This window comes from Onychostruthus taczanowskii, unplaced genomic scaffold, assembly GCF_017590055.1.
Source record: "Onychostruthus taczanowskii isolate IOZ18803 unplaced genomic scaffold, ASM1759005v1 scaffold22, whole genome shotgun sequence".
NCBI classification, from domain to species: Eukaryota; Metazoa; Chordata; class Aves; order Passeriformes; family Passeridae; genus Onychostruthus; species Onychostruthus taczanowskii.
Window position 1 is genome coordinate 8,635,918 of NW_024499462.1, and position 288,358 is coordinate 8,924,275.

The 288,358-nt window shown below is 40.9% G+C and overlaps 8 protein-coding genes across 17 annotated transcripts in view; 3 read left to right on the forward strand and 5 right to left on the reverse strand.

Annotated features, from left to right (window-relative positions):
- TMEM254 (transmembrane protein 254) overlaps nucleotides 1-2,382 on the forward strand; it is a 6,605-nt gene extending 4,223 nt beyond the window's left edge. The window contains exon 4 of the mRNA XM_041405137.1: nucleotides 862-2,382. Coding sequence (XP_041261071.1) covers nucleotides 862-982 — 121 coding nt within the window. The 3' untranslated portion in view covers nucleotides 983-2,382. The remainder of the gene's footprint in view (nucleotides 1-861) is intronic.
- Nucleotides 2,383-6,768: 4,386 nt separating this feature from the next.
- LOC121336202 (putative threonine dehydratase) lies at nucleotides 6,769-38,835 on the reverse strand. The gene is made up of 12 exons (XM_041405136.1): nucleotides 38,501-38,835; nucleotides 34,487-34,513; nucleotides 30,959-31,301; nucleotides 26,820-26,936; nucleotides 25,683-25,924; nucleotides 21,297-21,462; nucleotides 20,757-20,853; nucleotides 19,823-19,898; nucleotides 19,058-19,183; nucleotides 17,685-17,852; nucleotides 17,315-17,372; nucleotides 6,769-9,652 (listed from the first exon to the last, which is right to left on the reverse strand). The coding sequence occupies exons 1-12, from the start codon at nucleotides 38,632-38,634 to the stop codon at nucleotides 9,554-9,556; spliced, it is 1,653 nt and encodes a 550-aa protein (XP_041261070.1). The 5' UTR covers nucleotides 38,635-38,835; the 3' UTR covers nucleotides 6,769-9,553.
- An 11,371-nt stretch (nucleotides 38,836-50,206) lies between these two features.
- Nucleotides 50,207-61,717, forward strand: PLAC9 (placenta associated 9). Its single transcript, XM_041404862.1, has 4 exons — nucleotides 50,207-50,373; nucleotides 59,299-59,396; nucleotides 60,348-60,468; nucleotides 61,533-61,717. Exons 1-4 carry the CDS (start codon nucleotides 50,316-50,318, stop codon nucleotides 61,541-61,543), a joined length of 288 nt encoding a protein of 95 aa, XP_041260796.1. The 5' UTR covers nucleotides 50,207-50,315; the 3' UTR covers nucleotides 61,544-61,717.
- Nucleotides 61,718-62,355: 638 nt separating this feature from the next.
- Nucleotides 62,356-83,854, reverse strand: ANXA11 (annexin A11). Of its 3 annotated transcripts, XR_005952687.1 has the most exons (16): nucleotides 83,707-83,854; nucleotides 74,840-74,900; nucleotides 73,633-73,745; nucleotides 72,099-72,473; nucleotides 71,482-71,569; nucleotides 71,015-71,109; nucleotides 70,457-70,570; nucleotides 70,152-70,242; nucleotides 69,961-70,040; nucleotides 69,762-69,818; nucleotides 68,769-68,862; nucleotides 67,974-68,069; nucleotides 65,252-65,310; nucleotides 64,594-64,716; nucleotides 62,939-63,557; nucleotides 62,356-62,755 (listed from the first exon to the last, which is right to left on the reverse strand). XR_005952687.1 is itself a non-coding variant. In XM_041404861.1 (15 exons), the coding sequence occupies exons 2-15, from the start codon at nucleotides 74,889-74,891 to the stop codon at nucleotides 63,498-63,500; spliced, it is 1,497 nt and encodes a 498-aa protein (XP_041260795.1). In that variant the 5' UTR covers nucleotides 74,892-74,900; nucleotides 75,294-75,362; the 3' UTR covers nucleotides 62,842-63,497. The 3 variants fall into 3 exon arrangements, 2 of the variants coding, with proteins under 2 accessions (XP_041260795.1, XP_041260794.1); XM_041404861.1 differs by lacking the exons at nucleotides 62,356-62,755; nucleotides 83,707-83,854 and adding an exon at nucleotides 75,294-75,362 and having other exon boundaries at nucleotides 62,842-63,557; XM_041404860.1 differs by lacking the exon at nucleotides 62,356-62,755 and having other exon boundaries at nucleotides 62,845-63,557.
- Nucleotides 83,855-119,452: 35,598 nt separating this feature from the next.
- On the forward strand, nucleotides 119,453-225,577 carry ZCCHC24 (zinc finger CCHC-type containing 24). The gene is made up of 4 exons (XM_041404950.1): nucleotides 119,453-120,021; nucleotides 136,069-136,269; nucleotides 211,062-211,226; nucleotides 219,173-225,577. The coding sequence occupies exons 1-4, from the start codon at nucleotides 119,782-119,784 to the stop codon at nucleotides 219,284-219,286; spliced, it is 720 nt and encodes a 239-aa protein (XP_041260884.1). The 5' UTR covers nucleotides 119,453-119,781; the 3' UTR covers nucleotides 219,287-225,577.
- Nucleotides 225,578-249,925: 24,348 nt separating this feature from the next.
- PPIF (peptidylprolyl isomerase F) lies at nucleotides 249,926-258,315 on the reverse strand. The gene is made up of 6 exons (XM_041405003.1): nucleotides 258,012-258,315; nucleotides 255,887-255,917; nucleotides 254,943-255,031; nucleotides 252,741-252,837; nucleotides 251,941-252,016; nucleotides 249,926-251,541 (listed from the first exon to the last, which is right to left on the reverse strand). Exons 1-6 carry the CDS (start codon nucleotides 258,198-258,200, stop codon nucleotides 251,406-251,408), a joined length of 618 nt encoding a protein of 205 aa, XP_041260937.1. The 5' UTR covers nucleotides 258,201-258,315; the 3' UTR covers nucleotides 249,926-251,405.
- LOC121336192 (predicted GPI-anchored protein 58) lies at nucleotides 258,290-258,973 on the reverse strand. Its single transcript, XM_041405117.1, has 2 exons — nucleotides 258,795-258,973; nucleotides 258,290-258,725 (listed from the first exon to the last, which is right to left on the reverse strand). The coding sequence occupies exons 1-2, from the start codon at nucleotides 258,971-258,973 to the stop codon at nucleotides 258,290-258,292; spliced, it is 615 nt and encodes a 204-aa protein (XP_041261051.1).
- An 8,050-nt stretch (nucleotides 258,974-267,023) lies between these two features.
- ZMIZ1 (zinc finger MIZ-type containing 1) overlaps nucleotides 267,024-288,358 on the reverse strand; it is a 340,912-nt gene continuing 319,577 nt past the window's right edge. For all 8 annotated transcript variants that reach the window (XM_041404841.1, XM_041404846.1, XM_041404842.1 and 5 more), the window contains 8 exons: nucleotides 287,168-287,273; nucleotides 286,464-286,624; nucleotides 286,097-286,164; nucleotides 284,657-284,725; nucleotides 283,889-284,136; nucleotides 280,961-281,124; nucleotides 275,030-275,278; nucleotides 267,024-271,470 (listed from right to left, as the gene is read on the reverse strand). In XM_041404841.1, coding sequence (XP_041260775.1) covers nucleotides 271,363-271,470; nucleotides 275,030-275,278; nucleotides 280,961-281,124; nucleotides 283,889-284,136; nucleotides 284,657-284,725; nucleotides 286,097-286,164; nucleotides 286,464-286,624; nucleotides 287,168-287,273 — 1,173 coding nt within the window. In that variant the 3' untranslated portion in view covers nucleotides 267,024-271,362. The remainder of the gene's footprint in view (nucleotides 271,471-275,029; nucleotides 275,279-280,960; nucleotides 281,125-283,888; nucleotides 284,137-284,656; nucleotides 284,726-286,096; nucleotides 286,165-286,463; nucleotides 286,625-287,167; nucleotides 287,274-288,358) is intronic.

A 288,358-nucleotide genomic window follows, 5' to 3' on the forward strand; every position in this document is an offset into this window, starting at 1 on the left:
TTAATCAGCAGTAGTATTGTCATTGGCTCTTGGCCCGTATTCTGCACATGGTCTATTCATTAAGCTTGTCTTGTAGCAACAGGTAAATTTCTTAAGCCCTTGTTCTCCAGGTTTTGAAGACACTACAGCTGGGATTATAAACAAAAAAACCACAGCTATGGTATTGTTTACAGGAAATGTGAAACCCTTTGGGTTTGCTGTTGTGTTTATACTTGTTCCTTTCAGTAGGAGTACTTCTCAAGAACCATGGAGGAGAAAATGACATTTTCTGTAACATACAGAAAAAGTCATGTATCTTATATTGAAACTAACTAGCATAGGAAGGTCTCTTCTTCATAAATTAAGTGAAGTGCCTTCAGCCCTATTACCTGTCTTTGACTAGCCACAAACTCAGGAATCAATGTTTCTCCATGCTCCATCACACAGTCATTGTCAGGTCTCTGCCCTGCCAGCATAAAGTCTTCCTTGACTAACACAGCAAGAAATTATATTCAGACTTGTGTACTAAGACCAGTATTAAGCTACTCCAGTTTCTTGCTTCTTTGTACACAAACTTCTTGGATAAGTAATTTCAAATAGGACAGATGGAGATTGCAATTTATATATTGTTGAGGAAATTGTATTCATAGAATGTCTGAAAACTTTTGTTCAATAAATAGCTTAAAATCCTAAACCCACAAGAAATGGTATGTTTAGTTAGCACAAGAAATGTCTCAGTAGATGGGAACTAATGTGCTGAACTGAAATGTTCTAATCCAGTCTGAATCTCAAGGAAAGGTAGAGATAGCTTACCTTACTTTGTAAGTACCAGTACAGCCTGCAGGAGCCAAGTCTTGTGACACATTTGTGTTTTTGTTACAGAGCTAAAGGAATCACTGACCCGGCCGTTCAGTTTCAGTGGTTTGTTCAGACCCTGTTATTTGGATATGCTTCCTTCGGTCTCCTGGTGTCTTACAAGCCTGCAGACAAGAAGCAGTACTAGAAGACAATGAAAGAAGTCACTTCTCACATACTTGATCTCATTTTTCTGAAAAGACCCCCACATACGTACCTAGGTGCTGTAATTAGCTAAATTACATTCCTGCTGCGTGATGCAGTGCCCTTCTACCCAAGCAACACAATTAAAATTCACAGGGCCCTGTGGATAGTTCAGTAGAAAATCATATCTTCAGTCTTGGCACTGACAAATTTTAATCCTATTTGTCAGGCAAGAAGCCAAAAGTTGCTCCTCTGCAGATTTTGACATGTATACTCTGTCACTGACAGCTGGTGGCAGTGGTTGATAAATTACCTTTTCATGAGGAGAATTGTTCTGCAACAGGGAGGGTTATTTACATCCACAAGGCAGCTTGCATCTGTTTTGTAATAGGATTTAAATTTACCTATGTTTTCTCTATGGGACTGACATTGTTGTTAAAGCCTGCTCTTTGCACTTGGTTTTGTCTGCTTATTTTGTTCCACAGAGGACAGACCACTGTACTGCTGCAGGCACATTGAAAAGACCAGGTCTCAGCTCAGGCTGAGGTACAGTGAGCTTGGATACATGAAGCACTTTAACTTGGTTTAATACAAGTGCCTTAAAATTCATGCAGCATGACCTCATCTTTGTAATGAAGATTTTAAGTTATGAGTTATTATAGTATAAAGTAGTTTTGAAGGCAGCTTTTTTGAGGAGTGATTTATTGTCCAAAGTTAAAAAAATCATTCAAAAATTTATCTGAGAAATTGATATTTGGGAATGAAATTAGATGTAATGAATAAATATACCACTGATTCCCAGATGCTGGTCTTCTGAAACCTAAGGTTGAGAGACCATCATAAGCACACCTCAAGAGTATTTCCTGTATGTGTAGTGAGTCTTCCATCAGATTGTCTCTTACTTTTAATTATTTGAACAAGAATTTAGCCTGTGTAGTTTTAGCACTTTTAAAAGGAATAACTATTTATAGTACTAACTCTGGTGTGGGGGGAAGTTTTATCATGCCACTTGCCATGATACTGTTCTGGGAGAAAGGGTAAGAAAAGGTTGCTCTTCAACCTCTAAGAGCTCCACAAGGTGGTAACAAGTAACTTTGTGCCTTGTGCAGGACCTACAGGCTGTAACACTTTGATGTGGGAAGTCTTATTCAAGCACAGATACATAAAGTTTTTGCTTTCGGTGGGTACTAAAGCATGGAGAACTGAAGGGTTTTGAAATGGTCTGTTTGTAGTTTGGGTTTTGTTGTTTAATGGCAAACTGTTTAACTTAAACATTTATAGAGAAGTAGAAACTCATTTAGTGGCTAAAAATCCAACAGGAATGTCTAGAGCCTGAGCTACATTTTACTGTGTAACCTTTTGTCTTAGTCTGTGACCCTGGAATAAAGATTTTTAAAAAGTGAAGAAGTTGTTTTTAATACATCCCATTATTTATTAGAAATAAAATCGCATATAACATACATAGGCACCTTCTTACACCACCATCTGTGTTCACACTTAGAACATGCAGGATCAGCTTTCCAAAGTAAGTCCCGTGGCTGGTACTACACTGCCTTCCCCTCCCATGGCCAGGCTGCACTCCAGGCTCTGGGCAGGCTCACCCTCAGCCCTTTCCACTGGCTCTGGAGTGGCTGCAGGTGAATCACAGCTCTGAGAAGGTAACCACGTCCTGTCAGATCCCCCTCGTTAGACAGGCTTCCTTTTAGGTGGGCAGTGGCAAAGCGTCCTCAGTGCAGCCCAAGGAAGCTACAGCAGAAAGCTAAAGGAAGCTAGAGCAGAAAAAATATGTACTGCCTTAGTTAAAAAAAATGACCAAGTTAGAACAAGGCACTGGCATCAGCCCCATTTTTGAAGCCTCTCTGGGATTTTTGTTAAGCATGACAGATTTCAGCAGCTTTCTCCGTGGAGGTTGCTGGGCATTGCTCACCAAAGATTCTAGAAATGCAACTCCCAGGTATTCATTCATCCACCTTCAGACACTTGCTCGCCCCAGCCTTTGCTTCCCAGCAGTTCAGTTTTAACACTTATTTAAAAAAAACCCACAAAACACTCCCAAAAATAAAAACCCAAACAGAAACCAAGCAGTGTTTGCTGTCAGCCTCTGTCCCAGAGCTGTGAACAGCACCAGTGCCTGTTTGCTGAAGCTGTGGAGGCTTCACAATGCAATCCCAGCTGCAAACCTGAGGAGCACGGGACAGGTAATGCTGACTGGCCTTGAGGAAAAGGAGCAAACGCACAGCATGACGAGACTGAAAACAATATTGAGATATCATTTCTCAATAAGTGTAGTGCCCTTAACAGCACAGTGAGATAAACATACCCTTAATATGTTACAAAATTATTTTTAAAAGCCAGTAGGAGCACGAATACAGGTCAGCACCTCAGCTCACAAAGACACATTCCTGCCTTCCACAGGCTCTCCGGAAACGCTGCAGGTTACACCAGGCAGAAGCATTTCTCCAGGCTAGCCCTAGCAATAAAGGATTATTCTTAATCACTTAGAGCAACTCTTTCCACTGCAATCAAAACGTCCTTTCCACAACAGAAGGGCAGAGCAACAGAAGTGCTCCCTGTGTTCCCAAAGGCTGGGCTGGGTGTCCAACCACCCCCATCAGCACCCAACCCACCCTGCTTGTCAAAGGAAAACACTTCCAAATTAACAAATTCACTGCAACAAAATGTTTCAAAATATCACTTCCCATTGAAATGAAACCCCAATGAAACATACAAGAAGAGCTTTTATCCAGCTTCTTCTAAAAAGGTAAATCACCAAGAAAGCCAAGATGACATTAAGAAAGGTTTTTCAGGGTGGATATTTCTGCCAACTTGGCTGGTGACAGCACTGAAAAATAAATACTGTTTAGACATCCATTTCAAATTGGAAAGAAGAAAAAACCAACGCTTGCTATGATAGTTAAGTGCAGGACTGGGTATGCATTATATTAACAATGTAAAGTAGATGCCAAGAAAATTTAAAAAGCAGCCATGCCTGTTTTTTCTAGACATATTAAAAACACCCCCATTCATTATTTATTTGGCCTGCATTGGTGATCAAAAGAAATAATTTCATACAAGTCAGAACCATCTCACTTAAAACAGTACTTTTATGCTGTGATTGCTTGGTAGCTTTATTGCAGAAGAAAAAGAAACCACCCAGATCCATTTTCACCCTTAAATCACAATATATGGAAATGAGTGTAATTTACCCCTTAAAGTCAGGTTATCCAGATCAGCATGTTTGGCAAATCACTGCTCAAATCAAGCTCTGTTGAGGAGTTCTGGATGTGTAGACCAGGACGTGGAGCATCAGCTCAGAAACACTGCAGAGCCTGGACAGAAGAGTGAGAGGTCTCCCACCCATTTTCAAAAACTACTTCTAAAGCTTTCAGGGCTGTAGCTCATTTTTGTGAGGGAGAGAGGGATGAAAAACTTTTCTCAGAATCTCAATATGTTGTCTTGCTTTGTCTCTTTTTCATGCTGACCTAGATTTTTCTAAACACAACAGGAGTCAGCTGAGCCAGATTTTGGAAATACCAAGTGTTGGTTAATTAGGGACATTTAATTTGCTCTGGGGCCTGGCAGCTGGTCCCCTGCAGAGCAGGAGAGCCCTGGTGAAGCTGGGGGAATGGGCTCCTTGCTCACTGCCATGGAGTCTGCAGTGAATTTGACCACTATAGGCAAGTCCCACAGTCTGATGGTTGTGGGCATTCTGGTACGGTCTCTTTATGCAAGAGCTACATGAACAGCTCAAGAAATTTCCATAGCTTGTTGCAAGCAAAATAAACAAAATCCCTCAGTATTTCCTTTACTCCTGCTTCTCAGAAGAGCAGTAATAATATGGCATAATCCACTTACTGTACTGGATCTCACACAGCCCCTGCAACTCCAAACATACCTACAGCACATGCATGAGGGGAAGTAGGAGGGGAAAGGAGGAAAGAGAGATGTAAGGAACATTATTGTATCATTTATCAGCGTTCTTTGAGACCATTTTCACAAAGGAAAACCACTCAGGTGACCCTTGTGGAAATACATAAGGTGACCAGTCTACTAAGTGTAGCAATTACACAATTTAAAATGTCTTTCTAAAGACACTCTAGGCCCCTAATCAAAAGGAAAACCACATCCTTCTCCAAAATTTCGGAAGTGTGAAGGATAGGGATTTTCACAGTTGCAATCTGCCCATGCACAACCCCACACCAGGCAAGCAAACCAGAAGTAAATCATAGTGCCTGCACTTAGAGGAGCTTCAGACATCAGCAGCACAGGACAAGCCCCTGTATCCTTTGTGTGGATGCACTCAGATGTGACTGATCTGGCTCTGTCCTTCAGGACTCTTGGTTTCTTTAGACTGACAGGCTGTATGGGCTTAGCTGTATGGGATGTTGATCATTATTGACATACTTCACAACAGTCATATTTGATTAGAATATCTTCCAAATACTGCCACCAGTTATTGCTGCAGCTTTAAAAAAAATAAATAAGTGCTTTTGAACACCAGGAAATTCATCAGCTCAGGAGAGCACAATGTACTGAAGGATTCCTCCTCCTCTGAGATGTAGCAAATGTTTGGGAGCACATGAAAGCAAAGATTTGTAATAGAAGACAACTCTAAAAACTTCAACACCCTCTACATGGCAGATTGCTTAAACAAACTGCAGAGAAAGTGGCAGGAGGACCAAAGCCATCCAATAAATGACTGGCAGGAATTACAGCCCAACCCCAGAGTGTTGCAGTTTACTTTTTCATTCAGTAAACCACATGCCTATGTTTGGGTTTAGCAAAAGTTAAACAACAACATGTCAAATGCACTTACTGTGTTGTAGGATGGGGAGTTTGTGAATCTCCCAAAAGCTGTAGGCCAGAAAGCAAGGTGCTGCATGTGAGGACATGCCACCTGCATGGGAAGATAAACTGCTCCTGATGCTGCAAAAACATGTACTGCCAGAGATTTAGATGTTAATCCCCAGCTAACAGGACCTGGTTGAAAAAATTAAGGAATTAGTGTGGGAAGAGATTTTGTTTCAATTTAAGATGCACCTTGTTTGCAACAGTCCTGGGAAGAAGCTGTGCTGTGCCCCCGACAAGCAGCATGTGCCTAGGACAGCTCCCAAAGCGGCCTGGCTCCAGTGCACCCACCTGCGTCACGGCATCTTGTGCCTCTGGAGACAGGACTGTGCATTTCACCCTGCAAGTGAAGGACAGAACCCCCAAAGTCGGTGATGACTGCAGTGAGAATCCCAGAGAGCTGACTCAGCTGGTCCCAGGGACTTCACTGACCCACCTGAGCCCAGCCCAGGACACGCTGCACCCACCCCCTGCCCGCTGGCCAGGAGCACAGCCAGGCCCAGGGCAAGGAACAGCACCTCCGTCTGTGCCACTGAGCAGGGCCCAGGCTGGAATGAACAGTGCCAGGCTGGAATGAACAGAGTCCAGGCTGGAATGAACAGAGTCCAGGCTGCACTGAGCAGGGCCCAGGCTGGAATGAACAGTGCCAGGCTGGAATGAACAGAGTCCAGGCTGCACTGAGCAGGGTCCAGGCTGCACGGAGCAGGGTCCAGGCTGACTCCCACCATGCTGGGGAGCAGCCAGGAGTGTTCCCTGCAACCACACAGGGCCAGAGCAGCCATCCTGCCCCGCTGCTTTCTCCTCCCTGGCAGCTCCCCCCTCACATGAATGATGTGGATTTTGAGCCAATGTCAATGACAGATAAAAGAAAAATATTAACTCTGATTTTTTAAAGTGAGGCTGCTGTCACTATCACACGAGAGAATGATGAATCTTTCATTGTTGAGGTGGCATAGCAGAATTTTAATTATTTTTCAAATAAATACATGCTTAGATTTATGTTTTGCTGATTTAACCATTAGTGAAATTTTAAAATAATCATTAAAGTTTTTTTCAAGGTACATAAGAACACTCTATATAAAAATACTTCTTTAAATAAAGCATTCAAAACCACATTATTAGATCTTTGAAATGCCATAGATCTTATTATATTTCATAATTAAAAAAGGAAAAGGTTAGCAGCACAGGTATTTAATTATTCTTTCCAAGCATACATTCATTTAAATGTCTCATTTTGAGGGTTTTTTCCCCTTGGAAGATCTTAATTTTTTCTTTTAAGCCAGTGAGACTTCAATAAAGGCAATATAGAATGTAAAACACCTCTGGTATTATTATATTGACATAGAAAGTGTTCATTACTGCAGAGTGATTTACACTTTAAAACTATGTTTATAATTAATAAAAATAAAACCAAACTGCAAATATCATGTTTGACATTTTAAGCACCTTCTGGACATCATCTTCCTTCCCCCCAACCCAAACACATTTCCAAAATCGTATAGTGATTTCAAGTGCATTGATTTTTGGTTGCTCAATCTGCTGCATCTTCTTGCCCCAGATTTGTGAAGACTTGCTAAATGCACTTCCCACTGATTAGGAAAGAAGCTGTTAATGCACTGAGCTTCTAAAACAACAAAGGCCAGGATAATACAAAATTTTAAACCAAATACCCATACAGCAGGACCTGTTCACCACTACTGAGAGCTTTGGTTATAAAACTCCATTTTCTTCTCATATAGGTACCTGAGACATTCTCAAAATTTCCTGAGACTTTTGCCAAAACACATGAGAGGGTAGTTAGACCCTTACCAATAGCTGGTTTTCATCCCCAAATCTGCTCTTTGATGATGTGGTTCATTTCTCATTCCAATGGAAGTAGCAAGTATGTAATAGGGACTCTGTCATCTATTTCCATGCAGATTTTTAAACTCTCCTGACAGTGGAGAAAAGAGTTGTGTCTGAAAAGACACAGCTGTGATTTACAGGACCAAAGCCTATACCCATCATTCTGGATGGCAAGAAGGGAACAAAACTAACCATTGGGGCATCAATAACTTTTAGTTCCATGTGCAAACCAATACGGTCCTTCCAGAAACAGACCAAACCTGTAAACTTCTATTTTTTGTCCACCATTTGTAAGACTCTGTACTCCTGCTCCCTTGTGAACTACAACAAGAAGGAGCAAACAGATTATTTCTTAGAAAAATTCAACTACAGACAGCCACAATGCTGCCCTTCTCATCCCATCTTGCCTGTATAAGCTACACAGAGAGATGGATCATGGAACCACAGAATGGTTTGGGTTGGAAGATACCTCAAAGACCATTTAGTTCCAACCTCCCTGTCATGGAGTTCTGTTCACTAGACCATATGCTCAAAGCCCCAGCCAACATGGCCTTGAATCCTTCCAGGGATGGGACATCCATCATTTTTTTGGGCAACCCATGCCAGAGCCTCACATTTCCTCCTAATACCTAATGTAAATCTGTCCCCTTTCACTTTAAAGCCTTTGCCCCTTGTCCCGTGCAGCTTTCCTGTGTGCCCTCTTTAGGTACTGGAAGGTGCTGTAAGGTCTTCCAGAGCTAAAGTTAAATTCTGCCCCAATGAAAAGGCACAACTCTGTGGTGTGCACATTTGGAAGAGGGTCTGAACTTCTCTTATATTTCTTGCCATCCCACTCTGTTATATTATTGGTTGGTCTCTGCCTGCAGTGATAAAAATGGTATTTAGGTCAATGTGTTCTTTGTTAATTGCATTAGCCATGTGCCTAAGACTTCGGCTTCCTCTTCTCCCAGCACTGCCTTTGGCTATTAACACGTGGTCTTTAAATATATGTCACTATTAACAGTGTACTCAATCTGTCAGGTGAGATGGATAGAGCCTGTTTTAGACAGACTAAGATAATCAGTGGAATGCTATTTACAAAATTCACATGAGTAGTGAGACCCCTTTTTACATAGAAACACAAGCCAGTTGCAACTTTTTATACCGAGTCTCCAAAAGCAGAGGGAAGAAATATATTTGTGTTCCATTTATGGGTTCTAATCATACTCAATACTTTTTTTCAATTTCTGCAAAATATTTTTGAATTTGATTTTGCAAATAGGATCATTTTCCCTTGGGAAAAAAAAAAATTATATTGGCTTTTATCTTCCAAGGGGTTTTCTGTCTGTGTTTAAATCACCTTCTATTAGCATAATTTTTCCTCACGTGGTAGCAAAGATCAGAACATAGTCATGTTCAACCCCACACACCTTCTGAAGCAGATTTAGCAAACAGAAAACTGCTTCCGGCTTGGAAACAGAAAATTTCTCTACTTGTAATGTGGCTAGGTCCAGCAGAAGGAGCTGCATTACTTCAACAATGGGCATCAAAATCAGAAGACCTTTGAGAGGTCTACATTCAGATGTAAAGAGAAATGCCTTCTCCCTGTTTATGGAATATCACTGGGTTCTACAAACTAGCTAAAATCCAGGCAGCCAGCTGATAATGAATTGAGGAATTCCAACACCAGCAGAGACTAAGAGCTTCCCTTAGCTAAACTAACGTTCTGAGTTGAGCTTTTTTTTTCCCCCAAAGATATTTACTACATTTTGAGCAGGAAATCAATATCCTGAAACTATTTGCTAACTGTTCAGCTTTGAAAGATAATATTTGCTGTGAAAGCCTCAAGGCTGGGGCTCTGCAGAGTCCTTGTCAGAGGCCCTCGTGCCCCACCCCGTGCCCATCACCGCTCAGTCCAGGCAACTGTGGGGTAGCGTTCCAAGAGCGCATTCCTCAGCTGGGCTGTGTGGATCTTGTCTCTGGTCTCCACAGTGCAGATCACCTGGAAAAAGAATTAGGACCATTCCTGATGGCATGGCAGCAATCTCAGACAAAGGCATTTCCAACTTAAACCTAAAATACACTCATAAAAACAATCAGTTCAAAATAAAAACTCTGGCTGTCACATCCGCTGTCTATGCAGGTAAGAGAACTGACATTGCAGACATCTGGGGCTCTTCCAGCCCATCTGCATGACCATAAAACTTTCCAAAACCCTACTTTATTGCCTTCAAAGTTTAAAGAAGACAGGCTGATCCTCTGCTGGCTCTTCGGCAAGGTACCTCTCTGCTCTTGGCCTCCCTGAAGACATCTGTTAGCAGCTCCTCTTTTCCTTTCCCTGTGCGTGGCATTGCTCACCCACCTCTGACTCTTACCTCATCACATTTCTGTATTTCTGGCAGGGTTTGTTCCAGTACCTCCATCCTTCAAGCTTTTTGTGTTCTCCTTCTCTTGTCTGTTATGGAGTTATCCCCCAGCTCTTTATCATCTCTGCAGTATTTTGCCTGGTTTCATTTCTCACACACCTTCTTGCTTAATTTTGTTTTTTTGCTTGTTTATTGCATCACATCTAGTTTTCTTTTATGGTTGTTCTGCTGCTAAATAAAACAACTTGGGCAAACACAATCTTGATCGTTTTTTTTTAATTCTTCACTTGCCTCCACAGGTACTACTGAAATCCTGTCATACAGCCACTAAAGAAAATAACTTCAGTGGCATTTTTTCAATTTTTCTATAATCTCTCTTTTTTGCATACTCATATCTCTGCCCCATCACTCGAAAGCCTGGGCACTAGCAAAGAAGAGGCATCAAAGTAAAGGCACAGAAGGAAAATTATACTTCATAATTTGAAACTCCTAACTTCCATTACTGCTAGTCCTGCTGGAATAATCACTGAAGTTGAAAGTGCCACATGGGGAAAAGACCTCACAGAAACGTGGAAATCTAGCAAGGAAAGGACACAAGATGAGTCACAGTGGCTACAGTGAGTTCATTGTAGAAGGAAAATCTACAGAGAGCAGAGAAACAACGAGCTATGATAACCTGATGGTGGGCTACTCCAGACATGCCCTGTCAAAATGTTCCTATCAGAGCTGCATCCCTTTTAGAAAGCAACTAGGCAAAAAATACTCTAATTTGTTTACAAGGATATTTCTAAATAAGAACTTCGGAACAATGTTTTCTGGAACTGTCTTAAAATTATAATAAACCTTTAGCAAAACTGTTGAATGAAAATATAAAACACTAACACTCCAAGTTAATCTAAATAGCCATAGCTCACTTAATTAGAAAACTGGCTACAGCTTCCCAAATACCCATCATGAAATAAGCCACAATTCTGATCTGGTCTTGTAATTCTTTGCCTCTTGTGCTGCACATAGTTCTATTTGTTTGGTTCTTTGGAATGCAAATTAGATGATAATTTCTTTCTTCTTCAAAAAAGTGGGATTTAATCTCAAGAAAAGGACAGTCATAGAGGACAAGTAAAAATGAGGAAAGGAGAGAGAACACAATGACTGGGAAAAGTATCTGTGAGCGCCAATGTACCAAACACCCATGATCCATTCCCTGGTTCATGTAAAATCCCTAAAGCTTTGCAATGATATCTTCAAGGGGACACACACACGGAGTCTGTAATTAAAAAAGTAAGATTTTTCCTCATGTAAATGCAATCATGCCCGTTTTGTCCTGAGTAAATCAATTGCTGCTCCTGGAACCAGTCTGGATGTGACAGATTCAGCCTTGAATGTCCGGTAGCAAGCTGTTGCTCTGCCCTGGCAGCAGCATGGGGAAGCATTTTGATTTATGGCTAATTATCCTCTCTGCCCTTTCCTTTCTGCTCATGATGGAAAGAAGGCAGGCCTCCCTAGACTGGAGCCAGAGAGCTTGTGAGCAGGTTGGATAAACACTGTCATTTTGTTCTAAATGTGCACAACAGCCAGCAGCTGATAAGGGAGATACTATGCTGCGGTGTATCATAAAAGTACTAACAGCAACAGCTGTGATAAAAAACAACCCCAGAAATTCACCTGATTTTTCACAGTTGTCAAAGAAAGGAACAGAGAACATTTGGTCCCAGCAGGAGTGCAGAGAGAATCACACAACACCTCAGGGCAGCTACAGATCTCAGCAGCAAGGAAGGCAAGACTTTACTTTCTTGCTTAGATTAAGCCAATTTACACTGCAGTTACACTTTCACAAGCTCTCTCTCTTGCTTGCTTCACCTGGCACATCTAATTTACAGGTGTCCAACAGAGCAGCCCTCACATTCACAGGGAGTTTATGAGGTTACATTTCCTGTGGGATGCAAAAGCATCCCAGTACCACTCGCTATAGGAGGTTGCACAGCTATCGATGAGCTAAGAGTAAGTGCCCCAAAATGGTCTTATTTAAGAATAAATAACAGAACCTATTGCCTGATCTTTCCTGTACACCAGACAAGGTAGAGGAAATTTTACCTTAAACTTATTTCCTACTGATAAGCCCTCAGAACTATACATGGGATTTTTGAACCTGCAGAGCTCTTATTGGCTGTGGGGCCAGCTGGCCACAGCACACCTTTCTTTTCTGTGTATCAAAAACCTCACAAAACCACCAACAACAGAGTGCATTTTATTAATTTCTCTCCTGCATATCATATCTTTGCTGGATTAATTGATTAATTAATTAAATAATTGTCTGGCCCAGTAAGACCATTAAAACAACAGATCTTTTACTGTACCTAAAGTTCCATTCCCTGTGACACGTAATCTAAAGATACATTTCAGCCAAAGGGTTCAGTCAGCCTGTAAGTTTTTTTCAGAGCAGGCCTACAAGTTAAAATTAAAGACAGAAGGGATTTCACTGAATATTGATGGCTTGTGGTGTTATTTAATGACTGGAAATTATTGAGGAAGCAGGACAAAGGCTAAAAAATATTAAAGGAAAAAATTGATTACAAGTTATTGCTGTGCAACACCAAAATCCAGATGCATAAATCCAAATACTCTTAGGAATTAAACTGACTTCAAAGAGATGAAATTTCATAACTTCACAAAAGAAAGAAATTTGCAAAGTTCTGTTCTGAATAGGGTGGGCACCTCTACTCTCTTTTAACTGCAAAATCTCATAGTGGAGGCATTTTGCATTTTACATCATATTTTTCTAGATTTTGAAAATGAGTTTGACATGACTCTCAGCTCCCTGATGCCTACTATCTGTAGGCTGTGTGTGCAAATAAAAATAGTGGGTGGACATGCTCAGCCAATGTTAGAGAGCAGAGGAAATGTGTGTAGTACTGCTGAATCAAGAGATTTCAGTCTTTTGTGCTTTTCCAGGCTCCATGTAAACCTAATCCTAAATAACTAGTGCAGTTCTTTATGTCTGTGAATCATCCATTGAACCTTTGTATCCTGCTTTTTAATTCTAGAAATCATATTAATCATCTTAAGCTGTCTTTTTGCATAACTTACTATTCATGAAACACCACATTTAGCAACATTATAGGTTTGTTTGCATGAAAGTCAAATTGGAGTTAAGAGTGAAAACTTGATTTATATACACTGGTTTCTGTTCTGTATTTAGAAAAAAGGGTTTCTTTAGAAAAAAAAATCAGCAACTGGGCAATTTTCTGAATTATTTGGTAAACACCCAGTGCAGATTGCTTCACATTACAGATTATTTGGTAACAGCAGCTCAGTTGATGGTTTGGGGATCAGCTGCTAGATTGTCCCCATGGTCAGAGCAATGGAATGCTTGAGAAAGAGTGCAGCAGCTGTCAGTGGTTGTGCAACCTGAGCCTTATCTTTTGGCAATTGGGGCATTCAGGTGGGTGAGCACGAGCAGGAACAAGCTGCAGCCACATTACGTAAGGCAGGTAATAACCCAGCAGGAGCACTCAGACCCTCCCCAGGGCCAGCCTCTCATTCTCCAGCTGGGCCAGGCTGCCCTGTGCCACAGTCTGGCATTCCACAGTGGAATGCCATCAAAGAACGTGACAGAATTCTTCTGGAGGGCCTCAGAAGAAATGGAGTGTTGATCTTCCCACTCCCAGTGTCTCCGCTTTGCAGCTGGGGAATGGAACATGCAAACAGAGCCTTGCCCAGGGTCTTGCAGGAAATGCTTTGGGAATGGCAGCATCCTTCTGCACATCTTAGCTGTACAGCTGCCTGCTCCTATGTATTTGCTTCACAGGGCATTAACAGGCAATATGTTGGCAACTGGGGACTCTAACCCAAAATATTCCCTTCCATCCTTTACAGAATGCAAGTTGGCGCAAATGAATTTATTCAAATTGACCAGAGCAGACTAAAATAATGTATTGAGTTCTGGCCTGAGGTGAATGAACTGTATGAGAAAAACAGGCACTATACCACACAAAGCCAGGAGTTTCAGCACCACTGGGAGAATGTGTAATGTTACTGAAAAGGAAATATTTGATTTATGATTTAGCATTTTTGTGCACAGACGGGGGGAAAAGTAGTGCTGTGGATGTTCTTTTTACAGCCACTCTTTTCCAAGTTCTTCAAAACCACAGCACACTGAAGCTCCCAAGAGTTCTGAAGTGAACAGACCAGACAACCAATAATGCCAGACAGGAGGGAGCTCAGAGGGAGCACTGGCACCCACCGAACAGCTGCTGGGGAAATCCAAGACCTTACAGAACCCTCCTGGACCTGCCAGTTTGATTATGCTGTTGTTTCAGTGGTGAGAAGACTTTCTAGAAAATTGATGAGCTCAAGGAAATTTTTTTCAACTAGATTGACTGAGTCCAAAAATGATACACTAATTTAGCAGGCAAGATGCTGATCTACTTCATAGCAAATAATGTCCCTACTTTATGAAGTTGCTTATTGATTTTGCTCATTGACTTCTTTCTGAGCCAATAGTAATATGAAATTAAAGGGACTTAAATGGTTTTAAGGAGGTTTACATATGGAAGCAATTTAAATGATAAATTGTCCTAATTGACTCTGAGGAATATTACTGATGGAGAACAGAGAAAGTCCACAGAAGCAAGTTGTAGCTTCCTCCCATGAATTGGGTAGTCCTTTAGATACCTGTATCCAGTTAACTGGTGATATCAGATGATTTCATTAGCTCAGATCTTTTTTTCTGTCTAGATATTCCCAGGCATCTAACCTCCATAGGTGTAAAATGTGAAGCCTACCAGACTGGTAATTTGTCTGATTTGCTAGGAGTTATCTATTTCAATATAGGGACTTTGGAAGTAGTTTCCTAACCAGTCAGGTAAGACTGAATTAGGGTGTAGTCCTCTGTGAGAAAGAAATCCAGAATGAGTCAGAAGGGAAGAGGATCTATACTGGAGGTATGGGCAGGCAGAACCCTAAAGAAATTCCCATAACATTCCATAGAACACAAGCAGCTAATCCTCTGCACCACTTCTTACTCTAATATAGATGTATTTTTTTTTTTTTTTAGTAAAGAAAAACATCTCTTATTTTTGCCAGTAAAATGTTCCAAAAGTTGGGGCTTTTTTTTTTTTTTCCGAAGTGTAGTTTGAACATAAAATTTCATTTTAGAAAGTCCTTACTTTTTCATGAAATCAGACTATCAGCAAGGATCTTCCCACAGAGTGTTCCAAGTGTGAGTGCACACAGATGAACAAACAGTAACCCAGAAAGGCATGTCACTAGAATTAAAAAAAAACCCAACCAAAGCAGCTCTGTCATCCTGATAAGCAACTAGAAGCCAAGTTTCTATCTTTTTGTTTAGAAATAAAAGGGTACATCTAAAAGGATGATTAAATACTGAGGCAACAATCTTGACAGGACAGATTTAGAGTTTCAAATCAGCATCTATGCTCGTTGCTCTGTTCTGGCAAACACCTAATCTACATCCACAGTCAAAAGTCCACATTAAAGTCAGAATGAAATGGGTATAGCTGCAATACCTTTCTTGTTATTACTGCCAGTACAGCACAAGGTGGTAATTTTAGCTCTTGACCCAGGTTTAAATTCATGCCTTATTTATATAACAAATGCATAAAACACTTTGATGACACAGGTCTTTGGCTCTTTCCTTTGACAAACAAAAAACCAAAATATCCCTCACAGGTATCAGCTTTACTCTGAAAATAGGTATTTTTTCTTGTACCTGGATAGAGCAAATTCATTTTGATGCTTATATGTAAATTCTATATTTTACCCTTTTTGATTACACATGCTTTCATTTTCAAAGAAAGCTTCACAATTCTCTAGATATTGCCAGCTAGAGCTGCCTGCAGAGGTCTGTACGTCTGGGTCACTGCTTTGTACTCCACATCTAATTATTCAATAGCCTCTCTCCCAGACTGATTGAAAGCCATCATGCAAATTCAATATCCAATTAAATTATTCAGGTATGCAAATTCCTCCCTTCAACCCTTTTGCACGACACTGTCAGATTCTTGAAGTGAAATTACATTGTGTTTGAAGTGCAGACTATATGGCAGCATAAACAGTATATGGCATTGCTTTCATTCAGGGCCTGTATTTACTAAAAACTAAAAAAACAAACCAAAACAAACAAACAGCAAAAAAACCCAAAACACCTAAGACAGTAGATTTCATTTGATTTGCTTAATAGCATTAGTAAAAACTACAAGCGTCACTCCACAAAAATGGCATTGAAAACTTTATAAGAGTGACAGGTTTTATTGAATCTAGCTTTCAGCGAAAAGCATTTCCAGAGCCAAGTCAGTCACTCAGAGGGATTCATCCACCTCATGCAGCGACTGTCATGCTATCTCCAAACCAGCCAAAGCAGTGAGCTGGCTTGTCATTATGGCACACTGCAGAACAACGTGGGTTAAGTCCTAGATACTTGAGAGTATTGATGATATAATACACCACAGTACATCTGCCTCTTCTTTAAATCTGCAAGTCAAAATATTGAGCAGGCTTTTGCATCCAGGCGGGAAATTAAATTTAAAGGCCAAAATCAAAGAACTTGCTTACCCAGTAACATTTCTGCACCCCAATTATAAGCCTGCTTAGCAAAGATCTCTAATTTGACTTCCACCTGGGGTTTCACAAACTAAGTCAGGTTGGACCTGGACAGCAATAGCATGAAATCAGTAGGACCACACCTTTGCCAAACCAGTTGAAATAAGAGATGCACCATGAGACAAATGGTTCTTTTAAGAGACACCATTAGCTGGTAACACTTCTTCAATATTTCTGCATCCAATACTCAAAGGAATAAATAAACAAAGGACAAATGGCTTTCCTCTGTGCTCTTGGTGGCTAAGAAACAAAACTGAGTCCCTAGTTTAAAACGAGGATTCCTTAAGAGTAAGGGTGTTCTCTGCATTGCTTTGAGGCAAACATGTCAGACAATTACAGCCAGCCTACACAGCTGGCTCTTCAAGTTCTGGATGGATGCTGCAGCTTGCTCACCTCCTCCAGCACCTGCCACACATTCAGGAGGGTTCATACCAGCAACAGGGCAATACAACACCTGAAGTACTTCACCAGGGTGTTGCAACAACAAGTAAAACTGGTCCTGTGTTATTTATATGCCTGCTGAGTGTTTGGCAAGAAGCTGTATAACACAGAGGAAACAATCTCTGACACTGTGCACACCCTGTTGGACTTCTTCAACATAGGCATAAAGAGACAGGGAAACAGAATAAACCAGGAGAGGCCAGTACTATTAGAGAAACTGGAATTGCATCTCCTCTTACCTCGACAGTGAAGAGCTCAGATGTCACAAATGTGCGTTCTTGTTTGATATCCAAAACTCTAGATCAAATAAGGGACAAATTAGAGATCACAACAATCCCCTGTCATTGCAAAACAGTTTCTGAAAGTGTTTGGGGAGTAAATATATTTTCTATTTTCTGAATTAAACACAATTCTACATGCTACAAAGGTGTTTTCAGATTGGAAAAAAAATGAAGGAAAAAAACTTTTCTGCAATATAACAAGAAAAAAAACTTTAATTAATTAATTACTTACAGACTTGGCTTCAGAGATGTTTGGAAACATTTCCTAATCTTTAATAATCTTTGTGCTAGTCTCTGATTATATTTCCCAACCATTAGTCTAATTTACCTTGCTTCCTCCCGAGCCAAAATCTCCAGTAGCTTTGACATGTCTCCTGGGCAGTCAGAAATCACAAGGGAAAATCTGCACACTCTGTTATCCAGGGTCAGGGCACGAGCTATGCACTGTTGCAGCAAATGTAATTCCAGGTTTCCACTGCATATAACAACTGCCACTCTGAAAACAGACAGAAAAAGAAGAGTTTTGATTAGCACTTGCCTGTGTAAAGGAAATATAAATCATAAAGACTGTGCCAATATCAGCCTGCTAGAACTTCCCCTCAATAAGTATTACAGATGAGAGGGCTCCTGCCTCAGCATCCATTGTCAGCAGGTAGGAGAGGCCTAGAAGTTGGCTGCATTAGTTGGTCTGAAGTGTTGTTTTCTTTTCACATTTCCTGTAGATTTGAGTTGTTAGAGATAATTAGCTGGACGACTGTAGGTCTAGATTTCAAGTTTCAAGAATTTGACATAATTCTCACCTGGAAGTCCTAAGTTTCAGCCTCTTACTGATCAGACAAAATATATGTTCAAGGCTTTCTGTAACCATTGATTAAATTCATCAAAACCCTGAAAAATGAGTGCAGAAATGTTTGAAGTGCAAGTGAAGAGCCACGTGATTGGTCTATGAAAATCTCTCTCTGCAGAGTCAAACCTAACCTCTTTGCATTTTCCCTTTTATTGTAGCTGTACTAAAATATGTTGCTGCTCTGTGTGTACTGTCAGCCTCTTCTGAAGAATTGTCGCGGCAGTATTTTAGTGTACAATGCTGTGTACTAGAAATTTTGTTTTGTCTTGAGGGCATGTGTGTTTAAATACATTCTGGACTATGCCTGAGCCAAGGCTCAATCCACTTAAGTGCTGAGTCCTCAAGCTGAGGGGCAAGGCAGCACATGGCCACACATTGAACACTAAGCACAAGGATAATCCCTCTGACTGTGTGGACAGTTCTCAGGACTGGGAGGCAGGTGCCACTGGGTCACTGCAGCAGAGAGCCCAGCTCCTGTCCCACCACAGACAGGGCTGGATTCCACCAGTGGAACAAGAGGAGACAACAGGCTGACAAGAGGAGGACACTGTCCTGGCAGGTGCAATGATGCCTCGTGGAGCTGTAGCTGCTCTTCCCCCAAATATCTGAGAATCAAGGAAAGGGACGAGATGCGTCAGGTCTCCAGGCTGGCATTTGTCCGGTTCAGGACAATCTTACCACCTGTGACTGGTCCAGTCAGTCTGAAGTTTCTGCCACCAACGAGCCCCTTGCCAGTTCAGGAGCAGGAACTGCCTGGTCACCCATGGAACAAGTAGATTTTCATCATTTCCGAGGACAAAGGTGCTCAGTGCCATGCTTTTGCCACAGTTCCCTGTTTGCAATAGTTGCTGTACCTTTTACCCTTCAACTCAGGCAGCTTCCCTGCCACCAGTGCTGCAAGCCCAATGGCCCCTTCTGCATCAACCGTGGCTCGCTCATACTCCAGCAGTCTCAGCATTGAAATGAGGATGTCCTCCTCCCTGAAAGCAAGAGACTTGGGTCAAAACAAATCAAAAGAGCTCCCAAAAGCAGAAGATAATGCATTTATGGGTAACAGGGTTCTTGCCATGCACCCAGATACATGTGATCCCAAGGTGGTGTTACAGCATGCTGTGCTGCTGGGGGTGAATGTACATCTCAGACTCATTATTAACTGAAAGACAGGATGGCTTGTTTACTAGAAATATTACCTAAATCCTAGCAGTAAGTATATTCCACAAATGTGGCCTTTTTGTGAAGATTTAGAAGAGGTTTGTCAAGGGCTGTTGTTCAGGTGTTGTAGAACACAAGGTGTTTTACACCCAGAGCATGACCAGATAGTGGTGGCAGGTGAAATTTTGGCCGAAGGGTGAGTTTGGACAATACTTTTAGTCATATAACTTCGTTTTAGGTAGTCCTGTGAGAAGCTGAGAGTTGGACTTGATAATCCTTCACGGATCTCTTTCAGTTTGAGATATTCTGTGATTTCTGTGGTTTATGGGTCTGGGTTCAAAGTCTTCAGTGCCCCTCTTGCAAGGAAGGGTACCCCATTCCCACACTGCCCCAGTCTGCATATTGCATTTTTCATATACAACAATGTGCATCCAGTATTATTCATGTCACTGCTTTTCTTCACCTACCTCACAGCAACAACTTTATCCACAAGCTTCCCAGTCAGCTGCAAAGAATTGCTGCCAAAGCAAACTCCACTCACATCTGCAGATTTCAAAAGACAAAAATATGAAGTTGGCTGCTTTAGACATATTCAACATTTTTTGGAGTCCTGGCTGGTTTGTACCCTTAATGAGTGCAGCACACTGCTGTTACATGACCTTAAGTTGCTTGATTTTTTCATGTGACAGAAATGTGTTTGGCAATGAAACACCAAACCTCACAAGAAGATTTTGCCATTTTGGACCCCTTCAAGAAACTTCTGATACTTCACTGGCATTGTTGCAATGTGAGAATGACCCTGCAGCCCAGTGCTTTTCACTGCTCAATAAGGATTGAAGGAGAGGAGACTCAAACACAGCACTGGGCTTGTTAGCTCCAGCAGGACATCTGGCTAAGAGTGCAGACACAGGCAGAGCAAACCAAGATAAATTAGAAGTTTCTTACAAAACTCCCATTTAATCCAAAACTTCCAGAGATTTGAACATCAGGCAAGCAGGATGTTCTTAAATTGCTTAACAGATGAGGTTTTTTGAGCAAATCAACTCTACCATTTATAAACACTTTCGTTCTGTGTCTAAATGTTTAAGCGCTACATCATTTTCCTGCCTTTTCCACAAGAGCTTTCCCACTGACTTCACTGGTTTGATGCTGCGTGTGAGCACAATGTTCAGACAAATACTCGCATATTTCTAAGTATTCATGTACACTGGAAATAACATCTTACCCCATCAGGGTGGGGGGGAAAATGTGGCAGAATTTGCTCTTAGCTAGAACTAAGTGCTGACTTTTCAAAGAACTCCCTTAAAATATGTTTGAACTGAAATAATGAGAAAATAATATAGTATGAGAAATTTGTTACAACCTTTATTTTACCTCCAAAAGAATACTGCATTTTCTCACCTCCATAGAAGTGATGATTGTTGCAGGCCTGGTCATCATTTGGGTGGCCAGCTTTTAAGGACTGTTGCAATACTGGGAAAGTTTCAGATTCAACTCCCTAAGGAAGAGAGATGTTGTCACTTTTTTAATTGAACCAGTTGTAACAGAAGATGCCACCAAAGTAGATAGCAAAATTTACAGAAAGTTCCTCTTCAAATTAGCAATTAATTTCAAGTGGCAAAACAACCATGCTACCACTAAACTTATTCCATGGCTTACTTAGGACCAAATTTTTCCAGTAAGAACTTATTTGAAAACACAGAACTGGATTTTATTTGCTTAGGAAAAATCTTCCCACACTTTTCTCTTAAATCCAGCCAAGGGACAGGAACTTCCCTGGTTCTTACAGGGTCTTCTCTGAGGCAAAGCCCATGGGATCAGATAGTTCCTGTCCCCAGCACAGGCAGTCTCTGCAAGTGTTACTAGATACCAGTGTCTTTTGTAAATAGCTGTGGTGAAAGCCACCCAAACACAATGCTTAATAGGTGAAAGGCAACTTACAATTACAGAAATATTTGGGTTGAGGTGTTTGAGTGCAGCAGCTGACCCTGCCAGCAAGCCACAGTGGCCTCCTGCAGGGAAAATCACGGCGTCCAGCTTTGGCACCTGCTCATACATCTCCAGCCCCACGGTTCCCAGGCCTGACAGGTACACAGCACTGTCCTCCCTGGGGGAAGGAGGGCACAGATCAGCAGAGGTTACAGTTCTCAGTGCAGTAATAATAATTCCATCTACTACTTTCAAGACATTGTTCAGCAGAAAAAGATAAATGTGGGAGTAAATCAGCAGCACATGAGGGGAGGAGGTGATGCAGCAGGACGGTGCCATCAGGTGGATCGCAGTATGCTGCTGCCTACTGGGAGAAAACTTGAGCAATAGACAAGCCCCTCAGTCTTCAGATGAAGAGCACTTAACTCCCATTGTTATTAGGGATTTACAGAACTGGCAGGGAGAAGTCATATTTCCATTGCCATCACTACCTTCAGCTTTATAAATTTTAAATGTTGCAGTCTAAACTACAAGCAAAGCCTCAAAAAGAAATCCTCTCTTTACTTATAAGTGGATTTTGTGTTTGTGATGAATGGAAATTTTCATGAGATTTAAGCAGTGTGTTCAACCTCACAAATATCAAAGAGATTGCTAGAGTTGTCTTTCCACAGTCCACAGCCAATATCTGATACCTTTGCATTAAGCAAAGCATTTTAGTCATGCCAAAATATTTACTGGTAAAATACTTTAAGGCAAATGTAGTATAAATAATAGGGGCAAGCGGCACCAAAAAATTGAAGAAAACTCCACTATACAGGCATGACTGACTTGGATCTATTTCTAAAAGCTGGTTTGCATTTTATTTACAAGTTAGCAATGATGTAAATGTAGAACTACATGTAAGAAAATAAATATGAGCTCTCTGTACGTTCTGTTTTTTCTGGGAAACAGAACTGTAGATCCAATGGCTGTACTTGATTTACTTGACCCAAGGATGTTTGGGTACAGGGAAACTGTTTTTATTACTGTACCTGTTAGACAGGCATAGAGAGGTTCAGTGTAGGAGCACAAAATTCCTGCAAGGAGGAGACCAAGGCTCTTGAGAAGTTACCTCACATATATATCAAGACACAGAAAATTCTTCAGGGCAAGGGTCTATATAACTACATAAGAAAGGATTGGATTAATGAACTTCCACTCCTGCAGCACAGCCAAAGACAAAGGCAAGAAATCATAGTGGAATGAGTAACTGAATGCTTGTATTTACTGTCTTTATCAAGATACTGAAGCAGCTCTCTCCTCCTCCTTATATGTGACAAAATAGATCACTGGCCTCCTGAACAATTCTGGAGACTTACTCTCAAATAAGACTCAGATCCAAGTTTGTGGAGCTACTCCTGCCATAGTTACATGGGGTACAAGGGGACCTGCAAAAATGAGTGAAGGCTTGGGATATTCAGTGAAGGAATAAAGCCTCTCTAGCAACTGAAAACTGTCCAAATGAGACTGCTCTGAGCACAGACAGTTGTTAGCAATTTGAATCAATATTTCAGATCATCATGTTTTCCTTGCTAACATCCAGTTGAAACATCAGTTTACTGATCAGCCATCAGCTTTTATAAGAAAATGGGTGATTTTCTTTGCATTGTGACTGATAACTTTTTCTTTTTGAAAGTAAAAAATGTATCATATGCCATTGAGGCAAAATGAAGGAAGAGGGCAGACTGTAGACTGAAACAAGCATTTTGGAGCCAGAGCTAGAAACTTGGATATCTGCCTTCTGCAATGTGTGATGCATCATCAATCAAAGATGGGCTGTCAGGCTTTAGCTTTCCCATGAAGTTTTGGTGCAGCAGCTAGAGGGCTCTGTTCCTATCTGCTCCTAGGAAAGAAGTGAGTCTGTTGGATAGAGCAACAGACTAACCAGATCAGAAATAATCAGGTTTGATCAACACTTAGATATGCAGTTACACAAGAAAAAAACTGGGTTCTCAAGGCTGGAAGGTGTGTAGTTCCATCTGCAGCACTCTTTCCTCCCTGATTCACAAAGGACTGTTTCTCATATCCTCACAGAGGTACTGAGTTATTGGCAATAGTCACATTGCATTTATAATGAGGTCCTGAGCCCCTGTAGTTAGTAAACAATTTCATGCCACCTAGGCAGCAATTAGGCAGACTAAATGATTGAATTCCAATTTGAAAAATCACATTTCCTTCCTGGGATTCCCCAGGAAGTTGCAACTGAGTAAAAAGTGTCCTTCATCTATTTGAATTCTTGCATGGTCATTTTCATGACACAGTATTTTAATTGCACTCAAGCAATGGGAAGAGCTGACGGTGACACACCCAGCTGCAGGGCATCGCCCCTGCAGGCACAGCCCAACCCAGGCACGTAGGGTCTGCTTCAGGAAGGGCAGAATGAATTCCTGGGTGAGGAGAGCCAGAGACCAAATTGCTAGGGATTGTATCCAAGCTAGAATTAAACTGAAATACAGTGACATTTTGGAAGCTCCATTCTAACACCTGGGAGCTCAGCTGGTATGTTACATCCAGCTTTGGCAAATGACAAGAATGTTTGTCAGACCCACACTGGAGAAGACTGGCTATCCATAAAGGCATACATTACACTGGGAAATCTACACCTAACAAAATATTTTTTATATAATTCCCATGATGAAAAGCCTCACAACTGAAGTGGGGGGTTTCTTCCTTTTTTTTTTTTTTTTTTAAAGTAAAAAATTGCATCTGTGGGGTTTTAATTAAATGGAGTCACAGATTGAACAATTTGTTTCTTGTAACCTGAAATAAATCAGAGTGCTTTAGTATTATTAATGGTAGTGTGCACATTTTTTTTTTTTTTTTTTTTTTTTTTTTTTAAGTAAAAAATTGCATCTGTGGGATTTTAATTAAATGGAGTCACAGATTGAACAATTTGTTTCTTGTAACCTGAAATAAATCAGAGTGCTTTAGTATTATTAATGGTAGTGTGCACATTTAGATTTCCTCAGTGTTGGATGCTGAAGTTCTACATATGCATTGCCCCTGGAGCTCCATGAATATGGAGAATAGCTACCTTATGTGATTTAAATCATTATTTATGGATGAGGGGAAGATTAAACATCAAATTACAATAAAATAATTTATTTCTTTTGTGTGAACGTGATAGTTGATGAAAGTTAGCTGGAGGTTAACACATCAATTGAAAGATGGCTGACAGAAATTTGGGAATCACCAAATTATGGAAAACTGTGGTTTTCAAAGGAGCTTAAAAGTGTTTCAAATTCATTGGGTTTCAGGGCACCTCATTCCCCACTGAAAATCCCAGTCTGGGACAAGACTGTGCCCATGGTGGCAGACCAGGCCCAGGAACCAGCTCTGTGTGTCACTGGCTGTTGCAGAGCTAACAGAGGAGTTGAACAGTACAGTTTGTAGTATTGCCTTCCCAATACACCAGCTGGGAAAGAAGTGAGGACTTGCTCTGTTCTGCTCATTCTGGGATCTTCTACCCAGGTAACAGCCCTCACCATGACTGTGTTTGAGGCAGCAGTGCCTGGGAGCTGGAGGGGAACGGGCACTCCCTGCAGGAGATGTCATACAAACACCAGGAGAGGGATGAAACCTGCACAGAAGCAGCAGTGGTAGGGGGACAATAACATTCCAGCTCAGGGTATCAGAGGGACCACTGTTAATGATTCACCCCTCCGTGCTTTTGGAAATTTTTCTTGAAGAAAGGTTAAAAAAGAAAAGGGGGTAGTGGGAGGAGGGGAATGCATAAGAGGCTACAGAGATTAAAGAGAAATTGAAAAATATATTAGTTCTAAGTGGTTTTGCCTGTCTTACCTATGTTTTTGTTACATCTGCCTTGTCCAGTGACCTCAAATAGCTCAAATTTAGATTTATGCTCATTCTTAGCTACTTTAAGTGTATCCCTGAAGTAGTCTCTTAATCATCTTTTTTTCAGGGCAGTATCAGTTTTGTTCCTCATGCCAGATATGTGAAAATCTTAGAGCTTTAACCTTCTCTTGCTCCACATTATCCCACTGAACCATTTGCATTAAAGATTGACTTTTACCCTCCTAACTTCAGAGAGGCCAGGAATGAACACTAGCCTAAATGCTTTCTGACAGAGTTACTAAAGAACTACAGCCACCATCATATTAGCCCATAGAAATCAAAGAGTTTGCCTAATTTAGGGGCAGAAAAGAGTGTTTCATTTTGGTCTCCATCCCTAGCTGCCACAGAAAGAATGATTTGTGCCTGGGAACACATAGCCATCCATATATCAGGTAAGAGGAACTTTTGGATGAGCTGTGATAACATTTTAATGAAACTAATTGTTTTTGCAGAGCTGTGCAGGCGTCTAATCAGATCTCTCTAATGTGCCTGGCTTTCACTCACTCTTCCAGGTAGAGGTAGCCGTTCTCCTGTGCCAGCCGGCGGGCGTGCACCTGGGAATCCTTGGCAGTGGTGCCGTAGGAGATGACCATGGCACCATAGTCGCGGCACATCCTGACCCTGGCCGGAGCCGTGCTGGTGGACAGGATGACAAACACGGGAACACGGAGCTCTGAGGCGTGGTAAGCAACAGCCATGGAAAAGTTACTGTCCGAAGCCACGATCACCCCTTTTCTTTGCTGCTCCTGAAAAACAGGGTTGTTACTGCACACTAGAGAGTGGCACATATCTGTCCCATGTGATCCTGCATCATTCTAATGATCTGGCTTCCTTTTTTCCCTTTACTAGCTGATTGAATTGTGATATTATGGTACACTATATGCATGGTTGGTGCGATCTCAGGATTTATACACAAAGCTAAAGCAGCACAAGAGCAATCCCTGTGCCCACAGTCCTCTGGGTTCAATTCTTGTTCCATGGGAAAGAGCTCAAAAACTCCAACTGATCACAGAAGAGCTGATATACCTCTGCTCTACCTGTATGAAATTATTTAATTTCAGGCTTCCTTTTAACAAAAGATTTAATTTATATTATTGTGAAAGGCAGGAATAATCACTGCTCTGGGCTGCTGTCTCATGCCTACTATAACAATTATTACTGCAGAGACTCCTATGACGATGGCAATAACCTCCTATGACAAATGATAAACAAGCTATTCATGTCAGAAAACTGAAATTCATTACAAAATCAATTGGTGATCTAGATCTTTGTCATCATACATTGTCATTGTTCAATTCAATTTCATCATCACTCATTAGTTTGGTGGTTTCAACATATCAGAACAACAGTGCACATAAAAACATTTGCATCTTAATGCCACAGAAAAATGCTGATGTTTCCGTTTTGCAAGCTTTTGTTTCAAACATTAGGAATTTCAGCAGCAGATTAGCCAATTGTAAATAAAGTAGTATTTTACATTCAGACCTATATCTGTTCACATGCTGTGTTCAGTATGATGATTCTAAAGACAAGAAACACTGTGATTCCACAGAGATTAGAGGTAAATTTATCTTCAGCTCTGCTCCATTTTCATCAAGCAGAACTACTCTACTTCTTTTGAATGCTGATATTTTGCTGTACCTGAGGCAATGACATCAGAAGGTAAAGCACACCTCGTTCCTTCACAGACCCTGTGTACTGGAGGAACTCCTTCTTCAGGTAGATGTCCATTCCATACAGCTTGGATAGCCTAGAATACTGGAGTAGATAAATAATATTATGTCAGTATATCTACTATTAAGAAAAATCTTCCATTCTCCATCAGCTGCCTGCTGAGGCATGAATTCTACTCCTATATAGGACCTCTAAAAAGCAAAATCCACCTTCTGCTTCTTCATTCACAATAGTGTGTTGTTACCTACCAGCTCCTCCTGCTTTATGGAAGTGATTTTCAAACTCACAGCAGTGAAATATGGAGCACATGCCATCAAGAACTCTGAAAATAGCACTTGCTGTGGATCTTACTGTTCAAACACAGGCATAAAAAAAATATTTTCAATTATCTCAAAATCCATGCTTCCAGCACTTGCCAGAACTGGATACCCCATTATGGTTTCTGCCACTGATTCTCTGCAATAGTGTTGTCTATTTTGCATCCTAAGGCCTGTAGAATATTAGTAAAGACATTTCTTACTCAAAGGAAAATGGAAACAACAAAAAACAATTTCCCAGGACTGCAAGCGTAAGCAGCAGCTGTTTGGAAAAGCTTAGTGTTTGGAACAGAAATGATGCCTGAGCTGAGGGGAATTAGCAAGCACATTACATGTGATGCAGTGCCCAAGTGCATGTTTTAAAAAAAATTTTAATGGCAAATATTTGTTAAGCTTTATAATAAGACACTCCCAGCATGTACCAACATATTAATTTCCTACTACCATATTCATTAAACCCAGAGTTTTACACAAGATAACTTGTGAAATAGAGCTGCAGTAAGCCTGTGGGTGCCAGCTCCCCAGGCTGCAGCTCTATTTCAGAATTGGCTCCACCACCTCTATTGGCTGCCAAAGCAAATGAGGCCCTGGTGATTTAGGGGATCAAGTCCTCATTTAAGATAAGTCACAAGTGACACAGATCCAAAACCAGCATGACAAAATATTTATCTTAAGCAATATCTGGTGGTGTCATACATACAATGTATAGTGTACACACTAATATGCACTGACACGGTTTTCACACTGCAGGACTTTCCAAGTGAATTTATATAAACTAAATATATCTGAAGCAGACATTTGCTTTAAAGTATGCAGTTAAACTACATGCTTCAGGTAAACATTTCAAGGCATTTTAGTGGATTTCCAAGAATATGTTTAAGTTCCTCACCCATAGGTGGGGCCAGATTCTCTATTTTGCCTCTGAAAATCCTGACATAGGAGCTACCACTTGCTGCTCCTTTACAAATCTGGCTGCAGAAACTGAAACAATGGAAAGTGCTTAGCACACTAATAGGATAATAGTTTATATCCTAAACATCCTAATCTATGGAGAATGCCTATGCAAAATAGAGCAAGAACACCATAAAATAAATGCTACTAGTACTTCAGATATCATTCCTCTTTTTGTAGGATTCTAGAGTGAACAATCAGAAAAAGGATTTAAGGAGATTAATCCTGTGCATAATAAAGTTGCTAAGTCTCCTACATTTAAAACTGTGTCCTTAAGTCACACTTTCCCACAGGGGTGGTGTACTTTAGATTGATATTTATCTTTAATCTTGATAGTCAGGATTCTAATTCTATAGGTTATTCTTTTTGTCTTCCTTTAACTGAGGATTTTTTCACATAGCCCAAATATAGCAACTACTTCTAGCAAAGCAGGCATCAGTGCTATTTGCAGTTGAACTGACCTGATGTGTGACCTTCTAAGACACATTGAACCAGCCCGTAAGATTTCCTTTTAGTCACTGTCATCTTATCTAAGGACTACAGATACCGTGTCTAAGGTACAGCACACAGCACAGCCTCCCTCTGGCATCCACAAAGCTAACACAACACAACCCTTACAGCTCCTTCATCAGTAGCCAAACCAGGTGCCCAACTTGATGTCAGTTCCTAGTTTTATGCTTACTACCTCTTGGACATGTTACAATTCACTCATGATGCCATATCTCAGCTCCAAGGCAAACTCTTGCCTAAGGAACCAGGATGCTCCATCCATGGTTTTACCTGCAGATTAGGAATCACCCTATGCAAAGTGTTTCTCCCTTCAATTAACTAAATGGATTATAGTCACACTCACTTTTTTAGTCTAAACAAATATCCTTGAAAGGGGCTCTTACCTCAACATGATGAGTTAAAATACAGGTTTCCTGTGTTTTTCATGACACCACTCTGTTCTTTTGAAACAGTGCATGAAATGCACTAATAACTTCTGGAACATTACTTTGAATAACAACAGTCATGGGCTATTTTCACAGTAAAATATACAGATTTTTATATGGGTATAGGTTTTCCACTATTCTGGTAATTTTAAAAGCATAGTTCATAAAAAAAGACTAAAGAAAGTGAGACTTTAGTTTGAAACAGTAAATGCAGAAAGGGGATACAACTGGGCTGCATAAATCTTCCAGGGACAACCAGGAGAAAGGAGCTATTTAAATAAAGGGGTGTCATGGTTTAACATCAGCTGGCAACTAAATATCATCCTACCACTTGCTCATTTCCCTGCCCGTGTGCTCTGGGGGAGAAGGCCAAAAGTGAGACATCTCATGGGTTGGGATAAGAACAATTAGTAAGAATAAATTTAAAAAAATAACAACAATGTAATTAAAAGGAAAATAACAAAGAGAGATAAGTAAGACCCAAGAAAGACAGCTTATGCAATTGAAAACAATGGCTCACCAACAACCAGCTGATGACCAGCCAGGCCCTGAGCCACAGGCCCCCAGCCAACTTTCCCCCTAATTTTATTGCTGAGCAAGGTGTCATATGGTAGAGGAGGTCTCTTTGGTCAGTTGGGGTCAGCAGCTCCAGCTGTCTCCCCTCCCAACTCCTTGTACATCCCCAGTCCTTTGACTGGTGGGATGGCGTGAGGAAGAGAAAACGCCTTGGCTCTGTGAAGAGCTGCTCAGCAGTAACAAAAACATCTGTCTTATCAACAATATTTTCTTCACAAATCCAAAACACAGCCCCATACCAGCTACTGTGAAGAAAATAAACTCTACCTTAGCCAAAACTTCCCTGCAGTCCAGCCAAATATTTTGTGCCACCTTACAGCCCCAAACTGTCTTGTTCCTTGTCCTTTGACACACGACACACTTCTTCAGTAATGTGCTACAAAAAGGACAGCTGTCCTTACTTTGGGAATGCTAGGCTAAAAAGCCCAAACTGGAATTAGTTATGTCTCTGGATCAGCAGGCATCATATGGGAACAAGGAGAACTTTGAGGACCCAACCACTTCACTCCGGGGACTGCTAACCCCAAACAGATTGCAAGGTTCTTACCCTGTGCATGCCAGAAAAACAATCCACAAGTATTCACTGAGAGTTTGATTTGGGACTGCTGCTAGGAATTGCCATTTGGCAAAGACACTCTTTTCACCCACCGAAAGGAAAAGAGAGAACCCAGAGAGCCCGGAGTAGCCTGCTTGAAGAGCTCCCAGTGGTAGAAAAACACTATGAAAAAGTACAGAAATACAGTACAGCTTGCCATTGTACTTCTCTTATGCTTTAGCAGACCTTGTACATTGATGGAGGTATCTCAGTCATTTCTACACAAATGACAGGTGCACATGTTTGTGTGCATCCTTATTTTGCTGAAGACACCTGTGGCAGAAATACCTGGTTACAGAACATATCCAGCCCTTCCTGGTTGGCCTGACTCAGAAGGAAAATCTGTACCTTTAAACCCTCCAAATATGAGGGGGTTCCACAGCAGACCCTCCCACAAGAGTGCTTACCCAAACACTCATAGTCTGCCACCTCCAACTCAGGTTCCTTATAGCAGGAGTTTTTCACTGGGAGCATAATACCACATTAAGTCTATGCCTAATGTGATTTATCCTTTGTTTACAGGTCACTGCAATCTTTGAGGATTTAGGTTAGTGTAAACAGATAAGAAGAAAATTATTATTGACAGTTAAATACAATTAATATGAACATGACTCTTCTCACACAGATCTATCTGCTGCAATTCACACATACCCTTTCTTAATTTCTGACTGACTTTCATAAGGAAAATGAAAAGAAACATTGAGAGAATGCAAAACCATAAAGATTCCCTACCATGCAGGGGGTTTTCTGAACACCACACTGGATTTTGAAGGCTGCTGCACTAATGTCTTCAAATCGAATCAGCCTGTTACAGCCTGCCAGGCTGGTCCTACTGCTTGGCTGAGGGATGCAGGAAAGGGCATCCCTAATTAACTCCTCATTTCGGCTCACTATCTTCATTTCCCAGGTCTTCACATCCCCGTTCAGGTAATCCTCCTCACCAAAATCCTTCAGTCTCTCAGGGTTGATAGAGGGTGGCTTCTGCCCAATAAGGCCATTTCTTACAGGGACATCCTTACAGCAGTGAAGATCACAAACTGCCAGGATATCTTGTTTCTTTATTCTATTGTCATCCCTGAAAACAAATAAAAGAAACATGTTAGAAAGGCTTGGACGATTAAAAGCTTGATATTTAGCGTTTTCGAAGGATGCACATGTCAGTTGCTCTTTGCAAGCCTCAAACAGGCAGAGTGAGTTGCTACTGACCTACCTGTAGGTGCACTGAAAGGTACTGTAACCTTCCAGCTGTTAGAAAAGCACAAATAACCCGACATATGGGCAAACTGTGAAACTGTCCTACACAAGAAAATAAGAAATATATAATCTGTGCTGTCTGGACAGCAAGACCTTCCTTAGTACTCAGTATTCAACTGGCAATGATCCTAGTTCAGTGCTTCCAAAATTTTTGGAATAATGGAGTTCTATTTTCTGTACACAATTCTATCTTTTTCAAAAAAGGCAAGGAGTTGCTGCAGACCATTGCCATAAACTATTAATAGCAGTAACAAATGCCACTACAATGTACACAAGAGGTCTGCTCTCTGCCCTTGCATACTTGCAGAGTGTACTCTTGACAGCCATCAACTGCCTCATGAGGGGAAGAAATTACTTTGATAAGGTTTGATAATTATATCTTCCTACACAAATAAAGAATTAGGTCTTCTGATCTGTGGGTTTACATTTCATGGGTAGATATCTGTTTAGATATGGCAGAAATGTGATGTACAAACATCTCCTTCCCCAAGAAATATAGGAGAGACAGCACTGCTAGAAAAAATTTCCAGATTTGCTACCTTCAACTGCCTGATTCTATGGTCCACAGTGTTCAGCCCACAAGGAGCACTGTACTGTAGTGCAGGATTTTGCAGTCCTATCAACAGATAAATGCAAATCTTCTAGGAATTCTTGGAATTTGGAGATTATTATGGGGAAAGGGAGCATGAAGCAGAAGACCAGTGGAAAAGAGCTGATAACACCCCTGGTTTGTGCTGTGATTAGACAGATGATATAAGCTCCTCTACATGACTCACTATTAATCTATTTGGTGGAAACAGTTTTCTAAAAACAAACATGTTAAATTATGTGAGAGATTCCTGCATTATCTCCAACAAAAAATATTTACCTTTTTCCTAAAATAATTTGGGTCTAAGTTTTGCAGCTATCCATCAACAGGACTAACTAAAGCACACTTTACAGCAGTGATCAACACCATAATATGCTTTGCAGCAACTTCCAAAAGAATTTTTAAATATTTAGAAACATCTGTTTTTTGAGCAATTGCCCACTTTGGGCAGTATCATCCATTTCCTTAATGGTATCAATAATCTGTGCCAGTAGCTCCGGTTCCTATTACACTTCAAATTTTTCCACTGATGAATTCACATAACAATATGAGCAACATAAAATGTTATATTGTTAGAATCAAGTAATATACCATAGCATCAATCATTCTGTATATCTTCACAGGAGAAAATTTTTGTAGCAAGATCTTCTCTCTTTAAAATTAATGAGCACACTAATTTTCTAAGATAAATATATACACATTTGTGACCTCTTTATGTTGAAACTTGTGATCTAAAGTATTTTCCCAATACTGTATCTTAAAGCTGATACAGCCTAACACCAGGCATTCTGCTTTCAAATCAAGTAACTTATCAAGGAGCTCTGCTCTATACTTTTCTGCATCTCTGCTCCATTGGGGTTAGACAGCTGGAACACTTCATAAAGATGTTAAGCTTCCAGTGTTAGCTAGTGTGCACATTAGTCTGCTTAATGCAAAGCTGAGAACCAGATCAGACTGCCTGCCTGTGAACTTGTTGCAGCTCAGCCCCCAAAAAACAACAGCAGCAGCATCCAAGAGGCCACACCACTGGTAGAGTTCATTCCATACCCCTCCTTTCCAAAAAAATAAGTTTCCTTGTCACAGACTCCCATAACCACTTCAAAAGGAAGAACAGATATGTCTTGTTTCTGAACATACTGTCTGAAACGTTTAGCAAGCTTTGGCAATGAATTATGTTCTTACACTGGAAATGGTTTAAAGGGGTCTATGTAGGGTAAAAAAATAGGCAGATCAAAAATTTGTGAATTTATGGGTCAAATTTTTTAACCAACTGGCATTTGAGCTGGAAGAACAATTCTCATTTTTCATTGCATCTGTTGCAATCAAAATGTCTACAAAAAGACCCAGCCAAAGATGACCACAAGAAGTTTATCAATGAAGCAGAATTCTGTGAAAAAGTAGAAGTCCATGGCAATGCCTCATCACACTAGTGCCATCACATACTTGTATCTGCAAATAGACTAAATTGGTATATTGATTTTTTTGCCCTAGTCTTAGGTTTCCCTTTTTTTGGCAGAAGAAAAAGGAGGGAAGTAAATCAGATTCTCAGTCCTTGATGTGCAGTACCACTCCCATGACCAGTGAGTATCTGCTCAGGACTCCAATGGAGACAACACCTTGTGACCATTGGAAAAGAGGAACAGAAATCAAACAGCTGCAAAATATGTATAGGCTTTTCATGCTTGAGTTAGGTTTAGAGCACATCTGAATTATTACCATCATGAAAACTATCATACATTTGCATCCGAAAAGTCAGCAGCCTCTTTATCAAGGGGATATCATTCTATTGCATATATATATGTATTGTGTGTATTTATTTCAGAATAACTTTGATTCTTTTTCTACACCCACACATTTCATTTATATGAGAGAAAGACATTTTCCCATACTGAGCCCACCTGGATGTGCACAGACCTTCCTAGAGCTCTCAAACTCCCAAGGTATACAGCGGGCTGAGTTTCGATCACATATCACAAATGGGCAACTAATGGCCCTCTTGGGTCAAAAGTATTTCTTGCCTTAAAAGCATTCCACACGCTTGGCAGAGATCTAGATGAATTTCTTTCACAGGAACAGCCAAAGCAGGCAGCAAAACATGCAAGTGCTCACAAAAACACAGCACGTGACTTTCTCAAGCACAGTCACAAAATACAGCCCCCGCTCCAGCAGCCATGTCCACCAGATGAAGATCTGAGCCAATATAAACCCAAACCCCAGCATTATAAAGCACTGCTCCTTTCAAATGGAGTTTTTCCTTTTTTGGAGCTTGTCACAAGTTTTCATTAAAAGGTCTGTTTATTTCCAGACCTAAAACAAATACCCAGCTGGCAAACTTTGTTACATGGTTATAAATTACAACATTTTACCTTTAAAGTGATTAGTAAAAGCAAACATGAAAATACAGTTTATAAACCTACTTTTTCAAGAACAGCTGCTCAGCATAACTGGAAAAAAAAAGAGAAGACCCGTATGCAGACTTTCCATAAACAATTAAGGCGCAGGAAAAAATATAATTTGTTTAAGCAGATAGCTTTACATATTTTAAAATCTCAAAGTCAATGCAAAAACAGTGTGCACCAAAATGTACCCCTACAATAATAAAAAGCAACAACTTGGAATGATTCATTTTTCTATATCCAGTTTGATTTTTGAACATACGGGTAATATTCATCAAGTTAAACAGCACTAGGGAAAAAACTTCAAAAATAACAATATTAACAAACTAATAAAATAATAAAACCAGCAAAAATAATTTTGGAAGATGAAAGGCAATAATGCATACTATACCTAAAGACCACAACTGTTGCCTTTGTTAGCCAGAGAAGTGTCCAAGTGTGCAATGATGGACAGTTTCATGTCCCCATGGTGAAGCACATTCAGATTGCCTCCCTCAGGACCCACAAAGCACACTAAACAGATTAAACTGGTGCACTGTATCTCCTCAGCTTCTAAAACTGAAGAAGCAAAATCTGCAAAATCACATAGGTCCAGGGAATAGCGAAGTGTGAAAGACTAATCACCATTCTGCCCAGTATAAATGTTAGAGGGAGATGGTATTAAAGTATTACGCAGAAAATTTTTAATTTGCCTTTTTAGAGAAAATAATTAGCTCACAGAACTCATTGCAAGAAGACTCTACAAAGAACAATGTAAATGTGCTCCTAAAAAATATGCACAACTAAATGGAAATAGTGACCTATACACACATTGTTCAAGAATTAAACTGTGATTCAAGAAGCCCCTGAGCAAACTCCATGAAAGCAAGTGAGAAAAAGTGTCTTAGGTGGCTTTTATTTTTCCCCGAGTTGCATTTCTGGCCACCTCTAGAGAGAGGACACAGGGGAGGACTGCTCTTTGGCCTGACCCAGTGCTGCCATTTTGATTGCAGATGTGCCCAATGCCAGCAGTTGGCCCATTTGGCAGCTTTTACGCTTTCAAAAGGAGTCACAACAGCATGTTTTAAGGCAGACGTAAAGTTGAAATTATGGACATACATTCTCATGTACTGGTTCACAGATGGAAATTCAACTGTCACAAAGGAAACTAATTGTAATATAAGACTGAAAACTCAGCCTTTCTACAGCAGCTTTTGTCATCTGCATTCACAGTGATACACATTCACTATAAAGAGGGACTGACAGTGTTGCAAGATGTGCAGTTGAGCAGTCAAAATATGCTAAGCTTGAACATCACTTCAAACTCATATGCACATGTTCTCTACATGTGGATTTTAATTTTGTCCTTTTTTAATGTTTTGGGTATCAGGGTTTCTTAAGGTCACACCCATATGCTGCCAGCATCTCCAGGCTGCCTGAAGACTTTCCTGGAGCACACTGACCAAGAGACATTGGTAAGATACAGCTTTAAACATATTTGTCATCTGCTTTCAGGTAACTGGGCTCAGATCTTACACCTGCAAGTTCAGAATAATTATTAAGGCAAAAGATTACCCCATTTGAAGTCACTTCTGCCTCATTCCTCTCTGTTGAGCAGAGATGGGGCATGTACAGGGGCAAGGCAGAGTGAGCAGCCTGCTGCAGGTAGTATTCTGCTTGGCTTATGACTGCAATGTGGCTGGGGCTGGGATCTCCTCTTGCAGGAGTGAGAAAGAGGCAATCCCAGGTTATGACAGAGAGGGCCCTTTCCCTCAACCAAATCCCTTTTACCCAGAACCTCTCCAGCTCCATTAATCCTTCTAATTCCATGTCCCAGCGCTGTCTCCTCTGACCCTTCTTGCTACCTGAGCCTCCCAGACCCCTCTGATACTTTCCTCATTTGTTGCAATCCCCTTTTCCAGTAGCTCATAAACATTCTATCTCAACTCCTCTTCTGCCTTTTTACCCATTCCCAAATACATCCAAATACTGCAATAGCAGTAATTCTTTAAAGCATCTCAGCAACTTGTGCAAGTGTGACTTTATGAAAGAGAAATGGTAGAAAAATAGAGGTTTGCTGAGATAAAAGTATCAAGAAGGATCATACCAAATGTCATCATCACTACCAGAAATTCCAGGTTATGCACTCAATAGTGTCTGAGTGCCCTGCACACCACTACAGGGTGACAAGTAAACTCCTGCAGGCACAGGGAAGGAACACAATAAATTTGACAATTCTCTCTCTTTGACAATAAATTCAAAACAGATCAAAGACAATACTGCACTCTAAACATGAGTGTCTTGAATTATCATTATTTTGATATTGGAATGAATTATCAGTATTTTGTGTAATACTAGTACTTAGAAACACCCAGTCGAGACTGTATCACTCCAACTAGTGGCACACACAGGATAGAAATATAAATTTCATATCTGACCTTTATATATCCAAAGCCTATGCAAAGTGATTGTTCCTAAATCACATAGGAATCACCTTCCCCTAAACAGAAGGACATGTTCAGCAAATATTAGCTCAACTTTATTGATGGAAACTGGGACACAGACAGATCCAGTGACTTGCCTAAGACTTCCGCAGGGCTATTTATCAGAGTCTCTTAAAGACAAGGAGGTCGGGGCATAGTAACCATGCTGGGTGACAACAGTAAGCACTGTGACCATCCAGCAGGGACAGCTGCATGATAACCAAACCTTGAGACTGAGCAGGCCTTTGGAACTCTACTCACCATATACAGGTCTGACAAACCTGTGTGATGCTGCACCAGCAACACACACAAAGAAAGCTCAAGCTCGTGCAGCAAACAACCAAGCTGTATTATCACCTCTGATAAAATCTCTCCTTACTTTTAGCAAATCACATTTACCAGAGCCTGAGCCTAGCACTATATATGCCTTCATCTGTGGTCATAATCTATTGCCATTCTTCTACACACACCATGCACATGTCATTGCTTACTGCTGGCAATGGCAACTGGCTGTCAGCTGCTGAATAGAAAACACTAGGAAAAGCAATCTGAAAGCAAGAAGAATTCACAAGACCACTCATAATGGAAATGTTGAAGCAGAGGTAACCAACTGTCCTTCAAACAGACACATCCCTCTCAGAAGTTCTTATAAGACATTGAAAGCTGTGAATGTCAAATGATAGCTATCCAACACTGCACAGAGTTTGGCACCTAAAACTCATTAAGGAATTAAACTTTTTCCTAAGCTGAATGTATTCTGAGTCTAAAGGTTTTCTTGTGACTAACACAACTCCATAATTCACTTCCAATTAGGAATGAATAGTATAAGTCAAAATAGAGCAAAGAGTGGTCCTGTGCTGAAAGAAGACCCACGGTGCGCTGCAGAACAGGTCATATCATGGGTGACTTTGGGCAAGCCCTTTGTACAGTGCAGAAGACCTTGTCTTCCCCCTACTAACAGCATCAGGCCCGCTGAAACAATTTATATCTCAAATGTTAGCAACATCTGTGACAAGGAGATGCAGGAAATGAGTATTGTTCCTTGTTTGTACTACATCTGGCAAAACCAGAGCGTGATCTCAGTAGTGGTGTCCAGATAATAAAATGGAGGGAAAAACAAACTATGGAAAAGGTTAAGAATGAGGTTGCACAACACCAGCATGCCACGTGTGTGCACAGCTTCAGCTCATGCTACACAAGGACACTAGATGACTCTTAAATTCCATCTGCACCATCCAAGTCTGAAAACAGGAATTTAAGATCACCATAAGCACCATAACAAAGGCAACCACAGAACTGTAATAACAGGATCTGACATGGGCTATCCCAAGATAAATTTTCAGCAGTCCACTGGCCTGTCTAGATTTATTTCTGATACCATACTCATGAAGAAATATAAAAGCTAAACTCCACGGGCTGAAAATATTGAAATCTCCACCATTTCTAGTGGATAACTCCAAGAGCAATCCATATCCACAGAACCCTGGGAGATTATGGAAAATTTCGATGTCCTGGATTTTTTGTTTGGTTTGATTTTTTAAAGAAATTAAGGAAAGGAAAAAGAAAGTATTACCTATACAGCACAGCGACTAAATAAACAACGAGGCGAAGCAAAACTCCAACTACGACACCATAAGGAGGCAGGAGGGGTCCAGGGGTTGTCATGTCCGTGGGCCTGGCCCTGGGGGGACCCCGAGGGCTGACCATGACCCCTGAGGGGGATAAAGGAGCACTCTAGCTCTAAGTCAGACAGCAATATTCTCCAACCTTTGCCAGAAAGGATCGTAGTCTTCGTCTTCCCTGTAGCGGTCCCTGGGACTTCTGTTTTTTAAGACCCTGGAGTAGATAAACTGTGCTGCAAAATTCATTGTAACTCCTGGTGCAAAGCAAAGCTGGGAGACTGCTGGCAGAGAACACACTTGCCTGTCAGAAGTGTCAGCCCTGCACTGCCTGGGTGGGAAATAGCAGGCAATGTGCTGTAAGCAGCTCTCAGGGCTGGCTGGGGGGGAAGTGCCTTTGAAAGAGATGGCTGCTGCTATTTAAAGAGATTATTTTGGAGCCCAACCTGTCCTTGTCAATTTGAGTCAGGGCCTGGATTATGCTTGGCTGACACTCTGTTAGCAGGACACTTGAAGCTTTAGTTACTTACTGCTTAGCTGTGGAGCATGATCCCCACCAGCTGTAGGGCCCATGACTGAACAGCAGGGCTCTGGTAGGCAGAGCAGCAGGAAAGGGATGCCAGGTTTGGGGTGGTTGAGTCTCTGCAGGGATCCTTTAAGGCAGCACCAAGGGACATGGCTCCTCATGACTGAGGCACAGAGGAGACAACTCTGTTTGTGTGGGTCTTCTTTTGGCACAAGTCCCTGCAGCAGAAAAATACAGGTATCTAGATCATAAAGAACAGAAAACACCATCTAGGGGAAGGACTGTAGCAACAAGTTAGCTATATCTATATAGATATCTGTTATATCTATTAATATATATATATATATGTTTATATATCTATATAGAAATATACATGTGTGTATATATATCTATGTCTATATATATGTGTATATAAACTCCATCTAAATCTGTCTTTCTTTGCCCTGAGAGAGCACTAGCAAAGGCAGAGTCACAGTTCCAGATACAGAATGGCTGTGCAGAAGGGATGGAGCAGAGGTCCTTTTGTGGTACCTCTCCTCTCAAATATATTCCTGATGGAGTGCAGCCTCCAGACTGGGTGGAGATGAACCAGGTATCTATTTCCAGGTATGAGTGGGCCCTCAGTACCCTCTGCTTTCTACTGAGAGCATACAAAATCTTAATCTCCAAGACAGAGAACAGGCATGTCATGAAATCTAACCCAAGCTGTGACCTAACTGTCCCCACAGGATGAGAAATACTATAATCAGATTTATATGGGAGAGTCAGAATAAATGCTCAAATAGTCTTCTGGGATCTTTGGAAAGTCTGAGCTGTGCTGGTGGAGCCTTCCCTACACTGGTGTGGCAGACAGGCCCACGTTCTCTTGACTTCATCAGTACTGATGAAGCTGCAGATTCACCATTTTTTCCAGTTTCTCACACACAGACCTCTTTTATTCTTTCTTTTCCACGTGGTGGATGTGCAGGTTCTGGTGGTGCCATGTGCTGCAAGTGGCCACAGCCCAGCAGCACGCTGCTGCCAGGGGAGATGAAAAAATGCACTCAGCTGCTGCCAGCACTTGCAGCCCTGCAGCCAAGTTACATTCAGGACAACTTCACTGGTGCCTTGAAGCACAGGGGGAAGGCAAAGGGAGTTACTTTGTTCATAACACAGCTGAGCTGCACTGGTGGGCAGGAAATGGAATTTTATAGCAGTGAAAATGCTTTTCCTTTGCAATTCCTTTGGCTTTCCTTTCTTTTGCAATTTCTTCGGCTCTTGGGTATCTGGCTGTCCAGACCGATGCGCTCAATTCTTGACCTGAATTCAGTTCCTCACAAACAAGGCTCTGATCTGTGATTGACACCTGTGCTATGCTGCATGGGTAAAAAGGACTGCTGGGACCATTTGGTCAAGAAACTGGAAAAAAATTCACCAAGTTGTTGCATGACAGAAGTACGTGAAGCACTGAATTGCTATCCCTGTAAAACACTCGCAAACAAGCGGCCAGATATAGAAAAAGGATCTTTGGGAATTTCTGTTGCAGAACTCAGCCCATGCCAAACACTCTTTCAAAGCCCTTGCCACTTCCAAACCTGTTCACAGTGCTTTAAAACACACCACAATTACCACAGGAAGGAAAAACTATCTTTCAACTTTGATTTTTTTCTTTTATATGGGTGGAAGGAAGGGATAAGTAAGATACAATTGCAGTGCTGGTACAGTCAAATGATATCTAACACAATTGAAGCTGTCAAGGACACTAAGTTACAGGTCACCCCAGAAAACATTTCTTTTCAAATCTAGAGTTTTTTCCTTCCTTACTAGCTGCTCTTTGGTGGGTCCTAAGGGAAGGAAGCCAATGCCTCAGTGCTGTACAGCTTTCCAAAGGTTTCATTTACAACTTCCATGCTGCCACCACTTACACTTTGTGTGTTTGTGCAAGAAAATCATGGTTCATATCTGCCCAGCTTTAGGCTGAGACCTCAGTAAAACCAGACTTGGTCAGAGCCACTGTGTACATCTCAAATGGCAGTTATTGGGAAGGGGTTTTATCCACAGCATAATAAAATATTATCTTGTACTTAGATAATTTTGAGTTCAAAGAAAAAAATAAACCACACAGTTAAATCAACAGAGAGAACTGAAATACAGTGTTTGTGTGCTGGTGTGTAAGAAAAAGCAACGATTAGGACTAGAAAGGATTGGAAAATCCAAGTCTCAGAATAACAGTTTTACACTCACCGGGTCATATATAACTGCCAGCCTTCCTCCCTCAGTCCCTGGCACAAAACCCATTAAGAAAAGCATAATGTGGAGAGTAACAGCTGCTTCTTTTGCTAGAAAACCTTTTAAACAAGGTTATGCTGCACTTTCCTGAACTAAAAAAATAAAATAGAACCATTTGGCTGTCAGAATGGAAAACAATGCTTCTTTCTCTTGTAACCAGAGAGAACTCAGTTTGGACAGCACTGAGAAAAATAGCTATGGCCATTGTAAATAAGGACTTTATTGAATTACAGGACTTGAAAGCTTGTTTGGAAGGGTTAGCCAAGCTTTTCCCTACACTAAATAAAATTAATAACATTTCCAACCTCAGTGAGAACAGCATGGGTGGGAAGTGATAGTCTATCCAAAGCAGAGAATTCTTTACAGAATTTGATCACTTGCAGAAGGAAAGAGGGTGGAGACAGTCTGCAGTTAAGCCAAGAAAAACAATAAAAGTTTCTCAGAGAATAGCAACTCAGAAAACCAAAATGATAATTGGGGATTATGCAACATATTGATGCAAATGTGTGGTAAACTACTGTGATAATCAGTATGGATAAAAAAAATATAGACAACTCAAAGAACTGCCTATTAAAAAAAAACAGGAAAAAAAAAAAAAGAATAGGCACCAAAAAGATTCCCATTTCCTTCTAATTAAAGAAACTGATTTAACTCTCATAAATCAATATTCATAGAGCAGACCAAAGTTTCAGCCCCCCGTGTTTATATTTTTATTTGTTTATATTTGTCAGCAGCTGACCCACAACAGTAAAATATCACATTCCCATTTACTATCTTTAGGGATCTCAGAAAAAGCTGACAAGGTAGATTCAAATCAGTGGAAACAGAAGTAGGTTCCTCAAGCTGTATTTCACAGAGCCTGAAAGAAAGGGTAAGCATCAATTCAAAAAACATATTTGCTGGAGCAAGAGGCAACAGGGAAGCTTTATCTAAAGTTATGGAACAGACTGTATCTGTTAATGTGGGACAGACTGTATCTGTTTTATGTAAACATTTTGCAGAAAGAATGAGATATTTCTCAAGGCAAAGAGCAAAAGCTTACATTAGAGTCCAAAAATTATCTTCTCAAAATAGTATCTATATACATAAGAGATCTAATTCTAAGATGCTGAACCAATAGCATTCCATGAGGAAAAACTGGTGACACAAAGCTTGTGCCTCGCTGTAACAAAAAAAAAAATAAAAAAAAAAATTACATTCTCTTCTACTGAGACTAAATAACTGATAAGAACCAGCAAAATATTTTGTGCTGCTATTTGGGATATTTAACTGTAACATCCTGCTTATCTCAGTTTCAAGTGGTAGGAGAACATTTATAATACATGCAGAATGCAGAGGCAGCAGATCAGCATTACAGATGCATGAAAGTACCCAGTAGTCCATTCTAAGCCACCTCACAAAATCATATTAATGAACAAAGACTATATCCAATTATCTTTGAATAATATGACATCCCTTATGCTATCACTGGCTCCAGGGTTTTTGCCCATGTGGGTCTAAAGCACTGGTCATGCAGCTGTGTTCACACAGAGTGGAAGTGCCCTGGCTGAAACCCGCACAGGGAATCACTGAAAATACATTTGATTCTCTGTGCAGAGAACAGCAACTGCGATCATCTGCTTCACTTCTGCTTTTCCAGACACATTAGACCATCAGAGTGGCACCACATAATTTCAAAGTAGCACTGCAATAATTTTTTCTCACTAACAGAGATCAGCAGGCATTCAAATGGCAAGTGAACGTGAGCTGAAACACAATTAACGCTGTGGCTTTTTAACAAACTCAACTCCCAAGTGATTCTGATTTGCCACAGCCTGTACATAACCACTACACGATGCTTTCAGAGGCTTAAAATGCTTGGAGGATGTGTGCCCCAGCAGCAGAGAAGAACAGATGGCGTTGCTGCTGGAGGCGGACCGGAGCCTGCCGGTGCCGCACACGGGCACGGGCCGAGCTCTGCTTCCCCACCAGCCCCGCCGCGCTCAAGGTCAAGTACGAGCAGTGGGGGCTGTGACCTGTTCCGAGACACTCACGGATCCAAATCCTCTTCCCTGCCCTCCCGCTGTGCCTAATTAAAACACTGAACTGTCGGTTGCAGTTCACGCTGTGCCGGAGATCAGCCCACCTGGGCTCTGCCCAGCGCTGTTGCGGGAGGAGGAGAGAGAAGATGAGGAGCCAAAGATGGGGCGGGAGAGGAAGCGGCCCCCGGGGTAACCTGGTGGCCAGAAACTGGTCACCTCAGTGCCACCTGTGGGACAGCTCCCCAGCTGCCAGGGGCCATTGACACGTGTTTTGCAGCCCGCTCCCCACGGCCCTTCCCCTGCCCTTCCGCCGGGCTGTGCCCCCACCTCGCCTCGCCTCCGCCTGCTCCCACGCCCTCCTTCCAACAATCCCATCCCTTCCAACAATCCCCACCTCCGCCTGCTCCCACGCCCTCCTTCCAACAATCCCATCAAAGCTGTGCAATCAAGTCCCTCCCAGCGGCTCCAGCAGAACACTTTGTGCACCTTGGACTGCTAATATCTTCTAAATTCAAACCATAGGCTTTTGCCCCGTCAGCTTCTTCTAATTCACTTTTTTTAGTGATAAAGAGATTACTTCCGAATTATTTATAGCATCCTGATGATGCAATTGGCTCCTGTCCTCACCTTTGATGCTTCTTATTCCTCGAACATATGCAATGAGCCCTCCATTTCCCTTCGACTTTTTTATCCTTTAATCTTGTGTTTCCTCTTTTCTCAGTGTTAATGAGAAGAGACAGAGAGTCACCACGGTGAAAGTCATACCTTCATTATTCTGTTAATAACAAAAAGTAGTATTCAAAAAGATAAAAACAGAGAGCATTTACAGAAATAAAAATCACAGAATGACATAGATTAATATCTGCATTAGGACATAATATTTCTGTTATTCTTAAAAAGAGTTCCAGTGGTGGGTATGAATTAAAGAACATTTGGGACAGATAATCTAAAGCATTTTACTGCATCTGAATGGAATACTGTAAGAGATCTTTTAACTTGGAACCAACTGGTCTCTTAAGGCAAGAAAGGCTGTTCTAAAACCTGACATTGGAAACAGCATTCGGTGGGTATGAATTAAAGAACCTTTGGGACAGAATCTAAAGCATTTTACTGCATCTGGATGGAATACTGTAAGAGATCTTTTAACTTGGAACCAACTGGTCTCTTAAGGCAAGAAAGGCTGTTCTAAAACCTGACATTGGAAACAGCATTCATGCTATCCCAATTTCCTACATGGATGCTGCTTCAGGTGATAATTCTTGCTCCTACTTCTTTCATCCTTAACGCTAACTGAACTATTCATGCAGATACAGCAAACTAACAGCAAGTGTAGCAATCATCAGGCTCCCTCCTAAATACATATGGAACCAATTGCACTTTAACGAACTCATTAGAAAAAAAATTTAGAAAAGGGGTGGAGGACAATAGTCGAATTCACATCTGTTTTCCAACAATTGGAGTTAATGTTCTGCCTCTAGAGTTTGTGGAGTGTGCTAATCTGTTCATATTCTCACAAGATTTTTCATGCCTTGAATCAACTTTTATTAGAAATCTTTTCATGGGCCCTTCTCTTCCTTCTTACAGTTATACTATTACCCTATGGCAACTGCCACACATTCTTCTGTTAAGTAGAAGCATTATGAAAGTATTTAAGTTGTCTTTTACTGAAGTTTTTCAGCTGGAATTAAAGAGGTGAGAAGCCATCAGTACCATACAGTAATAACTAGCTGTACTGTTGGGGAATCTTGTTGGACAGGATCCATCATGTGATTAACTACACAGGCAGCAGGATGAAATAAAATTCATACACATTCTTGTTCACTCTTTGCCTGGAAACATGTATTGGAAGCATGTTTGAAGAAAAATTGCAGCTAAAGACATAAGGGATCTGTAATAACAAAGGAACTACTATCATCCTGATACAGTATTGTATATTTAATCACACACATATTTTAAAAGCAATTTTAACCAGGGATTTTTACTACATTGGCTTTAAAATTATACTCATACTGTAAATTTTCAGAGAAATGGCAGCAGAATGATTAGCTTGGCTTCTCTCTCTGGCAAGTCATTCTTCCCCTTGCAAGTCTCCATGACCTTGTGGTAATTAAGAGGAAAGGAGACCATGCTGAGTGGCAAACAAAAATAGGATTTATTTCCAGCTGTTTCTCTGTTTTGTTAGGTATCTCCAATCACATGGCAAACATTACCTGTATTCAAAGGCTTCACATACATGGCTGATGCCTTCCCTAATGGAGAAAGGTCCACAGCTGTTAAGTAACAGACCTTTGCTATTGTATGGCTCATATTCAGCAAGGTGCTACTCAACACATGAATAGCTTCTCAGGTATTAGCAGCTCCTTCATGGAACGAAATTGTGGCTTCGGTTTCAAGTAATTATCTCATTTAATTGGTGTGGTTTGTAATACCCATCTGCTAAAGACACTAGCTGAGTAATTCTAATTTGGGAATAATCAAGTACTTCCCCTGTATTATTTTCCCGAATATTATCCACCACAGACTCACAGATCTATTTCCCATTTTTATGTGACGCAAATGGGTACGCATAAAGTTACAACAGCAAAGGGCCACAATCTTCTGCAACAGCAGAGCAAATATCAGACCACCATCTGTGCAATACAAGACTGGGAGTAAAGAGACTATTCCTGAATCACTAATTTTGCTGGGAATGTAGTTAAAAGAAACCTTAGAAAGTTGGATTAAAGAAAAGAAAGGTTTCTTTTCATTAAAATGGGTGGGCGCACTGCGTATCATATTTCATAGGGTTCCTGAGGCATGACCAGCCTTCATAAAATGCCTGAAATATGTCAAATGAAAGGACATAACTAGTTAAAATGCAAAACAAACAACATAATTCACTAATATTCCACGTGACCCACCTTTTCCTTCAGCTTTCTGATTCAGTCTCCTTGTGGATCATTGCTCAGGAAGCTGAAGCCACAGACTGAAAACAGCCTGAAGCCATGGGATGCTTACCTAATGCTGGCAAACAGAATCCAGCCTAGTGTGCTGGCACCAAGATGACACCAGAGAGGCAATTCCTGTAGCTGACTCACTGCTGGCTCTAGGCGGAGCACAAAATGTATTGTTTTGAAGAAGGCTGGATCAGAGTTTGCTCCATTACACATAGGCTTGTTAACTTCTCCAGGGAGGGCAGAGACAGAGCTGATCTTCACAGTGCTTCACACTATCGATCACGTGATATGAGGTGATAACTGCATTAGATTGTGCCTTTATGACAATAGCAGGAGAACTTGACATTTTTTGATGTCCCCTGCAAATCGAGATAATAAACACGAGTACCAGTTAATATGCAACAAATCAGAGAGGGGTTTGCTGGCACACTGAAGGTGAACACTCACTCAAGGTGATCACTCATTCGAGGCTGCAGACCTGTAACTCCAACAGAGGCTGCCTGAGAATGACAGAGCCATGGAAGCTCTGTGGAGACTGCCAGGGATGCGTCCTAAAAATCACTACTATCCAAAGCTTTTAATGGCAATGTCTGCTTCATGCTAATGAAATCACCAGTGAAAGAGGCCCTTCATCTGTTCACCAAACAGAAGTACTGTTGCAGAGCAAACTTCTGCTTCCCTGAGAAGCAGCCCAAAAGCTGCATGCCTACTCTGCACAAATCAGCCTCTCCAGGTAATAAAATTCTGCTTCTGCATCTGTTCAACAACGGCTCCAACCCAGCAGTCAGAAACTGAATGAATTAAGAGAGTGAAAGTAAGTGACCTCTTTCAAATGGATCATGTAACAAGCCTCAATTTACATTAGGTATTCAACAGCCTCCAAGTAGCAAGAACTTCTGGTCATGAGCAGCTGACAGAAGTTAAGACTGTGACAAGAGCCTAAGGTACCTGGACAGTCTCTAATGGAGACAAATCTTTTCTCAGGGGCAGGTAGGCAGACTACACAATCCTTGCACAGATTTCATCATCCACCAGTGTTAAATCCAGGGTGGTGATTATATTCTTTCATTTCCTTCTCTTCAGGGTAAGGTACTTTCCTCTCCCTACAAGGATTGCTTTTCTACCATATTTTTTGTCTCCTGAAATAATCTCCACCTTATTTTCTCTGTGTTTCACATAAGGTCCTATTTTTCCCAAGAGTTTGCTCAGCTATATCATTTGTCAGCCCATGCTGCAGGATTTCATGCCCAATAGCAATGTGTTTTTTCACATGGCACATATGTCCTCTGTCAACATATACCCTTTATTTAGTCCATTCCTTCTCCCTATGTGCCCTGTGGGATCACTGTGCAGTTATTTATTGCTTTTGCCAAGCATTTAACTAATTCAAGTAAGAGATACAGAAAGACTGTACCAAAAACAAACAAAAAAGCACCTCCCAAAATAGACAGTCCTTATGTTTGCTCTGCCTTTCACCAAACTGCCTGCTGGCATAAATTCACATCCCTGTTCACTGGTATGCTTTTTTTGGCTGCCAGTATCTTGGGAACATCTCAACAGCTGGATTTCGTGCAAACCTACATTCATATGATCTCACTGTGTTCTCATATATGGCCATTTCCAAGATGAATGTGCTAAAGAATGCTTTCTCTAATGGCAATCACTTACTGACTAACTTCTCAGAACACAAATATGTTTGCATCATATTCTTTCTTTTGCTCTCACAACTTCTGTCTTCTGAAATACCTGCTTTACAATTTAATGGGTATTGTCACATCCCCAGATTTTTTGTGTTTTAGTTGCCAGTTGTCTTACCCTGTTGCTTCCTTCTGAGTTTTTATAAATTACAAAAGCAATATGAGGTAATTACCCAAGATGACCAAAAATCTCAGGACAGGTAGTCCTACTGAAAAACAGAATCCCACTTGGCAGAAATATTCTTTCTGGCTGCATTTCCCTGCAGTGGAAAAAACTACTCTCTGATTACAGAAACAAGCCCTGGAGGATAATACTAGAGAAAACCCACACTATTTTGTTTAGTTCTCCATGGCTATCAGACCAGCACCTCACTGTAGTCAAACATAACACAGTATACAGAAATATGCAGCAAGTGCCTTAGAGGGACTGAACTGTTCCAGGAGTCTGAGAGCAATTCAGGAGGAACCTCAAGGAAACATGCTCTAAAGCGGGTGAGCGGCCTCAGCAAAGGTGGTCTGGAATGGAAATTGCCATATTTTTTACAGTGTGTTGAAGGGAAAACTGTTTCAATGAATGTTCATTGCTTTTTAGTGTGTGGCATAGGGGGATGGCAGAGAGCTTGCAGAAATCCTTCATGAACAGGCTCCCTTTGCAATACAGAGAATGAACTGGGTGATTCTGCTTTAAAAAAAGGGAGCCAAAAGGACAAACAGATTCAGAAAACAGCAGCCAACTATTCATAAATATTCTTCTTGTGCTCCCCAGTCCCCTGTCTTTAAAGCACAGACAACACACAGATAATGTCTCACTTCAAAAAAATCACAGCTTACTACATCAGTATCTCATATTGAAACACAGGGTACAACTGAGGCTAAACTCACTGTTACCTTTTGCAGTTCCCATCTCAGGACCTGTTAAATTAAGATTTATGTAAGTTTTCAGCAGGCATAATCAAAGCTATTCTCAAAACAAGAATTCGTAAGAATTGCAGTACGCTGCATAGTGACTGAAGCCAAAACACCCAGAAAAACACTGCCACTCCAATTTTCATAGCTAATTTTTTTATTTCATAAAAATGTTAATGGATTCAAACCAACCCTGAGGGCTTAATAAACACTGAGGTTGTTCTATGCCTCATCAAAGTTATCAGACAAATTCCAGTCACAGAATCTCTGTTACTGAGACTATTTAACCTTACAACTGAGTTTACAACCTAACTTATTATGGAAGTCATTGAGGATGATTATATTTTGAACTCTAAGATAGCATCTCTACAGGATCATTTTCAGATATTCAAAGATCTTGATTTTTTGACTGCTGGGGAGGTGGTAAACACCAAGGAAATCTGTTCTAGTTTGCAGGGGTTTATTTTCAGTGGTTAAAACACTGTCTATCCTGAACAACAGCCTTCAGGATTAAGTAGGATGCCTTACTGGCCTCTCATTTTTTCTTGCAGTAGTTTGAAAAAGGATAACTTGAATATGAGGAACAACACCAGGAAGGAAACACCTTAAGTGTTTTAATGCCAGCCTAGAGAGGTCAAAGACTGATGCTTATCCAGTCAATACCCAGGAACCTGCAAGACAATGTTCAGCCAAGATCATGCTAAAAATCACGCATGTTTCCAGGCTACCATGAGTAGCGCTGTTTTTCCACGTGATGTTACCAAGCCCAACCAATTTTAAAACCCTGCCAAACTGAGAAGAGCTCAGATGGCTCCTCAGGAAATCCTATGATAATGTCCAAACATAAAGCACCACAGGTAGTGGTAACTTCCCACAAGACTGCCACGCATTGGTACTGCCCAAGGAAGATGTTTCTGCACTCTTCAAAAGAGCATATGGTACAAGCCCCCTAAGCTCATGAGATCTAAAGATACCGTGTTTTGCAACGCTTTGCCTGCCCCAGATGAAATTCTACAGGGAAAGAAACATCCAGCACCCTTCCTCCTCCTTCCTCCCTTCCTTGCCTTGCCCCACTTGCTTTTCATCCAAAGCTTTTCATCGAATTCCATTGTAATCTGTGTAAATAAATACAAGTGTAAAAAAACCCAACTTTGGGGAGCCTGGGCCACTTCCAGCTTGCCTGAATAGCTGGGCTGTGCATGGAGCTGGAAGGGTGTTTTTAAAAGGAGGGAAGCAGAAGAGAACAGCTTAAGAATCTTGGCTCAGGCTGGGCATATTTCCGCCTAACTCTGGCTAAACCTCAGCACGAAGGGCTGGACGAGGAGCCGATAGGAAGCCGGGGAGGGAGGGAGAGAGGGAGGGAGGCTGCGGGACTCTCCAGCACAGCCACGGCAGAGCCTGGGCACGCTGGAACCATGCTTTTCCTCTGGGCACTGGCGTTTGCTCTAGTCCTGCAGGAGCAAGATCCCTTAGGTAAGTGACTCTGAACTTGCAAAGCACAAACTGTAGCTTAATCTCAGTATGGTCAAAGCCTTTGCATGGGGTAGGAGGGGGAGGCAAATAATCGCTTAATTTCTCTATGGATTTTATGTGAAGGTGACACAGGTATATGTCACAATTCTCTGATTTGAGAGGTAAAACTCCATTTTTGTGATGTTAAAGTCTGTCCTTTAGGCATATTGCTTTGGTAGACTTGGAGATTTTTTTACTTCTTACAGGAGACAGAATCCCTCTACCTTCAGAAATTTAGAACCACATTGAGGTGCTGCAGACAGTGCTCTGAATTTCCATAATTACTGTTCTGGCAGCCGTATTGATATCACACTAATCCACTTGGAAATGAGATTGAAGTTCAAGGTGATTAGAGAAAGAGTCTCCTTTACTCAAAGCCTTCTTTTTAAATTTCCTGGTAACAGCATCACAATTTTGTTTCTTCTACTTTGGATTGTTTATTCCTGAAATTTTGAGGTACATAATGACTTCTCCAAAAGCCTTGGGAGAAAAAAGTACAAACAGAGAACATCTGATATGCCTGCATCTGAATTCTATTTTCATTAACAAGAGATTAGCACTGAATAACCTGTAATCACATTGTAGTGTGACAATGCTATTCAGTTTGGCTAGTTCAGGGTTTACAGTCTCTGTGTAACCACAAACCTGGCTTCCCAGCCTGTTCATACTACATCTTTTCTGCTAGCTGAGGCTCAGATTGATCTTCCCTCTGGTCCTACTTTCTTGACAAGACAATACTTGTATTTCATGGCAGGGTAGCAAGATCCTATTACATTCAAAACATTTCCTAAAAAACTGTTAGTCCCTTCTGCTCCCAAGTTCTAGTCACTCTTCCTTGCTCTGACTCCCTCCTACTTAACTGGCTTTGTGATGTTTATCTCAGTGATGAACTGAAACATCAATGCAGCAGCAAGAGCACTCTAACTTGTTTTCACTCCACAAGAATTCCCTATCCTCTTGTGAGTTTTGCGAGCTTCACTGAAATAAATGTGAAATAAAAGAAAATAAAAAATAGCTTTGTCTATTCCCGTAAAAGTAGGGGTTTAACCTAAAAGAATTCACAAACTCAGATAAAATTCAGTTAATTAGAATAGCACTTCAATAATAACTGCAGAGGAGACTAGCACCCAGTATCATGCCAGGTGGTAGCTACTCAATCAGCAAACCATATTTACTGTCTTAATAGGGTATACCAGGAAAAATGAGAAATTTTCTGCCTGTCATGGCCAGGGAAGCACCCTGCCAGAATGAAGGCTTAAAAAAGCAATCCCCACTTTCCCTCAGCTACCTTTGAGACAGGAACATAGCTTTTGATTCCCTTGCAGATCCCCCCATCCCAACTCCCACGGGTTCCTCTTAAAAATTATTCAGCCAAACTAGAATCTATGTTTTAATTCAGCCATTAACATAAACAACCTCATAGTCAAAGAGCTCAGCCTCCAAATCATTCAGGAGGAGAGGCTGGTACAGGAGCCCTTCTGGATGCAACCATGTGCTCCTGCCGCAGTTTACAGTGCTTTGCTGCCAGTGCCAGGTTAATTTGTGGGGTGCTGCTCAAATGCAGCACACAATGTAGCCTGGAGGACAATACCTGCCCCTTTTAAACGCGTTTCCAGGCAAGGGGAAGGGTGTGGCACCCCAACAGCAAAGATTTTGCTCCATGTTTATGCGTGGCAGAGAGCTGACCCGGAGTTCATAGGTAAACAAGCACCTGCCCCTGCTCCATTAGCGGAGCACACCGAACTCCGAGCGCTCTGCCAGGGACAGCTTCCAGCCGAGGCGCTGCTGCTCCACACTGTGGCGTGATTTGCTCTCAAACAGCACACAGTTTCATCCGGTTCTAAGTACAAGTTAAAGTAAACCAAGTGTATGAATGTTCCTTTTCATTCACCTAGCATTTTTTGAATTCTCAAGATGTTTTGAATTCTCTGATATTCACATGCAATATCAAAGCTGGGAAGATCTATAAGCTAGACCATTATCTAGAAAGTAGGAAAAAAATCCTTTCAGAACAGTCAGATTCTGCCCCAAATTGACCATTTGAATTATCACAGAGAAGCATTTTTCCTCTAGGAGATCAAAACACTGCATTGTAGAATTAAAGCCACAATAAAAATTCATGATAGATATGGTATTTTAGGCCTGACTTGGACTCATATTTCTCTACCAACAAATTAATAATGGATTAACCTATACTCCATGTTAGAGGTATTTTCTGTCCTTATAGAAAGCTATCAGCATTATTGTCTCCAACACAAGGATTACAGTCCTTGGAGAACCCACCTTTGAGCTCTAACAAGGAAGGAGAAATAAAGTTTGCAGCAACAAAGTGTACCCCAAAATACCTGTGTTTTTTTAAGATTGTGAGGTATCTGGACATCAGGGTTCAGTACAGAAGTGAGCCTTTTATAAAGAGATTTTATGTATCTGTAAAGCACTATGTTTTCTTATGTTTAGTTAAAAGGAACTTAATTCTGTGGACATCATAACCTCCACATGTAAAGCAAAAGTTAGTATCATACTCCACCAAAAAATCAGGAGTTTAGAAATACAGGACTCCTGTTGTTCACCTGCAGGATGAGGCTTTATTCATAAACACAGTTGATCTGCTCCGGCTGAAGCAGATGTAAGTCCTGGGCCTGAATGTCAGGATCTACTATGTATATATGTATCTGCCCTTCTCTCACCATTCTACTTCCTGAGTTGCTGAAGAATGCATGAACTGTCTGCCAAGAGAAAATACATCTTCAAGCAACTTCTTAGATTTGTTTAGATTTTAGAAAAAAACTCTAAAATGATATTCTTTAATTTTACTTAATTCTTTCCACTGCCATGACTTATACATGTGAAAGCTACACAATCATGGAGCTGACTAATAAGTCACAGACTCACCTCATCCACTCCCCATGACCATTGTTTCTATTACTAAACACAGACCAAAAGCCATGTCCTTAGAAAATTGAGAAACTCTTTATCCTATGATACTAGTGGTTATCCTCAAATTGATGGTGGCATTCATTATTTACGTATCTCACATCCCCCACTTTCAAGCCAGCCTTAAGCTCACTAATTCTGCACAACTTGGATTATTTATGGATACTAAGGCACAGCTCCTCTTTTTCCTAAACCCCTTCTCCACATGCAAGTATGTCCTATACAGCTTCTAGCTATAAACTTCCTAATGTTTAGCCTTAGTTTCCATAGCAAAGATACATTCACACAAAAATAAATCCATAATAAAGGACAACTTTTCTGGAGCCCAAAGCATCATTGTAAGATACAGCATGAATTAGAGTAACGTACCAGCTCATTATGTAGCTTGTGTCTCTTATCAGTCCAATTCCCTGTAGTCATTTTCCATTGCAGAAGCAAGTGCAAGAGGATATTCTCTGGCTGCTTGTTCAGAAGACCAGCATGCTGAAAACACTCTCCAAGCCAATAGTTCCTTCACAGGAATATTTAATTACTATCCTCCTTCCTTTGAATGAAAATACACAAAACTTAAGTGCTCCTTACAATCACAGATATGGTCAAACAGCAGAAAAAGGAAAGTAGTTTTTCAAGTAGCAATTTGGCTTCTGGCACATAGCCATGGCAAGGGCCCAGATGTTTCTGTGCCTTAAAAAAACCCCCACTCACTGGAAGCAGGAACTATCCCTGGTCTTGTTCACTCCCTCTCAATCTTCACAGCTGAGTAAGTGAGAGATAGATCTCCTTATGAAATGAGAATTACATGGGTCACAATAGCAAAAGCTGCCTGTAAATGAAGTAGTTTTACACAGAAATGTATGCTATCTAGTCAGGAACAATTGCTATGAGGTCCCATTTCTGGTTTTGCACATTTCACGAGCACAAGTGATGTGTGCTCGGACCAGAACACACTGTGACACCAAGTCCCACACCAGGTGGATGGGACACACTAGGCAAAGACATGAGAACTCATAGGCTGGTACCTGAACCACCCTCATTAACAGATTCTCCAACTCATGAGATTCCCCCTTTGCTCCTTTCTCTTTCAGGTAAAAAAAAATTGAAACAAGTACAATCTTAACTGATGTAGGATCTGAAATAATATTCATAGCAGCATATTCTATCTACACCTTGATAAACAGAATATGAACCAGGTGTGCAAATTTGGAACTTGACTTTCTGATATGGTTATTTAGCTTCTAAAATTAATTTAAAAATAACAATTTTTAAAGTTAAGTGTAAGTTGCTAAGGAATTTTATCTATTTATTGCAATTCCTGCAGTCTTTATTGCAATCACTAAAGGTAAGAATTCCCTTTAAGAAAATAGAGACTGAACTCTAAAAAGAGGTAGAACTACCTGGTTAGAACTACCCAGAGGTGTCAAAATCACAGCTAAGCATTAGTGTTTTATGTGTTACATCCAGAAAGATGCTCTATGTCCAGTTAAAGATATGCTTCTGAGTGGCTAAGAACTTGAAGGGAATCTGTGCCCTAAAAAGTATTTTCAATAACAACACTCACTATACAAATCAAATATTTTTGATGTCCTAACAATAAAATTTGATACGGCTTGAGTTATGTATCACAGCTTAAAATGAATTTGGATATACTGGTGATAATGAAACTGATAGTGACACAGAAAGTGAATTCAGTATACTGCCATAGCCAAGGATGCCAATGTAATTAATTAGGAGCTGGCATTAATGGAAACTAACTTTGATGCCTTGAAGAACAGCCCCCAAAATTAAATATGACTAACAGTTTTAGCTTTACATAGTCTATGGTCTGAAAGCACTACTTATAGTTATTAGTATCAGTTCAGGTTCAAAGCAGTTCAATCTTCCCTGAATTCAGCTGCAAGTTATCTTCACCAATCACTTTTGAAAACCATGTGATTTCTTGAGCTAGCATTTCAAAATTACATGCAAATTTCAAAGTGGAATCCAGCACTTATATTTAGAGAAAAAATAATTTAAGCAAGGGTCAGCAAATCCATTCAGAAGTCTGTTGCATTCCTCCCAAACTGGATAGTGGATTAATCATTTGAACTTGATCCCCCAGTTCATGACCTTTTTCTTGTTGGAACATAAATCATTACTACTGCCATTCTTTTTCTCATCAAAGGCTGTCTGGCCACCTTATGCTCCATGCTTGAGGAATAAAATGATACTACTAAACCTAAGGCAGTGCAAATAAAAACACAGAGCACAGCATGTTTTCTTGAAGAGTTAGTCATGTTCTCGTTTATTCCCCTTGCTCTATCACGTGTTTTCAGGCTTCCTCGTTTGCCATCTGGTTCCTGTTTCCATCTCCCGTGTCTCCCACTTGGCTTATGGCCTGCTTTGTTTTATCCCTCCCGCCCTACTGCGTGCAAACAAGACCTTGCAGTCAACTTTCAAAACCACACTGATCATAGAATGAGGCAAAAGAACTTTACAGGTTGTAAGATGGGAAACATTGTGGTTACTCACCTTGACCTTCTCTGTAACACAGACCAAAGAACCCAACCCAGCAATTTCTAGATCAAGCCTGTAACTTCATTTGGACCAGCAATGTGTCATTAGGAAGGTTACTTTAAAAGACCTACCAGATCTGTGTGGTCACATACTTCAGGTCTGGCAGTCCTAGGAGCCACAGAGAATGACAGCAGAGAGGCAGTTGCTCAGGTTTATTCTGATGCTTACCATTAACAACTACTTGGATGATCAAAATGAACCATTTAACAGCACCTAGATAGAAAGAACCCTGACAGTCCTAGAAGGGAACTTCATCAGGGAGCACAAAGAAGCAATATCTTGCAGATTGGGGAAATACATCAAATGTACAGGAGGCAGAAGAGCTTAACTGAGGGATATTCTTAATCAAAGGCCTCTGCTCCTAACCTGTTTAGTAAGGCTTCTTACTTCATTGCTCTTTCTCTCCCTTGCTAGAAAATCAAATTTTGTACAGTCAGGCTGTCCATAATACATAGATCTTACTATCCATCGTGCTACTTCTTTCAAACTTTAGGCATGTTCTTCTAGTAAACAGATCCTTATTAGCAACCAGTTCAGAGATGCTCCATTTCCCTGCTGGTGTCTGACTGCATCACAGCCCATGGTGGTTAGGACTACCCAGATTTATGGGCACCATCAATGTAGCACAGAGGATTTAATCAGAGGAAAAAAGGCATGAGTCGTTTTCTTATCTTGAACACAAGAGTTCTGGTTCTTGATAGAAAATAACCACCCCATATATCAAATAGAATGGATTTCAAAAATTTAACTAAACATCTCACTTGTAAGAAACATCAGGTGGAAATTTGCAGATGGGACATTAACTGAAAAGTAATGTTCTCTCTGCCATATTGAAATGTCGCAAGTGTGTGCATGAAATAATCTATTAAGTTTCAAATTAGATATTTAAGACATTGAAACATGCCTCCTACACACTTGCCTAAGCTGTCAGAAGTTGCAAACACCCACACATTTTAAATAAGTAATTTATACGGAATACAAAGAACACTTCACTTTTAAAAGTGGTTAGCTTCAAAACTTACTACCAAAGTTGTCTCTATGCATGTGCTTTGAAACACAGACAAGTAAAAATTCCAATTTATATTTAAAAAACGTTTCTTCAATAACTTCAGAAAGCAAGTACCTGGAAGTATCCTAAGTCATTAGTGTTTTGCTTATATAGTTTTCAGAATCTGCTCTTCACTTCCTTTACATGGTGACTGTTATTACTATACAAAATAGAGATGCTGCTGGAGTAAGGTCAGTGCCAAAGGCAGATTGTGTCCCTTTCTTTCACCAATTGCAATAGAGAAGGGCAGTGCTCCTAAGCAACATGCCATGTGCTGTCTTTGAGCACATGGAAATTACTGCTTTGGCTGAATTGCCTGACCATAGTGACCCAGATATGTGCCATATTTACAAGGGACCGGATGTGTCCTGTGAACAGCCCATCCCAGAGATAAAGCCAAACAACAGAGTAACAATGAGTGTTTTGGGAAGCCAAAGCCTCAAACCAGGGCTCAGAAAAAAAAAAAAAATCTACACTGACTGTCCAGCCAGCAGCAGCTGAAATAGCCTGTTCTGGCATGGTGGTGAAGGGGTAATTGCAATAGCCTGAGCAGCTCTGTTCTGGTGTGAAAGCACTGAGAGTGATGGAGAAGCTGTCTCCTTCTGTGTTAGGAGAGGAACCACCACCCCAAGGAACCAGGAGCTACTGAGTCCTGTGTCTCACAGCAAGCTCTTTACCTCATTCTCTAGATGCACAAAGCTGTGCAGTGCTTTGCAAAGCTCACATTAAGATGCAACGACCTTACATTGGCTGTACATATCTATCATGTTATGTATTTGAACAAATACGTGTGCTTTGAACAAATGTCATCCACCATATCTAACCTTCCCACCTACAAACACCTGCTTAGAGAATCAGCCACCACAATTTCAGTATCTCCACACTGTTGCAGTCATGATGAAAAAAAACATGTAAAGAAGCAAAAATTTTGAGAAATAGCACGGTTCATTTTACCACTAAGACAGTAACAACACTCATAAACCACCACCACTAGCGGCAAAGAGGGGAAAAAAAGGGCAACTGCAAAGCAGCTGGTGTTGAAATACCTGCTGTATTTCAGCACTTCTGTAAACAGGTGGATGAAGTATTCGGGATTCTGTCCTAACAGCACCACCTTCTGGTGACCGCACTAAAAAAAGCCCCAGACAAATCTGCCAAACCAATTTCTAAATAATGCTCAGCAAGTCAGGTCACTTTGTAATCCCTCCTCCTCTCTATCCTCCACCCTCCAATTCCAAGGATGCCATTCCAACTTAGAGTACATCTCTCATCGCCCCCAAACTGCAGTGATCCTTACTGACACGTGTTTGCAATCACCTGACACCTACACTCCAGAAATCTTGGCACAGGCTTGAGATGAAGCACTGCAGCAGTTCCAAACCACTGCTCTGGCACAGCAGCACTGAAGACAGAATTAGTTACTGCTCTTGTGTGTCTTACTGTTCATTATAACACAAGCTCAGTTTTGTCTTCATTACAATCAAACAATGACAGAATGAGTTACTGCTCCTTCCTCATTATCATAGTTGCTTCAAGCATCAAACAAGAGCAAAACCTAACTTCACATGCAGGAAGGTAAGTTATCACTTTAGCACAGTTTAAAATATTTCACTACAGTCCTCTGCACACATCTGAAAATTTAAATGTTACTGAATGCTGCACACAAGTTACGAAAAGCAAATAGGCTCCACTAAAGCATGGACACCAGCAGCTACTGACCTTTCATGGAGCACAACCAGCAGAATGAAAAGTTCAAAGAGCAAGAGCTCATGAGTACTGAGAGGTAAACACAGATAACTGACAGAGATATGTGACTTTGTATACAGCAAAGTCAGCAAATGTGCTCAGCAGTAAAACAATCTTTATTGTTTCCCTTCCCATTGCAAAGTCAGACCGTCTGGGACAACTTTCTGGCACAGAGGAATCATCAGCATCCATTTGGAAAGTGGATAAGCTTAGCTAGTCTTCAAATTTTACAGCACCAGATGCTTCTGAAGAAAGTCTACGAGGAACTGTTGTGTAAGGCAGATCTTCCCAGTTAGGTTTTACACTTAAGAGCCAGTCACCGCCTATAAACTTACCCTACACATGTAGGAAAAGTAGATTATGTAAAACAAACAAACACATAGACAAACCAAAACAAACACCCGTGGCAAGAGAAAACACCTTGTTCCAACCAACATGACGTGTGCAGGCAAGTACTGAGTCAAGCTGTAGTTACTGGAAAAGAAGTTCAATTCCTACATTTGGTTCATCAGCAATGCTGTGTAGCATGTAAAATAACACTTTAGAAATCAGAAAGGCAAGGACTGCTATTAACTCTCTGCCAATTAACTGTGTCTTATTTCCAGCTGCTGCCGATCCCGTCAGTACGGTACCTGGAAGTTTGGAAAGAGGAACCTGGTGTAATGAACATATGCTCCATGAACGCTTAGATACTATTGAAGAGGTAAGAGGGATTGTGCTGGCTCCTGAACCTTACCAGACTTCTGCCCTATCCTTTTGACCAAAGAAAAAGGATGTTTCTAGACAGTGTCGCTTTTGGACTTTATTCTAGTCAAGGTTGGACTACTTTTTTCAGATGTCACAGTTTAAAACTAGCCATAAAGCCATTATCACCAGAAATATATAATCTTGATGAATTCCCAAAAACTGAGTAACAATTTATTATATATCAGTCTTTTCTAGAATATTTATAATCAAAACATTATAATCTGTGACTTTAATCTAAAAATCTCACAATCTGTATTTGTAAAGCTTCACAATGGCTTATAAGTAGATGTGAGTTCTGAAGGTGACCCCAACACTGACAGAGGAGTTTCTGCTCACCCCTGCTGACACTTAAGAGCTAAATGAGCTCTGTGATGGGGATTCCAGGATAGCTGCAAAGTTTGATTTTTTTTTTTCTCCCCCTGGTGTCTTAAGCACTTACAAGATAGCTGCTAACTCAGCTTAACTAACCTGTTATTTCTCAGCTGGGTAGCTCCCAAACATGCTGTGGTTGTCAAACTGCAACATTACTTCTCTTCTGCTCTAGTCCCAGCCCTCATCTTTCCACCCCAGCAGCTCTTCTCATCGTCCATGCAGATTATTTTATCGCATTTCTCTCAGAAATGATAAAGAATTAAAAACAAACAAATGCAAAGCTCCAAGAAGTCAAATTCTTCTTTATACAGGGCTGCTGTAATGTAACTTGCAAAACCAAGCGCACTACCTGGTGCCACTAGAGGCCAGCAGAACACAAGGAATGTTTAAAGCTGCAATGCGCATTACAGATTAAATTAGCTGTTGGCATTACAGGACACGAGGTTTACATTTCCGCAAACACATCTGGTGCAATTCCTTCCACTTGATCCTTTGACTACCTCCTTTCTCCATTTGTCTCCCTTGTTTCCATCAGAAGGTAATAAAAACAGTGGAGCACCTAGAATCAGAAGTCAAATCGCTCCTCAACATCATCAGTGAGACAACACTGAATATCCCCACTGTTCCAGGAACTCCACTTATAGACGTTTTTGATGGTCAGTATCTCGTCAGGTATAACCTAAGTCGAAAAAAGGGTTACATATGTTATTATTAAATATGCCATATTTTCTCTCTAAAGATGTGAACTAATTCAGCTCAGGGTAGCTAAGGCCTCAAGACCCCAACTGCAGGTCCAGTTTGGAAAATCAGATTTCAACAACCAGTAAAGAGAGAGCTGGGAGAAAAGGAAGCAACTCACCTTAGAACAGCAGGACAGACTAGGTTACCTCAAGGTCCCTTCCAGATTTAAGATCCTTGATTCTTTAGCTTCATGTGTGACAAAATAAGGGATGACATTAAAATTTTACAAAATTGGAGGTATTACCATTTTGATATCCTAAATCCAACTTTGAAATGTAAACTACTCACACAAAACATCCTCATGGATAAACGTTTTTGGAATAAATTAAACCACAACAGAAATTAGTTGGATGAGACAGCCTGTTCTACTCACTTATATCTTATAATGCTCTATACCCTTCATCCTCTGCCTAAATTTCAACAGTGCATTTAACAAGGTGAGACACTGTTGGTGGAAAATAAACCACTTGTGGACAGATAAAAGCATGCACAGACATGTTTATGAATCAGTTTTGTCAGTGCTGTTCGTTCATTTAAGGTAGCAATACCTGGGCACACCACAGTGCACTTACATGATGCAAGTAGGGCTTGAAGTAGACAGCAGTAGTGTTTATGCTGTTTTTTCATTCTTGCAGTCGGCTGTATGGATCTGGTAACCATGACTGACACTGTCCTCATCAGCTTTGTTATCCACTGAAGTTTACAGTTTTCTGTGAGGGGCAGTTAACAGGCAGTTAATAACTAAGTTACTCCCCTGCGATGGAAGTGGGTATTCCAGCAGGAGTGAAAAGTATTCCAGTACAGCACTGCCAAATTGCTCAAGAATTACAGATTGGACCTTCCTTCTATGATTTTGTGAATCAAAGTGACAATTCCCAACTTTAAAGTAGCAAGATTCATGTTGTAAAAGAGATTCATCCTCAAAGATTGATCTTGATCTCATAACCAAAAGTAATCACATCAACTCTTCTCTATACAGATACCAGCTGAGCACTGTGAAGACAGAAGACAGCTGAATGTAACAGTATGGTTGTCATAAGCAGTTGCACTTCTGATCATTTAATAAGCTTGTGTTTCCAGAATTCGTGCAGGGTGAACAATCCTCAGCTGTAGTTTGTCTTCTGTGTTGCTGTGCTTTATAATAAAAAGATATTTGCTTTCAAATTCACTGTAGTATTGCAATACGAACCGCAACAAGACACAGCTTTAAACTTTGCATTCTGAATCTTTCAGGAGCCCTACTTTGTCAAAACAGTGTTTCAAATACAGCATTGTCAGTAAGAAAACAAGATCAGGTGGTGTTCAGGAATAAAGCACATCTAACAAACTTCCCTTCATTCAAAAGCTTCCTCCTTCCCTTGCAAAGAAGTGAACTCTTGCTATTGGTGTCAGCCAACAAAGATAAGACTTCCAGCTGCAAATTCCTCTCAAGACATGCTCAGATTGTCTGACAGAAATAAGTGTATAGTCTGCCTTTGGACACAGGACACACTGCTGCCAATGACCAAAATGGGAGTCCTGTCAGCAAGTCCCAGTCAGAATCCATCATTTGGACACACAGCTACCATAGTCTGTAATCTTCCCTTGCCATGGTGACAAATGCAATCCAGAATTAAATCCACAACATTGCCTTTTTCTTTCAAGACAATAGCAATACAACTTCTAGGAAAAAGGACCTGCCTGACCCTTACACAACAGAGGGAGAACACTTACATGTATATACTTCAGTAAGGGGAGTTTGCATGTTCCTGATTAACAAGCAACCTATTTTCACTGACCTAGTTTGAAAACCTTTCCCCCACTTTGTACTTTTTACCTTTACATGCTTTTATTTGAGAACAACAGGCTGAAGAGACATCATCCATGCCAGCAGGGAATAAAAACTCAGAGTTCCAAGAGTAAGACAAATTACAACATGCAAAATGAAAGTACTGAGGAATAACTACAGATTACATGTCTCATGTACAGACAATTGCTTATCAACAGCACACAACTTCCAAACTCTAATCAAAACAACAATTTCTGAATAATCCTGTGGAAGAGAACTTCTATAGAAAAACTAAGTTACATAAACTGAGTTATCACTCACGTACATCAATATGAACACCAAAAGGCACAGTCTGCAAAGACGTAGCTTTAATTTCATAAACTCTTGTTACATATATATATATATATATATATATTTAAGGCACAATCCAAAACCTTTTAATATTAATGACAGAATCTTTACTACTGCTATAGAAAAACTAAGTTACATAAACTGAGTTATCACTCACGTACATCAATATGAACACCAAAAGGCACAGTCTGCAAAGACGTAGCTTTAATTTCAGAAACTCTTCTTACATATATATATATATATATTTTTAAGGCACAATCCAAAACCTTTTAACATTAATGACAGAATCTTTACTACTGTCAACATTACTCCTGCCTTCTGACAGTCTGCCTTAGCAAGAATCAAGGTAAAAAAACAGAACTTGACAAAACTTCTTTAAAGCAGTCTTAACTAGACACAAAACCTCAAGGCTGCTGTCTCCACATATCAGGAAGTGGGCTAGCCCAAAGCCAACTCTGCATACAACAGATCTAAAACTTGCATTAAAATGACACTCAATGTTTATACAAAATCATACAACGGTGATTTTTGTTTCATTAAACAAACATTATTTCAACATGATATAAGCAGAAAAGAAATAATGACCATTCATGGATTGCTGAGGGTACTATACAGAATCCTGAGCAGATGGCACATATGCTTGGTGTTTTGGGGGGCTTGGCATTTATTACCTACTACCTTTGAACTGAAGATATATGCAGTATTATATTTTAAATGCAATTGCTTTAGAAGAAACTCATTACATATTTACTTATGGAGACAAAAGATGCTTTGCAGCAAGTACATGAAAAGAGCAGCTTTTTTAAGAAAAGCTCAATGCTCCATTTAGTCATTTCCACCACACAACTTGAGTAGGATTTTCCGGTAGTCTCCTGAAGTATCACCCTGAAAAGGAACCCAGAAAAAGAAAAGTTGAAGAACAACCAAAAGAGATTAAGCTACAGATGAAAAACTAAGAACTTTCTTTCCAGGGACATTTTTGGCTCTACTTTTACAGAAATAAGCAGCAGAGCTTACATATACCTAACTGTGGATATGCACACCCCATATTTACTGAAGCCATGTTTTGACCAAATTCAGTCCATTAAATAGATATGGCCTGTTCTGCTTCTGAATGATAAATTATAATGCCAGATCAAAAGAAGAACAAGGGGAAGAAGCAATACAGAGCTTTTTCACCAATGTCTCACTGCTTTTTACTATACACTGTTGGTTACAGGGCATGCAACTACTGTAGAAGAAACATTTGGAACATGCTATCCTCCAGAATCTCTACAGGATTCTTTCCAAACACCACCAAGTTACAGCCCCTCAGTGTCCACAGCAGAAGGAATAAACAGGAGCTTAACAGGTTTGGCACCCTCATTACAAGGTAAATGAAAGTGGCACCACTCACTCTCCCCAGTTCTTACTGGCCAGGCATCCTCTGGGCTGTTGGTACAGCTCTTAATAGCAGTAGGAGGGTGGATCAACTGCTAATAAATCTGAAGTTTAGTCTATTTGCAAAGTCTTGTACTTTCAAGAGAAAGAGGGGGCAATCCTTTAGAAGATTTTTAGAAGCTTTATATTCTTCCAACACACAAATGAAGTAGAGCACCACTGTTACTCAACTGGAGGACTGAGTGGTTCCCACAAGATCATACAAGGAGATTGGGACAGAGGGGCCTCAGAAACCCCTCTGGACCCATTTCCTTTTCCTTCCCTGCCTGTTAGCTTCCTCCCCATCTCTAGCTCATCAAACCCCCATGCAAACCCAAGCGCACTCCATCCTCTGGCCCTCAGCCTCCATGCTCCTGGCAAATGCAGCAATCCAACTCAGCCAGCCACACTGAGTGCAGCTAACAGCTGCTCAGCACAAGGAGCAGTGTGCTGCCAGCGTAAGGGGTGTCATGGCAGGGCACGTAAGGTCTCCAGGGCTTACAGTGATATCTGTGTAGAGGGATCTGCCATACATCCGCTTGTACTCTGCACGTATGTCCAGCAGGTCAACCTCGCTGCGCGATACCATGATCCGGATCAGCGTCCTGTCCTTTGTTCCTGCTCCCTGAAACAAGCACAGCAGCAGCATAATGTACTGGAAAGTGTATGATATAGCACCAGTAAAAAAATTAAATGCCTGTTTACTAGCATAACCCCACTGACTTAATAAGCTTGAACAGAATTTAGCCTATCATTTCACTGCACAAGAACAGCTCAAAAAAAAGAAGGGGATTGACAGAGATACAGGGGAGGTCAGGAAAATTTGGTGAGTTAAATGGCCTACTTATTTATTTCTGCTAGAATTACCTACTTAATTTTGTATCAATTAGTACCAATTTCAATGAGTTTTAAGCATATTTGTGTTTCACCAAGTGAAGATTATTGTTTAATGCATGGTTATATTCATTGCTCTGTTAAGTTGGATCAAACTAGCTAGATTTTTCCAGCCTTTCACAATAATGACTGCATCATGACTGTTAGTCATCTGCCCACTGAAAAACGTAATCCCTTCAGCTGCACAGTTCCTTCCCAAGAGCTGTACAACAAGCATTTAAAAAACTCCACACTATAAGTTTATGTAATTTGTCACAGACACCTACCTTCATTGCTTTGTGTAATCTCTCTGCAAAAAAAGCTGGTGTGTTCTTGAGACACTTAACTGCAAAAAGGAACAGAGGAACAGTATTACAGAAATAAGGCATTCCTCCTCAATCAGAAGTCAGTAATTTTTTGAGTTTATCCAACACAGTCACATGCTTGAATTTTACATAAACATACACTTGATACAGTGCAGCTTCCACTCCTTCCATTAGTCACTGAAATTATTTTTAATCCAAACAGTAGCTGCAATACAGTTAAAGAACCTACACTGCATGGCTCAAAGCAAACATTTCTGTCACTAGAAACCACCTAGTGTGAAGCAGCCATAATGAACCTTTGAATTCTAATGACCAGATTTTTGTCTGTGAAGGGAAAAGAGGTGATGAGGAGCAGGCAGAAGACTTGAAATAATACATAGGTAGTGGTGCTCCTGGGTTCTTAATTCTAAATTTTTAGGCCATGCATCTGCAAGGTGTGACAAATTCAAGTCCTGCCCTAGTACAAATTAGGAAACCGCCTATGACAGCAGAGACTCTTAGGTGGTTCCTTCTCCTTAAGGGTAAGTCATCACAACCCTTATTTTAAAGCCTTATTTTAGCCACAAAGTTCATCAGGACTCCTGAAAAATTTTTAACATGCTCATTTAGTAATGACTGGATGCTATATTTAATTAGCATAGTTCATCAGAAATCTGAAAGAGCAAAATCCAAGTCAAATTACTGTCATGTTAATCAGGATCATGAAAGAACCCTCCATCACTGATCAGAATTAAAATCTATATATTGATGCAACGTTGTTTCAAGTAAACAATCATGCAAACTGTTGCAAACTACAGAGGAAACACACCGCACTTGACATTTAATAGCACAGTAAGGTATCAAAATCAATCAGACAGAATCAATACAGAACTAAAGGTGTAAACCCAAACATGTTTTTCATAGCAACACACACTCTGTATAGGAAGAAGTACTTTTCTCAGTAGGAAAATGTAGATGAGAGATAGCAGTTCACCACAAAACTGTCAATGATATGTACAATACTATTCAAAAAATGAATGACAAAATGAAATGCATGTTTCTGTATCACTCTATGTAGCTAACACAACACACCTGCATTCTAAGATGTTTAAAGATATTGTTGTAAGTTACCAGTTGTACAATCCAGAAAGCTTTAAAGAAAGCAAAATTAAATATTTTCAATTAGAAACCCCTTTTTTTCCTGCAAGTAAGGTCCACAGAACAAATGACATTAATTTACTGATACAGATAATGTGTACATACATATAAACAAAAAACCCACAAAATATATTTAATAGAGGGAGTTATTCAGTGAATATTAATGACAAGACTTGTTCAAAAGGCTATTGACTTGCATGCCAGCTACAGCCTCAGTTTTGAATCTGGGCCTACATGGAGACCTCTCAAGTCACTATGAAGCTCCATAAAGTCAAATGCCTTCTAAATGCTGAGTGGTTTCTTTACCAAGGCAATGTTGTTCTACAAACAGAGAAATATCTTTTCCCCAACCCTGGTTTTCTAACAATAGTTTCTGAAGTGACAAAGATTGAATCCTGGAAAAGGTTTGCAAAACAATCAGACACAATAAGCTAGATCCAGTTTGTGTCATTAGAAGATCAGTACAACGACAGTGTGGCCAAGCAGAATAAGAACAATAGTTACATAGTTCGCACATGCACAAGACAGGAGTGAAAAAATGAGGCTTTTAAAATTGATTTTCATTTTGCCAAGATTTTGTTACAAACTTCAGTGAAAAAAATCTGTTGTGGTTGAACCAAATACCCTCTCCTATCTCATTTCCAAGTGATGCAAAGTCCATTTTTCCTATTTTGGTAAGAGTTTTTGGGTTTGGTTACATTACTACCATATTCAAAACCAAAGAACAACATTTTTAAAGCAGAGCTCTAGATACCACAGTATATTTACAGTAAAAAACAGAAAAAGAAATTGAGATGTAAAGACAAAAGACAGCGAAGTGTTTCACAGTTATATCTATAATAAAGCATTTTAAATAAAACTACTGCACAGCAACTTGTCCCAACTCCATGGAAACAAATTACTGCTTCTGAAGAGACAACAGTAGACCTGAGGCAAGAGTTCTCACTCCTCAGAAGTACTGGGAGCAATTAAAAACAAAGATTCAATAAAATTGTAGCCACAGGAAATGTGGGAAAACCAACCCCCTTTGCAACGAAATTTAAGTTCTCTTTCTACTAAATAGAGGTAGAAGTAACTAGTTAGAGGGTCAATGTCTGTATTTTAATTAATACTGGATTTCCAAAATTGTCCCAACTACTCCCTTCTCAACAACCCCCTTTGCAATGAAATTTAAGTTCTCTTTCTACTAGTTAGAGGGTTAATGTCTGTATTTTAATTAATACTGGATTTCCAAAATTGTCCCAACTACTCCCTTCTCACTGACCCAGGAGTTGGTAAAGTTCACTTCCTAAAACAGTGTCAATTGTAGTTAATAATTCTCTCCCCATTTTGACATGTAAAATTAAAATTCTGCAGCTGCCTGAAATAAAAAAGCTTCATCTGTCATTTTGAGGTGAATTAAGTGCGCCACTTACTAATCACAAATGGCTTCACAGAAAGCTCAACATAAAAAGCAAAAAACTGGAATTACCACTAGTAAGAACATGCTTAGCTGAAGGCAGCTGTAGCAGAATGGCAGGAATGAACTTGCTAGGGTGGCACATACCTACTGCCAGCATGCCCATCTCCAGGTCTCCAGACATCTCACGGCATATGCTGCTTTCGATGTCCCGGTTACACATCCTCTGGTACTCGCTGAAGACTGTAAATGGAAAAGAAAGATTCCAGTTCTACAGCAAGAGGTGGCACTGGAATGTGCTGGATGGCTTCATTTCAGTGGCACTTCTCAGCTGGATACTACAGTGTACTCATGCTAGTTTGAACATCTCAAGGATTAATACTGTGTTATCAACCATTTACATGTTATCATGCTCCTTCTAGCTTGCCTAGATGTGTCCTTTTTATTAAAGGGCTAGACCAAGAAAGCACAGCAATTTTTTAGGAAAGCTTCAGGTCTCAATAAAGTTAAGAAGAAAATATTCTGGTTCTCATACACACCCCTTTCCTTCATATAAGTACCCTGCATCCCAATAGCACAAAGTGAAAGTTTACGTAGTTACTAAAACATTTCCACCACGACAGACTGATGTAGCACCTTACATTGGCAAGTAAAAGGGGAAGGCTTTTAAGTGTCTTGCACACTCAAGTATGCAAGACTGAAACAATTCTAGTTTTTCAATTCTTTAATCAGAGGATCATTTGAACAAGTATGACCTCTACCTGTTCTGATATCTAAGAAAGGTGACTCTTGCTTTTCCTCAGCAGAATTCACCCTTCTTTTCTTTGCTATCTTGTTTGGCTCATTTTACAGATGGAGGAAATTCAAGCACAGAGCAGTGCTGTACATTTTTACCATTACACACAACAGAATCAAGTTACAGTTTACACAGGACATCATTACCTGCTCTAAGGTGAGCCCTGCTTCTTGCACACAGAATGGCATTGAATTTGGATTCATCAGTTCCTAGACGGTTCTCTCCAGCTGCATACAACTCCTAAGCACAGAAGGGAATTCACACTTCATTACTCAGAAAAGTAGTCAGGCTGAACAGCTGAGTTGCAAATTTGCTTCCTTGCAGCCTCTCCTCCTTTTTACTTATTTCTTAGCCTACATACTACTGCAAAACAGGAGCAAGCAATAAACAGCAACTAGTTCTCATCTTCCTATAATATGCTATGCTTGCAGTCTTTCCAGCTTGTTGATGCAGAAGTGCTCCAACACAAGAGCTCTGGATTACTAAAGAGGGGACATTGTTCAAGAAGTACCTGAAATTTGTTCTTCCTAACAGTCCTTACATCTAGCTTGTCTTCTACAATTCTAGGTGTGCTCTGGGACGTTCTTGTGTTGGCTAAGGCACACTATGTAGAAAGCTAATGACACTGCTATTTAAATGACACTAGTATGGCTAAAACAATCCAGGTTTTTCCCTTAGCTATGTAGTGAAATGGAACACAGAGAAAAAGAAATGGGGCAAGCACTATAAAGTCCAAGTGCATTATTTACTGCAAAACTCCAGACTTCCTTAAACAACACTCAGACTAATGCAGGTGTTGAATAGTTTAAAATTTAATCCACACACATATCACCTCAAATCTCTTTGGACAATTTCCTTAGAAAGTAGCACAATCCAACACTCGGAAAAGCCAAAGACCTGACAGAATGAGAGATAAAACATCCTATGAACTGTAGTGCCAAGAGCTTCATCTCTGTACTGCACCTACATGGCTCTAAGGCTGTCACAGCTTTTTATATCTCTTCCATCCACTTAAAGATAAGCACTGCACCAGAAATCATCACAAGGTGTCCAAAACTAACAGTAAGCAGAATCCACACAGCCAAATTTCAGTGTATTGAATTGACTATTCTTAGAAATGATGAAGCATTTCTACTGACCTGTACATCTCTTTGGACAACAGACATGTCAACATTTGTACTTTCATCTCTGTTTCCCTGAAAGAATTGGAAGATCAAGAAGTATTACTGGTGGGCTTTGATGGGCTGCCTTTTTTTGAAATTTTTTTGAAAAAAAAACCACAAAATCCACACCACCTACAAACATACAACAAATTCCAAAATCCCAGCAGGCAAGTACCTGAGCAAGTGAAATTAAAAGCCTCTGAAAGTGTCCAGACGTGTCACTTTTTATTGCTTCCTCCAGAGTTTTTTTATATTCTGGAAAAGAGATAGTTATGAATCCTCACACAGCCCTGCTCATTTCCTAAATTCTTATTATCAGTCAGTGACTGAGAAAGAAAAGGAAGATTTTGATGCAACAGAACAAACCTGCTTTATAGACCCTGTTGAGTTCCTGAATATGCTCATTACTGCGGGAAGCTAAGATTTCAATGAGACAATTTTCATCTGTGCCAACACCCTAAAACAAAGAAGAAATGCTTCAGATTCTTGATTTCTACAACCTAGTACAAAAGAAATGTAACAAAATTATATAGGAAAAATTCAGAATACAACCTTGTATAGGAAGTCAAAGCAAGTAATCCCAAATAAATCCAAACTTTTAAATGGCAACCAAGTATTTTATCAGCTCAACTACTTCCTCTAGGTTATAAATTTCTATCTCCTACACAAACCTTTATAGCTTCCTTGATTTCATAAGCATCAAACATGACAGGTGTCTTCATCATTGCCAAGATTGTCCTCTCAAAGTTACCTGAGAGCTCAGACTTGAGATCCTTGATCAAATCCTAATGAGAAGGAAAAACAAGGAAAAATTGCATAAAGATCAAACTTGACAAAAGCAAGCACCAAAAATATGCATTTTACTAAGAATTCTTTATGCATAAGCACCAGTAATGTATGCTCAAAGTACAGCTAATCCACTTAACACTAAACACCACATAATGGTATGTGTACACTGAGGCCATTAAGGTCCAATCAAATAGACTGCACAGATCCAAGAGTCAAAGTAACCATTTAGCATAGAAACTGCTTTACATGTTTCATCAGCAACACTGCATGAAGAAGTCAAGTGTGGATAAAAAGCAGACCTCTGAACTGGTTATGTCCTAAGAACCATCTTCCCCTAAAGCACCTTCCAATCTTTTTTCCCCAACACTAAGTCTTCTGACTGCCACTGAAAGGATGCAGGCTCTCATTTCTTCTTCCTTCTGTTCTCACAATGTACTTACCTTTCCATAAGCTGTTTTAAAGGACAGGATTATCTGCTGCCTTTGCTTGTTTGAACGACTTCCAAGACAATCGATGATCGCCTGCTCATCGGTTCCTGTATGCGCACACAGACACCACAGAATGAGCGAGCATCACCTCACGTGAGGATTCAGCTTTCTGTCTCTATTTCATCCTGTTCTAAACCCAGCAGAAGGACATGAATGCCTTGAATTCATCTACAGTATCTACTCTTGTGTACAACCACAGAACTTCGAGTTCACTAACACAGTAAGAATACAAAGAAAACCTAAACCAAACTCATGATATTGTTTATGCTCACATGAACTTCCAGTAATACTTCTGGATAACCAAGGACTCGGTACACACTCAGTCCCACTCAGTACACACATAGCAATAGAAAAATATCAGTGCTGAATGGAGATGCAATTCTACTTTTAACTGAAATGTAAGTCCTCAGACTGCTCACCAAATCCTTTCATGGCCTTCCTTAAGACTTCTGCATCCTTCAGAGGGTCAAAGCCCGGTGCATCAGTGATTGTACCTCGGTTTCTGTGCTAAAATGAGGTCAACAGTGTTAAACAACAGTAGTGTTAACAGCATGTTAGTGTCAAATAGTGAAATACTGTGGTTTACTACTTAAGAAAGATGATCAGTTTTCTTTTTGTGAGGAAAAGTAATAAAGAAAACTCAAACCAACTCTGCCTTAAGCAATTTGTTAATTTCTAGAAAGAAAATGCAAGATCAAGGCTTCCTGACGTTAAATCTGCTCTTCAATTAATTAAGGTTTGATGATACTGTATATACAACTGGCAATACTTGCTAAAATTAGGAAAGGCAAGATTAATTAATTTGAATTCATATCAAACCTTTTTTCTTGGATACCATGGTAAAATGTAATTTCTTTCAAGGCATATGAGCCTATACTGCTTGCATTTGATAAGGTTCCATCTCTCTCTTTACTCAAACTTCTTCTCATAACTTTCTTTTCAATTTTGTGATTGGTTTACACTAATACACACAAAGAAAACGCAGAGGAACGTATATACAGTCACAGCTCAGAAGAAAAGCAGTGAATGCTCTTACTGTTCCAGGAGTGACTGCAGGCCCTGTAGTTCCTGAGTAAGAGGGCATAGACGGGTTCACAGCTGGACCTGCTGGATAACTTGACATGGGCTGCTGCCCTGGGTGAGTTGCTGGAAGTCCTGGATAGCCCATAGGCTGCTGACCAGGCGGTGGCATGGGCTGGCCTGGCACAGGGCCGCCCGCGTACCCTGGGTAGGATGGCATTCCGGATGGGGGATTTCCTCCAGGTGGAGCGTACCCTCCGTAAGAGGGCTGTTGTCCTGGTGGGGGTTGCCCAAAGCCACCTGGAGGAACTGGTGGATAACCCCCAGGTGTGGAAGGATACATGCTTTGTGGTAAATTTGTCCCTCCAAAGGTCCCTGCCAGGTTGGATGCCTGCAATGACAGCAATAAAACAAGAGACAGGAAGGAGCACAAACAGCTGAGTTTCAGTAACATGCTTAATGCAATACAACCTCCCTCCCCACCAAGACAGACAGATAGCTCTTTATCTGCAGAAGATAGCAAGCAGGATGGAAAAACCTGCCTAAACCTTTACACCAAATAATCCTTTCTTTGCCCATGGCTGCCTTGTGTGATAAACAAGGGTGCACCTGGATGCAAGGACTTTAAGCAACCTTTGGCTGTTTTACCATGTGTTAGTAGTTGACAACTAGTAGGAGTTCCTGGACTACATTTGGAAAGACTTCTGCAGAAACTGAAATGAAGATATTCCACTCCACATCAAAATCTTATCACTGAAACCCCTCTTCTAGAGAGAAACCACAAATGACATTGGATGACTGCAGCACTGTCAAAAACTAGTTGCTGTGGATATTGCCTCGTGCATCCTAGATAGCTTGTTGTTCAATTTGCCTGATGGCTGCCAAATCACTTCATTTAATCATTGCCGCAGAAAAACATCTATAATGCAAATATCTTCCTACAAACTGCATTCGTTATGCAGCATAACAGATTTCTGAAGACCAAAGTTGTCAGAAGTGTCACTCACTTCTACTCTATGAAAAAAAATCACATTGGAAACGTCGACATTTTCTTCAGTGAATATGAAAGGTTTTTACTTCCATCTGTTAAACATCAGTGTTTGTAAGAGACTGTTGATTCCATATTCTTTTCTAGGACGAATCATTGATACCTCTAATTATACAGCTTTTTTCCTTACTCTGACTAGTTAAAATCTAGGTAATAGGCAAAATCCAGACTGTGTTTGCCCACGTGAATATATTAACAGTGGTTACTCTGTGTTAATAGTTCCCTATTCCTCTACACAGCAAATGCCAAGTTATATCAGTTTTATGTCCACAACTTCTGAAGTTAGACTGTTAACATTTAACTACTGCTCTGTTTTCCTAAAATAAGAAATAGCTTGCAGTAACCATTTTCCTCAATAGGCAATATTGAATGCTCAACACCTAAACAGATTACACATAAAGGCACAGAATTCAAGTGATGAATCTCTCAGTGACAATTCCAGAAGCACAACTTTGCCCTTAAGGACATCACAGCAGAACACATGAAATGAAAGCAAACTCACCATTCCAGCCATGTGGCTGGGATTGAACTGGTTGGCATAGCCAGCCACATTTTCCAGACCAATTGGAGGTGGATTTGAAGGTGGATAGGCAGCACCACCCCAAGGACTGCTACCTGAAATCAAACACAGATGTGCTGAAACAAGAAACTATGCCTTTCTAAAGTTCTTACTACTTAAATTTCTAATGTAATGTATTTTCAACACTACCAGGGAAATCAGCTGAAGAGGTGCACGGTAGCAGTGCAATTACTATAAAGAGAAGTCTCACTGGGTATTTCTAATCATGTTAGTTATCACTGAATCTATAAGTTCTCACTTAAAACAACTCTAAACCTATTTGAAGGTTAACAATCAAGACTATTAACACCATGTTTTGATTTGAGAGAACCTAAAGTACAAAGTTGTCTGGGTATTCCAGTAGGAAGATGATATTAATTCCACTTACTTGGCTAATTTGAGAGGTGTCCACAGAGCACAACAGCACATTTACAGGTACCAAAGTCATAAAACCTGTCTGCACACAGCAGTATAGCCTTAAGACAGAATACTCTGCTGAGAAATAGGCTTTACCCTCCTGGCCAGTTGGGCTTCTCACTGTACAGTGCTTCCCCATCCTGAGCTAGCCTGCCTAATGCCACATTTCACCATACCTGCATGATTCCAGTCCTTTCTTTCTACCTTACAACACTAACAACTGTAAAGTTCAGCTTGATAACCGAGCAGTGGTTGAGTATTTCATCAGCTTTATGTTATTATTAATTGCTACCCTTTTTAACAGTACACAACCACCTGCCTAAGAATAGTGAATTAAGGATAATTTCCTATTTCTTTGGGGGATATGGTTTTAAGATCTATGAATGATTTCTCCCCATATTTATTTGTCTCACTATCCACCTTGAAGATCCCGTATCAACCGGGCATTGATCCTTGTCATTTATTGGATTTGGTCAAGTTAAGACCATCTCCTAATGCTCTGTGCTTTATTTGAGATGAATGAAACCGGACATTACCACATGAGCACATGGCAGAACACACACATTAGACAAATCAGAATCCCCAGCCCAAATAAAACAAGATTTAACAAGCAAGTACAGAAAGCTTTGGGGAGTCAAGGAAACCCTCCACAGTCTTGTTCTTCATCCATCTTCATGTTTCCTCTCCAGACAGGACCACCACTGCATTTAATGTTTACTTCATATGAACTTACCTGGGGCAGCTGGTGGGTATCCACCCGCTGGGGGATAGCCCGGGTAACTCATTGCAAAGATCTGCAAAGGATGTGTGATACAGTTATTTTCTGTAATGCTTCACTCATTACACCACATAACACTAAGAGGAAACATGTATGCAGTAGCCAGTTACCAAAATTTAGACATAATCTGCACACTTTGTCCTGGCTTTTCCCTTAGAAACCTCTTCCCATTTCCTGACTAATAAACAGATACCTAAGCAGTTGCAGAGTCACTCCTCATACTATTTTTCTTATTTGTTGCAGTTGCTACTTACTGCTTGGTCTACTATGCTGTTAAGGATGTATTACTTGAACTTGCTTCCTTTACTGTGCTATTAAAACCACCAGAAGTTGCTAGCCTATACAGAACTGTCCTATCAATGAAGAGTAGAAAATCATCTGACAAAGAAGTTTTTTAGAAGGCACTTACCTGCAAACATCTGCGGAATTGCAAGGTCAGAGTAAGAAGCAGAAGGGATACACTTTCAGGCTTACAGCACTGCCATAAAATATGAAGGGTTTACTGATAGGATACGATCACTAGAACAAACTGAGTCTCTCAAAATGGATAGTGCCTCTGTCAGCACACAAGTGCACAAAGTCATTAGCTGTCCAAAATAGAAGTGGAGGTCAAAAAGGAAGAACAGCTAAATGAAGGACAAAATGAAAACTGGCTTCCAGAATACAAGGGCCTTATTTGAAACAGAACAGCTATCAGGAAGAATGGTAAAAGTAACTGTGAAGAAAAATATCTACAATGAGTGTTTACTTTTTGAAGGTTATTTTTAATGACAAGCCACATTCTATTTTTAGAATTGCTGTGTAAATTATCACATTTTTCCCCCTCTCTTTCCCCTAAAGCACTATCTTTTTGCATCTAGCATGTTTTGCTCTGTTTTGGGTTTCAGCTATGGAATTTTGTTTTAGATTTGGTTTGAGTTGGCAGGGGTGCTGTTCTTGTGAAATTGTTTTCATTTTGCATGATCACATGAACTTCCCTTTCTGGTTTGCATGGCTCTATTGCATAGCAACACTGAAATGGAGAAACACCTTTTTTGTGGTTTTCTTTTTTTAATAAGGAAATAAAACTAGGAAATCTGCAATTTACTTAAGTGTTTGGCCTTCAGGCTGCAATACTCATTTAAATTTAAAGAGCGAGAAATGAACTAACAGAAACTGCAATGAACAGAGCACACCAAAAGTTATAACCCTCCTTTAGTTCTGCTCCAGTTTGTAGCATCTAACAGAATCAATAAGTAAGTAAATGCAGCTTCTCAGCATTAGAAAAGCAATGCCTGCTGTTAGCCATGCAAAGACTGACCCCAAACTCACGAGGCAGAGAAACAAAACGCAAACACTATTCTCCCTCTGCTGCTGGAAAAACGAGCAGGCAGCTTCCTCCCTCCTGGCGCCTGGCCACACCACAGCCAGAGGCTGGAGCTGCAGAGCCCTGCACACACGCTGCCACCTCCGGGCAGGTACCCGAGCACGCAAGGGCAGGGAGGCCAGCAGAATAAAAATAACACTATAAAAACTCAACAGAAGGCAGCCTGGCACACTGCAGAGCCTCTCTAATTCAGAAATGGGCTTTGCGTAATAAAGCACGGAAAAATAAAAAAAGCGCAATTATTACCATGTCACTCAAAAACCAACCAAAGAACCCCCACATCCTAGATTCTTAGCATGCATAATGTCAATGCGTACGTTTTTATATACAAATTATTACAACACTGAAATTAGTGTTATTTCTTCAGGTACAGCCATAATTCTATTTTTAGTTATTTTTTAGCTTTACATGTAAATACAATAAAGATATGGTACTTTTTCAATTAAGCTTTAAGTACAAATTTAAGGCAAAAAAACCTTTTTTCTGCGGTAGAGGGTGAGAAGCAATGGAATAGGTTTTGTTTTTTTTAGCAAGTCTGATTGCTTTTAATTCCATATAGAACACTCATTTCAAATTGGAAAAAAACCCAAGATTAAAAGAGCCTTTTGGCTATGAAAGCTGAGGTTGATTAAAAACAGCCAACTTCAGCAGCCTGAAGAAAAAATGCTAGTTTCTATATAAAAATGTTCCACTTGCTTCTTTTGAACACTGTATTTATCCAGGGCTTTTCCAAGGGGAAATTTCCCCAGACTGGTTTGATTCCAGGCAAATTGGAGCTGCAAACACACTGACTTCTCATGTTCGGAAACTTCCCTGATCACCACCTTCTCCACAGTTCATTTGAGCCTCTGTTGGCCAGTACTCTAAATTTAGAAATATTAACATAGAAAGTTACCTTTCCCAACCATTCCCTCAACCCAGCCTCCATTTCATCTTCTAATCTCATCTCCCACACTTTCTCCTGCTCCATCCACAACATTTTACTAAAATTGTTCATGATGAGCAGCACTTGCCTGCTGATAAAGGGGTGACACAGGTGAGGGAACAGAAGATATGGAAACCCACCCTGCTGAACAAACATTGTGTGGGAGGACACAGGAACAGCAAGGTCTCTGTTTGCTCAGTCATAAAAAATGTAGTGCATAAGACAAGGGAAAAATCCAAACAACCAAACCACACATGGAAAGAGGGAGTGCCTTGAAGAAAATAAAGAACAACTACTGTCAAGTTCCTCTCCCCATTCCCAGTACTCAATCCCAGAGGACCACCTCAGAACTTTAAATAAAGACCTGAGGTTTTACTCCCACAGTGAACATTGCTATCATGCTTCACACTGCAAGCTATAAAGCAGCATTTTCATGCTACTTGGCAAAGCTAAAAGGGAACAGACCTGTTCGTAAAAGATTAAATCTGTGACAGACTTTGAACACGAATCTTGAAAATACAATTCTGTAAGATACAGCACAGAAGGACTACAACATGAGAAATTTAGAACAAAAATACAAATTCCATTGCCATAATGATGGCAGAAATACAGAAGAAAACTTCAAGGCTGCCAGAAAACTTCTGTTTCAAGGTGCAACAGCAATAAGCTCAGCCACTGCATTCACACCCATACCTGGAATTTATTTAGTGGCTGCCGTTCAGGCTCCAGCTATGCCATGGTACAATAATTTGAGGACAAAAAAGGACGAAAAACCATAACATTTATTAGTTCAAAATTATTTGTTTAATTATGCCCATTTCACAAGGATCACCGAGTAAAGTTAAACCCTTGGCCTTGACTCCTCCACAAGGTTAATTACCAGGATATAGTAGACAAAGCAGCCTGAAGCCATAAATTTCAGTACCTGCTCCGAGACTGATCCCTGATTGTGAAACCAGCAGAACAGAATTTATCACCTTACAATATGCTGTCGTTTTTCATCAGATATGAGCTCAGGCATCCAGCACTGTGCTTTTCCAAGACAAGGACAAACCACAGTCAGCACTGAACCAGCTAACTGCCATTTAGCAGCCTGAGCAAGATTAATCTTTGACTCATGCACTGCAGCATACAAGTCGTTCTCTCCTGTATCAGTTGTAATATTTTTCATCCTGATGGATAAATAGTCCTGTAATTTTGTTTTATCATTAAGTCTTCTGTGTATGTGACTCCTGTCTGGCCTTCCTTTCGCTATGAAAAAAACTAATTCAGTAGAATGGGTTTATCTTCCAACAAGGCTGAGTTCATGCCAGCCAAACCTCAGGAAAGCTCTTTTACACAGATCTTATCACTCATTGTTCACCTTTACAAACTTTTACTGGACCTCATCCAACAATGTATATTTAAGGAGTATTAACACATCATCTACTTCCTACAAAAAAAAGCTTCCTTAACAAAAAACACAAACCAACTCACAGCTCTGAATAGATGGTAGAACAAAAACAAACTCAAACATGAGTTTTTTCTAAAAACTACCAATTTGAATTGCTTGCTAGTAACTCAGGAGATCTGCCAGTTTTAATGATCTAATTCAATATAATAACTTTTTTATTACAGTAAATAATCTAGCACTTCTCCACCTGCTGGGGCAAGGGGGTGAGAAAGGTAGCACTTGGAAGCTTTAGTCAAAATAAAATAGAACTGAAGACATGCCACGTCCAACAAAGAAAAGCTGAATGGGAAGACACACCCATAAGCTACAACTGAGCTGTAAAAATATTACTAAGAACATTCCTGTAGCCTTTCCAGGGACAGAAGCCCTACATATATACTCAGGGCTTCAAACTTCAAAGAACGCAGTTGAGCTGCATGGACTTTCAAGATCTATATGCAGCAAAAACATTAGTTAATTCCAAGAGATCAGTTTCATTTTGGATCCCTATTCTGCCCTGATGCAAGTGCTTCCTTTTGTAGCACACTTTTTCAATACTCTTTCAAATATATAAAATACACAGTCAAAGCATTTATGACAATACACATCCCAAACAACAAAACAAGCAAGAAAAAAATAAAAAAAAACAAATTAAGGTTAACAGATGTTTGAAGAAGTAATGGAATGAGGTTGTTCTATTTCAAATTCATAACTTGTCACAGAAAATAATTTGTTGCAAAAAAAATATTACTATAAATAGTCTGAGCTATGTTCTCAAGTGACTAATGCCTCAGGGATTTATACTCATCCATTTTAAGTTCCACCAAGAAAGAATAAATTTTTACACCATTAAGGCAAGTCAGAAATGTAAATACCAATTACTCCATGAACTACAGCAATAGTGAAGTATTCAGCACCCTAAAATAATTACTAAAAAATATCTGATGGCTCATTTCACAGCAGCAGTTTTTAATTAGTCGCTGTGCCCGAGCCTGAAGCGCAGAGCCAAGGCGTGGCCCCACTGCAAAGGCAGAGGCAACAGGAACCAAAGGACGGCACAGGGTTTCCATCAGCTCTGCAGCTCTTTGGGCTGCAGAGAGGACCAGGCTGTTCCAGTGACAACGGCACAGTCGGGCACGCTGGCAGGAGCTGCACGGACATGCCCCACCTGCGACAGAGCCTCTCTGCTGACAGCCTCGGGACTCCCCCGGGAACAAGAGGTACAAAGACATCAGCCTGCTCTTAACAGCGATGACTTTCACACTTTCAGGACAGGGAAGGCTTACACATTCAGCTGTCCAGCAACACTGGGATGGTTACTACCCCTCAGTGAGCAAACCTGCACTCACCCCAGGCTACAAGAAAGTATTCATTTTCAGCTGACTACTTCTTTCCAGGAACAGAATTATTCAAGAACCAACTTAAAACAGTAAAATAGAGAGACAGGCATTTCAAAGCAACCATAAACAAGGAATGTGAAAAGAAAGCAAGACTATAGCCTTCAAATCTAGACTGCACTTGAGATCAGCAAGCTTTAGTTCTCAAAGTTTACTACTGAGTAGTGTTTTTCCCCCTAAAGCCTAACATTTGTAAAATGCATTTATTCTCCTAGCTAATAGAAAACCAAGTATTTTTAAAACACTGCCAAGCATAGCAAACAACCAGTTATTTTGACTATAGATAAGTACACTGTTTACTGAATAACTGCAAATTCCCAAGCTTAAAGTTGTTATCTCTACCAATAATAAAATAAATATTCACTTTGTCTGCTTCAGGCAACTTAAGCATTTAATTCAGAGCAACTTACTAGGCCAAAGTCCAAAATCAGACATGTCTTTCTAGCCAAGCCAGAGGTCTTTGGGGCGCAGGAATTAATTATAGCAAGTATCACTTCACATATATATTGACTATAGTAAAGTTTAGCACAAACAAGAGACCTTCAGAAGCATTAAAACTCATCTTTAATATGGAACTGATGTATTGGACAGTTCTTAAGCTCACAAGAAGTTAAGATCTAGAAGACTGAATTGGAAGCCCACCTCTCCTACTGGTGAAAACTTTCCCAACACCCTCAAAAAAAACCCTCACCACCCACACTTTGCAAAAAAAAAAAAAAAAGAAAAAAAAGAAAACACACAAAAAACCCCCAAACCAAAACAAAAACAACAAAAAAACCCAAGCAAAATAAGGCTTTTTACCTTCCCTTACCAATTAAGATAGCATACTTTCTCTCAAACAGACAGCACAGAAGGGAAAAAAGGAAGCAACATTTGGGAAGAACTTGTTTCCCTTTCTTTGGAGGTCTTAGACAAGACCATTGCTACTGACCAGACCTGACATGCACTGCACGGGGAACAGCCAGGTAGTGGAGCTGGGTGGGGCTGTGTTTGATTTATTCAGTTGCCATAATCTAAGGACTGGAACTGGTCCACATTCAGCATTGTGACAGCTGAACAGTATGGTTACAATTGCACACATACAAACAAAAAACTAGTTGACAAGCAGGAATCACATAAGAATGGGACAGAACTGTCTCTTAGAAGGGCACCACTGAGTCCCAGCTCTGTCCCATAACTGATTCCAGGTCTACCCCATTCAGGATCTAACTTCTTATCAAGATTGTCTAGTGAGTGCTGACAAAATCTGGAACAAATACAGAGTAACAATAGAAGCAATACACAGTAAATACCTACTGCTGTTCTTAGGTTTGCTTATCTACTTGACATTCTTCCCAGCTTGGGGAATTGAGAAGGAAATTCAGCATTTTTATCAACCACACCTGCTTTCAAATACACTGGCAAAAGTAAAGGGACAACACAAGTTTCAAATAGGTGACAGTGCTGCTCACTGAGGGATAAGCATGCAGCCTTTTACTTTCCTTTTCCATAAAAAGTCTTTTGCTACCTTCAAAAGAAACTCAAAACAAAACACACTGCATACAGCCAACAAGGCCCTCTCCTTATCTCCAAGAGTTTACATAAAACACTTAAAAATATATACAATAAGAAACATGGTACAAGGTAGTAAAGATAAATGTATGTAACAAGGCCCTGTCCTTATCTCCAATAGTTTACATAAAACACTTGAAAAATATATACAATAAGAAACATGGTACAAGGTAGTAAAGATAAATGTATGAAATAAACAAAAGAAATAACATTGGTACCATTACTCAGTTGAGTATTTAATGTAATGGAATCCTCCAACCACGATTTGAAGCTGACAGAGAAGTTTCTACAAATTATTATATAGAGGCTTGGCTAAAAATAACTGAAATTTTCAGTTTGTTCAAAAGCCCTTGTATTTCTGTAGTCACAATTATATAATCTGCTGTTTTCAATGATATCACTGCTTCAACTAGTTTTTGGTTTGTTGGTGTTTTTGTTTTTTTTGTTTTTTTTTTTATATACTTCCATTGCTATCACAGAACTAGAATTAGGTTGGCTCTATCTTGGCTCTGATTAATGTAGTGCTATTGAGCAGACCCTATGGAAGCTCCATCTTCCAAAACTTGCTAGAGGTCTAGCAAACAGCATCTCCTGTAATCTTCAAATCAGACAAACTTCTTGGCTTGATTTTTTTATAGCACATCAGGTTCTGTATTTTAAGTTGTTATCTAACTCTATGTCTTTAAAATTCTGACTACATCTATAAACACCCCTATGAAAGAGCTTCATCCCCCTGCTGGTTTTGTTATGTTTTTAGTGACTTTTGACATTTCACAGTTCTCAGTCTAACAATTCAAAACTGGGGACTACAAATAATAAGCTAAAGAAGTGACAAGTTATATGAATGAATGTGACGGCTACTCCAGAAATTTTAAGTACAGCCAGACATTTTGGTCCCCGATCTTATACTAAGGTCAGGCAAGAGAAAGGAACAAAAATATCATAAGTATTGTTGACATAAAATCATTAGGCCCTCGACAGAAATGTACTGGGGACAGGGTTACAGGCAAACACATAAGCAGTTCAAGTTATCTGCTGCATCAGTGGGAGGAGAGTGGTCCACATGACTCTTACAGCAACTCAAAATACAGGAAATTAGATAAATAGCCAAGCTATGGGGAAAGCATTCATACACTCAGGCTTTACAGCAACCATACACTTGCACTGGTTTTGTATTGTTTCTGATGTTTCCCTGGGTGCTCCAGTAAAGCACTGACTCACTCCACAGAAAATAACTGTATGCTGGGGGAGGTATCAGGGAATGAACCTCCCACGTCCGACAGCAGCTGGGCTTTCAGGCATAACCCTCATAATCGGCTCCTTCATCAAAACACATAGCACCAGCACTTGTCTGTTCTCTCTCCACACCTTCTGCCCCAGTGCCATCTGTCCCCGTTCTAGGCTCACATGCCTTCCATGCTTCTGCCCCTCCCTTCAGAACGTTATTTCTCGACAGTTCCTCCTTAACAGGAAGAAGCTTCCCGGAACTACTATAAATATATTTAAAAAGAAAAATATATCTCACAGAAGTATTCCCTTACAGAAGCAGGATGGGGACAAGAAGGAACTGCTTTTCTGAATACGGAGGTACGTGTGCTGTGTTCTGTCACACATACAGCTACAGCATAGCAAGAGTTTGAAGAGTTTCCCTTTTAAGACAACTAAAGTGACTTCAAAACACTTAGGCATCTTAAAGACATTCGAAGTACATATGGTATAGGAAAAGGTAAAGTATACTACAAGGAGTTTAGAGAAAGGGGCCTTCGGGGATAGGAAAAAGCACTGCGTAACGGCCAGCCTACCATCTTAGGCTGCTTTCTCCCGACAACTGTACACATTCAAATTATAAACTCAAGATAAATTACGGACACAGGCAAAGGACCGAACTGCAACTACAACACCAAAACATGCCTCTCCTCTGAAACCACATTTCCCCAGGAAACAGGCGTTGCTTCCTCCCAGCGGCGGAGCCGCCGCAAGCTCCGAGCTCCCCCTGCCAGCCCTGGAGCCGCTGCCGTCACCCCGCAGGCTCCGGCAGCCCCAGGATCCCGTCCTTGCGGGGACACGGGCCCGGCCCACAGCCCCGCCCGGCCCCGCCGCACCGGGCGGCCCCGGCCCCTCGCCCCCGTCCCGTTCCGGGGTCGCGCCTACCGAGGGTCCTGTGGAGCCGCTGCCACCGCCGCCCGTCCCAGGTGCTCGCCGGCGCTGCAGGGCGGTGCCGGGGAGAGGCAGGAGGAGGAGCCGCTGCAGCCCGGCTCACTCGGCCCGCCCCGCCGCGGCCTCGGTGCGAGGGAGGGCCGGGGCCGGCCGGTGCGAGACCTGCCGGGCGCGGTGAGCTCCGGGGGACAGCCCCGCACCGGCCTGCACCGGCCGCGGGGGGAAACCGCACAACAGGTTTGACCACAGGCGGCTTCAGCGAGAGGCCCATTGTATAAAAAACAAAAGACAGGGTAAGAAAGGGAGCTCCACCCGTGACGTGCGCAGCCTGGCATTCCCCAAGAGCGCAGCGTCGCCTGAGGGACCGGGTGACCTGGACACGGCGAAGGCAAATCCTGGAAGCTGCGAGTCAACTCGAGGTTGTAAGCGTTCAGCACAACATCGGATTAAAACCCAAAACCACCCCTGACTGTTCTCACCAGGAAACTTCAGAAAACATGCTTTCCAAACAGGGTGGGAGAGAAAACCCCCATTTTGTACAAAACATACTTTTCCTTAAGTAAAATTCCACAAAAAAAAAAAAAAAAAAAAAAATCAAGAGGAAGGAGGTTGTTCATGTCAACTTTTTCTAGCACAAGCAGTAATAGATAAAGGCTTCAATAAAGTAGTTTTTCCCCTACATGCATTCTTTAAAGATGAGTGAAGTTGCTCACATGGAAGCATTTAGAGAGACAAACCAAGATAATAAAAAGGAAAAATAAAAAGGGCTAGCATTTTCCAATTATATTTCTTTTGCCAAGACACTAATCAAAATAGCAAACACAGCATTACCTAACTGAATCACAGCATTATACAACTTGGGTGGGGAATGAACTTGACTTTGCAGCTGGGAATTTTGTGAACAGGGTCCAGAACCTCCTTTCCAACACTTGCTTCTCTGAAGTGCATGCTTTGTAACAGGCAATTTTATTTACAATGAAACTAATCTGGATAGATGTGTTCACACTTCTTAAAGCATCCTGTTCAACCACCAATAGCTCTTTGTGGAGGACCTGAGCTGCTTCTCCTCCATACAACTTTCACATACCACAATGTCCAATCTTGGAAATACAACAGCTGTGATTGAACTAAAGAAAAGAAATTGCCATTTTTCCCTCTCCCTCATCAAAATTTTAATTGGTACTGTAGAGGCCAAGGCTGCACTCATGGGAAACAGCTACATTTAAAGTAGTCTAAACCAGGTGAATAGCTATATTTGAATATAAGAACAGTTGTGGTGGTTTAACCCAGCCAGCAACCAAGCCCCACACAGCCTCTCTTCCTCCCTGGCCAGTAAGATCAGGGAGAGAATGAGAGAGGTAAAAGCCAGAAATCTTGTGTGTCGAGATAAAGATAGTCTAATAGGAAAAGCAAAAGCCATGCACATAGACAAAGAAAAAGCAATTAATTCTCCACTTCCCATGGGCAGGCAGATATTCAGTCATCTCCAGGACAACAAGACTCCACCACACATAACAGTTACTTGGAAAGATAAATGCCATCATTCCAAATATCCCCCGTTTTCATAGACTGAGCACAACAACATATGGTGTGGAAAATCCCTTGGGGTCAGATGGGATCAGCTGTGTCCCTGCCCACCTTTTTGTGCACCCCCAGTCTCCTCACTGGCGGGGTGAGAAGCAGAAAGGCCTCAGCTCTGTGCAAGCCCTGCTCAGCAATAACAAAAACATCTCTGTATTACCACTACTATCTTCAGCACAAATCCAAAACATAGTTCTCCACTAGCCACTGTGAAGAAGATACAATTTATCTCAGTCAAAACCAGCACATTAGCTTATTGTGGTTTAGCACAAATTATACATTATCTTAAGATATCTTAAGCTTCACTGATAAAGGCATTTCTCATTAATAGGCAAAGCGAAACATCAGCACAGGTTCTGATGCAGAGTGCAGGCTGATGTTCACTGTGCAGGCAGATGGAGAAATGAAGATGTGCCCGAAGTAGCTCAGGTGGAAAAAAGGCCAGGGATCTTTGTCCTCTGAGTCTGCTGGTATTGCTTCTCTTGGGAGTTAAGCTCCTCTCACCTGTCAGCCACAAGGGGCCACATGAGCTCTAACACCGGAGTTCTGTTAACCAGAGGAACTTTGAAACAGGTTAGGAGCCATTCAGACGAGTTGCTGCTCCCATCAGATGAGGACACAGCAACTTCTACAAAGCATTATTTCTTCTTCCAGCAGGATTTGGAAAAAAACCCAACCTCATATTTCTACAACTTTAGTACTGCTATTTTTTCATGTAGAAAAGCCCTTTGAGTGTCAATGCCTAGGCTGGAGGGGGTGTATGAGGAAGCTTGTACTGCTGCGACCAGCCTGGTATTCATTCCAGACCAGGCTGTGCTCACTTTGAAGCCAATTGCAATCCTCCATGGGTTTAACCAAGGTCTAGATTTGGCTTACTTCTATGAATCCCTCTATTTATCCAGGCTCAGTGACTGGAAGTCTCACACCTTTGATGCTCCATTCATAAACAGAAAACTGGACTAGCTGTGGTAGCATATGGAATATTCTTCTAACAAAGAAATCATTGTATGGAAACCTACTACCTGCCGTTTTCAGACAGTCAGGGACTGAGACATTTGCTTGACATACTTTATTTCTGGAAATTTTTCCACAGGAATGATAACCTCTGAGCCCATGCTTTTTGCGACCTCTGGCTGGAGTAAAACCCTTTTCTTGCAAAAACTGCTACAGACACCACATGTACTTGTCAGCATCTACTTAAAGTTCCAGGAGTTTTAATATCTTTTTACTTCCCAACCCCTTGGGTTTTAATATTTAAGCTGATATTTAACCAGGACAGAACCCCAAAGTGCCACGGGCTCTGCAATTGAACAGAGGTTTACTTTTACTTATATAAAAAACCTGTCACTCTGTATTGGCATTTCAAACCAAATTCATACAGACAGTGATGCCACAGTCAGAAATGAAGCAGAAACAAGGCCTAGAATCCTTGGTGTTGGGATAGTGGGAGTTTGCCTGTCATCTCAAGCACAACCCTCAAGTACCAGTCAGCACGAGGTACATTTTTGGGAGTTCTAGCCTGGAACCCAAATGGTCCAGGTTACCCCAGAGGTTTCCTGCATGAAATTGATCAGGTTCAGATCTCTCAAGGTGCACATGCATACAGCCTACATTCATTTTGAGCCCTAAGGAACCTATATACATAATTTGTAACTCACTCTCTTATGAGAAAGGGTGTTGTCTCACAGTCGTGCTGGGTTGTAGTTCACTTTTTTTACAGTCCTTTTGGCTGATGAAGATTTTAGAAAGGCATTTGCCTAAATCCTTCCACTCTGCTTTAGCCACAAAAGATATTTATCTTCCCTCCTTGCTTTTTTTACTGCACCTGAGCATTCTGTAGGTTTTATACTTACTTTTTTTTTTTTTTTTTTTGCACATGGTTTCTAACTCAGCCAGCTTGCAACTCTTCTATGCACCTGTTTTTCTTCTTCATAACTGGGCCTTTAGTTAAACTAGATCCCTGCAAGACAATATTATGTATTTGGATTTGCCTGCCCTGCTTGTTCCTCAACAGGTTCTTTGTATGTGCCAGCGTATTAGACTTGAAGATAACAAGCATTTGATGGCAACAGCATTATCCTCAATCTGTGTTACACTCCTGAGAAAATTTTACTGCTTAAAATCCATTGCTCAGAGGCAGGCTTAGCTGAAATTACTTCTGCACTCCAGCTTTGTTTCCTCAGTGCATTTTTGTTGCAATAGGCGACTGCAATGTTTTATGTCTGCTCTGCCACTAGTCTGGAATAAAGGTAATACAGCCTAGGGCTCAACTTGCTGTATGCTGAGGAATGCAACACTACATCCATTTCACAACTGGGCCAAAACTTGTGATGGTCTGTACAAACTATGTTATCTAACTAACTGCCTTAAACCTGGGTAGGTCTGTAGCATAAAACACTTTTGTCAAATTATTTTCTTGCATGTATCTTGCATTTTCCCCCAAACCATCTTGCTGTGAGCTTTGATCTGTGAGGCTGTCAATCTGAGCATCTTCCACTGTTACTGAAAGCATTCCAATTAAGTTAAGAGTGAATTGGATTGTTGTGCATGCATTTGTATGTAAACCATTACCCTTCACATGCAGCAGAATATAGCCTTGAAATAAATATTTTCATCAAGGAGTAACAGATGGAAGTGCTTTTGTTTCCATTTTGTATTAGCAGAAACTTCTCATTAAACTCTTGAAGCGTTACAATTGGACAGCTCCGTGTTTTCCTGCTTGGTGGGCATAGCCTGGCTGACTTTGGTGGGCTGACACTTCACCACATACACTCATAGAAGTCACGAGTTCACGCCTTTACAGATCATACTTTCTACCATTTGTTTAGATTTTTTGCTTCGCATTGTGTCTTGTGTAAAATTGAATTCTGAACTCCAATCAATATTTAATTCGAAGTAACAGAGTTAGCCAACAGGAAAAGCAACTCACAGAAACAGACTGAGCACACACTTCTCTTACAGAGTTTAAGCTCCCAGTATGGGGAAACAGATAAATATCTGCTAGTATTTTTAAGCACTGCTGAATGCAACTCAGTTGGTTGACTGGGAGCCCCATCTGAATACATTCTGGATGAGCCATTCATCCCTATGTGTCAGCTGCCACAACTTGTAATACCATTCTGTGCTGATTGCATCATTATTGTAAATGACGTCCCAGCCCCACAAAGTTTCTGGGTGGAACTTAATATGAATAAATACCTACCTATTTTTTTCCCCTCCAGGAAGCAGAGAGCAAAGCAACTCGGGCATTCAGCAGCGTCAAAGAGTTTTTAAGCTATTAAGAGAAGACATTATTGTAGGGTTAAGCAGAAAGTTTTATTAAAGAGTGATTTAACAATGATGATTAAACAGTTACTAAACAATGACAACAAGGTGGTCAAACACTCTACTACTTACCACACTTCTAATAATTAATCTAGCTTGTGTAGAGGGTGCTTTAGATTTAACATAAAGTGTCATGTACCTTGCGGTAGATTCCAGATGCCAGGCAAGGGATCTCTTGGCCTTGAGGAGCTGCCTTGGGAGGCACCCCTGCTCAAGGGGAGATCACCACTGTGCAGCCACTGCCATGCAGGAGAGCTCAGGCTCTGGGACTGCAGATATCTGTAGTGGAATGTGATTGGCTTGTACTCAAACTCCTCTCTGGTGGCAGCCAGAGAAGTTTTAGATATCTCTGGTCTCAGTTCAGGCCCAGTTTTAGATATGGCTGGTCTCAGTAAGACCCAAATTCTTTAGGTGAAGAGATACAGCTTAGCATAATTTCTCAAGGTTTGCACAGCAGGGCTGGCTTCAGCCAAGCCTATTTGTTGGTGATGCCAGCAAATGCCACTGACTCAGAGCAGATGTGCCCATTATACACAAAGTTTGAGAAAGGATTTGGGAAAGAAAGACCTTAATTCTTATACTCCTTCACCTCTGATGTAACTGTTCATACTTCTGTCTCACAGGAATGCTTCTGTTGTACCTCTAATAGAAAAAGGTGGTATTTGGAGTCACTCACAAAGCTCTGTTTAGCCTTGATTCTGCTTTGACACCTTTTAGCTCCTCCCATCAGGTCATGAACCCACAGCTTTTTACCTTTACTGTCCTATTCACTAGAACTGAACCCTCTCCTCTATCTTCTGTTCTGCCCTCCTCACCTTTAAATCCTATGTCAGAATACACCATATTGAACTATTCTTCTTTTCCTTCATCTACTATATATCCCTATTTCCTATTTGTGTGGTAATTCTGTGAACAAAGGAGTGCCTATGGCTTATATGTGTATTAAATACATCAAAACAGTCATGGAGCTGAAAATACGACTACTGGGTAATTTTTACTTACTATAAGCCTAGTATGTGACTTTAGCCTGTTCATTCTTCAAATTCCCTTCCTTAACACTGGAAATAAATACCATTAATCAACCTTCAGTGTGATGATTAAAACTAAGAGGGCTACATAAAGATAAATATCCTACATGTACAAGACTTCTTTGTAACTATTAGTCAGAATTGAAGGGCTTAATAAAAAAAAATCTCAAGACTACAAAAAATACAGTTCAAACTGTAATTAAAAGTGTAGCTTTTCAGAGGTTCTGATCATTAATGCCTGTGGGGGTCATCTGTGCACAGCAAGCTCTGAGGGGCTTCTTCACCTCACTAATGATATGGGTCAGCACCTACTCAAACCATGCCTCCAGCTGCAGCAGTGTCCTGCTGTGGCAAAACAGTTCTTTGGGACATAACTCTTGGAACACAATAAACCAAGTCTCATGCAGAGAAGCAGCATAATCTTCCCATGACTCAGCCCTGACTCACCAGGAGCCTTTTCCACATTTAAGGAAAACCATGTCATTCAAGCCATCTTTAGCACAGATGACCTTTTAAGCAAGATTGCTCAAAATATTTTGCAACTATTAAGAAAAGCAAGCACTGAAAGTTTGCCTTTCGTAGGTGTCCCAGCCCAGCCTTCCTTGCAGGTAAGCACCCTAACACTAGGGATCAGATCCTGGGAGAGCTGGACAACACAGTGTTTAACTGAAAGTAAATAGAGTCAGATTTGTGTTCTTGTTATTGACAGCAACCAGGCAACATTTGTATAAAAGGAAGAAGGCAAATTTAGAGCTGAGTAAGCGTTTTTCCAACAAGTATTGCCCACCCAGCTGATACTTGGAATCAGCACATAGTTCCTTGCTTGCCTTCCAATTGCAGGGAGCAAGAGTCTCCTGGCGGTGTGGGAGTGCACAGCAGTGCAGCCTCGGGTGGCCTGGCACAGGTCCCCTGCACCCAGCACCCCGACAGCCTCCATTCCCCGCAGCTCTGCAAAACACAGGCTCCGCTGCAATGGTCATCCACCCTTGCCAAGGAAATCTCTTTTCTTTCTCCAGCTCACTCAGTCCTAGGTGATTACAGCTCGCCTCAAATGCTTTTTGGTTCGCTTTTGGTTTTTTGTTTTGTTCCTCTTATCCTCATTTTGAACATTGAAAACCGCCTTTGTTTGAAGTGTTAAGGAAGGGAGCCTCATTGCATTCTGAACTAGACTTTCATATTCATATTTAGAAGCAATAAAAAAAAAAGAAATTGTTGTTTTCTACAAAGCAGTTGCCATCAGCAAAGCCTATTATCTGAGCTGGCTCAAAGCAGAAAGGAATGACAGCTCAGTGCTAATGTTTAAGATTCAGAGTTTCAGTCTATTTTAATACACTCTATGATGAGTCACAGCTCTCTCCTAGAAATATGGAAAAGCATTTTTTCTTTTCTTAAAATACTTGTGCTATTTCACCTGAGAAATACTTAACACCCATAAATATGAGCCACTGATATTCCTGCTTCCTTTAATTTTAATTTACATATACAGCAGAGAATGCAAAAATGTGTTAAGAGAAAAAATTTAATGATGATGCTCAGATGTAAATGGACCAGAATTATTGAAGTGTCTGAGTTTACAGTTCAGCTGCAGATTGTGGCTAGTTAGTTTTGTTTGTTTGTTCAAGCACAACGTCATTAATCAAATTGCTGAGATTTCACAAAATTCAAGTATCCCAGGAAGATACAAGCACACAATAATTGTCATTATCTCTCAGTTACCCATAGATTTGCCAACAGAGGGAGTCCTCTTACTGTCTACCAAAGCTTTGTTGGAGTGACAGTGTCCCTGCTGAGCAGCTATCATCGCACTAATAGCAAGGATGAAAAAGGTTTGCAAAACAGAGTCACCTCAGGGTATTTAGCAAATCAAAACATGGGGTAATATCAGACATCAAATCACTAGAAGTTCACTGGAGGATTCAAGTGGTTGTTTGTGTTATTACAGCAATTATATCTATGGGCAGAGCTATGAAATATCTATGAGAGTAATTGCTCTCTTAAATACATTAAGAAGAATTATGCCAGATAAACATATAGTTCCCTTATGTCTGCAAATCAATGCTTAACTGTAAAACTCCTTTGAGTTTTCCTGTTGTTAGAGTCATAGCTTGTCAAACAGCTGCTAGTCAGGCTGTGGTTTGATGGAAACAAAATAATTAAAAAGAAACCAAACCACCCACCCCCCCCCCCCCCCCAAAAACAAAAAAAAAAAAAAACCCCCCCCCCCCCCCCCCCCCCCCCCCCCCCAAAAAAAAAAAAAAACCCAAACACCAAGACTTCCTTCTATATTGTGATTTCCTTAAAGGATCATGTCATTTTATTCCCAACCAAACTAACTTGTACACAGTAAGACCTTCAGAACTTCACTTGCTTTTTCATCACAGAATAAACCAAACTTTCTTGTGAACTACGAAAATATTAACATAGTATTTTATAGGCACTGTTTGGATCATTATGGTTTCTGCTGCTTACCCGTTACTTGAAGTGGCCAGTTCCCTTATGACTTGATGAAAGGATTTCAACAGCTGATGTGATAATGACATGAATCATGTTCCAGATTAGCTTGGGCACAGCATTTCAGTGCATTTAAGGAAAAATTTAAAAAAAAGAAGGAAGAGCATTATACCAAAGTAAACACTTTACAACTACAGTGTATTGCCAGGGCTAACAATTTTGTGAAATATTAAGTAACCAAACCAAGAACTGAGCAGCAGTCAGGCATGGTGATTTCCTAGCAGTAGCATAAGGACAAAAATATGAGGCTACTACCACATCCGTGTGACAGTAGCTCCTTCCTTCTCACAGAAATTGCCATTTTTACAGTAGTCAAGACTGAAGCCCTCATGAAGCAACTCTTAAACCTCTGGATTTTCTCAGCTTGGTATATCCTAGTGAGTCTTTTAGAAAAATAAAAGTACACAACCAGTATTATCTGCATCTGTTCCATCCCCTTTTGTCCTTTTGCTGGGACCTGGATTTACACTGAGATTCCAGCAGCAGTCCTAACCTCAACCAATTACCTTCTAAAACAAGTTCAGGATCAGTAAACCAGTGCCAAGAAAACTCAGAACTACAACTAAATTGAGCCTAATTATTGATGGGAGTAAAATTGAGATTTTTTTTTAGTCTTCATTTTCAGATGAGTCAAGTTCTTTGTTTTCTACTTCTTTTAACACTGCAAACAGATCAGCTTTGCAAGTTTTGGACGTCTGGCCATTTTAGATAAACATTCCAACCTTTTAAGTGTTTACAGACTAAACTGTAGAGCTAAATGTTTATGTTGCACTGAATAACTTCAGCTTTGTATTTAACAGAAAGACTGCTAAAGTAATATTGTTTCAATCAGTAGGTGAAGACACATGCTACTGAAATAACCAAAATTTTAAAGGAAGATATTAATACTAGTCTGTCCATAAATATTTAATACATCTCTATGTAGTAGGCTTTATAGCTGGAATATATAAAACTGCCACAGTTCACAGGGTTTCTAATTTTAAACCTATTCTCAGACCCTTCAAAAGCAATCATTATAGCCTTTAGCTTCTAAAACTAGTATGTAGCTTTTTGGGTTTCAAATTGTATGTTCCTCCCCTAATTCTGGTTTAATATGAAATAAATCCGTGGCCATATATTTCAAGGAACATGGCCTCAGATATTGCTCAGAACAGGGTTTGGATCCTATTATTGTACCTGTGCAGGGCAAGAGTTTACCCTGACACATGCAAAACTACATAGAGCAGAGAACTGCTCTGGTCCAGAATAGAGAATTTCTGGACCAAAATATCTGTTCTCAATCAAATCTTAGTTTCAACTAGCAATGTAGCTGTTGCTGCTAAGATTAATTTGAATCATGTCTCTCTCTCCTTGGTATTTACATTTTTCTTACTCTTTGGGGACAGCAACAATATCTAATAGTGTGTAAATCTGAAAGTATATCATTCACTCCAAATACCACTTTGCTTGCAAAATGAAAACAAGCTGCGGTACAATATTGCTTCTTCTAAGAAGAAGGAAAACAACATGAAGAGAGTTGCAGTGGCATCAGCTTGCAGGCTGTGTTATTCATTGCTCAGCTGCTCATGTAGAGACTTTCCACGTTAAAACAACACAATGAGGAGGATATTTCTTAACTTCTGTGGTTAACTTGTACGTTTCCATTTGACTGTGAGTTTCAGCTGGATGTGTTTTCCACAAGGTCAGAAGAGTTTGCCCTGGATCGGCTCCTCTGGGGATCATACCATTACACATTTCCTGTTTTGCACACGACGACACAGTAAGCTTTTTCAGACACAAGCTGTATGTGTAAGCCTTCTGAGCAGAGTTACTACTGTACTACTGCAAGAGTAAGACAGTACAAAGGAAAAAACTCCTGACTGAAACTTTTCCCATCTTTCTACCGAGTCCTTCAGAACCTCAATTCAAGCCCACTGCGCAAACAAGTTGAATTCAAAGAGCAACCACTGCAGGGTTTAACCTGGGTATTTAAATCCCTGAGTGTAAAGCAATCACATATAGCATTTGTGTTTTGTCTTTTGTCCATGGCTTAAGCAAGACAGTTTTCACTGTGTCAGAGTAGGTGCTTCTCAAGTCTGGTAAGATGAAGTTACCTGAGACTCAGAACAGATACACCCTTTCTAGTGAACCCAGAGTTTATCAGGCAGCAGTTGCTGAACCAGCTGAAAAAAACTGGCATCACTATCCCTTTTTTTCACAAACTGCTTCAACTATGCTTAAAACAGCTCCTTACCCTGAAAAATTTTCTGAAAATTCCAAGTTATTTAGAAGTTGAACCATGTCAAGTGATTTACAGTACCTATTTAGTGTTTTCAAAGGAACTAATATCTGCAAGAGTTTTCTGTTAATAGGTTGTATTGTAAAATGATCTTTTTAAAAGACACGGCAACAGTAAAAGCATGGAAATCACAAAGGGAAGTGTAAAGGAAATGACTATAAAGAAACACAGTTTTGGCGTTTTCTTGATCAGTTCTAGCAGAGATGCAAAATGGACACCTATGTGAAAGTCCTGGTGATGATCTACAAAACTGGGTGCTGTAATTTTAAGATAGTTTATAGCAGCTAAGTATCACTGAAATTATACCTGAAGACTTGACATAGAGCTCACCTTCTCCTAGATTGCTGGAAACACAGTTCAAACCAGAACATTGCATCCCTCATGCACATTTCTATTGCTGTCTGGCCACAGAGCGTCTTTGGAGCATCTCAAAGAAAAGAACGAAATTTTCTGAAATGGACAGGTTTGTCCTGACATGATCCTGAAATAATGCCGTTCTCCATACAGGAAAAAAATTAAAAGGAGGACTTTTGACTAATTTATAGAATCTGATAGTCCTCAAAATTGGGACTGTTATTCATAGTTCACAAAACTTTCCTGTGAGAAAACGCTTGCAGTATGTGGGACAGAACAGCAGGAGGGGATCAAGCCAGCCTTGGATTTTGGGAGCTTCAGGCAGCAGGGAATCCCAGGCATACCAGGACTGAGATGGAGGCTGCTGTGTCCTCCATCCCCTCTGGTGATTTCTGCATTATTATCACCCAAAGGAAGCTCTGCCTTGCCTGCTCCTGCAATCAAGAATGGAAAGCATTGACAAAGATGAGCCAGAAAGAGTGCATTGTACTGCAGGATATTGGTATCTAAACTTAACACTTGGGAAAACAATTTAAAGGAAGAATTTAAGAAAATACATAGAAGCATCATCATTCCTTTCTGGTATTTCCAAGGATCCTGGCAACATAGCATTTCCTCAGTAAGCCAGCAGCCTATTCCAGCTACAAAGATGGACCACCTCACTTCACACACAGTGAAAAACGGGTATAGAGAACAATCTGGTGCCTGCTTGAGTCCCCCAGTGAGATCTGTGGAGGCAGATCCATAAACAGTGTTCAGGGGCTGCTTGCATGAAATTCAGTACAGGACTGGAGCTAAATTCTCTGTTCTGTCAGCTGTTGGTAGCGTGCAAGACCCCAGCTAGTGAGCTCAGATCAAGCCTCAACAGGCACATGCTCACCTCTTAAAATAGTACAGTCTGGCAATAGATTGCAAAAAGGCAAAAATACTCATGCTATAAAACATAATTACCATTGCAGCCCGTGTCATGGCCTGCCATTGCACACCATGCATAGTAAAGGAAGGGTTTTATCCAGGACTCTGACAGCCCAGCATGGTGGCTTTCCACCCCTGGAGTACCCTGAAAAAGTATATCAAAGGAAAGATTGCTATCTTTTCCTATAATGAAATATTTTTGAAGGAGTGAGATTACAGATGCTAAAAATGGGGAGCACATAGCATTGATTCATCTAGTGGTATTCATACCTAAACAAATCTGATCTCAACTGTGCATTTATGCCAAATTACTCTCTATGTGAAAAATATATTCCACTGCCTTCATTTTTGCAGTCTCATAGTGTTTACCATAAACAGAGTAGAGGAATTTCCCTTTCCTGACTACAACCTGATAGTCTCCATTTTGCCACAAATAATAGTCTCCATTATTATTTGTTTAATAATTCACTTCACTCTCCAATGTTTGAGTTCACCAAGTATTTGCTGGCATTTACCTTGAGCTCTCTGTAGGGGGACTTCAGTTCTTTGAGGGTTTGAAGAAAATTACATTCTCTATTCATGGCTCTACTAATGTACTATATGAAGTGCTAGCTCTGTACATATTTTCTAGTCTATCCAAGTTTTCCAAATATAATAACTGTGTCCTGACTATCAATAAAATGACCAATTTTGATCACTACCTTCTGCACCTACAATCCCAAGCTTGCATCATATGTATTTCCTTGCCAGAACATCGAATAATGTATTTCTTATTCAGGGATTGCATTTCCACAGTTATTTCTCAGCCCATTGTAACATTTACAGTTTCTCTAAGTCTGGTATTGTATGAATATTTTACTAATATGCTGCTCCTATTTTCTTTTACAATAGGCTCATGATGTACTTTCAATGATAAATCAGTAGTTTATCTGCGTACATGAGAGTAAAAAAACAAAATAAGCATTTTTTCAGTGTTATCTCCCATTATGCCTTGCATTTGCAACCCATTGCTTCTAACCCTGAGTTCAATTCTAAATTTATTGCACTCTAGGCTTTTAAAATTTGTTTGAAGCTTAGCAATTGAAACTCTACAGTCCTAAAAGTGGAAACTCAGAGAAACAATTTACTTACCATCTGCATGAAATTAGACTCTCACTTCTACCTCTATGGCCAGAAATAGAAGAACTGAGCAACTTCATTTTTAAAATCCTTTTTCTAGGATTTGGGGAAAGGTGGGGGAAGGCTTTTAATAGTGCACCCACTTTACCAGATACAAGTTATTAACAGGAATCACTTAGCTTCATATATATATACACATATATACACATCACAGTTGAGACAGCTACCATACGGAGTATCACCATACAATATCAAAAGACTTTAAGCCTTCACCCTTACAGACTAACACCTTACTCCATCAGAAGGCTTCATGCATCTGCTCCTCTTGTTCTTCAGCCCAGCCTTTTATCCCCTCATGCTGATGCACTGCCCCTGTGTGCCCTCTGCTCCCTTTGGTGGTTGGTCAGTGCCCCCGGGCCCTCCACGGCTCATTGCTGTCAGTGCTGCTCACAGCTGTGCCCACTGGGGTGAGGCTCAGCCCCACTCCCAATTAACACAAATTGTGTGCCTACACATTCATATTAGCTACCAGTGTCTAAGAGACTGACATGAGCAAATCACATAGAACCTAAGCTGAATTACATGAGTGAGAGAACTTCTTCAGAATATTCCACAAAACAGCGCCTGATGCATTTGAAGAACATTTACATTCAAAATACACTTGGATTTCTAGTCAGGAAAGGCCCACTGAAATAGGGGAACTTTCCCCTCAAGATAACCCTTTAACAGGCTGTTGCTTGGAAACTGAATATGCAGAGGGATAAGAATAGAGTGGCAGAGAATGCCCTGCTTAGAATAAGAGAAAATAGCAGCTGCTACTATGACTGCAATGCACTTGTGCTTGCAGGACAGCTTGAAAGTTGCAAGGGACTAGAAAGCACTACTAACTTAAGAAAAATAAAAATAAAACCTCTAATTCGGTGCCTAATTTTGTCTGTTTAATTTTAAGTTCTGCAGAATGATCAGCTGAACACAATGAAACAAGGATAGGCTAAAGAGAAGCACAGAAGATTTAGGTGAAATTTTGAGCAAGGTTCTAACTCTACTCCCAAAGGCAAGTGAGCTCTTACTAATCCTGCCCTTAATAAATTATCATTTAAATTGACACAACTACTGATCCTATTACTGCTTAAGTACAAAAGCCACTTTATATGTGTAATAATTCCACAAGCACTGAGATTTCCATTCAACAGGCCATCTAATGTCTGCAGTTCAAGACTAGGGCACAGCACTTCTGGCAGAAAAAAAATAAAATTCAGTCCCCAGTGTAATTGCACTAAACTGATAATTAACTGCTTAAAGTGATGTATAGTGAAAGGTCAAGCATAAGGTGAAAGAGATGACTTTCACCTCTGCTACAGTTTGATAGCAGGAAGATTCCTTTAGAACCTAGAGACACAGTAGGTTGTTGGTTGAAAAGCAAACATTGTGTGGATTTCTATGAGGCTTCTGTGAGCAGCAACAAAAGTTGTCCTTTCTGAGAAATGTACCCAGAATGAGAATATCTCCTGCTGGACAGCTTGGACAAAGAGCTGGGACTGCCAAAAGCTGTGGAAAGCTGCCAAAGGACAAGGAAGAAAATAAAGCAACAGAGAAGTGCTAACATTTTATCAAAAAAATCTTTAGGGTAGGGAAAGGCAAACTTATAAATGCCAACAGTCACTGTACATGAACACCCTGAAACAGGAAACAGCAGAAATTCCAGCTGGGGAGCACAGTAAAAGATTTTGCACAGGAAATGGAGAGATCACATTACATCAAAATGCTGATTTTCAGAGAGGGCCCAGATAGACAGTAAAACAGTTACAGTCCTATAACTCCTTTTAATACTATGAATAGTAAAAATGTAACATCTAACCTGCAAGAACCCTAATGGATCACCATCTGCAAGCAGCAGGAAATAGTCATACACTTCCCTTGCTGAAGTGGGATGCAGGCACATCAGTCTACAGACATTTTCAGGTAATGTTTCACTGATATTCACCAACATCTGAGCCTTTGTTCAACCATTTCCTGGGTTAGAATAAAATTTGTATTAATTGTTGCATAAAAAATGATAAAAGATAAGCAATTAAAACTCCTATGGAGGACTACAATTTTGCAGCCACTCAATTGTTATGATTATCACTTCAAAAGTAAACCAAACTTTTTTCCTCCATATCCAAGATAAGTAGAAAGACCTCAGAAAATCTCCATATTCAAGATAAGTAGAAAAACCTCAGAAAACCTCCACCAGCATATTTCCAGAAAATAAGATCAATGACAGTGATGGTGAAACAAGAGACTACTTAAGTCCTGTCCTCAAATAAACTGATTTTTCTTCATTCAAGCAAACATTCTCACATACATTTCTACACGAATTTGGGAAGGAATTTTAAAGGAATATCTTCAGAGTTGTTTCTGTTCTCATGTAGTCAGGCCTGACTTTAAGAAGAAGTTACACCTGACTGTGGAAACTGAGCTGTTGCATTACTGCCACAGAGAGATTAGATATTACTAAAATTAAGATCCTGGAGCCACATGTCATGCTTTGCAGCATAGTTACTTCTCTCATTACAATCTTTAGCAGATACTTCTTCAGTAGTATGCAATTCAGTGCAGCAACCCAGAGTATGTGCCTATGCGTTTCTATATGCATTCTATGTTCCAAACAATTGGGGCTGTTACCACACATACCTGCTATTTGAGTTATTATTTTAGCATTAGCTGCACATGACTAATGGTATCCTGCTTTATTGTTTGGAAGCTGCATATAAAATAGTACAAAAATGTGGCACTGGTTTATTTGCATGCTTAGTGAAAGCAGTCCTGTGTAAGGATCTCTTGATTCCCAAGGCTGTATAAATTCCAATAAAAAACATTCAGTAGCTGGCACTGAACTCTATGTGGCAGTAATGTACCAGCTCACTCTATACAGCCAAGGCTTAAAATAGGTAGGGGATTACATGTAGCAGGTGCAAATTAGGAAGATATTAGGACTTGACCCTGTGAAGCATGAGAAAAAGTAACAACCTGTGAAACAAATTTAAAAAATTCATAATTTACCACAATTTTAGGAAGGCATGTCTCTCCATCTCCTGCACAACTAGCAAAAATTCCCCTTCATCTTTCTGAGAACATATTCATGTTTGCTAAAGTCTTAAAAATCTACTTATATTTTTGTGGTCATCCTGTCTGGCTTTGCAGAATCTTTTGGAAGACAGCTCTACAATTTTCCACCCTAAGATATCTGATATCTACACTAAAAATAGCCCCATGGCAATTCCTCTGTTGAAGATACACCTACTGGTATGTGTCATGTTGATCATAGTTTAGAATCCTCTTGGACACTCCAAGTACTGCTGATGTCCCAGGGGCTGTAACAGAATGAGTCTCACTGTGCTCTTTAAACAATCATTAATAACTTATGCCCATAATAACCCACATGAGAGCGTATCTATTTTCTGCACCTCGAGTATATCAAACTTAGTGTCCTCTGACCATGTGAGGAGAGGAAGGGGATGCAAATCAGTGAGTGAGGAGAGGGTATGAAGAGCATCTCAGCATTGTTTGCACAGCTGTGGTGTCATGTCTGCCCCTCGGAATACATTTTTCATGTATTCATACATTGTCATGTCTTCCCTTTGCACTACATTTTTCAGTATTCCTGTCCTACAGAGTTAAATACTCCATAAATATGAAACAATTTACCTCTCATTAAGAAGCAAGAGTTATAAGAGCTAGGCAAAGTCCCATTTCTATGGATATCTGCTCATCTTAGAGAAATGTGAGCTAGTCTTTCACTAGGGTTTTTCCTGAAACCCCCCAAGGCTTGTGGGATGTACAGCAATAACTCAGGTGCCTCAGGAGAGACCTCCAGAGCTTCCCTACGGCTGCACTTAGCTGCACTGGGTGCTCTTGCAGCAGGAATGCTTCCTGACAAGTTCTGCTTTGTAGTTTTTTCATATACATCAAATAATTCTGTGTGTAAGGGGTATCAAATATTATAACAAAAGAATTAAAAGGCTTGAAAAAGTGCAGCTTTAAAAGTTAAGTTCTCCTTTAAGGAAGCTCTGTACTGTTACTCTAAAACATCTACCAAATTCTGGAGAGTATAGGCCTCCATTTCTGCACTGCTCTATGAGCCAGCACTTTCTGCTTTATTGCTTGAAAAGACATTCCGCTTTTTTCAACTATTAAAATGGAATTTCTGGAGCAAGTAAACTGAATTAAACATACAAATAATTAAAAAATCAGTCTCCATTATTCTATATTCAAACATTCAAATTACTCAGTAGATTATCTGCGGTCTTGCTTTTCTTTTATGTTTTTTAGCAGCATAATTATTGCATAGGTGAACTTTCCAATGGAAACCTACAGAACAGCAGTCAAGTTTGGAAAAGTCTAGCCCATTTTCTTCTTTCAAACAGAAGTTTGTAAAAATGTCTTACTGAAGAAACAGGGAAACTGAGGCCACCTCAAAACATGAGCAAGAATCAAGCTACTAATGATACTGCTCATGAGCTAAATTGCCATGAAAACTAATATGCACCAAAGGCAGAGAGGAATGGAGTAGGTAGGGTGAGGGGGATGCATCTTGAAAAGTGAGAACATGTTTGATAGGATCTGCCCCTAAGGGGTAGAATATCACTCCTCTGCCCTGGGAGCCTTCCACTGCTCCTTTCCAACTGCTGGCTTCAGCCTCAGCTCAAGTCCTGTTACCCACATATGCACAGTTCTGGTCAATTTATACTCCAAGAGTTACCTTGATTCAACTTTTATAAACATGTCAATGTTATAAACCTAACAACTGTTATAAACACAACAGTGTCACAAGTTAACAACTGCATGTACTGCAGTACATCATTCACCTGCCTGGAGCTCCATTCACTTCTTGCAGTTGCAGAATTCAACACTTTATTATTACCTGGCCTTAAACTAGTAACATGGAGAAGGTCTGTCCTCAGCTTTGGGAGTACAGGTACAGGGAAACAGGAAAGAGAAAGAAGTCATTAAAGGATTCTGATTCTAGGGACTTCAAGTTCTACTTTGAGGATTTTTTGAGAAGGCAAATGATAAAAATCCCTTAATTACCTGTAGAAAAAAAAATATTCTTGCAAGTCCAAAAAGGTACACAAAATATGATATCCAAAAGCAAGTAATGCAGTTGCAGTTCTTATTAAAAGGAGTTTGGAACCAGCACGATTCTTCCATGTGCTGCAGGCAATCCAGTTTCTTAGATATACAAACAAAAGCAGATGTGTTGATTTTTACTGGCAAAGTGATTTATCTCTATATATGCTATCAGTACTAGAAAACTGTGTACAGATGACACACACATTTTAATAAGACCAGATGTAGTTTGGAGAGCAGAGTAGCAGGAAGGAAACACTTCAAAAATTTTTAAAAAATAATCTAGAATTAATTTTTTACTTGGTAATAAAGGGCCTCAAACAATTTAATATAGTAAAATGAAAAGACAATATTATTATGGAACAAAAGAACTGTCAGATAAAAAAAGCATCATGTAATTAGGAAAACCGAAACCTATTGGCCTGGAGAGTGTCAGCAGAAAAAACTAAACCTCACCTAAGTGTCTGATAACTAGTAGATGAGGACAATTTTAATTTGGAGAGTGATTACCCACTGGAGCTGATGCCCTTTCTGTTGCAGGGTTTATTCTGATCTTGATCTGTTTTTCAGATCAAGAAGATGATCAAGAAAATATTTTTGGGCAAAGATACTAGAAAGATTATACAATTCTTGGCAAAATTTACTATCTTGCTTACTAGGGTTGTTCAGAGCAAACATTTCCATAGCCTTTTCCAGCTTTAAACTCTGTGAAGAGTTAGACCTTCAAAACATTTTGAGGTGAAGGCTCTTATTCAGTTTTTTACACAAACTCCTGCTATCCACTAAGGTGTCTTGTAACATCGACTGTATTTTTAACAAGGCTGCTACTTCACAGCAGTAGAAGAGAAGAAATATGAGCACACACAACAAAGCTGTTAAACCCAGTGCTAAAGTGCAAGCTCAAGTGAAGCCAGCCATGTCACAGCCATGTCTGTAGGGCTGAGTAGTCAAATAATTAGGTAAGTCTTGTTGTAAACAGCTGGCAGTGATATAACAGGGATTTTTCTTCCTATTCCATTCCCAAAAAATTGAGTACTTTGAACGGGACTAAATCACACACTGATAAAATGCAGTAGAAAACACTCATGAGGAAACTCACTATTGAAACCTTGATCAGCAGGTTTGCTGTGCCTGCACAAAGCTATGTACTGCTGCAGTCACAGACCAAAATAAAGGAAATCATTAAGAGAATGTGTTTGGGATTGGAACTAGGCAGAGTGCCATCATGAAGCCTCCTTATAGGTTTAAAAGATCTTTGCTAAGAAATTGAAGAGACAAGTAAGAGGCAAGAAAGACACATATTGCTGATGGCCACCTCCTGAACACCTACACTTGACTACCAAAACTCATACATTTGTGGCTTTCCAGGTACAACATATAGCATTCCCTTTTTCTTTTGCTCACCGTATTTTTCTAGTAAATATTTCTGACCTCAATTCTTCTATTTTTTGGCTGGGGTATTGGTTTGTATTTTGTTTTGGGGTTTTTTCCAAGGAGAAATTTTGACTTTTTTGTGCTCTTTGTGCTTTTTTGTGCTCTTCATCATAGATTTTCAAACACCATGGAATTACTCGGCAACATCTGTCAAGCCAAGGAATTAACCTGAAAATAGTTAAAAGAACATATAATTTTTGTCTCCTACTCCTCTACAGTACAACCAATACAACAATATAAACCTATTAGCCTGCTTTTCCCACAGTAAAGGATGCATGGGATGGAGCTATGTAGATGTGACCACTCTGTGACTCACCTGTCCAGGCAGGCCTTGTGCTGAGCTTGGCAAAAGAGAACAGGGGATAAAATACCCCAGAAAAATTCCACAAAATCTAAAAAAAAATTTTAAAAAATTAAAAAAAAAAAAAAAAAAAAAAAAAAAAGGAAGTGAACAGAAATGAGTGAAAGAGTTTTTCTAATGCCATAGAGTATTTCAGTGGCTAACAAGAAATAGGAATACAGTTCTTCCCAAGTTCCCTCTATTGCCCTAACCACAAGACACATCTTGGTGCTGCATACCAGTGATTATTCTATGAGATCAAGACGTGACTGTGTATTGATTCACTGTTTAGAAGCTGAAAACAGACAAACAGTTCAGAAGCATAGTAAGAAATCAATGGATCACTGTTAATTTCCTTCCCAGTATCCATTGTTGGCTATGAGATGCTTCCACACAGCATTTATGGGAGCTCTCTAACCAACAATGCAGCCCTTCTTAATCCAAGCAGTGACACACTTTTAAAGTTTCATTTCCAAGAAGATACTTCAGCAGCTAAAAGGTTTAAAATTTCTTAGTTCTTTGTCAAGCTCTTTAAGGGGGCTGGGGGAAGGAAAAGATTGGTAGATTCAGCAGTGAAAATAAATTCCCCAAAGAAGAGAAGTTTTGGCAATGAATTTTAAGTGGAAAAATGGTCAAAACATCAGTTATGAAAACTCAGATTTCTAAAAATGTTCCTACAAAATGTTTCTCAAATTTATCTACAGACAGTAACACATCTATAATTATAACAATCTTCTGAAATAGGTCAATATAGCCTTTCCCCTGCAGATTAGTTATCCAAGGCACAAAGAAGATAACAGTAACATTCCCAAAGTCTGACTTGCTGCAAAACTAATCAAGCCAGGTTACGTGTTTTCTGGTCTTGATATGAAATTCATTCAAAATAGCAGGTTTACTAACACAAAATACTTTAAACACCCTGCAGAGGAGCAAAGGGTTTGTGTTGTTTTGTTATTGGTTTTTTTTTTTTATTGCAGCCATTTAGAAACACTGACAATCCTTCACCAGAGGCCCAGTGTAGCAGTACTGACGTCCAAATTCAGTTCTCAACATGTAACTACTGGTTTTTACTCACCCTGGATTTGCTTATGAATTTAAGTAATTTGTACTTCTGTGGCAAAGTAAGAAGTGAGAATAGTTTCTTCTTTCTTAGACAAAGAACACATCAGCAAGTCATAATAGGTAATTACAAGAAGGTTACACTGCATCAAGAAAATATTAAAAATATTGTAAAATATTAGGCATATTTTACAATATGCCTAATAGGTGTATAGAATAACATGCAACAAAACTAATTAAATGTAAAAATTTGTTGACTATTTTCTACTGTAGCTAAGGTTAAAAACAGGTATTTTGAGGAAGGTGGTCAGAATTCCAAAATACAAGTGCCCATGCATTCAGCTGGCTCAGTCACACTTTGGCTGTACAGATGCTGTGTGACAAACCCTGTCAGAATTACATTATTGTCTCTTTAGACTGGAAAAGTGTGGTCCTACAGAATAAGACTAAGGTTTGTGGTTTACTGATTGGAAAGATCTGCTGTGTCAGTGTCTATATAAGCTGCATTGTGGCCAACCCTTGGCCAAAGGGTAAATATATATGATTTCCTATTCTGACAAGACACAAATGTTCTGCCAAAATACATTGACATGTACATTTGAAAGGCTAAACCGAACTAACACACTTCATCTAAACACTTATGCAATTTAGCAACATCTCAAATCTATAGCTAAAATTTCAGGCTTTTGTGCAGCACTTAGGAGCTTTAACCAGTGATTATTTTCAAGACAGTAGAGCAAGACCTGCAAATAAATTTAAAAAAAAAAGTTCCTGCACAGTCACGTGAATAATGAGTTCTCTTATGTATCCCTAGACACCCCCAGGTTAACAGTTAATTCAAGGTGTTTTGAACAAATTCTGCAAGAAAATCTAGCTTAAGCTAAATCTCAATAATATAAGAGGTGTCAAATATTGGACAGGATAATCAAAGAAGAAAAATAATATTTCAGTAATTTTTCCTTGGCAAGAAACTATTTTTCTCTTAAAAATTTGTACAGTCATATTTGTACATGATTTTCCCACAGAATCTGACGTAATCAGAAGTTACTGAAAAGACTAAAAGGAACCACAGCCCTTTACACTTATACTACATTTTCTTTTGGGTGAAAGCTGGAAAGGAATAGCTGTGTAATCTGCTAACAGATCATCAAAAGCCTTCCAGGAAATGAACTTACTGTCCACACAGAGCAAGCAACAGAATCACTGGGTCTTGATTAACCAGTGGTTAAAATAAACAACTGGGAGGCACCATTCCAATAGCCACTTTTAAAACCTGAAACCAAATAAATTGATAATTATAATAACTGCTGCTAGAAAAAGTCTGAGTGGTTATTGCTTTATTCTTAAGCCAGGTATAGCTTCAGCTAGGAGGCAGCAAATTCAGGTATTTCAAAATATACTTCTTCAAAGCAGCAGGAACGCTGTAGGATTTTTGAAAAAGCAAATAACAGTTTAAAAAACCCACAAAACTATGCTAACAAAGCACATTAAAATTTAGTAGCTGCTTTAAATTTTTAATTTGTAATTTTTTTCATGAAGTGTCATGAGATGAATGCTGGCATCCTATTTGTTTCATTTGGTTAAATTTAGAATAACCAAAATCATTTTTTATCACTTGGTGATTGAAATATTTACTTCACATTAAACTCTTCTTTCTTCTAGGAAAAAAAACTGGAGAAAAAAGCTAGAGGTGGGAAGTCTACTTGGAGGAAGTTTGCTACTGAAGCTGCAGCTTCAGTCAACTTAAAGACTTACAGTGTACAATACTTGAGAAGTTCTAGCTAACCACAGTCTGTAATAAATAATTCCTTTTTAATAATCATAAAATTTTTACTGGAAGACTAGTGAAAAATTATTGGAGACAGCATAGTCTGTCATTGAGATAAAAAGCAATATCTGCTCAGTCAAAGCAGTGTGGTTCCTTTAAAGAAAATCTGTTCCCTCCTTCAACAATTGGACTGCACTAATAAGTTAACAGAATAGCCAATAATATGGTTTTATGTGCTTTTTTCACAAGGCATTGGGAAGAGCTGTCTCACAAATATTAACAAGGAAAATTAATAGTTGTGAGCACACATGCATGTAACCAGGGACATCCACCTCTCTTCCTGCTAGGGAAGAAATTATATAAATTTATTTTTCAACAGAGGAAGAAAATATAATACTGGAACAACCCAATTTCTATTTATTAATTGTATTATTGATACATTTATTAGAGATTGGAAAGCAGAAGAGAGTCAGGAAATGAGGGTGCTCTGAATAAATAGGCAAAGGAACACTTTTTTAAAAGAGAATTAGAGGAATAAGGGGGATCAAGAGGAAAAGTATATTCGGTGTTCCCTTATATTGAAATACACTATCAATACTTAAAATTTTATTACACAAAAAGGCAGAGCCTAGTACTATTAAATAAATAATTTTAAAATATGATTTTTCAAGAAAAATGTTAATGAGCATCAAGTGTAAAGTTAAAACCAAATAACTTTGTTTGATATGTCAGTAAGAACTGTTAAGTCAGGAACATTTATACAGGTATATTTGAGAAAGTAAATCTTTGAGAAAGTATTTATAACATTCAAAACTATGCCCTGTGGTTTGCAGAGCAGATGCTGGACTCCCCCCAGGACATGGGAGCATTCCACATACAGCCAGGATGCTAGGAGTGATTATGGCAGACCCAGAGCTTTCCTCCTGTTAGAAGAGGGTGGCTTATCAGCTCTGGGAATCTGTCACAACCAGCCAGTGGAAAAAAAAGGGAGCTGGAGATATTCCACTTAAGGTATAGCAAAAGCGTTTTTTTTCACTGCAGGCTAGGGGGTTTTGTTGGGTTTTGGTTTGTATTAATTCTAACAATGTTGTCCAAAACCGCCAATATCCCAGTTTAGCCTGTACCTATATTGCTGCATGAGAAGTTGAACAGTAATAGAAGAACTTAATGTGAAGAAAAAAAAATGTTTAAAGTGCAAAGCTCATAATAAATTCTTAGCTTACGCTTGAAACTTCAGGGTCTGGGCAGGCACTTAAAAGCCACAAAGACACAGGTGGCCAAACAAAGCCTGGCTGCTGCAGGGATCCAAAGCCACCGCTGAAGGTCTGGGGTTTCACTGCCTTCTCTTGGCAGTCTGTTGAGCTTGAAGGGATATCAGAATGAGCTGACATTGGGCTGTAACAGACATAATCGATCATGGGAAGAACAAGAAAAACCTTATATTTGTTCCCACAAGTGTTCCCCAGGCAGTGGGTGGGGTTGACGTTTACAGCCTTTCCCAGCCCCAGCGCCGAGGTGCCAAAGGCAGACGGGCGCTTTAAATTCACTGCTGGGCGGTGAGGGTGTTTGCCTTAACAGGGGTGCAGCTTTACAACACTGTCTGAGTGCTGTGAAAAGAAAGGAGTAAGTTAAATGGGGGCTTTTAGAGTTCCCCAGTAGCTTCTGTCACTCAAAACACAGCCACTCTTAATCCCAGTTCCAATAAACAGTGCAAACCATTCCCCTGAAATTCATGTGGCAAAGCAACCTAAAGTGAAGGGTTCAGACCTCCTTGCTCTCAGGTCCTGGGGGATGCCAGCAGCTTTAGTAGTCAAGTCAGCTCATTAGAAAAGGCAGAAAACTAGTTCAAAGGTAAACAATGAAATAAAAGACAAATATTCTTCTTGTGTCCAGATTCGAGTCAGCCCTTTAAAGAGGGCTAGAATTCAGTGGGACAAAAATTCCAGAAGCAGACTGGCTGACTAGGATTTTTTTAACTGAAAATTTTTCTCATTTCAGAGGTAAAGGCAGGATGAGACTTTGCATCCCAAGTGTAGACCATTTTTTCAAGGAAGGGGATTATTTCAAGAACACCCACTGTTAAAGCACACACATCAAGTCCCTGCTACGTGGGTTAGTGATTGGAGTTAGAAATTAGAGGTCAGAGCTTTGGCTGTCTCTTCCTGCTAGGGGTTCATATTTATCCACATTCAAATCAGGTTCTTGGTCCAGGTTTATAGACCTACAGAGTTTTTTTTAATAACACCTAGCAAATGGATACACTAACTCTTATTTAATATTGATAAAGAACTTAGCAATTCAAGAGTACCAATGAGTTGAAGGTCACTGAAGAAAAATATTATTTTAGAGCGTGAAAATAATTATACAAGGCCATTTTCTTTTTCCCTTGATGGCTGAAACTTGTCTCACACCACTGATAAAATCCTGACTTAATGGGTGTTTAGTGTCCTGTGACAAATAATACATACTTTTGATTCCATTCCAAGCAAATAAGTAAACATCAGTACTGCATTGGGCCACTAAGCCTCATAGAAAGGACAAAAAATGAAAGAAACATAAAAATAGTACAAGTAAAGACAAACTATTCAAGGTATCACAGCGTGAAAACATTTTGTGATTCCTGAAATGCCAGTATGGCAAGCTTTCATGTAATATTCTGTGCTCTTCAAAAACACAGAGGGGGGTCATCTTACCATTTTGAAACCCTAACAAAAATGCTTGGTTGAGAGCTGTTTTTCATGCCTCCACAAAAGAGAAAGCATAAAAAGCTGTATAACTGGGTGAGGAAATCAACAACAAAAACCCAAACAAAACCCTCAGAAACAAACAAACCCCCCTCAAACAAAGAGCCAAAACAAAGAAACCCAGCAACAAGAAAAACCCACACAAGGGGGAGAACTACTATAGTACATCCTGAATGGATGGGAAGGGGAAAGGCAGGAATTTGCATTTAGCCCCAGGATGAGCACAGAAGTAACAGAAACACACTTCATCTTCTCTTAAGGGCAAGGAGGAAAGCCAGAGGAACAGTGAGTTCATGTTCTGGTCTCAGGTCGGCTCACCTAGAGAGCATTATGCCAATGATTTAATCCAGACCAGGACCAGTTCCTGCCTTAAATATTGTTGAGGTTGTTCTCACTTGTTTTTATTCACATCTCAGAGCATCCATAGCATGTGCTAAACAAATCTGTGCTCTTACTGCTCGTCTAGATGGCGAGACTATCATCTTGCCTTAGGAAGAAAAAAACACAAAAATGTGTAGGGGATGCCAGATCCATTGATCCTTTTAAAAAGAACTAAATCACTATCACAGATATAATCCTATTTGCTGTCCACCCCTTGGGCTGGTCTGTTACTTCTCCAAACAGACATTAAAAACAATAAGAACCCAAACTATTACAGACCAAGAAAAGGAACAGAGAATTTAGTGATAAAGAATAACTCACTAAGGAAAAGTGAATGATTAGAGAAGCAGATAGAAAAGAATAAGGCTTTTTTCCCCAAACTTTGCAAATTACCAGAAGTCAAAAATTTAAGATATCTAGGCAGGATATATGACTCTTCCAATTTCTACTGAGTTCTAACTGAGTGATTTTCAAGCTTTCAATGGAATATGCAAGTACCAGAGAGCCATAGTAGTCTGATTAAAAATGCATTCTAGAACCCAAGGAGACTAAGCTCTATCTCTGGTAACTCAGTGGAATTTATTAGTCCTTGCAGACTGGCTGCTACTATGAGGAAAAGCAATTATTCATGTTAAAGTGTGACTGTTAATTTAAAAATGCCCCAATGTAACCCAAGTCTCCTGCTACCATACAGCCATCAAGCCATCCAGAAAGCAGATCTTTATGGGGTATAGCATGGACTATTTATTTATTGGTCTTCTAGAGCCATTCTTTATGAAAGAATTGCAATCACATAGCTCTGATGGTGGAAGGGAAAAGAGATTATTTGAAGCATACAAACAGTACAAGTTAAAGGTATCTTAAAGCAGAGAATAGAACCAAATCTGAATCCTGTTCAAACTGTCCAACTACAGCTGAAAATTAATTATGATTTTGGAAGTACTTCTGCAAATTGCTACTCCAGCTGACACCCCATGCACAGTTAACCACAAATCAAAGCCAAACCACAACATTTTACTGGGGATATTAGTTGTCACTGTCAGTTCTTCTCAAAAGACTTTTAAAAGAGAATCATAATTTTGGCAGTAATTGCAGCCCAGTCATATTTTCAGTTCATCAAGGGGAAAGTTTTAAAATAAATAAAGGATTTTATTTCTAATATATTGTTGAATTTTCTACTAAATTTAGGTAAGCTTAAGACAAGTGAAACATTTTGGTAACACTCAGTTTGCCAAGGGATGCCTGATATTTTTCTGCTAACACAATAAAAACCACAATAGAGATAAGTGGTTGTGGGGTTTTTTCCTAGCTGCACGAATCCTCTTATCTCACCTCAAAACATCTGGCAAAATAGGGAAACAGATGCAGGATACCAACATCTTCATGCAAGTCATTCATGACCTAGAAAGAAACAGCTGAAAACCATGATCCTTGATCCTTCCTTGTGCTGTGCCTCGTTGGGCATGCTACCATTTGTCATCCCCACTTTGCTATATTCTGATATAGATACAGTCAAAACACACATGCTTACACCAGAGGCAAAATTACATATAACATGACACCACTGACAAAGCAGAACATGAACTTTTTTCTACAGAGCCTTCAGTTGTGCTCCGGACCCCTCTGGTGCTCATTAATGAGGGGCAATAACTTGCACCTCAACTTTCAGACCATAAAAACCAATCTGTTCCTTTGGAAGTAATCTGTACATGACAGTGTTCTAATTCTTAAAATGACAGATAAGCCATTTCTAACATTTGAAGGGTTTTTTACATGAATTCTCCCTTCCTCTGAACCTAAGACAGCAAAGATGAACACAGACTAGCAGCTGAATTCCTACTCACTGCCATGTCCTTCATTCAAAGTACATTAGCAACTAAGCAAAAACAAGCTAGACTGTCAGAAAAAAGGTTCAACAATCTCATATGTTCAATCATTTAATCTGTGCCACTAGAGGTGGTAGCAAACAAACTGCATATTCCACATATGTAAAATAAACACATAATTGCTATCTAAAAGTTGAACTTTTTTTTTTTATTTAGCTGGTTTGGGGACCCACAGACTCAACATGTATGATTTTAATTTAGGTTTGTCTGTGAAAATATTATCAATTCATATAGTCTTTTTTGTAGAAATTTCACTAACTCCAAAACAATGTAAAAAACCAGCTCAGTTTGCTCAAGTAGTGTCCCATTTTGCTAGAGAACTGGATACATTCTTGTTGGATATAATTGTATTGTAGCATTTTTTTATTAAAATATACAGAGATGGGAAATATTTTTTTTTTTTGGTGAGTGCAATACATAACTGTGCCAATAGCAAAGCTGAAATTTGGCAATGGCAGGAACACACAGTACCTTTGACAGCCCTGGTGTTTGTGCGACTGAGCTGAAGCCCCTTTCCTGAAAGATGTTTCATCTGAAGGCATGAAAGGCAACCAGCATAGGAGTAAGACATCAAGAAAATATTTAAACTATGATTTTCTATACTTACCCTTTATATTTCCCAGGGTAAAAAAGTGCAAGACCTTTTGCTATGGTTTGGAAGGTGAGAACTAAGATTACACTGGGACATCCCCCCATTCCTCCATGTCCTTATTTACCCAGCAATTCACTTCTGACACTTTTAAGGAATGTCTCTGACAGTACTGATTGGCATGAATGTTTTTCACTCAGTGACAGGGATGCTGTGGCAGAAACAGTGAGGTGGACACACATCAGCTGGAGAAGGTGTTTCTGTAGATACACAGTCACATGCACACTCTGTAGCTGGCCCTGGCCTACAGCTAGGGCTGAGACAAGTGGAAGAAAACAAGGTTTAATCAACATTAAAGTTGGGAAAATAAACACTATCCTTTTTTCACTTGTTCATCAATAAACATACTATCTGTTCATTGGCTGTCTACATTTCTGAGCAAATATGACATTCCATAAGGTAGAAATATTGGAAAGTTAATTTTGGAGCAATTACACCCTTGCAGACTTCCTCAGCTTTCATTTTTATTTTTCATTCAACAAGTTATTACGGTTAATGATACCTTTGGCTAATCCCATCCTCACAGGACCAGGTGGTACATGTTAACACTTCCAAATTAACAGCTGTGTTTCAGATAGAGACACTGGTAGGCTTGTTCAGCCCTTTACAGGAGAAGAAGTTACTTGTCTCACTGCATCGCACAGGGTCAGGTCAGTACTCACGGGCTGGCACCAGTCTTAACTTGAGAGGTTCATTGTAAGGGTCTGCAGTAATGTTTAGGCCAGCACAGAGAGTAAAAATAAAGTTTCAGGTTAGCAGGCAAGAAAAATTACCATAAGAATTCAAAATATTCCAGTTTTACACCAAGAAGAGTGGCATACTTTTCCCTAAGGCACGTGTGCCTATACCCCTCTGGTTCATTTATTTACCGTAATCTTCACTATAACTTAATTTTTCTTATTCAGGATTGCATTGAAGAAACAAAGAAAATGTCTTGCTAGAAATTTCTCTTTTGCCTTCAGTTGAATTAAACTGGGCTAACATGAATAGGGACTTGAGTAGGGACAAGCAACTTGTATAACAAGAATTGTTTTCACACAGGGTTTAAAAGAGCACTTTTTCCCTTGTGAATATTTCCTTTTCCTTTATGAGTGACTGGAATGTAGTGCTTCTACTAAACAAGACATACATGTGAAAGGGAATGATGTCTGTCAACTGTATTAATGGAGGTGAAAAAAAACCTGGATTAAAAAGGAAGAGGACAGTTTTTAATATTTTAAAGTAGTTCTAGTGTTCCATTAGCAGTGCTAACTTACGCAATATCACTGTGACTTTTATCTATGATTGACAGATCTATATATATGGAAAGGGTTTTTTTACTAGAATTTAGTCCATATTTGTCTGCACCAATATCACTGCTCTCAAAAAACCATATACCAGGACTGATGTAGTAAATCTCATCCAAAACCTGTACAGTCATATGTGTTATAAAAGCTGGTGACTTTTAGGCCTTGGTGGACAGTAGCAGGGAACAGCCCCTTCCTGCACAGAGCTGTAAAAGCACCAGGCAGCTCGAAGGCAGATGGTCCTGGCAAACACTGTAGGTGTGAGGTGTGCTGACTGAGGCAAGAACTGAGCCCTTGTGTGAGACAGAGGTCCACGTTTCAGAAAATAAAAACCTTGTGTCTTCAGTCATCTGCAGTTCATTCCTTCTATTTGAAGAATTGCCTGAAACCTGCTTGGAGCGTTTTCAAGTCTGATAAAAATATTGTGCTGACTCAAAGTACCTAGGAAACAAACTTCCCTGCAACAGGGTTAGTGCCAATTAAGATTGGCAACTAATTCTAGCCTACTCTAGAATTAACATGGCAGCACAGCATGGATAAGATATTTACATTCATGAACAAATAAATCATTCTGCCATCCGGACTAACAGAAAGTGGGGATAAAACAAAAAGCAAACCCACTGACAATCCTGGGTATGTAAAGAAAGCATTAAGAAGAAATTAGTGAGAGTGCAGCACTGACATAGGTAGTAGCAGTATGCTCTGTGATCGCTGGGCTGCCAGCAGATTGCCATACCATGAATAAAATACTGCTTCCAGACCCAATCTGTCTTCAGGACAATCCCAAAAAGCAGTCAAACACTCCATTAATCAAAAGATAATTTTAGATACAATCACAGCCTCCGATTCCAGCGCAGCCACTCTGTTTGCAGGTCCCATCAGTTCCTTCCTGTCACTTCCATCCATGTCATGTATGTTTATCTCTGGCATTCTTTTTTGTCTCCTACAGTTGCTCTAACTCAAAGCCTTGTTCTACCTCAGCAAGCAGGGTTTATAGTCATTGGAAGAAAAAAATCTAGTGGAGCTCCTAGGGAAAAAGAGAAGTGGCAAACAATTAGGCACTAGCTCTGTCTCCTGGAGCCTGCAGTACCATGGAATTGGTGAGAGTAGATGGGCAGAGATACTATATGCAGTAAAGGGACACACAGAAAAATGCAAATGAAACCCTTCATGCATTTTCAAAAGGATCAAGTGAAGAATCCTCCTTTCCCTCCTTGGGTAATTGCTTGAGGATTTCTATTGTATTCTTTAAGGGGCTCCATAAATAGCACCTAACTTATTCTTCAGCTGGGAACCAGTTACAAAGCACTGAGGCCATTTAACCCTCAGTAAAGGGTCTCCTGGAGCATAAGGCAGATTAGAGGGATCCCCAGGTGGCAAAATCCCTGGGCCTCTGCACTTGCCTGGCATTTCTCTGGCTGCAGAAGCAACCATCAGCAGCTGTTCCAACACAGATACTTCCAGGTAAGGCAGATGGCTCCCCTGCACCCACTTCTCCCTAACTGCTACTGCTCTTCTCATCTGCCCTGCTCTTTTCCTTGGACTCCCTCTCTTGGATTCTTGGATCAAACAAGTGAAACGGGTTAGGATGGGCTAAGGAGAAGGAACAAGATACCTCAGCTACTGTTTTGGACATGGATGCTGAACTATGTAGTTCAGTACTAGTAACAAGGAGATACTACCTTTCAAAACTGAAATAATGGAACAATTCAGATGACTGTGCTGCAGCTGAAGAAGGTACAGGAAGCTTTGTAAAACAATACAGAAAGATCAAACCACTATTTCTCACACAGCTACTCATATCCAGGCTTATTTCATGCAATTACTCAGCAAGGCACTGACATCTTAACAGAGAGCAAGCAAGGAGGCCCCAGGACTTGAAACCGCAAACTGGCCAGGTGCAGAATCCGTGTGCTCCAAGAGGATCTGTTACACCAATTACCTACTTGGTGGTTTGAGACAGTCTTGCAGGAATTGTGCTTCACACACTATCCACAGCAAATTGTTACTGCATATGGTATGTATTTACTAACATTCTGCATATGGATGAACTATACCTTTATATCCATATATTTCCAGGATTTTCTATGTCAAAACTAAAGGAGGAAGAAAACACAAATTTTTGCTTTTGTACCTAAGCACTGGGTTGCAGCTGATCCTTTAGATAGGTGCAAAAATCCATGGTGCTCCATACCCAAGCACAAGCATTTCCCAGACTCACTTTAACTAACTTTGGTTTATGTTACTTTTCACTGCTGGCAGTGGAAATGTTGTACCTACCCAGCCAGCACAAGTGGTTTTAACATCCATAACTCACAAATGCCACATGCAGACGTGCTTTCACAGTTTACAACTCTGCTGAACTGCCTTCTCATAATTCAGAGTGCTCACACAGATTCCACCACATAGCAAAATTATTTCATAATAAGATAAGAATCTCTGCTGCAGCAGATGAAAAACATTTGTTTGGAATATTTCAGCCACGCTGCAGATGAACAAATGAGTTGCATTATGTATATACTGATTACAGAAACTGGAGAATACAGTGGGTTCAAGTTACACATGTTCTCTAGCCTTATTGGCAGTTTTGGGTATTCATTCTATTTTCCTACTGGAGCCCCATCTAATCTAGAAGATGACTAAGAAGACAGCAATTCAGACCAAGACAAATTTAAAAGCACAACAATCCAGGATATTTGTAGTAGGGCACATTCATTTTTAAAATATGGAGGAGCATAAAAAAATTCTTTAAAAAAAAATTTAAATCACATATATAGTTTAAAGCCTGACATGACTAAAGGTATGACCATTGGCAGCAAGAACATAAATACATTAGATTATGAAACAAGTCCTGACCAGAAGTGGAAAATTATGTTCCTCACTCCTGCAAAAATATTGTGGGAAGGGTGCAGCCACAAGATGTCCGGATCACTAAGGGGACAGGCTGAATGAGCAGTTATAAGGAGATTTTGGATAAATTACATTACCACTTAAACAATAGGACTGAAGCAGCTGAATCCTGTCTCTGTGTTTGCCTTTGACTTGTTTCAAGGCTTCTATTTTCTAAGTCACTTAAGCTATTCCATTTATTCAAAGTTTGATGTTAAAGTTCCAGTTGTTTTTTACTTCATTAGCAGTACTTGAATAAAACTAAGAGGATTCATAGATGTTTTGGCAACATAAGGCTGATGTAAAATCCATGTAGTTAATGTCACTTATACTCTGTCCCAAAATAATCAAAGGAAGATATTGTGCATGTCTGGAAGATATTTCAAAGCCATCTAACTACCTTATTGGGCACTTTTGTCTCAAGTATTTCTGAGAAGAATAGATGCAATTGATATTAGTACCTTTTTCTGTACTGTCACGTCTCTGCTAAACAGACCATTTGTATCCATCTTCTCCTCACTCATCTACTGCTCCCACAGGTGGAGTGAACTTCCAATGAAAAAAATTGCCATCTTGAACCTATGTGGACTGTAACAAGTGTGGCAGCAGCATTTTGCTAAGCTAAGAGCAGTATTAAATACAGAAATGAGAAGGAACAGCCTGAAACTGTTCCAGAAGAAATTGCACAGGAGACTGGGATGACAACTGAACCTCAAAGAGTGAGCACTTTTCAGTTAAGCTGCTCATAATGCATGTATTTGCAGCCTTTTCCATTCCTGATAGGCCAAACAAAGCATCTATTCAATTTACTCATTCCTCTGCATGGTTACTAGAAGGGGCAAGGGCTAGAAGTATCTAGAAGTTACCAGGGCTACTGCCAGGGGGCAATGACAGCCAAAAGCTCTCGGTGTTTGCATCTGGTGGAGCACACGGTGCCCCTCACATCATAAGGGGTTGCTGCATTCATGAATGCAGCTGCTGCAATAAATGCACCCTAACTCCACCTTCCCCTGCTCTGCAGCAATCTCTACTGTGTTGTCTAACTAAAGCAATCCAACGACCTACAATAAGAGCTGTATTCAATTTAGGGGGAAAAAATATCAAAACATACCAAAAACTCTTCATCCAAAACATTGCATCACCTTGACCACTCTATTTTGACCTCTGCTTTTGACCTCTATTTCTACAAGATCCCTGTTATCTTTTCTGCCTGTTCAGAATTCCTATTTCCTTCATAGCATCTAACTAAACAGAGTGCACAGTGGAGCTGCCAAATAAAAACACATGTATTTAACTTAGCAAGTAAAAGAGGGAAGTGATAAGAATAGAAATTGTCTTTAAGGAAGGAATTAGCATGCCTACAAAAAAAAATCCAAACAACTCCACAACAACAAAACAAGCAGCTTCAGCCTATTTCCCCCTTCTAGACTTTCTACCATATCCTGACTTCTTAAATACCATCTGCCAGAAAGGCAAGTTCCTCAGATGTGATATCTGTTTCTTGGGGTTTTTCTTCATTTACCAGCAAATCATGGAAAATCCTCCGCCACAATTTAAGTCAGTAAGCCTCAGCCACCTTTTCCTTCTTTAAAACACTATGCAACTGTTTGAGTATAGGATGCAATTTGATTGAATTCTTCTGTTATGAAGAATTCCACCTTTACACTGGTGGAAGTTTGTTCCTTCTCATGCTGATGCACACTTATTTAAATGTGCCTCAAAGGGCTTCTAAACCAAGAGAGTGTACAAAAGAGTGAACTGAATCTGTGCTGCAAGGACTTTGTCACTGAAAAAAAAAAGAAAAGGAAAAAAAAAGTAGCCTCACTAAAGGAATTCAGTTTGATTCAGCTGTTCTACCCTTGACCTTGCAGTTCTGGAAAGTTAGAATCTTCACCTGCATTTAAATTCCTGCAAGCATATAGCTCTGCTGTCCTAACTAGCAGCTCTCAAAAGTTTAATGCATCCATCTTTGGTGTTTGCAGCTGACGACTGAACAGCATTTTCTACTGTGTGTACACTGACTCTCATGTTCTGTTGCTTGTAATCAGACCTTTTCAGAAGAGTGACTTTTTTCCTATCTTGGCAGAGATGTATGGCTTATTACAGCAAACCAAGATGCCAACTTTGATGTTTCAAAGGTCAGATTTTTTTTTTTTTCTGTTATCTAAGTAAAGAAGGCTTTTTTCCCCCCCCAGTCATATTGGGAATACACATGAATTTTTACCCTTTTGTCACTCGGCAAAAAGCATAGGGAGCTATGATCAAGTTTTTAAGTTACCTCCTGGGAGCTCCTTTGAAAACTACTAGTTTGATTACTATGGTGTTTGTACCAAAACAAGAAATAGCCGCCCTGTTCCACTCATTGCAGGGAAGGCAGCAGGGAAGAGTTTTTGAACTGTAATTACCAGCTTACCCACTCAGGCTCCTTCCTAAAGCAGGAATCATTCATCATCCTCTTTTGTGCTACCGACTCCTTAAAAGGCCTACTCAGCTTTAACTCCTGGGCATCCCACCACAGCCAGGCTCCCCAAGAGCCCACGCCAGGGCTACCTAGATGGATTTCAAAGGGAACATCGCGGCGCTTGCCTGCCTTATTTGGAAAACCCTAACTCTGCACGGCTTGGCACAACCTCAGCGGCCGCGCAGGGCTTCGTAAACCTGGAGCTCTGACAGAGCTTTAACGAGAAGGAACCTCAGATTGCAATGAACTCCCAGCACCAGCAAGAAACAGAAATGAGAATAAAAAGAGAGGGCGGGCTGACAAGAGCCGAGCGAAAGTTGTCGAGTTAAAAAGAAACCCAAAAGAGCCCAGCGCGGAGCGCTCGGGAGGGCTTTGAGCGTGTTTGGCACAAAAACCTTCAGGAAGGAGGAAAAGGAAGGCCGGGGAGCGAGCGAGGGAGCCGGTCCGATCCCGGCGGGCGAGTGGCCGGCGGTGCGGGGACACCTCCGCGCACACGCTCCTCCGGCCGCGGGCAGGCGGGCAGGGCGGGGGCGGAGCGGCGCCGGGACGCCCCTGCACCCCCGCGGCGGCCGGGAGGCCTATGGGGGCGCGGCGCCGCCGCCGGAGCGCCGGCAGCCCCTCCCCGCCGCTGCCTGCAGGAGTGGGAATAAAGACAGATAGCGGGGCAGGCAGCGGCCGGGCGGGACGGAGCGCGCACAAAGTTTCCTGCGGAGCCCGCGGGCGGCGGCAGCGATGCCCGTGCTGCGCGGAGCGCTGGGGCTGCGCGGGCGCCGCCGGCCTTAGGGGAGCGAGAGCGGCGCGGGGCGCGGCAGCGAGCCCCCGGCCCGTCCTCTCCTCCGGGCGGCCAGGAGGAAGCGCCCCGGGCAGGGACGGGAGAGCGGCACTGCCGGAGCGCGGGGAGGGGGACCGGCACCGCGGGGCCAGCCGCGCCGGCGGAGCCGGGGGGAAAGATGAGCTTGTTGTCAACCATCGACACCAGCGCCGCGCCCGTGTACCAGCCCGCCCAGCTCCTCAACTGGGTCTATCTCTCGCTGCAAGACACGCACCAGGCCAGCGCCTTCGATGCCTTTAGACCCGAGCCCTCCTCGTCCCAGCACCCCGACCTCGGCTACACCAAGAGCACCCCGGAGCTGGGCTCGTCACTCAGCTCCAGCTATCTCAACAGCTTCTTCCAGCTCCAGCGGAGCGAGGTGAGTCCGCCGCGCCGCCCGGCGCGGAGCCCCCGGCCCCCCCGGGCCACAACCGCCATGATGCCTCGGCAGCCTCCTGCCCCCTTCCCCGGGCCGGCACCGAGCCCGCCCCAAGCGGGGCAGCCCCGCTCCCCGCCGCGCACGCCGGGGCGGCTCGGCCACCCGCGCAGGCTCCTTGTCCTCCTGCCTGGCCGGCTCCTTCCCGCCCGGCGCTCCCTCGCCGCCCGTCCCGCTAACGGGCCGGGGCGAGGCGCCGCCGCCGCCGCGGCATTGGCGCGGCCGCCGCCTCCTCCCGCCGCCCGCCAGCGGCGCGGGGCGCCCGTGTTGACAGTCTGGTCAATGGTTACACGGATTTCCCGTGCGCAGCCGGAGGGACGGGGGGCAGGACACGCAAAAAGTGCTACATCCGTCATAACGTGCAAAAATACCACCACCGCCGCCACCACCCCCCTTTATTTTTTTCCCCTAAAGCGTTACTTTAAAAGCTTAATATAAGACTGCATATGGCTTATGAGAGATCAAAGGCAGGCACTATTTGAAAGGAAGAAATGTAAACAGGAACGTGATAAAAACAGCAGAAAAGTTTTGTGCACGTTTCGTAATGCAAAACAAGCCTAAATGTAACCAAAGGGAAGGAAGCTAAAAAACTGGGATATGCAAAGACAATTCGCTGTGGAACTCCCTGTCACAGGAAGTTGTTGAGGTCAAGCACTTCTGCACTGGAGGGGTTTCACATGTGTGGAGAGAGATCCTGCAAGGTGGCACCTCACACGCCACAGCTCCCAGCCTCTCCAGAAAAGACCCAGCTAGAGTTTGGCACCCTACTGTGGGACTCTTGCCGGAGGCATTCAACAGCGGCTTTGTTTGATATGGTCAGATGGACTATACATCCCAACCTGCTCTGGCACTTCCTTCAGAATGACATTTCAAAGTTCTTCCAGCACCTTTTATGTTAAACGTCAACTTAAAATGTATTCTTGGTCAAAGTACACCCTTCTGTTCTGTCAGAAAAGTTATGGAGTTATTAATTAAAACCAAATCAAATTCCCCAAGTGCTCTTGTAATAGAGCTACTAAAAGTTGAGAGCCAGATTTATATAGACACGTTTTCCTTTAATTAGAAATTCTTTCTTTAAGAATTTAACAAAGCACATCCAATCTCAAAATAAGCACTATATTTGAGAGTATGTAGTTCAAAACTCGTTCAACCTGATTAAGTCTTACTAAGCATGACATGACATGGGCATTCAACAACATATAGACCTAACAAGCACATTGATTTTGCAAAAAGATTAGCAGGCAGTGCAATTTAAACTATTAGCTACCTACCTGTTGGTGACAACTTGTAGATTTTACCCCTTCCTGCTTGGCTTTCAAACTTTATGGTGCCCAGGTAGCAGCAAGCCTCCAGGAGCTTGGCCAGCAGGGATTCCAGATGGGACTCTGTTCAGGCCCATGTTTGTTGAAGTTGGGATACATTCTGCTCACAGCAGGTCTTTTATTTTTTGGGATAAAAAGGAAGAAACAAGTAAATGGAGTCTGCATTCAGGAAGCCTTTGAAACAGTCTCTGAGAAACAGTTTTCTCTTCCTGACAGTTCCCCGAGTTCATTTCGGCTTCTACTATACTCTGTGCAAGTAGGGGCTAATCCTTTTGTCACACTCCCTTTCCACTTGGCTTATAGTTCTTTCCATTTTCCCCCCTAACCTTTCTTCTGGAAGATAATTTGCCTGCTATACCAGGCCTTCTTCAGGCCCCTGTCTCTGCCCCAGCTCCAAGCAGTCAGTCCCTGTGCAGCCTCCCCCCAGCTGAGCTGTTTTCAGATCCCAGAAGTCACCTTCTGTGTGGATTCCTATCACCCACAAGCTGTAACTTTATTCTGCTCTTTTTAACCTCATTACAGTTTCCTGAGGCACACGAACAGCAGCAGCAACTGAGAATTTCAGCTCTGTAGAAAGCCAAGAACATTCACCATTCAGGAAATAAGAAGCCATTTCATTCTATACAGATATTTTATTATTTTTAAAGATAAGGCCTGTTAGTTTGTTGCCATTCATTTTCCAGCCTGTGACGATAGCACTGACTATGTGGCTGATGGAGACACTTCTATATTTCCAGTATTCACCTGAACTATGTCCTAATACATAGTAACCTGAAAAGAGGGAAAGGAGAACAGCTATCTCCTATGGCATGGGAATGCATCTGCCCTGCTGGATATACCCTGAAGGAAGTAGGAAGCCTTCTAATTTCCCAGCTAACACTGCCTGCTTATACAGCAGCTTTCATTCAAGGGTTTAGAAGGTGCTAGAGATACTGTTGCTCAAAAGAAGTTATGTCAATATCTTATATGCTCTGTTCTTTCCAGAAACGGGAAACCAGACTGCTTTTTTGGCAGGAGTCACCCAAGAGTTTCCGACAATGTCATGCTCTTAATTCTTGAGATTCTAACATCTGTTTATTTGCAGATGCCATTGGGTATACACTACACATTTCAACCGCATAAAATTATTTTGGAGATCATTAGTACTGTATGCTGTTTCTGCAGCAAGTGGGCTTATGCTATCTTTGGAACGACACATAGCTTTCCACAGTCAAACTGTTGACTGTTTTCTACACAGTGCTTGCTTTGGTTGGCATTTTTTTTTCCCTCACGGTTTTGTCCTGGGTTGGCTTAGCATGGAGCCGAGCTGTGACAATGATTGACACATAGCTGTACACAATATTTGGAAAGTGACCTAATGAGGGTCCAAAATAGCAACAGATTGAAAAATGATAGGATCATAGGGTGTAAAATAGTTGTGTGTCCTGTATGTTGCCTTGCAATTGAAACTTTCTGGAGAAGAACACTTGAATAAGAGACAGCACTTGTGAAAAGTTGCTATTATACAGGGTTTGCAAGTCTGCATGGCACTGCCTGTGTATGTGACTTGCATACTGACCAAAGGAACAGGACAGCAAAAAAATAAAAATGCCAGCACCCACAGAGTAGTCTTGTACTTCAAGATTTTTGTCCTCCAGACTTTTTCCACTACAATGGATGCCTTCTAAATAAACATGATGAACACAGCTGTTTGGTGCATAAAAGCCCATTGTACCAAGGGAAAAAAAACAATAATAAAGGTTTAAACAGTAAAGCAACAATGAGTGTTTTGTTCTGTATGCAAGACTCGTTTTGCAAAACAGACCTGCTTTAAGCCAAACTTTATGGCAGCATTTGTTGTCCTAGATATGAAATAAAAGCATGTTAGACCATTAAGATGCAATAAATTGGCCATTGAACTGAGCTCCACCCTCATTATAACACCATCCATCAGAGCAAAGTATTTGAGGTTTTGTTGTGAGGCTGGTTATGTGGAATTTAATACCTTTGAGACACAGCCAGGTATCTGTGGCTTTATCATTGAGGGTTATAATTAAAAAAATACTAGAGTAAGGGGGCAAGAGACTCATAAGGTATTTTTCTACACTAACAGGAGGCATCCTACCAGGTCAGTGCTGTCTTTGGTCAAGAAGAGACAGCAAGCAGCAACTAGAAATTATCACAATATAATAGTTACTTTTTTTTTCCCCTACTCTGTGTCTTTCAAGAGCAAAATTCCTTCTAGAAGCCTCTACAGCAGCCACTTTCTGGATCTAAAACAGATTTTATTTAAGCACAAATAACTGTACATACTAGATGAGAAAATAATCACCATTTTCATGTTTCTGACTTAGAGACTTCCAGATCCAGTCCTTATAGGCAAGAGGGGAACTGACTGGGAATGAGAGCACCCCAGCTAGTTCAGTTTGCTGCAGTAAAGTACGGATCACTTGCTTGGAAAGAAAAATGTGTGGAGTTAAAAAAAGTTCACAGTATGCTGTAGAAAATAACATTTAAATCCCTGTGAAACAAGCAAGTCTAAAGCACTGGGGTAGATTAGGTAACTTCCCAAAGAAGATAGTGACATTCATGAACTAACAACAAAAACTGATGAAATACTGGAAGAACAAAAACATAGGGAAGGAAATTGGCAGTTCTACAGAAAATATGTTTTATCAGACAAACTTGTTGTCCCTCTGTCTTTCACAGAATTAGGGGGGTACATACTAGGCTGATACTTGATGAAGAAAGATCTGTTATTTGGCCTAGATGAAGTAATTTGGAGGGTAATTATAAGATTAAAAAAAAAATATCCCCATTCTCTTAGTATCAGAGGAATATAAGGATTGCTATACCAGATCAGGCCATTGGCTCCCTGAATTACGTCAGTATCTTTGGGAACAGCCATGTTTGAAAGATTTAAAAGGAAAAATCAAATGCCTTTGAGGAGGCTCACAACCAGTATGGTCTGAAGGCAAAAACAACAGAGAGGCAGGTTAACAGAAATTGCCATATGTTCCAAAACATGTCCAATTTGTTTAATTTTGAGCAACATTATTAGTTATTCTAACACACAGCATGTTTTTGATCCACAGGGTGCTTAATGTGCTAGGCACTCAAATGAGGACTTCTTTCTTTCTGAGTAGCAGTCTACAGTACCTGAATATGTCCTTTAATAATAATGTTTACTATTTGATTTATTTCCTAATTTTAATTTTTTTCTCACTGTAAGTACCGACATTGGAGTGCCCTTAACCTTCTCTAAATTTTATTGAAAGGACACTAGCATAACAATTCCTGTGTTGCAGGGACTTGTGCTTTCTGCCTCAGGATGATTATACTCTACCGGTATTTTATGGCTACTTAAAGTGCCAAGCAATTCTAAAATGCTTTTCAGGAAGTTAAATGTCAATTCTCACATCAGACCTCATAAGAGATTCCAGGGAGCTGAATCTCTTATGTTAATCAGAGGACAACATGGATTTGGAGATCTTGGCAAGACCAGCCTGTGTTCTCCCAGTGCAGCCAGCTCCAGAGCCCTTTTGATGCTGCTGCCTCAGCACACAAAGTGAGCTTTCACAGCCCACTGTACACTAGTCTCAAAATTTTAGATCCTATTACAGCTATTTGAGCTAATAACTATTCTGTTCCTAATTCCAATTGGACATATGCTTTAAAATGCAAAAAATCAGGGGTTTTTGTCTATAAGCATTCTCTTTTCCACCCTGTTATCTCTGCAGCTGTGGCCTCCTGCTTTGCTACTTCTGTAGCCTTCGAAAAACACCCATGTTTGCCTGGGAAATAAAAACCCCACGTGTGAATGTACTATAGGAAGTGGAGTTGGAAAATAAGATCTATATCTTGTATAAGAAGTGTTAAACTCAAATTATTATCCAAATTACACTCTTCCATTTGTAGCACCTCGGTATGGCTTTAGGCTTCTCTGTTGTCCAGGATTAAGTGTTTTGTTTGTGTGTGTTTTTGCAAGTGGATAGTCCTGCATGTAGCAGATACTCTCCTGACTCTTGACACTTAGGCTGATTTACCTAATAGCAATTTGATTGCAGGAAGAAATGCACAAGAGCCAAATGTGATTCACCAAAGAAAGTGTTCTAAATACAATTATGTTACTTTTACTCTGGCTTCCTTACCTGACTCGGAACAGCAAACGTTCCCAGAAGTAAGAAGGGAGTGTGTTGAATTTACTCCAACAGCCAGAGCCTCTTGTGTTGTGTCCTTACCAACAAACTGCCCCTGCCCCCAGCAAATGCTGCTGTAGCTCTGCAGCACACCTGCCCTACCTCCAGCTTTAACTACTTCAAACATGACTTACACCTGGGCTTTACTTTATTTACAGTGAAATTATTATCCACCATAGTAATCTGCAGCTACTTGCTTTCACATCACAATCAGAACCACGCTTGAAAAGCTGGCAAGAACTAAAATATTAATTGCTGAAAGTAAATCAAATCTTCAAGAAGAGGAATATGCACTTTTTGCTTTACTATTGATTTCTTTTTGATAGCTTGAAAAGAAAAATAAAATCAAGAACAGAAGATAGACTAGTTATGTTTATTATTCCTGATTAGCTGAAAATCATTGCCAATTCTTTTAAATCACTTGGGATTTTGTATCTATGCAAACTCCTCATTGGGAGAAGCACTGGCATGCTTCTTCTGCCTCACAAATATATTCACATCTTGGAAAAAGCCTGTCAGGCAGTATACAGAAAAGCAAAACACACCAACCTATAATTGGAGGCAAAAGGATGTAGAATTCTTGTTGCAATTATATTTTATACACAGAGCTTTCATTTACAGTTATTTTATGCGTTTACAGTGTCTTCCATGCCAAAGCACCCAAACAAAGGGGTGATGTAACTGTGTGTTGGGTAATGATTTTTCATCCACTCCTCTTTTGCTCTGCAGACACAGACTCAGTTATTCAGAAGAGAAAAGGAAGATCCTTCTCCAGTGAACTGCACAAATGATCAGACAACCGAGTCTGACTTGAACCAATATATAAATTTATGAAATGTATGGAATGAATTAGGTAACCAAGAGGTGTAGTGAACTGCTTTTATCCCAAAGCCAATGCCACTCTTCCCACCCTACCCAGGCCTTTTCGGTTACATTTGGGGGATTTTCTGTACTTGTACAAGATAGATAACTTGTAGAGATGGTCCTGTTACTTTGGTAATTGACAACTAGAAGAAAAGATTGCATTGACAGATGCCAGGTGAGGATTAACACCAAGGAAAGTTTTCCAGATCAGAGTTTAAGTGCACCATAAAAGGACTTTGAAACACAATTTAAGTGAAATTTAAATCTAAGACCAGAGAATCTTTCCCATGCTGCTTTAAGAAGCATGAAAAATGACAGTGCACTTGCCAAAAAGTGCAGGCACAGATACTACAAAGGCAAATCATACAATTCTGATAATATGTATTTGCGTAGGAACGAAAGTAGCTGTATCCTGTTACCTAAATTAGATGCATACATAGAAATGCTACCTAAAGAGTGATATTGGGCATAACATTCCATTTTCTGAACAGATTAATGAAACGTCACAATTAATACCCATACCTCTCCCCACTTTGTCTTCCCCAGAAAAATTGCCAACGGCCTGATGCCCATTTTGCTAACTCTGGAATTGCTCTTCCTCTTTTAGAAAGCGACAATGAAATTACTAAATTAAATTGAGAGAATATAAGTCTTTTCCTCATGATTTACTTAGGTTCTGTGTGGGTTCCAGAGTAATTAGAATAGATCAAAGCAACTAATTAAATTTTACAAAGCTATTCAAATCTTACAGTAATGCCGACACAATTCAGACAGACAGTATTTCATAAGTGTAAAAGCCTGGATCACTTCGTTTTTCCTGCAGGTTGGTTCTTACTCTCAGAACCATAGCAAACAATTTGTGATCTGCTAAAAGTAGAATCTAAAATTATAGACAGATTCACTTGAGGAAAGCAGAATAAATGTTGGGTTACGAGTCCTTTCTCCCTGTCCCTCATTGTCTAGCCAGGCCAGCCCAGCTGTGGGGAGTTTTGGTGGGTTTTAAATTTTAACATATCACAAGCCTAGCCCCTTACTTTCTGTCATATGTTTTGGTGTAAGCAACTAGTAACAAATCCAGTACTTAGACTGAGAGGAGTTTTAAGGAGCCTCATGTAGACCCTTTTTCTTAGCTCCTTCAACTGCTGCTGATGGGAGAACTTCTGCCTGGTCTTCCAAACCTGTTTCTTAAGAAATACGTTGTGTTTTGACAAATTTGGTTTGAAGATTAGCAAATGCCCTCATGATCCAGAACTTGAGCTTATATGCAGAGATAAATTCCTGCTGGCCACCCACACCTAACTCCCTGCATGTGGCAGGATTTGGTGTCTTTTCAATGAACACAAGTGCAATACCTTACATAGAAGGATTGTGGGTACCTGGAAATCTGTATTTACATCTCATCCAGCTAAATGCCAACCAAGCAAACACTTTAAGGGGATCAGCTTGGTCTCACAGATTTCTCTTGCTTCTAGGAGTTCCAGGGATCTCAGTGGTCTTTGCAGGGGAGTTGCAGCCTATATTTCTTCATATTAAGGAAGCCTGCTAGGCAACTACTTTGGAAGTAGTCATTAGGGCTGTGGATGCTTGTGGTTGAAAGGAAAGCAAATGATCTATTGTACAGTCATTGCACCCTGAAAATAGAGGACTAGCCATAGTTTTTAAGAGGATTTGGGCATCAGTGATCCTTGAAATACTGAGGTGTTCTTATATAACCATCTTTCTCTAACATACATTGCAACTGAAATTAGTAAAATAATAGATTAATTCCTCTAGCAGTCACAGCATGGGAAGAAAAAAAACCCCTCAAATCTACTCTGAAACCAGATTTCTCAGTTATTATTTTAGAATTTATCTGAAGCAGATTGTGATGTTTTAGGTTTGCTTGCTGAGATCACACTTCAAGCTGTGCTCTTTCACTGTTGATTAAGAGGATAGCTTTAAATGTAGATAAAACTATATAAAACCTGGAGTCACAAAATGAAATTCCAGCCTGTCATTTAGTAATAGAAATAATTTATTTTCCTCACTATATTCAATTTCATAGAAGTTTTTGTCTTCCCGTGAGCGCAGGAGCTGAGGCCCTGGCGCGTTGCGAGGGGCCCGCTCTGGGCAGATGATGTATTGTTCCTACCTCTGACAGCGACCTCAGCTTTGACTCTTTTAAACTTTGGCAGCCGGCGCAGAGGTTTCTGTGCCAAGAAGGCATTACTGGATGTAAATGATATAAACAAAACTGTCTCAGACTTAGAGTTCTGTTTAACCCAAAATGGACATTTCTTAGCAAAACCTTTCATCATGCAAGAGCTGCACAGGAGGTGAATGCTTTCCTAAGTGTGTCTTGAACAGGCACATATCTATTTCCGGGTGTTATTTTTCTTGCGTTTGGAGTGTCAAAAGACCTACCAAATGAGAGGAAACTCGACTCTTGTTTTTCAGACTGCAGGTCAGATTGAGACAAGATTTCCTGCAGGAAGCTGAGATGTTAACAGAAAGTGCAAGGATCAAAACATGTCCATCCGTTTCTCCCCTCACTTCATGCCATACAGCCTTCATGACCTGCTCCTTGCTGGAGACCCCTGTCTCGAGCAAAAGGACTTGTTTCTGGGCAGAGGGACAGAGGGGCCTGCCAGGGACCACCCCCCCTGTGGCCTCTCCCCAAAGGTCAGGGAGGTTGGTGGCCAGGGGACAGCCTGGGAATCCAGGGTTCCTGGCGGGATGTGTTAAAGCAATTTGCAATGTGAATGGTCTCTGTTGTCCCTAATATAGAGCTCATGTGTTAGAGCTTCTCTTGAACATATGAGGGCAGTTGTTGGATGTTCAGCAGATGAAAAGGAACCCTGCAGAACTTGGTGCAAGATTTAGAAAGTTCCTTCAAGACTGCATGCCTTTGACCATAGCAAATCTCTGTCCTCTCCCACACCTGCCTTTAAATGCCTTTTGTGAGGTCCCTGTACATTGTAAAAAATGAGTATCCTCACTGATATCCACAGCAAACCCTTCCCTGAGGCTGAAATAAGGAGGGTCACACTACTAGCAGAAAGCCAAAAGGCTTTCCTGAGCTCTGGCAAGCCTGGAGATGGTGTCTGAGCAATTCCTGAGCTGTCAGCATAACTTGAACATTGTACAGTACAGAGGGAGCAGGATTTTTTAAAGACCTGAGAAACTCATCGAAAGCTTTGGATCCAGGTGTTAAAGACCAGCAGATCTAAAGCAAGGCGAGGTGGTGGTTGTGATTGAAGGGACACACCAGTCACGCTCAGAGGAGCTTGTTGCAGCCACTTGCTGTTCTGCAGAGTCTGAGCAATTACAGCCTGAGAAGCCACAGCCAGCTGAGCTGTCAGATTTGGAATAACTAGATTAGAGAGGTCTATATGCTGGATTGAAGACTCATTGCCCTTCAATGACTCGCTTCACAAGCACTGGCAGGTCACTCTGCATTTGTAGCTGTCCCCTTAAGATACTGTTTCTGCAGAAGGAAAGGCCTAGTGCCATCTGTCTGAAAATATTTACAAGTAGACATTAGTGTTAGCAGTTTAACATAAACATGTATTTGTCTAAAACCCCCTGCAGAAGAAAGATGAATTAAGGTATACTTGGCTAGTCTAACTAGCCAGGAATGCATTAAAGTTTACTTGGCTAATGTACATTTATCTGTGGTTTTATATGAGAACTTGAGTAATTCAGATTTTACTAAAAGTCAAGCCAAAGACCAGATTTTTTTGACAGCTGATTTAAAAGTTAACTTCAGAAGAAAACAGAAACCTGAGTCTTTTTTTTTCTTGCTCGAGGCAAACATTTTCTTTACTGAGTGATGAGCTTGGCTTTTAGTTTTCCAATGATAAAATGTTACTGAACAAACTCTTAAGCTCTTTTTTTGTAAAAGTATCCAATTTATCAGAGGAGCTAAAGCAGACACAAGCCATACAGGAGCAGTTTTTGAGGTTTTCCAGTTCAGCCTTGGTAATTAAACTTCTCTATTTCTTCTGGCTCAAATTAATACAACTAAATTTATTACAGTATTTTCTTTAATCCCTCTGTTTTCAGAAGGCTTTGGGGCTGGCCATAAACATTGGTGATGATCTTAAAGGTCTTTTCCAATCTAAACAATTCCATGATTCTCTTCTGTGATTCTGCATTGGATGTTTTCTTTGGGGACAAAACCAGGGAACTGTTTTAACCACTTACGAAGAGCTGAAGCATAGAGAAGTCAGAGATTTGAAGTGCTCTTCTCCAAACATGGTTATCTTCTGGTGCAACTGTTGTGCTTTCACACCTATTGCATGGCCCCATGGATAAAGCCCACATCAGAAGCAAGCCTTAGGGCACTAGGAAATAAGACAGCTATAGGCCCTCGGGTTAAGTTTTGTATATTACACATACAAGCCACTGAATTACTGTTTAGGTAGCTCAGATTTCCCTCTCCTCCAACATGAAAGTAGCAACTGAGGGCAATGACTTGTCTGTCCTACTGTTTTATCCATGACACAGCACAGGGACCACTCAGTTCTTATCTTTGTGAAAATCCAAGCTGATAACTTTAGCACCTTTTGATATTTCAGTGCAGGGCTAATGAGTAGCATGGCTAGTCTGGTTACTATCATACAGGCTGGAAAATATTTACAATTTACAGCAGATGAAAACTTTACTTTTCCCATACTGATGACAGGGCAATCCAACTCCCTTTTCCTACAGACTTCAAACAGCCATGGCGTCTGTTGACTTAAACTTAACTCTGTCCATTAAGACTGCTGTATTTGTGTTTGCTTCATTAGGTCAGCAGCAAAAATAAGTCATCAAAAATTCTTTGCTCTTTGCTTCTTGATTATAGCCTATTTCATGTTGTGGAAGCATTGATGACTGGACTAGATTGTAGGACCATTGAAGTGCTACAAGACCTCATTTCAGTACGTGCAGTTACTACAAATGTAGAGAGAACCATAAGCACAAATCACACTAACTTCTAGAGCAGACAGATGCACTGACCAGATACAGCCCCCATCAACCAGCACAAGTCATTCTAGCCTTATATAATGGTGGATAGGTTCATCTTTATCTTCACTGCCTTAAGGGTCCAGCAACACAAACTGAACTTGGGGCAGGAACTGGTTTTTCCAGAGATACCTCTACTTTTCTAGTCCGTGCCTAATAAGATACCATTCCCACATGAACAAGTTGGCATTGCTGATTAATACCAGCTGGTCTGGTAGATGCTCAGACATAAATGTCATAATTGAGAGGCTGTTGTGCTCTCTGTGCTTTCTAGTCCCTTTTAAAAACATACTTTTATAGGTAAAGCAGTAGCTATACATACCAAAGGGAAATTTGGAAAGTGAGACTTGCCTCTTATTTATCTTTCAATGTGTCATTACATATTCACAACAGTTGTCTTTCTTCTCAACATTATACCATTGCTAAAAAAGAAACTGAAGAGATAAAGCCAGGGTTTCAGGGTTTCTTTTTCTACCTCTTCACACATCAATCCCAAAAGATGTTTCTGAAAGGGAGGGACCCCGCCAAGGGAATCAAGAGCTTTAGCCAGTCATTCGTGTAACTAGGAATATCGTAGAGGTGAATTAGATACTGGAACTCCTGAGTCACTCACTTACATTACCTAACTGGAAATCAGAGTGATGAAGCTATAGAAGACAATAGCTGCCTTTCACAAAGGACCGCACTGCAACCTTACCGTTACATGCCCTTTAACTGGAAACACTGAGCAAGCAAATAACAAAGGGAACTTTGCTTCCTAACACCACCAACAGATACAGTTTAAAGATCTACCCAGCAATGAGGTTACCTTTGGAAAATACAATACAAGATTTTAAGTTTGGTTCATATTCAATTAAATCAACAAGTTACATAGGAAGGAAAAAACAAACAAATAGACAAACTGACATTATCAGCTTGAACCTCCCACCAAGGCTGTTTCTAAGTTTTACCATCAGATTCCCCATCCCCCCAGTATGGCAAGATAAGGAAATCCTGAATTCATTGCAGCTGGGCTGATGAGCCTTGTAATTAGGACATGCAGTGTGGTCTTTCAGGCGCCTTCAGAACACTAACCCTTTCACTGCCAAATCCTTTTCGCCTGTTCAAGCTCAAAATAAGACTCTATTTGAGAGGTACTATTGTCTACCATTTAAAAAAATAGGTTGGCTTTGGTAGTGCTGCATTGTGAACACAGAGCAAGTCATTGCTTTTGGTGGAATTCATGAGAGGAGCAATCTCCCTGCCACTTCCCAGATGAGTACTAATACACTTGAGACAGGAGTGAGTCAGAATGCATTTGTTTCTTCATCCCTGTTTTCTGTCTGAGGCCATCAACACTCTCTCTGGCACTCTAATCACCCCCCTGGACATCCCCTTTTGGTGTGAAGCTAATTCAAATTTTTTATTCAAAACCCTTCTTTAAAATCCTCTTTGTAGCAGTGCAAATACTTAGTAAGAGCTGAATTGCCTGTTCTGCTCAATTGAGTGTCCCAGAAAGAAAAAAAACCAAACAAACCAAAACTGTTTTATGTATCTCAGCAATATTCATTCACCCCTTGTCTTTTACAATGACAAAATGGAGTCAATCACCATTTCATCACATTTGTTACAAGCCCTAAGCTTTCACTATTTGATTCCAAGGGCCGGGATGAACTTTCCCATTATCACCCTTATTATATAACTTGGCTTTTGGGAATGGTTTATTTCCTCATCTCTTTCTGAAGAACTAGAGATTTCCAGAGCTAGAAACAGGATGTAGCACCATTTGTGCTGGTGCTCTTTATAGCAACTTTCAAGTGCCAGATTGATGTGTTTTTCACATTGACTTGGAGTCAAACAGATTTAAGGCCATTTTCCAGGTCAGATTGGCAGGAACTGCTGAATCGGTTTGCCTGACTATACCCAGAGGGATGGGCTGCATCTTGGGATCATCCAGGCATTTTCCAAAGGAATGCATTGTTCTTTGATGTACCAGTGTCATCAGCAATGTCCATCTTCTCCTTTACTGTCATGTTCTGGGACGTTATATTTGTTTCTTCCTTTTTTAACACCGGGCCTCAGATGATTGTAGGGAAGTGTTTCACGGTGCCATGTGTGGACTGAATGTTTTGCCGTGCCAGCTGTGGCATGCATTGCACAAGTGCCCTGCCAGCTGAACCAGGTGGCCACTTTTAGAGCAGTGTGTCCCTCTTTGGCCACAGAACCCTTGGTGGCTGCTAAGGATAGGATTTAATGTCAGTGCAGCCCATGGTCTGATGGGATCCTCGCCTCTGGCACAGCTTCTGGCTGCCATGGTTGAAACAAAAGTTTGTGAAGGTTTGCTGCCAAGGTGCCAAACTGCACCTTGTTTTTCAGTATTGAGCTGAAATCTGCCAGGAAGGGTTGGTGGAGGAGTGAATTGCATAATACCCAGCTGTGGTTCCAAATTGCTCCCTTTTAATGAGGGCAATAGCTCAGTGTAAAGGATGTGTAGGGAAAAAAACGGTCATCACTGCATGCCATATGTCCAATTCAAAGCCCACTGTAGGCAGCTGATAGATATGTTTTGGTTTGTTACTGAGTTGGCCCTGGGGGAAAAAATAGCAACCTCCTAATGGGCAGGAGTTATTCTGCATCCCCAGAAGATATTCCACATTTTGGCAATAGGTAAAGAATTTGCCACTTCATATGTTCTGTGTCCATACTTTCACCCTTCTATAAAATCAGATGATAAGGAATTTGCAAATTTACTAAGGGGTGTAATGCAGGTGAAGTACTTTAAGAATCTCTTGGCAAGAGGATCTCTTAAAAAGAAGGATTGTATATTTTTCCAAGAGTATATAAGAGAAAGTGGCTCCTAGGGAGACAAGAAGTTCTTGAAGACCCTTAATTAATACTATTTTGGCATTCACAGCACTTCCCCTTCCTTTTCAAAATTTGATGCCAAGAATTTCTCATTCCAATAGCATCCAATAAATCCTAGAACTAAATTCCAGTGACCATTGGAGGTCTCTTTGGTTGCTTGATGGCTAAAGCAGCTAAACTCTTTTTATTCGTTTTTGAAATACCTTTTCCTTTTAAAATCAGTGGCTTTAACCCCTGAAACAAAGTGGCTGATTCTCCTCTCAGCCCCATCAGCTTGCACAGCACAGAACTATGCTACACAGGAAGTTTTAGCCCTAGGGCATATGTGAAGTCCCAGGTGAGATCAGATTCCACTCTGGGACCTCTTGAATTAATCCTGCTGCTGCGCACCAGCTTCAGCTTTGCAAGAGGAGTCAGTAGAGATCAGTATGTTGTGTTTGACTACAGTGCAAGTGGGTGAAGCAGATTACTAGGCTGAATTCTTCTGTACGTTGTACACCATCTGTGGAGAGATGGAATTCAGGGATAGTTGGGGCTCACCCAGGTATTTCTGCCTAGAGCTTTAATATTATTTTTTGGTATGCAGCTGTCACTCAGAAAACACTCACTGTGCGGGCACCCTGAATGTTTGAGATCTCTGAAACTAATTTAATTTCAATTTCAGATTAATTTCACAAACTCTAAATCAATTTCAGTGCATTTCAGTCTTCAAAATATATATTACATGTATAAACATATGAAAACACATATAAAGACCCCATTGAAATATTTGAATTCAGTAGAATTAAAGCATGGCATCACAGACTGGACCTCTTTTTACCTCACTTTCCTATAAGCCAGCAGTAATTCTCTGATGGCAGGAGAATTACATGAACATAGCATTGCAGACCTAAGGTGGAAACACCTTGTGAAATGTGTCCATCAGGTGAGGATGGAAAGGACACTCTGTGGTTGGTCCTGTTTCTACAGTGATTCATTATTATGTTAATTTTTAAAAAGAGTTTTAATTTTCTTTTTGAACTCCACTAAGGTTTCTTTTGGACCTTAAGTGGTTAGAGTGAATTAATCCTTGTTATCTCCATTAGGGAGAATACCTATTTAGGTGTTGATGGGTTTCCTGCTGTTCCAAGACTACTGAATAGCAAATTAGGAGCTACTGATTTTGATTTGCAGATTGAGAGAGTGAAGATCCTATTGAGGTGAAGTACAAAACCTAGGTATTTACTGTTTATCAGGAAATGTTTAAATCACAGCAGGTTCCCCCTTAGAAAATCCAAACCAGATGTAGCTCTCAATGCTTCTTGTTATTATTTGAACATGGGACTCTCTGTTGACTGTCTGATTAACCAGATTGGAAATTGGAAGATACTTTGCATTTTTCTTGGTGTTCTTTCCTTTCCCTGACTTGTGCAAGTAGTTTTGGGCACAAAAGGGTTTTGTTTTGTGAGTTGTTCTTGCAGCTTTTTGCCTGCATAATCTAACTGTACTATGAATGCATTATGGCCAAACACAAGAAAGCAATCATTGCTTAGTGGAAAGGTTGCACTAAGAGAATCATAGCAAGCTCAAAGATTTCCTCAACAGTGGGGTGACCAGCTGCATTGCACTGCCATTGTGAAGCCTCTTTATTAATAGCCTGTATATTGCTTCCATCAAATGTGTAGCCATGTTCCTAAAAAAAAATAATCACTTTGTTTTTTCTGCTATTTTTATCTATCCCCTATTCAAATCTCTCTCAGAACAATCCTTAATACGTACTGTGTTGCATGTGACTTATTTGTTTTCTTTTGCAGGCTCTGAGCAGCAGTCTCTACAAGAGTGCATCACCTTATGGCTCTCTTAATAACATTGTGGATGGGTTAAGCTCCCTCACCGAGCATTTCTCTGACCTATCCCTTTCTTCAGAAGCCAGAAAACCCAGCAAGAGGCCACCTCCTAACTACCTGTGCCACCTCTGCTTTAACAAGGGACACTACATCAAAGACTGCCCCCAGGTAAGTAATATATAATATCCTGAAAAAATATGCATCAAGATTTTCTTCAGTCCTTGGTTTAGATACACAGAATCTGACTGAAATACTTTAGAGTGAGTAACACTGAAGAAGTATCTTGACAAAGTGCCATGCTAGCCATGTGTTCTTTTAATCTATTCTTTATCACAGTGCTGATGGACAAAGTACACTGTTTCATTTGCCTTGTACGTATTACAGCAGACATTAATTTAGGCACACAGCTAAGTACATTCTGGTAACTTTAAAAATGGCTACTCTGTAATTTTCTATGGGGCAGCACTGTGTATAGTCAGTTTGGCAATGGCACTTAATGTAACAAGTTACATAACCTAAAGGAGAAGAAATTGTTACATTCAGAGAGAACTTTGGATCAGTGTTGCCGTAACAAAGGCTCAAGGTATTTTGGGCGCAAAGTCTGTTTTTGTCCTACAGAAGAGGTTTGCTGTACTTCGCAAAATGTGATGGTCTTTGGCTCCTAGGACTTTTCTGTAGTGGCAAAGCTGGCAATATTTATTTCCTTCAAAAAGGGATATAAACCAGTGTGCACTAAAAGCACTTACCAATCTATAATTTTTTCCCCTGAAGCCCCCAAGCAGAGGGAACCAGGTTTCTTAATTTTCTGGTTTCAGCTGGATGCAGTTGTGTTGCTGGCTTAAACTTGCACAATTTCAACAACATCCTATGTAAAGTCCCAAGGAAATTAAAATGCTGCCAATACTCTAAAAACACAGATGTGGACATCACCATCATCCACTTCATTATGACTTTAACCTCCTAGCCTCTTATTGTGTGACTTTCAGCAGAATTAATCTGCATAAAAATTAACTACAGTTAATTTGCTGTTGAGGATGTCAGACATTTATAAACCAAAACACAGGCAGAAAAACATCTGCCAGCAGAGGAAGGAGAGCATGAAATCAAGTCTAAATCAGATGAGCTTTGAGTGTATTCCTCTTGCTGCTATGCATAGACTAACTTTATCACTTTCACTGTATGTCTTTCATTAATTCTAATGAAAGCTATGGAATTAAAGTATGTTTGCAGTCTTGGGTGTAGCACTTGAAAATATTTTTACTTCTTATTTTGGTCTAGGTTGAGTAATAATTTTCTTTAGGAAAAAACTATGAAATTTTCTTTGCTAGGAGATCAAAAGTACTCTGGTTTCTTTACTTAAGTGTTTAATCTACTTAATTTAGCATGTTGCAGAAGAATGTAAGGATAGAACCACGTAATAAAATACATTACTTAACAAGAGGATTGAAACACCAATTACTAAATATGTGGCAGAGTGGGGGTGGATAGCTGTGCTTTGCCATGCTGTGTGAGAAACCAAATGAATGCAAAAGGTCTCTTGACAATCAGCATGTGCAAGCTGCAGCTCACACAGACCAAGTGAATGTGTCAGTGTTGGAGCAGTAATGCATTATTTATTTCTTAGCTATTTTTATGATTTGAGGCACTAAGCATTAAACATGTTAGTGAAAACTGAAGACACAAGAAATCCAGGAGATATGAACAATTAAGGATTGTGTGTAGGAACACTAATTCTCTTAAATTGCACATCCTGCATAATTTTTTTTACATACCTAATTTGTAAAGTCTTCAATTTCTCTCTGAACGAGGAAGTGGAAAGACTTCCTACTGGCATACTCTGTGACTGTTGTGTGAGTTTGGGAGGAATGAGTAAAGGAACACAGGAGAGGGAAACATCTGCTCGCTCACCACATGCAGTCTATGGTTACAGGCAGCCATATCACATAGCCCCTTTTGAAAACTGATCAGGTTTTACTTGGGAAGCATTTCAGTATTTTGCCTTTGCTACTGCTAGTGTGGAAAGCTGCTCCAGAACCTCAGTCCTCTCCTAACTAGAAATCTTCCAATTGCTAGGATGAGAGTAACTCATGGCCACTTTACAGTCATTTGTTCTCCTGCCAACATTGTCCTCCACTGAAATAGCTCTTATCCCTCCCTGGTGTTTATCTCAGGATGTATTAATAGACTGCAATCATATCCTCTCTCAGCATTCAATCACATCCTCTCTCAGCATTCATTCTGTAGGACTAACCAAGCCAGGTTTTCTGAGTTTCTTCACACAAAGTATACAGCCTGGCCTTCTCAAGGCTGTTCCCTTGTGCTTTTCATTCCTTCCTCATGCATGACTACATGTGGCATCCCAGAGCAGAGCTTGACAGTGCCTTCTGCTCTGTGTGCATGTTTCTGTTTATGTTAGTTAAGGGACAGGTGATACGAAATTGATTCTGTTTAACTGGAGATTTCTTCTAGCACAGGCAAGTGCTTTCTAGTTTAATCAGCAAGTGCTTTCTTGAGAAAAAGCAGAGTTAGGCATTCGCAGAAACATACACACTTTCCTTATGTTATCTGAGTTTGAGGACAGTTCTAAAGAGGATGACCCTGTGTACACAAGTTATGTTCAAAACATTGAAAACATTGTGCACAAGAAGGGAGCAGCACTGGCAGGATCAGGCTTTTGTCATAAAGTCCCCATTTGTTACCACTGCTTTTGACAAGAACTGATTTCTTAGTTTGAACATTGTATGCAATACTGCTTACTGTCTTAGGTTTTGATACTTAGTTTTGCTAGTGCTGTCACAAATAAAAGTTGTTTAGGAAATCCTACCAAAAAAAAGGTCTGTAGCTGTGTGTTTTTAAAGTACTAAAACCTGGACAGAGAAAAGAGATAAACTAATCTGATCTGAGCAAAATGCATATCAGTAAATCATACAGTATTTTTCTTTTGTTTTTATGAAACTGCCTAATAAGAAACACATTTTGAAATGGAGTGTTCTATGAAGTTTTTTCTGCATAGCAAAGAAATTGTGTAACAACTTTAGGACTTAATATCCTCCCTTAATTCTGCCTGTTACTACCACTGAAAATATATGTCCTTTTTCTGTTGCTGTAAAAGTTGATGAAAATGCATGTATCAGCTCAGATTTATATCTTAAGTGACGATCATATTCCTTAAGGTTAAATAGTTATAAACAAAAACTGCTATCTTTAATTTTTAAATACCTCTTGTATCTGCAATTTGTCTAATATTGTGTCTTCAACTATCTGAAAATTGAAATGGGATTTAGCAGACTTCTGTTATTTTACCATGTAGTTTGTGTCATACATGGTGATGGAAAGTGTTCTTTTCTGTTTAGGAAACTACCAGAAATAAGAGCAGTGTTATGATTGCGATTCATCATTTCCAATTTGTCTACATTTGCAAAAAGCTGTTTGTTCAATAATTATGTCTATAAAAAACCCAGCACTAATCTTTAGTATCATCTTTATAGCATACCTACATTTTTTTCCAAAACTAATTTGTGAGTTTCAGTGGCTTAGACAATAACATCCTACTCATACCTCTCTGATGTTCTTGCACATAAGGAATTCTCATTGACTTGAATGAAGAGAATAGAGAATAAAGGTTAAAAGCAGTGTTCTTAATATAGCACTGCTCTTAAATGATCATTGACAGTGCCATAAAAAATAAACAAGATGTTTCTCTTTAAATTGCAAGGAAGGTAAAGAATGAGAGTACTTTTCCTATCTGGTTTACAAGTGGTTGATTGCATGATATATGAATATATATATATGTATATAGATCTGTCAAAACTTGTATACTTATTTGTGTACCCAAAGGTACTGTACCTATGCCTGGTATTCCCCCTACCAGGAAAAAACCCCAATGAGTTCTGGACCAGTAATGCTAAAGATATATGATTCTATATGACATTTTTTGATATAGCAGGTGTAGAAGTTATTAGAAGATCTTTTAAAAAAAGTTACATTGTCTCTTTTCACCCATTTTCACTATATTTTTAAATCCTATAAAATATAAACAGTGAGTTCCTTTGTACCAAGTGTGGCCTATACAAAATGAATCTTGCTCCTTTGAATTGTTAGGAATGTTATTGACATGATTTCTCTTCCATGATGTCATCAACCTAAACTCAGACATATCATAGAAGTTTAATTTGCAAAAAGTATAGAATAAAGGGGTATGGTGTCTATGTCTAAATGCAGTCTAAGTAGACACTTGTAAATAAAGCACCTACTTCACATTCTAAGATGTTGCTGAGTGAATAAACCTTTGCCATTTTTCAGAAATCTACTTAGGAAAGTAAATACACAAATCCTGGACCTCATTTTTTGCTTATGTCATTCCAGTTGTTAGTTTACTAAGCAGCAACAGAAGCCCAAGCTTGGAGCTCCAGCAAAGCATCTCTGTATTCAGAATTTTCAAACTGCTCTACCTGGTGTTTCTGCCAAGCACCAGTTCCATCTACTGGTGTCTTTGCCCTAACTGTAATCAAATACTGTGCCAGTGCCAAGCTAATTGAAAAACCTTTCTGACAATTCCTGTGAATTTCTGCACAGGCAAGGAACCCTTAGTTCATGCTGGTATGGTGGGGAAAGAAAATGGGCAAATATCACTGTTCTGCAGTCAAATTCCCATGCACCGCCCCCGGTTTCTGGGAGACGGGAATGTTGCACAGTGTGTTTCCCAGTTTTACGTTGTACTTACAGAGGAAAATGCCATGTACCTGCTCACAGGAGTACAGACACTGCTGCAGACATGTATGTAATGGGAAGCTGTTAGTCTCTTTCTGCACTGCCTGTTTAAACCTGTGGCTGAAATGCATGGCATGGTCCATATTAATGTGGCCAACAGCGGGAGTCTTTCCACTGCCAACAGGGATCTTTGAAGCAGATCCTGTAAAACTGAAGTGCCTTGAGAGCAGAAATTCAAGTCAATAGGAGCAGTAGGTAATTGCTGTGGCTGCTTGAGTTTGCATAGATTTGCTTTTGTGGTTTCATGCAGGATGTGGAAGAAATCAGTGTCAAGCTGCGTTTAGTCCTTTCTTCTTGGTCCATAGCTTGGTCCGCCAGATCACGCTGCCCTGAAGCTGTCCCTCCCTGTGGTCAGATCCAGTGGGTCTTGGGCACTGGGGCTGCCTCAGCAGGCAGCTATTTGGCTGCAGGATTGGAGCAGCTCTCATGCCTGAAACATTCATCTGATTTGACTTGTGCCTTATGGTTGTGCAAAGATCTCAAAGGTGCATAACATTTAAGGAATTCACAGCTGTGATTTCTCCACGTACCAAAGGCTGACTAAGATGGCAGTGAGGAACAAACTAGCATCTCTACAAAGCTGGAAAATATTTAACTTTCTGGTTTTTAGCTCCAAAATCTTAATTTTTTAAAAAAGCAAAACAAACACAAACTTCTTAGAATTTTATCTTCCCTTTAAAGTAAAGATGAGATTTCAAAGAGCTCTGGAGTTAAAGGTGATCACAGACCGTAGAAAAGCCTAACATTCACTCTGAAAATGTTTTTGACAGTTGCTACATTTTACATTTTGTAGTAGGTTTTTGGATATTGTGTGACAGCATCCAAATACATGTGTCTTTTCTCTGTTGAACTGAGTAAAATACCATTATTGTTACTCAGTTACAGGATGAGGGGGTTAGTCTCCCCATTTTGGAGGCATCTGATACCCTGTATGGGCTCAATTTTTCAGGTTCCACCATGGTTTTTGAACAGAGTATATTGGGTGGCATTTAATCTGGTGCTGTACAGGCCTCTCCTATTTATGCTCTTATTCTGTTGGCCTAGAGTTACTGAAGTATCCCTGATATAAACAAAGCAGTATTTGAACCACCAAAATTAGCATTCTTCATGCAGAGGTAAAGATGAAAATATGGACCACATAAGAAAAGAAAACAACAGCTAAACTTACATCTGGTAAGTTAGGGGTGTTAGTAAGATCAGTGCTGAGACAGAACCTGTTAGCCTGTATTACAAGAGGGAAAAGGTGTTAAATCTCTGCTATACGTAATTACTTTCAAATTATGTGTGGCACTCCAGAAAAAAGTCTGTATGTCTAGCCCCTTCATTCACTAGCTTTGAAATGCATTTAGGTATGCACATTTCTTCACCTATACATAGTTCTATAAGGAATTGTAGCTTCTAGGTGTTCATTCTGCAAATACTTCTGCACATACTAAAATTCCACATTACAAGATACTGGATGAATGTGAGGCTCTGAAGAGTCCTCTTTATGCACAACATGCTGATTTCATTTATTCCAATTTTTTTCATTGAGAACCTGCATTAAACTATTGTAGATAATTTGGTCTTGGCTTAGATTTTTTTTTTGGTCACATGGAGCCACTTTGACAACTCCATGATGTTAAATATACTACAGAATTTATTGCAGGCTGTTATTTTTTGTTCTCATATACTTGAACTTAGCTGTGCCAAATTTTCTCAGTATTTCTGAGATTAGCTGAATATATTTTTTCAGATAATTTCTACTTTTATTATGAAGACTTGCAGAAATCTTGTAACCAAAGTATAGTGGGCTATAAATTGGTCACATCCATCTTACTGCTGAAAATGTAAGCTATTTAAGAGTCTGAAAGATCAAAAAATACCCATTGTGCACTCTTTTGGAAATTCTCAATAAGCTGTGCATGTCATGGTTTCAAACCATTTATCAGAGGCAAGTAACTCAGACAGCTGTACCTGAGTAGAGGGGATCCCAAGAGCCCTGTTTTGAGAGCATGTTCCCAAAGTTCTTGTGTTAAAGCTGTGTCTAGAGTATGGGGCATTTATGTCCAATTATTTGATAAACTGTGTGCTTGAAAAGAAGATACTGTACCCTAACATACCAAAGTAAGAACAGTTGGATAGTGAAAAAGAAAACAGAAAATACCTAGTAAACTGTGTCTGTGCCCCTTTCCTGTCTAGCACACTACGTGACATTACATTCCCAAAAGTCTGGAAGTCCAGCCAAACCCAAGCTCCTCCTTCAGGCCCATGACTAAGCTGTTATTGCTGTGCTTCAATCTTTATATACTAATATGAGTTCAGATGGGTTTTTTCATCCCTCTGGGATGTCTGCAATGCAGACAGAGGTGATAAAGGCAAATACTCTAACAGCAATGCTTGCTTGCTTGGTCTTTGCAGTGGCCTTGGAGTGCAGTCCCAGGTCCTGTGTGACAGTTACCAATGGGCTGTGTGACAGGATGGATCATCCACCACAGAATGGGATTGCATTTCATTGAGGTTTTCCAACTACTTTTTATTTGCCTTTGAATCTCATTTGCATCTTCACTATCTAGATAATTTCAAGCCAACTGGTAACTAGCAACAAGATAGATATCAGGAAAAGAATACTGTTTAATTGCAAAACCATAAGGATACCCAGTATTTAAACTGAGTAAGGTTTTAGCACTGAAAAAGCCTCCTCTGGCTCCACGTTGGGCACAGAAATTCAGGGTAAAGTGGAGAGGAGCAAAATCAGTTTGAGATCTCTGAAACATGACTTGTGTTGAAAGGCTGAAGAACCAGTGTTGTTTGTTCCCACAAAAAGTCACATTAAAAATTTGCAAATATGTAGAAAGCCTCAGATGAAGGGCACAGTTTGTTTTCCACAGCCACAGCTGGTGAGTCCAGTAGTGGCCTTCAGCTATGCTGCTCTAACTGTGAGGCCTTGAAGTAGAGTGCTCTTGATCATTGGAGGACTTTCAGAACAGTGCAGGTGAACATAAACCAAGATTTGCACTGGTGATCCTGTCCAGGGACAGGATCTTGTCCAGGGACAAGTGAGGAGAACATCCCAAAGCACCTCACAGCCTTGCATTTCTGCTGTTGCATATCTGCATGCTAATATTACAATTCACTATCTTAAACATGCATGATTTATATTTAAAATCCATGCACAATGAACCAGGTCCAAATCCTGTGCAAGTCACTGAGAGACTTTTATAAAACTCATTTTAAGTAGACTGAACGTAGCTATCACGCTAAATTTGAACTCTGTTTACTAACAATTTAGTATTTGCTTAGTTTCTAGTAAAAATCCTGATAAACCATAACTACGTGTTTATCTTTGAAATTAGTACTGAGAGCATTCCTTTTGAGGAGGAAAGTAACACTGGTTTCCAGCCCTCCACCAGCTGATTTATAGATAAGGTAAAGAGAGAGCTACCAGGTTAAATCACACTAGTTTATCAATTCCTCATTTGCACTGATAAGAGGTGAATAATGGAAAATTAAGCGAGTAATTTTTTCTCACTTCATAAAAGTATTTTGTTTTAGTGTGAAATATAGGTTGTGGAATTTCCATTAATGCTTGGAAGTGTTCAAGATCTGATTGGACAAAATCCTAGTAAATCTGACCTGAACTCAGTGTTGGTCCTTCTTTGAGCAGGACATTGGACTTGGTGCCTTCCCAATGTCCCCATCAAATTTAATAATGGGGTTATTTGTGAAAATTAACCAAATTTTCATAAATCTGCAATAAATGATCCCTCTTCAAGAGTGTTCTTCAAGATCTGTCTCCCAGCACTAATATCTACCATAATCCTTCCTCACTATGGTTTTCAATAAAAGCATAAAAGTAGAAGCAAACAGGCATTTATTGCAATATCGAATACATAAAAAGGCCTCCCTAAACTTACCACCTGTCAAAATGTCCCTGCACAAACACTTTTTGTAAAAAGGTAGCTTCCTTTAATCTATATTTAAAAAATGAATCAAATAACTTTTTTTTCCAAAAGAATTTTCTCCAGGAAAATATGTTTCAACAAGTTGTTCAGCTGAAAAAGCAAAAGTTGAAGCACAACCTGAAGTGGAAGCATTACACTTTGCAATGGCTTGAATTTGTTTTGCAAGAATTTGTTTGGAAATGCTTCAAAAGCCTAATTTACCCAAAATGAAAATTTATTTCTTTGTGTTTCTGGTTTGAAATTCCAAAAAATTTTCACGTCTGCCAAATGCATAAATATTTCAGCTCCCTTTCTCAGTTTTAACAGAACCTTGTTTCCCTGTTTCTCAAAAATGAAAGTATGTTTTCTGATAAACTACATGCCCAATTAGAGGAGGCCTTCAAGGTCTGAGCAGAGGCTGGGATGGTGTCATGGAAATGGGAAATGCTCTGGCTGTTGAGGAGAAAGTGACTGTCAGGGGTGTCAGCTGCTGTTTCTCTCCCTCCCTTTTCCTTTGAAGTTCCTGTCCAGAGGAGGAAGCTGGCAAACAGCAAAAGCAGTGAACAAGAGCAAATGGCTGAAGGCAGATCAGCAGTTTCTGCTGGCAAGAGTCAGCAGTGCAGCTCAGCCCCTCCTTGCTTTCCTGGTTGTCCCAGGACAGTCAGTAGATTGTGAGGGCACAAATCCAACCCAGGGGCCCCCTCTCATTTTCCTGCTGTCAGCATGTACCACGCAGTCCTGCTGTCCCTCCCATTGCATCACTTCCCTCAAGAAATTAAGATACTGAATGGAAGTTCATCCCTATTCCATTTCCCTGCTATAGCACAAATACTGGTGGTATTCTACTCTATCTGGCTTATATCAATAAACATAGAAGGAGCCTTACATATTTGGATATGTCTCTTTCCATAGCTATAAAAAGGTCTACTAGGAGATGTGAGCAGAGTTTCTCAGATAACTGTTGTCCTCTGTGCCTGGTAGGACTGTAGATATCCTGCAGACTGCCTAAGAGAGAGAGAGAGAGAGAGATAGAAGCAGGAGAGGCATCACTGCATGGATCAGGAACACAGGACTCTGCTGATACAGGGAATGTCAGCTTCATAGACATGAGGCTTGGTGTAAACTTAGTGTAGACTTCTTTCCTTAACATTTTATATTTTATACTATAACTTATCAGTCATGTTTCTGATAGAACATTGTTATTTAAAGAGGCGTTTTGCAGGTTTGTAGAAGCTTATTTTTTTAAGACAAAAAAAAAAAAAAGAGAAAAAAGGTTTTAAGACTTTTTTTCCAAATGTCCTTCATTTGGCAGGAAAGCTAAAATGTTTGTATAGTAATTGGAGAAAACAATGAATAAGCCTTTTATTTCAGAGTCTGGTCAGTGCCAAATTATTAGCTAAAGCAATAAAGCCTATATACAGGCACTTAAATTGAAACATTTGGGAATTTTAGCAGCAACAGCAGACATTTTGGAAATGACATAATGTTGATAACTAGTTTATCCAGATTTCTGCCTGATTTTCCACAGGAAACTTGCTACTCTTTGTTTCTAACTCTGGCTGTGTAGAAATGTTCATAGGAGTACAGCAGCACCTTCTGAGATCTTCTGTATTATTGAACCCTGTAAATAATAGTTTTTTTTTCTTTTCATTTTGGAGAGCAATAACACATTTCAGCTGGTTTTCAACACAGTCTCAAGGTATAATCTTGGAAATGAGTTCAGAGTAACCCTGAACATTTCCCAGGCTCAAAGGTTTCACATACAAAATACTGGTTTCAAGTCAATTTCTAATTTTAAACCACATTGCAGGTGTGCAACTATAGTTAAAACTCTGCAACAGCCCAGGCAAATGAATACTTGCAGCTGAGCCAGGCTGCCCACAGCACCTGGCAGCCAGGAACACCCAGCCCAGGTGCACATTCTGCCCTCCCAAACACTGCCCTGTCAGTCCTACAGTGTAAGGAGTGAAGACCCTGGGAAGGCTTCATGAGAGCAGAGACAGCTTCTGAGATGATTTTATATAGAAGTCATGTTTCTCTTATTCCTGATTACAGAGCTGAAAAAATTAGAAGAGCAAAAAGTGGGGAAGAGAAAGGCTTCTTCCAAATAAACGGCAAACAAGAAGGCTTTCCTAGAAGATCAAAGAGGAGTCATCATTTAATAGAAAGGTGGCTTTGATTTAAATAGTTTTAAAAAACAAAATGTAGTATTAGTCATTCCAGACCTGTATTTTGTATTTCCTCTTTTTTCTATTTCTTCTACAGCAAGTTGGAGCTCTGCTAATTAAAACAGACTTATGTAAACTCTAGCTAAGGAGATTCAATAGATTAGAATATAAAGACAAACCTCACTGCCGCCTTCATAAGTTTTCTCCAAAATCATGAAAAAAGTCCTCCTGTTATGTCACCTGTCCCAAGGCCAGATTATCTGTACATTTTATGTGAGGACAAACCAGCTCCAAAATGGTTGCAGTGGTTTTTGTACTCCACTTACTACTGGTCAAAGTGTTTGCACAAAACATGAGAAAGAGGAAAATCAAATCAAGCCCATGAATTGTCCAGTTTCCTCAAAAAGAATTACTTGTATAAATAAAGGGCTTCATCCCTATCCTGAGGTGTGTGATGGGCAATACATATTTACCTGCATATCACCTGCCACAGGCATGTACCCTTCTCAGGAAAGGTGGTATCCATATCTCCCGACGAGCACAGAGTGCTGTTACACAAATGAACCTAACCACACTGTGGTTTTACAGCATGCTAGTCATTTTTGCACTAGTGACTCAAAACTTCTATCAATTATTTAGCTCATGTAAGTATATTACACAGTTGTATCCTGTGTGATATCATGTGGTCCTCAAATGTGTAGGTGAAGCCCTCAAGAGGGGATAGACCTGTCTCAATGTTATATGGAGTTTTCTTGAGGTGGCTTGCAGTGGAGTATCAAAGCCTGACTTCCATGTTTTTCTCCAGCTTTTTTTTCTTTCAGCTTTTCTCCAGTATCTGTAATCACACTGCCCTCTCAGCTTTTTACCGTTTTGTAATTTTGCTAGATTCCTTATCCTAGACTCATCTGATCTTCTAAAACATGACCAAAAGCTTCTTGTCAATCCCCCTTTCCCTGTGTGACCCAGACACAAATGATCCTTAGAGTCTCCTCACTTTCTTCACACCCATAGAAGACAGGGCTGTCTGACTAGATAGCTTGGCACTCGAGGCCTGGGAGCCAGATGTCCTGCACTGGGAGGGAGAAGAAGGATAAAGTAGGTTATAAAGGTGGGTATTTTATGCCAGCAGCTATCAGCCTTAGCAAATATGATGAGCTCTTTCAGTCATCCAGGAGCTGTTGGCATAGCACCATGTACAGCACTGACAGAGTTACTGCATCTATTGCTATTTCTGCTGTTCTGCAGTGAAAGCTATGCTTATTAATAACAGCCTGACTTTTCAGCCACTGCTAACACTCCTGTTAAACTTTAAAAAAAGTCATCTCTCTTGCTGCTGTTGTTTACAGAAGTCTCCTAAGCAGCAAGTCTTAACTGTAATTTTATGGTTGGTTTGTGATAAATTATTTCCTTTCATACTCTATTGCATTTATTTAAATAGAAGGTAGGAGACACTACAAAACTACAAATTAGTGGTATTAACTTGAAACTACTGGAAAGTTTTGGTTGGAGTCTTTTTAGATACTGACATATATAAGTAAATAATACAATGGTCTCCTCTATAGGTGCTTGAGGAAGAATATATCCAGTATCAGTGGGTACAGCTAGTATGGCTGTAGTGCTTGTGCTGAGCTCACAATGTGACTCATGTTTTGTTTGTTTGCAAAGTTGGAGAAGAGAAGGGGCACTTTTTTTCAACATTAACGTAATTTTAACTCTCATCTGCTTTCTTCTGAGCTCCCATTCCTGATTCAGCACGCATGAGTCTGCTAATGAAATCCAGATGTCAGACGAAAAAACAATAAGCTCTCCCACCCTTCTGGTGGATCAGGTTTCTCAGAGAATGGAAAAAAAAAGAATCAGGAAAGATTCCTAGAATGTCTGAAACTTTAGATTTCAGTCTGTGTTCAGAGAGCAGAGGGCAGCAGGGGGATGGTTTGAAGGTAAAATTGATAGCAAGTCAAGATTCTTGGTGCAAACTTGAGAAGAAATTGAGTGATTATGTTATCAGTTACTCTGAGCCCTAAACAGATCTAGTACATCCCAAAGTCAGTGCTACTACTGAAGAATTATTGAGTAATGAAATAATTCATTAATAACAAATAATTAAAGTGGTGTCTTCTGTGCTTCCAATAACAGTAGGATGCATCAGGGTTTGTTTTGACTCTGAGAGACATCTATCCCTAAGCACACGTGAGGCATTGCAAACTTTCCTCATTTCAGCTATATTTGACTTGAGCCAAGTCCCAAAGTGCTGCTTTGCTGCAACAAGTTTCCTTTGTGACTGAAAGCAGAGTGGTTGACAGCAGTGGCCTCACCTCTCCCAGATCTGTCTGACCGTGGTGCTTGCAGACCTGGGCACATTCTGCCTCTGCTGCAGGCCACTGGCCAGGCTACTTCTGATGCAAAAGTCCTGTAACCCTACTTGTTGAAATGTAATCTGTAGATTTAGGACTTTAAAATGCCACAGCTTCACATCTTTCAGTATTGCACTCTTTTCTGTGGAACACTGTGATTAAACCTGTTATGATAGAGGTAAATCTTGCAGTTGTCAAATGGCACAGTTACTCATGGATGCTACTCAGTAGTAGTTTAGTATCTGCACAAGCTCCAGAGCTCTCTGCTGTCAGACTGAACAGAGCTGTTGAAATTTGTGCCTCCTACAAAGGGAACTGCTCTGTAACTACAAGCCCTTCAAAGTACTCATTCGCTACTATGTATTTGGCCCAGGTTATCAAGCTGCTCATTATTCATGAGCTGCTCTTATCTGAACTGTGGTCACAATGGTCATAACTTGTGATGATGGATGGTTAAGAGCTGGTTCTAGTGTGCAGACTTTGCATTAGAGCCTGTGTTGTTTTAACCAGTTCCTCTGGCAGTTGTACACAGGGATTCAACAGGATGACTGTGCACAGAAACCACAGTGGGGACCAGTGGCAGAGTCTCTGCTCTTGAGGGGGGCTGGCCAAATGATCCTTTCCTGAAGGATACAAACCACCTCAGTGCAATCCCTTGGACCTTGCCATTCTTTTACATGAGGGAGAGCAGTATGTTATGAAAGCATCACTGTTCATAAACATTTCTTATCACATCTTTTCTTTCTGCCTCATAGTCATCTCTGTTACAAGCCCCTGATACATTTGATGTCTGATAAGGGCCAAAAGCAGAAGCTATAGAGATAAGAGCCAGGGAAGTGAGAGAAGTGAGAAGACAGCTGTTGCCTGAAGACTACCAGCTGTTGAAAAACAATCAGAGGGCACTATAGAGCATCACCCTAAGGTAACTTAAATAAAGACTTCAGCTCTGATCTCTGTCTGTGCAAAAAGCCTACTTGTTTCAGTAGGAACTGAAGAGAGATAGAACTTTGGATGGTCAGCCTTCAGAAATAGGCTGTTGTCTGACTCCAGCAGAATTATTGGAGCACATACAGAAGGTCTGACCCTGCTGACCCCACGTTCTGCATCATGTCATACCTTCTCTTTATCTCACCTCCGTTCTTGAGATTCTTTCCCAATCAATTAGTCTCCTTATCCAGCTGCTAAAGGTAAATCCCTAATTTATTTTCCAGAGTATCTAAGATCAATATTTTGACCCATTCAGCCCTCTTTCTGAGATGCCTTCCGTTGGTGTGAGAGAATTAAGGCTGAAGAATGGATATTTAGCACACCAAAACAGATGGGAATGGAAGGCACAGCTCTCATATTCCTTGTATACAGTTCCCAGAAACACAAGCTTTATCTAGCTTTTCCAAACTCAACCTTTTTCCATTATTTTCTCTTTTAATCTCCAGTGGCTGTCATGCCATTCATCACTGCCATTTTATTAATCACTCTAGAAAAGATGTTGTTTATCTGCTTAGCATATCTTGCAAGTTAAGATACAGTGGTTTCTTCTCTGGATATTTTAACATACCTTGAGTGGTTATGTTACAGCAAGGAACACAGCAAAGTGCAGTGAGCATAACTAGTTAAATGTATAGATTCAGATTTGTGAAAAAAGCAATTTAAAGTTCTTGAAAAAACCCAGATTACATTTTAGTAGGATTCCATGTTAGACTTAGCTAGCAGTTGAATAACCAGCAGTAGATATTCACTGCCTTCTTGTGAAGTTGATTTATTCCATACTGATATTTAAAAAAAAAATCCTGATTCCTTCTTACTTAAGGTAGAGATAAATAACTGAATTTGGACACTGTAAAAGGTACCATACTGTACATGTCCATAAGACAGATCATCTATCAGCTAATTTTTCTTTTAAGCCCTCTCTGACTCCTTGATTTACTGTTGGAGAAAATTATGTGTACTGATCAGATAAACATCCAACAGAACACAGAACTGGAAGAACTGGTGTTCCACCACGTATAAGCTGAGCCTTTTCTGCTAATGTAGTGTCACTTCATACAGGTAGAACTAAATATCTAGCCTGTAGAACAAAATACTCTAGTTTCATTTCATTTGTGATCAATTTGTGGAAAAGGAGTCTGGTTTTAGTTGGATCTGAGCAGTCTAGTACCGTTTTAACCTACAGTTGAGTTACCAGTGTTCTGATATTCAGGTTTTTTCACTTAACTGTAGCTGGTTACTAAATTTTTATGATACTGTTCTTTACAACAAAAATAGCATCTTTAGTTTTCCAGAAGTATGGGACCAGGAATCATGTTTGCTCAAATTTTTGTAAAAAGTGAAGACAGCTGAAAACAATTCACTGAAGATCCGTAGGTGTTTAAAGAAGAAATTGTCATGCACTCAGTCCTCTTAAAAATCTAGTCTAATGTACATTCATATATAAATCAAGAAATGAGGTGCTCAGCACATCCGTATTAAACTTCTAAAGCTGAAAACCCCCTGGTGTTTGCAAACCTCCCCACACTTTTCATACTAAATACCACTTTTATTCTCCCTGTTACTCTTCAAAACACAGGTGCTTTTCAGGAAACCTTCCACATGACTCCAGAATATTAAATCACAAAAACAACAAACCTGCTGAGGCTGGCAGGGGTCTGAGGAGATCAGCTAATCTGACCCCCTGCCCAATACTCAGGTGTTGAGTATCTCCAAGGATAAGGGCACCATAACCCCCTTGGACATCCTGTGTCAGTGCTTAGTCACCCTCACCCTAAAACACCTCTTCTATTTAAAAGGAATTTCTGGTATTTCAATTTGTGCCCATTGCCTTTTGGATCAGATCTCCTCTGCTACTGGATACCAGTGAAAAGTGTCTAACTCTGTCTTCTTTAGTCTCCCCATGCTACATAGCAGCTACACAACACAAAATCTGGGGAGCCTTTTGAACTGAATATTAGTCATGTTGCACAGGTTTGAACTGTGAGGGAAGATGGGGTGGCCACCTTTTTGCCATCTGAGATGCAAAGTCTAACAAGGTGGATGCTAAAATATGTGATTTGTAGGCTGTTAGAAGTCACTTGGACCTAAACTCTGGCTGTGTTTAAAACACTTTTAAAACACTTTCCATGCCACAGTGCACTGTCATGGAGAGAATTAGGGTTGCATGCATTGCAACATGCAGTTTCCACTTCTGGAGGTGAGTTCTTCAGAGCTACCATCCTACCAGTCCCATAAAATAGAGACTAAGAGGTATAGTCATGACAGATAATCATGTCTATGAAAAGCAGCTTTTTGTCCCTCAGATACGCTCTGGGGAAAAACCAGTCAAGTCAATGAACTAAGAGACTTTTGCCCATCTAAGTAGTTGACATGGAAAATTCTCTTGAGGCAGGCACTGCATTTCAGATGCTGGGGGCAATGAATCTCTGAATGCATTGGATTAACACATGCAGAAACAATGATATAGAGTACACATTTTGACTGCCTCAAATACCATTTTTTCTGTTCCAATTTAATGAGAGAATGGAAAGAAAGAGAAATGAAAGCAGAACTCCATTTAAAATCAGAATATATGCACTGGCTTTAGTATTTTCATCAACTTCTTGACAGAGAATAGTCTTTGCACTGCGGATTTTGAGTTGCAGTGACACAGTTTGCTGTTAGTTCTCCATTTTAAACATAACTACAGGACCAGGTTTTTCGAAACCTTCACTCTTTCTTCTCCATCTTTCCTGGGTTTTACCTCACCACCTCTCCTGAACTTGCAGCAGTATTTTGTGTGTTAGGCTTTAAAAGTCAAGGCAGGCCCAGGTTTTTCGAAACCTTCACTCTTCTCCAGCTTTCCTGGGTTTTACCTCACCACCTCTCCTGAACTTGCAGCAGTGTTTTGTGTGTTAGGCTTTAAAAGTCAAGGCAGGCAAGCCCAACATGGTCAGCCTTCAAAGACAAATGAGCATGATTCTGTTCAAGTCTGTTAGGATGCTTCTGTTTGTAATATTGGATTATCTGGTCCACAGTATCAAACAGGAAAAGTCAGAAAATGCTGTTAGCTGAGAGTTTCAGTTGGCATGGCACTCTGACTTGATATAGCTGGCGTGTTCATGTGATTGAAAGAACTCAAAATCACAATGATTATGCCAATCTTGAGTTGTCAGGAGGGACAAGGCAACTTCCATGAACAATTACTGTACCTTTTACTTTTCCATGCCTTTCCTTACAAACCAAATAGTTCTCCTTTTGTCCAATGGCACTCCCCAGCAAGATATCTGCTTCTTTCTTATCCAAGGCTGGTGATACAAGTTTTGAATACCTGCATCTCAGCTGACTCCAAGACCCTTGGCTCAGATGTGGGGCAGTGCTGCGGAGCTGGCCTGTGGCAGATGCACGCTCCGTTCCCAGCATTTTATTACCCACTTAGATCCTTGGAAGTAGTAAACTTTCTGCTTGTTTTTGCACAGCTGACCTAATTGCTCAGAGAACTAAAAAGCCTACTACTAGTGTAGGCTTTTCTTTTTCTTTTTAATGACTAGCCTTGATTAAAAACAACCAAAAAAAAAAAACCCACAAAAAAAAAAACAAAATCAAAAAAAAAATCAAAAAAACCCCAGTGCTGTAGTGCACAAGATCATCTGTGATGAAGAAAAAGGTTATTTTTTTTCATCGTGTCATAGTGGAAACTCAAGTTTAGCTGATTCTGAATCATTCTCCTGAGAAGAAACCTCAATTTATGGTATCAAGTTGTAGCCCTTCAGTTTTACATTTGCCTATGGTAAAACGTGGTCCTGTACCACTTATGCAGTGATTGAGATCACTGTATCAGTTAGATGATCTCTTCATTATTTTCCACACCACAGGCACTCTGCAGACTTCATTATTCCTTACTACCTATGTTCCTCTTTCTGGCTACACCTTCATGGAATAATATCAAAGCGAAACAAATGACAAGTTTGCTTCGGCATCCACATATTAAGAATAATGAATTTTTATTTTCAGATTCAACTCACTCCTAAACTGCTTTTGATACTGAAAAACACTTGTTACAACCAATTCAACTATGGGGCTGATTCAGGGAATGGTAAATTTGTGACACTGAATTACTAAATCATCACTATGAGTAAGAGTCAATGCTGCTCTAATTTTTTTTCTATTTTTTTTTAAATATAAAAAAATTCTGAGTGTTTGGCTTTGACCCTATCTATATAATTGTTTGTATTGGTGTAATTATAATTCTACTTATTGTCCTCTGCCCTATAGGAATATTGTGTAATTACAAGCAGTTAATATAACATCTTAGATGTTTATCTATAAAGAGTAATAGATAAAAATCCTAGAAAACCTCTGCAAAAAAAGGTTTTGGAACAACAGCACTTCAAAGTTACATTTGAAAAAAATTTGAAAAATTACAAAGATTTTGTGTGCCAATGAAAATCACAAAATAAAAAAAAACAAACAATTGAAACAGCCTAGCTTCTGTTTTATCAAACTGATAGAAGCTTAGAAATAAACTCAAATATTATTTTCTGCACTTTTTTTTATTCATATAATTTTGAAGAAAAGTTATCTAACTGGCTTTCATGATTGCCCAGTGATGTTTGAATTTGTGATGCTAGTCATTTTGCTATTCTGGTTCAGAAGTTTCTCTGAAATGTTTTCTCTCCCTCCCCATTTGCTTCTTATACTTCCACCACACTTTATGGACTTGCTCTAAGGCCAGTGACTAATTTTTAAAGGCCTACAAATCAATCCTGAACACCTTCTACATGCATCAATATACATCATCACTCAAACTAATGGTTCCTAAATGCCAGCATAAATTGTTGTCACTGTTCTAATTTCTGTCTCACTATTAAATCAACCCAGCACTGATTTCCCTTTCAACTTTGTATTTTCAGAGCTGTGGCTTAAGCTAGTCAATATAGGAACTGAGGACTAGAAAAGAATAAGAACACGGTACATCCATGCTTTTGGCCCATCATTTCAGTGAGAGAGTTGTATCATGGTGGTGATTCCTTCTAGGGCCATTTATGAGAGTATTTATGTCTTTATCATTTTCTCACCTTTAACTAACACTGTTTCACTCTGGAGAAGGTTACTCAGAAAGAGAAATTAAACATATAGCAAATAGTAATTTGTTTTAGCAGTGATAATGTAGTTTTAGTTAATGGTGTAGTTCTGGAAGGAAAACCAGCACAGCTGGCAGATAACCATGATGGGTCTATGGAAAATATTCCTCAATCAAAACTCTGCTAGTTCAGAGAATATGTGCTTAAAACACTTGGGGATGGTTAACCAACAGAGAACAAAAATTCTGGGAGGCAATGGTTTGTTATTTTGCAACCAAAGTTAAATCTTAATTTGTTACTTTGGAGGAAAGTTGTAATTGTCAGGCACTAGATAAAATGAAAAACATAGTGGTACCCTGAGGAATGCATTGGTCAGCTAACAGAATCTAATCTTTTTTTTAACAGGTTCTAGCCACTGTCCTCTTTATCTAGAAGAGGAGCAATACTATTAGTCATTTATAGTATGGACACTTGTCTTGGATTCACTCTGCTGGGATTCACTCTACCTAGTCATAAAGGGGCCTGGTCCCACAGGAATGTGAAAACTAGAAAGTGAGTTTGCTCAACTACTATTTAATAACTAATATTAATAGTGGGAGAGACAGCTACTTTATAAAAAACAAATACAGAAAATGAAAGTTGGAAACCTTCCTAAAATACATCAGGTTTTCTATGACAGACTCTGGCCTTTCTTACAGCATCTTGCATACAACATCCACTAGTAATGCTTTGTCTTTGTACTGCATCAGTGTGAAGCTCTGCATCACAGCATCTTTACACCAAATAATGGACTACTTCTAAACACTTTTGGTCCAGAAGCTGCTCTTTGGTACTGCTTCATGTATTAAAACCTAGACAGTTCAATTCTGCTAAATTATAAAAACATTATAAGTCAAAATATAACCCCATGCATTGTTCAGTGAGGACTGAACTGTCCCATCTGCTATTGTCTTCTGCAGTACCACATACTCACGACAGAAATACAACAGAGAGATTGTGTGCAGACCTCCCCAATTTAGCTGCAGTTGCACTATGCTCAGGAATTTCAATCACAAAGAAGATCCTTTTTTACAAGAAGGCAGTAATGTGCCCTTAGAATCCATTGGTATCATGTAAAACAGAACTGTGTTTGTTCTGCCTAATGGACTTTGCATGGGGCATCTTTCTAGCACAGTCAGAAATATATTCTTTGGCTGTACCAGTTTGCCCTGAGGCACTACAGTACCCCACAGATTCTCCCCAGGGAATTCATGCTTTTCGAAATCCTAGCCAGGTCCTCTTTGGTAAATGTGTGTGCCCCCAGACCTTCAGTGCAGCATGTTGCTGTTGGCTGCATGTCATAACTGTAAAACATAGGTTGAAAACAGCATGAGGGTTTTGTCTCATTTCGTTAATATAAAGAGAAACTGGACTGTGTGCCTGTAGTTCATTGAAATCAACCATATTGCTTATTTGATGGAGGAAGGGGATTGTTTAATGAGAAGTACATTCTTACTTCAATTACATTGTAGCAACTAAAACAGCAGTCTCTAAAATGAGCAAAAGTATATGGCTTTTAGCAACTGACACTTAATTAATGGAAAAATTCCTAGAGAACTTGATTCCACAGAAGCTTGCTGAGTCAGCAAGCTCTCCCAACTTTCTTTCCTTTGTTTGGTGGTTACAGTACTCAACTTTACAGTAATGTATTTTCTAAATCATGTATTTTAAAAATATATATTTTTCTTCTGTAGGTCATAATTAGTTTTACTAGTTTCAAAATGTAGGAGTTAGATTTTTTTTTTCTCTTTCAGTAAGCACAGATGTTGTGCATATTGACCTTAAATTCAGTTCTGCTTACTGTCTGCAGGCACAACAACAGAACATACAAGCTTACATGGTCAGTCAGGCTGACTGTGAACTCACTGAATCCCAGCCAGTTTCCTGCACAACATGCTTTTCAGATATTTTTGTTTGCATTTAGACTTCTTGTAATGTGTAACACATTAATTTGGAAGTGAGAGAATGGTCTTGTGGTTTAAGATCTGGACTAAGATTCAAAAACATGTTGGTTGATGCTGACTAGTTATAGACACTTGTATTAGTGATATTAGCAATACTGTATATCCATGTTTTATGGATGGGGAACTGAGGCAAAATCCCATTTTGCCCACTAGAGTCAGCTCTTTTGGCCAAAATATTTTTTCTGTCATTTTGTACAGCTCCTACTGCAATAGGCTGAGGATCTCCACTTAGTAGTAAATGATAAATAATTTTTAGACAAGGTTCAAAAACACTTAATCACTGCTGGTCTGCACCGGTCTGGGGATCAATGTGTCAAGTCAGCACAGCTGACATACCACAGGTTTACAGAGTACTATTTACAAAAGACATGAGAAACCAAAGAAGAATTCGAATATGGTTCAAAACCAAGGGGAACCTGGTTTGGCCTCCTGGACGTGCCAAGCAGGGCTGGAAAGCAAATGAGAACAGTGTTTCATGAGATTTTCCTACTTCTGGTCAGGCCAGAAATTTTGCAAGAGCAGCTTTTCTCATGATATTTTGGCACTTTTGCTTCTGGTCTTGCCTGAAGCCTGGAGGCAGAGCCATGTGAAAATACTGAGGGAAAAACCAGCTTTTCTCAGTGTGTTTGATCTTCAGCTACAGCCTGAAAGATTCATGTTCTCATACTTTATCTATGTCCAGCTGTTACTTTCAGGTTTAAATATTTTTTAACTCATACCTCCTCCTTTTGCTGCTGTAAACTTGCAGCCTCACATGCAGCTTAATTCTTCATCACCAGAAGAAACTGAAAGCATGAAATGAAGTGTCATTCTTAAAAGAGATGACTTTGAATTAAGGAGAAGAAGGTGCTGTCCTTGAAGCCAGCCTTCAAACTACCTTAACCCCATAGTCTACTTTACCCCAGAACTTCCCCAGCTGATGTCAGAACATTGTGACTCACTTGAGTTGGGATTGATGTAGCCACTGTAGTCATTGACAAGACTAGAAGAGCTCACAGAATGTACTTCACATACCCTCAACCCAAAAGCAATCCTAAGTCATTTTCTGATCAGTCTATGTCATCACCTAAAGGATAGACTCACTGGGGCAGAGACTCACCCTATCCATGAGTTTCTACCAGCTCTGTTGTGGCAGACAACTTCCCACAAATGGCAAATTATACTATTAATACCAGCCCTTTCTTCCTTGGAGCATTTATCCTTCATGTAAAGTAGTGAATCACAGAATTTGCAAGGGTTAATAGGAAAGGCTCTCTCTAGCCCTCTTGCTAGGAAGCTTTTCTTTTACTCAAATGAATAGAGGGTCCCTGCAGCCTCCCTTTTACAAAGGAGGTGATTTTGACTATGGATAGCAATCAGGAAAAAAATTAAAACTCACACTTGCTCCTCTCCTCAATTTTTCAGATGACACCATTGCAATGAGCTTCGTAGCTAACCTGTTTATGGCTGTTTGCAGCATTACTCTAAACACAGGGTCATCTGTACCAGCATACCTGCCTGGTTTCTCTCTCACCCTGTTTATCTGCAAACACTTTTTTTCTATGCAACCACCTGCCAAAACCAAAAGCTGAAATTTGGGGGATTTGTAGTAACACACCCTGTTTTTTTTCTAGAGTGGGGAATAGGAGGGAATAGGAGGTGGATGAACTGAGCCTTTCAGTCTTTCTTCAGTGTGGCTCAGAGCATTGTCCTCACCTAATCAATCTCGGCCCAGATGTGTATGTGTATTAGGACCCATTGCATGTGTTCTTGAACTGTGTTCTGGGGACAGGTGATAACCATACTCTGAACCACTGAAATTTCATGTAGGCTGGAATTTATTTCTTGATTCATCTACAGCTGTTTCTCAGACGATAAAAATAGGCTCCTGTGCTAGTGCTATCACTGCCTATTTTGATTAAAACAAGATGTGCAACAAGATCCTGTTCTGATCCAGATGATCCAGAGTAAGGGAAAGTTGAAGCAAAGTTTTCTTTCTAGCAAGTTTTGGGCAAAGGGAGAGGAAAATGAACTAGCAAGAAACAGACAATTAATTCCCATTTAGGTCTTTTTAGAGCCTTTCCTAGAGTTTGCAAATTGCATTGGGTAAGAAACAACACTGCAGCTTTCTCAGCACCTCAGTTCATTGCATACATATTAGCAGAAGAAAGGTACTTGCCATGATTAAACCATTGCCCCGGGTGAAGCCAACAGTTGATCTTTGCTTGTTCCTGTGAGAAGCACAAAATAGTACTGCATAGTTCTTGACTCTGTCAGCATGCCAAAGGAGGAATTAAGGACTGGAATCAGGTCTGGGCAGCAGTTACCAGAAAAGTGATCACCGTGTTGGGCTTCAGGTGGACTCACCAAAGCAGTCCCTGTCACTGATGCTGTTGGTGGTGTCTCAAAGTCTGTGCTTGTCTCAAATTATTGTACCAAGCAAGAGCAAAACAACTTCTCCACATTCAGAGCCAGGTTCATAATGGACAGAACTGGAAAGTGATAGGATGGAGAGAAATTCCATACTTTGGTACTGCACTATAACAAGAGTGTTAAGTCTGGACAGATGGTGATGAACCCAGCCTGAAGGGCACACAACATCCTCTACCCTCAGAGCAGAGACAAATACTCTTCATAGTGACCTCTTAGTTCAGTACTGATGAATTTTCTTTACACAAAAGTATCCTTACAAATCTTTTTAAACTGTTTTAGAAACCTTGCATTATTAATACCTTTAAAGAAGATGTTGAAATTAAGATTTCAGATTACTTTTGGCTCCACTAGCAGTACTATACTTGATCTCAAATATCTCTAGCTAGTACAGTTGTCACTCCTGTTAGAGGTCATTGGAATGGTTTTTAATCTAGATATATCAAATTCACTTTAGCAGTCCTAGAATATTTTTGATAGGAATCCAAACCTGGGAAAGTTTAACTGAAACTTAGAGAACTCTGCCTTTATCAAAGAGGATTAGAAAAGAGAAATAATGTAGCCCAGATCAAAGTAAAGAATATCAGGTTGACTACTCACCTTGAATGGGCTTAAAAAAAGGTTTCTTGTATCCTTACTCTAGAAAAGAAAATGGCTTGGATTGTGTGGAAATAAATTATACTAAATACCCAGAGCCCCTTGATAGGGTGCTGCAGAAAAAAGAAAATCAGAGAAAAAACCACACAGTCCCACCACACCAGAGTGTTGCTTCTCTGTCCTACACATCTTTGTAACTGGAGATCTTTGATCATGGAACACCTGTTGTCCTTTAGAATCAAACAAGCATGGAAAAGAGCAGAACGCTTTATTAAATTATTTACTTATGGTCTTTGGGAAAGCGTTTCATACTTCAGCTGCCTGGATTGTTTTCTGCCATAATCTGGCACAGCTTTATCTCACAGCAAAAGGTGCTAAATCATCAAGTGTGTTCAGGCACATCTGTGATGTCATACCATATGCACTAACAATGTATTTATTATGTGATGTGGTATGCATCTGTCCTAGCAGGTCATTCCTATCATTGTCTTCATCAGCAAGGCGCTTTTTTTTTTTTTTTCTATGTGCAATGTTTTGTTTTACTTTGAGAGTACAGACAGCTTTGGCAAGGACTCAGCTTTAAAATTTAGCAATTGCATGGACCTAACTGGACAAGTGAGCACATCAAAACCAGGAGATAACAGTGTATATTTATGGGGAGATATGTTTATGGAAACCTATGGGAAAGGCCAGCTTCTTTTCAGGGAAGACAGAGGTTGTGCATGCTCATTACAGCTTTGGAAAATTTTCCTTTTACCATTTTACCATATTCTGAGTGAAAATTAATTGCAAATAAATTCTTGCTACTCCTGTCAGCTCTAATGCTCTATTAAGCTTCAGTTTAATGCTTTGTTCCTCCAAAATCTTTGCAACAAATTATCTCCTGGCTTAACTCCACCAACTGTGGTGAAGCTACATTAGAATGGATTTGGCCCTACATTTTTTTTCCCAGTGCTGCTTTTGCTTGACTCTGTACATGACCAGAATATAAAGACAGCAAGCTTACATTACAAACAAGTCACTAGAGAAACCAAGAAATCTTTCTAAGCTATCAAATGTCTTTTCATGGGGTGTAAATGACTGCACAGTTCATTTCCTTCCTTTTCAGTATCTTCTGGCAGGACGACAGTGCTGTCATGTAAACATCAAGTTTTACAAAAGAATTTTCAAAAATAAGTAAAGTACTGGTTTACATTGCTTAGTTCACTTTTCCCACTGTTTATACACAAACCTGAAATTCTCATTACAGAATTATAAACAACTGCAACCCCCCAAAAACATTCATTTCAGAGGACATAGTCTGTTTCAACATATTCATGGTTCAGCTGGTGCAACAGCCTCCTGGATTCACTGCTGGTCTGCTGTGCAGCACACCCCTAGAAATTCTGCCAGAGAACACCTCAGTCATCTAGGTTAACACAGTCTTTCCCTAAAGCAGTGTTTTCCCACTCTTACTGTCCCATTTTACATGACTCAGCAATGGAGTTTTCACACTGAAAACAATTCCACATTCTAATTGATGGTTTGCTTTTTTATTGCCATTTTTTTTTCAGGGTTGAAAGAGAGCTGCTTTTGTAGCCTTAAGGCACGTGGCAGAAGATGGAAACATTTCTTTCATAACATCTTTCTGATTATAGAGCCCTTTGATCCTGGAAGATTTACATTCAACTGAAACAAAAACTGAGAGAAAACAACCATTTGTAATCACTGGTCACTAGTACAATTTGAAGTATCTTATCAGGCAGGCTAATAACAAATTGGCGTAGCCTCACAGACACACATACAGGAATATCTATCTACTGTATTATTTTAAAAAAACACAGTGGAGGAGAAGAAACTTTCCAAGTTTTGGCTAAATCTATTTGAAAGAGAGTGTTATCCTGTTAGTGCAGAAGAATCTAGATAGTGACATCAAAGCACCAGGAGAGCAATGCTCTTCCTCATGTAGTGCTCTGTGCCAGCAAATTCTTTGCTGAAGATGACACTGTGGCAAAGTGGTGGCTTAAATTTAGACACTTGGTAAATTGAGAGCTGTTGGAAAACTACATAGACACCTAAGAATCTATGAGTATACCTATCTGAAATGCTGTAGGTAGCGTTAAAGTAATGGTCCCTTTTACATTGCCACAGACCTAAATCCCACCTAACCTGCACACCTGTGCCAAGATGGTTTGCTCCTGTCTGGTGCTGAACCTACTGGCTTGGAAACTGAAGCACAGCTGTACAGCCTGTCCAGCTGGGGACATGAGAGGGATTGTTGTGCCATTTTTGGCAATTCGTTGTCTATTGTGACTAGAAACTGAAGAAATCAGAAGGTAGAGACACATGAAATGACACACTAGTTGACTATCGTAGATATTTACACAGTTCTAGCTATGAGTGAAAATCGGAGTAGAATGGAGAGGAAGGGTAGTGTTGGAAGCTTGGAGGAAGCAGCAATCACTGCCCAAAATGTAACAGCTTGTTGAGTTAGCCTTGCCATCTCCTCAGCTGGTGCTGCTGCCTTTCAGTATATTCTCAAGTGTCCTTTGCAGTCAGACTTCAAATAGCTGAAAGAGTGGCACGTCTGCAATTTCTTAACCTGACAGCTATACCTTACTGCTAGGAATTTTCTTAGACATTTAAACTGAGGTCTCACTTCTAATACTAGAAAGAAGATGAGTAGCAACACCTCCCACCACTTACTTTATGACAACCTGACAATCTTCACTTAAAACTGCTCACAGTAATTCTTTACTCCCTTGGAATTTTGTTTGATGTATCTACAGAAGGGTCATTCTGCTTCTGAAATCTATAGGACATTTATTTATTTACTAGCAAAACATCATCTAGATTGGGATTTTGCCACCAAATCTTACTGCAGTTTTATGAAGCTGAGTACTTGATACATTAAGGCTCCTTTAGAAAACCTGATACATTAGGAAAATAATCCATAAGGAAAAAACCAAAGTTTTATTTGTTACTTTATAAAAATAACTTTATGCTTACATCTTAATCTATGCTTACACAAACATAAGTCACCTCAGCAAACTAGAATTCCCACGATCTGAAATCCTCACCTCAACATTTTGGAAACTTGGTCGGAATTTTAAAACTGCCTCATCCAGCCCAGCACTGTGCTTAGATGACCTTAGGGAGATACTGCTTGTTTTAAATGTCAGCTACCAAATTTCCAAATCAGTCACCAATAATTTATGTTTCTAGCTGCACAAGCACCTTTTTCCCGCAACACTTGATTGCTGAAGCACTTTTTAGCATTTGCTAAATGATTCTAAGCTCAAAAGATGCAAACAAAACCTAATTTTTACTGACACTGGTGGAGTTTTCCCAGCCTGCTGGGGAAGCCTAAATAAAGCAGACTGGAGCAGAACAGGAACAAAGCCATGCTGGAGGAACTTGCTCTAAAAACACAGCTGAGCATGCTGAGTTCCCAACATACCGGAGACACAAACAATAATGTAAAGTGAGGATGGAAGCTCTTGCTGTGAAACCCCTTGTTCTCCTGCATCTCTAAGAACATGTTCAGCCCACAAGAATTTACATGAAGATGTGTGTGAGGCTGCCCAGCTCAGAGGTACAGGCAGTGCATGCAACTCTGCATAAAGCCCTTTGTGTTCACGAGGGGCCAGTCTCTTGCTCAGGCAGCCATGCCTTTTCGTTTACCCACTGGGGTGCTGCCTGCTGCTCCTTATTAGGGCCCCTGCCTCTACAGGCATTTCTTGGTACAGTCAGTGCAAGCATTTTTTAACTGTTACTTACAAAATGGCAGTGGCTTCCCCAAGGCCATATCTTTGTTTCTTTGTACAATGCTGTGATTGTGTAAATTGTCTTGCGTAAGCACATCAGCCCACTCTGGAATTAATTTTTTCCCCCCTTATGGCCTTTCATTGTTGTTCTTTTATGGTGGGATTTGTTCTTTTGCCATCTTGTCACAAATCCATTCCTGTGGCTATGTCACTTAAGAAACAGCATGGCTAAGTCTGGCCTTTCAATTTGCAGAGGTCTGGGGAGCAGCTACTTCTGCTGAGAGCACTGTTGTCAGCAAACTGAACGGGCTCCCTAGCACTGTCACACAAAACTGCAGAGTCCCTAAAATTGTGAAGTCCAAAGCAGCCACTTGTGTTCTTATATCATAATCCTTTCCTGCATATAGCTCAACAGACTGTCTTCTAAATCCAGTGAAGTGACTTGTGACATCAAACCTGGGAGTATGAGAGAGAGCTTCCTCTCTTAGGCATGATTCAAGTCCTTGGATCTTGAATGCAGACACTGCAAGCTTCAGCGTACAAATTGTGTACAAATATTTCTTCTTTCATTTGTATAAAGAGCAAACCACAAGTGAAAACCAGAGTCTGTGAGAAACTTGCAGTTTCAAGATGGCACAGCATTTTGGAGCATGTTTGTCTCCACCCATCTCCACCTTAGCTGTAATCCCACTTCAAGATGTCTTTTGGTAGTGTACAAGATCCCTTCCTGGGCCATGGATCTGACCACTATTTCCTCAGCTGCTAATATTCATCTGGAAAGTTATAAAAGGCTAACAGGAAAGCATGTGTAGAGGCTTCCCCTTTTGCTACAAACAGAAGAGGTCTGGCTGACCCGCAGGCTTTGCTGGCTCAGTGTGTGCAAGAGCCCATCAGGAGATGTCCATATGGGGGGACACTGCTACAGGACAGACCCTCAGGGTTTATTACAGGCCCTGTTTGCAGAAACCATCCCAGCTGCTCCTGACAGCAGTGCACAGGTTTCAGCTATGCAGCAGCCCCATTTGGAGCTCAGGAATACAATAGTCAATTTGAGATTAGGCAGGAAAGAGTTAACTATCAGGCTTCCTTGGAAGAAAGGAAAATTGCACTTAATTAGCTTGTGCCACCTAGAAGGATTGAGACTATGTTTTTAGCCAAAGAACCACTCAAAGGGAACACATAAATCAGGATCAGTATTGTTGATTTACCAGAAAGGTTGTAATCCAAATCCCTGTTATCCAAAATGTGTTGGTTTGTCATTATGAAGCAGCAGCCACGGAGTTTACTTCTTCCCATGTGTACATAGTCACATACTCCACTAAATGAGCAGTAATGAATAAGCCCAAGTCTAACTGAGGGCAATGGAAATTCCATTGTCTTCCACCAAGCTTTGAAATGAGCCTGAGTCAGACATACAGAATTTTTGCATGTGTGTTTGTTATAATACAGTCATACTTCAGCAAACAGTGTTGCAAGATGTAAAATAATATGTTCAAATACTCTAAGCTCAGTACATAAAATAAATCACTTCTATTCATCATGTTTGCCCTTACAAATCTATTGTTTTAGCCACATTAAAAAACAATCAATATTCTTAAGGCTTGAATGCTACAAAGGTTCAGATCAGGTATCACAGATAAACCTCAAAAAAAAAAAAAAAACCAGAGAGAAATTACCTTCCTATAAATAAAGTGTGTCATCTTCAACACAAAAATTTAGAAAGAGTTTACCTCCTAATGTTAAAAGCTAAACTGTCTAAATGATGCTAGATAAATATAGGGTTATGCTGCTGTTGTCAAGAGAACTTAATGAGCTTGATGAGGTTAGAAGTATTTTGTCTTTGAATGGCATGATTGTGATATCATTCTTGAGTCTAACATTCGATTTTATTTAAACAAAATTAATTAGCATAAAACAGAAATGCTGCAATAAAGTGGAAGCTGCCTTTGTAACAGTGATTCTCCAGGTATGCCTCACTCTGTTTTCTCCCCCTAAATGCTCACTAAACTGCTTGTGCATTTCTGGTGAGCTGAAAGGTCAGCAGTCCACATTTCCTAGAACCACTTCTGGAAGACTGTGAGTCTCAGTGACCCAGAATGAAATGCTCTTTCAGCAGCATGCTGAAGAACACCCTTACCAGCTCTTTCTCTTGTGTTAGCTGCATGGTTCATGTATAAGTATCAGACCTAAAGGTTTTCAATTCAGAATTGGATCTGAATGAGGAGCTGTTTTATACAGGCTGAGATATTACTCGTACCCTGGGCTATGCTTCTGAGGCTGTGTTTGGCACGTGTCCTCCACTGAAATGCTTTGTGCTTACTGCTATCAGTATTACTCATGTTCATGCTGTTTGTGTGTCTCAGCACACCTGATCCCTGAATTTCAAAGGAAACTGTAAGTAGAATTATGGTGTTGGTTGCCAGCTAAAGCTGATGAGCACCTGCCTTTAAACACTGCTGCTGTGCTCCTCCTGCTAGCACTGGAGCACAGTCTGTTCATCATGGCTGGACTTCTCTGCTAGCACTAACAAGAGCTGGTTTAAAAACATTTAGATTGATCTGTAACTCTGCATTTGTTTGAAGCTTGGCCTAGCTAAAAAGAGTAAGATTTCTACTGTGTTAAGGAAGGAAACTTCTGAAAAGCAATAAAAATGGGAAATAGCTCATTTGGAAATGACCTGATTGGTCATATTGTATATCCCATAATCTTAGGAACCTTAGAAATAGCCATAGAAATGGGAATCAGACATAGCATGACAAAGGCCCAAGTAGGTAAAGTCTTCAGATAATCACCATTCTTTCCTATTGTCTTTCATCTGTTTTTGATGAGACTGTCCTTTAAGCAGACATTTCTGTCCTCTTCAAACTAAGGACTCCAAATTTAGTAGGAAAAATATAATCACCATACAGACAAGAATAACAAAAACTGCTGTTGAGAGACATGGAACTGAAGAACAATTTCAGCAACCAGGCTTATACACTGCTCAGCCTGTTTAGAAATATAATCTCAAAACTGTTTACTTACACATGATGCAACTAAGCACTGAAAATTTAAGGTAGGTGCTTAGTTCACTGAAATAACTATTAATTGACTGTTGCCATATATTCCCTTCCCAAAATACACAACCTGAAAATTAGCGTTCTACTAGGAAATCCAAATGCATGCAAAGAACTGATTCAACCCAATCACCTATCCCACAGAGGATGCCTGCACTTATGCTTTTTGTGGAATTGCCTTATTTTGGAAGGATGACGAAGGGCAAAAAGTCATGAGGTGGACAGCATGCAAACACAAACCTAAGTTTCCAAAAGGTGTTTCTTATATTAGAAAACAAAGCCCAGACACATCCTCTTCAGGTCTTCTTTGGCACTAGGTTATTTGAGATATTGTCAAGAAGAGGCAGGAGTTCAGTTCACTTGTAAAAAAAAGGAAGTGGAGATCCCATCCTTTAGGTTGCAGTTTTGAAAATAGCTATATAATATGATAATAACAGGCTAGATTTTTATTTCTCAAGAGCTGAGATGATGTGAATGTGGTCTACTTGGAGGCAGAGGTTTTGTGTCCTCCATATCCCAGTTATTTCCCCATTTGAACAGAGAACTATGGGCATGGAGGTATATAGATTCGTGCAGACAGCTCAGGGCTGAGCACAGCTTTACAGGCTCTGCTACAAACATATCCCTTTTGCTAGAGAGCAGCATGCCAGCAGGGAGTGACAAAACAGAATAACATGTACACATGGCTTTCAAAACAGAGTTTTCAAAGCTCTGTTACAGTTCTTAAACATCGATAGAGACCAGTTACCAAGTATGCATTACCCATGAGAAAAAAAGAATTTCAGTTCTTTGAAGTGGTTTAGAGTGAGAAACTAACCTGTATCTGTTGAAGAAATGAATATAAAATATGAAATAAAGCTGTCAGTTTTCTCTATGTCCCCAGTATAAAGTACAGCCAAAGTGCACCTGTTCATACACAGGTGAAGATGGCTCTGTGTTCCCCTCTCCTTTCACAAGGTTCATTCAGTAACTTCACAGCAGCTTTTCTTCAGCATCTGCGTCAGCAAAACTAACAGAGCAGAGAGGAGCTCAGAGCTGGACTAAAGGAGACTCCAACTGTCCCGAGAACTTTTCACAGACACAAATCTTGGTCTGGCAAGAGTGCAAAGAAGGCCATGGGAAAAGCACATCCAAGCATGCAGGAGGCCAGGCAGGCCTGATGTGTAGTAGTGTCTTATGGTCTGTCACTGCCATGACTTGGAGAGCTGCTCACTTAGAGAGGCTAATGAGATCACTTTGAAATTGTGGTCTAAAACTCCCCCCCGCCTTTCTCCTCTTCTGAGTCCAGACTTCCTTTCAATAATCTTTCATCTTCCAAGAGAAACAGTCACAACCTCCATCTTCAAAGGAACATATCATACATAAAGGTTATAACCCAACTGGAAAATGAATAATGACATATTTCTTCTAAAGAGATTAAACTGATATCAATAGAGCATTTTATAAGCCTGGAATATGTGTGAGGGTCCCACTTACCCCAGCCAAGCTGAGGCATAGGGCTTTCCATCTGTCTTGACCTTCATCAACACCTAGCTGAGGTGGGCAGCACATCATCCCTGCCACAGACTATTAAATGGCACACAAAGGAGTAAGTCATGAACTGAGAAAAGCTAGATTCAGTCCGAGGCCTGTCCTCAACCACACAGCTTTTTTGTCCCAGAATGATCCCCCTGTGTACACACTTCGGTGTAAAAAAAACCAGCATTTGAAATTAATATCTCAGAAGTTTCTGTTCTTTGAAAATTACATCTGATGTCAGCCTACTGGCAGAACACATCAAGTGCAGGCAAGGGAGAAGGGAAATACAAAGCAGAGGATGTGAACTTCTACAGAGCTCAAAAGAAAAACTGTTGTTATCGTTGGCCTGGGTATTGTGGCTTTAAATTACAAATTACTTTAAATTGTAAAAACATCCATAGCAATCCCCTGGAGAAGAATCCCCAGAATGGCAGTAAATAAAGAGCATCCTGTCTCTCTTTATGCCACAGCTAATGTGGGAGGTAGTTTAAAATCCTAGCTTGGCAAGTGCTGCATGTCAGAGTTGATGAGTTGAAAGGATGTGCATGTACACAGACCCAAACAAAGAACTTCTAACACACAGAAAAATTACTGCACTTAGTGCCTGTAGATGTTGAGCAGTGCAGCAACATTTGCTCTTATACTTGGAGTTGTCCTGAATTTTTACAGAGGCTCCTATTACCTTGGAAGTGGCAGGTGGCTTTTCAGGGATCCTTGGGGCTGCTGTCATAGGGGAAAGTTAAGCTCACAAAGTACTTCCTTGTCAGATCCCTCACCACCCTGGGAAGCGGACGGATTTCTCTTTCTGTTTTGTCCTGGGTCTGGAGTCTGGGAGTCCCACCTGCTCCTGCAGCTCACATGCCCTGAAACCAGAGCCCATCCAGCAGCTGCATAAATCACTGGGAACAGGGCTGCAGCGGGTGTCGAGCAGTTGGGAGCACATGGGGGAGTGACTCCCTCCTCCCTTCATGCCTCCATCTTCCCCTAAAGTAAACAACAGCAGTCCCCACTGTGAACCCAGTTGCGAAACCTCGTGGCTCTGAACTTTAACTCTGTGGTGAACAGCCAGCCCTTGCATGGGCTGTGCAGCTGAGAGCTCCTCTGGCCTGTGTTCTTCTGCTGCCAGCCAGGGAATTCTTTCCATAGCTTGTACAGACACCCTAGGAAAGGCAGCCTGCTTGCAAATGTGCAGCTGAATGAGGTGGTGTGGGCAGCTTAATGCATCATTTTTCTGGGACCGAGTCAAGACCAAAAGTGCATTTCAATAAATTGCTAATACCAATTTACATACAGTCAACTCCATCAACATTTATCCCATGTCAAGTAACTTTTAGTTCTCCTAGAAGCTCTTAGCATAAGAAAGCAGCGTAAAAAATCAGGCCAGTCAAGTTGTAAAGTTCAGTCACAGATCAGAGTAGTAACTCCCCCCTGACTAGATAATGCAAATGATTCTTGGTTCAGACATAATTATAACAACATGTTGTAGACACTGATGTGGTTTTTTTCCAAGATGGAATTCCAAAACTAGCAAAAGCTACCACATCACAAATGAGGAAACCACTCCCTTGGTGAAGAGAAGATGGTAAGACATTAAATCAGTGGAAAAGAAAACCCTCAAAAAGCCAATAGATGCATTGAAGCTATCCATACGTAGAAGTGGTGGTCCAGGGATCTGAGCAGTAATGCTCTGCAGCTGCCTTGCAATCCAAGTCATGTTTAAAGGAATCCTTAAAGTCTCACCCACGCAAGAGATTCTGGTTTAAAGCCAGCTCCAGGAAACAGCATTCTACAATGTGTCTTTCATATAATGAAGACTTTCCTGGGTTCTATTTTATCATTATGATTATAGTACTCAGATAAAGACTTGGAACCCAGAGCTCTGCATGTTGAGATGAAGTTTATACCTTCCCCTCTAAAGATTTCTGTCCTGTTGATATTTTAGTTAGAAAAACTTATCTTTTAACATGTCATGGGGAAATGCACTGTCCTGAATTTTTTAAAACTCTGTAAGCATGGAACCTTCACTCAAATTATTCATATAAGTTCTTACGAAATAAGAACAATGGCTCTCACCTTGATACGAATTTTCTAACTTAAGGATCTCTTTAGATTATTAATGGCTAAACCACTAATTTGCTTGAAATTGAACTCTCAACCAAAATCTGGGCTTTATTATTTGGACCTTTTATTTCCTGTCTAGCTAAAGATACAGATACCTGTGTGTTCCCAGGCATTAAGAAGTAAAACCAGTTTGTGTGTGAGGTGGAGAATCTGACAGGAAGAAAAAGAGGGCTCTAATTGTAACTAGAACTGAAACTATATTAAAACCAGGAGAGAAAGAAAGAGCTTCAGGAGAGCAGGTCCTTGTTCAGCATGCAGACTTTAAATCTCACTGTAGTTCACCCAAGCTCAGGTTTCAGAGCCCTGGAAGATCAGCAGGCTAAGCTTGGTGAGATGTGCTGTTCACAACATGATCCTTGGGAGAAGAATCTCACTTTAGTCCTTTGTTTGGGAAAGGCTTTGAGCCTTTTCCCATCACTTTATGTGGAAGTATGTAAATTTATTACAAAGGTAAGCTGAATTGGGCTCTCTTTTTGTGGCAGAAGGGAGAATGGGAGACAGCCAACAATGTGCCATGCGTACAGGATACCCAAAATGCCCGAGTGAAATTTGAGGTGTGTAACCCTCCTGTAACTGCAGTCAAGCTCCTTGCGGCTCACTGTTTGAAATGCTGTCACTGTCATCGTGCCATTGTTGTTCTACCAGTACACAGCTTGGCTCAATCTTTTTATTTCTTCTTCTGTTGGGATGGGGAGGCATTAGATGTACCTGAACTACACCACTCTCTTCCCTAAAATCCCAGACCTCCTCAGGAACATCTAACTCCTGCCTGTGCTTTCCTACCAGTTCCAGAGATAATTATTTCATCCTACACACATCATCCAGACAGAGAAGGAAAGAGATTTCCTCTCTATCCTCCTTTCTTTCCACAACATAGAAAAAACTAACTGGGATGGCCAAGTTTTGAGGCCTCTCTTGTGCAAAGACACCTAATGCAGCCATCCTTCGAGCAGCTGCATAGCCCTGACTTATGTCAGCAGGATGGCTGGCATCTTCAGCTAAAATGCATCTTGACTGGAGTATTTTCTTTGCTGTCTTCATTATGTATCTTCTTTTAGTTAGCTATACTCCAAAGGAGTACGGATCTGTTGGTTATATTCCAACAGAAGAACACTCCTTCTGCAGGCTAGCTGCCACCCTGGTTAGCACAGGATTATGTACTTTCAGTGCACACCTTTCTGTAGCTTGTAATATATCATTAAAAAAAAATAAAAATCAAGCTCCCTCTGGAACATAAGCTGGTGCCAGAGGTTATAGTAAATTCTAGCAAGTGGACAGAAATTTTCCTCCCTAATTTTGTTTTCCTCGGGGAGTAGTGGTTTCCACGTAAACATTTCTACAACCAGGCCCTTTGAGACAAGCCTGGAAGAATATATGTTCTGCCTAACACTTATCCACCATATCTTAGCAGTAAGAAAAAATACTTCTGTGGTCTCACAACACTTCACCACTATCACCTCAGCCTGGCTAAGCTAAAAATTAGAAAAAAGACCAAAGAAATGTTGGTATGTTGAGAGAAAGCTATGGCTCATAATGGCTGATATGTTGTTTCTGGACTTTTTCCCATCTATTCTGCTAGGTTTCTAGCTCCAGGAAACAGTGTTTGAAACCATGAATAGTGTTAGAAACCATAAATTATGGTACATAAGGACAGAGAAAACATAACACGATAGTCATTCATTTCTCATTGCTACACGGAGCAGTAAGCAGCAGCAGCCCATGACATCCAGAGAATTTTCTCTAAAGTGTAGATCATCATTGCAGAACATACAAAGGACTTATTTTTCCCTCTGTTTTTATGTAGGGTCCAATCACATTGTCTTAATATAGAAGATCCCCTTTGATGTCCATTCACATTTCATAAGCCAAGAGGGAAATAGTTAGGGCCTTGGAGGACAAGGGGAAAAAATGCAAATGTAAGTTATTCTTGGAAGTCATTTGGATCCTAGCTCCAGACCAGAGAATCTTTGAACCTGCCTGAGCAAACTGTTCAGTGTCTGAGCCCAGCCCAACATTGGATTTGCAGCTATGAAACAGACAAATCCAAACCATGAACCTGGATGCTCATAAGCTCTTGAACATTCTGTATTTCTGGTCTGTTTGTTTTTTTTCATCCTGAACTCTCTCCTAATTATTTATACAAGACACCTCTGAATCTTTTGGTTAGTTTGGTTGGGTTTTTTCCCTCACGTGCACTTACTTATAATGCCAAGATGCTATTAAATATTTGTAATGCTTACTAAGCAAGGCTCTGAGTAGTGAACCTTGATTAGAGTACCCAGAGATTCCCTCCACAAATTCAAAGTGCAGGCTTAAAACAAAAAACCCAAAAAAAAAAAAAAAAAAAAAAAAAAAAAACCCAAAAAAAAAAACAAAAACCCAAAAAAAACACCCCAAACAAACCAACCAACATGCCAACCAACAAAAAAATACAGCTCTGGGACTTATAATTATAGAATGCTTATATTTAAAGCATGCACCTCCAGTAAAGCAAGTTCTGAATTCATCTTGCACATAATCAATGACATTCTTCCCTCTCAGCAAAATAGCAGTTCTTTATACCAGCAGAGCAAAGTGGGAGGCAAACAGAGCAGAAGAGTGGGTGTGTGTGGAAGGGCTTCAACTCTGGTCACTTGGTGACTCAAGGACTGCAAAACAGAAACTGAAGCTTATTATGACAGGAACAGAAAAGCTTCATGTTCAAGGAGTGAGATTCCAAGAGAGTTGTGGGGATTTTTTTCCCCCCCTTCAAACAAAGCATTTCTTTTCTAGTAAAGTCCAATTCCCTCATGGAAACCCAAACCCTAAAGTAGCTAAAATAGCCTTTTCTGTCTCTCCAGTCAGTCTCTGCTTCTTGTCTTCTTGAAAAGAAAGAATTTTGAGCAGGAAGTCGTGTTGGTTAATGGCACAGGGCAGACCTTCCAGAGGAAACTTCACCTACAGCCATTTGTAATGTTGATAGTGATGTGGTTTGTGGCCCTTTCTTTTCCCTAGACAGCAAGATTGAAAAGCAGATCCTGATCCAAATCCCATAGCTCTTGGTTTTTAGACACCTGAGCACTCCTTATTCTCCACAAGCCTCCAAGAGATTCTGGGTCTCAGAAGGAGTATGTGAGTGCAAGAAACTTTCCATTCTCTGCTAAAATTCAAAGGAGCTATAGGAAACTGGACACTTGAGTCTCACTGTTTCGGACAAAGCCTGTCTTGCTTTCAGCTTGCAGTTCTTTTGCTTTACAGGCACACCACATCTGTGTCTTATTCTTTGTGTTCACCAATACTTCTTCATTTTCTAGTACTGCCCCAGTCTTATTAGTAACCAAAACAGTACATGTAATTTTGCAGTCGCTTCTGATTTTGTATCAGAACCTTGTAGTTCTAGATAGTATTGCAACAAACTGCAGAACTTTAAAGAAGTAGGATAGAGTGGGATGTTAACGCACCAATTGGCCCCTTATCAGTAATCCAGTTTTTTTCTCTGGATGCCAATCCGTAAACAGCCAGCTCAACCATAAACTTCTGTTTTCAAGCAGTGGTGTATCCTGCTGGGTAACAACCCTTTTGATACTAAAGATATCTCCTGCAATGCATTCTCCACTGCCAAGCAGTGATTGTTGACATAAGTGTTTCATTTAATAAATATTACCAGTGTGTATGAGCATGAGGGGATGATTCAGCATCATCAGGGGCGCTATGGCAGCACTCCTAACAGGAAGACAGAAGTGATTGCTTCATAGCAAGTGAATCAGGCCTCAAAGCTAGGACATTTCAAGAAACATCCTATTTGCACTAAATTGTTGTGCCTCAGGGTTGCATTAATAATGACCACATATACAAAAGCTGCAACCTGTTTCTCATCTGTAAAGTGGGGATCATGATGTTCACCACTCTAAAGCCTGTGGGTCTCTGTAAACTCATAACACCAATCGAAAAACCTTTTCCATGAACCATCCTCTCAGCCATAACTTTCTAAAGCTTTTCTTCACAATCAAAATTATTGAAACTTGGTAACTGCTACTTACAGTTGACTTGCCTTGGCAGCCAGTTAAACAGATTAGGCTTGTGACCAAAACTTCCTAGACACTGTTGAGGAACTGACTCTGATCCTAGAATCTCTTTTAATTTTTGTGTAGAAAATTTGTAACAGGCTTCCATGGTTAAATTAATGAAATCTTTGAACTGCATTGCAACTAAAAAAAAAAAATCAGTCTTTTATAGCAAGAATTCGACATGTGTAAATAGCAAGTTACACAAATAGAAGTTTGCATTACTGTTCCTTTGGTAGCAAAGAATTTTAATACATCTATTAGGCTATCACAGCCTGTTATCTAACACACAAACTTTCTGTGATGTATAAAAAAATAAAATGGAGAGATCAGTTATCTAGGTGTCCACAGATGAAGATAAATGCTGAGACATTTATTCATTCAGGAGGACCACATGCTCAAAAAATAACTGCATTTGCATCTTTGTGGTTTTTCATGAATGAAAATATTCAGTGAGAGGAATAAATGTTCACAAAACTTCCCTGAAGAAATCCAAATGTTAAAAAATTTGCTTGTCAGTAACAGATTGATTTGTGGAAACTCTCAAATTCATGAAAGGCAAGTTTGCCACATAACTGCTGGATGAATTCCAGGGAACCTTAATTTCAGACTGGTTGAAGAATTAAATGGTATTTTAATTATTAAACATCTGTGTAAATCTTGTGCAAATTATAAATCCTGTCTGTTCCACATAATTTTTTAATAAACTTGGGTTATGATTTCCATACTGTGTGTTGAATAGGTGTTGCACTGTTTAGTGCTGTGGAAAGTGCCCTTTCTGACTCAGGCAGGACTGACCCCACTGCAGACCCCAAGTCTGTGAACATTGAATCTGTCCTGTCTGGGAATAAAGCATGAGCAGACAGCAGAGCCAAATTAGACCTGCAGTTATACTGTGTGCTCTTGCTGGATGCAAATTCTTTTTTTTTTTTTCCAATTGACTCTGAAATAAATATTTAGCTATATGCCTTTGAGAGTAATGGTTTGTTTGGGTTTATCTTCTACACCATCATGTCACAGTATTTGGTAATTCACATCGCTTGGGGTGGCTTCCTACTTGGAGCATTACACAAAGAATGCATTTTCAGACTAGATTTCCAGTAAATAACCCTGCAGTTCCAGGAGATTGACTAAAATAGCAGCATGCCTGCAGCACAATGCCACTTAAGTTCACATCTCTCCCTTATTCTGCTTCTATCCTCTTCTGTCTCTCCCCCAGCAGTAGCATAATTGTCAGTGTCCTCTTCCTGTGAGCATCTTGGTTTTCACCAAGCCCTTCACTAGCTCATCTTTGCTTGCTACTATGCTCCCATGGAATCCTGCACTCTTGATTCATGTTTCCAACCCTCTCCACAGAGTCATCATCTGCCACATCACAGTAACACTGCCTGTGTGAGTTCTGCCACTACTGCTAAGAGTCTGGAGACACCCAGCACCTTTTCTCAGACTATTATACAGAAACAGCCTCAAAAGAGAGATCACTCTTAGTAAAGAACAATGACTAAACAGATACTTCAAGAAATTTTAGAAAATGTTCTAATGGATGTAAAATCTTGAAGTGTATCTTTGTCACATTGTTTTATGAGTTGCAGTTGCCACATGTCCTGTTGAATACTGGTTTTTTATTAATTGCAGATGAGTTTTTACCATGCCTAACTCATTGTTCTCACTCTTTATAAATCCTTGATTCTGGTTTTGAATGCAGTTTGGTCCCCAGTCTCAGGGAGTGCCAAAGATTAGAATTATGCATTGCATAATGCGTATCTTTTCAGAGTGTTATTTTCTAATTCAGTTTAATATCTTAATCTGTGTGAGAGCCAGGAGAACTTCCAGTTTACCCACTCTGCACTTGTACCATGTGCTCATTCATGTACTGTGTAAAAACAGGGGAATTTTGTTATGAGATGCTAACCAGCCTTTATTTTCACAGATTACCCTTTTGACCTTCTCACAGCCCAAATCTAAACAGGTGGCAAGGTCTTTGCAGGATCTTGTCTACACAAGCAGAATAACCAATGCAGATTTTAGCCCTTTCAGAATGAGTTGATCAGAAATATATTGTCAGATTAGAGGGAAATCTGTGCTGGACAACTCAGTCATACATCTGAAGGAACATCAGTTACATTTGTTTAGCTTGCAGACTAAATGGGCTCTTGGAGGTGACCTTACAGTTTTGCATACAGACACCATGCTTGGTTCAGCTGTTCCTAAAATGCATTGCTCTCCTTGTTTTGTCAGCTAGCATACTGCAGGACAGGGTGCCAGCTGGCTGGCTGACACATCAGGGTGAGTTAGCAATGTGTTGTGAGAAATGTAAGAAAAAAACCCTAAATGCTGACAAAACAATTTTTTCCAGTGTTTTTTTGCAGTCCCTCACTTGCCACTTGATCTCCTTCTCTTTGCTCCTTATTTTCCTTTCAGCCCTGAGCATTTCTTGTCCTTTCCTCTCTTTCCCTGGCCTGCCCTGGCAGGAGGTATCACTGAGCAGAAGAGAAGCCTCTCTCTCACATCTGTATAGCTTTACTACTACTCACTTTTCCGGGCAGTACTTTCACTTACCCCATATTTCACTCTGCACTGACAGCTTGGCCAGAGCATAGCACATTTTCCAGGCACAGATGTTTCTATCAGATTCATGCTTGCTTCTTGGAGACACAGCAGAAGGAATCTTTTTACTTGTACTTCAACTGATACAAATGATCCCAAGCCAATATACAGCAAATTTCTTTATCCCATTTTGACTTTCTGAACATATTTGCTTCAGTATTTACATGAGGAAAGGCTGGTACTTAATTCTAATTAAAAAAAAAATAGATATACCATTAAGGATAAATGACTGAATTTTTAATATGCTCCTTTTCAAATAGCAAGACATTTGAGCACAGCTCTGGTCTTAGTGTAAGTGACAAAACATACAAGGTCTTAAATTTTCAGTCAGATACTTATTTGTGTAAAGATCTTCCTTAAACTTCTGGGAATTTCCAACTGTGCCACAGGTCACCCTGCATTAATCCAGTTGTAAGACTGGAACCTAAGATAATTATTTTTTCCACACAAAAACTCTAGCTGATTGACTTTAACTTCTGTAAGAGGGTACAGTTGCATCATAGAACCTAAGTATTCTTTAACAAAAAAATATGTGCAGATCTATTGCCTAGAAAAGAAAAGACAAGACGAAACTATGAAGACAAGCACAAGGTGCTATTTAAAACACTGTTTTCTCAGCACTCCTTACTGATCTGGTCCTACTGATGGAGTGTTCTCATGCAGACACTGGCAGCAGGTCACAGCAGAGTAGCTCAGTTCACATTGATGCAGCCACACAGTGTCTGCACACCTATGCTTTCAACATTTTAATGCACGGATTTTAAATAGAGGGAATAATCAGTTGCTTAGTCTGATCATATCAACTTCCTTGATATTTTATTTTTATTTCTGTCTTTTACTGTCCTTCCTTCCACCATTGCCGTACAATGGAAAGAGGTGCAGGGGAAGGAAGAAGAGAAGAAAAGAGAAAGAAGGAGTGTATTTCCTTGGCTGGTCCAACAAGGTGCATTCTAAGAATTCTTCTGGCAAACCTTGCATATAAGGTTCTACCTCGAGATCCAGAAAGCAATGTCCCAGTGCTCCCAGTAAAAGGGTAAATGTCACTTGGTGCAGCCTTTCTGTATTTGCTGTTATTTCTTCACAGCTGAAGAAATAAGATAAAGTAGAAAAATAAATTGATCAGTTTTTACACAGGCAGTTTCCAGAGATCAATGCTCCCAAGGCAGAGCAGTGGCTGCACTAAAGGACAACCCACAGTTGGCATCAGGGTGCTGTGCAGGACAAAAATGGGATGTCTGCCAGTTCTGAAACCAAATGGGAGCAAAGCCATAGGTATACAGTCTCTAACTTCCCTGGCTGCCAGGAAAGTCTGTGTTACATCAGTAATTCCATAGGTCTCCTACGACTATTCACCCGAGACTGTATCACAGCTCTGGTTTTAATTGCATCTGAAGTTAACTCAGCAGAAAAATATCTCTGTCCCGAGTGACAGACAACTGTTTTCTTCCAGTTTTATGTAACCCTATATCATCACCAGAAGAAAAAAACAACACCCACCCTCACCAATCAGTCTTTTTTCATAGTCTTTCTGGTGCATGTGAGCAAGCATTGTAAAGCACTACAGCAAAAACTGTCACAAATTCTTTGTTTCAATGAAGCAATCATAAAGCCCGGGAAATAGCCATTTATATGTTTATTTATTACATGTTTGTTTACATCTATCTGACTTTAATAGATATCCTAATGGCTTTTTTAAAATATATTTTTAATGTATAAATAAAATATGGGATTATCCATTCCTAGCATAGTTTGACCAAAAAAAAAAAATTATACTCTGTTGCACCTTGCAATCCTGCCAGCTGTACAGTTGTTTTACATGGGAATATAAATGCATGTTTGTCTTGAGAGCTCCCAAATCCCTGTGTTCTCCATAAGGAAGAATGGCACAGGAAATTTCTGGGTTACTGGGCTCTTTGGCGCAGATGTCTCTTTTGCTTTCACACGTATTTCCACAGCTAGAGGAGATCCATGCTAAGCAACAGACACAGAGTCTCATTCAGCAATGGTTCTTTTCTTTTTTGTCTGCTCTAAAATAGTCTGAGTGTTAGGAAGAGTAACAAGCACTGAACTTTTCCCCACATGCATTACTCACACAGAGGAATGAAAGTGGGTTGAGATAAGACTACTTATTTTTTTCCTCTCTAAGGAAAAACCCTTAAAAAGGTAAAGTTCAGGTTCCTTCAAATTAGGTTTATTATTGGAATCATAAGACCACAATCCAGCAAAATGTACCTGTTTTCAGGTCATTTTTTATGTCCTTTTGAAGTTAAAAGTCTATTGAAGAACTTGCTTGCTTAGATGATTAGGCTTGTGACAGAAGATTGAGGCAAACACCTAAATTTGGGGATTCTATGATCTCTGTTCTCATGCTGAGAGCTTTAGGTATCAAGAAGTGCCAAAGAAACAGTCTTGACATTCTCAAATATTTTACCATATTCTGCAATCTTAAAGTTCGGAGAGCTTTTCATCATCAGTAATAAAACTTGATCCATTTTTTTTCTTACACTCTTTTTATTGTTTGACCCACATTGCTATAATAAGAGGCGTCATATAGTGGCTTCCTACTCCTATAGAATGTACAAAAATGAAAGAAAGAGACAACCAAAATGCTCAAGATATAACAGGACCATAGGCATAGCTTTTCTAGAGGGTCTAAAAAGCTTGAACTCCTCTGTGGGGTTCTGCCCAAGCAACTGCAGTGCATCAGCTGTGTGTTCTCCCTCCTGGCAGCAGCCAGCATCTTAAAAATGTACAGGCACCAAAATTTCCCAGTGATTATTGCAAAGTGGCCTGCTGTATACAGATTTAAGGTGGTCTGGGGAAGGATGCTCAGTGATTTAAAAAAAATAATCAGGCTTTTTTGGGGCGGGAGAGGTGGTGAAAACGGACTGCCCTGGAGGGAAGGCACTGGCATGCAAGCTTATTCCAGTGTGCACAGGAGAATTGGGAATTCAAAGTGATATCTGTATAGTACTTCAAGGAAAGCAGAATAAGAACAACTGCAAAATATTACTGGTTATCATGAGTTCTGCATCAGTTGTGAGGCTCTCACTAAAAGAAATTTTAAAACTCATAACCTTTTAGGACTTTATTCTCAAATCAGATACCAATTGCAGGAGAAAAAAATGCTACCATTCCTCTATTTACATTAATCCCACTGGTAGTGTCTTATTCCCAGTGACTTCTTCAGCACAATTTCTGCTGCCCTTGGTTAAGCCCACTCTGGTTGAGACCACTCTGTTATCTGATTTTCCTGTGGATTATGAGCAGTGGGTTTTGTCTGTACAATGATCTGTTCACACATTCTGATAAGAAATGCAAACTCAAAATGCCTATAACAGAAAGCACTAGTTTCATCCCAAAGCTAAGAAAAAAACCTAAACCAAACCAAAACAGCAAAACCCCAAAACATTAAACAATTGCAGCAGAAATAGCCAATGTCCATATTTTGTAGAGGAACAAGATAGTATCAATGTGGAATATTTTAGAGCAATATAACCAGCTTAAAACCACTCAAATTTTAACTGATAGCATTTTGACCACAGCATATAATCCCAGATATGCAATTTACTGTGTATAAACAAGCCAGAAGAAAAAGGGAGAAAACTCCTTGGCGCCTGCTACACAAAATACACACAAGTGCTGCAGAAATCTGCTGATAATCCCCTTTTCAGTTTGTGTTCACAGCTAAATCTACTTCACTTCCTCTGATATTGAACATTATGCAGTGCTCTGAGGTCCACCACTAGCCATAAATCCCAGGCAGGAAACAGTCTTCAAGTCTAAGGAGGAAAGACAGCGTTTCATTTTCTAAAGCCAGCCCAGAGTAACCAGGTCAAACAAAGTTTGGAGCTGAAGCTCTAGAAACTCGGGGTATAATTGTGTATGTTTTTCTGCTTGCTTTGTTACTGGTTAACCGGATGCAACAAATAAAACCGTTTTTCTTATTTTCTCTCTCTGACTGCCTCACTGGGAGCTCCTCTTTGGGAGCCAACCTCTCCATAAGCCAGTGCTTGAGGTCATAGCTCCCTAACTTCAAGACATCTGCTAGGTCAGACATACTTGAAGAGAATCAGCTGTTTGCAGCCAGCACATTATTAGCACACTGAGTCCCAGACAAATGCTGAGGGTCTCTCTCTCTCTTTTTCCATCTCTCTAACAAACACAGAATCACAGATACCCACATATTGTATTTAAATTTTCTTGTCTTGATCAGAGATCTATCTCCAATGCCAATACAGAGCATTAAATAAAGAGTTTGGGCTCTTAAATGTTTGAATAATCAGCTAGAATAATTACAGAAAAAAAATTACAAAACAAAATACTCTCTTCACTTCTGGTCCTAGGGATCGAGTTTGCCCTGTATGGTACTCCTAACTTTCTGAAAAATCACAGAAGATACAAAAAAGCCCCTAATTTGCTGTGTTGGATACCTGAAAGAAAGATTGATGAACTATACTTTGTGAAAACAAAACTCCTCTTGATGGCTAAAGCTCAAATCCAGCAACTCTCTGAAACATTTGCTCCTTATGAAGCACTTGGTGCCCCTTCTTATATTCATTATTTAAAACATTTCTATTATTTCAGTAACAGATGTAAGAAAAAGGCAAATAAATATCCAGTATTTGTGTTCATCTCTCTGATATCAAAAATGTACATAGAGGGAAAATGTAGTTAGTAAGGAATTATTTCTTATTTTTAAGTCAGCAAAGGTTTGTCCTAGAGCTCCTTCAAGCCACCTTTTCTGCCCTAAATGAAGTGTTACTCGGAAATAGAACAGCCAGTTTACAGTAAGGAAAAAATGTGCCTGGAAAAAAAATACACCAAGCTTGATTCAAAACTTGCACACTGGAGTGCCAGCTTGGCAGCAGTTTAAAGTGCAATGGAATTGAAAGGTTTCCATCCCACTGCTAAGCTTTAACACAGCATGTTAGATATTCAGAGTGCTGTGGCACAGACCTGCAGCCCCAAGTACACCAATTTCTACAAAGCTTTTGAAACTCTCATTCAGGTACTTGGAAAAGCAGAAAGTGCAAGAAAATTGTTGACATACCCTCAGGGAGTACCTAAAAGCCAGTCAAAATTGCAGGACCTGTAACTAGGGAATTGCAGTAAAAATCCTTCTATACAGCTCATCTCTTTAACAGACTTCAGGAGGGAATTGCTGGGAGCTGGATTCACAGCCACTATAAAGCCACCAAGCAGCATTTATCCATATATTGATATCTGTTTAGCTAAGGTTCAGTCCCTGCTCATCTCTGCCAGATCCAGTGTTATGAAAATAAGTAGGAAAAATCAACATCTATTAAAGGCTCTTTTAAGCTCTGTCCACTTTACCCTCTGTCATCCAATACGCTTTATTCTTTCCATGTATATCAAGAACTAATTTCAGTTTTGCACCTATTCTTTTCAAGTCTGCTGACAGAAAACATCAGGGAGACAACGTATACTCAGAGATTGATGCAGGCTCTCTACAGGACTCTCTGTCTTTTGCAGTAAAAGTATTGCAAGAAAAGTAAGAATACTGCAATGAAGAAATGTACTGCAATAATAATTATATTTTCCATCTCAAAGTATTTCCCCCATATTCTATCTGTTTAAATCATAGTACAAAGATAAAAAATTGGTTGAGGTTTAAATTTTCATTGGACAGCCTCTGGGGAAAGCTCTCCTGCTGGCCTGCAGAGACCATGCAGTCCCTGCTGAGCGCAGGTGCAGGGGAGCCAGTGCAAACTGTCAGCCTTGTCTGCAGTCCTCTCTCTGCCCTTGTAAGATCAGCACACAGAAAGAGCATGGGGTAATGGCTTTGGTCTGCAGGAGTTTGTCTTTCAGGAACTAGACTGAAAAACATGTCTTGGTAAGTCCAAAACAAGCACCGGCTTTGAACCAAGGCGCTTCAACAGGGAAAACAGCCTTTTATAAAAACATTCTTGCTAATCTACTTGATACCATTTGAGCCTCCAAAAAGTACCAGTCTGAAAGAAAACATATCTTTCATATGCTGACTGTAAGTAATTTTGATTCTGTGTCTTTCAAGTTAGCAGCAAAGTGTGAGGAACGTAGAGCATTTGACAGTTCATGTAGTATTTGACAGTATCATTGTTCATCATCTCCACTAGAAATAGGAAATATGGAATGTTTAGTCTCTTGTGATTTCTTTAGTGGAAGTGAATTATTATCCAGCACTGCGACTTGGTTAGCACACTCATGACAGGGTTATTAACTCATTCTTTAATCAGCTGTGCTCTGTCTATCAGATACAGTACTCCTGGGTTATACTTCTCAGCAGCAAGATCAGAACAGTTTGGGTAAAGATACCACCACTGGATCAGGGCATCCCTTAGTTGCAAATTGGTGAGATCTGGAAGAGCTTACCAGGGTAAAACTATTTTTATGCTTAGCTTGGTTTGTAGTCTCCTCTGACATCCATGGCTCGACCTACCAAGGGCTGGGATAGCACTTTGTCTGGCCCAGTTCAGCCATTCTGGCAGGCATGTGCCTATATGAAATGATTGTGCTCGGTGAAGGAAATAACCTTTAGTCACGAAAAAAAAAGAAAAAGGCCCAACTTCAGAGACAGCAGTACAGTTACCATAGCTACTATTAGATCTTCATTTACAAAAAATTAAAGTATTAGGCATGCTATACAATAAAAGCAAATCTTGACATAGGACCACCTGACTGCTGATGTCAGGCACCATTCAGGATGCGATTCAAGTGCTAGGTAGTAATAAACTTAGACATTCTTTTCAGTTGGTGGAGAGGGAAATAGGCTTGCAATTCATTTATTACATATTCTTTGGGAACAAGGAAAAAGGTGAATTAGAAAATCACAGGGAATCTTATTTTCAAACACAGATTAGATTTTATAGATTTTTAAAAAGAGGCAAAAAATTAAGGTTAAGTCTGTGCTTCCTCACTTGAAGAGTGATAAAAATGTTGCATTGTTTTAGCATCCAGCATGGTCTGATCTAGTTTTGGAGTTGGAAAGAAGCACAGTTCTGTGTCAAAATAACACAGTTAATATTTTTAGCATGTCATCAAACAGATACATAAATTTAAACATGTGCCTCATTTTGTTTCTGACTGGATTTACCAGGTGTGTGCTTTGAGCTGTGTGTCAGCACCATCCTTTTTTGCCCAACACACAGAACATCTGGGCATGTACAGATCAACATAGAAACAGACTCTGCACTCACTTTCTGAAGTATAGGCTCATGCTGAAAGTCCTGTTTACAGCATCTGATGAGAAGTCATTCTTAAGCTCTTTTTAATTTTAGTGCTGTCTAAATTCAGCTCTTCTGTGTTATGTCAATACATACAGTAATAAAAAGATAGGAGTAATTTAGCATTAAAAATCTTTTACATGTACAATACAAACAAACTAATGCTCCTCTCTGAATGGTGCATTTTTATCAGTCCTACACACACAGACTACTAAATCACAAAGGGAAGAGACATGAGGGCTCTTTGAGCCTGTCCAGGAGACAGGAAGACGAAAAAGCAAAGGCACTTGTGCCCTTTTATCATTCCTTAGAACACCAGGTTTCAGCAGCACTGGGTTTGGTAAGAGTTTCCTTCAAAGACAATGAATAAGCAGAAGAAGGCCATTTCAGAAGGTATGAAATTTGACCAGCAGGTTACCTAAGGTTCCGAGTATAGATGAATTTTGAACTATGATATGAGTAGATTTTACACTTAGTAGCGAATCTAGAATCAAACTTGTTGTTTGCTTTTTCTTGAAAAGCGGATTTTGCTAAAGTTTTATTGTAGCAGATTAAACTCAACCAAGACTACTTTAGAGGAGGATTTTTGTCTGCAAAACACCCATTCACCCCTCTCAGGAGACATGAAGTCTATAGCAAGGAAATTACTTTAGCAGATACCCCTCAATAAAAGAAAAGGCAAGGCACAACCTGGTATTTCTCCTTTTGATTTCTCCATACCACCTTTTGATGGCAACAACAGGAACTCTCTTGTAGATTTCCCCAGTCTCTACCTAACCCCAAGTACATGCATACACGTAGGTGCAATGTAGAAACTTGCTCTAACTCAGAGTGCTGGCAGCCAAACTCCACTAAAATATAGGCCTCCAAACACTGAAGCCCTGCTCTTGGACCTCATCCTTCTGGAAGAATTAATTACTAGGAGGGGTTTGGGACTTTTTTCCCTTATTTTACATTCACTTGCTCTTCTCTGCTTTCTGGCAAAAATGTGTACTGCTCTCCCACTCTTGCTCTCCTTCCCTGATTTCCATGGTTCAGATGTTTGAAAAGACTTTGTAGAATTCTGCAAGCTTCTTCCAGCTATGCCAAAGCAAACTTGAACTCACAGCCTTCTGAGGCTTTCCCATCACTGCTGACACTCTCTTGGTGATCTGCCTGCTACGAAGTTTTTGCTGGGGTTTTCTGACCATTTCTGCACATCCACCATGGAACAGCTCAATGAGATATGGATGCCAAGGGAAAAAAAAACAAAAAAAACCCAAAACCCTACATTGCTTTCCCTTGGTTAGTTACAGAGCTGTTTAAATGGGAAAGAAAAAAAAAAAAAAAAGGAAAAGAAAAAATAGAGAGGGAGAAGAGGCAGAGGTGCAGAAAAAGAGAGAAACAATGTGGGCATGTGTATTTGAGGGAGCAAGGAACTGTAAAAGAAGGTGGTCTTTTTACTAAGTACTGTCTCTTTAAAAATAAAATTAAAAAAAAATACCCTCAGTGTTTTCTTTAGTCTTTTTCATTCTTTGGCAGCATCCCAAAGATTTCACTGTCCTTGTCTCCAGCATCTGGAAACCATCAGGGTAAACAATAGAGTGCTAGGAACTGGAACCCCTGCCTCAGCTCCCGTGGGACTTCACTCTGGAGAACATGAGAACACAGACCATTGGACACCATGTGGTCAATTACTTCAAACTAACAAATCTGTGTGCCTTCCTATTTTCTGTTTTCCTTGGCACCACATGACCCTTTCACAATGGAACCCAGCTGTTGAAAAAGCCAGACGTTTTCTTTTTTAACCTCTTGCTTACTTTTGTACTTGCTTTCTGCAGCAAGATCAGGGTTGGCACATGCCCTAGGTAGAAGTGTCCTGCTTATTAAAATCCTGGCTGGCTCTAATGTTTGCCTGTATTAGTCAGCAGAGAGGCTCGAGAGTATTAACTTAACAGGATCATACTGCAGTGAGGACTCCACAGGTGGTCCTGTGTTTTCTGAGTTTCCTGACATTGCATGCCAGGACTTAAAGCAGATACACCAGGACACTTTTATAGCCTGCCTGTTTTGTGCAATCAGTAATTGCATGTGCAGTTGTGACCTACTTTTTAAAATTTGTTCCTAGTGCAGGTGCTGTATTGGCAATTGCAAAGAGCTAAAGTCATCTCGAAGCCAAAGGCTGTTGAGGGGGCCGCCCCCTTCTAGTGCTGTGAAATAAACTTAGCTCTGGATTAGCCATACTTGCTCCAGCACTAAAGCTGGTGGTCACAAAGCAGAGGCTGGTGGGTTCTTGTTCTACCCAGCCTTCTGTTTCAAAAGACAATCTTTGAACTATGGGAAACAGTGCAGTGTTACCGACTACATACAAGCCAAGACTTCTATACTGTGTTGAGATGCAGCAACTTGTATGTGCGGTTTACTTCCATTAACTTTCTTCAGTAAAGGGGATGTTGAATGGAAAGGACTTGTGCAAGAGATTTAGGACTTCACCTGTAAGTCACCTTTAAAGTTGCTGAACATCCCCTTAGCACAAGCTAAAGAAAAACAGCTGACATTTCATGCATAAATAATTAATTACACATGCTCCTAGTCTGACAGTTTGATTTCTTGGAGAAGGATAGGTACATGTTCAACGCTACGCCTAAAAGACAGGAAAAAACAAGGATGTGCCATGCAGTTGGATCCTCTCAGCTGGAAATCCACTCAGATTTGGCTTTACCTGTATTCTGGGACTCAGCTTCAGCACCTCTGACCTAAAACAGGTGGTTGCTTATCTGCTGTGCAAAGGCAGCTCTGTTAGTCTGTAAAGGTCAGGGAGTTGGCACCAGTGGAGTCAGGAGCCTTGTGCAGGGTAACCAGATTCACAGTGGCAGCTATTTCCATCAGATCTGTATCTCAGAGTGACAGGGCTGTCACATTGAATGGGTCCACCCTTTCTCCACAGGCTGCTTGGTGAGGCTGGCCTTGCCTCTGGATACAGGAGGGCTTTTATAGGGCTTCACTGGGCAAGTCCTGACATCCTGGTTACATACTAAGCACTACTCACTAATTTCTAGGTTGCTGTGTGGAACTGTACTGCCTAATTTTCATTAAGGTTACAAGATCTGTAGAATCTTTGGACCCTGTCAGTTTATTTCCATTTAGAGCAAGCAGTGGAGCTCCTTTATAATTTTTTTCAGCCTCTTTGGATTTTTATATAAAACTTTTTCACTGTAATGGCCTCACATCAAAACACAACCCAACTAACACAAATAAAATTAAACAGAATAATAATATATATCTATCTGCTGTGACCTGCAGACACCAACAATATCATGAAAGCTGACAATTTTAAACTTACAAGGCAGATGGACTAGGAGACGGCTTGGATAGGCTGAATAAGCAAACAATTACCTGCAAGCTTGTTAATTATATGCTACTGAGCCTAAAACTAACAAGATGGATGCCTGGAATTGTTCCTCTCCTTTCCGTAAAGTGCAATATATATTTTGTGCACAGTTTCAAGTTATATTTCTTTTAAAAGAGATGAAGATGAATCATAAAATGGATTTGCTGAAGGAATTTCTACTGCAGGATCTAAGAATTTAGCCATTTTGTGGCAAGTAGTATTAATATGGAGTTTTTTAATCTCAGGTCCAGCCTATAGCTCAGTAGTTATACTAGGGAAACTTTTTTCCCTTTTCCGCCAATACTTTTTGATCCCAAATGTCTGCAGAATTGATTAACATGATACTGAAAGGGCAGAAGGGGTAGGGGGAAGAGGAAAGTTAGGACTATGCAGTAGCAACTTAAACAGCACAGTACATGCTTAATCTTTAATATTTATGGAAGAGTTGGTTAAATGTATGGCAGAAGTTCAAATCAATTTACTACTTCCCTATGTGAGCATCTTGGATGGGTTCTTGTCTGGCTGACAGATATTCATAGAAGCATAGATGCAGTTCTTTAAGGAAGGTTCTGCCTGTAGCAAGAAATCTATGTCATACAAGAGTTAAGGAAGCCTACCTTAACTCACTGAAGGAGTTCCAGTACAGCTTGGGTGCAAGCCAGGACACAAATAAAACCACTATAATGGCACTGATGGATGACCTCATTCCAGTAATGAGGAGAGAACACATCCATTCTCTTCATACTGCACCTCTTTAGCATTTGACACAACTGTCCATGAGATATAGCTGTTCCACCAGGGAGAGGTGACAGACAGCCAGAGTGATGTGTTAAGATGGTTTCAGTCTTTTTCAACAGAACAGCACTTCCAATATTTGTTCCCCTTTCCCAGCTCAGTGTTGTGACATTCCACAAGAATCAGTTTGTCTCTTACAGAATTCGTGTGTTTGCATTTGCTAGGTAGGAAAGTGCATTTAAATGCCAGCAATACATCTGTATGTGACGCACAGAGCACAAGCTGGTTTTCACTGCCTTTAACTCTATCACTCTGTGTAATGAGCCTGTGTTCGGTGGGGCAAATTGAATTCAGGGATGAAAAACAGCTGCTTGAAGGTGAACAGAGCTAGAGCTGACACTGGCAGCAAGAGGACAGAGCTTTTGGAAATGTTTTAGGACTAGTGCAATCTGAAGATTGATCAAACTTAGTCACTCTTCTACAGCTGTTGTGGTATTGCTCCCCAAATCTAACTTGTCCTAATTCTCAAGAAACGTTTTTCTGTCTCTCTGAAATGCTGCAGTTGTCTTTGCTGAGGCTGCTTTACTGCTCAAGTGCAGTCCTGTGTACCTGACTATGATGCCTACATCTCTTAGGAAGCTGGAGGCATTCAAATATAGTTCAGCATCTATCTCCAGAATTCAGGAGTCAGCTTGTGTTCTGTAGCGTTCCACAGAACAGAAGTACAGGCTGAAGCACATGCATCTCACGAAGTTCATGAGATATTCTAAACAGCTTTGATTATTTGGTCCACAAAATCCTCATCTTCAAGTTGTTTCATTAACTGGGCCATGTTATCTGAGGGTACCAACCTATTAGTATCACCAAGATTTTGATGAGCAGTTGTCACCAAAGGGCAAAAACCTTTTCAATGCAAAGTTTCCTTTTATCTTCAGGAGCAAGGGCAACTCAGGAACTGAGGATTCCCACAAGCCTCCTCTAGGACATGATCTGCACATTTTAAGCTTATGTTCAAGTAAACATGTACTGAAATATATATATATGTGTTTACAATATATTTAAAAACTAGAAGTCCTGTTTAGAACAAGATTTCCCCTGCACTAAAGGAAAGGGAGAGAGACGAAGTGCTTTGGTCTTTAAGCTGATTATACTGGAATAACAAACTTTATGGGATACTTTCTTCCATCTTTCTGTGAATGTAAAGGATGCATATCTTATTGCCAGCTTTGAATCAGCACGGCATGCAGAACGCTTCAGCTCTTGTGATCTCTTTCATTGTATTAAGTAGCATGTTTAAAATGAGTTAATGTTTGTCTGTGGTTGCTCTCTACTTAAAGGAACCTCTTTTTCCACCGGTCAAGAGCATTTTTATTTCCAGTCAAGTGTGGAAAAGCAAATGCAATTCTGATGTTGTACAAGAGATAAAAAGGCAAATTTTCAAGTTCCCAAAAAGTTGTTAGACGTAAACTAAAACATCATCTGTGCTCATTTTTAGTTTGAAATACAGAAAAGCCCAAGCCAATGTGCAGTATTGTTCCATCTCTTCCAGTTTCTACACTCTGTTGTGATCTGCTCATTTTTAAATGGAACTGTTAAATCATTAATTGAAAACAATTTAATAGTGCAATTTTGGGTTGAAAAATAATTTGCAAGTTGTATACAGTCAGATTTCTGTGACTTTTTTCATTAATTGCTACAGCTTGTGCATCTGTTTCTACAATAGATTATAATAAATAGGCCCATAAGCCGCATTTCCTGCAACTCCTTACAGTACAATCCTACATATCACCACTTCTGACAGATCACAGACTATAAAGTTATATTTCTGCCTCATGGGGCTGAGTTATTACTAACCACTGAGCTCCACAGAGATGAGTCTGTTTATCATAATGTGACTAAAAAGAGCAAGTAGTCAGGGTGGAGAAGAGTGCTGAGGAGGGAGAGGTGTAACTGGAAAGAAAGCTTCATTTGTAGATGACAGAGCACTGCTTTTCTACAGAGATGAATGACTTGGAGGAGATTTTACACATCCTGTTTTTCCTCCACTGTTGAAGTTTTTAAATATGAACACTGATCCTAAGAGAAAGAAAGAAGAAAAGCAGAAAATAATACAGAAGAGCATGAAAGTTACTACTGAAAAGAAAAAACCATGAAAATAGAGAACTCTGTTATTAACTACTAGTGATTCACTACTAGTGAATTCAGACTCTGTGATGGTCATTTCATCTCATTTAGCCTCCTGTGTTCAGAAAGAAAACTGACTTCATGCTGCTGATCATCAAGAAGGATGTGCATGTAGGCAAGGCTGGAAGAACTGGTTGTATTGCTCACACCATTTCTGCTGAGGGGAAACAGGGCACCGAAGTCATACCTGCCTTCAGCATTTTGGAAGCTGATTCTCATTCAGATGTAATACACAAACTTTTTTACTTCCATTTAACTCACCAAATTTCCAACCATCTACAAGTGTGGTGTCTATTTTGTGACATCAGGTCTGCAACTCAAGTTTTCAGAGTATTCCTTTCAAAATCTGATGCTGCACACTGAAATTCCTATTAGGAAAGGACCAAAGGAACACATTGTCTGTAATATGGGAGGAAATGGCATTCAGTTTGCTGCTTCTGTAGTCAGGTACCACAGCATACTGGGATTTTGGCTCTTGGTTTAGACAGTACCACCTGGTAACTCTGGTTCAGGTAATACCTGGGCTTGTTTGTTTTCAAATACTGTTTACATGACTGAGCACTTGGCTTAGGGAAAGCAAACGTGCAGACAGTACAGATGCTGCAAAGGGAAGTTCATTTTCACACTGATCAGCATGGTCACAGGCTCTTTCCCCCTACTCTAAATCTTTCTATGGTAGTACACCATGAGTCCAGGAATTTCAAGCCAGCCATAGGACATCAGTATGCCTTGGGTTCTTACTTTGTTCTGCAGACTCTACCTTGTTTTCAGTCTAAGGGGCTGTTTGGCTCTCTCCATCAAAGGGAATGAAAATATCCTTTGCTTGTGGGGCTGTCTCTATCTGAATGGTTTGAAGAGAATTACCATATTCAAATCAGTGCAAAACTCAGTGCTCTAAGGCTTTTATTTATTTATTGCAGCAAACAGGTTTGTGAATAGTCTCTATTTCTTGGACAAAATAAAAGTTCTCCATTATTTATATGCCCTTTTACTGGCAAGATTCAACTTTTTCCTTTTGCCCTTCCTATTTACTAGTACAAATACTAAAACAACCTGCTCCCAGCTGTTGGAAGCCCCACACTGTCCCCTTCCCCCTGCCAGAAGCAAACAGCTGTTATTGTGCACAACACAGGCACTGCAGGATCAAATCCAGGCAGTCCTGATCATTGCTTCTCTCCGGAGAAGTTTTGAACTGTAGTTTGAAAAACTCACTGCTGAGCAGGAGCTTCATGTGCAATTCTACTTCTGTTCTTTGTTCATCCATAATGCTGGTTAACAGCAGAGGCATTACGTGTTTTCTCTTGGTTAAACACTTATAATCTACTTTTAGCTGAATTAATTGTTTGAAAGAGGGAAATGCAAATCCTAAATTGGCCCCACACACTTCAGCAGACTCTTGCTAAGTTGTGTTTGAAAGCAATTTCTTCTGCAAGTTTACAAACCTGACTTTGCTGTAACAGCACTGCCTTACATTTTCAGCATAGCTCTCCAGGTGCAGTGTTAAATGTATGCTTGAACCAAGTCCCAGAACAGCTTCCAGTGAATACAGACAGTGAGAATGTTTTCCAAAGCAACATCCTAAGCAAAAATCTGCAAAGTTATGATTGTGTTAGCCGGGGCAGACCACCCAGCTTTTATGAGATCCCTTGACTGCCACAGCCCACAGCAGTCACCTGAGCAGAAGCTGCAGCCTGTGCTCCTGTGCCTGGCTGCCTGCAGGACAGCAGCACCCATCAAGCAGTGCCTCTCTCTGTTCCCCAGGGGACATGGGGACATATCAGGAACATGTCAGGACCTGCAGTCTAGGCAGACAGATACCTCCAAGTTGCCCCAGTGACAGATGTGTACAGACACCTAAGAGCAGCACCCCTAATCTTGTGTCCTCCACGCTACCCTTATGCACCAAGCCAGCCCTGGTGAGCCCTTCTGCCTGCAGAGCAGTGCTGCCCACTGCCAGTTCCTGTGCAGCCTGCAGAGATCACACGTGTAAAATCTGAACTAATAACTCCTTGTTAAAAAAGTGCTGTTAAATGCAAATCCATCTGCACCCCGAGATGGCTGCAAATAGCTGCAACTTTTCTACTAACAGGTATGACTGCTGACATTGGAAGTGCTCCAGTTGTTTGTAGGCACTGTGAAACAAAGCAGTTCAGTTTAAAAGTAGAGTTCAAAGGCAGAAAAGATTTTTGCAGCTGTTGTTCTGCCCTGGAATTTGTTGTGCATATCTCCTTTTTGGGAACATTTCTTTGTTTCATGGTGCCTTCAAAAATATGCTGTCATCACAACCTTTCTGCCAAGTACCACTCCAAGCTGGCTATTCACTGCTGCCCTTTTCCCAAATCAAACCACGCATTTCTAAACCATTTCTCACATTGATGGGGAGCAACATGTTCAGTCTCAGGCCAACCTGTGAGGTAAATCAGCTGACCTTCATTTCCTCTAAGTGAAGGAATGAAACAGCAGTCTCATAAGAGAACTGAAAGATAGTCTCTGTGTGGTTACAGTTGTTTGATATCAAGAGCTTTTTTTAACACCTCTGGTTTGACAAATTTACTCATAACAGATCATTTAACTGACACAAGCTGCAAAATGTCATAGAGAGAAATTAATTGGGAGGCAATCCCAATTTAGAGACTCAATTTTTTAAAATAAAAAGTTCAGGTAAGTTCTTTTGGATTTCCCTACCTACCCCTACTTACAGGAAGTAGGTATATGTTTTAAGAGTTATAAGTTTTATATAAAAATAGGACTGTTATAAATAATTTGATAAAGCTTAAGGAAAACAGCAAAAGGACAGGATAGGCATAATAAAAGATGAGCTCCATTCCAGTTCACATGCATCTACCCTGATATTTTGAGTCAATTACTAGATCATGAACCTAAATTGAGTAACACTGTGTGATCAGTGAGGGCAAATAAATAAATTCTGGAGGCTGTTCTTAAAGTTTTTTTCAGAAGTAGTAATATGTTTAAGTTTACTAACATTACATGATACAATGCATTTTTTGCCATTTCACAAATCAAAAAAAAAGCAGAGCAATAAAACATCACAACTACTATTTTAACTTTAAAACACTGTGATCCCACCCCCTTCTAGAGAAGATGACTGTTTTGATATGTAATATTTTAAGAATATTGCCCACTGAAAAAAATTAGTGAAAGAGAAGGAAACAGTGTTGACTGTTGGAGAAGCTGCTGAGATAGCACAGATATGAATTTCTGACTGCTGGGCACATCTGTGTCTGCAGGTTTATTTGGTATTAACACTGTACTTCCTTGCTACTCTGCAAATTAGAGTGACTGTGTAATTCCATGCTGTTTTCTTGCATCCCTCTCCTTCATAGCTTGTCCTGTTATGTTTCTATTTATGTTCGCTGTGTCTGTTCAGTACAGATTATGTTTAATACAGATTATTTTTATAGTCTCTACATTGTCTGTCCACACACTCTGAAGAGTTGTCTTTACCCATTCTTGACATATTTCTAAGCAGACATGTATCTGTTCCACTGTTTTATACCTGGTGGAAAATAAAGGACAGGCAAGGGATTTTTAAATACTCTTTTAGTGATGTTAAAAGCATGACTTTAGTTTATGCTGTTTAAACTCAAGTCCTAAGAGAAGTCTTAGGAATAAGGCACTTATCCACAGATAATTTAGAGAAACTCCTTTTATACTGCTTATTCAGATAACAAGAAGAATGAGTAGGCCTTTCCTGTTTATATCCCAATTTCATGTGCAGATCCACATCCTTAAAAAGAATCGGGTGGTGGGCAGTCTCTAAAGGGATTTCTTGCACATATTTCCCTGATTGCATCCTGGCAGCACAGAACGTGCTGCCCACAGCCCAGTCCAACAGCTGTAGCATCTTATTGTACAACCTAAGCACCCCCCACAACCATCAGACTAGATTATCAGTGACATGCTTGACATATATTTCTTGCTTTTATTTTCAAGGAGGAATTGGAATGCCTTAGAACACAAGGTGGCTTGGCTACTCCAGCATTTAGGAAGGGGTCACCTGGGGCACTATCCGACTGTCCCAGTCTTCTCTGTCCATTTCCATTAGCTCTCAGTATTCAGTATGGAGCTTTACAGATGAGCCCTCTAACAATATTTATATCAAAGTGAACTGTAACATTCACCATTATAAGGAAAATTGCCTATATTTGCTGAGTGGATTGTATCCCTCATGCTGAATGTGCATAACACATACTATTTTGTTTCTGTTTACCCATGGAAGTTAAGTGCCTAATGAATATTCTTCTCTTGTATCCTTTTCCTATTGCTGCTGTCATTAACTCCACATTTAGAGAAATTGTGTATTATGATGAAATCGTTTCAGTTTCTCAAAACTGATTCAAACCCAATTGTCTTTTCAAATACCTCACGTGTTGGAAGTTATTTGGTAGCTTCTCTTCCTGAAGACCTACTGAGCATACCCCAGAACTTTCACACAGATGATTTATTACTGTGAAGAGTTAGCAAAAGGCAAAGCACAGGCTGGACCTGGTCTCCACCCCAAAGGTGCATTTCCATACTAGCAGATGGACTGCATAATTTTAGAGTACTCTGTAATGGGAGCGAGTGGGAAATAGCCCAGGACATGTTTTTAATGGTTGACAAAATTAGTTTAACTTTTCACTAAAACACGGCAACTTCTTCAGAGAGGTATGTTTTAACAGTCTCATTAGAGGACAATTTAAAATAGAAAAATAAGATTGCCTGAAATCAAGCCTTCCAAGACCTGCATTGCAGCTGTCTTCATAACAAAAATATTCCAGGGTTAATAACCTCTGTTCATCGCCCTGAGTGTAGAGAGTTTTAAGTGAGCTCAGTGCTTGTGTTCAGATAGTGGGTAATATGATATTTACAAAACTAGTGGATCTGTTTTCAATAAAGTGGAATATTCTTGGTTACATCATGCTATCCTGAGCCATGTACTTTAACTCAACAGCAAGGGCAAGAGGAACCAATGCTGTTTGTGAGGAGCATGCTGTCTCATTGAGCAAACTGTCTAAAGGGCTCTATCTCTTCCATCAGTTGTGTTGATGTATTTGTCACCAGTGGAAATGTCTACTGTCCCTCAGCATACTTCAGGGCTGAGAATGTCTAAGGAAGAGCAGGCTTCCCCTCCTTTGCATTGCTGACTCTCACTGCTGCCTTTTGGAGGGCTTAAGCTGTCAAGAACCTTTTAATTCTAAGTGTTGAACAGGAGACAAAAGTATCTGATATGAGAATAGCTGCATCTATGCATAAAGTGTGAAGATAAATCCATTTCTTGTAGGTTTAATTTTGTCCAAGAGTGAACAGAGCTGAGCAGGGTAGATTGTACAATTGCTAAAGATGGCACTGCCCCAGAAGAAAGGCCATTTGTTGCTAGTCAGCTGTCCTAAAAACTAAACCTGAACTTGCCCCACAACCCCAGCTGAAGACATGGTCAACACAAGACAGCCCTTTCTCCAGTTCTGCCAGACCTGAAGACAAACAGCAGCTCCTGTAGAGTTCAAAGTTTGACAGAAGCCCATTTTCTGTCCCCTCGAAGAGCTTTTCCTGGGGCCCTGTGCCTGTCTCCTGCTCAATGAATGCTGTCTTTGTACCCACCAAGTTGACAAATGCCAGCACTGCAGAATAAGGATGACATTTCTGCTGTGGTATTAGGGCTGAGAAAGGGGATTATTCCGGGCAGTTCGGGCCAGGATGCAGCGCACGAGGGAGGCTGCGCGACGCTGTTGTTTGTGCTGCGACAAGGAGGCCCTTGAAGGCCGCGGCCAAGACCGAACACAGGACCTGTGTGTGGGGAGACGTGCGCGCACAGCCGGGCCACTGTCCCCAGCCAAGTCCCCGGCCTCGTGGCACACCTGTGTCAGCTTCCTCCCGAGCCCTCCTCATTATGCCCGAGCGCACAAAGAGCCAGCTGCGCCGGGGCCGCGGGCCCGCCGCGCTGGCCCGGCCGGGGCCGCCGGAAACCAGGACCAGCCACCTCTTTTGTTGCCTTTCCAAAATCAAGGGTTTGTTTTGAGCCTGAGGAGGATAATGAGCCTCTCACCAGGCGCGCACACTGAACTGCACATCCCCCCGAAATGCAGAGTGGATAAAATTAACTGGTCCTTGGAAAGACTGAAAAAAATAAATCAAGGGGCTAGAAGACTCTTGCTGTTGTGCCAATCTCCTCACAAGAGTCTGAATCCACAGCTTATCAGAACAGCACCCCCTTAAACAATACTCCTTGATTCAGAAATATAACACTCAGCGACCTTATTACACATCAGGTGTTGCTGACTTGTTTTTGTTTGTGTTCTATTTTATCACTCCTTGTTGATTTTTTTTCTTAAACAGTAATACTGCTGAAGCTGCCCAGTGTGAGATTATCCTACATAACAGGGAGAAGTACCTCAATATGAAAAACAAAATCAAGGACTCTTGATAAGGTTTTATTCATGGTTTAAATTTTTTTCCCCTCCAAGATCAATGCAAATACACTTGTACTACATCCCTGGAAGCAGAGCAGGCATGAATCTATCCTTAGACTAGCATCTGCCAATGGAAAGAGTATCAGGACAAAACAGGAAAGGGGAAACAGTAGCAAAAGGCATAAAGAACTGCACATCTCCCTTCCCCAAATCTTCATCCAACCTCTCCAATCATCTTCTGCAGCAAACACCATGACAAGCATTTTACACCAGCTGCTTCTTGCACAATACCTTTTTGAAAATGAATAGTTTCTTAGCAAACAACAGTGAGACAGCATCTAGTAAAGATATTTTCCTGTGGGCTATTCACTGTGTGAAGACTGCCTTAGACTTAAGAAACACTGAATATGGCCTTGGTCACAAATGTGTTCCCATGACAAGAACTGAACACAGCACAAAACCTTGCCATGCCTTCTGTGCCCTACAGCCCTTTGGTGGATCCTCTGGTCCCACGAGATTTCAATTAGAACTTGTATTCTTCCTTTCTATTGTTTAATAATGAGCTTTTCACATCATTGGCTTGTGGATATTGAAACTGCTATAAAACTACAAAAGTAGGACCAGAACAGGGTGATGAATTTCTAAAATACAGCTAGAACCTCAGGAAAAGACTGTTGCTAGTCATGTAGAGTAGCTGAACAGCTGTCCTTCCCATATGCTTTGTGGTGCACTGTGTTATTCACTAGTAAAAGAGATCCCTAACTTGGTAGTGGGGTCTGGTGCTGGCTTGTTTTTTTCTTGAAAAAAAAAATTCTTCCTTTGGGTAGAAAGATTTACTCTGTAAGGCGTGTTCATATGCCAATCCATGTTGAAGAATATGGAACTACCAGTTGGCCTCAGGCCACTCTCCTATTTTGGTTCAGCTGCTAGCAACAAGTTTGGGGCACTGCCAACATCATATGCTCCAAGGTGTCCAGTGTGAGATTATGGTGAAATGTGTCCTATATGGTGACAGCTACTGCTGTGTACACAGGCAAGAAAGTGTTGCCTTTCAGGAAGTGAGACTTTAGGTATCCATGATAAGGAAGTGCTGTGAGTGTCTTTGACGATAAATTCTTAAATGTAGGAAATGCCATTGGTGCCATTGGACAAACATATTGTGAAGATTGCAAATGGTTGATTAATTTTGCTTTTTGAAGAAGGACCAGGGAAAGCAGTAATAAAAAAATTTGGAATACAAATGTCCTCTACTTGCATGAAAGGAAATGGTGCTTACAGCTCACTTGTTTAGAGAGTTCCCATTTTGTTTCAGTTTTTTTACTATATTCTGGTCAAAACAATTTTCATTCAAAATGTTTAACAGCGGTGACTATCTTATACAGAATGGGCCTAAAACATCAGTGTTCAATAGAATTATGGTACATGCAGGCAGCCTGATGAGTCAGATATGAGTTTCCTATTTCAACACAGAAAAGATTTTATTTCTCTCAAAAACTCACACAACATCCATGGCCCGAGTCAACCTACGACCTTTTTCTTTCCCAGGAAGTTTCAGCTAAACATTGTCCTGGCTTATTTTATGACTGAATAGAACAACAAAATCATTAGTTATGAAAAGACAAAGAGTCAGTTAACTAAAAGAAGGCAGAATCTGAACAGTTGAAAAGGCTGTAAATTTTATTCCTTTTTGTTGTGTAACAGTCACCTCCTAGATGCCACTTCCCCTGTTCATCCTAGCAAGAACTCTGATGTGAGAAGTGCTCTTCACCCAACACTACCTGTGCTGTCCTTTTACCCTTTACATACCTATTAGTATTCTCACTCTGTGATTACTGGTTGCACTCCATCCTTCCTCACCTTCAAGGTACTACATATTTCTGCATGTGATTAAGAAAGACATTGGGAATGTGATTAAGAAAGACACATGGAGGGAACTGGCTTCAGCTTGTTTTCATGAGAATTTCAGTAAAATGCTCTAAGTTCTTGTAACACTACAGACATGAACTATGACTCTCACAGGTTGATGAAGTCTGACAGCTGCTAATGCTGTACTTGGGCAATGACAAGTGATTCTTTAGATGATTCAAGTTAGCTTTGCACAGAGTGGAAAAAAAACAAAACAGTCCAGAAGCCCAGTGGAAAATACAAATACAACTGCAGGAACAAGAGGCACTGAGAAGGGAAGGAGGGAAGAGATTAGAGCTGCACATTACTACTGTATTGTCACTAAATGCATGGCAAAGGATGGTTGCCTTTGGGTCATCTAAAAGTATGGGTGTAGCTTTCACTACAATCCCATGGCTATATTTAAAACACTGAAACTTTCTGATGCACTTCAGTTGAAATGTTAAAAGCTTGCTCTTTCTCAGCAGGGAGAACAAGCCTACTGTAGAAGAAAGCTATCTGGGAGTTCCTCCCAGGCACGTGTACATGCACAGGTGGCCAGAGCAAGCAAGGAGCATCCAAACAGTGTCATGCACATGAAAAAAGTCAGGTAGCTGGCATTTGGTGGCTCTTGAGGTAGATGAATAAGCACATGGCTGCTCTGGGCAGAAAGGGTGAGTTTCTAAGACTTTCTTCTATGCAATACACTCGTGTATGGCCTGGCACAGTATTTCTAGAGAAAAGAATACTAAAACAAGTCCCCTTCACATTTATGCAGTTTACATATCAGCATCTGAAGTCATGTTTCATTTTTGGGCTATGCATACCATGTTTTTTTCCAGGCTCAAAAAGAATGCTGTAATTTAAAGCAGGCTGACTCAATTGATGTTTTTGTATGTCATCTCTTAGGCAGCATGGCAGGGGGGAAGGTGGAGGGAAGGAGGCTGAGGTAGAGAAAAGGAGGGCGGTTGCTCATCTGGTCTTTATTTCCTTTCCCTGTTTCTTAATAGTTCAAGCAAAGGGCTCATTCTAGCCAGAAGCAATGACACTCTTGCTGTGGTATTTTATCTTGGAGGAGAATAGGCTACAGCTTGCCCTGTGTGCTGGTGTCCTGGGAGCCTGTACCACTGCACTGCTGTGGGGTGGGCGAGGTTACTGGGCAGGTGGGCCTTCTGCTGTATTTGGTACAGGAGGAAGCTTTCTAAGAGGGCCCAAGCTTCGTCTTTTGCATAAAGAATTTCCTAGCTGGAAATCCTTACAACTGTGTAGGTACTTGTCTTACCTTATGTTATTTGGGTTTTTTTTAATAATGTATCAATGGAGATGCCACAAGCAGATAATAGAAAATGACAGTTGTGACTGCTTTAACCTGTCAGGTTGTAGAGAAAACAAACTGAACAAAAACATCCATAAGCAGAGACTTTATAAAAAATGGCTCCAAGGGGTGAGGCCAACGTCACCAGTGACAGGCCTACAGTAGTTCTTGTTCAAAACTCCTGCCTGAGAATTGTATAACGAGAGTCATGCATACTGCTCACTTTTGTAATAACAAACACCGATTAAATTCTGAGAATGTGAGGTACACTAGCACTGCCCATACTCCAGATGAAAATTCAAACACGGAGAGATCAAGTAACTTGGGCACAAACCAATAGAAAGAGCCTGTAATCGAGCCAGGAATGAAACCCTGGGCTTGCAGAAGCCCCGTCCTGTGCCTTAACCACAAGATCGCATTACTCTCATGATCCTGCACTCTCCTGCTGGAATTTTCTTACTCTAGTTATACCTATGCTCATGCAGTGTGTGGGATATGCCATGAACCAGGTCTTGAAGCCTTAAGGTAAAATTTAGTGGGTAGTTGAAAGGGATCCTGTGCCTTTCAGAACACAAGGAAGGAAGAAGGCTGAGTTCTCCTGGAAACATCCTTTCCCTTGAAACTTGCCCTTATCACCTTAACAATATTTCCTTTACTTTCCAAGAGTTGTTTTGAAGAGATAAAACCTTTACATGAGCAAAACATTTATAATTCAGGCTAAAAAAATTCCATCATTATAATAATTCATACACATATGAATGGAACAAAAAAAAAAAAAAAAAAAAAAAAAAAGTGTGCCAGTCCAGAGGGTGCAACAAGCAACATAAAAAAACCAGAGCAAAGTAAGCCATTTCCTGAGTGGTAAACTGCTGAAGTTGCATTTCATATTGCACTGAATTAAAATATTCTCTGCTTTTCCACCTCCTTCTCCTCCCCATCTCCCAGTGCAATGCTTTCCCACTGCACACCCTTTGCCCAGTCTGTAGAGTACAAACACTCATCCTTTGGTCACTGTCAGCTGAGGACAATGACTATGCAGGAAACTGCATATAAACTGGATATAGTTCTTAACATTTTTTAAATTAAGTAATAATATTAAAGTATCTGTTGTATGAGTTTAAACTTGTGGGCTGCAAACTGTGAGTATGGGAATAACAATATTTTGGGATGATGCAGTTTCATTTAAAAACTAAGCACGAAATTAATGTTATTTTTAGATGTATGAACATCAAAAATACAAATTGGAATAAAATTCTTATTCATTGTAATATCCTTGTTAATGCCATCCAAGTCCTAAAACAACTATACCTCAAATGAAGAAGTACCTTAACATAAAGCAGTCATCTCCCCTGACATCTTAGGACATCAACACACTGTGTTTCTCACGAACAAGTGAAAGTAGCACATTTCCAAGTTGAAATTTTTTCTTAAGGTCACTGATACATTGAAGTCCCTTTCCAAGTGCTTTCAGCAAGTGTAGCACGGCAGATATTTGGTTTGGAGGAAAGCCACAACAGGTCTAGATTTATAAAAGGATAAAGGCACCAAAAGCTATGGCTTGTCATGCAGCGGGATTTTACAGCGCCACTCAAGCAGCAGAGAAACCTCTCTCCCCTCAGCATCTACAGAGCTCTAATACAGGTGTTTTCTCTACTCCCCTCTGTAAATTGACACCAATGTTATATCAAGATGCACCCAGTATAAGATTAAGGTACAGTAGTTCATGAAGAGCAAGTAATGTTTTGGAAATTGCCATGTCTGCAATTAAATTTCAAGTGTATCTTTCAAACAGTTCAAATAGTAAGGACAACACTATTATTTTGCATATAGCTGGAAGAGAGAAAAGCCTCAGATTCTCGGCTGTAACACAGCAAAAAACAACATAAGCTCTATGGTCACTCCATGAATTGGAAAATTCTCTGATCCAAATACTCTTGAAAATATGCTTTGACCAAATAATGGTGTACCCAGTCTAGCCTGGACATTCCTATGGCCATGTCTGGACCCTAGTCTTCCCATGTGGCTTCTTTACCTGGGCACTTAATAAGGAAAGAAATACCATCAGAGAATCAACTGGAGATCTGTAGCTTTATCTCATCATCATAATTTAATCCACATCTTTTCTTCAGGTAGAAACTTTGCATAAACACATGTCAGAACAGCAATGAAGCAGAAAGCAGCATCCCAGTTGTTGAATTTGGCTCCAAAAGCACCTGCTACTCACTTAGATTTGGAATCGAATTGCCTTCAATGACATCTGTCTGCCTTCCCACCTGTTCTGAACAGTCTCATGACCTATGGGGAGGCAAGGGGTCTGTCAGAACTACTCCACTGCTTTGTAAAGGACAGATCACAATCCTTAGACCTGTCAGTTTCTCACTAGATCAGTGCCCCAGCTGTGCCACGTTAGCCCTAGGAGAATTGTGAAATCCACATGAAGGCATCTGAGGTGAACCAATTAAACAAGTCCAAAAATATGAGTCTTGACCTCAGCTTGGAAGAGGTAATGCTTGATTATAGCAAGGGTTTGACCCTCCCTTCTCCAAAACCCTGATTCCAACTACTAAATTAATATGAACATATTAAATATAGTGTGCCACCAGAGGGGGAGGGAGAGGAGGAGAGTATTGCTATTGTATGTTCTCAAGCAACAGATGAAGAGGAACAAAAGAGTTCAAACATCAGGAAACTATTAAAATGAATACATTCCTAGTTTCTTCATAATTAATTCAGCATGTCCAATTTTGTATCAGAGAAGGGAAAGGAAAGATTTCAACCACTTCCTTTTATCTCAAGCTGTTTGGAAGAATATGATCTCGTAATGCTGAAAAGAAGTGCCTCACTGCATCCCAGCAGGCGAGTGTAATTTTAACTCTTCCACATGCCTAATTTGATATGCAAATCCCTATTTTGTGTGTCATACAGTTCTTAAATTACACAGCAAAGACCCAGGTTTGCTTAGGCACACTCCATCCCCACTTTCTAGCCCCACCCCTTTTTTACTTTGTACTGCATTAAACATTACCTTGAAAACAATTTTCACTATTCAATTTCCTAAGTGATTTTTTCAGTTTGCTTGCCTTGCTGCACAATTTAACATTTAGTTCAAATTTTGATGGTTACCTTCACATGCATAAAGACCTGTTCTTGAAAATTTAGCTTCTGGGTTTGACAGAGTTATGCAATATTTTCAAAAGAAGATTCATTGAGCAGCTATTTATATGCCCAAGTAATTTCATTGTTTTCGAAGTCCTACAGGAACAAGCATTTTAAAGCTGTGATTGGCCACAAGCATAGATAGCCCATGTGGGAGCTCTTTCATGGTCATTCAACAAGCAAAGAGTAGCATGTGCAGGTAAAATAAATCCTTGAAATGCAGTCAACCAAGATAATTATTTGCAGCTTTCCTTAACAGAAGATTTTGGTAGGGCTGGGGGAGTTCTGTGGCTCTGAAAATTTACCAAACACATTAAATGTTTGATCACTGCCTGTTGCCCTGTATATAACACATGATATACTAAATATATAAGCATATCTGGCAAATTCATGTGAACATTTAGGAAATGCAGAAGTATATCTGAGATTATTTAGAATCTGAATTATTTAGAATATGCAATACAATATGCACTCAAATGTTCTTCTATTAAAAGGAGTGACTGAAAAAAATTGAGTGTTATTTGCTTACTTTTTTCATAATAGCACTTATGTGAGATGAAGGTCAACGTTCCAGTATGCTACACAAGCTACATTGCCATAGGTAGCCCAAAGTGATTTATTCAATGCCACAAGAACGCAGAAGTGGCAGGAAACAGCAGAAGGACCTTTCCCCACTGCAGATGAAGAGCTGAGGTACAATCTGACCACAAACAGAAAATCTCTTAAGGCTCTATACTCAGTCCAGGTGCTGGAAGTCCAACACAAGTCCCATCACCATGTTACATTCTACCAAATACTTTTGTCTTCTACTGGTTGCTTGCATCAACATGTCCAAGTTCTTTTTTATCTGGACAGAGGCCTGTGAAAGCAGCATGCTATTCTCTAACAGAATTGTTTACTCACACTGGATGGTACTAAGTGTTTACATGTTTCCTATATCTGTATTAGCTGTGGACTGATGAGTAGGACTGGCAAAGAAAACCCATACTGTCAACCTCTCAGACCATTCAGTGCTGGGTAATTGACACATCAGAGAATTGCAGAATTAGCAACTCTTCAGCTTCAGACTAACTTAGCATAGTAATGATATTGTATCTTTGCTCCTGACAGCATGGCTAGGACTCTGAAAAATCTGTGAAACCAGATATTGATTTGACTGTTGGAATGCTTGCCAAGCCAGATTATTGGATTTCTAGACTTTGATCAACATGTCCATGACAACTATGCCTATTGATTGAAACATCAGCAGAAACCATGTGATGCTATTAGTAACAAACTGCTAAACCTTTCTCTTGGTTTTCCTTTGTGGAAACTAGATCAAAATCACAGTTAACATACACAATACTGTTGACAACACTGGTTTTTCAAAATAGCCAAGAGGTATATACTCAAGCCATACATTGGGCTTCCGTCATATAAAAATTTACCTGTAAAATTTCATTGACACAGCTTAATCAATATGCTTTTAAATCTTCCCAAAAATTAATTCTTGGGGAATGAAAATGTTCATAATAGCAAAAATAGGGTATTTCTTCAAGAAAAATAAAAGAAACAATGCTGGTTTGTGCTGCACACTGCATAAACTTGCATGTTTTGTTTAACATTCTGCTCCTGGGAAATTGAGTAAAGTATACTTCACTTGACTGTAACAGCTTCATTATTTGGGACCTCAGTACAAATCCCCCTTCTACCTTGATCGTGTTGTAAGAGCAGCAGCAGCACACGTGTGACAAAAGACTTCAGATCAGCAACAACCAATGAGCTTCAACTGCCATGAAATGTCAGTTTCTGTGGATGCAGAGGTGGGAAAACCATACAGTAGACTCCCCAGTCGGAGGCTGAAGTAGCCCTAAACCATGCCACAGACAAGTCTCCTAAGAAAATCCCAGTCCAATAAAACACATACTGGCCTCCTCTTTTAAGCTACACAAACAAGCTGAAGTTCTCTTTATTTTTCAGCCATGTCTTGCTCAGATATAATTTTATCTATCATAAATCTTTAATCTGAAATATCCAATACAACTAGAAGTTCCATAATTCCTATTGTTCAGCAAAGCAAATAGAACTTTCTATTTAAATAGCAATGCTGTAGTGAAGAGCCTTTCTGACCATTATGCATTTTTTCCCTTAACAGACCTCTCATCATATCACTAATACACAAATTAAACTAGAGACAAAGCCAAAAAAGCATTAGTTTGGTTTCTGTATCCCCTAGATGCTCTTTCTATATTGCATGTACTAATTAAAGATGTAGTGCCTGTTGGTTTAAATCAATACCTCAGTCTTCAGTGTCAGACATCAGCAGTGTCATTCCTAAACACATCACCTATGTGCCTGTGTATTCTGTTGACACTCAAGATCTAGATGAGCACAAAAGTGAGGAAGGACAACGGTGAAAAAATGTTGACCAATCCAAAGATTCCCTTTTATGCGCCATTTTGGCAAATGTGTGCAAGTGTGTCCTCATTCTTTACGCAGTATGCACAGCGCTGAGACACTGAGAGCACTTCTGTGAATTTCCCAATGCTCTGCAACTTGCTGCAACCTCAGGACTGGAATGCCACAACACCCAGTACACTGAATCAGTCCTTCTACTTTTCATTTTCTAATTGAACCTTTTGGGGATGTGTTATCATACCTTTATTAAAAGATACGATAGGTATGTACAGGAGTACACAGTAACAGTAATAGGGCATTTTTAATGCCATCTCCCAATTGTGCTGACTTGCAGTTGAGAATGTTGGAGCATTCACGTTTCAAAATACAGCTCTGACCCTCCCACTCCCACAAACCACTCGGGAGCCAGTCAGTGCATCAAGCTCTTGTTTGCTGTTACTCTTTTCTCTTCATTTGATGAAGCACGCTTAGAAGCAGACCCTCAGAGTTCTTCTATGAAGGGGATCCACCTACCAGTGTTAGGCTGATTTCATCTTTTCCTGTGCTGTACAGAGCCCTTTCAGCCCCAACAAACTTGGGGGAGATGAGGGGAAGAAAAGCATTAAATTGTGTCTCTGCATTTTGCTATGAGGAAACTCAGGCTCATGTTGTTTATAATGAATCTAGTTTTAAGCAGGGCATGTTGGGGGAGGGGAACGTTTTGGTTTTGCTGACTCTGCAAACTGATACTTTGAGGGAATTGTTTAGGGAAAGCAGAGAGTCCTTTATTATGTACGTCATTGCCAAGTGATTTGGCAGATTCCTCATGAGATGTACTCTCTGATAGGTTGACAGAGAGCTGGACTGGCCAGTTACCAGCACAAAAGCTCAACTTAAACACTTTTAAAATCTTATGATGGCCAATTTGTGGTTTTGGCTCAAGAAAGAAAGAAGACGAAAAATAGAGACAGCTGGGTGTCAGTGAGGGATGGAATACTGAGGTAATTTTTGTTACTTTGCCACACAAAATTCGCTGGCTTTGTACATTGGTCATTTCCAGCCAAGGCAAACACACACACTGACTAGGTACACCTGCAAAAGCGATGGCAGTTGTGTCAGTGCTTGTCCAAAGTCAAAAGGTCACAAAACTCCCTAATACCTAGATGTTGACATTGAGACATACTTCAAGCAATGGCTAGTTTCTGGTCCTCTGGTAGCAAAATCCGTTTGGTTTTGATCCTCCCCAAAGGCCTACCTGTCCAGGATGCAGTAAATCCTTGAAATATCCTAATGAAGACACACCAAGTTTTTGCAGCCAAGGATAGAAACCAGGCCAAAGACTTACCTGGGCCTACAGGCAATGGGACAGTGTATTTTAATATGGTAACAACAAAATATTGTGCCATTATGAACAGAAGCATAACTTTGCTAGATTAACTCTGCACATAAATAAATAAATCTGTATCTGCAGAAAGAGTAAGAAGAGAAAGCTCAGTACAGGAATTGCAGGACCTAAACACCAACCAAAGCCTATTATTAACCACCATTCAAATGGAGCTGGGGTGGAGAGAGAATAGGAGGCTAATGGTTTAAACAAGGTAAATCCCAATTCTATAAAGTAACGATTTTTAAGTTAATACTAAATGACAAAATATGTCTTCTTGCTCTCTTTTGGCATTTAGCTAAGGAAAAACCTCTGGTGAAAATAGTTCTTGCCCTCCAGCTGAATGAGCTCTGAGATACCTCAGTTGCAGAATGACCGGGTGCTCGAGCACCCTGTGGGCTGGGCTGGCTGCTTCTGTGCCAAGGAGCAGGCTGTTTCTTGGAAATGTTTATGCAATTCAGCTGTGCTCCTGCTGGAGCCAGACACTTTAAATTAAAAAAAAAAAAAAAACAAAAACAAAAAAAACACCAACCCAACAGCTACCAAAAACCCTAACAACAAACAAACCAGAATACCCAGCCTCAGATCTCCCAGGCCATTAGTGTATCTCACTCAGATTTCGTCTTCTACCAAATACTGTCAAATACCTGTTTTGTTTGGTTCTGCAGGGTGGAGGGAGTTGGAGGGTTGCCTTCACTGCTGTCAGTGGTTCCTAATGATGTTTCCCACTAGAGAAAATGAGCTTGCTTGTTTGCAAGTCCAAATTCCCTGTGGGGCACAGCTTGGAAAACTGAAGATATGGGAAGGAAAATAATATCTATTAGGGCAACTCATAAACATCCATAAAGCTGAATAGCAAAACACCTACAGAGAATGTTGTAACTTTGCCAACAAACTAATTAGAGTCACTGACTGAGGAGGGAGCTGTGACAGTCAAAAAGTTAAAATAAAAATAAATCAAAAGTTTAGTCTAGCAATTATAACAGGAAATAACCAACAGTCAGGCCTCCTACATTCTTTTCCTGGTTCTGCTTCCGATTTACCAAGAAGGTTGGAGAAGTCAGATTTTAAAAGTAGCTTTTAATTTGGAAAGCCTCCATTTCTGATGCATAGCTGTAAACACGGAGGACTCCACAGATCAGTATCTTCAGTGCTCCCTGTGCATGTGTGAGGGCAGAGCATTTCAGGGCATTGGTGTCTCTCAAGTCACGTATGTGACCTGGACAAACCCACAGTCACTGGCCCGCCCAAGTGGCCGTCTCTGAAAGTTTCCCATCTGGGAATTGTGGCTGGCACAACATATTGCTGTGGGAGTCTGATGTTTAAATGCTCTTTATGGCTGACATAACATATTGCTGTGGGAGTGTTATGTTCAAATACTCTTTGTAAACATTTACAAGACTTCCAAGTTGCACTCTGTCTCCAAAGTCAGTGCTATTTCTTTTGGAAATAATGAACTCTGTGAACTGCACATTTTCTGAAAGGACTGCTGCTTGGTAAGGGCACTAGGGTGCATTTTCAAGTCTGGCTGCAGGAGGAGTTTACATAGAGGGTGACTTAATCAGAGAATCAAAAATAATTTGTCTTCCATTCAATAACACTCCCCCATTAGAAATTGCAAATAAAACAATCTGTGATGCCTCAGCAGGAGAGGGCAGGTCTCTAAAACACAGGAACTCTCTGGACAGAGGGTTTCTGTTCAATTTCATAAGAATTTCTAAATGAAGAGAGCGTGTGGCTTCTTCTTACACTGAGTTGTGCTACAAGGTCTTCAGAGGCAGAACCAAATTAAGTATCCAGAATAAGGATGTCTCCTAAATTGACATTTTCCTGCACTACATTCAGTTGCAACCTCTCATCCTTATCAAGGGACAACATGGGTCAGAGAGCTGCACTCTGAGTTCCTGCCAGCACTCACTTAGTTGTGGAAGTCTGAATGTTTCTCACTATATCAATGCACTATTTTTTCTTCTGTGCTATACTACTGTAAATATGTGTGTCCTGGTCAGCTTTATCTTTGTGGTTAGCCAGAATATTTCCAGTGGCTTGTCAGAAGCAAATTACTGTAGATGTTTGCCTTTTTGTAATGGAGGTTGCTACTGATCTGATCTTCTAAAGAATACTGCTATGCTGAGAAACGAGCATAAAAAAAACAGAGAATGTTGTTTACTGACACTACAGAAAGAAAAAAAAAAGGCTGGAGTGGGTTTGGTGTCCCTGCTCTTCCACCCACAGCATGCGGGGGAGAGCGCACTCAATGTTCCTTTCTCTTCTTGCTCCCACATGCGACCCAGGAGGTAACAGAGTGTTCACCATCTCCATCGGCCACTGCAGCCTGAGTCTCAGAGCTCCTGCCAAGCTCAGGTCTTCTGCCAACCACCTGCTTTTGCAACCCGTGTTTCCACATAGAAAGCGACTTGGACCTACACACTGAGAAATCGTACAAACTCCCAAAACAAAAACAAATGCCTTCCCAGCATGATGGCTCATTTCACTTTTGTAAACTTTATCTGGAAGCCTTAAAAAAGAAAAGCTGCTTAGGCCTGACATGTAAGTAAGTGACAAAGAACCCTTTGATAGGTGATCATAGTACACTGTCACTATACAGGCAAAGTATCTCCCTCTAGGCAGCAACAAACGAAACATGGTGACGTGGACAGTGTTTCAACACCTGCTAGGGACTCTGGGAAAACTTGATCTTTACAGCTATCCTAGCACAGCTGGATACAACACACTCGTCTTCACATACCTCACCATATTTTGTTAAGCACAACACACAGTTTTAGTGAATGAATGCATATACAAAAAATAAACCTGATATTGCGTACGGTCATTGTCAACTCTACTGGCTTCTCTAGATAAAAAGGCTTTCTTTAAGGGACATTTAACATTCAGACATTACAACACACCATTTGAGAATACTTTCCTGTTTCCTTCAAAAGGCAGAAATAGTGAAACCATTTACCACGAGCCAGAAACCAGATAAAGTTAATAAAAGTTATTATTTCCACTGGTCAGAAAGTCTTTCCTTCATACTCAATCCCAGTTTGTGCACTTCTATATAACAGATAACATATAGGCTGAGAAAAGCAGAACTATTAAAAATCTTCTTAACTACATGTGTTTTAGTGGAAAATAGATTTCTAAACTGGAATTTCTAGTTAAAAAGTAGTCCTTTATTAGTAATGAGCTACTCCTCCTGATGATATATATATATTGCTAGTGATATATACTCAATAGAGATGATTTTATCATAATGAAACTAATATTAAAACTATTTATTAAAAAAGTGAAAGGGTATATTTCTAAAGGTTATAGTCAGTGTCACTAACAAGTATTATGTTTTCTTGAAACTTTGAATACTTCTTACAGAAACCACTCTCAGGACTGTAAAACTCTAGCTTCAACATATGAACTCTTCATTAAAGGAACATGTGCTTGCCTCCAATATCTTCTGCCCAAAGTTACTTAACTAAAAAATCTTTATTTTTCTACTGCACACACCCACATCCACCCATTTTCAGTCATTCATTGCTACTTCCCTTTGTTTTGTAGGCTCGTCCAAAAGGAGAAGGCCTCACACCATACCAGGGCAAGAAACGCTGCTTTGGTGAATACAAGTGCCCAAAATGCAAGAGAAAATGGATGAGTGGAAACTCCTGGGCTAACATGGGACAAGAATGTATCAAGTGCCACATTAATGTTTATCCTCACAAACAGGTAGGAGAAATGCAGACCTACAACAGACCTACAATGACAACAGGCTTGGAACTAGGAATGCTGTTGACTTTGTAAAGCATGGGTAAGAGTAAAAAGAACTTGACTGCAACACACCACAGAGAATGTTTCCCAGATGAGCTGTCTCAGTCCTGGAAATCTGAACAGGTGTCATCAGAGTTGCAAAATTTGAATGTTCTTTCTTTCAGTACAAATACCTCAAACTCAAAACCTTTGCCTTTCTTATAGAAAGAAACTATGGGGCTTTTTAATCTTAGAGTAAAATAAGTTCAGCAATAGCAATTGGCCTTCTAGGTCTTCTGATTCTCTTCATATTTACACCAATTTATTGTTTCATTCCACTGGTGTCAGCAGAGTTACTTCCCATGTATACTGCTTTTTTCACTTGTTGGATTTTCTCAAGGGGCTCTTGCTACTTTCGAAGAGTAGTGATAAAGGAGAACAATATTAAGATGACTCCTACTTACAAAATTCATTGGTTAATGACACTAACTTAACATAAGACTCTCTGAGTTTCCAATGTCTCTTGTTCCTTACTTCTGTTTAGACAGTTTGTCTAAAAAATCCAAAATCCAGGCTAAGTCACTTACTACATGCATGGAAGTATGGTCTTGAGGGTGAGAGAAATTACAGGACCATTGATAGCACAAGACCATTTATAGCACAAGTTCATAAATAATTACCTTGTTCTTCAGATCTCTATCATTTATGTTGATGTTCAAAGGGTCAAGAAATCATTCAAGAGGTATCCCATCCACACTGTACAGGAGGCATTATAGACTTAGAAGAGTACATTTTTTTAATAAAGTTTTGCAAGCAGTCCAGAGCTGCAGAGCTGCCCCTTGCCAGATACACACTGTGGGAGGGTTGCAATCTTCAGTGCAGCTCTCCACAGTCAACCCCATCACTGTTTCCATATTTCTTGTTTGAGAATTAAAGCACAAAAAAATATTGTGCACTTAATGTTTTTTTGGGGTTTTTTTAATAACACTGCTACACCACCTTAACATTTTCTAGATCTGTTTCCTGTTTATTCTTTAGATTATCTTATTGGTGCCTACCATAGCACAGGCCTCATTCATGTTTGATTTCCTATGCATTTCTAGAGGTTTTTAAGCCCTCACTTCCCTCTCAGTGGATGTTCTCAGTTAATTATGTGTGCCTTCTGCATTTATTATATGGGATCAAAATGTTTGCATTCTCATCTGAATCTTCCACTGGACAGGTTTTCCAACTTAAATAATTCACCTGAGAAAATATCTTGCCTCCCCCTACACACCATGATTCTCTTGTGTAATTTTAACTCCATTTGAAAAAAAAATAAAGTGTTGCAGTTAAAGAAAACAGCAGACAGACACTACAAAACAGTGATGTCACCACAATAAGCGATGTGATTGATGATAGTACAAATAATCAATAAATTGAGGTTTTTCTTCAGTTTAACAAAAACCACATGAACTGTAGAAGTCTGACCTCCTTTCAAGATCAGACAATATTTACTTCTAGTGAAATAAATTATTTCTCCTTTCAAGCAATCTTGTCACTATTTCTCTTCACATTCCAGCAATGTGCTGGAATTCATCATCTCCTATTCTTACTCTTTGCCCCACCATTTGGTAACCTAAAAAAAAAAAAAAAGAAAAAGAAAAGAAAAAAAAGATATCTTGGAACATTATTTTAAAAAAATAATGGTCATTTTATCAGCAGATGAAAATCACTGCTGGTCCTTCAACATGCAGTAACCTTTTGTCAAGTTACAAGAACTTGCAAAACTATAAAAACTGTAATCATCTCAGCCCATATCTAAAACAGTCAGGGACCACAGTTCCCTGGTGAGGGCATATGATAGAAAGATTCTATTCAGTATATTCATCATGAAAACTCACACCAGGTCAAATCAACCCCCCCCCATTCCACACCTGGTCCTAGGCAGTGGCAGACACTTCCAGAAAGGTGTGTATGTGTATAATAGACAAGACAAAACAATCACCTCTGAGGATACTTCACCAGCCTCTTGCATGGCCTAGTGACTATCAGCATTCTCCCAGTTTGTCAACAAACAGATCAAACCTTGCAGAGTCTATTAAATAGCTGAAATCCAACCACATGGGCCACCAAGCCTTGCTGTGTCACTGTCACTGTAGGAGAGTAGGACGCTTGTGCCCAATTTAGGACAAAACTTTGAAAACCATATTTCAGAATTGCTCAGTATTTATCATTGCAGTGAATTAGTATTTTCTTCTCACTTGTCAGGCTTGCCTTTTTCTCCCATCCTCATCTCCATAGCTGTATTTCATCTTCCCCACCCACTTTCCCGAATCCATGGACTTCCCAGTACTGTACGGTCTGTCCATGTCTCAAAGAATGGTTTGGTGCTGAAGTACTCCCATGTAACTGGCTCAGGCAATAATATCAGAGTACTGAAGATAATAATCTCCACTCTGCATAGCTCTGGGGTAGCCATTCAAGCACATATGTTGGCTCTGTGAATGGCTTGTGCAGCTATGCTCAAATCTTGATTTCCTATGCATACCTTTCGTTAGTGAGTCCCTGGAGAGGAGAGCAGCCACACTTTCCTGCCACCTGCTCATTGTTCCTGGAGGCTCATTTCATTCCAGGAAACTATCCTGGGCCAGTTCCCCACAAGAAATTACTCAATTCAGCCCTATGCTCTTAGTCCACATGGCCTAACTGTGAGAATGAGCTTTTAATCTCTCTGGGGCAGGAAAAGTCTTCTCAGCACTTTTACAGCTGTGTATATACTTTAGAGTGCTCTATAAATACAGCTCTAAATCTCTGTATTTAAAAGAGATGGTGGAGCATGTATTACAACAAGTAACACAAGGGCCTGACAGGAGGGCTGCTGCTATTTATTCCCTAACTCATCCACCAAGGAGGGAGTCAGGTGGCTGTCACACCTGAGCTGCAAAACTGCCCCTCAAGCAAGCTTTGCTAAATTATTCCACTGAATTCCTCCTTCTGCATTTTCACCACTTCTTCAAGTGACAAACCTTCCCATAGGAGTGCTTATAGGAATGCACAGAACATGGGGCAAAAACCATAGGCCCACTGAGCTCAAGCCTTACTGGAGGCTAGAGAACTACCCAGACAAATCTGCTCTATGGCAGTTTCAAAAGTTGCTTCCCAGGTAGTAACTTTAGCTACTCTAAACATAAACAGGAATCTCAGACAAGAATTAAAACCTCTACCTATTCTTCCAAGGAATTTGGATTTTGTGGTTGTTTATGCTCCTTCTTACCCCGCTTCAGCAACAGAGCCAGTCCTTGTAGTCATTCACCAGCATCCTTGGCAGTGTTACAGCCCAGATGCCAAGCTCTGAATTCTCATTCTCTTCCCCTGCCTACTATAGCAGCAACATCTGCGCCCATGGTTATTTCCTGGCTGGCCTCTTATCAAGGCTTCTTCTCCGACTTTGTGGCTAAGGCCAGTGCTGTTTGTGATGACAGCTGTTGCACTGGTGCAGAACCAGCCATCTGGTGACTTGTCCTCTTGGACACTATTTTCTTCCAGCTGTCAGGAATTTACTGTTGGACTGGAAATAATTTGGTATGTAAATACATACCTCATGATACTCAAGTTATTACTTTCATGGGCAATTCAGTGGTCTCATCATAATTCCTATATCTGAGTGCAACCACAGCCACCTCGCTTCCCTCAGTATGGGGAGTGGTGGGTATGATCACTCAAGCCCAATAAACTTTTCAACAGTTTCAAGCCTACAAGTATGATCTTTTGACTCTTTAGATTTAATAAACCTTCCCCAGCATGCCCATGTTTGTGTACTCCATCTATGGGAATACGGTTCCCCTCAGACTGCTGCTTTTCTGAACTCTTAAAAAAGAGATTTTTACCATTTACCTCATGCTGTTATCATTCATTCCTAGCTGGCCTGTCCCAGAGGCATGCTGCTGACAGAGGCTGCTTGCTCTCTCTAAGCATCCTGCCTCTGATCTGCTGCCTTCTTACCACTGTCTCTTGGATGCATGGCGACAGCCCAGAGCCTTGCTAATGTCCCTCTTCCCCCAGGCAGACAGAAAAGCAGAGGGTCTGCTGCTCAAGAATGGACATTGCATTTAATCTTTTCTTCCCCAGTGCCTAATTTTTTTATTGGACTAAAAATTTACAAATTCATGATAGCATGTGTTTCTTGAGGGAAGCATGGCTCCTTAAGACTGTTAACCTTACAATAATTACCCTGCCAGCAATAGCTGCAGAATCTTTCTATTTGCATTCCTAATCTGACATTTCATCATGTTATTTGCTGCATTAAGACTTGATGTAAATGAGTCCAGAAAATAATCTTAAAATGTTTTCTCTCATTTGAATTCTGATGTCATTCTCTATCCATCAGTGGTGCAATTAAATTGTTCCATTCCACAGCAGAAAATACAAACAGAAGCAGGCACATTATTCCATTTACACCTTAGTGGAAGCAATTTCCCTCAAGATGTCCTAGTGATGCTTTCTTTAACACCTAACACTTCATAAAGGGTGAGTTTTTGTTTGAGAGCTTTGAGGTTTCAGCTGACTGGTGAGGAATGCAGCGGTCATGCAGTACATCTAGACTGGTATAACTCATAGTCAAAAGTTAATTCGCAGGCCAGGAATTGATATATAAATTTGAATTTCTGTCAGCTTCATTCCCCTGCGGCAATATTTTTATTCACCACCACCAAATGCTTTCCTGGTGGAGCTGCACAAGATTATTTCCACCCCACAACTACCAGGAGAAAATTAAACAAAGATGCACTAAAGTGAAGTCTGGAAGAATATAACTGTGGATGTTTGCATTAAAAAAAAAAAAAAAACACAAAAAAACCCAAAAAAAACCAAAACACACACACACAAAAATACCAAAAAACCCCCTAACACAACAAAATGTAACTTTTACAGTTAAACTCTCCATTTAATGGAAAATAGGATACCTTTCCTCTGAGGAACATAGCAGGATTTACTGTTTTCTACAATCCCCATTTCACTCCTTTCTAAGGAATGGAGTTAACTTTTCAGCCAAATAGCCTGTCCCCTTCTCCACACCTGTCCAAGTGCATGGCTGAGTCCTCAGCAGCAATACAGAGCTCTTGCAGCCTCCTCAGTTACTGGTGTCTCCTGCAGAATTCAGGCAGCCCCCAGAGCTGACACAGTGTGCAACAGCCAGGCCCTGCTGCACACTCTTGTGTCAGTGTCCTCTCCTTTCCCTCTGCTCCTGCCACACCAGGGCTGGGGTGAATTGCCCAGCCCTGATGGACACACAGCTCTGTGACTAACATCCTACACTTTTAGCATGTTGTAGGAATGGTTCCAAGAGTATATATAAGGTTATTACTTTTAGGTTCTCCTCAATTAGTAACAGACAGCAGCAGGACAAGAACACTTGCTACTCAGGGTGATTAAGGGGTTCTTTTTTGTCTTTACAAGATACCATGAAGAGAAAACGGCAAATGGAGATAAGCTGGGATTTCATTTTGTGCAAAAGTTAGGTTGAAAAGGTTTTGAGACACAAACCACACCAGTAGACTACAATTTCAAAGCCTCAGCCCTCCACCACCTCACCAGAAATGCAGTCTGGGCTCTGCACGGCTTCATGCCTTCCAGCTGGCCCTTGGCAACCTGCTTTCCTGCATTTGTAACCCCTCTCTCCCCAGCCTGTGTCCTAACATACTGGTAACAATAACAGTTCTGAAATCAAAATGCTTTGCAGGCCAAAAAGTTGAGCTCAATCAACGCAGGGGGAAAGCAAACTACGGAGAGCTATTGTTTCTGAAAACCATCCAAAAACTCTTGGCGCTTCAAGGCATTCCCAATGTCCTTTGCACTATTTCCAGGAAAAATGATTCCCAAGGCCTCTCATATTAAAAAAAAAATCTGGCTTATATCAATAAACATGATAACTGCTGTATTTTTCTCTTTAATCAGAGCACAGCTAGCATGTAGAAGCAATCAGAGCTGAGTCAAATAGCCTGTTTCAAGTGTAGCATTTCAAAACTCTTTCGCTGTTGAAGAATGTAAATTAACCCCTGGGACTCCAGAACCTGCACTTCATATTTATGTAATGCAAATTCTTGAAGAGTATTTGTGGGCAGATGTTGGTGGAATAAGTGCTAGATGAGGTAGAAAGGCAGGTTTCTGACCAAACACACTTATTCAACTTGCCTTTCTTGTGGAATAAGCAGTACCTGGACCAGTGCTTGGACTGCAAGCCTAGAAACAGAATTGCTGGTTCTGATCTCAAATCTCAACACAGTGACATCAAACATTTAAAGCTCAGTAGGGTTGCAGGGCATTTGGAGATGAAGAGTCTACTACCTTCCTCATCTGACACGGGAAATCCACTTTGCATACATGAAGTTAGACTCAAAGACCTACGTGGTGCAGGACAATATCGTGGTTCAAAACACTGAATCAGAAACAAACCATTGACAATCACTACTGAGTCACTCCTATATATTGTTTTGACTAGCTGTGCAACATAATAAGAGTGTTGCACTTAAAATCCAGTACAATCAAGCAAGAATTCACAGACATCCCTTGCTCAAGATGATAGTGTATGTTTTGTGTCATTTTAGCTATTCAGAGAGAGAAACCCTTCTACTCCCTGATTTATGAGCAGTTCTTGCAGTACTACATAGCCAAAAAAAGAGCTTTAAATATCTCTGTTCCTGTCCACAGAGTTTCAGGTAGGTGGCTTGACAAAGAACTTACAAATGAAATCTTAGATGATCAGATGTACTTTAAGACCTTACAGATAAAGGAAAGTCTTTAAGATTAAGAAAGGTGTTAAGACATAAATGGCCAAGATGGTGTAATTTTTATTTACCCCCCCCCACCCACTGCTCCAAGAATCACATTTTGAAGATATAAGCAAGGTCTAATATCCCTGTAAAAACAGTGAGAAGCTTATGGCTAGTTTTCAGATTTCACACCACATGCTGTTCTACCACAGTCCCATGGAAGAACTGCTGCCTTCATGGCACTGTGCAATGAAACAGCCTTTCAGATTCATTTCATGAAAACAGATCAGTTATGGGTTAGGGAACTTGGGAGTGTTTTCCAAGCAGATGGTGCACTTTATTAACTTCTACCTCGCATCTCTATCACTTCCCTACCTATTAGACTTCCCAAACCTTTAACTTAGTCACAATATTTAACATTGGTATTTTATTTCCAGAATAACTGTGAGGCCTTTTACATGCCATGGAAAGTGAAAGCACAAATACCTAATAACAATGAATCAGCTTAATTTCCTCCAACACTGTGATTTCATGAATATTATTAAAAATACATAATTTATTACTCAGATTCAGTGCAAAGGATTGTGTCACGATGTTGGATTTTGTTTTGGCTTTCTATAAGTTTGGAATTTTTTTTAAATTTTATTAAAAGCTTTGCAGCTGCTCTGCTTCAAAACTTTCAGCCTCAAAAACATGGGACTACCTATTGGGAAAGCACCATTTAGCTTTGTAGTATCTGTGCATAGTTATGACAGTTTTCTTCATGTAGCAGCTAGTCCTAACATTGATAATCCCTGCTCTGCATTGCTGGGTAATGGGATTCCCATGATTTAGGTGTTAATGCCTTTGGGACATCTAAGCTACTGGAGCAAAGCAAATGAACTCTGTTACTGCTTTTTATAAATGAAGGTCTCAATTCAGTATTTTTGTAATTTGTCTGCAACAAAGTTAACACCACCTTTATGAAGACTGACATTAATTGTGAGGTCGCTCTGAACCAATGTAGAGCTGAAGGGCTGCAAAAAATCACTCCATAGTTTCAGGAAAGAAGCATAGTACTTTTTAAATTACCAGTAGAAAGCTCACTTAGGGCACAAAAGTAGACTTCACATGCTTAATAAAGAGTAACAAGGACAAAACCTTGGATGTAATCTGATTTCCTTCCCACCACTGCAGAGACCCCTGGAAAAGCCGGATGGCCTGGATGTGTCAGACCAGAGCAAAGAACATCCTCAGCATCTGTGTGAGAAGTGCAAAGTTTTGGGCTACTACTGCCGCCGTGTGCAATAAGCCTTCCAAGTGGCCTCTTCCCATCCCCATCATCCTTAGAGATTCTCTGGCAGCATGCGATCAACAGCAGCACAACAGATCAAGAAAAAAGCTAAAAGAATTGCCAATATTGCCTATCTAATAATATGCCTTACCATTAATAGAATGTAACATTTCTCCTGTGCATGTGCATGCATGCAATAGGTATTTACAGGACTATGATTTGTATACATATATATGTAAATTGATATATGTACACACATAAGGTGTTACTGATGATGTTCACTACAGAACTACAGTTACAGGTTCTGCTGATTGTTTACACAGACCCTATATCACAGCCAGGTGAAATGAAGTACTTTTCAAAAGGCAAGGGATAATATTCACAAGGAATATTTGTTACATGTATGGCTTTTGCAGAGATTCAGTAACTGTGGGGCCACTAATTGTAAGCACTCACCCACAACACAATCACTATTCTTATTATATGACAAGACAAAGGAAGATGAAACAAGCCACAGCATAAAAGGGGAATTACTGCTTTCCCAGTTTTAGAAAGTCTTAAGAGTTTTGTGCTGCTGATTTCTTGGACTTTTTTCTACTTGTTACCATCTCTTGGGGAGGGCTTAGGCAAAATAATTTTTGCAGGACATGGGAAAAAAAGTGAAAAATTGTTTGAGGGGTTGGGTAGGAAGGGAATGCCATAAGATTCCAAGAGGTTTTTGGAGGAGACAAAATTGGCTTGCTTATGCAACTACCAGATCCTTCTCTTGTCATATAAACCCACTGACATGGTCCCTTCTATGTGCATTAGACCACAAGCACACTAAATTTACTATGAATAAGGGGATAAGAATACTTAAAACTGACCCCAATACCCTTAACTGAAAGATTAGCCAAACTTACTATTTATAGTAGTTTAAAAGCCACTTTCTGGAAATATTTTTATGTCCTGTTTTCTAGTATAGAAATTTGTTATATTATGAAACATATTAGCCATAGGGGTGTTTTAAGGCATGGAGAACTCTATATAACCCTCTTTCTTTATGTCTTCCTCAAGAAGACCCATATACCTGGTAGAAATTTAGGAATTATATTTCATTGTCCCATTTCAGGTAGAACTTTGCACAGGGACAGCCTGCTGCAAAGAACATCTCGTCAGGGATTGGCAAATATAAACTGAAAGTACCTCGAGATAGTATCCTGTTTGTATGGCTACGTAAGAGTACATTGGCAAAAGGACACAACAAGCAATTCATTTGTAGCATTCATTAAAAAAATTAGATGAATGTTGGGGCGGGGGGGGGGGGGGGTTACATCAGCAATTTACGTTTTTATGAAGTTTCCTTTAGGGAGATTGATTTGTGTGAATGATACTTAGAGAAAACTTTAAATCCTAAATAACTTGATGTGAACTAAATGTGTTCTGAGGACTAGTTCTGTAATGCAAAGACAGTGGGGGGTTTATGCCAAGTGATAGCAGGGTGTTACCAGTATGTCAAGACAAGCTCTTATAAAGAAAGTGGAAAACTTATCACGAGCATTCACCTGCTTTGCTATAAGCAGGGCAAAATTGCATCTGCTTGTTTGGTGGGAGTGGCAGGTACATCTCTTTCAAATGCCATTATTTATGGGCAGCCTGAGTGCCCCAGCCTGTTGCTCACAGCAATGGATAAGCATCCTGACTCCTGGCTTCTGACCACAGCTCTCCCATAGCTCCCTGATTCTGGGCAAGTCACAAGATCCTTCTGGACCTCAGTTTCCCCAGCTGCAAAAAGGGGGTAATAATACTTTAGCATACCTACCTCACAGGAGAGTTGTGAGGTTTACTTAATATCTCTTAAGTGTTTTGGCATCACTGGATGAAAAGTGCTATGTAATGCTAAAATAGAATTAACTAAATTAATCACTTGGAAACTACTTTCACCCAGTTAGCAACTCCAACTAAAATAGCTGAAAATAATGTTATTGAAAGTAACACTAATAAACAGTTCAGTTGCCTTAGTGAAGATACGCAGTTTTAGCATTTTGAAATGCAAACACATTCTTTTGCACAGATTCACAAATTAACTTAGAGACAAATGCTCTCAACAAAGATACTAATCTGTCTATACAAATAAGAAAATACACAAGCAAATCTAGGGGTGGATTTTCTAAGCTTGACCTCTAGGATTAATCTCAATAGTTTGTTTCAAGCATGAGTAATTTTGAAAGAGCAGCTTTTTAAACCAGATCTATTTTTTCCTCTTGAGCACTTAATAGTACAGGAACAAAGAAAAAAAAAAAAGACCTAGATGGTTCACATCTAGCTAAAGAACATGTAGAAAAACCCCTTAGATGAACATAAGGGAAAACATTATTTTATTTTCTTCCTGAAACTAAGGTGTTGCTGTCAAACATTTTGTTCAGCACGGAAATAATCTCCCTGTTACGATAACCACTAAAACCAGTAAAATAGCACAACTCTTGATATAGCTGTATCACTATATCACACACCAGCAGGTTCTGACAAAAAGCTGACTAAAAGATGCCATTATAAGCATTGGTATTTTCATGACAGTGCCCTATTAAGAATTGTTTATCCAGATTCAACACTGCAAGGCAATGCCTTTAGCTTACGGATTTGTAGATTGTACTAAAAATACACGTGATCTACTTTAACACAATGTCTATAGGTGTAGCATAATAATTCTTGAGAGCACACTTATGAGAGTTCAGTATTTGTATTACTCATGTGTTCCTAGGCAGAAGACATATAAAGTATTTAAGTGATACTTAGCACATCTGTAACAAAGAGGAGAGCAGATTTCCCCCTGCCCTGGCGCTGGGGGAAAGCAGATGAAGAGCACAAGGTGTGGAAAAGCGAGGGGAACACTGCCGCGGTTTGTGCTGCCCAGGGCGGAGGCGCAGGTCCGGCGGTGCGGGTGGCAGCGGGCACCCGGTCCCTGCACAGGCTGAACCCGTCCCTAAAGCCGGCCCGGGCAGGGCAGCAGCGCCGAGCTCGGCCGGGGGAGGATCCCTCCATCCTTCCCGCACGGCCTGGCTGCCGGATTGGGGCTTTGGGCCCGAGCATTCGCTCCGCACTCGAGTCTGTGCAGTGGGAGCTGCTGGAAAAACACATCCACGTAATTGTGGATAACAGCTTATGACCATTGGCTTTTAGTTAGTGGCACAGAAGGGACTTTGAATTCTTATTCCAAAGGAAAGAAAGGACAAAGGATTGATTACAAAATATAGATTACTTCTACTCCCTCCCTCCCCACCCAAAGGTAATTCACCTATAGATGTAACCAGCTCTCTCCAAACCGGAAAAAAAAATCTAAAGGTGCAGATTTTTGACTGGAAAACTGAGGAATTGATTTCTCTTTTAAAATTTAGTGACTGCTTTCTGATGTTCTCTAACTAGCTCCGCACTGAGAGCATCAGCTAGCAATCAGTTGAAGGCATTAGTAGACAGTATTGGCAGGAGTGAAGCAAGCCTCAATCAAATCAATACAGGCCTCCCTAAACTGAGTATTCTTTAGGGCTGTACCTCAGAGCACTTTGGCTTTGTGTGTGTATTTGGCAAACTGGATTTTCAACCTCAGATGTTTACTGTTGACAGCCCACCAATATAGCCTGTCATATTCTTTTTTTTTTTTTTTTTAATTTTCACCTTTTCTGAGATTTTTTTAAACTTCCATTTATTTCTTTAAAACCAACAACAAAAAACAATCAAAAAAATAAACACCCCACAATTTGTTTCATGAGTTGGTCATAACATTTCATATCGAATTTGGCATTGGCATGCCTCTGGAAAAATGTTTGAGTAATTTAAAATATGTGTCATAGGTTTTTAGCTGCTTTAACCTAATGAGGCTACAATGAAGTTATTACAAATACTTCATTTAAAGGTGATGAAGAAATATCCTAGTAGTTTAAAGGACGGCCCCATTTTAGCCAGTTCCTACTGCTGCTACCACAGATGTAAAATGAAACCACACAAGCAAAGTTTGAGGCATTTTTTTCTCAAAGTTGCTATTTAACGTCAGATAAATACACAAGAGTATATATTATTTCTGAAAATAGGTGTATTTTGAAGTTCCCCATTATATGGGACTTAGTTTTTAAACTAAAAATGTGAAGTTACATATGTCTGAGAGAAGCCTTATACCTAGAAGTATTATCTACATTTTACCTTTTTCTATAACATGAAATTTAGATTATACATGGATTTTATACCTGTGACACTCTAGCATTTTAAAAAAAAAAACCCAAAACGTACTTAAAACATTAAAAGTTTAGAGCTTTTGGATATGTCAGACTCCATAGACTAGTCGTCTTTGTCCTGCAGTCACACAGAAGATTTTTTTTTTGTCCTATTCTGGATCCTAAGTGTTGTCCACTGAACAGTAAGCAATAAATCATCAACACATGTTTTTCAAGTTAAGTAGATAGACATGTATTTTCCACTTGCCTTTGCCAACATATTTTAAAATGTGATTGAACTATCCCCATAGAAAAATCATTCTTTCAGATATCACTCCACTCCCAACTGGGCTTCCACACATATCTCTTTCTTATCTGCAAAACCAGTGCTGTCCATTGAGTTTGCTGTATCGCTCAAGTGCTCAGAGGGCTGTTTGAGATCTTAGATATAGGGATGATGGATTGTGTTTCTAGGATGAATTTCAAAGGGACAATCGTGTGCAGTTACTAGCTATAGATGATTGATATAAATGTTTACCCCTGTATGAAGTATTTTACAGTTTTACTTGCAGATGTGTATTTATCTTGAGTTATACTTGACATAGAGTTTCTTTCAATTTTTTTTTAATACTATGTGTGTATTTTGGAAACCTTTTTAGATGTTAAAATTTTTGAATGGTTACAAATATTTCTTATAATACTGAATTGTTATCTGGAAACTCTTTGCAGTAACTTTTTTGTATATATTTGAGGGCCTTTTTAAAAAAGTATTGTTTGTTTTTTGGGCAAAGTTTTTACAATTGGGAAGCTTTCAGAAGGGCCTTCCTCTCAACTAGGATACTAACAGAGGTAAGAGTTTTCTTAAGTATTTTGCAGTATTTTGCAGAACTAAGGATGTATCCTCAAGAAAATATTTATGGAAATAATTTACTTTTTTTTTTACAATGCTTTTGTCTGTATAAAGTATGCAACAGAACTACATTAAGAAGGAAATATTGTCTACATAAAATATTATATGAAAGTTGGTACATAATTCTGACAAAAAACCTTGCAATTCTTTAAGCCATATTGTTTTTGTTATCCTTGGATGAAAATATCAGTATTAAGTAACCAGTGTATTATTCAAGTGCTTAGACTTATATGAAAATGCTTATACGGTTTATTTATGTGTATTTGGGGAACGAGTGCTAGAAAAGCTATCACTAGACATGTAGCAAGTGAGGAGCAAATAACAGTATACTGTCACTTTATGGCCTTGTGAGAGACACAAAGGTGTTGGGAGCACCGTGGAGACTCAGCTTCCAGAAACTCCGAAGCACAAGTGGTGGGTTTCAAATGGTGGCTCTTTCCTTCCCCGTAACTAGAGGGGAAGAAAGTTGGTTGGGACACTGTTTAACTTGACTTTCACAACTCTTTGCAGACTGTGAGCTCAGCTATGCAGTATCATCTACAGCAATAATATCAATCAAAGGATGTAAGAGAAATGGATTGAAGTAGATTATTGTAGGGGTTTACGTTTATTTTAATTAGAACTCATAGCAATATAGAATATGCATGTGCACGTATTCGAAGCATTTTACACTTTACATTTCATGTAGTTTGATTATATTATGAAGGATTGAGTTTTTAGTTTGATATTTTACCATGCTAAAATGGGAGGTCTGCCCAGCCCTATACTGGATTCTTGTTTCCTTTAAAAGGTTATTTAGTACAGCACTCACTGCATTGTGTAATAGTGCTAAAACTAACACTATTGTATGAATTTCTTCAGCTTTAAAAAAAATTAGCCTAACGATTATTACATTTGTTTAACTGTACTTACTGACCTTGTCAGATTCAGTTGGCAAATTGTGTAATTTCTTTTTCTGTAACTGTTAATAAACTTGTACAGCTAAAACAAACAAAACCTATGGACAAAGGCCTCAGAGGTACCAGTTCTGTTTCAGCAATCAAGATGACAGCTTGCTCATCGGGTGACTGTGTTGCTACTGAGACTGTAAAACCTCTGTTGTGGATTGTCCATAAAATGGCATTCCGACATGTGCCTTATTTGCTGGATAGTATACAGCTTTCCTCTAGTATTCTAGCATTTTAATGCTGTATTAAAGTATTGCAAAAAACCCAGCAAGAGCGTGGCATGGTTTTCTTGAACATTGCTTCTTTTGACAATTTATTCCCAGCTGCAGTGGGTTCCTGGTAATGGCCTGGCCAGCCACAGTCTGGTTCCTGAGGAGCAAACCTGCCCTACTGCAGCGGTGACCCAGACCACGGGAAGAAGACTCTCCGCTGCAGTGAGCCTGGTCACATCAGGGTGACAGCTCTCCACTGCTAGTGGGACACCTCGGGTTAATGGTGCCAGCTCCAGTTTTTAACAGCCTATTCCTTCCCAAGGAAAACCTTCTATAATCAAATTACACTTGCAGCCTTTGGTTGGATAGGAAAGTTTATGTGCCAGAAAGTTGCTGTAGTGAAAAATAACATTCATCATTCTTTGCAAACACAAGAAGTTAGCAAGAACTAGACCTACTAAATGCTTGTTGTGTATTAGCAATGCTCTTCTCACACTCCCAGCCAAAGTTCAGTGGCAAGTACTTTTCTCCTGAGACTGACAATACTGTAGTGATTGGAAGTTAAAAAAAGGGTGTTAATTCTTAACTTTGGATTTTAGGTATCCTGCCTCTAACACAAAAGATCACCTTCATTTAAAACAAGCAGAAAATCTTTATTAGACACACCAGCATGCATTTTTTTATGTCTGACCATCCCTACGAAACACACTGTGTATTTGCCACTTGGAGATCTTCACCACACTGACACCATTTCTATCATATAGCAAGTCTGATTTCTGGATTGAGTCCTCATTCAGAGGACTCAATCCAGAGAGAGCAAAAACACATCCATGTTTGTGCATTGTTAGGCAATGGTGGAAGAAGAGGTTGACAAGGAAGTGTACAGCTCCGAAGCCTTGAAAACAGTGACTATTTCATCAAATGGTGAAACATATCCCCAGCTGAGCCCCATGGAAAGGGAAAGCACATATTCAGAACTTGTTGGTAAATTTTTGTTTGAAAAATAAAACATACTGCTCTTCACTTAAAATTTGGCTACAGCACTTTCCTATAGCAAACACAAGCCATGAAGCCAAGCTCAGAACTGAAATACTCCTTTCTTTTTACAGAAGACGTGGGGCTTCCCAAAAACCCACAAACACCTCAGATTTAGCACTCAACTGAGACAAGAAAACACGCTGAGTAGAACCACAAAGTCTTAGCTCCCTATTACAACATTTTCTATGATTCCTCAAAGAAATAACATTTTCATATTTTTAAAAAAAGTAGATGAACACAATATGGCATCAACAAAAACAATCAAACTACTCTTGCATCATTTTTCATTGCTGAGGCATTTCCCCTTCCTGCTCTGTGTGAATGAGGTCAAGAGACAACGCACCAACCCACTTGCAATGGAAGGGCCAAATAATTCCCACTACAGGAAAATAATAGGGCTTTCATTAGCAGGGATTTCATATAACACTGATACTTTAAAATAAAAAGCTGTTTCATTATTCTTAAATGCAAAACCATTTAAACAGCACACCAAGGCTCCTACTCCTCATGTTAGTCACATCACACCAAAAGCTTCTCCTCAGATCCTCCTACTGTATAGCAGGCATACAGACTAGACCTAACATCCCAGGTAGGGAGGGGAATATTCACTGCCACATAACCCAGTCAAATGTTTAAAAGGCTGCTCCTGTCTCTATACCCCTCTGCAAAAGTCTACACAAGAGATGTTGGCAAGGAAAAAGGAACCCAAAACACCAAGGGCTGAATACTAACAGCCAGGTCTTTCCACTAAGAACTAAAGAAACCTCTTAACTGGAGCATATCAAAGCAGCAGGTATAGGAAATCTAACACTAGCCAGCTTTCCATTAAGTTTCCTTAGAGTTTTGCAACATAAGGAGGTACAACTCAAAGGATTTCCAAGGAGCCAGACATACCCCACTTGATTTCACCCAGCAAAACTTGAAGGAATAGTACAGGAAAACACTGCAGAAGTAATAGGAAGTAAGACCTCAAAACTCCCTGCTTGCAAATAAAACAATGATAAATAGACAAATACCACTAGCACAGAGGAAAAAAATACCTTTGTTGAGTACCCTCAGGTCAAAATCCAGAGAGTTGAAATCCACAGCCCCTAAAAAGGGCCTCCTTTTTCTCCGCCTCACTTATATTGGCTACTAGCCCTGATTGCTGAGGGCTCCATCTGTGCTGGCCAGCTGTGTGGGGGGTGGGAAAGGGATGGAGGGGAATGGGGGTGGGCACCAGCTCCTCCACAGGTGCAAGCGCTTCCTGCCTGGCTGTGCCGGCTGCAGCACAAACCCAAGAGCCCTCTCCAGCACTGCTGCAAGAAAAAAGAGCACAGACATCAGTGCCACCAACAGGAATATTCACAGGCGGCTGGGAGGTGCAGGACAGACAGTTCAGTTCACATCTAGGAGAGACAACTCTCATTTTAATGTTCACGGGAATTGAAAGGTCAACACAGTTAACTATTCCACAGCTGTAGAAATGTCACTAACGGATATACACAAGTAAACTTCACTAGACAGAATCTTGAATAGAACACGTTGAAATCAATCAATTAAAATTGCTTTCCAGCATGCCCTGCTAACACTTCTGAATGTCTTGTACAATTTGTGAACACAAAGCAATTACACACAGTAACTAATGCCTTGCCCAGCTACTAAGGTGTGGTTACTTTGGATAGCTGGCTACAAGTTTTTGCATTTCTTTAATTAAACTGAAGCAAAAATGTCTGAGTTGAATAAAGACGACCACTCACACCAACATGTTCCATGATTCGAAGGAATGAAACTAGGCTTATTAAGTTGGGAGGTGAACAGTAATTCAGAGTAGCAAAAGCAAATCCAGACACAAGTAGCAGCTGAGTCCCTGATGCTCAGTGAGAGACGCCCCAAATGGTGCATATTGAATAACAGATTTTAAATTAGCTAGTAATAGTGATGAACAAGTGCATTGTGTTATTTTGGATTGTTCAACTCAAAGTCATAATAGTTTAAATAAAGAGACAAACAGAGGATTTGGAAGTATGACCAAGAAAATAAAGAGGAAACATCATTATCCTTACCACTTTCAAAGGACATCCAATCCTTATCACTTTAAAAGGACAAAACAGAAATAAAAAAACTCAGGAATGATGAAATGAAAGAAATTATTTCCATGTGAAAGGCGACTGTGGACTGGGCCTCCATCTTCTGGAAAAGAGATCATTAAGGGCCGATGTGTTAGTATCCCACAATATAATAAATGACACAAATAAGGGAAGGAATATTAATTACTTCTACAACTCTCCTATAAAAAGGGAATTTTGGATACAAACATCTGAGGTAATATAATTAAAACAAAAATTTCACACAGCAGACTGAAATGCATAGTCATGGGGTATTCTAGCTGTCAAAAGAATAAATAAGATCAAAACCAACTACTAAACAACATTAAAAAAAAAAAAATTAAACTCTTCAAGGGTTATTAACCACGAAGCTGTGACCCTGCTCAGGAAGTCCCAATGCACAGAAGCTGCCAGCAGCAAGAGATGACACCAACAGGAGGCTGACTGTCTGTGCTTCGTGTCTTTTCCCTCACTAAACTGCTGTAGGAAGGAGGATATCTGAGTAGGTGCTAGTCTGATTGTTGTCCTGGATCAAGGATTATTTTTTTGTGTGACATTGGGAGCTGTAATATGTCAATGTAAACATACTTCAGCCCTGTACATAAGGAAGCATATGGCACCCAACAGGTACCTGACAGCTGCTGGGGAAGACACAAACAGACATGCCACAGGAAATACCCTTCAGTTTTCCAGCATTCATGCTCTGAAAGGAGACCTTGCAACTCACCTATGCTCATGCTTAGTTGGGCTAATTGGCAGGAAACTAATTGAAAACTACCATAATTTGTAGTCTCCAACAGAATATTGCACTACTGCAGCAATAATTTTTTGTTTGGGTTTAATTTATTTTTTTTTAATTCCTTGCATACAGTATTTTTCAAAAAGCTATTCCTAATTAGCTGTGTTTAAAGATATTTTAAATGCATCTATATACTGCACTCCTGTTTGCTGGGCCACACCACCAAGTGGCAAGGACAGGGTTTAGCCCTCGATTAGCCTTACCATATGGTTTTCTGGGGTCACAAAAGAATTAACCGTGCCAAGGAAAATTTCTAAGAGGTGTTTAGTCACCTCTTAGCATCCAAAAGGTCCAGTAAACAGAGCTGATAACAATGAGGTTAGGGGCTCTGGCTGAGCCACACACCATGTCACGATGGGAGGCAGCCAGGCTGTGTTGGGCTGCCTCAGTGGTTCCAGCCAGGCTGTGCTCAGCCCTTCTGGCCAGCACTGAGCCACAGCCAAGGACACCCCGAATTAACAAGGAGGTTGGTTAGCCTGCACCCATGTTTCCCCATCTACTGATTTTAAGTCCCGCCTTTTACTCCAAGGGTACAGCTTCACACCCAGGAGCTGCAGGAAAGGCATGAGATGTGCATGTGTGGATTGAGAAAAGCTTTATCTTTTCTGCCATAAATATCTCTGCCCATCTCTCTGTGCATAGGGGAAATGTCAGTCCGAGGCAGACAAAAAATATTCAGAGTGAAGAAGACACATCAGGAGGCTTTTGAAAAATAAATGTAGCCAAGAGGATAAAGTGACCTTTTTCTCCCCAGATTTCCTTCCTCCACCGAACCCTGCACAACTCTTTGCAAGAATTTAACACAAGAGAAGAAGCAACAGGGTCTCAAATAAGACTTTACAGTCCCAGCAAAGGGGAAGTTCAGCCTGGAGTATGTGTGATTTTCTCTCTCAAGGACTGTAGGTGTGAAGTAAATCTTAGATTTTTTTTTAAATAAGAATTTAATGCACCTCATAAACATGATCTTCCCTTCAACACCTTACCAGTAAATCTGACTGATTTCAAACAGCTTTCTAAATATGATAAGTAGGAGAAATTTGTCACCTGGGTTCTTTTTGTAAAGATAGACAATACAGCAGGTAGTGATGGGCATATAAGCCTCACTTTCACACTGGCACATATTCTGGTTTTCTTAAGAGTAAAAAAAGGCACTTTTTTCTTAGGGCCGATACTGTCTAGTCTCCAGCATGTAACCAATCCCTTTCAGGGATACCTAAGAAAGAAAGAAAATGGAAAAGGAAAAAGAAAAAGAAATCTGCTACTAATTCATTCCAAGGCTGTGTCCTGTTACCCAGAACAAGCAAGCAAACAAACAAAAAAAAAAATACCCCAAACTAATTTCCTAAAAAACTCAGCTGGGTGAAGTCTGTTCAGTGATTGAAGTGAGACATGTAAGTTTAGATTATAAAATTGGAACTCCATCAGAGGCTCCTTCACCTGTAGATAAAGGTTGTAAGTGATTGTGCCCAAAATAACTGAAACTGTAAATTTCAAGTCCCTCTATGCCTCGTACCTCCCCACTTTCTCTTGCCTCTCCCAACTCCTCCCCGCTGCCTGTATCTTACAGCTGTTGCTCGTTGTAATTCTGAAGTTGTATTATATGCTTTGCACTGTCCCTGGTCTTTCAAAAACATATTTGGAATTACATTAACATGCTGTCCCCTCCAAACATCCTTAATTGTGTTGCCACACCCATTCCAGCCCTTGCCCACCTGCAGCACAGGCAAACACCCTGGTGCTCTCCACTGCCAGTCATACTCTTAAGAAACTCCTTTGTTCTGCAGAGGGATGCAGGTAAGTGACCTCAACCATCTCCCTGCCCTCACAGGAAGCAAATCAAGGTCTCTGTATTCCAGTTAAATTTGTGATTTCTGGTTTTTCTCACACAGTCCCAGTCACTGGCTTAGCAGAGAACCAAAAAAGTCTCTCAAAAAAAATGAGGCAGACAGTACTGCTTTCTAAGGGCTGTGAGCTGAGTTTGTGTTTGCTCTACTAGTCCCAGGTATGGCCAATTGCAGCTGGGTTACAGCCAAATAGTCCTGGCCTTTTCTTCTTCCCAAATCTCCTTCTGTCAAACCTCACTGCAAGAGCTCCAGGAGGATTTCCCATTAGGGATGAATCTGATTTTTCTGTCCCAGGAATGGCCTGGTTGGAGCCTCTTTGCTTGTTTTGGTGGAGCCACTGCACAGCTCCTTGGGTGGAGCACACACTGCTGGGGGAGCACTTTGCTCCCCCTCAGCCTTAGGGAAGACAAGTTACACTGCACAATGGTTTTGCAGCACGGCAAAAACCATCCCAACCAGAGAATGCTGGGTATGAAAACGATCTTCCTGATTTCTTCTTTCAGCACATTTTGTTGCCTAGCGAGAAGGAGGCCGAGATGGAATGAGCAGACGGGTCTGCAGGATCGGTGCTGGCAAACGTGGAAAATTTTACAGCTTCTGGCTCCAGCCCCAGCTTGTCCCCACTTTCCACGAATGCCTAATTGAGACTGTCTGGCTTTTTCCGCAGAGGTGGGAGCCAGTTTCCAGGCAGGGCATATGGGTGTATTCTGTAAGTCTTTGCCTTGTGAAGTTTTAGCACCCAAAAAAGCCTCCTGTCTCTAGGATGATTCAGTTGGCTGGTGAGGGAGTGGCTGCCAGGCAGGGTTGAGGGTTGTTGCTGTTGACAGGAAAAATCAGAGGGTAGAAGAGGGGAAAGAGCAGCTCCCTTGTAAAGAAACTATGCCACAGCAATCACCTCATTTTGTATGGGGCATGGGCCCCATTCAGGGTACTACACTAAAGTCCCTGCAAAACAGGAAACATTTACAGCTGCAGCACAGGTGCACTGGGGAGCAGGGTGAGGTTGTAGCCACTGTGGCTGTTCATCCCTTCACAACTCCTGTGGTGCTTCTGGTATGATCCACGGGGAGGGCACTCTCTGCTGTCCCATCCCCCAGCACAGCATGTGCCAGAGACCACCTGCAGCAGTCCCTGCACCTTCACCTCAGCCTCAGGACCACAGCACCTTCACCTCAGCCTCAGGACCACAGCAGCTCTCGAAGCTGCAGTGCTCCGCTGTGGGTTCAGAGGGGAGGTCCCAAAACAAGAGGTGTGTCTGAGTATCACTGGGGATGGCAGCAGCTCCCACACCAGAACTACACGAGCTGCTGTTTCCATTTGCAGAGCAGCAAAGAGCCAAGCAACGCCATAGCTCAGCATCCAGAGCGAGACGGGGCTGTCTGTGCCACGAGCTTTGCCCCTCACTGGTGTCCTGTAGGTGCCTGAGTCAATATTAACTCACACCCAGCCTAGAGAGGGAGCAATCGGATAACACCCAGCTAGGAAGCTGTCTGGACTCCCCAGCATGCTGTGTTCACACTATTCCTTTCTCAGTGGGATAGACCCTGCACCTGCCAAACACAACTTGGATGATGGAGTGGCCTGGCCTATCATGGATGTTGGGGGTTTATATTAATCACATGGAAATAATTTTGGACAATTAAGCATACAGATGAAAGGCCAACTGGCTGCATATGTTCTGTGGGGCATGACCTAAAAGCAGTCCCAGTCATCGAAATGATGTAGTGTGAAAGCTGGATTAAACGGGTCAAGTAAATTTGGAGCAGCTAAAATAAACTGAACTCTCTTCCAAAACATATGTTGTGCTTGCCATATAATATTGCTGTGCTGTGGTAGCATGTCCCACACATGCCAAAATTGTGATACGCTTGTTCCAGGGTCACAGTGCCAGAGGGAGAGAGAGAAGAGGGTTACTTTGGAAAAAAGCCGGTCAGAAAGTAGTTCTGTGAAAGTCATAAGCTCTCCTGAATGAGCTGCCTGATAAGGCTTTGCACATCTTCCTTGCAGCCTACCTGCCCAAACAGCGCAAGCCCAAGGAAGGGATTCAGTCTTACACTGAACAATCAAACATGAATGAATGTTCTGGCCTTTTGGTTCCCCCTATAAACATTTTCCAGCCAGTGGTAAGCTGTTTTGAAAACCCCCAGCAGCTTGGCTGGAAGCTGGAGACATTTTCCAACATCTGGGAACGATTCCTGAATCGTTTCCCTGCACACACCTGTATTGAACTCCATTTGCAGCAGGTTTGCTGTGGAGAGACAGCCTGCACTGCCTACCCAGGACCAGGGCTGGGAGGGCATCACCACTGGCCAGGATGGCCAGCTCCTCCTAGCAGGGTTGGCAGGGACCTGCGGGGGTGGCTGACTGTGAACTGCTCACCATTCCCCTGTGCTGACCTTGCTTTAAACGTTCACCAGTAACACACACAGGGTAAAACACTTTATTGGAGTGATGTGGCCACAAAGGAAAAATAAATAAAACAGTCCTCAACCACTCACAGGCAGGTTAACAAAGCTGAGCATTAATCATTCTGGGAACACAGGGAACCCAGAGTGAGTTACAAAAGGGCTTGGATCAGCTGCACCCTTTTTCCATCACATGGTTCTCCACATCAACCCTTGCCCAGGACAGTGCTGCTCAGAATTCCACACTGCTCTTGGGTTTTTTTCCTGCCATTTAATTGCCATATGCTTTGTATTATCTTTGTTTGTCTTGGTCATCCCAATCCTTTGCTACACCAGATCATCAAGAGTTGACAGCAGTAAGCAATTAGATAGTAAAACACAGAACTTGAAAGATAGGAAATGTTAACGGTTGACTCCTCAAATTCTTCCTTGTTTAGAACCCTGTGACATGTAATGGTTTTTATCCATCTTGAACTCATCACTTGAAAAGTGCTTTTAGTCTGTATGTGTGGTTCTAGTAATGTTTCTTTGAATGGCTGTATTTTAGTTTTGTTACTAATTGCCCTGCCTCATTTGTGGGGTCCTGATGAAGAGTGCATGTGGCGTGAAGTTCCCAGAGCTAGAGAAGGTGGGAAGGGCATGCTGCCCCAGAGAACGCTGGTCAACACACTCCTTTTTCTTATTTCTCCATGAGAACTTCCAAATGTAGCAAAGTTCGTGAGCTTGCGAGTAATATTCTGGAGATTGAACCAATAAAGCCGTGGAAAACTTTATGAATGAAGAAAAAACACTCAGAGAAGGTAAAAAAGCTGACTAGAAACTTGGGGATTCCCAACTAGCCACAGGTGACCTAAGCACTGGCCACACTGACTGGCTGGTTGTGTGTAAAATTCCTGGTAGCCAAGATGCCTGCTTGGAGGCAGAGAGAAGGGAAAAGAGAAGGTCAAAACACGAAGAAGTTTTGAATCCCAAATGTGTGTGAATGTTCCTGGAGTTCAGAAATAGACCCTGAAAATAGGAGAAGAAATCAACTGCTGATACTCAAATCTTTGTGTTCTGTGTTTTATTTTCTATACCTCTGTTTTTCTATATCTATTTTCTGTCAAATCTTGGTCTGAAGGCTTAATGAATAACCATTTGCTTTGGTTCAGTGCCAGCCCCACTAACCTGACAGAATAATATAGAGAGAAGCACAACCTGCAGGCAGCTTGGTGCCCACAGGGGCTTTTGGGCAGTGTGTGGGAAGATGCCCTTACCCTCTGCAGAATCCCAGACCAAGTTTTTTGGCAGCCTTTGAAGAAATGCTCCTTGGCTCCTTGGACGCAGACATCCCAGCCGTAAGGAAAGGTGACAGTAAAGCACAACGATAAAATCCAGTCTCTGGGGTTTGTCATACATTTATGTACAGATTAGAAGTAAGTGGGGGGCTGACTGCGGCATAACAACCCACTTCCCTTCTAAAATTACATATGTGTTTGAAATTGTTCCTTAAAACTTAATGAGATGGTCACCTTCAATGCAGCTGAAACTTCAGCACATCAGCTTTGTTGGCTATCAACTGTTTTACCCAGATGAAGGGCTGATACAGCCCCTAGTTTTGTCCTGCAAACCTGTCCTATGCTGGCAAGGAAGTTGCACAGATTTCATCGACTTCAGGTGAGCCCAGCCAGGTGACTGCTCCCTGGGGATGCTGTCATGCACTCAGGACAAGATGGAAAGGACACAGCGAATGTCGACAATTCCTGAGAAACCCTACCTGCTGTCTCCAAAGCCAGGCCAGGGATTCACCTACTGACTGGGGCAAATCTCACTGTCATGCACCCAGCATGATTCTCACAATTCCCCAGGACTGTGACAGCAGCTCGTGCTGGTGCTGGGGGGCTGCAGTGCTCCCTGGCCAGCTGCATTTCCAGCCTTTCCATCCCCCCCACCCAGTATCATGGGACATCCTGCACCACCGACTGCAGCTGTTATTTGCTGCTGTGCTGGCAGTGAGCCTCTGGGAGGGGGGTGTGTTCACTGAGGCCTATTTTATACATGTCCAGAAGGATCTTTGGTAAAATCAAACATCTGAACTATGTCAGTGCTGCATGGTTATTTCTGAAGGCTGTCTCTGGGCTGTCTGTCATATTTCTCCAGGAGACTTTTGCCAGATGGCTATGCATGGCTGTGGTGTTACTGAGAGCTAAATGAAGACCTCATGCAGGAGCCCCTTAAAAACGTTCATGTATTTAGTTTGCCAGAAAAACAATGATTTTCAAGCTGAACCAAAGTTTTAAAGATAAATCTGGAATTTTCTCAACGCATTAGAGCTTAGAGTTCTTTTTTCTGAAAAACAAACAGGGGCTGGTGGTTGAGTACTGCAAATACACTGACAGGCTGCCTGGTTTATGCCAGGATAGCATCCATCATTTTGGTAGGGCTGACAGAACCTGAGGGGTAACACTGCAGCATGAGGTCCAGCCAAGGCTGAGCATGCCGGTTTCTCCATCCCATCAGCTGTCTGCTGGCCAAGGAAAGGGGTCCAATAGGGAACTCAGGGTGTAGCTCCAAGCTCTCCTGTGCTGTAGAAAGGAGGAGGGGGAAACCTGTATGCTGCAGATTGGCAGAGCTGCAGGATTTACCTCTGATGGCTGCCTTGTATCTGGTCACCTTCACACTGAGGCAGCGACCAGGGTGGCTGGAAGCACAGCAGCCCTGGCAGCAGCCAGCACTTCCCCAGCACTCTTGCAGGGGACTGATGGGTGTCTGCAGCCCAGGACCCCACACAGCGAGGGGTCCGCTCCCCAGGTCTCTTTGATGGCACTGAGGTGACACTGGCAAGAGGGGGGCTCTGCTCTAGGCACCTGGCCAAGGCAAAATCCTCTCCCATTCTGCTTTTGCTTGGCTCTTCCTTTGGTAGATGATTTCCACTCCCGATGGGCCTTATGGAATGAATAAGGAGTGCTCTGAGGTTGAGTACCTACAGCTTTGACAAAGACCAGATTGCCACCACAGTTATTTCCTCTTGTATGTAAAAAGGGAAACTGTGGTATCACACACAACTCTGGGCAGAAATAGCTGACAAATGCCAACTTCTTAAGGGCAAAAAATGCTGCTAATGGCATCTGGACACCTCTTTGACATGTTAAACTACTAATTTCAAATACCGCCCTCTGATGTGAAACATATTTTTAGCTGGAGGAATTGGGGTGTTTTGGGGTGTTTTGCCTGCATAAATAACCCCTTGGCTTAGATGTTGACTTCAGTTTTACAGCTGCCACCCAACTCCCTGAGCTCAAGGACAAGATCAAACCAGGACCCCGCTCACTGGTCGGCTACTTGGGCAACACAAACACACACAAATTAACATCTCTGGACATTTCCAGGAGCAATGGAAACTAATAATTCTTTTGGACAGGATGGATTTCCTGCTGAATTTAATAACAACAGTTGGAGACAACTGTCTGGATACTTGCTGCTTTGAGATAAAGAGCCAGTTAAAAAACTGTAGTGATTTTCCTTGCAGAAAATTGGTGTGTGACAGCCAGACATGTACTTTCTTATTTCTAGTCATCAGTGTGTATATTTATAGAACCCCCACCAGAAAAAAATGCTTAAGATGAAGGAATAAAATTCAAGACAGCCCACTATCAGCTAGCTTGCTTTTTACGAGGTTTTCAAAGCTATACCAAATTTCAGGGCTCTGGGTAAAGGCTTTTGCAAGGTCTGTTTGGCACCGATTTCCCTTTGAATCCAGATGAAGCTGGGAGACTAACTCCCTTCAGGACCTTCCAAACTGCCAGTTTTTGTCTGCAGTGGTATAATAAAAACACAAGTGCAGAGAGAGACAGAAAGAGACAGGGAGAAACTCCTCCAAGAACAGACTGAGAACAAGAGTAGAAAGAAATGATAAGGAGTGCTGGGAAGCCAAGATTCACATCAGGAAAGGAGGGTTTAAATGCCGCCAGAGGCCACAATGGAGTGTTAAAACATCTATTGTGACAGCTCATATGCTGCAAGTCATTATATTTCAGCCAGTGACTCTAATATTATATGGCATAAAAACTCTTCCAGTGCATCTTCAAAGAGAGGCACCTATCCTCATTTCCTATATTAATTTGCACACCTCAGATTCCAGGTGTGTGCTTTCATACAGTAAATTAAGTACCTGGTAATTTTTTCCCACATTCCACCTATATGATGTCACTCAGATATTTCTTTCCCTCCCTCTCATTTTATTTTCCTTTAAGCTGAAGAGTATCTTTAAGTAATTTTCTTTTACTCCAAATAATTTCTGTTGCTCTTTTCTGTCACTTGCCTAATTTCTGAACAACTTTTGAAAGCAGTCCCTGAACCACAAAGAGCAGGAGACAAGAGTTTGTCTCTCCTGTTTAAACTTCCCCTCTTTCTGCTTCCTATTCCCAGGAATTCCAGTGGGCCTTTGGCCACAGCACCATAATGGAAGCTCATGCTGGGTTTTGACTCCACGGCAGCCCTTAACTCCTTTGGATGAGCAGATTTGAGGATGCTATGCTCACTCTAAATATGCTGCCTCCTTGCTTGCAGAAGCATAACTTTGCAGCTGGCTGTGTAAAAAACATCAAGTCACTCTCACTATTGTCCCGGATTTTCCTGCCATCATCATTACCTGTTTATCATCATTCTGTCCATATGTTTTATCAGCAGTAGTTTTATGTTGGTATTGATGAAAAGAACTGACTGGGAATTGGTTAAGATGTCGTAATCCTTGTAAAATGCCTCTGACTACACAAGCCCTGTGGGTCCGGCAGTCCCGAGGCAGGGATGCCTCAGCCTGTGCGTACCTCAGCATCGCCCAGGCCCTGAGGGGCCCAGGGTGGAGGTCATTTCCCTGGGACACAGCTATATTTTGGGTGGGTGTGAGGGGCAGACAAGCCCATCTAGTCCTGGATGTGTGACAAGTATGAGCTCATCAGGAGAGACTGCAGTTACAGCCCAGCCTTCCCTCTCCACCGAGACAAAGTCCAGCAACACGATGTGCTCTGAGACAAATGAACTTGCTTCCCCTGGGAAAGCTTCTAAAGACTAATGGTGTTTGAGGGAAAGCATAGCTTGAGGGAATTAGACTTGATTCCAATCTTGACCACAATCCAAAGTGAAAATTAATTCCACTTTAAATACTAGATTTCTTATTATTTCTTTTAGTTACTGAAACAGACTCTGAGTTGGATTGTCATCTCTTTAACTGGGCCCTCACCCACTAGAATCAGAGGGCTTTTACAGCTCTTTTTTATCTGACAAGGATTACTTTACTTCCCCACTGAACTATCCTGGGTTGCTCCTCTGCTGGAGCAGACTATGGAGAAAGAAAAAAAAAAAAACCAAAAAAACAAAACAAAACAAAACAACCTAGCCCAGGCTGGCAGGGAACCCCAATAACACAGCACATTTTGCTCAAAAGCCAATACTTCTGCCAGGTCATTTAGAGGCACCTTTGCCAAATTACAAACCTTTCAGGAAAACTTTAGGTCCATGAATGCTCTTTGGTGTTTGGTACAAAAGGGTGTCACAAAATGAGGTCAAGAGAAAACACTGGTATTGCAAATCAAGGCTTAGAGTTGCCATTTCAATCACTTCAAACCCTTCACTTTGCTTTACAAAACTCATGCAGTAATTCAGTCATATCTATCAGTGGCTGCTTTTAGTTGAAGCCACTCATTCACCTGTAGAAATTTCTATTCATTCATTTATTACTAGAGAATCCTCTGTCTCCCCATTAATTTATCACTAAAGAGTCCTGTCTCTCCTCAAAACACCCCTGCATCAGCCTGGAGATGAAGCCAGCAGCAGGGTATCTGCAGGAAGAGCAGGCCAGTCCCTGCTCACCCATGGGCTGCGGCCTGGAAGCCTGACATTTATCCCAGTGTCTTACCATGGGACAAAATGACAATATATGACAGTGTGGAGCTGCATTACCTCCTCTGAACAAACCCTCCAGAGGGGCTGTAAACATGAAAACCAGCCATCATTACATGCAGTCCTGGATGACCTAATGGCGAGGGTGTGAGCTGTGCCCAGGTGCAGTAAAGGCTGTCACAGCCCCCCTCCCAGGTCTTGGTGGAGATGCCACCACGAGCAGGATCCAGGGGACAATGGCCCAAGCTTGCCTGACCCAGCAGCTCATGGGCAGGACCCAGCAGCCACCAGTGTGGTGTCACCCTTAGCAGGCAGCCCAGCAGCACAGGCAGCTCCTGGTTTGGCCACGTTGCAGTCTGGAGCTTGGCTAACCCCTGGCAGCTACAGCAGGAACACAAAGCACAAGGAAAAGCTCCCCAAAATGCCAAGTCAGCAGTTTTCTTATCAGAGGAGACTGAAATACACTGGGAGAGTTTCCCACTAAACATCAACTGTTTGGCCTTTATTTATAGCTTATAAAAGTAATTGCATTTCAAATCTGTCCAAGGGAAAGAGAGGCTGCCTTGTTTTTTTTAATCTATGAATTTTGTTACCAGCAAAACTGCTATATTAAGCATGAATACTGATTTTTAAAAAGCAAAGCCAATAAAAATGATCCAGAGGACAACATTCCTTAACAGAGACCATAAACTACAGGGACAGGAGAATAGCAATATGCAAAAAAGTGATAGGAAATGAATACCTGTAACTGCCAGTTAGTCTTACAAACAGAACAAATCACATCAGTAGACCTAAAATAAATACATATATACTTTCAAACTCAATATTGATCATATGTGCTTGGGAAGAGTTTCAGGTGGCACTGAGTTTTAATCCTGAGACACTGCTAACCACACTGGGCTTTAATAGTAGTGGGTAAGGGGTTACCCCATGAACCTAACTGTATGTCCAGGTGCAGGGATTTTTGTTCAGGGAGGAATCTAAGGGAGGAGAAATGAGAAGCTGTTTGCTGTTGTATTGGGCTTGGGTTTGTTTTAAACATTAGAGACCAGTTTTCAAAAGGTGCAGGGTTTGGATGCAGCCATTCAGACATAGTTGGGCAGAGATTTAGTCTAGGTCCATTTCCAGTTTTAATAAACCAGGGGCTGTAATAAAGGACAAGGAACTTTAAAGTGTGCAGGGCTAGGATATAATATTTTATAGTTCTTTCTGCAAGGCAGAAAGTTGATATCTCACTAATGCATACTAGAGGTTGTTGGAGAGTTTCCTAAAATAAAGGACCTAGTTATTTTTTTTGTTTTTATTCATTCTGCTCTGTAGACTGTGGTTTTGTTTTTCCAGTTTTCCATTGCTCTTTGCCAGAGAGTATATAATACATGTAAAATACTCTCTGTCCTCATTTATGTCAATGGTCTATTGGTATCAATGAAACCACTTCAGCACTGGGACCCTAAAACTGGGATGCCCCAGCTGTAAGACTATTGAAAAAAAGCTAAAAAATAACTGCTTATAAATTAAATGCTTCACCAGGAAGAAAAAGTCTTGTCCTAATAAGTTACACTGGATTGGAATTGGATAAAAATTTCACTGATTATTGCCGGTCTGTATCAGTTTAATGATCACACCACATGGCCATAAGTCAGAGAATCAGAATGGTTTGGGTTGGAAAGGTCCTTAAAGACCACATAATTCCAAACCCCTGGCCAGGGGCAGGGACACCTTCTGCTAGACCAGGTTGCTCAGCTTTGCCTTCAACACCTTCAAGGATGGCACATCCACAGCTTCTCAGGACAGCCTGGTCCAGTGCCTCACCACACTCACAGTGATGTTTCAAGTCATTTCTCCTGGTGTTTTTCTCCCTTTGGGACCACTGCCATTTCCCAGCACATCCCACTTACATGACTAGACAGGAGGGAATGAGCTAGAGACACCTGGAGAGGGGACAGAATCCACCTCAGAACTCTGATCAGCGGGAAACTGGCTCACCAGGTGAATGAAGTCAAATACAGACAAGATCAGAATTGGCTTATCATCCAACTCATATTTCTGCCAGGTTTTGAGAGAACAACTAAAGAATACATATTGAATCTTGAATCCTGTGACTTTGACACAGGAATACTAAAATAATAAAAAAGGGGAAAATTCAGGATAATGAATTACATCAGTGGAACAGGAACAATTTGGGGTTTTGTTAAGCCCAGGACCTTAGTCAGCAATGACACACTTGGCAATATTATTTTAACCCTTTGACTCCTTGATACAGAGTTCAGCCTGCTCTTTGAGGGGCCCTGCTCTCAAAGAACAACAGTGTACAAACCTGTGTTATCTGCAGGCTGTAAGTAGTCATTGAAAAACTGTCAGCTTCATTCCTGAGGAAGCAGCTTCTGGAAGGGTGGAATGTGCCATGCTCCAAATATCCCAAAAAGGGGGGAAAGGAGGAACTGAGTTCTCTTGGGTGCAATGACAATGGCTGCAAATTCCCACTGAAAGCAAGGCAGAACCCTCCTGCTGTAAATTTCAGTTCTATTTGAAGGCTTAGGAGGCAATGATGACACACTCACCACTGCAGAAGACTGTCAGCTGGATGGGAGCCACCAGCCCAGCTCCCAGAGTAACCCCAAACCACTCTGGAAGATTCTCATTCCCATGCCTTCCTCCCAGCTCAAGCAGGCAGAAGAAAGGGAAAGGCTTACACTCAGATCTGCAGAGCCCCTCGCTGCAGACAAGCAGGAAAGCTCAGGCCCAGGCAGTGTGAAGATGCCTGTGAGCCAGCACAGGCAGGAGGAATGGGTACGTGGGGATGAGAAGCTTTACAGCCCTGCAGTGTTGCAGGTAGCTGTGTGCTCTGCCTGTGTCTCCTCTGCAGCTGCAGGTTCACAAACACAGCTGATCTCCAGGCTAATGCATCACTGTTCTCATTTTTTAATTTTCGTGTCTCCTGAAGTACATTTAGGTTTGGCTTATCTATTTTTTTTTCCTTAAATAATGTGTCAACTCTTCTCCTGTGGATATAACATATTTTCTTCTATATTCGAATGTACTGTGTCCATACTGAACCCTTAGTTTTCAAGTTTGTTTCAATGACCCACCTGGCACTCTGGTGTAGGTTACTGCAGCTTTGTTTCTCTTCAGTCTGACACCCTTGCTCTTTCACTTGTGTTTTGAGTTTAGAAAGCAATGAAACAGAGGTGGAAGCAAAATGTTATTTTGCCCTCGCAATGCAGAGTGCTACTGACGCACCTCACGTGTGACACTGGCAGCAGAGGACATTCCCTCCTGTGCTGTTGGTGGGTGGAGGTGCCCCCCACCACCCTGCTCCTCAGATACCCTCTGAAACAGCTTTGGGAGGAGATGACATAAACTTCATTAACTGAGGCAAATAATTAAACAGGAGTTAAGATATCATCAGCATCTGGGAAATGCGGCTGTGCTCTCCACCCGCAGAGGTAACCAGCCCCTGCTTCCCTCTGCCTCCCTCACTTTAGTCAGCAGTCGGATCATAACAGCAGAGAGAAGCATTAGCTGCAAACTGCAAAAGTCACATTTCTGAGCATGGCCAAGAAGGGGGGTTGTACAAAGAGGGGCTGGCCACAGCTTTGGGTTTGCATTCAGCAGGACACCACAGGAAGGGCATGTCAGCCAGCTGTCAGGGTACAGTTTGGCTGTCCTCTCTTGTGAATTGTGTGCTGAACCAGATGCAGTTTTATAACTCTGCTTAAGGCGATCCGGGCCAGGATGGTTTCTGGAAAATTATTTCATATTATTGTGAAGATTGAAAAACATTCCCTTTCATTTTGTCATGAAGGGAATGGTGCTGAAAAGGTGAAGAAGAGCAAGATGTGATTGTTTTGCCCACTGTCCCACAGCAGTTTCTATGCTTTTTGTAACTAACCATCATACAATCCTCCAGTTCACCACAGAAATGAAGTCAACCTTACAACTAAAGAGACATCTAGCTTTCCTTTTTTTGTGCACTATTTCATCTGTGCACAGGAATACTATTTTACAAAATCCAGAGGCATTAAACCACTTTTACAATTAATTTCAAAACAACAGCCAAAGAAACAGAATGAATAAAAGCACTAGAAAAATGAACTGCTCTGCCTTGACCCAGCATGACATAGTGAGTCCCAACAAGTAGTTCGTAACAGCAGCCACCCCAGACACAGCCAATCCACTGGTGATCTCCAATTTGGTGTCTTCAGTCTTCAAGCCTTCAAGCTCTGTGTGATGCTGCTCACCCTGCAGTCAAAGGAAAGCATTTAACCGTCTGAGTGGACGTTTTCTTTTCCTCCACATAGTAAATCCTTACACCTCTTTTAGCTTCAGTGATTTGGGATTGATGCTTTCAAACAAGCCACCCTCACATAGAGGGGAGCATGCCTGCAACCCAAAGGGATGTTGGTGCATAGCTCAGAGCCAGTGCAGCTGCATCCACTTTTGCCCCCCAAAGATGTGTCAGTGTCAACAGTCCAAGAACTGCAACCATGCCAGGAGACTCCCTGCAGAGGCTGAAGGCAGACGCCCTGAGCCCCACTGGGGGCACAGCTACTGCATGAGAGGCACAAACTGGTGATGGTCAGCAAATATTGTTCATGCCAGGAGTTCAGTTTCTAAGCAATGTGTGCATTTCACTGCTAGGCCGACTGGAAAGAAGACAGTATTAAGATATGATTTCAGGCTGGTGATTTACAGGCAGCCAAAGGAATTGTGTGCTCCTGCTGCAGACTGGGGCAGTTACTTCAGTACAGGGCAAGTCCAGCTGGGTATCAGAGGGCTTGCATCTGCAGGCATCCCAATGCCCAAGTAAGGAAAGCACAAGAAGCAGCACACGTGTTCACCATTCCCTGTGACAACCAGCAGCAGCGACAGCATTGCCACCATAACAGCCCGCTGAGCACACTGCCTGGCCCCACCGCCAGCCCACAGCTGGGGAACGACAGGCAGCAGTGGCCACAGCCTGCATCTCACAGCAGCCCTGGGGAGCAGCACCTGCAGGGCCGACAGCCTGCAGCTCTGCATGCAGCCCTGCCCCAGAACCGCTCGGCTGCAGAGGCTGGGAGCGCACTGCTGCTCCGGAGGTGGTGGAGGACTGTCAAGCTTGCAGATCTGAGCACACTTTCTCCTCACAGCGCCCAACAAAGCTCTGCCTGCAACGCAGTGACCCCAGGAGCCACAGTCACCGCCACGTGTTCTAGCAGCGAAGGAACTGGCAGCTCTCTCCAGTTTCTGCTGCGGGGGAGGCAGTAGGTGTCTCAGAGACTGATCTCTGTGGCCTTACAGTAGGAGTCAAGGCAGAATTCTCTCCATTGCTCTCTTGCTTGACATCACTGGCTGTACAGAGAGGAGAGAGGGCGGTGGCAAGGAGGGAGGCATCCAAGCCAAGGGATATTTTTTCAGGAGGCTTCCAGCCAGGAACTGCTTGACCTGGAGTACGCACACTGTGCCCTGCAAAATTTGCCCCAGCTCTCGATGCGAGGCGCCTCCACAGACCCAAGAGATCTCAAAGACCTCTCTTGTCAGCCGCCGGTAACCAGCGCTGCCGACACCCACCCGGGCAGCAATCGGCATTGTTTCCCCACTGCTCAGGGAGTGTCTCCACTGCTCAGCCTATTGCTTGCATCCAGCAGTGAGTCAGGGGGCCCAGGGTTAGTGGGTTAACAGCTCTGTAACGTCATGGTCAGCTCGGGGTGGGGACCCGGGCTGCAGCCAGCGTTCGGGTGTAGCTCTGCGCTGCGACCCTTCCACCGTGCCAAGCCAGCCCTCCTCGGTGCCGCTGCACGCTCCTCCCATGAGCTGTGCATGTGCAGTCCCCTACCAAGCAAGAACCAGACCAAAGGATGCAAAGCTTGAGCTTCTGCAGTTTGGGCAAGGAAATGTTCTTTTAAAAAAATGCAGAGAAGCGTTTATAAGATTCTGGCAACATCAGCAAAGCGTGTGAGAGGCTGCAAGGCTGAAACTGCCTGCTGGCATCCCCCAGCTCTTAATGTACAGAATCACGCAGCTTTCTCAAAGGACACTTCGCACTTTGTTTGGCCTTGGCAACCATCAAGTTAATAGCAACGCTGCTTCCAAAAAAAAAAAAAAATTTCTAACCAAATACTGACTTTTGTCAGGGAAGAAAAACCCTAAAATACTGCATAATTTGGCGCATGCACTGTTTAGTACTAATGCAAAATTTATTGCTCTGGCAAAACCTAAACATTAGCAGCTGCTGCCTCCTCCTCGCACTCCTCTGCAGCTCCAAGGATCTCGTGTCAGCCGTGCCAGTGGTGGGGTCGGAGCAGCGAGTCCCCCCAGGGCCGTGCAGCCGCGGCCAGGGCTCCTCCTGGGGCCGTCCCGGCGGGGCAGCTGCCGCACATCGCTGACAGATTGCCTTGGGCTGGCCGCTGTGAGAGACACCAGCGACACGAAAGCCTCTCGGGAGGAAAGTGCAACCAGCTGGGGATGAGGTAGGAGTGGAGGGGGAGAGCGTGAGCAGGAAAACCACAAGGCTCTTGTGCCTGCTAAAAATGATTCCCACCTAGTAATTTTAGCAGCTGTTGTGTTCTTCTGCCTACCTTCCTGGATGAATTTTAAGTAGGAGGTGAGTGAAAATGAGAACGGTGACAAAATTTCCCCCCACCCCCCTAAAACCTCTGAATCTGCACATTTTTAACTTTTTAACTTAAAGACACAGTCAGTTATTTTCCCTATTTAAGTGCGTTTTCATCCTGGCTGGTAAAAAGGAAAAAAAATTCACACCAGTGTTTCTCAAGGGTGCTTTAAAATAGTGACCTGTCAGGGAAGGATGGAGTGACACAATACCTGCAGGGCCAGGCTGTGGCTGTGAAAAGAAAATGTGGCTCATAAATAAGAAATGAAGGGAGCCATGAAGCCATTGCTCCCTCCCAGGAGAAGGAGGGACTCCAGCATGTGCCAGAGTGGGTCCAGCGATGCCCTGCCTCTGCATGGAGGTGGCCCAAGGAGCAGCCGCCCAGGGAGGTCACTGTGCCTGTCCCCTCTCCCTGCAGCCGCTCACTCACAGGTGCAGTGGCTGTGCTTTGCGAGGATGGGGCAGGACACCTGGAAAGACCCTCCCAGAGCCCTGTGGTTAAGCAGGTGCTGGGCTGAAACACACACACCAAAGCACTCACAGCAAGGGCTGCTGGAGGTGAGCTGACATTTACACACAGCCTGAGTTTTAGTCCCCAAAAATATATATGTGCATAGTGAACGCAAGCAAGGTGCATGGAGTGCTACCGATCCAGATGATGAATTGCTCCCTCTGGGGGGAGAAGTAGCCTGGAGCAGCAGTTCTAGAGCCTGAAGTTCAGTTACCTGCTCATTTATACTGCTCTTTCCCAGGACCTTTGGGGCCTGACCATTTTGCTGAATTCCTGAGAGATGATGAGGTGTGCCTCTGACTAAGTTATCCTCCACTCTTCTCAAACTCTATGAATCCCAACAATGATTGAATTTTAGGGGTTTATTCACTTAACCAGCTAATAAAAAACACTTTGAGTCAGCATTATCCTCTGATATGATTGCACTGAACTCAAGCCAAAAGCACCAGCAATTTCATTTCCAGCTATGCTGCAGCACACCTTCACCACCGACAGAGCAAGCAACAGGTACTGACAACCCTCTGCAGCAAGGTCCCTCACATCTTTCTCATGTGGACATGGCATCTGCAGACAAACAAGCTTGTCCACATTCGGATCCACTGTAACAGAACCAGATCCCTCTCCTACCTCAGTTACCTCCCTTCCTCTTCCACCTTTTACAGCTCACAGTGAAGGTCCTCCTGCACCCCACAGCTCTTAAATCACACCCTTGCCAGTTCCTGACACCCTTGGCCTCAGCTCTGATGAAAGTAAAAAAAGCACCTGTTTGCTCCTGTTCGCCTCCCAAAACAGTGCACCACCTGCCTCTGCAGGAGCAGCCTTTCTGTCCTACAGCTCCCCCAAGCCTTCCTCTCCACCGTGCCAGGGCACCATGAGTGACTTGTGCTGGAGCTGCAGCTCCTTCTCTTGGAGTATTTGGGGAGAAGTAAAACCACTGCTGATATCCGTGTGCCTCTGTCTGCCCTCACCCGGCTGGCTACTGCTGGGAAACCAGCTTTGCTCACTACAAGCAAAGCGTCCTCAGTCCCCTCCCACGAGGATGGGAATGAAGAACTGGGGAGTGAGGCAGGGCTCTGCCAGCCTGAGGCACAGCACAGCCCTGATGTGGGGCTCCCAGACCTCAGCCAAGACAAGGGGAAGAAATTCCATGGGAGAGGCACTTGTGCCTTCACAATGCTGTGGCTCTTTTTTTCTCCCACTTCTGGCAGCTCACCAGCTAATGCAAGGTGTAGGCTGGGGGTGGCCACAGTGCCCCACGACAGATGTTGGGACCACATGGAGGCAGGAGAGCAAGGAAAAGGCATATCCAGAGCTGTACTGGAAAAATCAGAGCTAGTACTGGAGAAGTAATGTCAAGGTTCAGAACAATTGTTGCCAAGCTTCAGTTTCCAGTTCAATAGTACAACAAATTGATGTTTTGGGCTGTGAAGATCCAGGGCAACAATTCACCTATGACCAGCTGGTCCATATAATATTTTTAACAGTCAGACCCAATTAAGAAATCTGAAGGTCAAGATTTGAAAGTTTTTTACTAGACGGTCAATGGCTTTTTAGCCTGGTTACTTCTAAATTGGGTAGAATGTGCTTGTCCAACTGCAATTTCTCAGCTAGCAGCAGGACATGGAGATTGTCCTTGAAATGTCATGTAAAATGATTTGTATTCTCAGTAATTCACTTCTTTGAGGTTCTGATTGTTGATATATTACTACCAGCAGAGTATACAGCATTACAAAAGAGAACAACACTTTGTACCTCAAATGTCTTGACTTCAAAGCATTTAAATTTTATAAACAAAGAGACATAGCCTCAATCTAGCACCAAAGAAAGCAATTTATGTAAGCAGAAAGTCTGGAACAAATAATTAAAACACGAGACTAAACAAAAACATTTGTGAGTTTGTTGAAACAACTTTGAAATATAAACTCATTTTTTCTGTGTATATTTACTTGCACTTTACCTAAGGGTGTGCTTTCTTACTTGTGTTGCATCTGGAAGCACATCAGTGGTAGCCACGTGAAGCTCTCTGCAGGCTTTTCCTGGAGTGCCCCAGCCTCATTCCACAGGCAGTCTGGATGTGCCACCTCTCTGACAGTGTACAAACGTTTATTCTAAACATCCAGGTGAAAAATGGCAGTAGCACACCTGCCATCCCTCTGCTTTTCTCAGAGTCACTTCTTCATAGGAAGTACCTCTGTCTTCTGTGACCTATTACAGTTATGCAGGATTTCTAAACACTAGTTCCTCAAAAAACTCTGCTGGACGATACACTCAGCTTCAATATCTTCCATCACACCTCAGGAAGCCACTGCTCACGGCAATGTACAGCTGCGGCTGGGAAAGGCACTACTTTACTAATTTGTCTCATCCCGCAGGAGCTGAAGCAGCCGCTCAGGGACATCGGGGTGCAAGACGCACAGCGGCAGCGTTGGGCCTGCAGGAAGGTGGGAGGGCAGCTCAGGCACCCGGGCGGCACAAGGAGCCGGCGGGCACCCGGCCGCTGACCCGCGCTCCCGCCCGGGCCCTCACGGCACAAGGAGCCGGGCCCGCCGCTGCCGCGGGCGTGGGGCGCCACCTGGCGGGCAGCGGGGCCCGGACACCGAGCGCTGTGACCCGGCAGGACAGCGATGGAGCGGGACACCGAGCGCTGTGACCCGGCAGGACAGCGATGGAGCGGGACACCGAGCGCTGTGACCCGGCAGGACAGCGATGGAGCGGGACACCGAGCGCTGTGACCCGGCAGGACAGCGATGGAGCGGGACACCGAGCGCTGTGACCCGGCAGGACAGCGATGGAGCGGGACACCGAGCGCTGTGACCCGGCAGGACAGCGATGGAGCGGGACACCGAGGGCTGTGACCCGGCTAGACAGGGCAGATAGGGATGGAGCGGGACACTGAGTGCTGCCCCTGGGCCGGACAGGCACAGAGCAGGACACCGTGCTGTGACCAGGTAGGACAGATATTTTAGCCCAGTAGTGAGAGGCAAAGCAATGCACCATCACCCCCTCTCTGGCTGGCTCTACCTGAATGACACCACGGCTTCTCAATACCAGCAGATCAGACCCATCACAAAGTCGACAGCATAGATCAGCCCAGGTAAGCCCAAGAGATTTCAGCTTCTCATATTCCTGCTTTCAAGAAAAGAACAGACTATTTTTTTTTTTTTTTTGGTGGCAGAAGTGTATTTAATAATTTTTATATACAAATTAAGAGAATGCACAAAAAAAATGTTATTGTATCCAAGTGAAATAAGCCAAACCAACACAATTTAATATTTAAAAAATACTACAGAGATTAAGCAGCTACAGTGGAAAGAATAAAAAGCTTTTAAGTTCCATTTTTTGCAAAATTACATTCTAAATACTACCTTGCATACACGAGTGCAACCCCCAGTGCAAAAAACATCCAGTACAAAATAGTTTTAAACCCACATATTATCATCCTGCAATGAAAATAAATTCACATTTGAAGAAAGCCATCACATTTTTTCCTCTTCTCTAATGAGATTATTGCACAAAACAATTGTGTGCTTTTTCCCACAATCATTGATACTTTACAGCCTTAGTGATTCCAAAGGCAATGGTGTGAGGTTCCAGCATTTGTTGCTGCTCAAGCATGCCACATAGAACATACATCCTGCTTTATACGAATGAAATGCCTTGAGCTGATCCGCTGAATTCTTTCCTTCTCGTGCATAAACCCCAACAATAATGACTTTGCTGCACTGATTAGGCCTTGTGATTCTGTGGTGACCAGTTCTGACTGATGATGACGATGCATAAGAAATCATAATCCAAGGAATACCCAAGGTGGGCTGACTTCACAGGATCAACATGACAGAAAGGCATTGAAACCTATTTCTCACTCAAGCAAGCTCACTATACTGATTATATTCTCAAAGTACAAAACCAGGCCATATATTGAAAACTGAGCTGTATTCCTCACAGAACCAGATCCCAGAGCAGCACGCTTCAAGTTCACAGTTCCATAATAATAAAAGTCCTGAGATCCTTTGGTTGGATTGAGGTCCTATTGCCAGGTAGAGCTTCAGCAGCAGCCTAACTCAACCTAAAGCAATTTACTTAACCCAAAAGTCAAATTGTTTCACTGAAGCAGGTAAGGTAGAGTTTATTTTTAAAAAGCAGTCTGAGACTATAAGAAAGACCAAACCAGAATTAATTTTTAAGAAACCCACAGCTGCTCATTAAACCTACTGGATAGAATTTAACTGAGGCACAAAGAAAATATCAGCGTTGTTGCAGAGAGCCTTGAGAGCACTGGTCAGTAGTATTGCTTCAAAATGAGACAAACAACAGAATAAGAATTTATTAGCACCAAAGGAAACACCACATTTCTCAATTTATACCTAACCTCCAAATGCAGAACCCCTGCAGTCAACTCCACCACCCATTCCAACAGCCGAAACATCCAAATACCAAGGACAGTATCAACACTACAGTCAGGTACACCCTGGGTGACTTTAGCACTTCTTGCAAAGCACAAGGGGACTCTACCAAACCAGTGTGACTACCACGGTGCTGGTTACAACATGCTTCAGTTACTATTTTATGGTTTTAATCAATATTATTCAATATAAGTATAAAAGTTGGACCAAGTTAAATAAAAAACATGGTTCCATAGGTGCTACTTGTGAGATAAGAAATGTTTGGGTGTTTTTATGATTCATTTTTCACAGCATCCAAGTTGTCATGAAGGGTAGGGCAAAAGGTTAGGACAGCTGGCCACAGTCAGTAATGACGATCTTTTTGGAGGGCTTTCCACTCTTGGAACCAAAGCTCTCAATTTTTTTCACTACATCCATTCCTTCCTTTACATGCCCAAAAACAACGTGCTTTCCATCTAGCCTGTAAAACAAATACACAAAGGCAGTTTTACTTAAAACAACATAAAGTGTTAGCAGATCTTCACAGCTCTCACCTGCTGACCAACTCTATGGCAAAGGCTCAACTGCCCTTCAAGTGACATGAAGCTTTATAAGATGACTTTAGCTCTGGACCTTAGAAACATTCTGAGGGATAGCAGCCTTGTTGCTGTCACAGCTCTTCCCCCCCCAAGTAACAAAACCAATTTATTTTCCATTGGAATGAAGTAATTTGGAAGTAACAACAAAAAAAAACTAACCAATCAAACAAACAAAAAAATATCAACCCACAAGCAACACAAAAAAAACCCCTAAGAAAACCCCAAACCCTTCAGATTCAGGCATAAATTAATGAGGTTAATCTGCAGGGCTGAGAACCTACCAGTCAGTTTTTGCAGTGCAAATGAAGAACTGGGATCCATTTGTGTTGGGTCCTGCATTGGCCATTGAAAGAACACCTGGAAGAGCAGCAGCAGCTCATTAGACTGGCATAACTAGTGTGCAGTGCAAAAGACAATTTTCCTCTGCACATTTAGGCTAAAGATTGACAGAAGGTGTAATGGTCTCACAGTATCTCCAAATAATTTCTAATGCCAACTTCTTGCCTTGACTATTCCCTCCTGCCCAGCCTCCCTTGGCTCCAGAGCAACAGTGTTAGTAAGATAATTAGCTGTACATGCCCTGAATGCAATTAACACCAGCTAACCTCTCCTGTGGTTCAACAGCAGCAGCCTCCTAGGACAAGGAAGTAACAATGCAAAAAATAGAGACTATAAAATTAAATTAGATATTCTTCTGTATGGCCTTTCATTTGCTTTTTCTGGTGTTAATTTCAGCTTAAAAGGATACACTTATGTTACCTATAAATAAGAAATTCCAGATTGCTTTGTTTTACTTGTGCAGTAATCTTCAAGTAAAAATTGATGTTTACGACTTATCAAAGCAGTAATTTCACCTTTGGAGAATTTTAAAGCCTCTTATGGGCTGGCATATATTTGTAGAGCGATCCACAAATAAGCATATGACAGGTACAACACACTGTTAAATTTCTTTGATACTTCTGTAATTACCAAGTGACCCACAAATCTAAAAAAACTTATTTTTTTTAAAAACACATCTTCATAAACAATGCTTTATTATAAGTTATAGTCTTCAGAAGGTAAAAAGAAGATGTTTATTTACCAGGTCCTACATGTTTCAGTATGAAATTTTCATCTGGAAATCTACTGCCATAAATGGATTTTCCACCGGTTCCATTATGATTTGTAAAGTCACCACCCTGAAACAGAAACAGGTATTAACTCTACTAACACACATGGACTATTTAATATCAGAAGTAATGCTATTACAAATACACACTCTTGCCCTAATTTAAAAGTGACAACATGAACAAATTTTCTTCAGGTTAAGGATGAGCATGGCCACTCAATTTAGAACTAGATGAAGGTACAGTCAGGCTAAAAGTAGATTTCTGCTCCAGACACTGCTGATATTCTCCGTTACCAGCCTTTCTTCCAGAAGTGATGCAAGAAACAGCAGTAATTTTAAGAAATGCCTCAAAACCAAATCACCTGAGTTCATTACAACAGGCAAGACCTCCCAACTCCTGTTTTCCCCCTCCCTTCTTCCAACAGGTACAAACAGGTTAGGATTTCCATTATCACCCTTTGCTAGATCTAGGTTTTGTTGTTTGTTACACCAGAGCTACGTTAAGCTTATGTTAGCTGACTCCACGCTGCTTGCCAGCAGAGATGTGACCACCTGTCTCAGGTTAAACACAAAAAACAGGTTCAAACACAAAACGCAGCCACGGTGACTCGCGAAGGTGGCTCCCAACCACATGCCATCTCCTCTGCAGGAGTGACACCACCTGTGCCACCGAGAACTCATACCCAACAGGTACTGCATGTGACCTTCAGCTTCCCCTCATCACCCTGAGTAACCTCCTACAGGTGCTGTCACAGCTGCTCCTACGCAGTCCCAGAACTATGTGCTGCGTGCCACGTGGAGACAGGGAATTGCTGAGTCCCGGATATGATGGCCCTCAATTAGGCCATACCAACTGCCTGAATCACGTTAACAATCCATCTCAACAAGCACACAACTCACTGCTGTTTTCTCTCACTTGAAAATTGCTGAAACCTACGACAGTATTTCCACTTCAGCAATGACCTCTGAGTAATTCCTAAACATCAATTCATTATCTCACTGTACCATAACCAACCATCTAGTATCCTGATTTCCAGTCCATCTGGGGGGCCAAAGCAGGGCAGGCAAGCAGAACAGACTTATATGGAATTTCACAAATTCGTGACAGAACTCAAAGTAGCGTTTGTATTTTTGTCATTTTTCTGTATTTCTGATCCCACAAAGACTTCTTAACTCTTGTCAGTACCACAAAACCTTAGTTTGCATTTGAAAGGCATGAAAATAGGTCCTTTACAGCACACCTGTCCCTTTTTTTCTTCTTAAAAATAGGTCATACAACTAGGGCCTCTTGTTCCAACAGATGTGTTTTTTGCTTAAAAAAATAATTGAGGATGGGAGACGATCACAGTCATCAGTTAACAAATAAAGCGTGCTTACTTATAACCTTCAAACTTTGTTAAAATTTTCTCAGATATTTTACAAAGCCATTCAACAATGCAATGTTGTTGAAATGCACCCTTTTTTAAGGTAAGAGAGGACCACCAGGAATCCAGTGAACTACAGCAGCTCCATCCTGCTCATCTGCCAAGCACAGTATAAAAAGAGGCTTTCAAAAAGCTTTGTTGTTATTTTAGCTGCTGTTCTTCAAGAAAAAAGATGTTAATATGCATGGGCTGTTGTCCAGAATTTCAAAAGATTTGTTCTGTAAACCAAAACAAAATCCACTTCAGCTGCATCACCCCAAAAATCAACCCAGACCTTTTGGTTTCCCTGTCTCCTCCATATTACAGAGACATTAAAATAAAAATACTAAACCACACTGTCTATTGTGAACAGATTATTCTACTGGGAATAAGGAATGGACACGCTGTTTGTCAGCTCACTGAGAACAGTATGGTGATTGTCATTCTGCCCATAACTGTTTCCCCAGGCAAGTGCCATGTTGTCAGCTCTGCCCCACACTAAAGTACACTGCTCTGCTAGAGCAGAAAGCCTTCAGACAGGCTTCTTCTGACCAGCTACACACAACTTACATTTATTTGTACAGAAGATGAGCTAAGCAACAGCCATTGCAAAAAAATCAGAAATGCAAGTCATGCTGTCACTTCTTTGTTGTTTTGTTAGCAAAGGTTAGAGCAGTGCCATTTGAAATGTTACTACTAGTCTGTTTCTAGAAGTATGTAAATAATATAAAAATAAATTTAATTTAAAAAATTTAAAAACCCCCAACATTACCTGGCACATAAATGAAGGAATCACTCTGTGAAAAGTGGATCCTTTGTATCCAAATCCTTTCTCACCAGTACAAAGAGCTCTGAAGTTTTCTGTGGAAACAAAGCATGAAGTATTATATTCTGCATCACGTGTGGCAATACAAACACAACCAGATTAACCATGTCCCAAGATTATACGCTTCAAAAACTTGACTGCATCTTGAAAGTATTATCAGTCTATCAGTTATTTCCATACTTTCAAAAAACCCTGGTATAAAGCCAAGAAAACAAAGCTTATTTATCCTCAAGACAGGGTACAAACATAAGTCCTTTCCACCTCATCTCCCTTTTATTTTGCTGTGACTCCAATTCCTCAACTCCCCCCACCTTGCCTGTAGTCACAGGCTTCATTTTCTGACTTTTAAGCCTTTGTTCTTTACAGCATTTGTGGGGATTATGTCTTTTTTTAAAGGATATTTGTCTACTAGGAACTAAAAAGTACAAGTTTTTTTTTAGAACCACTAAATAATCAGATGAGGAAGGAAACAAATGATAAACCACAAGAACTTTCTAAAATGAATTCACTAATCAGCTAATGACCAGTAAAATAAAACCCCACATACTCTTTGGAAACTCTAAGAAAGACCACCCCCCTTTGATTTGCCCTTCCCCATTTGCTCTGGGGTTTGATCTTAATGCCAGCTAGTGTGGTTTTAAACATATTTAAACATATTTATTCAGCACTGTCAACCCAATATACGAACTGTACTATCTTGGTACAACTTGCAAAGTGAAACTATCTGGAAAAATAAATTCCATCTCCTCACTAACACTTCCTGTCATATTTCTCCATATAACAAATGGGGATGGAACATGAAAAAATAGTTGTAAAGACCTCCTCATTCCTGCAAATCACAATCTACAACTTAAGTATTTAAGTATGAAATGCTGAAGATGCTGCCTTACCTGCTGTCTTTGGGACAACATCAGCTTTCAGCTGTTAAAGAAAAATAAACAAATTCATAAGTCAGCCCTTTCAAATGTACATAGAAAAACATTTACATGGGAGACTGGTACAACTGAACCCTCTTCCCAAAGTGGTGAGTTATCTGAAATCACAAGCCATCCAGAATTCCATGAATGCCTCTAAACTTTCCAAGCATTTGGCCAGCAATGAAAAATATCCCCTCAAGGAAACTTTTGGCCAGTTAATGAAGAGCCACTTGAGCAGTGTCTAATGATTTCATTGATCAATACATAATTGAGCAGTTACTAAGAAGAATCTTCACTATGGACCCCAAGGATCAGAGTTTGGATACAACTAGAGAGACCAAAGTCCTTCCCCACCCCCTGCACAGAATCAGCTGTTGAAAACGACAGAAAAGGCAAAGGCAACAGAAGAGCAGAAATTGTACATCAAAAACTACTTATGATGTTACATATGCATTTGTAACCAACAAAAACTTCCAATTTTGACTACTGTACATCTTTTTACTAATCTTAAAAAGGGACATAAAGTGGCCAAACCAGCCAGCCCGAAGTTTTACTTAGCTGCACATCCTGACAGTGATCAGCAGCAGATACCTACAAACAGCATGGCTGCAGTAAGAATTTAGTGTTCCTTCCCTAGGCCACTCTTCTCAGATGGCTACAATTTGCAGCTGAAGATCACCACAGCTCAGCCAAAGATTCAAGGAGATGCTGCAATGTATTCTGATTTTCTCTAAACTGGGAACACTAAAAAACTTTAGCATAGAAATTAAATTATACCATAAGAAATACAGGAACATTAATGTTCTTTTTTTTATAATACCTCCCAGATTTTTCATTAATGAATAAGGAACTTGAAGAGTAATATTTTTTACCTATGTCTCTCTGAAATACTACCTTCTGAGAGCACAACAGCTGGAACAGTCCAATTTATTCACATGCTAACACTACCAATAAATAAAAATATACTGGGCTCTAGTCTCAAAGGAACCTCTTTTAGAGAGCATTCTCATTAACTACATTTAAAAAAAATTCTACAATACAGACCCAAGGTGGGTGCTGGAGGCAGAAGGCCACACTAACTTCCCTCAGCAGGCAGCATGCCTAAGAGCTTCATTCGCTCTCCAGTGCATGGTTCTGGAGCTCAGAATTGCCATACACACCTTCCCATACACAACGCATCTATCTGAGGCACATGCCAGCCCTAGGGTCACATACACATAACGTGGCACACGGCGCTCACAGCGCTTTCTTTTTTTCTTTAAAAACAGAGATTACAGAAGTTTTCTTCTTCAGACCTTCTTTACACAGCCGAGCATTTCAGAGATGGAGTTTTTAAGGATGGAGCCAGCTGGTACCCGGCTCTGGAGCTTGCTGCCATCCCAGCAGCGCCCTTCGCTGCACGTGGAGCCGGAGGCCCGAGGAGGAGGAAACTGACGCCTCAGGATCCGAAAGAACCGCACAACGAGCGCCCAGCACAACACAGGACGGAGCTGGAGGCGCGGCTGAAGGGCTCCACGGGCCGGCTGCCGCAAGAGCAGCGTGGGACACCGGCGCCGCTGGGACACCGCTCGCCCCTCTCAAGCCAGCGATACACGACAGCAGCGAGTCCATTCTTGCTCACACTGCTTATTTCTGCTTACACACTATGCAAGTGACCTTCCTTCGAGGCTCCCAGCCACACCAGGGCCGTGCCCTCCGCCCCGGCCGTCCCACGGGATGCCTTTAGGGACCGGCCGCGGGCACAGCTGGGCCGCGGCTCAGCGAGAGCAGCGCCCGCTCCAGCCCCGGTCCGAGCGCAGCCCGCCCCTCCTGGAGGGGCCGTACCACCGCCCTCACGCCCCGGGAGAGGAGCCCCGAGGGCAGCCAGGCAGCGGCTCTGGCAGGGGGGCGAGTCCCGGCATCCCCCGGGCCGCTCTCCCGCCTGCACCGGGATATGTGTGTCCTCGCCGCGGGCCCTGGAGCCGGCGCTGCCCGCCTGCCCGCCCTGACCTTGCCCGCTCCCCAGCCGCCATGCCCGGGGCCAGGCCGCCCTCGGCTCCGCAGCACCGTCCCCTGGGCCCCGCGCCGGGCGAGCTGCCCGCAGCCCCCGCGCCCCTACCTCCAGCACGACGCGTCCCAGCGGCTGGTTGTCGGCGCCCACGTCCAAGTACACCACCGGGTTCGGCGAGCCGGCGCCGGCCCCGCTGCAGCCGCGGGTACCGGCCGCCCACATGGAGGCGAGCCCCGGCGGCGGCAGCAGGTCCCCGGGCGGGCGAAGCAGGCGTCGGGCGGCGCTCAGCGCCAGCATCCCGCGGGCGGGCAGAGCGGGCGCTGCGAGTCACGGACGGACAGACAGACAGACAGACACAAGGACGCGTCGCCGCTGCCCCGCGGCCTTTATGTGCTCCGCCGCGGCGCCGCAGCGCCCGCTGGCGGTGGCGGCAGCAGCGCAGGGCGAGATGGCGGCTGGGACGGCGCGGGCTGAGGCGGCCTGGGGCGGCCCAGCCGGCTGAACGCGGGGCCCAGGTGGTGCCCAGCGGGCTGAAAACACAGGATGAAGCTGGAGGCGCGGCTGAAGGGCTCCACGGGCCGGCTGGGGGCCGGCGGGGCGGAGCGGGCTGAACGCGGGGATCCGGCAGCCAGTGCCCGGGACCCCTTGTGCTCGCCCCGGCTGCCCTCAGTGCTGCCCCCTCCCCGCCACCGCTGCACAGCGATTGTTCGGGGCTGTTTGGGAGAGCTCGTTTCTCCGTTTGCGGGTGGGGTTTTTTTAGGGTTTTTTGCACATTTCCTCACAGCCCCCTTACCCCAGGGACCAACAGAGACGGGAAAGTTTCTAAAATTTCATCATTCCACACAACGGCTCCGGAAAGCACCTTGGCGGGGAAGGCCGCGCAGCTGTCACAGGTGCGGGATAATTGGGATAATTGGGATCAGCGGGGACACGGGAGTCACGGGCGGCCCGTCACTCACGGGCAGCAGCCCGGCAGTTTCGGCACTGACGCAGCTCGAGGCGGGCGGGTGTCCCTGAGTCACCGCAGCGCGGCCCCGGCCCCGCTCGGGCCGCAAACCTGCCCGCGGCATTACAGAAGAGAGCAACAGCAGTCCCGGCTTATATAGTGAAGTATTGTTCATGTTTTATATGAAAATAACACATATAATTTTAAGTTTTCTTAATTTAGATTTCTTTAACTTAGATGAAAGTACTCAGCACATATGTCAGTCATATTTAGATATTACTTTGAATTCTCCAGTTTCTATCCTGATTCCAGGTATAAGTACTTCCAAAAGTTCTTCAAATTCTCAATGCCATACGATGTGTAAAAAAAAAAAAAAAACAAGCATGATTCTAAGAGTTTTCACATTTCTTGTATTATAAATTAGAGTTATTCTTATGAAGGTTACAGTAATGCAACCAAGTAAACTTTCAATCCCACCTAAGTTCTTTGTGTCAAGCAGCTTAAAGAGCCTTCATTGGTGACATTCACTGGATCAACAGAAAGCTGTCAATCAAGGCACTGCCTTGACCACAAAGATCAGGGCAGAACTCTTATATGCAATTACAAACAACTGAGAATTCCTGGATGAACACAATTTTTCAGGCACACATTCCAGAGAGTCCTTTAACTGCTGATGCTGTAGGGATGACTATAGCAGGTACCATGCTCTGGAACTACAGAACCATGTAAAGCTATGTCAGAAGGTCCATCTTGTCCTGAGGGTCCACAGAAATGCCTAAGGAGGAGTGAAAATGGGGAAGAGGGTTGTTTTATAGGGCAGTATGCTTTCAACCTGCTACTGCTTTCACTCCAGAGAACTTCCTGAGTTGACTTTGGTATGTAGCCATCTTTTTTTAAATTTTGTTGCTCCTCCCATGTACTTATCCACTCATTGGACTGGTTTTAAATCAGCAGCTTCCTTGGTGATGAACTGGAAGCTGCCCTTCCACAGGCCTGCTGCCCAGAGCATCAAGAATCTGTTTGAATCTTGCTCAAATTGCCTTCATCAATGTGCCTTACTTCTTGTGCTGGAGGACACAAATTGTTTGGTATCTATATTTGTTGTACAGACCTACAGCTCTTCTCTCATTTCAAGACTGAAGAGTCACAGCCAACTCAATGGTTATTTGTAACAAAGCTCTTCCATGTCTTTGGATCATCTTTATTGTCCTTCTCCCAGCTGTTCCACTTTTACAGATTTTTGGGATAAGAGGAACTTTGATCAGTATTCAAGATAAGGTTGAACAATAACTTACTTTGTGCATACAATGCCATGCTGGTATTTTCTGTTTCTTTACCAATACCTAAAGGTGATTTTCTTTTTAAATAAGAGCTAAATCAGCACTTCTACCTAGCTTGTCATATCTTCTCAGCTTCAAGTCCATTTTTGGTAAATTTTGACTTCTGTTAAACTAATTATCAACTGATTTTCTAGTGACCATAAAAACCTCACACTCCTTTTAAATAATGTTTTAATTGAAGTAGCCACTGGAAGCCCAAATCAAAATTAGATGTTCTGTTTATACCTAGAACAACGGACAGTTCTGGCCCTGAAGGATTTATTATTTAATAAACAAGACAAAAGATGAGCAAAAGAAAATACCATCTGTTTCACACTTAGGAAACACAGTGAAACAGCTTTGAACTGCTTTGCTCAGAAGAGTTCACAGACATCTTTGGTAGAGCAAACAATAGAGTTTTCCTCATTTGCAGGCCTTGGGGAGAAGAAAAAAAAACAGTGGTTTTTGTATTTGAGAATATGGACTGAATTATTATCTCTAGGTTTATGCAATAGAGCTACTAAATCACTTGTTATGGTCTACTCCTGCAGAGTCAGATGAATTACAACTCGTGCAGACAGGTTGACTAGGAACCTGTGAATTACAGAGGTCACTTTCCAAGAAGGACAGAAAAAGGTCTCCAAAAGCTGTCAAAGGCCACTATGTCACTGCCAAATAAGGCTTAGGGCTAGCTCAGCAAACGGATACGATTTTAGAGGAGCTTTGAACACATCCATTTGTAGACTTGTTCACTGTTGAAACTCTGCAACATGTGGCAGGGAGATAAGTACATTTAGCTGGAAAATGAGTGCACCCCACACTAAACTAGATAGGCAGCAGAGCACGGGTGCAGACAAAAGTCAAAAGAGCTGCTGCAGCAGAGCTCTCATGGATATGGGTACCTGCCCTTACAGATTTCATCATCCTCTCTCCCTCCCCGCAAAATTACACAGAAGTTAGAGATGGATAAACAAGGAAATTAGTTTCTAGATAGATAATTTAAAACCCACCTATTAAAGGACCCTTCTTATGTTGTAGCAGAGAAATTTCTGCACAGGAAAAAGAACCTTGAATGATACAATAACAGAATTATTACTTACAACTTGAAAGTCTTAATAAATGCTCTTCAGTAACTGATTAAATATTACCACCACTGTGCCAAGGAAGCCAGGAAACAAGAAGAGCAGTCAAGTGTCTCTTCCAAAGAAAGAGATGGACTAAATGCTTGAAAGGTGTCCTAAAATTTGGGAATTTTGATTTCAAGGGTCTTGAAATGGTATTACCCCAACAGACAGACAGTGCACCAGTAAAAAGGTGATATGCATTTCTGATTCTAACTGTCCAGCTGCATGCCTACTCATTTGTGACCCAGGAATGTGGGTTAATTGTTAATCTTGGATTGATGCTGTTGGCAGATGTGATAAGATTGCATTGTGCAATCTACCTACTGCAAGAATGCAACTACATGGAACTCAGAATGGTCTGTGGCCCATTTTGATATGCTCTTCATGGGGCTGTGTACTTGGACCATGCAAATAAAAGCTCAAATACAGGCTGCAGCAATCTACCATTAAGTGCATTGCATAGGAACATCACTTGACACTGTGATAAAGGGAATTCCCATGGTACTGGTTTTGACATTCATAAGAAAGAATGCACATCTGGGACATGGTTGTCTCAAGGACTCTGCTAATCAGGACTGTTAGAATAAGGAGAAATCATACAGGTACTCAGCTTGATTTTAAGTGAGGAGAGCAGGAATTTGCAGTGGGCATTCCCACTCTCCACCTGCAGAGCCTGGATATGTTGCACTTCAAAAGACTCAAATATTTTCTTCAAGGTTTTGGCTAAGCTAGAAGATGAGTGAAGAGCTGGAAAGGAACTCTGTGATCTGTGTCTGTGATATGCATTTATTTATGAATGGGGACTGGAGTGGGCGAGATGGTGAAAGACCTCCATTACACTAAGTGACTGCAGTGTGAAATTAAACTATACAAGAGCTCAAAGGGCATAGAGTGGCCACACAGGTACACTTAGGGATAAAAAGAAAAAATGCTAATAAATATTTCCCCCGATCCAGGTTTCCTCTTAGGAACTTGTAGTAACTGATCTCACTACGTGAACATTCTCTCCAGCATACATTGTACTTAAAGGAGCAGTTTCCCCACATGACTTCATTCTAATTACCTACAAATAGTCATACAAGAAAAACCTCAATCCACTCATGCTCTTTACAGCTGTGATTAGCATTTTCATTTCAGAACTTCTGAGTGACATTGCTTGCCTGGAATTCATTACTCAATCTCCCTGCATAATGCATGGCAGCCCGCTGCTGATGTGTCACAGTGCCTCCATGCAGTGCCCAGGGCCTGCAGCTTCCCAGAAGTTTGTCCATACACTGCAACAGCTGCCAACAGATGGATCACAACAGCCTGGCAAAGCACTTAGGACATTTAAAATGCCTGTTTTTAGGCACTAATCTTCAGGACATTAATAGGTGGTTCTGCCTGTGGGTGGGAGAGACACTGCATACTTAAAAAGCAGTATTAAGAATTACAGGAGCCCTTCGGCCTTTAAAACCACAACAATTTCAATTGTAACACAACTTGAAATTTACAGGGATCAGTTTCCCCACATTAATTTACCACCTCTGCTTTGAGGAACAAGTAATTAAGGAATAGTATCAGAAATACTTTAAGAATTGGTTAGTCATGGTACTTCATGCTGTATGAGTAAGGTAAGACTGGAGCTTTAAGCAGCTGCCTGGTAAAGACCTGGGTTTTCCTTGCATTTGTCTTGTGTCCAAATCTATAAATATATATATTTATAATACAGATCTACACCTATATTTATATACATAATATAGATATGAATTTTCTATAGCATATCCTAGAGGTAACAGCTGCCTCTGTACCTTGTACAAGATGAATTATCCTGTCTGCTCTAAACTAATTCTAAAATTCCACCAGTTACTCTGTAATGAGCAACTCTGCTGGAAGCAACCTCACCACACAGAACCTCTGATTCCTCTCTGCTTTTTTGCCATTTCCCTACTGAAAGCTTTGCTTACTTTCAGCATGTAGCAGCAGTACTACAGGAGGTAGCATGGAACCTTATGACGTGCGTGTGTGAAATAACTGCATGTGGCCATCACCTGAATACACAGTGTGCCACCAGCTGAGCTCTCAAGTTGTCAGATGCAAATTAACATGTGTCACATTTCCAGTCCAACATCATCTCAGGATGATGAAGCATTTGGTGAATTATTCTGAAGCTAAGGGTAAGAAATTCTCTCCTCTCAGTGGCACTTCTGCACACTTTGCCATCAGTTCAATAGTGGCAATATGGAAGCCATGCTTCTTCCCAGAGGGACCATCATTCATAACTTGGAAAGGAAAACTGCTAGGAGTTCTTGTGAAGGAATGTATTCTGAATGACCTTATGAACTGGGTGTTACAGCCAGTCACTAACTAGGAAGGTCACCAGATGGATAAATGGGTAAAATTCACTGATTTTCCATGTCTTAAAAATGTACATTCTGAGAAACACAGAAGTAAGGAAAGGGAGCACTGATTATAATTTTGAAATATATATTTAAAAAATTAAAATAAATGAATAAATTTAAATATGCATTAAAAACACACTCGGACTTCAATTCCAGCATTTATTAAATAGATATAGGGAATTTCAATTATTTCAATTATTTTTGCAAACCAAAATATAAAAAAATTATATTTATCTTTTTCTAGTGTTTAACTAGTTAAATTTTCTTAAAATTAGCAACCTCTCTGTGTTTACAAGAATCAATGTCTTCATATGAGACCAAGGTGACAAATTAAATGTGCCAGAATATTTTTAGCAAAATCTAAACCAACCAACATCATGAAACAGCTATGGACAAACTGGAAAGTCTAAACTGTAAAATTCAATTAAAAATAACTCTGACCTAGGGGAAAACCATAATTAACAATCCTAAATCTACCTCTTAGGATGTCTGATAGACCCAAAAAGGTGCAGAGAAGCCAATATATTTAGGAGTGGTAAATACCAGTGTTAACTTTGCTGTGTGTAACTGGATCTATCAAAAAGCACAGTATTTTGCACATAAAGCACAGTATGAGTTCAGTATTTGGAAAGATACTGCACAAACCAAGCAGACATATTCAACAGAAAGGGGAAAGAGCCTTATCTCATCTAGTCCCTGAAAGGGAAGGATTTTAACAGAAGGCTGTACTTAAACTGTAGGAAACCAATCATGGTCTAGGTAAGGAGTATCTGGAAATGCGGATGAGCAATGTGGCAAACCAACCTGTCAGCCCACCTGTGTGCTAATGCCTGCATGAGCTGTGACCTAATTGGTGTCTGCTTGCTTTACAAACAAAATTGCATCATTGATTAGGTTCCTTGTGTGCCACTTTTATATTCCCCTGGAAAATTCTGCAGAGTGATGGAAACAAGGTATCTCAGCTGAAGCTTTCAGTGGTCTGTCTGAGACAAGAAAAATCTTGTGTTCATTTTAGACAGAACAAATATGAATAGTGCATTGGTGCAATGACAGACATTAGGAACAATATCCCACATAAGAGTCAGTAGGATTTTGGTGACACAAAGTGGAAAACTGCAATAAGGTGACACATTGGTAATAATTAAAAATGTAAAAAAGAAAGGGTCATGACTAAAGTTTATAATGCAGGAAGATTTGTACAGATGTGGAATTTAAGCAGGTAAAAGAGAAGTGAGTTCTGGTTAATTGCCCATACAAATATAACACTAGGTACACAGATGTAAAAAACACATTGTTTAATTTTAAAGGGAAACAGAGAAGGATAACAAATTAAAGAATTATATGCAGAATATCAGGTGAGAGTTGTACAGCTGTTTTATATGCTGACTAGGTTACTTTAAATGAAAGCAAACAGCTCTGTGCACAGGACTCCTATCCCCATTGTCCAAGCAGAAGAGACAAGGGGTGTGTCCCCCTTCCATGTTCCTAATTGTTTTCGGTGTGTCCCCTTTCCATGTTCCTAATTGTTTTCAATGTGTTACTCCTGTAAAAAGCAGGATTAAGTGCATGGCTACAGAATACAAAGTGCACAAACAAAATAACATGAATGAGAGATCTATACTGATGAGGAAGAGCAGAGAAGAAATGCAGGGAAATAAGCTTGTTTTGAAGTTGTTCAGCAATTGATTGGCACGAGGATTAACAGAGAAGTCACAGACAGATACTTGTGTAGGTGGCTCTCTGGAAGCACATGCAGAGTGCATGACACACAGAACACACTGCCAGGACATGGGACAGGAGACACCAGCATCAACAGTATACATACATCTTACCTATCCTGGGGTCCTCAGGTGACATCTGGGAGAAATACCACTTTCAGGATTGTTGCAGCCTCTGCAGACTTCAAAGTAAGCTTGAAAAATGTACAGTGCTTAGGGACACCACGAGCTCTCCTCCAGCTGTACAGTGCCAAAGTCAGTTTGCACTATGTCTTGTTGACACTTCTGGGGAGCTTCCAGGAAAACAGAATACCAAAACCAAAACAGTTATTAATTATGGGCTAAAATGGATAAATACTTTTTGATTCACTACAGTGTACACTGTAATTTCATTTTATTATGTTATCCTAAAAAACTCCACTGAAATGGGTAGTGCCACCAAGGAAGGCAGAAATTCAGTCAGAAACAAATGATTTTTCCCAATTTTGAGAAAATAAATTTCTATACTTGATTTATACATATATATATATATTTACACACCCACAGACTTGATTTATACATATATATATATATTTACACACCCACTTGTGTGTATCTCAATCAACAACAAAGACTAGTGCCCTTGTGGAGGTGTGGAATAATTGCTATATGTGCTTGCATAGATAGATACTCATATTGTGAAATGATTGTTTGTTCCCAGGTATTTGAATGTATTTCAAAGGTGGGTTCTGCCTAAATGCCTTCAGAAATGCCATCTGCAAATACAGAGATACTCAGCAGATCTGTTAACCCATGTTCTCAGATGCAGTGAGTGATGGCTGTGGCTCTGTTCAGTGCAGAACTCCCCCAGGACGGGACCTGTGCGTGTTGTTGATATCCTGTGTGTACTCCTTGTGTCACCATTCAGGCTGCTTACAGCTGAACAGGTATGTAAATTAAGGAGATTTGTGACTCAAAGGTTGCATTTAGAAACCAAATGCTTCAACTTTGAGATGGAGGTGCATTAAGAAAAAAAAGTCTAATTTCACTTCAATATTAGGTTCCAATGGAAAGAAAACTGTCAAATTTGGAAGAATTTAAAACAAAGGCGCTGGATGTTTAATATCTCCACGTCTGCCAATTTCAGAGAGACCAGAGAGAAGCCATCCTTTCCTGTTATTCATATCACACAAAGATTTAATTTCAAAGTTATTATTACTTGTTTGGGAGAGAGGCAGTGCCCTGCATACAGAACAACAAGTTACCAATGCCTTGCTTGGCAGGAACTTTTTTCTGTGTGATCCCATATTTGCATTCATAATCTTTTTTTTATTTTTGGTCTCCAGGGTGGTTTCCACCTTTCCCTTCCTGCACCAAGTCCTGCTCTCATAAAAGGTACACCTCATGCAACTGACTTCCACATTAACTCAAATCAGGGAGGGCAAAGAGGAAGTTAATGGTTTCAAAATGAAACTCAAAATTTACAAAGCAGCTGCCAATTAGTCAGACCTTAATTTTGCAAATTTATTTAGGAAAAAAAATTTAACATGAGCAAATGAGAATACTTCAGTGTTACAACAGAGTATATAAATGTCTAGCAATAGTCAAATAATTTGATCTTTAAATACAAAATAACCACATGAACACCTAATATACAGGTTTCATCTGAATACATATTTATTAGATAAATATTAGGTTGTCACATCATCTAACTACATACAGTTTTGCAAGACTAAAAATCACAATTATTTTTTCTGACCAGTTTAAAGTATGAAATGATTGCATTGTACTGTACATACAATGTACAAACAAAGACAATGGCCATTTTTGCAGGTTACCTCAGATTGTACTTTTTTTTTTTTTTTAATTCTCCTCTGATCGTGATATCAAAAATTGTACAAAGTATGAATTTGGTTACAATTTTTTTTTTTTCTTTTAATCCCCGTATTTTTCTTCATTATTTCTGTAGCACCCTAAAAATACACAGGTGATAGACTAGTACACGTAAGCTAAATATTACATGTAGATAAAACAAAACAAAACAAAGGATCAGAGTATATTACAGAAGTGAAAGTGGAACAAATGCTGAGACTCCACAAACGCTAACAAACAGGATTCATTTTCCACATAAGATGGAGCTTCAAGCTTTCTTTTCCTGCGAAATAAAAACAATGCACATTCCAAGGAAAATGAATGCATTTCTGTTAACATGTCTCTATTTGTCATTTACATATGTACAGCTGTCCCTTGAGTCTCCGCTGCAGACACTGGCGTGTACTGTCAGTCCTATAATCATGTCTTGGCAGCAGAACTGTAGATCTCTGTGGGTTCTTTCCCAGATGAACTTCCATAGGGAAACGATTAAAAGGTAAACAAACAAAAAAAGAAGAAAAATACTACTGGAATCTCATATAATAATTAAGCTTTAAAAGAAATGACTGTGATTACCCTATTTGCTAGGTTTTTTCCTCTAAACTTTAGTACGGCAGTGAACAGATAAAAAAATAACTAAATTTCCAGAAGCTTTTTCATACTGACTTCACTATACAGTACCTGATTTTAGGTGATCCATATATTATAAAACTGTCTCAAATGTCCAGTGTTTGGGTGATGGGTAAAAAATTGTACTTTCTTTTTTAAGTTCTGCTTAGAAACCAAACATTTCTGTAAGTTTAAAGATTTGACAACTGTCTGCTTTAATTATCTATTACTGTACAAAGCAGATGCCAACACTGCTTCAAACATATTGCTAATATCTATGGGGCTTTTTTTTCCCTTTATGCTTTCCAACAGGTACTTTTAAATGATACATTTTAAATACTAGCAGTTAGCAAAAGGTCAATCCTTAACATACCTGGCTTAAAATACTAATATTGTGTTTAAGAGAAAATTCACTTTAGGTGACTAACTTAGCTGCTCGGGAATTGGTGGAGAATGAAACATGAAATAGAATCAATTAAAAAAATCAGAGCAACCAGTTCCAAGTAATAGTGAGAAATCTTCTTTATTCCCAAACCTATGGCTTAAGGAACTTACCCCCCAAACAGAAAAAAACTAACTCTAAGGGCATAAAGTCAGTTTATCATCAGCCACCTCTGCACATGACTTCCAGACCTATATAAAAATGCAGCAAAAAACCAGGGGAAACTACTACAGCAAAATGGCTACACAACACATCTGTATCAGTAACTGAACAATGGCCTTTCCTAGGAATTGTGTGATAGCAGCACCACACCACAACCATATTACCATGTATTACACCAAGGTATCTTTAATACTCTGCACAGATCCTCTACAGGTTGTCAAGCCTACATAAGAAAAAAGACACTTCTAAGCAGAATAAAATATACTATACTGTTTCCCTCCCCCACCCACCAACATCCCTAAGTGTCTTTGCCCCAGTTTCAGAGACTGGAGCACCAGTACAGCGATATAAATACGGTACCATACAGATTTGCTGCTTGCCTTAGTGCATCTTTACCTGGTCAGACAGCTGGTCCTACGTGTTCTGCTCACTTGGGCAAATGAACAAACTCTGCCATTGCCAGCTCGCGATCACCCACAGTCAATGAACACTGGTTGATCAGTTGGGGTTACTTTTTCCCTAGGCAAACACAATTATGTTTCCATGACAGAGCTGAGCCCTGATTATCCAGGTACTGCCTGATGTATCAATTGATTCATCACATAAATGGATATGAAATTTGGGCTAACTTACCAAAAGAAAATAGGGGGGAAAAAAACCCAAAACCCAACTCCCTTATTCTGTTAAAGAACCCTCAATTTTCTTTTTTAAAAAAGGACCCATATTTTTCTTCAGACAAGGTATTTAAAAACACCAGCAAAAGTATAACCAGATCATGAAAATGTTGAATATTATCAAAGACGATACTAAAATATTCACAAAGATATTTACAATAGCAATTCTTAAAATAATTGATTTTGCATAATGAACAGCGCCTTTCTTAAAAAAACTTGAAAGAGGAAAAATATAAGTGTGGGACCATTTCTACATAATACGTTTGACAGATTCAATACTCCTACTGGAAAATAAAAGAACTAAACCGCCATTTCCTTTAATATCTACAGCAAGGTGCTGCTGACTAGCATATATATACCACAACGCATGTACAGCAGTAGTGGGAAACGTTAACAAAAAGAGCAAAATAAAACAAAAAATGCAGAGAATTTACAAATATGACTTTGGTGAGGAAAGCAAATCCAGAGTCGTAAGCACAGAGCATGCCATTTACAGCATTGCAAACTAAACACAGGGGGCTAGGAAGCTATCTAGTCAAACTGACAGGAACAAACAAAATTTTGCCTGGCACTTCAGTTTAAAACGCATTGTGGCGAGCAAACGAAGGGTGTTTCATTGGATTTGGGAAGAGGAAAAGGAGTAGGGTCATATATGCTTTAGTATCAAAAGAAACAAAAGCAGTAACTGTACAGTGGGGAAAAGCTGAAATGTTGCACCACGAGGGCAAAGTTGGCACACATGCACTTCTTACACAGCTACTGTACATCATTTATAAGAGAGAGAGAGAGACAAAGAGCACAGAAATGGGCACAGAAGCAATAGGAAGCTCATGCAGGAGCAGCAACCACACGAGAAGCAAAGATCACAGGGGCAAGACAGTAATTGTGGCAGCAGGGTCTCTTGAGGGCAGTAGCAATCTACTGACAGGTACTTATTCTCCCCACACTCGGTCCTTCAGAAGAAAGAGCTCATCCCAGCAGCCAAAGTTTAAAAAAAGAAACTGAAGGGGGAGAAAAGGAAAAGGCGGAAGTATCTGTAACAGTCGCGAAAACAGAATGCAAAGCAAAACTAAAATGAAGCTGTAAGACGTCTGTCCAATGTCAATGCCCCTTCTCAAGCTGATTATTAAAAATAATTATGCAGAAAATGATGTTACTCTCCCTCCATCCTGCAATGATTTCCTTGCTGCCTTCAACCCAGCTTGTCTTACTACGCCTTGTGCAGTACAGACAGTGACACAAACTCCTGGGGCACCGAAGGCTGTAGGTAATAATCAGGAACGGTTTGGTTTGCGTCCCCCCTCCCTCTCTTTTCCATTATGTATGGCATACATGGCAAAAAGATCTATTACAGCAATCTCTACAGCTGGATGTTAACGCAGTCAGAAACGGTACTGATTTGAAACAAAATCACAAAAATCCCTAAACATCGCAAACTTTAAAAAAATTTTTCCTGGGTGCTTCCAATCTGTGTGCTGGGCCAGAGGAATCCTCTGCAAAGAGATGGTGAAGATCCCTGCACTTGCAGAAATCCCGACACCCACAGCTGCGGCCTGAAGATCTCAGGACTCCGTTACTGAAGTCTCATTAGCTACACTGCTGGCTCCCTCTGACAGGCCTGTGTGTCTTCCCTAACTTTGCCACTTGACTGTAGGATTTGTGCTTTTTTGAGCTTTGTAGGTGTTTTTTTTTTTTCGTTTTGTGTGTGGCCAGGACAATCATTCCAAGGCAAACCCATGGCTGGAGGGGGGCAGAGGAGAGGTGGGGTAGAGGGAGATACAGTTTCAAAAAAATGGAAGAACAAGCATTGTAAAGACACTCTGAGACGGGTCAATTAAAGACAGTTCCATTCTGTTGATTTTTCTTCCCTTGCCAAGATTCGGTTTTGCCAAGATACTTCACACTATGTTTATCACAGAACTCTCTCTCAAGAGGATGAACACCAAATGGGGCTTCCAATAGCTGCACAACTGTCTATGCTTCTTGGTCACATGTAGCATGGCAGACTCGGAGATTACTGCATTTATTTAACTTTTGTATTTTTTCTCCCGTCACTTTCGCAGTCTTTGAAGCTAACAAAAGCAGTTCTGAGATGAAGAAAGCAGGGAGTGCACCATTGGATCAAGTTGTGAGGTTTTTTTTTCTTCTCTTGTGGAAAAGGAGTGTTAAGATTCCTCGCTGTGCAGCCACACACGTGTGAACAAGTGAAAAGGATGGGAGAATACATATGGTTTCAGTTGTTCTCAAAGAGAGACAGAAGGTCATCATTGCTATTGCTTGGCAAATCAGGAGGATCCAGGTATGAAAGCAGCTCATCTGGATTTGTGAGTTCTGGAAGCAGCTATAAAATACAGAGATAAAATAAAAATTACAGATAACAGAAACACAACTGAGAAAAGAAAGGGATTTAACACCACACATTCCTGGAATCTGGTTTTCATAACACTATATCCAAATAAAATAGAAGGCAGCGTCACAAGCCTAACACCCTCAGATGATGCAGTATCCAATTGCTTGTCAAAGTCTCTGTGACTCAGTTTTCACCTGTGAATTACATTATCATCTCAGTTAGGGTTTCTCAATCAACCTCCCCATCTTATTGCCTGGCTCGTGATGCTGACAAAACTTTCTGAATAAATGGTCATTATGGATGTTTCCTATAAAACACTGCATAAACATTTGAAACAAGCACTTTGAGTAATCCATATCACAGCTTTAAGGTAGAGGGGCAAAGGCTGGTCTGGCTCATGCAGTTTGATGGCAACCCAAAGCCTGCAACTCTACAGGAGGCAGCCCTGTCCTTTCCTCACCCCCAGTAACTCCTCAGTGCACTGATCTAAGCTCTGGGACAGTGACCTGGATCAAGGAACTCACCCAGGGTTAAAGCAATCAACCAATCAGGGAAAGTGGAAAAAAAAATAAAAATTGAGGAGTATGGAGAGAGGAGTGGCAAAGCAGCTGGGTGAGTCCTTCTCCTTTCTGTGGCAGGAGTTTACAGTGGTTGGAAGTACTTGACTACAGCATTACATGCAATTCCAGACATTTTAAAGGGTCACAGGTGTAACACTCCATCCAACAGAAGATGACCTAATTTGCACAGTGCTTTGAAGTATCAAAATGGGACTTCAATTTGTATTTCCATTAATACTGTATTCCAAATATAAAATTTTGTTTTTCAGACCATCACAACACATTCATTTTGATCTGACAGATGACAAGTGCATTGTAACTCCGACTCCTGGATTGTGCATCGGGCAATGTTTTCTGCTCTATAATGCATCTTGCCCTTTCCTAGGCAAATATAAACGTGTAATATATAAAAAATTGCAGGGAACAGTTTGCAATAAAGCCCTTTTATGTTCTGCATTGTTTTAAAGACAGAAAAATATGGACTGTTTTTACAAACTTAATAGTAGGTACAAGAAATTAATTTTAAGTTGTTCTATGTTTTCAACTATTATACAACCAAAAACTTGACCACTTCAATTTAACAAATACTGTATTTATATGCTTCTATTGCTCTTGTGCAAATGAAACTTAATCTTCTAACATTATATGGATAAACAAATTTTTCAATAAGCTAAACATGAAATGACAAAAAAATTTTATTGCTAAGCATTTTGAAAAATGCAATGTCAAGTTTACATGAACAGAATCTCCCAGGAGGAATCTTTTTCTTAAGCTACCACCTCATTTTATTCATGGTAAAAATGCTACTGTCATTGTATGGAGATATGAGACTTTTTAAATGTACTTCACTTCCTATCATAACTTTTAATGAGTATATCATAAAAAACACAAAAAGAAAAAAAAAAGTCCAAAAGAAAATGGCAGCTCCACCAAGTGTGGAGAAATAAAAAAGTGATTGAATTTGTCCTACAATTTTACAACTTGTTCTTAAAAATTTAAATTGTTCATGAGACTCATTCTCGTATACGGGGGATTTTTAAAAAAGTTGAAGAAGAGTAGAAGTTTTAAACAATATGCTCAGTATGTGAAGTTGAAGTCTTCTGAGTTGTGAGGGTGACCTTAGCTTCCCTCAGCCAGAGGGGTCAGGCAGCACAGCTGGCCTCCTGCCCCACTGGTGTGAAAACCAGAGACCTCAGGAAGGACTTGCTGGGAACTGAGAGTGCTGTGCTGGAGCAGGGACAGAAGAGAGAGGAGTGCCAGGGCCTGTGAGGGGGTGATGGGGACAGAAGCCACAGGAATGTGCCAGATTTAAGGTAGAGTTTGGAGAAGTGCACCCTGTGCTCCTGAAGTGCAAACTGAGAGGTCTCAGCAGTGATTTCAGTCTTGAGCCTCTGCTGTCAGAAGTACCCCTGCAGATCTCTCCTGTCTGTGCCTGCATCCATGAGACGTGGATTCTTTAACCCAGGTTAAACCTTAGACTGCATCTCACTGAATTCCTGCAGAATGACTGTGACTGTGTCAGTAGGGAGTGGGTCAAGTTGCCCACAGTACAGTGCCCTGTTTGCTTTGCTGCATGGGACTTTATTCAGCCAGGTTCCACAAGACACCCATTAAAATAATCCATCTGATCAGGATCACAGGTATTTCCAGTAAGTTTATTTCCCACACTGTACAGCACTTGCCTCCTGTTAAGAAACCAGCAATCCTTCATCAGTGATAACCACAGTACTGTCTAACTGTACAGATTTTTGTACTTTGCTTCTCACCAAGGAATGGGTGCCTGACCCATAACAAAATAATGTATGTTTCTTAAACATTAGAAGAAAAAAAAAAACCATTTTATTTCACCTTTCAGTATTGCTCAGACAGGGTCCTTAAGGGTTCAGAACTCCAACTGCCACATGAACTATTGCTCCCAAAGGATGTGCACACAACCATATTGTGTGAAACAGCAGAAGTTGCCTCACTGATCACTGTTCCTGCAGCATCCTGAAGCCTCTCTCTGTTCCCTAACCCCTTCCCTCCCCTGTGAGGCTACCAGCCAGCCCAGTGCTCCTGTGGGACAGGGGAGATGCAAGTATACAGCAACAGCAAATACAGATATAAATCCAAGGCACAGAAGCGAACATATCTTTAAGGAAATAACTGTGCAGCAGCAGACTTTGGAACAGACAGAAAATACACATACAGGAATGCATGACTCAAACAAAAATCCAACCCTAATGCTGAGGATTTATATTTTGGGAGGTAGAGAGATATACCTGAGGTAAGTCACTTCCAACTCCACTGAATCGATGTTAAGAGATGGAAGACTATTTTTTGCCTTAAAACTAGACTTCATTTAGTGTGAGCTGCCTCCCAAGGTGGCTAAGGAGGCAGAAAATGTCCATGTTGTTTACGTCCCTGTGTGGCATACTGGGAGGAGGAACTCATGCTGCTGCGCCACCCACAAGAGCAGGTTTGGAAGGGCACAGACTGTTTCTGGCTGCAGGGAGCACGGACAGCGTCACAGGGTGGGCCAACACAGATCCCACTCCCGCTGGCCAGGACACGCCGCAGGGCTCAGCGCAGAGCTCACTTGGCACAGCGACGCCACGGCCAGAACCACACACAGCTGTGTCCCTCCTGCTGCCCAGGCACTGCCACAGCTTCAGGGGCCAGGAGAGCACAGCCCAACCAGCGCCGAGGTGGGAAAGGAGGAGATGGCTGCCAGCCTGGTGCCTGAGCTGCTGCTTAAAGAAATGCCTGCCCTGGTGCTAGGAAGAGGCTTATGGTTTGCACACCACGCAGCTGCTCCAGCCAGAGCCATCCATTGTTCCAGCAGGTCAGGAGCGCCCTGTCGCCTCGGCTGCAGCACCTGCGCCCATGTACCAAAGCATGAAAGGATGGCATGTGCTGTGAAGCGGGGCCCGTCCCCTGCCCTCCCCGCCCTCCCGCGCGATGCGAAGCACACGCTATGGCAGGCAGATGAGAGTATGACACAGACTTACATCCAGCGAGGGCTCCGGCATGTCGGGTGCTCCCTGTCCACCAGCCTGACCCTCTAAGGCTGAGGAGGGGTTAAAGGTCAGGTCACTGTGTGGATGGTTGCTAGAAGCGGCCGGGGGTGGCTGCCGGGACTGCTGGGTAGGAGGCCCGCTGTGATGTAATGGCTGCCCTGACTGGCTGCTGGGGTGAGGGACGTGCAAACCTTGCTGCATGGAAGTATGGGACTGATCAGTGCTGCCGGGATGAGGGATCTGCGGAGGAGGAAAAAAGCAGGAAAAGAAAGTGAGGCCACAAGGTACAGTGCTCGCGGTGCCTGACTCTGTAACTGCATGTTATAAAACGAAATAAATTAAAAAATGACACACACAACAAAAAACCCCAGCAAAACCAACCAACAAACAACAACAAAAAAAGAAATTAAAAAGCGCCATTGGAAAAGGAAAACTCCATATCCCAATGCTGGAGGAAGTGTTTCAGCTTTATGAAGGTTGTCTGCAAGGGGAAAAAACACACTGAACTTGTGCTGTTGGTTTGCTTCCTTGTAATGTGGAAAACTGTATATGAAGATGCAAAACAATGCACCACAAAGAGGAGGGAAGGAGGCTTATGGGTGCGGCTCAGCATTAGCGAGGCATATGCTTTTGCCCTAAAAAGTGTTATGAATGAACAGAGAATTTGTTGAATGATCCCTAAGCCAGGAATCTCATTAACTGAGAAAATGCATCATTTCTGCTCAGCTCCCCTGTTTGGTAGCTTCTTGACACTGCAGCCTGTTCCTGTCTCAGCTCTTTACAAACATCTTGCGAACACCAGCTCTTCCCCGCTCCTTCCCTCCTTTTCTTCTCAGAATGCAACACTCCTGTTAAAGGCTGAAGATTTTCCTTGCTGATATTCCTGGGTTCTGACAGCTGACAGAACCAAGGCAGCTCAGGAAGCACATTCCCCACCATGAGCCAAGCTGCTGTGGGTGGCTGCACACCTGCTGACTGCAAAGTACACTGCCTTAGCTTCAACTAAGCCAACAATCACACTCTGCTTTGTATTCATGCTGTGGATGAGTTGTCTAGCAAGAGCTTAGTGGTTTTTTATGTTTTCTGTGGGGAATAAACTACCAATCCACATGTGTCTTCCTAACCCTATTAGTGAATGGGGGAAAAGTCTTTCTCACATGACAGAGAAGCAATAAAAACGCACAAGTCCAATTCTTCCTTTTGCTGCATGTCACATTTAGTGCTAGTGGATTCTCTGGGGTTTTGACCTTGGTGCCATGAGAAAGAAGTGTCTGAATGCTTCAGTATCAGATATCTCATGTTAATTGGGTGTATGGAGAAAGAAAAAATGTAAACATTTTTTGAGGAATGCTACATATTGGACAAAGTGAAGCTGAAATAAAAGAACAAATACATACAACAACAGCATGAAATTCATCCAGCCAAGCCAACAGAAACCAGCAAAATGCTATGTCAGTATTCACCCTTTCATATCACATAAACTGCAAAGTTATCTTAACTTCAGCCTTCAGCTTCAGAAAGCAAAAGGGAGGTTATTACAAAACTTAATTAAATGTTCCCATTAAAAAAAAAAATTAGAGAAACAAGTATTTTAAAAAATACTTTTCACCACTCTTAGGAAAACTGAAACTTGAACTCTGATCAGCTGCATGGAGGTCCTTTCCAGTACTTTGGTATTACGAAGGTTTGTGGAAATTATTCTACCTGCATGGTATTTGGCTCTCTATCCCATATGAGAGTTTAAAGTAACTGGTAAAAAGTACTGATATGCATTTCTCCATTGGGATCACAGTTTGACTACCTGAAAAACATTCTCCAACACTGTTGTTACTGTAGGGGTAAGTTTGTACAACATCTGCCCACAGATCACACTTTAATGTAAAAGAATTTGCAGCCCAAAAACTTTGCAGAACTCCAAGTAGATGTCTCTCTTAATAGTACTGTTTCCTTCCTCACTCATTGAGAACATGTGCAACAGAAAGTGTGGAAATTAGAACGCTTAATAATAACAACAAAAGGTAAAAAGCAATTTATGATAGTGTTGTTAATGTGGGAAACCAGTTTCTGGAAAAATCCAAAACCAAACAGGATTATATTGAAGAATCTCTAAAATTTATGCCTGAATGCATAAAGCAAGGGTCATGCTGGCACATTTATATAAATAATTATTTTAACCAGGAGAGGCATTCATATGCTCTCAGAGAGATTTCAAAACAAATAAGCAGGTTAGGAATTCTACATTGTGTTTATACAGGCAAGGATTTAAATATATATTTAGTTGATAACACAGTCACTTGGGTCCTTAGACAATGGGTGTATAGGGACTAATTGTTTATTCTGAGATTGAGGGCAATCATATTCTTTGAAGAGCCAACGCAAATTCCAAATCCATCTGACTTAGGCCACTGACTCCACCAGCTGCTCAGTGAGAAAGCAAAATGCTCAGGATGGGAACGTTTTTTATTTGCATTCAGCTAACTAATGATAATTTTGCTATGGTGCAAACACATTGTAAGCAGCACACTTTAGGTATGTTTAGCTTGCGCCTGCAACTCCCAGCATTTTATTCTGAAAGCACTGACCTATGAATGCAGAGTGTAACAAAGTTGCCTTTACTTGCACAGTAAGATAATTCCAGAGTTGTTTTTAGCAGCATAAGCTTTGGTACTCTTAAAGCACTTTCATTTATAAAAGAAAAGCTAATAGCAGACAATTACATCTTCAGCTCAATAGCACAGAGCAGCACAACTCTACAGCCCAACAGTGACCTCTAGGAGTGCTGAGATGTACAGCTGTGGAGCAGCAGGGCCTGCTGCTGCGCAGCAACAGTCTATCTGTCTCTGAAGAAAATTATTAGTGGGAAAAAATCACCAGGTGAAGTCAATGGTTTATAGCTCTCTCCATTACCAGGGTCACAGTTTTACCAACTCTTTTGCTCTGTTAGCTACCAAAACTGTTAAAAGATGCCATCCTGCCTACGCTGCTGATGTTCTTGGCCACTTTTCCCATTCACCTGTTTGCCATGTCTGCAAGGTGAAACCTTGTAGACATGCACTGAATTTCCCCACCCTGCCCCTGAATTAGTTTCCAGTCACATCAATACCTGGGTCCAGATCACTTCATGGGTGCAGTAACACTTTTTCTGGTGTGAGAGGGAGGAAAAGTGAAAATAGAAACAAGAGTAATGACTTTTTACAGTAGTACCAGCTCATATCCCCTCCCTGTGTGTATGAACCTATGGTGTCTTCATCCATTGCTCAATCACTCCTTATACTGTCTGCAAGAAGCACTAAACTGGAGCTAACTGGATTCTCTGTTGTCTAAAATGTGGTTACAATTTCTGAAAACAAACAGGAGCTGCCATGATTGTGGCAGCTGTTATGTAGCAATCTTACACTGTTGCAATGTGGTATCTGTTCCACAGCTCTCACAACACCCTGTGCTGGGGAAGAGGTATTACCTCTGGTCATGTTTTTGCTCCTGACTTTTTTCTTCTTCTATAGGAGTGGAACAGCAGCATTAAGGGAAGGAAATTCTGATTGATCCATCCCTGGTTACCCAGCCCTAAATGCACTGGGCAAATACCTGCATTTCCTGGAGTGAGCTACAGGGTATGTCTGGAGGGATCAACCTTCTTTGCCTACCACTGTGTAAGGGCCACCACATAAATCTTCAAAACAGGAATGCTAGGAATTTCCTCAGCAGCATTAAGCTCCAGCAAGAGAAACCTCAGGTCTGAAAGGACCGCACGTCCAATCCCAACTCACCTTGTAAATGGCCAAAGTGAATAGTATGTACAAACTACAAAAAGCTGCTAACTGTGTAAAAGGAAAGACAAAGCCAGAGAAGAACACAGGCAATATCTTAAAACCTCAGTTCAACCACACAATTTGTTTTTGTATGAAGTGTCTCTTCAAAGACATGCAACTACACAATTTAGGAATGTGTTAAAGGCATGGATTTCTCTAAAAGCCTTAGTGATTCTTGAGTGTCTGCTGCAGACAAACAGTCCATTTTGAGAGAAAAGAACAAAAGAGAGAGGATAAGAAAGAAAAAAGCAGAGATTTTATAATACTGAAAAGGCTGTGTGGGAGCACTAAGAGTCCTCAAATGTGGACTGAAAACTGCACAGCCACATTGACAAGGTTAATCTAATTCTCCTCTGCTAAAAGATCTGAAAACTGATTCTCATTACAGAAAACCAGCCACTGACATAATGTAGGAATCTGCTTTAGCACTGCTTCCTATTCCCAATGGTATTGCTCGAGTAGCATGATAGATGAGGGAGAAGCGAGGCAAAAGTTTACTTTAATTGCCAGCTACCATAAGCAAGTGTTAGATTTGCACAGATTGGCCCACAGAACTGGAAGTCCATTAACATTTGTGTAGATACACTCCCAAGCTCTGGAACATGCACAGCCTTGAGAAACCTTCACCTCTGCTATATGTAAACACTCCTATTTTCAGAAAGCTACTGAAATTCTTCACTTTTATAGTCAACTACTTCATATCCTACCACTTCAGAAATTCCACCATGGCAACTACTGCAGCAAAGGTATGGCTGATGAAGTCAAGAGGCAGGTGCCAGATAATGGGAAGCAAAGAAGAATTCCCTGTGACTTTGATTCAAAGGAAAGCAGCTGTGAGTGGCTCAGGCTGGTTCACCCATTTCCCCTCACTACTGTATTCTAACAGTGCGTGGCTGATTCTTGTGCAGAGAATCCTGACCACTCTGTGCCGCGTATGCGGAACGTGCCAACGCGAAACAACGTCTGCAGCATGTTTGTCCTCATTTATCAGCCTGTGAAGTGGTAAAGTATTACACTTTCTGGACTCTTCCTTTGCAGACAGTCTTGGTACCTGGACTCTCTCCAAGCTATACGAAAAACTCTTTCTTCACTCTCTTCTATTTCTCACCATCCTCCTTGGAAAACCCACTGCCAGCTAGAGGAGACATTGACTGAGTAGGCTTTTGCTGAGCATCTGCTACCACGTTTCCTCATTACATTCTGAAATTGTACTTTCTAGGATTCACTAAAGACACGGCACATATGACTTGTCAAGTTAAACATCCTTCCTGTGCAGTAACAGCGCACTTTAAACCCCCTGCTCTGCAACTTAAATGAACATAAAAGGAAGTATACACACCCCACACACAGAGTTAAAATAGATGACTAACCATGCCTAAGAGCTAAATGCTGCTGGTAGCTTTTCCATCACCTCGTTGCTGCAGTACTGCATTTTCTGGAGGTATATAAAGTTCTGTATAGAAAAGTCAGTGCTCTGAGCAAGCTGCTTTTCCAATACACAGTTCTGCCTCACCATCTGAGACCCGAGTAACCTCTATTTTTCAGTCTCTTACACTGATATTTTCAGACCAGTGGCAGTGTCTCTCCTTGAAATCTACAAGCTTGTCCTATTACCAAAAGTTTAGAAGTGCCTTTCATGCTACTTGAGTAGAATTCCCCCTCAAAATGCTTTGATGCAAATTTTGCCCTCAGAGAAAAAGCCAGGGAAGATATTGTCCCTGCTCTGAAGTCATCCAATATCTTGCTTTAACAAGCTGTCTCTCGGAGATGGATATTCACAGTCCTGCTGGCCTAGAGAATGAAGTACATTTTTTTTCATGTGTCAGAGCAAAGCACAATGATTAATACAAGCACACTGAGCCAGGTTCTTTCTTTCAGATAAACAAGCTTAAATGACAATTCAAAAAGCGCAGAAATCCTTCTCCAAAAACTCAAAATGGCCAGAAATTAAAAACTGGCATTTCCAGCATTTCTCAAGACTACTCCATTTCACCAGCTTCCCACGTGAGGAATCCACAAAAAGCAAAAGCAGTTCGTAAGGTAAGTCCATCAGCTGGACGAGAGCTCCTTACCCCCACAAACGAGAATCTACGTGCCCAGCACCATTACTTACAGATTCCTGCATGGGGTGACTGAGAGGTTTGTCGAGAGCTGCCATGCTGCTCGGCATGTCTGGGGGATGTGACAGCTGTGGCCCATGCATGAAGTCATTCATAGATGTGCCACCAGGATTCCCATGCGGGAAGTCAAAATTGCCATGACCTTGGTAACTGTTGCCTGAAAGAGAAACAGATGTGATTTGTTTCCAACGCTGATCTCTCCCAGGGTCTTGCAGGAGCTGTGTGATGTGACGCCCTCCCTGCACAGCACAGGGAGCTGTGACACTGAACTTGACAAAGCTGTGCCCCCAGTGCTGAGCGAGTGGGGACAGGGCACTTGGCTTCTGAACACTGGCTGCTGCAATAATTCATTGATGTGTTGGAACTAATTGAAAACTGCTGACATTTTGAAAAACTATCGCAAAGTCACCACATAAACTTAACCATGCCGAGAAGTAAACAGGATATTAAATTCTACGGGATATTTGTATCTGAAAGCATCTCAGTGTAACTGAGACTGACTGCCCAAGTCCCAGATTATTTATAGGACACCTGTGTTATTTATGACTGTGCTTCTACACACTCAGTAAGACTGTAGCATTGCTTCAGCTTCTGGTGAAAGTAATTGACAGAAGTGAATCTGGAAGATGCCACAATACCAGTTCATAGCACAGCCTCTACTCTGTCCCTTCATAAAAGGCATAGAAGAGGTATTCATATCTAACTGGGGCTCCCACAAAACTTACAACATTCACCTGACTGACTGGATTTACACACACATCTTGAAGCAGGCCTGAGTCCCCTGCTGCTCTGCAGGACAAGTACTGTATGACCACTGTCCATAGGGATCCAGTCCACCTCAGCCCAGGGATCTCCCAAATTCTAAAGCAAGCAGGTATCCCAATACAGGGATTTTACTCTTAATATTTTTTGTCAAGATTCCTCTCTTAACACTTCCAACTCAGATATCAGCTCTAGTGGCTTATTTGCTATGAACAGCAAAAAGTGAACTAGAACCACTCACCTATTTCATACAAGCAATTGAAGTGGATGATACTGAGCTCTGAAATAACAGAACAGCTTTGGAGCTTGCACAGAGAGCCTGCAGTTTGTCAGCAAAAGTACCACAGTTTTAAATATTCAACTCAAGAAGGGAGTTTGACAAGCTGAAGTAGTTGCATCATTTGCTCTTTAGCACAGCTTCACGAGCAGAAGTTTAATCTTGGAGGAATAGTAGTCATTAGCCATGTAAGAGTACTTCTCAAAGACGTCAGGACTTTGATCTATCTTGTAAATACTGCAGAGCCTTACTAATTCTCATTTTGTTAATCTGCAAACTGGATGAGTCTCACAGAACATAGCTGGTCTTGCCTTGCATCAGGAATAATTAATTAGCAGGCAGCTGGAATGTGGTCTTGTAGTACTGAATATTTGTTATGTTTGCAAATTAAACTTCAGTATGCTTCCTGTCAAACCCAAATAAACAAACATAAACCACAGTAGTAATACTACTACTACACTGCTCTGAAGAACTGTTAATCAGAGGACATTATGTAATTGCAATCACTAAGTTTCAGTGCACGTATTGATGGAGAATAAAGACACAAGGCAGCATGCCCAGGGAGTTACAGCCACACAGCAGCAAGCCCCTCTCTGCAGCAATAGTGCCACGTGCTGAGGGAGGGACCTGTCAGACATTTAGGATAATCCCTATTTCAGTGCAAACAGGTGGGTTTCACCTGCCAGTGGGGAATCAGGGCTCCAAGAAGCAGTGACTGCCTCTGCTAGAGGACCCACAGGGGAAGGCAGCAGAATAACAGTCTAGGCAGCAATGCTCACACAAAGCCTAAGCCCTGCTTGTGACCTGGTTGTCCTGTCTGCTCCTGAGCATGAGCTGGAAATATGGAGAAGAATAGACAGCTCTGTTCTCAGGCTCTGACTGCTCTTCACTCCTACTAAACGAGGGAAAAATATGTGATTCAGTGCTCTTGGCTTTGTTATAGTAATCATTCATCTGTTTGAAAACCTTGTAAGTTTTATCATCTGTCATCAGTTTTGCAGTCACTGGAGCAAATTAACCGTATTTTGCAAGCAATCTATATTTTTCTTCAACGCCTGCAAAAAGCACATGTATCACCTTGTAATCAATTTGGGGATTCTGATAGTGTGAACAGTTGGTCTTTTCCCAGAGCTGAACTGACTCATATCATGTTACTTGCAAAAGAAACAGTCTCTGGTTTCATGTTTTCAGAATTGTCACTATAATTGAGTTATTCACAACACACCAGTAATTTGAAAACCTATCTCCATTGCCTGCATTTAGTTCCCTGCTCCTCAATCTAGTAGCACATGGGCAGAGGAACTCAAAAGTAATTTTCTAACGCAAAGGTGCTTGCAAAGCAGCTAAAAACTCTTTACAAGTTGTCCCTTTTCTGGTGGCCTATGGAATGTCACTCACCTGGCCACAAGTTAACCTGGTGGCCCAAGTAGCAGGGTTAATGGGTCAGGTTTTCTACTTATGTAGTACTAGATGTTTTCACTTGAGAGTGGAACAGAAGGAAAATGGACAGAAAAAAAAAAGCAGAAATATGTCTATTGTGGCAGGCCATGAATGTAGAAGGCAACATACAATGTTTCTTGAGGGCTGCGTGACTATGAATATGACAAGCACTAAATACTTAAAATATTAAATAAAACAATTAAATACTACAATATATTAGTAAAATACAATACTTACTAAAATATACACTAAATTGAACAGATGAACCTTAACTGAAAAGACTTCAGAATTTCAGAATTGCAGCCATATAATTTGCTGTCCTCATGCCTTACTGTGAGAAGATGCACTGACCCACCTGAATCACAAGGCTGACTGAACCACTGAGTGCTAGAGTGCTGACAGAACCACTGAGCAGGTGGGTGCACAAAGCCACAGAACTAACCTTGGTTACCATATTCAGTGGAGTTGTTGCCTCCTGGAGGAGGGGGTAGGGATGGGTAAGGTGACGGGCCAGGACCCAAAGCTGCAATCATCTCCATTACATTTGGCATGATCATCTGGCTTGGACTCATTGTCTTAAATCTTTTTGAGGGAATGCCATCTGGGTCATCTTTGATGTGAATATCTGACTTTATAGGGACTGGCCTCCAACTGCAAGTTGGATCAATGGTAACTTCTTCAAACTCGGAGCTGTAAAATAATGTGAAAATTTAGCATATCAGTTGAATATTTTAAAATCAATTCTGCTGAAGTTTCCATAAGAATCTGCATGGTGACCAATGTTCTGAAATGCTCTGGTGTAATACAACATTAAGATCTTTTACTCCTCAAGAATGTGCTGAAAGCAATTTAAAAAAAGGCAACCATGAGAGCACATTTCTACGTTTATCCACACAATGAAATCCAAACATATCAATGTGGTTTGCCACCTCTGAATCAGAGGGACTGCTTGTAAATACAAGAAAGCATTTAATCCTCCATTCTGGCTCTTCCCTCTGCTTCATTGGTGAGGCTGCCATTAAGAGATAATCCAAACAATATCTACAAAGAAGATGGAAACTGATTCACTCTGTCACCTGCTCCCCCAAGGCACCATGCAACAGAATATTCAAGTACAATCACCAAGATCTATTTTGGTGTGACTATCTCAGTACTCATTACCATAACTCCTAGTTGCTTAGTCTTGGATATCAGGAGGGAGATCACTTACTTTTGTATAGCGTTCAGAATACCCCACATATACTGGTCAACCTCCAAGCCCTCCAAGAGAGCAGTTTTACTAAAAAGTAAAAAAAACAAACAAACAAAACAAACTTCATGTTAGAATATTGCAAGGGAAAGAATTATTTGGGGAAACAGTTTTAGTTCTACATCTACATTACCAGGATATTTACATCAAATAGATGAGATAAGGATACATCTACTTGTGTGTGTGTCTGCAAGCTGTTCACATTCTTTAAGTAATTTTTGTTAGTCAAATACACTGCAAATTTGAAGTATTTTCATACACAGCACATCTCTCCTGTGAACATCAGTTAGCACTATTTTTTTTTAATTAGATCTCTCTCTTTTTTTTGAGGTCCACAGTAATATGGCTGCAAAGCAACTAAGTGTTACAGCTATTCTACTTAAGATCAGCACAGATGGGGACAGAACAAAAAACTGGAAATGATTCAGCTATGTAGGCACTTAGATCTGAATGCAGGTGCTCATGCTCAGAGACACAGGACAAAAATTTAGCCTAGATGCATGAATACATGAATTAAGAAGGCACGATATCCAACTCTCGTGATATTTTTAGCCAAATGTAGACAACAGAAGAGATTTGGGCAGTTTGGAGAAAGCACTTGTGTGTTAGAGCACAGATCAAACATGGACAGTAATGGAAACAAGCTTGTCTCCAGCCTGCCATGTCCTCAGAACAGCCAGAATGGGCAATCCCCGCTGCTGTTTGTACCTAACACTGGCTGGCAGAGCAAGGACCCAACTGGAGACTTGTGCAGAGCCAGGGCCAGCTGTGACAGCCACAGCTGCTGGAGCTGAAGAGCCCTGGCTCCTCAGCTGAGGCTGGAACCCGCTCCCAACCCTGTGCATGGAGCACAGGAGGTGACAGACACTGAACCGGCCTGCAGACATTCTGCTGGTTTTTCTGCCCAGTTAAACACAGGGATGAACAGTCCACTTCCAAGTTTTTCTTCCATTTTTTCTGCATTACAGTAACTCATTGGTCAAAATAATAGCGTGAAATTATACCAAGGTATCCATCCCTCTTTCTCTCTAAGCAACAACTCCAGCTTTTGCTCCTTGGAAATTTTTTATTTATTTTTTTTTCAATTAGCCTTATTCTGGATTGCAGATATCTACTTTATCAATGTAAATATTTGAACCTCTTCTGAACCCTACACAACCCATGGATGATCTGTAATGAAATCTTGTGAGAAAATATCTTGTTGTATGTTTTTGAATTTCTAATAATCTAGGGTGGTAAAATATTGCAGGAATTCTCATTGGACTTTATGCTCTTTAAGAAAATGTGATATATAACCTTATCTCCTAGAACTTCCTTCTTCTCCCCTTCACGATCTTAAATATGATCTGAATTTGGCCAAATTGTGTACAACTGCATTTTATGTAGTATGGATGCACTTACTTGCATACTGGACACCGCCAAGTTCCTCTTTCACAGTTCAGTTGCAAGTAAGATTCCAGATCAAAGCACTAGGTATCAGAAAAAAAAAACAAAAGGAAAAAAACAAACCAGACAAAAGAAAAGGAAAATACTGTATTAAATGAAGCAGTTAGACAAAAGTAAAACTGACATGAAAGAAGCCTCCTAGCACTGAAAACTACACCAAACAGCTGACTTTTCTCCTCTCCATTAACCATACATACAGTTAGCTGTTGAGGCTTACAGACATAAATGCCATGTGTTAGGTGCTCCCACACCACAACCAGGCTGAGGGTACTGCACCAACACGTGGCTGAGGGAGCCCTGCCAGGCCCTGGCATCCACTCACTTGGACGTGCTTGCAGTCGTGACCCCTCGCCGGGAGCTGGATCCGCCGGAATGTGATTGGACACTTGAGAGACACTTTGATAGCAGTCTGCTCCACTCCATCTTCCCCGTTTAGTGTGGCATTGCCAGAGGAAGCTGCTACGCTGCTGAAGTTCCTCTTGACTGTTTAGGAAGAAGGTGGGTAGAGATGAGAGAAAGCACAAGTGTATTGTAAGTTCTAACACAGAAAGTGGAAATTTCTTCAACATTTAGGAAACTACTTCAACATAAAAGGGACAATTGAATGAACAATATACCCACACAGGTATCTTCTGTGTAATTTAGAACATTCTCCTGAACAGAAGAACAATCACATGTGCATATCAGCTATATTCTTAATCAAATTAAGTGCCGTACAAACACCAAAAGCAGCCCTACGCAAATAAAGAATTAATCTGTATCGGTGAGTGAAAAACAAATATGGGGGAAAATCAAGAGAGATTCACCTGGAATAGGACAGTCCTATTTAGGAACTAAGTTGTGTCCTTGAAACTTTGTTACCTCCACCCAAACAGCCATTCATCTATCCACACAGTGTTCTGCAAATTCCTTAAGTACACCTTAAGGTTATCAGTAAACAAGTAAATCTGGTGTAGAGACAGCTTATCACAACTGAACCTAGACATCCTGGAAAATCATCATCACCCCCAGAAAACACAAACTCACTCTTGGTGATACAATGTTCTGCTGGGAGGAGGCGTTTCTTTAGTAGACCTTGAAGTACAGAGCGAACCGATGGCCGGTGCACCAACTGCAACACGAACAAGTGCGACTGCAAGGAAACACCTTTTGTTAGGAAGAGAACCCAACACACAGGTTAAACGTTTGGGAGTGTTAAATGCACTCCAAAACTGAGCAGCACTCTTCCCTTGGACACTTGGTTTCTGTGAGAGCCTGAGGCTTAAACATAAAAAGCTGGTTCTGCTCTGCTGAGCACACACGCTCCCTTATGGATATTCTGCACACTGTGCAGTTGCTCCATGCTTAATGTATAGAAGGGCTTTAAAAAAGCAAGGATATTCTGCATTTTCTCCCTCCTTAATAGTCTGTATATGTACAGCTGATATATTAATCTCTGACTTCAGGGTTTATTTTTAAAACCCTGGACTGTCTGACACAGCCTAGCCTAGCAGCCTGCCCTCAGACTACGTTGGAAGTTGTGAAAACAATTTGCAACTGATGTGCCTGGAATCAGCTGAATCTTCTTACCCAACACAGAGCTTGTTGTGGATTCACAGGATGCTGACCCCTGCTCTTTGCCACCAGATAAATGACATTATGCAGGGAAACATCCGTGTGAAGTAAAGAAAAATGGGTGGATGGCTTCTTGTCAAAGTGCCTCACACCATGACCTTGTGAGAGCTAGCAGCTTGCTTTATTGTCAGTGACAAGAGAACAGTCAGAAGCTCAGACTGGATTTGCAGAACAGTATGCATTAAAAATACAGTACTCATCCCTGAGAGTAACTAACCCATGCAAAAGGAGAAAGGGGAAAGCTGAATGGTCTAGATTGCATCTTTGAATATGAGTTTTTCATTTGAAAAGGTGCAGAAAATTCATCACCAGTACTAACGTTGATGTTTTCACAACAAACCAAAAAGGGTTTAATACCCTGTGTAAATGAAATTAGTACCATCAACAGTCTTCATTGCAATCATCTACATCGACAGACTTCAGCCACCTCGTTACACAGGCATACATGAGATAAAACTCCCTTCCTCCCCTAGACCATGAACCCTGTCAGAGACATTGGAAGGACACCACTACATTCTGCAACAATTAAGCAGCAAAAATTTCCGTATTAGCACTCTGATGTGTCAACATCATTAAGTAAAAGCCTTACCAGAAAAAGGCCTG

What these genes read in the sequence shown, in the direction of transcription:
- LOC121336202 (XM_041405136.1), bottom strand. Translation starts at nt 38,634, where the DNA reads ATGGTCAGCCCTCGGGGTCCCCCCAGGGCCAGGCCCACGGACATGACA. An exon ending in TTCTGATGTCATTGCCTCAG is followed by an intron (nt 25,925 to 26,819) that starts GTACAGCAAAAT and finishes CCTGTTTTTCAG; the next exon opens with GAGCAGCAAAGAAAAGGGGT. An exon ending in GGCTACCTCTACCTGGAAGA is followed by an intron (nt 21,463 to 25,682) that starts GTGAGTGAAAGC and finishes TCCTTCCCCCAG; the next exon opens with GGAGGACAGTGCTGTGTACC.
- PLAC9 (XM_041404862.1), top strand. Translation starts at nt 50,316, where the DNA reads ATGCTTTTCCTCTGGGCACTGGCGTTTGCTCTAGTCCTGCAGGAGCAA. An exon ending in GCAGGAGCAAGATCCCTTAG is followed by an intron (nt 50,374 to 59,298) that starts GTAAGTGACTCT and finishes TCTTATTTCCAG; the next exon opens with CTGCTGCCGATCCCGTCAGT. An exon ending in GCTTAGATACTATTGAAGAG is followed by an intron (nt 59,397 to 60,347) that starts GTAAGAGGGATT and finishes TGTTTCCATCAG; the next exon opens with AAGGTAATAAAAACAGTGGA.
- PPIF (XM_041405003.1), bottom strand. Translation starts at nt 258,200, where the DNA reads ATGCTGGCGCTGAGCGCCGCCCGACGCCTGCTTCGCCCGCCCGGGGAC. An exon ending in TGGGACGCGTCGTGCTGGAG is followed by an intron (nt 255,918 to 258,011) that starts GTAGGGGCGCGG and finishes TTTCTTTAACAG; the next exon opens with CTGAAAGCTGATGTTGTCCC. An exon ending in TGTTGTCCCAAAGACAGCAG is followed by an intron (nt 255,032 to 255,886) that starts GTAAGGCAGCAT and finishes TTGTTTCCACAG; the next exon opens with AAAACTTCAGAGCTCTTTGT.
- ZCCHC24 (XM_041404950.1), top strand. Translation starts at nt 119,782, where the DNA reads ATGAGCTTGTTGTCAACCATCGACACCAGCGCCGCGCCCGTGTACCAG. An exon ending in TCCAGCTCCAGCGGAGCGAG is followed by an intron (nt 120,022 to 136,068) that starts GTGAGTCCGCCG and finishes TTTCTTTTGCAG; the next exon opens with GCTCTGAGCAGCAGTCTCTA. An exon ending in ATGTTTATCCTCACAAACAG is followed by an intron (nt 211,227 to 219,172) that starts GTAGGAGAAATG and finishes CCACCACTGCAG; the next exon opens with AGACCCCTGGAAAAGCCGGA.
- ANXA11 (XM_041404861.1), bottom strand. Translation starts at nt 74,891, where the DNA reads ATGAGTTACCCGGGCTATCCCCCAGCGGGTGGATACCCACCAGCTGCC. An exon ending in GATTACACAAAGCAATGAAG is followed by an intron (nt 64,717 to 65,251) that starts GTAGGTGTCTGT and finishes TGCTTGTTTCAG; the next exon opens with GGAGCAGGAACAAAGGACAG. An exon ending in CCCTCTACACAGATATCACT is followed by an intron (nt 63,558 to 64,593) that starts GTAAGCCCTGGA and finishes GTTCCTTTTCAG; the next exon opens with GGTGATACTTCAGGAGACTA.
- LOC121336192 (XM_041405117.1), bottom strand. Translation starts at nt 258,973, where the DNA reads ATGCCGCGGGCAGGTTTGCGGCCCGAGCGGGGCCGGGGCCGCGCTGCG. An exon ending in ATCCCAATTATCCCGCACCT is followed by an intron (nt 258,726 to 258,794) that starts GTGACAGCTGCG and finishes ATGAAATTTTAG; the next exon opens with AAACTTTCCCGTCTCTGTTG.